Genomic DNA, 267,500 nt, shown 5'->3' on the forward strand with positions numbered 1-267,500 from the left:
CTATTTCTAGCCCCACCTCCAAGTTCCTTTAAATTTCTGGATGAAAGGATCATAGATTTATACCTTGAGCTTATCTAGTTCAACTTCTTCATTTGACATGGTTCTATGTATGCTTCCTGTCCTCTCAAGGACTGCTTCTTATGAACTATGATGGAATTAAAGAAGGCTAGTGTAGAGGAAAGATCATAATTAGAAAAAGGAAACCAGGATTTCAAATCTCAGCTCTTCTTTACACTTGAAGCAACACTGGACAAATAAGAAGGCTGGGCTGGCTAACTCCTAAAGAGACTTCCAAATAATCAAGTCCTATTTTTTTCTTGGCTTCTTTTTCCTTTAGTTAAAGGCAAAGTGATATAATGATTAAATTAATAGATCTGGGTGTCACTGGCTTTCATGAGGAAGAAAGCCTCATTTTACTCTGCTTGGCCCCAGAGTGTGGAACGAGGAGCTTCGAGCAGAGGTAGAGTTCAGGGCGGTGGTGAATTTGCAAAGAAAGACTTAGCAGTTGTAAACAGCCCGATAGGGAACCATCTGCCTTGGAAGGGATGACAATGACGATGATGATAATCATGATCATGACGATGATCAAGATCAAGAAGATCTGGGTTCAAATTCCACCTTGGATAGCTATTGGTCCTAGGACCCAGGACAAGTCACCTCACCTCTCAAACCCAAGTTCCCTTGCCACCAAGGGGTTGAACTCAATGACCACTGAGGTTCTTCCAATTCTAAATCTATGATCCTATAATGACAATGGATGACCCTTCTTACAAAGAGATAACATCATGAGGAGGTCAAGTCCTCTGGAGAGTTTTTCTTATGGTGCTGGGGAACTCCACAGATCTCCTGAATTGAGAAGGACCTGAGAGGTCATCCAGTCCAACTCTGATCTTGGAGAACTGGAGGAGAGAGCATCTAGGACCATGGATCTCCAGCAATAAGTGGTCATTTCAACCCAAAATGATATTCTACTTGCAGACCTCCAAGGATGGCCAGTCCCTCAAGTGAAATCATGTCTATTTGGCAAACTGAAGATCCAAGTGTCCATGCCAGTCATTATCGTCATTGTCATCATCGTTGTCATCGTCATCATCGTCGTCATCATCGTCGTCATCGTCATCATCGTCCCTTCCAAGGCAGATGGTTCCCTATCGGGCTGTTTACAACTGCTAAGTCTTTCTTTGCAAATTCACCACCGCCCTGAACTCTACCTCTGCTCGAAGCTCCTCGTTCCACACTCTGGGGCCAAGCAGAGTAAAATGAGGCTTTCTTCCTCACGAAAGCCAGCGACACCCTCAGAACCAGCCATCCTATTCACTCTTCAGTCTGTTTGTCCTCAGCGAAATGTAGCCACTACTTTCTGACTACCTTCTCGTCACAGTCGCCGTCCTTTCCCCATCTGCTTCCCTCCTACAATGGGACCCCCAGAACCGAAAGTCATACTGTGGAATGATCCGATTAGCCTCTCTGGCTTCCTTCAAGTCTCAGCTAAAATCCTGCTTTCTGCAAAAAAACATTCCTGGTCCTTCTTGATGTTGGTGCCTTTCCTCTGAGCTTCCCTCCCATTTACTGTTTGTTTGTTAAAGACTCCTGTCTTAGAGCTCATTCAAGTATCAGTTCCAAATCAGAAGAGTGGCAAGGACTAGGCAATGGGAGTAAAGTGACTTGCCCAGGGTCATACAGCTAGGAAGGGTCTGAGTCCAGATTTGAACCCAGAACCTCCCATCTCTAGGTCTGGCACTCATCCACTGAGCCACCTGGCTGCTCCTCCATTTACTCTTTATATGTCTTGTGTTTGTTGAGTGACTTGCAGAGCATCTCCTCAGTTAGAATGTATATTCCTGGAAGGCAAGAACTGTTTTTAACTTTTGTACCGGCAGCGTTTAACACGGCCTGGAACACAGTAGGTGCTTAATAAATGCTTGTTAACTTGTTAAACTAGTTGACTAGCAGGTCCTTTATTCAGATGCTCCTTCTCTTGAGATTTCCCCTCCACACACACTCCTCCTATCCTTCTTGGGGACATTTGACAAGCAGTGGTTGGCTGGGAAAGCTAACACAGCCCTCATCCACAGACCACACGAGGCAGTCTGTAAGGCGAGCCTCTCACTACCTGCTCTGGGCAGCCACAAACAACATCAGATCGGTTCCACTTCCTCTTTGCAAATTCAGCCTAGTGGAAAAGGGGAGACGGCAGACCTCCCATCGGGGCAAACGTGCTGGGCCCAGGTGACTCAAGGTCACAATGTTCCCCACTTGACCTTTTCTCGGGGGGCAGAACCCCTCAAAAGTCATTGGCTGAAAGACGGCAACCACCGTGGATGCGATCGAGGGGGTCGCAAGCACTTTCCACGTGCAGGACGTATCCCATCTCTCCTGAAGGCTGAGAAGCCAGAACTGTATTGGGGGAAAGTCTTCTCGAGCAAAAATAAAAAAAAAAAGCCCCCCAAATCTCCGCAGAATTCCTGCTACATGATGCCAGGAATGGTCCACTCTCAGACGGGAGGCAGACCTGCTCTTCTCTGGGACATACAGAGGAGAAGGCGGCTGAGAAATTGGAGAAGCTCCAAAGGAGGGGAACCAGGATGAGGAAAATCGGGGCCCAAAGACGGCTGAGCTCCCCCCTCCCAACAGAGGAATGAAGGGAGAGTCGAGACAATTCTCTGAAATAGGAAGTGCCTACCATGGGAGGGGAACGACTGGCCCAAGACACAAGGCCCAAGAGTTCAGGGATATTAGGCTGGAGTAGAGGACATAAAGGAGGATCAGGAAGAGGAAGGCTGAGAAGGTTGGAAGGGGAGAGCCACACTGTAGATGCCCGACATGCCAGGAAACGTCGTACTGTTCCAGCCTTAGGAAGAACCGTGTGTCTGCGATAGATGGTCTCTGACGGACACTCTGGTCCAGAGAGGGAAAGCAACTCCCCAAGGCCACAAAAGGAATAAATGAGAGGCCTGGGAGGAAAACTCCAAATCCATTGATCCTTACACTCCATCCTCAAAAAGGCAACTGCTGCAAAGACTCCAACAACTGCTTCTCCCCCAGACGCTCCAAGCGTGAAGCTCAAGACGTCAGGGAATAAGACTAAGGAAGTGGGTTCTTCTGCTCCAACTTGGTTCTCAAAAAAGACCCTCCCTTATCTTCACCTTAGCCCGGAAGCAGGCTTCACTTCCCATTCGCATATGGGGGGAATGTGGACCCCTCCTCAGGTCCCAACCGCTCCCTCTTCATTACCCTTCAGCCTTTGGCGTAACGGGAACTCCTTGTCTCCACACTGGAAGAGTGGGGCCAAGAGAAGGCTGAAACAGAAATTGTCACCAAGCAACAACCTGCCAAAAGCATTCAGACGCATTAACAGCAAGAGAAGAGCTACCTAAAATGGCTTAGGGACCTCCTGATACCACTTAAATTGGCAAAAATAAACCAAAATGGGAAAATTCATTGCTGGCAAGGCGAGGAAGAAACAGGTACATGCTCATATTGTTGGGGTTATGAAAAATCATCCATAAAGCAAAATAGGGACATAAAAAAGCCCCCAAACTTGCTACCTTTGGACTTAGTGACTATTCACCTTCCTAGGATTATTTCCTGTGGACATTACAGAAAGGGTCAAAAACCCAGAGGCATCTGTACAGAAGCTTTCATCAATATAGCCAACGATTGAGAATTAGCGGCAAAGACCAAGGCTCAGCAATATCATGGATGGTATTACTTCATACAAAATAAGAAAGAAGAAAACAAAGAAATCTAGACAGCCTTCCAAAAAGGGTGATGAGTCAAGAAAATAAAATCAAAACATTGTTCATTTTTTGCTGGTGAAGCTGTGAATGGATCCAACCATTCTGGGGGGCAATTTGGAACTATGCCCAAAGGGCGATAAAAGACTGCCCTTTGATCCAGCCATAGCACTGCTGGGTTTGTACCCCAAAGAGATAATAAGGAAGAAGACTTGTACAAGAATATTCATAGCTGCGCTCTTAGAGGGTAAATTATTGGATAATGAGGGGATGCCCTTCAATTGGGGAATGGCTGAACAAGTTGTGGTATCTGTTGGTGATGGAATACTATTGTGCTCAAAGGAATGATGAACTGGAGGGATTCCATGTGAACTGGAACAACCTCCAGGAAGTGATGCAGAGTAAGAGGAGCAGAACCAGGAGAACACTGTACACAGAGACTGATACATTGTGGCACAATCGAATGTAATTGATTTTGCTACTATCAGCAATGCAGTGATCCAGTACAATCCTGAGGGACCCCCTGGAATCAGATATTGCCCGTGGCAGGACAGCGAGGTAGCCGAGGGGATCGAGTCCTGGCTTGGAATAGGAAGCTCTTCGAACTAGCTGTGAGACCCGGCAAATTGCGGAACACTGTTGGCCTCCGCTCCCAGAAAGAAAGAGCAAACCGCTCTCACGTCTGCCAAGAAAATCAGTGACGGAGCAGCATTCCCATGACAACAGCATCCTGGATCCTGGAGGGAGGGAGGCGGGCACAGGCATGGGGCCAGTCAAGGCTAGCAGATGCCCCCTCGCCCTCCCAGGTAGCCCGAAAGTCTAGACCAAGAAGAAAGCCCCAAACGTGTTAACGCCAGGAAGACCAAGTTCCAGCTCCCCCTCTGAAGGTCACAAGCCATGCAGCCACCAGCCTCAGTAGCCCTGTCTGTAAAAGGAAAGCGTGCTGATGCTTGCAACAAGGGGCGGAGAGGAAAGCCTCCGAGGCGCCATCATTTCATGGCAGGAAGCCCACCTTCACCGGCGCTAGACAGAAGGAACACAAACGTGGATCTGGAGACTTGTCCGGGGCACTTCTGAGGACAATGACTGGGTCAGAAACACACAAGGAGGAAGACAACAAGCAGGACTGCACTCGGGAAGTCCATCCTTTCCCCCAATAAACTTACGAACACCCTTCACTGGGACGCTGCTTAGGCTTCTCAGCATACTCCCTCTCGGAGGTCCGTCCCACAACCTCAAGCTGAAGAAGAGGGAAGAAGCCGTTCAGCAAATCTAATGAACATCAACAACAAAACCAACAACTGGCTTTATCTGTCGTTCACCCACAGACCCCTCGCTGGGCAAGGAGAGAGGTGCCTGCTGGCACATCATTTGGATAGGGGGAACTAAGCGTAGTGCGAGGATTCCCAGCCTTTTCCGGTGATCTTCCATTCACAGGGGTAGAGGCGTTGTGGCTATTTCTGGCCTCGTACTGTCAAGGATCCCGCCGATCTCCTTCACCAAAAGCCCATTTTAACGCTGCTCTTCTGCTTGTGGACTCCAGCAAATATCATCTTTGGAATCTAGTCCACAAAGTCACAGATAAAAACAAATAAAAGCTATTCACAAGCAGGGTGACTGCCATTCACCAGGCTAATGTCTTGGGAATAATATTCCAGTTAATTGAATATGAAAATAATTCACAAAGAGAAAATGTGGAGTGTATAAGAGACACAAGATGCTCTGAATGAGAAATCGGAGACAAAAGAGAGGTGGCATTTAAAATTAGCCTTGGGTGGAGTCACCGAGCATTTATTTAGCACCTGCTGTATGCCAGGCACTGAGTGAAACATAAGCACCCCAATACAAAATAATCCCTCCCTGCAAGGTCACATTTGTGAACTTTAGATTACTCCACCCTACTTAGTCTAACAAAATCAGGAATGTCTACACCCATACTTAAGGATTAAGTATCTAGGAGGATGGCCTATGACAGACATGTACTAGCAAATGACAAATCAGAAACAACTGACAGACCCCTGGGCTGTGCTAAGTCAAGTCTAAGATATCATTGGTACAGGTGAGACGCAGGAAAATGATATAAAACCATCTATATATTTCATGTCACTTCCTTTCTTGGGCCTCTTTTGTGGTGGAGAGGTGGCTGGCGGCAGCTTGCTGAGCGTCTTGGCATCTTGGCGTGGCGGCTGCTATTGTCTGGGTTTAGCGGTGAGTTTTCCTTGATACCAAACTGGAAGAAGCCTAGTAACCTAGTTCGGTGAGGCTCTTCTCTGAGATCTCTCAGAGTTTAGGCTGATTTTTCTCTCCTTTACCTTCCAAATACTATCCTCTTAGAGAAAGCCTCTAATCTTCAAGGACCTCGTGGCTCACCTGGCACAGGCCGGGCAGGAGAAATCCTATACCTTTTTCCTCGCGCTTCCCCTTGATTTCTTCCCTATATATTGATTAAACCACCATAGATTTCCAAACTGACTTGGGTATTTTATTTGGGATATCCCCTGGCGACCAAAAATCAAATTTAGATTCGGTCACAACCCTAAATTATCCTTACACATTCTACCAGAGGGACACAAGGTGTACAGCGACAAGTAAACACAAGGGAATGTGAAGAGGGAGAAGGAGCACAAACAATTCGAGGGAGTCAAGAAAGGCTTCCTGTAGCAGACAACACCTGAATGGAATCTTGGTCAAAAAGGGATTCTGGGATGTGACAAAGTACATTCCAGTCATAGTGGACCTCCCAAGCAAAGTCACAGACACAGGAGGGAAACAGTAAGGAGGTCAGTTTGATAAGATTAGAGAATACATGATAGCAAGTAATTAGAAATGAATCTCAAAAGGTAGACAGGAGTCAAAGCTGGGACAGTTGACCAAGGAACAGATAGTGTATATTAGAGGCAAAAGGGAGTCACCAAAGATTTTTGAGCAGAGGATCAACATCTGACTGTGCTTTAGTGATGTAGTCAGTTTAATGGACAATGGATGGAAAAGGAAAGAGAAACTAGACACAGGGAAAACAATGAGAAAGATATTGCAGAAGTCCAAGCCAGAGGAAGTCTATGAGTGAAAAAAAGGGGGCATGTATGAAAGGAGATTTTAGGGGGCAGCTGGGTAGCTCAGTGGATTGAGAGCCAGGACTAGAGACAGAAGATGCTGGGTTCAAATCTGGACTCAGGCACTTCCTAGCTGGGTGACCCTGGGCAAGTCACTTCACCCCCATTGCCTAGCCCTTACTGCTCTTCTGCCTTGGAACCAATATATGCTATTGATGCTAAGTCAGAAGGTGAGGGTTTCTAAAAGAAAGGAGATTTTTACATATATGTAGAATGACAAGATTTTGCAAGTGAGTGAATACAGAATGAGAAGGAGAAGTGGAGAATAAAAGAATCAACAGGTATTTATAAAGTGCTTTCTATGTGCTGGGTACTATGGCAGGCTCTGAGCTAATAAGGAAATGAACTCTCTTCCAAATGAGCTTGCATTTTACTGGGGGAGACAAGGACATAAAGAAATACAGAGCTGTTTTGTATGTTTTGAGGATCTTATGAGAGTAATGGAAGGGGGAAGGAGTCTACTTGCAATGAAAAAAGGAAAGCAAGGGTGGGGAGAATCACTTTACATCAGCAGGTTCCTAAATAGATAATTATAATAAGGAGAAAGGGGTAGAAGAACAAGGTAACACTTGAACCTGTCATCTGAGCAAGGAAGGAAGGAAGGAAGCATGCGCCTGCGCGCACACGCACACACACATACACAGAGTTGGGCACAGAAACATATTTCACTCAACAGGAAAGCTGTAGGGAAATGGGGAGGTGAAGGGGCATAGAATAAGAGGGAAGAGAGATTCAGGGAGGGATTATTTTAAGCAAAACCAACTAAAGAACATTAATTTTGAAAAATGGTTTTAAAAGGACTAGGTGAGGGAAAGAGAATAGGGGCGGGGGACCAGAAGTAGATTTTGCCAGACCTAGAGCCCTAGAAGTGAGAAATAGAAGGAAACAGTATAAGAGAACAGAAGAAAACAAATCATAAGAATAATCACTGTAAATGTCAATGGTATGAATTTACAGAACTGAAGAAGATAGCAGAATGGATTAAAAAGCAAAATCTAACAATATAGCATTCACAAGAAGCACAACTGAAAAAATAAAGATTTATGCAGAATTAAAATAAGGTAGTGAAACAAAATCTATTAGGCCATAGCTGAAGTTAAAAAAGAAAGAAAAAAGGCATCTGTAGAAATCATAGCCTCAAAAAAGACATTAAAATGAGCTTAATTAAAAGAGATAGTAAGAGGACACTTAGCTGAAAGGCACCATAGACAATAAGTCAATATCAATACTGAACACCATGTAAAACCATAAGGGAAATTTGAAAGAGTTACAAGGAGAAATGCAATAAAACTAATAGTGGAGGACCTAAATTTATGCTTCCTTTCAGAGTTAGATAAACTCAACCAATAAATAAATAAACAGGAAAGAACTTAAAAGATATGAAGAAAATTTTAGAAAAGTTAGATATGATGGTCTTCTAGGAATTTTTGAATGGCAACAGGAGTATGAATATTTCTTTGGTCCATGAAAGCTTAATAGAAATTGCTCATGTATTAAGGCATAAAAATCTCAGGAACAAATGCAGAAAAGCAGAAATACTTTTAAAGACCACAGTGTCATAAAAATCACATTCAATAAAGTCATTGATGAAATGATTTAAATTACCTGAAGACTAAATAACTTTATCATAAAGAATTGGTGGATAAAAGAAAAAAATCAATACTTTAAAATTAGGCAATTTACCAGACTTCATGGGATGCAACTAAGCAACCCTCAGGGGAAATTTTCCATCACTAAACACTTTTGTCAGTAAAAGAAAGAGCAGATCAATAAGCTGGCCATGCAACTGAAAGAACTCGAAAACTAATCAACTAATGATTCTCAGTTAAACATCAAAATAGAAATATTTAAAAATCAAAGAAAATATGAATGAAATTTAAAGCAAAAAAAGTCATTAGTAAAACTAGAAATTCTTTTAAAAATAAATAATTTTTTAAAATATATAATAATATATATTATATTATATTTATAATTATAAATATTATAATAATATTTATTATAATAATTATTATAATAATATATAATAATAATAATATTAAAATATATAATAGAGGCAGTTAGGTAGTACAGGATAGAGCACCAAGTCTGTGTTTTAATTTAATTTAAAGTAAAATTTCAGCAGACTGTAGCACTACATACAAAGATTATATATTATGATCTAACAAATTTTATATCAGCAGTTCAAGGCTGGTTTGATATTAGGAAAACTAAGAAAATAATTGACTATTAATATCAAGAACAACAAAAATCCTATTATTTATATAAATAAGTGCAGTAAAAACTTTTGGTAGGATACAACATCCATTCCTGTTTTTTCAAAATAGAAAATATAGGAATAAGTGGATCCTTCGCTAATATGTTAGATGATAACTATCAAAGCCAAGAGCCAGAATGAAGTCATGGGAAGTAGAGGATTTTCCAATAAGAACGGGGACAAAACAATGCATGTCCATTATCTCCATTATTATTTGATAGTGTTAGAAATGCGAGGTATGGTCATAAGGCACAAAAAAGAAACTGAGGGAATAAGCAGAAGCAAAGAAGAAACAAAATCATTATTTCTTTTCGCAAATGATTTGATGCTTTCCTTAGGAATAAATAAAAATTAGTCGAAACCAAAAACTTCAAAATTTTCAGGCTAGAAAATAAACCCACAAAACTCATCAGTCTATCTGCAGAAGAGATGGATTTCACTTAAAAATAATTACCAAAAGGATATATAAAATACTTGAGCATTCCCTCAAGACACAGGAACTTTATGAATACAACTATAAAACCCTTCTATAAGAAAAAAAGCTCCAAAAAGTTAAAAGAAATATTGACTGTTTATGATTGGAACCAATGCAACAAAAATGAAAACATTCCCTGAATTCATTTACTTTTTTAGTGTCATACCCCTCCATCCACCTAAAGGGGAAAATAAAAAAAACAAAACAGGATTACTTAACAGTCCAAAAAAATTCATCTGGAGTTCTAAGTTGTCTAGAGAAAGGACAACAAAATGGCAAAGAAAGGGGTCTAACAGCACCACATCTCAAAACGATAATCATCAGAACAATCTGATACTAGTTAAGAAAGAGGTCGATCCGTGTAACAGACTGAATATTCAATATGCAGAAACAACTGAGCACAGTAACCCAATATTTGATAAACCCAAAGACTGAATTTATTGGGACAAAAACTTCATTTGACCAAAATGTTGGGAAAATTGAAAACCCATCTGGCAGCAACGACAGAAAGATTGACATCTCGTGCCATATACCAAGGGAAGTTCCAAATTGGTGTAGACTTCAATGACATCATAAACAAATCAGAGAAGAAAAGAAATTTCATATGGTGGAGGGAAAATTTGTAACTGAATGAGAGGATCAGAGGAGGTAAAAAAGAACAGGTTTGATTATTTAGTTTTAGCACAAATAACTACTGAGGCAAAAAAAAACTAAAAAAAAGCAGGAGACTGGAGGAAAGTTTTTTTTGATAAGACTCATTTCTAGATATATTGGCAACTGACTCAACTTTTTAAGGTTAAGAGCCAATCCCCAATTAATAAATAGTCAAAGGAAATGAATAGGCAGGATCCAGAGAAAGAAATCTACTCTATTGAGCCATATAAAAAAATCCCTTAAGTCACCAATTTAAAGAAATGCAAATTAATATTCTGAGGTACCACCTCATGCCCATCAGACGGTCACTTATAAAAAAAAGTGAAAACGACAAATGCTGCAGGAGTTATGGGAAATTAATACACTATTGGTGGAAGTGTGAACTAGTCCAGGCATCTGGAAAGCTGGAAGATCATAAAAGTCACCGAGTCCATTCTACAGATGGGAAAAAATGAGGTCCAGAAACACATAGTATCTAGTCGAGTGTCACACGATTGGCAGGTAGCTGGTGGGATCTCAAGCCAGGTCTTCTTGACTCCGTATCCAGCACTCTTAAAGGTCACACCACACTGCTTCTTTCATCAGAAATCGAGTTTTAAGTTCGTTCCATTCTGAAGGACTTGGGAGGTAGGAAATCTCCCCAGAAACTCATTTCTATTTTTATTCATCACTTGGAAAATGAGACTCAAAACCCTTTAAAAACCAAAAATTGGCTCTACACACTTCTAACAAGCCATTTAACGCATACATTCAGTATCAACTTAGATCAGAAATATAGATAAAACCCTCTAATACTATCTTACGGGGATAGTATCTGTGACCAACTTCACTTTTCATTTCTTTTGTCAGTTTTTAATAAAAACACCAATTTTGCATGAGGATAAGGCGTTGGAAATATTAAATTGGGAGTCCAAAGACTCCATGTTAAATTCCTGCCTTTGCTCCTTACCAGTGTGGCCCTGGTTCAGTCACTTACCCTGATGGGATTCAGTTTCCTCAGATGTCAATTAAAGAAGCCAGAGTGATTTTGGCTCTAAATCTATAATCCTCTGATCTATGGAACTATAATGGAGCTAAAGGAACCTAATTCCTAAGTTTAGTCGCTGGCACATTTCAAGATCACCTTAAATCTATTCTTATAATCTCCCTGCACACCCTTTGGCAAGGCTGTTTAATGAGAGCAGCAACTGAAAAGTTGAATTGCTATGCCAAAAGAAAAAAAAGCAAAGCTGGGCGGTGAAATGACCCAATTCAGGCAGTCCCTGATTTATAAGTGAAAAACAAAAAGGTCTAGAAATTTTAATGTATGTGTATTCTCCTATGGAAAGGGGAGCCAAACCATCCTCACTAAAAAGAGTTCCATAAGTGGATCCATGTCCATGACAGGAAACAAAAATTGAGTAAATATTGTACCTAAACTTTAAAAAAATCGGGATTAAAATGGAAATTTTGCACCAACGTTATCATTTTTTGAGAAGTCTACCGAATCTCAGAGACACTAGGAACAATAATAGAAAACTTCTGAAATAGCATAAAATTTTTTTGCTTAAAAAACATTTCCTTACTGTTAAAAAAACCAAAAGAACAAATGATTTTGTTTTTAAAAATACACAAGATTACATGAATAAATGAAGAACCGTAAAGCTCCATTTTAAATATCTGGTTTCTGGCGCTAGTTGTTGTCATCCTAACGGCATAGCAACAATATTCACCAACGGCCCATAATGAGTATGTTGAAATGCAATAATAATCTCAAAACCCAGCAAGATTTCTTCAGCCAAAATGACCAAATCATCCAACTGCTCATTAGTTGCACAAATAATCTGAAAAATCGAAATAAGCCTGCAAGAATGAATATGAAGATTAAAAGGTCGTGGGAAAGAATCCTTCAGACAGAGGGCAGCCACCCGAAGAACCGAGAAGCCTTTCCTATTTAAGGGGAGCCGCCATGATTCCATCGCTGACCGGGGTCAACACTGAGGCCGTCACCCAGGAAAATCCTGTCCTCACGCCTTGGCCCCAGTTGTAAAAGTGGGCATGCACGCTCATCTTTGGGACAGGGTCCAGCAATAGTCTGATAAGCAAGCTAACAAAAATAGAAATTCCTGTTAATGGACAAATCCAAAAGGCATAGTAAAATCTGGATTTGCATTCTCGACTTTAAGACGCTGAATTAAAAACTGTTTTCGTCTTCTCTCGGCTGTGGAGCAGGAAGGTAGTGCCCCAAAGCTCTTCTATTGTAATCATCACCTCACTAGACGTCTTGCACCAATACCGTTTTAGGCGCTTCCTCTCTGTCCTCAAAAGGGAGGAAGGAGTAGAAACGGTCACTTCTGAGTCTGCCTAAAGAGACACAAACCCAAAGAACTCACCTCATCTCCTGCAAACTGGCAGAGAAGGCAGGCAAAGTCAATGTTGGAGGGTCACAGGATAACAAGCGTGGCCTCTGCAGAGGCCCCCAATGTCCGCGCTCTTTGGCCCAGGTACCATGACCACCTATGACCCAACTAGCGGCATTCTGGTGATAACAAAAAATTGGAAACCAAATAGATTGTCCATCGATTGGGAAATGTCTAAACACGCTGTGTTATGTGAACTGGGTGAAGAAATGGCAAATGATGACTACAGAGAGAAGCATGGAAAGAGCTGTGGGAACCAATACGGACTTTTGACTACAATGAGTCAAGGGGGTGGGGGGGTGGGGGGGGCGACATTAAAAAAATGAAGTAAAATCAAGTGAATTTGTAATTACAAATAATTATGGCTCCTAGAAGAGACGTGAAGACACCCAAGTCCTGCTTTTCTGATGTAGGAGGTCCATGAAGCAGCTGTGGTTGTGTCCAGCTCTTCATGATCTTGTCTGGGGTTTTCTTGACAAAGACATTGGAGGGGTTTCCCTCTCTGGCTCATTTTAAAGATGAGAAAACGGAGGCAAAAAGGGTCAAGGGTCTTACCCAGGGTCATGCTGCTTGTGTTTGAGGCTACATTTGGACTTAGATGAATGTGGTATATTGCATGTTTTCAGAGTTTTTCGATATATTGTGCCTTTCTAAAACTTTTTTGTCTTAAAAATTGGAAAATGAGGGGCTGCCCTTCAATTGGGGAATGGCTGAACAAATTGTGGTATCTGATGGGGATGGAATATCATTGTGCTCAAAGGAATAATGAACTGGAGGGATTCCATGTGAACTAGAATGACCTCCAGAAACTGATGCAGAGTGAAAGGAGCAGAACCAGTAGAACACTGTACACAGAGATGGATACATTGTGGCACAATCCAATGTAACTGACTTCTCTACTAGTAGCAATGCAGTGATCCTGAACAACCCAGAGGGATCTACAAGAAAGAACACTATCCACATTCAGAGGAAGAACTGTGGGAGCAGAAACACAGAAGAAAAACAACTGCTTGATCACATGGGTCGAGGGGGATATGATTGGGGATGTAGACTCTAAATGATTATCCTAGTGCAAACATCAACAACATGGAAATAGGCTCTGATCAACGACACATGTAATACCCAGTGGAGTTGCACATTGGCTATGGGAAGGGGTGGGGGGAGGGGAGGGAAAGAATATGATTCTTGTAACCAAGGAATAATGTTCTAAATTGACTAAATAAAATTAAAAAAAAAAAAAAACCTTTTTGTCTTTAAAAATACTGATAAACGAGATGGCTAAGGAGGGGAAGGAGCAGGGACACCAGGGGAAATGATGGTGTAAAACACCATCAATAAGAACTTTCTGTTCCAAGTCCCCATTTTGGTTGTTTCAGTGGTGTTCAACTCTTCCTAACCACATTAGGCAGGGCTTTGACATTTCCTTCTCCGGCTCATTTTAGAGAAGAGGAAACTCAAACAAACAGGGTGAAGTGACTTGCTCAGGGTCACAGTGCCTGGGGTTGGACTTCGCAACACCCTGCCTGGCCCTCTCACCACTTTACCACCTTCTTTCCCCTTCTCAAGCATTAGTCCTGAAAAGTTATAATGAAGTCACTCACTCATACACCATTTATCATTCAGATAAATAGTACAACTGCTTTCTCTTTGGTTAAAATATCACAAACCCAGACCAGTTTCAGGATGCAGCCAACTGGCTTTTCCAGGAAATTTGCAGAGCTAAGTGCCCACGTGAACCATGATGGTCCTAATCTATCTCACCTCAAAGCTTGGAGAGCTTCCTTCCCTTTTTCTTTTTTTCTTCTCAGCTCCTCCTGGCAGCCCTGTGAGGTAGCACTACTGTTCTCTGGCTTTACAGGTGGGGAAATGAGGCAAAGGTGCAGTGACTAGCCCAGGGTCACCCCACCTGGGTCCGGGGTAGGACTGGAGCTCGGGTCTGTCCAAACCCAAGCCCACCCATGCTTTCATCATGGCAGCTTTGTCTATCCAAAGTACCAGTAATTCCATTTCCACAGATCCTCAGACCACTGGCATCCTGTGGAGTCCAAGGGCCCTGGTTCATGCCCTGAGATGTATATGGTGGCATTCCCATACCCGACAGTCTTCACTGTTCGGCTGGCCAATCGCCTCATTTCACAAAAGGGTCAGCTGAGGCCCCGGCCTAAACCCAAAGCCCCCGGGCTCTAGATGGACATTGGAACCATCAGGCCTGATGCCAACAGACGTCACACCAGCCCCTCAGACTCCCTCGGGACTCCCCACATTGGCACGCTTGGTTAGCTCGAGGCCATCCCCCCACCTTCACACGCCCGCTCTCTGGGACTTGGGGCTCTCCAAGCCTCTGGTGCCGGGGCGGTCCAGGGCTGGCCATCTCCTTTGACCCAGGGCAGCCCCACTGGCGAGTTCTGGACACTCCGGCACCACCTTCTAGGGAGCGGAAGAATTCCGCCGGCCACCCACAAGATCCGAGATGGCTCGTGCAGGAACCACCGGCCGGGGACCTGAAAGCTTAGAGAGGAGGGCATTCTGGGGCGGGACGGCCTCAGAGAAGGCGGGAGAGGGGCTGGACCCAGACACGCCACCCTCTTTTGAAAGGACCTAGGGGATGCGGGGTGCTTCCCGGGCACAGGGCTGTCCGCTCCGAAGGCTCATTTAATAAAACACCCACGCAGTGACAAGAATGAGACTTTAATCAGTTTTAAGTGGAGTTTATAACACTAAGAGATAAAGGGTTAACAAACACAGTAACAAATGGACATCTGATTGGTACGAGGCATTAATTATCCTGTACACATCGTATGGTGGTGGTTGTGTGTCCTCAGTGCGTCCCATCACACACGGAGCCATTGATGCACAGTACGAGAGATCTCGAGGCTGAGTCCGAGTAAGGCTGTTGAACAGACTGGACTTTTGTGGGATACTCTATAGGGAACAGACTGAGATGTGGGCGGGCAGAGGAGAGGCCCCTCGGGGCCCGGGGCGGGGCCGGCTCCCCCTCCATCGGCATGCAGGACGCTCTAACAGTATTTGAAGGTGAACGAGGCACTTGGTGGCAACCACAGCCTTCGTCAACATATTGCACACTTTTTCTAGGACTAAATATGGATCTTGCACCCTAATTAATTTTTTAAAGCTGAAACATCTGAGGCTGCCTGTAAACTCCACGGAGGGCGACAGCCCACACCACAGCAAACCCTCTTTACGCTCTCTGTTCAACTGCCCTTCGAGGACGGTGGCCCAAGGAGGCCGAGCGCCGGGGCTCCGGGGGACGGGGGGCGGCACGGGCCGAGGGGAGCTCTGTGGAAAGGGGTGGATGCCTTCAAGTAATTTCAGACCTGTAAGCTGCTGCACATCCAGAACGTTTAAGCAACCCGTCCAGAAACTCAAAGAGATGACCTACAGAATGCATCTCAGGCTACTTGTGAATACTGTCTGTCATAAATAAAGTTTCCATAAGGACTCAAAAACCTTTCAGTCGTAGTCATTCTTGTCAAGTTCTATGGGGATGGTAACTGAAATAAAGTATAGGAGAGTATTATAATATATATTTATATATATAATATATATATATATAATGCCATTTTTCCATTTCCAATGACTACACCATAAAATGTAAGCAAGGCTTCTCAAAAATGCGGAAAACATTCCGAATTGAAACCCTCATTCAGACCTTCACATTCCAAAGGAAAAGGAAGTACAGTGCAAAAGCCCATTAGAATGTCATTACTTCCAACCCAGTCCTTGACGGGACCTGCTGGAACAATACAAATTAAATCGTCATGTCTTGAGCCCGAAACGGGAGCGAACAGTGTCAATAACTAAAGTATCTCGAAGCGCGAACATCGAATTTCGTCAGCAAGCCTCGTCTTTGGGGCGCCGGCAGGCGGCGCTCTCGCGTCTGCCCGAGGCTGCCTATCTCCTTCCTGCTGGTCACTTTCACCAGGCTCGCTCGCCCGCTCGCTCGCGGGTGCCAAGCGGCACGGTGTTGTACCCGGAGATAGCCAACGACAAGCGTGTCAATCACAAGAGCGGGGAAGTGAATGGCTGATCGGCTGAGTGAAACTGACCAACAGACGCGGACGGGGCGCCGCGTCCCCCGCCAAGACTCTTCCGGTCCAAACTCTATGAACGCTGCTGTACTAGGGCGAATGCATTCTCCATTCAATACGGTAATGAGGTCAGACCACAGCTAATGAACAATGTCAGCACCAAGGAGTGAATTAAAATGGGATTTTACACCAGAAAGAAATGGCATTTGAATTTTCTGAAGATAGAAGTAGAGTTTGAAGTACACCAAATTTCTGGAAAAAAAAACATTTTTTTAAAAACGGCATCTTCCCCTCTGCTCTACCCTGCGCGCTGCTCGCTCCCTGCCATCTCCTGGAGTCTGGGCACGCGCGCTGTACGGCGGCGGCCAGAAGGGGAGCGCGAGCCCTCCCTGCGCCGCGGCCGCAGCACAAGCCTCTTCTCCGGCTAGCCCACACCGCGCGGGCGGCCAGGAGGCGCCTTCCCGCGAGGAGGACCCACCTCTCCCGCCGGGCAGCGCCGAGAAGGTCCTTGCTTCCCGTTGACCGTGCATCATGGTCTTTCTTCCTATATAAACATTCTAGGTGCTAAGTATTCTTCAAGTAAAATTCCCTAACAGTTAATGACATTAAAAAAAGTGTGCAAAACTGCAAAACTCATGGTGATAGAATGTGAGGTCCAGGGGCTGACGGCTGTGGGACCGAGCGATGCCTCGGGAGTCTTCTGTCTCGCTGACTGCCTGCGGAGCAGGCCCGGGCGGGCGGGACGCGGGGGGGAGGGGCAGCGGGCCGCTGGGTGGACTGAGGACCTCGGACCTTGAGCACTGCCTGGGAGGGCGCCTCCCCGCTGTATGGTGAAGCCACTGCTGCTGCGGAAGGTCCCTTCCTGCCCCACTACAGAATCGCTCCTTCTAGCTGCCTTGTCTAGCACCAATATGCTGAAAAGAATAAATGCACGAACAACAAGCGGAGAGCGCAGCGGGCTCCCCGCGGTCCAGGCCGAGTACGGGAGCATGCTAAGGAGAGGTGCCGGCAGAGCAGCTGCGGAGGGAAGCCGGCCCGGGCCTTCCGCGCCCCTCCCCCCACCCCTGCGACTCCAGCGGAGTCGAACCCCAGGGAGCTGCTCGCCACCAAGGCAGCCCTATCTGTGGCCACGCGAGTGCGAGGGGCAGGCCGGGAGCCGGGACAGCCCCGTCGGGAGGGGACAGAACACAAAGGGGTCATCCCTACGCATCACACACCAGGTCTGCCTCCACTTGTATAAAACTGGAAAAGGGGAAAGTGCCATCTTTATTTTCCTAATTGAAACTGTAAGCGTCCTCTGAACACAAAAGGTATATACAGATGAGAACGAGGCAGCCTCCTTCCCGGGAGCGGGCGGGCGCGCGGCGCGGCCCCCGAAGGCCGCCTGCCCGGGGAGAGGCCCCGCCGCCCGCTCAGGGAAGGCTCACTGTCCTGCCACTGGTCAGCTGACACAATGTCCTGTTGCCATTGGAAAAAGGCCCTTGTCAGGGGCTTCAGGCTTGTCTCTGCTCTTTCCCCCTCGAGATAAAAAACAACATTCAGACTTTTGTGATCTGTGTGTGCTGATCTTCGTCGAAAGGCTCATTCTCTGGGTCAGAGTCAGTGGTGTCCGAGTACCGGTAATGGTCGGGCTCATTGTCACTAACGTCCGGCGTGACCGACGTGGAGCTGCTGGCCTCGGGGTTCGACGGCTCCTCGACCGTCTTTGTGAAGAAAAGCTTCACCTGGAGGACAGACAAGAAGAGAGGCCGCGGTCAGAGGGGCGACAGCAGGACGCCCGCGCCAGGACGGCCCCCCGTGTAGGAGCGTCAGCGTACTTTCCCAGAGGCAGAAGTGGGCTGGCGTTCCCGGCTAGCCCAGTTAACCCACGATATGGCCCGAACACTAGGTTTTTACAATGAACAAAAATCACGTTTTACAAATTTACTCTGAATGTGGGCCTTGCAGGGAAACCGTTTTTAAGTATCCGTGAATAAAGACTTAAAAGGAGCTTTATTAGGGAGAGAATTCTAAAGGAGACTTGGAGAGAGGAGGTCCTGGGTTCAAATTTGACCTCAGACACTTCCTAGCTGCATGACCCTGGGCGAGTCCCTTCACCTCAATGCCAAGCCCTGACGGCTCTTCTGACTTGGAAGTGACATTCAGGATAAATTCCAAGACAGAAAGTAGAGACGGGGGAGGGGGGGGGGGAGAGAGAGACAGAGAGGTAGAGAGAGGCAGGAAGGAAACTGGGTGCCGGTGATTCCCGGACATTCCCCAAGTGCCCTTCCCGAGCTTCAGCTCCGGGGTCTGTGAAGCCGAGGCCCGGGCCTGACTTTGAAGGGCCTCCGCGGCTCTGGCCTCCCTCTGGGGGCTTCCGCGGTGAGTAGCCCCGGGACAATGACTCCCCTCAGCCCGGGGCCTCCCTGACCCCGTTCTCAGGGGCGATGAAGTCCAGCTGAGGCTGGGAAATGGAGCGAGGGGAGCGCCGAGTCCGGAACGCGGGCCGCACCGGACAGCGCCATCGTACCACCCACGGCCGGGGGACGCGGTCGGGGAGTCAGTGGTCGAGCCGCTTGTCTCGGCTGTTCAGGAAGTGCCGGGCAGCAGAGCCAAGCGAGAGCCCCTGGCCTCGAGGGGCTTCTCGGGGGACATTCCCGGGGAGCCCCCAGCTCGCCCTGACGGGCGTGGGAGCCGTGGCTGCCGAGGGTCCCCGCGGCTGTCCCAACCCGGGGCCTGCTCAGGCCGCCTCTGCTCCCTCTCACTCGGGGTCGACACTTGCAGAGGCCCGGAGTCCCGTCGGGGCTCCCCCTCCCCGTGCCGGCCGCCGGCCCTCCACGCCTTCAGCCGGACAAAAGCGAGCCAAGGGCGCCCGGGAGGCTTAGAACGAAGGGCGCCGACGAGGGCGCCGAATTCTTTCATCTCAGGAAAGTGTGGATGAGGAGGACGGGACCACGGACAGGCCGAGCTCCAAAGCCCCAGGCCTCGCGTGGGGCCCCTCCAGGATCCTCCAGGCAGGCCGGAAGGAATCGGCTCAGGCCGAAGTGACCTGAGATCTGGAGGGCTGAGTGTGAGTGAGGCGCACCGGACAGACACGAGCCAGCTGCCCTCCCCGACAGACCGGAACAAACCGGAAGCAAGTATGAACCTGGAGGGCGAGGGCTAAGGGCCGACGGGCTCTGAGGCCCGAATGACGTACAGGGAGCTGCCTGGCCCATCGCAATCAGGGATGGATGGGAGGCGGCCCCTCTCCAAGCATTCGTAGGACAGAGCTTGCCCCCTCCCCCCCCAACACGGCCACCCAAACCCCTGGAGAACAAGCCCACGTCTCCCAACCACGGCTGCCCCGTCGGCAAGGCTCAGCAGATTAGCGAGAGAATGCGGAAGTTCCCCCAGAAGCCCAGACCCGGCCCTCGACGCTCCTCCGTGGGTGTCACGGGATAAAGGGGAGCTCCAACCCCAGGCCTCCCTGGCGCCGCCCCAATCCGGCTCCTAATGCAGAGCCTGAGCACGCTGGGGCAGCTGGAGAATCACGGCCGGCCCATGGACCGAGAATGGAAAATTCTCACTGAAAGTCGAGCTCTACAGACCAGAAGGACCCAAGGACAAGCCGTTTCTGGATGATCACACGCACCTCCACATAATGGAACGGAAGCCAGTTCCCTGTTGTATGTCCAATTTTACACATGAAAAACCTCACCAGGATTTACTGACCTTAAAGTTTGGAGAAAAGTATCTGTTGGCCTTGTCTTTATTTGCTTTGTCGAGATCATTTTTGGACAACGTGAGTATGAGATATTCCTTGTCGTTATCCGATCGCTCGGCACTGCAAATACTATCAATCTCTTGATCACCACAAAGACTTCCATTTTCTACTTTGTCTGAGTTTTCCTCTGGTCCTGGTATGAAGAATGTATTTACCCAAAAGTGAAACATTTTGTCCTGAAAAATAACAAGAACAAACAATAACATAAGCTGGAGTGAAAAAGAAAACGTCTCCTACACGCCCACATCTGCCACCCAAACACGAGCGATTCCCCACGAAACACGGAGGGCAAAGACCGCCTAATGATACTCATGTCTTTGACCACATCGAGGGCAATTCATTTCACTACTTTGCCATCTTCGTGCCAAGAATGAGGGAAATGGAATTTGAGCATTTATTGGACCTTACTTTGGTTTAAAATACCCAATACCCTTATTCTTTTCCTTTCCTTTCCTTTCCTTTTTTCCCCCATTAAACCCTTATCTTCCATCCTAAAATAGAGAGTAGACATAGGATCCAAGGCAAAGGAGCAATAAGGGCTAGGCAATGGGAGTTAAGTGACTTGTCCAGGGTCACACACCTGGGAAGCATCTGAGGTCACCTTTGAACCCAAGACTTCCCATGTCCAGGCCTGGCTCTCTACCCACCGAGCCGCCCAGCCAAGTCTGTTCCCGTACTCTTTTTTAAGGAGATGCCAAAATGTGCTGGCCCAGAGCAGCTGGCTCAAGTTTTCCCTAAAGCACTGCCGTCAGGTGCCCGTTCCATGGCAGCCCCTCATGGCTCCTCGCACGCGGCTTCCTCATCCCTCTCATTTCTCCCTCCCAGAGACGGTTCTGTCTGGACACTTCACTGGGCAATGCCCCTGGCCACCCCTGGTCCCCTTGGCAGACCTCACTCGCTCTGCGATCTAGCCGAGCAGACTGGAAATGGGAGCCCAGGCTTCACTTACTAGAGCCTTGCAAAGAAAACAAGCCCACCATTGGTATAGATTCCCAAGATTTCTACCTGGTGTTCCTACTGAATTCATCTCCTCTAAGCCTGAGCCCGAGGTTCTCCACACGGCTGTCTCCGCCCAAGGGAATAGCGCCCGCCCTGTAACCCCTCGCAGCCCTCTTTAGTTCCGGGTCACGTTCCAGGACTCTGCACCTGTGACCTCGCTCTGGAGCGTTCATGTGACGGGAGCAGGCATGCAAATGGGATGGGTCGGAGGGGAAGAAGACCCGGGTTCCCTTTACACTAAACCCAACAGCGAGCAGGGAAGATTCATTAATGCCACGTGTCGATTTTTGGCTACAAAATTCAACGGGGTGCACAAAGTATTGGGAAATGCGGCCTCTATTAGCCAGCATTAGAAATGCTGGAATCCTGTAGGGCAGCTCCTGAGCCCTGGTCCTTCGCACAGGATCCTGGAGAACAGTGGTTCAGGGTCTACCTTCATGTCCAGGGACATACAATTTCCTGTTGATTAGGCCAATAAAGAAGCAAGAGACTTGCTAAGGACACCAAGCAATGCTTAGCTTATACACGTTGCCTAGAAAAGCTTCCTGGAGTCTCAATAAGAACCATTTCCTTTTGAAAAGTAAGCTACAGTTTATCTTCCACTTATGAAGGGTGGCTAAAGAACAGCACGTTCTTTTCGATTATTAGTGTAGATCAAGTTCCTAGAGAAAGATCTTTACGCAGCTTTGAGAAATTTAATAATTATATGAACAGTCCCGTGTCAATGAGCGGTCGGTCGCCCACCTGTACTGATTTCTTTCCCTTAGAACTTTGTCACTAGGGGGCAGCTGAGTCGCTCAGTGGATTGAGAGTCAGGCCAAGAGACAGGAGGTCCTAGGTTCAAGTCTGACCTCAGACACTTCCAACTGTGTGAGCCTGGACAAGTCACTTCACTCCCATTGCCTAACCTTTGCACTCACTCTTCTGCTTTGGAACCAATACACAGTATTGATGCTAAGACAGAAGGTGAGAGTTAAAACAAAACAAAACTTTGTCACTAGCCCCAAAGATATCAATCATTCAAAATATCCCCTGGGTTCATCTAAGGTCTCTAGTTATTGGAATTAAATTCTCCATTGATTTCTATGACTCATCAAGAGATTAAAATTTGAGTGAAGTGAAATTTCACCTTTTGCTCTCAGAAGAGGACAGTCTTAATTTTGAACCAAGCTCTCTCTATCATGAGGTATTCCCAATTTCAGTGTAACTAGCTACAAGAACTCTCTTCCAGAAGACTCTTAGTTCAGACAGGAATTAAAGGGAAAAAAATCTTAGACAACGCCTACTGTTATCCATTCTTAACCAGGGGCTAGACAGAGAAGTCTCACTTCATAAGCCAAGGTTGTAAATGTGGTCCATCTAAAACGGGCCTAGGTCTGCTCTTGGTGCTGGCTAGCCATCTCCCTCCCTGAATCTAACCAAATGACCTTGGGCAGTGGCCACCCTCAACCTCTTCCTCGGCTTACCACAACTTTCTCTACCAGCTAACAGATCTCAGACATTGTTGAAGAGAAGGTAGAGTCAAATGTCCTAATCCCAAAAGAGGAAAGCATTAGGACAGGCCATGAATTACTTCTACCCCAAACTGACTTCATTTAGACTTGACTGGTCAAGTGTCATTAGGCTGTGGTCATTTGATGATGGATGGGAATTCAATCTTACTAATGGTCTAGCTTAATAACGCCTTCTTGACCTGATCCACCACATTGGTGTTTTTCTTAAAAATAGAATCACAGCAAAAAGCTCTTCAAGAAAGGTCCCCTCAGATGGCACAGCCTTGGTTCCCTCCAAAATCCAGGATCCCAATAGGATTTCTGTGGGGCCATCTGTCTTGTCCCATTGCATCATGATCCTTGTAAGCAAGAGATCTTTGGATTTACTCATGACTCAGCGATGAAGTGAAATGAGCCCGTCTCTTCACTCTTCCTCTGCACCTCACAGCAGCCCAAGGCACACTTGGGCCAGGTTCCCCCCTTCCTGCCAGGCCCAGAACCTTGGGACATTCTCTCCAAGAAAAGGGAAGTGCAAACCTTCTTGAGCATCTTGTTTTGCTTGTGGAAGAATTCCACTTTGATGTCACCACACACCGGCAAAGGCTGGGGAAACTCGAAGTACATGTACTTGTCTTCCCGCCTTGTGGGTCCTGAAGGAGATGTATAAATCTTCACCTTCAGCTGGCAGACCACAAACTGAGGATCTGGGTGAGGAAACACACACACAAGGGTCATTACAGAGGGCAGCTGTCCAAGACATCAAAAAAAGACAAAATCTGCAATGAACCCAATAGAATTCGAATTTCCTAACCAGTCATTTGGCCAAAGGAAAACACCTCTGAAGAGGAGCTGTTCCAAAATGATGTTTAATCTACACCTTTTTAAAACCGTTACTCTCCCTAGAAAATTAGGCTGCTAGGTAGGAAAGCTGGGTTATTATATCTGTTTCCCCCCGTGCATCAAAATAACTCTGGGATATACACTGTATTTCAATGCCTTGGCTTGATTAAAGTTCACTCTACTAAACACAATGTGTGTTTTCAATGTTTTGAAAAATCTCAAATACATTTTTAATACTCTAGAAAACTTCATTTCACCAAACAAAAGCAGTCACTGAGCAATGTGGTGGCCTCGGACCCCAATTTAAGCCTCAATGATGAAACCCTGGCTAGATCTCTTGACCTCGCTAGCCATCAGTTTTCCTGATACACATTTTTTTCCACAAAATAAGTGTTTAAGATAAAAGAAACCACAGTGACTAAGATTGCTCAGTCTATCACTTCATAACAGCAACAAATACAATTAAATTTTCTGAATGGCTGAAAGAAAATGACAATAATACATTTACAAATTGCTATAGAATGAAGGTATGAAATCCAGAATGTTCTAAAAGCATAAACATAGAAGCATTTTCCAAAAGATTAGGCACAATTCACCTTAGCTCTAAAACTATATTTTATTCTTCTAAGGTATATAAAAAGCCAGCACCCAAATCAGGGGAAACAGGAAGGGAGGAGACATTCAAGCAAGGGAAAAAAAAAAGGAAAAAAGTTAATAATAATCCACCAAGGAGTAAAAATCACAAATAATGTTCTGTTAATATCTGCTGTGGTAGCAATCCATTCTATCCTGGCTTAAGATCACTCTGGCAAAATTCAATCTTTCAGCATCTGATCACTTTTAATACTAATTTCATCCCAAGTACAAGAGCTTTGTAGGTCAATTTTTAAGGGCTCTCCTATGCTCACATGCACATAGCAACAGGTGAATCTGCAGATAGAATTGAAAACAAAATATAAACTACAGCAAATTAAAGTATGTGGCTTCTAAAATAATTTCCCTTGTACTAGTTACCTTTCCTTCTGGTTCTAGAATTTAAATCCGTACTGCCGAAAGAGAAACAATGCCTGCCTGTTATCCTACAAAAAGAAAATTTTTCTAAAAATCAAGTTGGGAAAATATGACGATGATTGAAGAATTTCAAACGAGACTACTTCTGAGAGGGAAGCTTACCTATTTTAAAAAATCAGAAGCAAAGACAAAGACAGAGTCAAGAGATGAGAGACAGGCATAGAGAAAAAGATGTCTTTCTTTGCTGAAATCCAGGCTGGAAAAGAGGTTAGTTCCTCTTGACTTGGCCCTGTTGAATCAACCCCCCCCCCCTAAATTTTCAAAAGAAGTCAAGGCCTCAAAAATGGGGTTCATGGAAAACTGGTTTATTTTTGAAATGAAGAGGAAAAAGAAAGTTGATGTCCATCAACTGTAGAATTAATGAAGAAAGAGTAGAATGTGAATTTAATGGGCTATTATTGCATATAAGAAATTGTGACTATGAAGAATTATAAACACAAAAAAAGTCATTTAAACTGATGTGTAGGCAAAGCAGAACCATTGATAAATAAAGTGCAAATGCTGAAGATTTCAGAAAACGGATCCAAAATGTCCTCAAAACTAGTAAAAAATAGGTCAGGATTCAATAAGTTCACCTGAGAATTACTCTAAAATAACTGAATGTATGGGAGCAGCACAGCAAAGAACTAGAGACAAAGTAGGAGGCGGCCATCCTGGCGGCATCTGAATGTAATGGAATACTGGGGCTCTGCAAAAACAGATGGCGGATGAAAACAGCACAGAAAGGCCAACATTTACGAAGTGCCCACTAAGTGCCAGAGCTTGGCCTCTGGACGAAAGGCTTCGTAAATGTTACCTCACTTGATCTTCACAATTCGCCCTGGGAGGTAGCTGCTCCTATTACCCCTGTCTTACACGAGGAAACTGAGGTAGACCGAGGCGAAGTGCCCAGGGGTCCAAGGCTGGATTTGAATCCAGGGCTTCCTGACTGCAGGCCCTGCACTCCGGCGCAGTACCACCTGTGAGAGTGGAGGCAGAGTGAGCCGGGCAGAACCATGAAAACAGCTGGGATAGGCGGGCTTTAAGTGCCGTGGGAAGGGGTCATGGAGACGCCTGGAGCTTCCCGAGGGGCAGGGACACGAGGCCAGGCTGGCAGCAAAGACAGCGGTCCTGGTGTGCTCAGAGCGCAAACCGCCACCAAATTAACGCCAATCCCAAACCGGTGGGGCTCTCAGGCCGTGCCTGTGGCCGCTCTGGGTTCTTATGTCCAAGAAGTCAGCTCTTCCTCGGGCCAGATCTCGGGGCAGCCATACGCTGGTCACTGCTCCACCTCCCAGCCACCCTGGAGGGAGACCGAGTCACGGGCCCAGAGGATGACGACTCGTGCCGCAAACCCCACGGAGAACTCGAGGGGCCCCGGACTCCTATAGGGCGCGTTCAAGTTTGTAAAACGGTTTCTATCCATTACCTCACCGTCTCCGGACATCAGAGTTCGTGAAGGCCCAGTAAGTGAAGAATCAATAGCTGGGGGGGCCACCGGACTCTGTCCCTGTGCACAGAGCCCGAGCTCAGCTGGGAAGGAACGCTCACTGTACAGGAGGACAAGGACCAGAGGATCCAGGCATGGGCTCGGCCACCAGGCGGAGAAGGGAGGCGTGACAGGCAGGAAGGGGCAGCTGGGAAGAGAAGCGGATGCCCAGCACAGGGTTCTACATTTGGTCTGAACTATAATGGGGAGGCCCTGGAAGGCACGGAGCAGGAGGAGGGACAGGAGAGGTCCGGGGGCCTGCGGAGGGTCTGCCACAAGCAACAGACGATGAGGGGCCAGACATGGGGCTGCCCTGGCAGAGGAAAGGGCTCTGCAGCCAAGAGGCTCCGGTGAGTCCCAGCACTTGCCAGGCATCTTGCCCTCGTCCCTTTCCCAAGCTACGGCCAGGCCTCTTCACTGGCCCACTGGACACATTCGTGGATGCTCCCCAATGCTCAATGGCATCTCAGAACCACCAGGCCCAGACCAGGAGACACCTCCGCCTCGAAGGTGTCGGGGGGCAGTCAGCCAGGCCCCGCATGAGCCCTGGGGACCCCCCACTCTCAAGGAGCTGCCAAACAGCATCCAGGCTCCGCCCAGACTGAGCAGCTTCACAGACACTCTCGACGCCTCCCTTCCACCTTGGCCAAACATTCCGTTGCCAAATCGCAGCAGCCCAAAAGTCAGCAGAGGAAGCCGTGGTCAGGGAAGTAAGGAGGGCAGTCGAGGCAAAAGGCACAGGCTGGGAGCCAGTTTGAGGGGCTCTGGAGAAGACAGCAGCCCAGCTCTGCACAGAACGCTTTCAGGAGAAGGAAGGAGGAACGGAGATCCGGGGGGCTTTGTAAGGACGGGAGAGGGCAGCCAGAGCTGGCAGGGCTGGGGTGGAGGAGCAGGCAAATGCAGATGAGAACACCCAGGGCTTTGGAAACCCAGGATTCAGGATCCGAGGGATGGGGAAAGAGAGAGGGAGGAGAGTTTGCTAGACACTGGAAGTGAGTATAAGTAGTGTCAGTCCATGAGAGGTGTTCCTGCCACTTACAACAGCAGGAGAGTAGGAGGTTTCCATCTGGACTCCCTCCAGGCTCCCCACAGAGGTGTCTGCAGTAGTGCGGAGGGGGGGGGGGGGGGGGGACCCCAGGAACAAAGCAAATGCCCCCGTAGGAGCAACAGCTGCCACCGAAGTTAGCGAATGTATTCACTCGTCCTTTGTTTTTGTGCCACCAGCACCTAGCATCATGCCTGGAAAATAGCAGGCACCGAGCAAATGTTTGTTAAATGGACGGTTTGGCAACTGAATGAATATTGGGGGTGGGGTGGGATGACTTGAACCTGTGTACCTGGAAGGCTGGAGGTGCCTCAGCTTCAGAAGGAGGGAAGCTTGGAAACAAGGGGGAGTTTGGGGAGGAAGAAAAGAAGCTCCGTTGAGTGATGCTAAATACGAGAAACCTAAAAGTCAGCCAAGTAGGATGGAGACATCCAGCAGGCTTCAGCCTTCTGAGCACTGTTTTAACAACTGAAACTTTTTTGGTAAGATCTCCCAAAAGGGGGAAATATTTATTCATTATAATCAACAGAGAAGCAAGTAAAAATTCTGGGAAACTAAATGTCTGATTATAATATTAAGTATTTTGACACAACTGAACCTAAACAAACAATAAAATTACATCAAAAAACCCCAAAGTCCAATTTTACAAGCTAAGCTAGATGTCTCTCAAAACCACAACTTGCCACTGATGCACCAATGCTAGTATATTCAAAGAAACAATGAAACTCAATCCATCTACAAGCTGGACTCCACTTTTAAGGACCAAAAAAACACAGTCCTGTTGCAAGTTAGAAATCTGCTGTCAAAAACTGTGCTGGATATGGAACCAAAAGTGACTATGACTGACGAGCCATCAATATTGCCCTCTATCCAATGAAGAATGAGACCAGGGTTCCTACGAATTTAACCGCCTCTCTCTCACACTTTGAACACTAACTTGGTGATCAACATTTTCCCAAAGAGAAACAAGAAGCTCTCTAGGCAGGATTGGGGACAAGATTGTGAAACCAAAAACAAGGCTGTCTTTTGGCCAAGATTATCACAGAGCCAAAGTGGATGAGCCTCCTCTAATTCAGCCGGGAGCCTTGGTCAAGGGAAGGAGATGAAGACGTTAGGATGCTTAAGGATTCCCAAGGATAAAGCAGGAAAACAAAAAGAAAGCAAACTCAGTCCTCCAAGCTCTCCAAGTGGACAGATGGTAAAGAGCATCAATGGGCCAAGCATTTATGAGTAAGTGCCCACCTACTACATACCAGGCCCTGGTGGAATGGGAAAAGAGTCCATCACTGAAGCAACCCTGATGGACCCCAGCTTTCTCGGCAGTTCCCCTCATCATGAGCATTTCCCACCAAACGGAAGTCTTTCCCCTATCCTTAAAGGACACTCCCTAGATCTCCCTGAGAAAGTCATCTCTACCCCTGAACTTCGCAGCCCTCTGCAATCTGGCCCCTGCCTTCATGATGCGAACAGGAGCTCCTTCCCCAAAGTCCAACCACTTCTTAACTGCCACGCTCAGTGTCTGTCTTTCCTTTTTCACCCTCTTTCCTCTCCCTAAAGCATCTCTGCCTTTGTCCTCCTGGGGACCCCTCTCAAGGGGTGCAAGACTGTCTTTTCTCAGGCTCATCAACCCTGAAAGCAGGAGGGCTCCAAGACCTCTCTACCTTTTTATCATCCAGTGACCGCATCAGCTCCCAGAGATCTGTTTCATTCATCTCTCATCTATATATCTATCTCCAGTCTCTCTCCAACTGTCTACGATCAACATTTCAAAACCGGACATCTCCACATCACAAGCTTGGCAGAAGAGAAGTCATCATTTTTCCTGACAAACCTTCCCAAACTGCCAGCTGATATCGACGTCAGCATCATCCCTCTAGCCACACAGGCTCCCAACTTCAGTCTGCTTCTCTTTTTCCCTTCGGCTCACAAATCCAATCAGTTACCAAATCTCTGCATTTCCAGACCCACAACATCTTTGCACACACTCCCTTCTCTCCTTTCCCACAGCTACCACTCTAGTCCAGGACTTGCTCCCCTTCTCCTACAACAGCCTCCCCGAGGGTCTCCTTGCCTCTCATCTCAGCCCCTAAACTCCTGCAGGGAAAAGTTTTTTGCCATTCTTGGTACCTCCCCACACAGCAGACTTGAAATCTTGGTGACTGATGCGGCGACTAAAGGATTTTCCTCTCGTCCCTTTCTTCCTCTGGTTCACCTTCCAAATCCATAAGTGACAGTGGTCCAGGGCTGTCTGTAGGACCAACCCTAAAGTCTTGTGGTGGATATTTAAAGAAAGTCTCTCTGCCATTGCTGGGCCCCAAGCCTGCTTCCCTCCACCCCCACCCCCCAATCATGCTTCTTCTCCTTTCCTGTCTGATGCAGCAAGGCTGGACTTCCCTCTTCCATACACCTGGCACCTGCCTCCCCACACCAGAACATTCTGTCTCTTCACCTCCGCTGAGCTCCAGCCCCCCCCCCCCCAACCCCTGAGCGGCCAAGGACTCCCATGACTACCTTGCATTCTATGGATCAACTCTGCAGGTACCCACACATGTACACATTTACCCCAAGAGAGTAAGTCTTTCAGGGGGTTGATTTTTGTGTCTGTATCCCTTAGTAGCACCTGGCATAGAGTAGGCACTTGACAAACATGCATTGATCCACTGACTGATGAAAAAGCACCGATAAACACCATATAAATGGAAGGCATCACTACAAAGTCAGTCAGTCCACAGGCACAATGGCTACAAAGAAGAGTCCCTGCTCTCAAGGAGCTCAGGCTAGTGGGGGGGACAAAGGGCAAATAGCTGTGGACAAACCAGATAAACTGGAGACAATCCCCAGGGCAGAGACACTGGCATTTATGGAAGTGTTCCCCACTCTTGGCTACTCCTCACCCCCACGAGGTGACTTCAGGCTTCAGGGGATGTGCCCCTCTGGCCAGGATGGGAAGCAGAGGGAAGCCTGACTGTCTGGTCGCTGGCCTCCAAGCCCTATGCACAGAATACCCAGCTCTCTGTCCTCTCCCCTGGAGGGTTCCTTTCTCTTTAGTCCATCCTTCCTGTGACCCATGCTAACCCAGGGTGCTGTATACCACCTTATGGTCCAGGTTATCTCATGCCTAGCTTATAAAAAGAATCTGCCGGACTCCTTCCCCTCCCCACACAGACTCATCCTGTACAAAAGGGGGTCAAACTCAAAGGGGCCACATACTAACGTAATTTGAAAGTGTAAAATTTTGTGTGTTTTATTGTCTTTTTTCAACAATTTCTAATTACATTTTAACCTGATTCAGACTGCACTGAGGAGTGTGCTGGACACCTCTACTGTATACCGTGGCCAAGTCATTTTCCCCAAATCCACCTTTGAACAGATTCTTCCCCTGCTCAAAATGTTTCAATGGCTCTTTACTGCTTCTAGAATAAAACCCAACCTCCTTACGCCAGTTTTCAAGGCACTCCAAGATCTGGACTCACTTCTCTTACCTCTAACTGATGCCCTACGCAAAGCTGCTCACTATTCAGAAATGCCCCCAAATACCTAGGCTCTGAGATTGCCCTTCTTCCTGCCCATCCTGGGGGGCCCAGGTTCCTCTGTCCTGAAGTTCTCTGAGAATGCTCTGGTCCTCTTAGCACCCACAGCTCATACTACTCACTGGACAATTAATCAGGTCAAGTTTTGTGGAACGTCTCTCACAGCATTTGTATTTCGAATTTCAATCTTGTAATAGTTAACTTTTTAGACATTTATGATTCACCTTAAATCATATTCTGCTGGCGGCAAGAATCCTCATCTGTGCCAGCCCCGCAGTCTCCCGCAGAGCTGGCACTCACTAAATTTGATGGAGTGAAATATTCCTAGTATCTTAACAAAACAACCAACAAAAAAACAAACAAACCAGGAATTCAGACCATGTACTTAAAAAGTGGTTTTTCCTTGATCCCAAAATACTGTAACAGATAAAGGCCTGGCTGGATCTGTAATACAAGGGATCATATGGAATTCGTGTGGCCTGATATGCTCATTTTAGAGATGAGGCACTGAAGCCCCATAAGCGAAATGACTTGCAAAAATCTGAACCGGTCTTAGATTCTAAATCCAACAGTACTCTTTCCACTATACCAGTCACCTTAAGGAATGTAAAAACAGAATAAGTGGATCATGAGGTCAATGTGCCAGCAAAAAGATTCACATCAAAAACCACAAAAGAAAAAAAATTTCTAAAGTGAAAAAAACATTTTTTTTTGTGATCTAATATTACTTGGCATCTATTTTGAGGCATTTGTCTATTTATTTTACCCAAGAAGAAAAACAGAGACTCAAGACAGCAGCAAAGTGAGGATGAGAACCTATGGGGAAGAATCAGGGTAAAAACAGAAAGTTCACTGAGAGCCAGCCTCTTCTTCCATGTTCTCTGGGTCCCTTCCCCTCTTCTAGATTCTGCCTGGTGGCTCCACTCACAAAGTCTCCAACAACTCCGCCATCTTTGGCAAAATAACTTCCTTAGTTGGGACAGAAGCAGCAAGGGCATGCTCCTATGACCAGGGAAGGCCTTACTGCCCAGACAAGCTGTGGCACAGTGAAGGCCTCTATTTCTCATAAGACATTTGAGCCCCACTCTGAGGCAGCTGCCATGACTGTGATCTGGTAAATGTCGAATGCCTCACATTAGAGGATGCTTGAAGGTTCACAGAGCTCTCGCTTTACAGTATCCCTGTGGGGCATTAGCACTACTCGATGCTTTATAGATGAGAATAAGAAGGCCAGGTTGCCCTGGGAGTCCATATGCCCAAACCCTGCATACCCCAGGCCTGCGAAAAGGGACAAAAGAACAAAACCTTTCCCTACTTCCCTGTAGTCACCTAAGAAAGATTCCTAATGACTCATTATGGGGAATCCCTCTCTGAAGCCTAGAGCTCTACGCCCATTCTTATCCATCTTGGCGTTGGCCTTTCCAGATTTCGATGTGGTTTTCTCGTTCTGTAAAGCAAAAAGTGGCATCCAATGAGAATAAGCCAAAAGCTCTTACTGCAAGTTCCACCACTGAACATCGGAATTGTTTCAAACATCATCTTGTGAAACAGCAGGGCCACCGGTCTGTAGTCCAAGTGATGCTTTAACAGGTGGCTATAATAATACACATAGCGCCTCTGACTGGGAATGGTCACTCCCTGTAGAACAGAAAAATAGAAGAGAATTGTAAGGAACAGTGTTAAAGGCTCCATCATTCACTTTAAGCACCTTGTGGCCATCCAATGATCTACATTGACATCGGAGAGGGGGGAAAAAGGTACCATAATTAGTCCTTTTAAAAAAAATCCAATTCATAAACTCTGAGAACAGAGAAATCTGCTCAGTGTACGCCACCACTAGCCCCATCTTTACCAGGTACCCAGTTATCCCCTTGCAAGCAGTGACCCTCTAGAATCAGGTAAGCAGAACACGGTTACTGGCTCCCCTAACTATGAGGTCCCAAGTCAGAACCCCACGCCAGGCTATCTGGCTTCCCAGGCCACAGCAGACAGGAAGCAGCAGCAGATCAGAGGAAACAGGCCCTGGTCATCAAAGTCAGTCCCCGATCAGGAAAGAGCTGCTGGAGATGGCATCTGCTGCTCTAAGGACTCTAAGGGAGGACACAGGGCATTCTAGGCAGAGGGTGGTCTGTGCACAGGAAGGGCCATAAAAGACCAAAGAGATATGGGTCTGACCCTTACAGGGAAGGAGCCCTTGGAACTGATCGAGTATGGGGATGATTTGGTCAATTCAACAAGAGTTCAACCCACAGAGACAAATGAGGAGGCCTTGCAGGAGACTGGGTAAAAGGTACAAAGAACCTGGAGGAAAGGAAAGGCTTTGGGAATGGAGAGAAGAGAACAGATGCCAGAGACACTGTGGAGAAAACCAGAACTGGCAGCTGGGCAGGTTGTAAGGGAGAAGGGAGAGCAAAGGGTCTGAGGGGAAGGAGGCTTCATTTGGTGGGACACTAAACTTATGGAAAAGACGATACAAAATGTCCAATAGGCAAACCAGAGATGTAGAACTAGAGTTCAGGAGACAAATCTAAGCATCATCTTCAAAGACAGATGTTGATGACATCACTGAGAGAAAGGGACAGTAACAGCCTTGAGCTGGACCAGAGGCAAAGAAGTGGGTGTTCTAGATTTAAAATGTTTTTAAAAGTTTGGGCACAGACTTCACTTCCTAGGTCTATCCTGGCCAAATGAGGCATTGCTCTACTTACTAGTTAGCTACCCATTTTGTTCAAATGGGCACAATGCCAATGTCTACAAAACCAAATGTTTAATTCAAAAAGAAAAAGCCCAAGGGCCTCAGCACAGACAGGGTAGCCAACAGTCTAAAGGAACTTTGATAGAACATTTATGGGGAAATGACTACTTGGTGTCAAGAGCAGAGGCAAGGATCAGTCATTTCTAGAGATAGGTTTCTGCAAATCGCCAACGGGACCAAATTAAATCCAGGGGATAGAGAATTAAGTAACAACTTCTCTCTCTTAATATCTTTTTACCTTATTTTTTACCAATTACATTTCTCTCAAATTTATTGCCCACACACTCACACAGGAAGCAATCTATTATTCAAAAAATTTAGAAGAGGGGAAAAATAGGCTCTCCACAAAAAAGAAATCAACACATCCATTGTGCCTGCCAGAATATTCATTATTCTAGCCACCATACCAGAGATGGTGAACCTATGGCACAAAGCACTCTCTGTGGTCACACATCTATCTCTCTCCCTCTCCCTTGGCCCCTCCCCCAGTGTTCATTACTGGAAAGGCAGAGGGACTCAAGCAGAGCTGCTCCCTTCCTTCTTTCCACCATGTCTGATGGCATTTTTTCACATCACCTTCCCTTCTGCCCAGCAGCTCAATGGGAGCATTTCCTTTGAACCTCCCCTGTTTGGAGTAAGGGAGTAAGGGTGCAGGACAACATGGCACTGGGAGGCAGGGGGGGGCCTGGCACTCTGTCTCTAAAAGGTTTGCCATCACTGCACTATACCATCAGCTGTCTCAGGACCTCTTTGGTATTTTATTATTATAATTGTAGTTGAAGCAGCATTGGCTCTGGAGACAAAGGACTCTCCACACAGTCTCTCTCCACCCCCACCTCCCTCTCACCCTCATAATCTTCTCTTCCCAGCTTCCTTTAAGGCTCAGATGAAATCCCACCTCCTCTAAGAAGCCTTTGCTGATCCCCATGAATGAGTGACCTCTTGGAGATTCCCTACAAGTGACCCTGAAAAGTGCCCATTTGTGCCCAGTACTTTGTCTATCCTTAGTCTCTGAGCTCCATGAGAGCTGGGATTGATTCGCAGCTCCCTGACTCCCCAGGACTCAGCACAGTGCCTGGCATATAGCAAGTGCTTAATAAACATCTGTTGGCCTAACTCCCAGCCCGAGATCCAGGATCCTATGAGATTGGGGATCAGGCACTAACTGGGTTAGCAGCAATGTGTGCCAGAAGATCTGTTCCCATCCAAAAGGGTCTCTGAGCTTCCAGGACACCTTTGGCCAGTCCTTATCTGCTTCCTTCTCCCCACGGAGGGGTTTCAGCTAACCACAAACCTCCCAAGGCCCTCACCTTCTCAGCTGAGATTTTCACATCATATTTTAAAGGAAAAATGGAGACCTTTTGGAATTTTCCCCCTTCTCGCCTCTTCCTTATTCCCCATCAATCACTGAAATGCTTTTTGGCCCTCACTTCTCCTTCCCCTGTCTCTCATGATAAAGTGGCCTTTCTTTTGACCAAGATGAATCTCTCCACCTAGTCAAATGATCCCATTCCATCCTGGCTGCTCCAATAGATGCTTCCTCCCACCCCCGCATGTCCATTTTATAATTTCTTTTCAATCCACCCCCCCCCCCAGGCTCTACTGGCCACTTACCTTCTGCCTACAAATATGCCCATGGCTACCCAATCCCCCCAATCCATGCTAACTCTAGTTCCATGTCTCTGATAAACTCCTCATATCACCAATAGGTGCCTTTGCGCTCTCTTCTTAACCCCTAAAATCTAGGTTCCAGCCCCATTATTACATCAAGGTTGCTCGCTCCGAAGTTACTAATGATCTCCTACCTACCAAATTCGGTGGCGCTCACTCAGTTCTCATCTTTTGACCACTCTGTAGCTTTGGACACCGATGATCGTGTTCTCTTCTCTGCTGTCTTCTGGTTCTCCTCCTATCTGTCTGACTGCTCCTTTGCTGGATCCTCCTCCAGATCAAGCCCTCTAACCTTAGGTGCCCCTTGGGGTTCTGTCCTGGGCTCTCTTCTCTTCTCCTTCTATACTACTTCACTTGATTTCATCAGATCCAAGGGCTATGTTGATCATTCTCAAATCTACCTTTCCTGCCCCAAACTCTCTGTTGACTTCCAATCTCACATCTCCAAGTGCCTTTCCAACACCTCAAACTGCAGGTCCAAGAGACCAAAACAGAACTCATTAGCTTCCCCCTCGACCCTCCCTCTTACTGTACTAGGAAACAGCATTCCCAAATGTTCTGGCTCACAATCTCTTTGGATTCCTCGTTATCTCTCAATATGACCCAATACGGTTCCAAGGCCTACTGATTTGACCTAGGCACCATCTCTCGAATAGACTCCCTTCTCTCCTGACACTCCCCACATGCTGATGCAAGCTCCCATCACCTCATGCCTGGACTATTTCAATAGCTACCGATGAGTCTGCTGGTCTCAAGTCCCTCCCCATTTCAGTCCATCCTTCACTCAGTCACCGGTGACTTTTCTAGAACACAGATCCAATCATGTTACCCACCTCAATAAATTCCCGTGGCTCCCTGAAGCCTCCTGAAGCAAATACAAAATGCTTTCTTTGTTTGGCCTTCAAAACCCTTCACGATCTAGCTCCCTCCCACCTCTCATCTTTTTACACTTTGTACCCTGTGATCCAGGGATGCTGGGCTCCTCGCTGTTGCTGGATTCCAGGCATTTTCTCTGGCTCATCCCCTTATCTGAAAGGTTCTCTCCTCATCTCTGCCTACTGACTTCCTTTAAGTCAAGACTAAAATCCCATCTTCTACCAAAAGTCTTTCCTAAAGTCTCTTAATTCTGTCTTTCTTCTTCTATTTTCTATTTTTCCTATATATACCTTGTACATATTTGCATAAAAATTAGACTAAGAGCTTCTTGGGGGCAGAAACCACCTTCTGCTTCTCTTTGTAGCCCCAGCATTTATCAGTGCCTGGCATGTAACATTTAATAAATGTTTGCTAAACTGAAATTAAAGAGAAAATAAATTCAGAGATGACATTCCTGAACTATATAAAGCTTCATAGAAGCCAGTCTTTAGTACCAGGCCAAAAGGCTCTGTATTTGAATGGGCACTCTACACTGCCTGGGCCCTCCTCTGAAATGAATGGCAGAGCAAACTTGGGATTAGATTAGATTACTAATGGAACATGGCAGAGTGGCCAGAATGCTGGACAAGTGGGAAGTGGGAAGACACAGGTTTAAATGCCACGCTGGACACTTGACTCAATTTCTTCATCTGCAAAATGGGCTTAATTCTTATAGCATCTAAACCTTACAGGGCTGAAAGAGATATTATATGCAAAGTGCTTTGTAAACCTTAAAGTACAATATAAATATCAGCTACTCCAAATCTTATCATCAGCACATTAGATAATGGCAATGAAGATCTGATATTCAATGATACATCGTAAGCTGTTTGGAAATGGCCAGGCTTATTATTATAGTAGAATTTCTGTTTCACATTTGAAATCTGAATGTGACAAATAAATACACTACCAGATTTATTACCTCGTTGGTAATTTGGAAAGAAGTTGGATCAAACTTTCAAGAACAATTGAAATATTTTATCTATACTTAAGGCAGCCTAGAAAATAACCAAAGAAATGCTGCTCATTTCCTGGGAGTGGTAAAAAGCAAAGATTCCTAAAAGGTCAGTTTTTTCTACCTTTTCTGAACTTGGCCTTTTTAGGAGAGAAGTTGAAAGTCAAGGGCAAGAAGGATTTGAGATCTAACCTGACAATCAAAGGAGGCAGCAAAGGGCAGCTAAACAGCACAGCGGACAGAGAGGCCTAGGTTTGAATCTAGCCTCAAATACCTCATAGCTGTGTGACCCTGGGCAAGTCACTTAACCCCAATTGCCTAATCCTTACTCTTAGAATTGATAATATGAGAGAAGGTAAGGGCTTTTTCAAAAAAAGGAGGTAACACCCCACCACATAGACACTAGTAAGCAAGGAGGATTTGGCATCCCAAGAGCTCAAACAGAATTTGCTTACCTCCCAAGAGCACTTCTACCAATTCTCTCCCTCCCAGCCCCAAAAAATCCAAATCCATAGTTGTAACAGATTGACAGCAAATTTAGGAATTAATTTTTGGAATACTGAAAAGGTAAAGCATGAAATCATCAAACTTACACCATCAAAAAAACCAATAGAGTTGAACAAGTTCATCTCCAATTTCTGTCAGAGCACAGAATGAGTGTTATTCGTCAACACTACAAATATAAATTTCCTAGGGGAATCCTAGTGGGCAAGAACATCTGACTTGGAGGTAGAAGACCTGAGTTCGAGCTCAGGCTCCACGGCTTATCCGTGTGTCCTGGGTGAGTCCCAAGCGGAAATGGCCCATTTCATGATCTGTAAAAGGTGGCTTCAATGTTGCTGCCAAAAAGTCATTTGGCGAATGGCAAAGCGTCTCCCAAGTGGGAGCCAGTCTAATGGCTGCACTTCTCAGTGTATCTAGTAGCTACGGTTCCGTGAAGATGCCCGCCCCACATGGCCACACCGGCGGGGTCAGGGGGCTCATCTGCAGGAGGGCCTGGTTGAGGAACAGCGAACGGAGAGCACCTTAATGAGGGGACAGAACCACTGTGATCGGTGAGAGCTACTGCGCATGGAACCTACAGGAAGCGAAAAGGGTTCTGGGACATCTCCCCACGCCATGCTCAGAAATAAAGAAGTATACTGCCGTGACCCAGGCAGCAGTTAAATGTAGAACTCGGCTCCTAACCAAGGCCACCTCACAGTTTTCATGACAGACACAATAGTGACCACAATTTGAACTCGGGTCCTCTGCCTATACCTGCAGTGTTCTTTCCGCTTATCCCCAGACTCTTCCCCCATACCCCGAGATGGATGTCACTCAGAGAAGCACCACGAGGAGCAGCAATGCCCACACCCTGCACTAGAAACGCCACCCAATCCACAAGAAGCTGCCCTGCTGGCCTCTGGAGAGCCAATGACACAAAGGAAAGGGCAGAGCTGAGCAAGGAAAAAGCAAACCACCAGGGGCCTGACTCAAGGGGGATCCTGGAACAGACATACGCCATCGTGTGAAATGGACTCTGCCTTTAGGGACCCCAAAGGGAGACAGAAATGTGTGTCCAGAGTCCTCGGCCAGGAGCTGGAAGGCCCCGGGGTCTTTCACTCGCCTTCCCCAAGGGCTGTTGTTACCGCTGAGAGAAGAAGGATTTCCGTGGCGGAATCCCACCTGCCCCTTCCCCTCCGTAAGCTCCTGCCCTGCTGCTCCTCCTAGAACGCCAGGCTGGGGTGTCCTCATCTCTAGCACACGCCAATCCTACCATCCACCTGAACTCGCGCCAAGGGCACAAATGAGCCTGCCGTGCCCCATCTGGAGCCGTTCTCGGTTTTCCCACTGGACACGTGGGTCGTCCTCCCCTTGGTCTCAGGCTCTCCTCTACCTTTCTGACCACTCCTCCTGGGCATCCCAGGCAGCTGCTACCCTGCGCTCTTCCCTCGCCTGCATTCGAGAGAACGCTGCTTTGCCCTCTCCATTGCCTCCCCGACGGTCTCATCCAGCCGAGGAGCTACTACTCTATATGGAGAGTTACGCATGTACGGAATTCCCAAAGACTTCTTTGGAGAGCCTTCCAGTCCACGCCACTCACACCCACCGGACGTGGCCATCTTTGGAGAGCCTTCCAGTCCACGCCACTCACACCCATTGGACGTGGCCATCTTTGGAGAGCCTTCCAGTCCACGCCACTCACACCCACCGGACGTGGCCATCTTTGGAGAGCCTTCCAGTCCACGCCACTCACACCCATTGGACGTGGCCATCTTTGGAGAGCCTTCCAGTCCACGCCACTCACACCCACCGGACGTGGCCATCTTTGGAGAGCCTTCCAGTCCACGCCACTCACACCCATTGGACGTGGCCATCTTTGGAGAGCCTTCCAGTCCACGCCACTCACACCCACCGGACGTGGCCATCTTTGGAGAGCCTTCCAGTCCACGCCACTCACACCCATTGGACGTGGCCATCTTTGGAGAGCCTTCCAGTCCACGCCACTCACACCCATTGGACGTGGCCATCTTTGGAGAGCCTTCCAGTCCACGCCACTCACACCCACCGGACGTGGCCGCCTACAAGGGCCCGTCACCACTTCCAGCAAGTGTCCCCAGCTGACCTCAGCATGTCCCTCCCTCCCGCCCCCCGCAAACTTCTTCCTCAGCTCTTTCAGCCACCACCAGAATTTTTCTCTCCAATCTAGTCACGTGTTAGCCAAAATGCCAATAAAAGGCCGCCTCTAGAAGTGCTCCCAGATGCCATCCTGTCCAACCTGCGTGTTTCACAATAAGCGAACAGAAGTCTAGAAAGAGGGGCTTGCTCGCACGGACACAAGGAGGTCTCCTGGAAGCCTGGCCCTCCGACCCCCGTAGGACCAGCTCTTTCCCTTGTACTGGGCTTCCTCTCCTAATGGCCTGAAAAGAAAAGGCAAGCTACAAAGCGCTCTCACACTGGCTCTCCCTTCGTGCACGATGCACCAGCCAAACTGGATCACTTGCTACTCCCTGAATTCCAAACGGAACCCACGAAGACGCTTCTAGAGCTTGAATCCGCCGTTTCGCCTGTGAACTGCCCCAGGCATGCCGAAAAGAAGTCTGGCATTCTGTATCCCCACAAAGCTGTTCGAGCTGCGCCTACCTTTGGGCCCGCTGGTTGTGGCATCACTGCCACCATACCAGGAATGCTGAGAAGGGCCCGGGTGCATACAAATCCTTAGGCCAGGCTTTCTGGTAGCAAAAACTGGAAACTACAAGGGTGCCCATCGCTGGGAAGGTGCCTGAACAAATGGCACAGGAATGTAGGGGAATAGCACTGTACCATAAGCAAAGGGACAGTTTCAGAGAAACTTGGGAAGACATGTGAACTGATGCTGAAGCGTGCTGAGGCCCGACCAAGAACGTTGCCCTCCTGAGAGAACTGAGGCACTATGTGTGGACGTGGCCCACGTGGGAATGTTGTGTCCGAGTGCACACTTGTTCATGGCCTTCCACTGGCCTCCTCGGTGAGGGTTTGCCCATCGGCTGACGTTCTGAAGTGTTTGTTTCATCCAGGGACTTCTGTCTCTCTTCCTAAAGTAATTTTCAACATGGAGCTTCAGGGTCATCGGCAAGCCTGTGCTCTCATTTCCTAATCCTGGGCCATTTTCCAACATCTTTCTTTTACTTGTTCCCCATTACTCCGGCATGAAAGTAACCACTTATTAAAGGCTATGCTGACTTAATCGGGAAAGAGGTATCGAATATGTAATGTGGTGGTTGTTCAGTTGTTCCAGTCATATTTGACTCTGTGACCCCTTTGGCGGTTTTCTTGGCTAACATATTAGAGAGGTTTGTCATTTCCTTCTCTGGCCCATTTTACAGATGAGGAAACTAAGGCAAACGAGATGAAGTGACTTGTCCAGGGTCATGTAGTTAGGAAGTTTCTGAGGCTAGTTTTGAACTCAGCAAGATGAGTCTTCCTGACTCACCACCTGTCACTGTATCCACTGGGACACCCACCTGCCCCTTAGACCCACTGCATTAACTGGACCGAACCTTATCACACAAAGATGAAACTCATTAGCTCTTTCTTGAGAGGTACAGTCATACCGTCAATGTTCATGGGTAGCTCAAAGTCAATACCAAATTAGAATAAAAATGTAAAATCGTACATGCAGCTCGAGGCAACGACCGCCTGGCATTTTCAAGAGGATTCTGACACCAAAAAAAGGAAAATGATTTTTTTAAAAAGACATGCAGACAATCACCTTTTCTTAAGGAAGCCTAAACGATGGCAATCAAGAGTCATAAGGACACTGAAAAAGTCTAAAAAGCCGATTCAGGCAAACACAAAGACCGTGAAATCTGTGGATGGCCCAAAACAGTGACGTTCTTCACCTCCTCTATTGTCCTTCCTACCAATCTGCACCCTGTTACTGCACATGGGGTGGGGGTGGGGGTCCACAGAGGATTGAGGGTCATTTTATATTATTTGATGTTTCCAAAGGTGGCTAAGGGCATCACGTAATGGTACAGCCTACAGCCCAATGACCTCTCAATACTTAGCTAGAGTAGTTCTCCAATAATATTGATTACATTGTGGAAATCAGAGGCCTTGTCTCTTAAGAGATACCGTGGAATACCAATCAATCAATCTCTCCTTCTCTCTGAGACAAGACAGACATGCGTGTGATTGTGCATGTATGTGAATAAATAGGTAAAGGGCTCTGTGACCTTTCCCTTTGCCAAGACAGATCTTGACCCATGTAGAACTTCAATGTTAAATTCCAGGAAGATGCCTAAGGGATAGAAATTCAGTCATCTACCCAGCGTCATAGCAGGTCAGGGGCAAGGCCAGAACTTGGATCTCCCGGCCTGCACCAATGTAAGGAGGGGGCTCAGGCCCCAGGTGTCCTCTCCAAGCTGCCCCGATGGCTCTTCTCCACTTTTTCTACCTTGCAACTGAAAACCTTTTATCCTGGAAACTTGCCCCATCCCTCAGACTCCTCACACTGGAAGAACACTTCACCTGAGGCTTCACCTTCTGATTGGCTGGTCTGGCACTTGGCAAACTGAATCCTTTACTGAACTAAGATGCAATGTGTGGACTGTATAACCATTCTGCTACATGTCCCAGTCTGGGCCATGCCCACGTCCCTTTCCTGTTTCCTGTCCCTGTGAACGGTTAGCTGATGGCCTTCCTATCCCAGTAAGCCTCGGTAGTGTTCCAAAGTTGGATGCCCGTGAATCTGAATCCTGAGAGAAGCTTAGTGTCAGTAAGGAATCCCTTAGACCTGATGGGATCCTTGGAGTGCGTCGCCTTCCCTGGGGAACACACGAGTGAGGTGAGACCACATGTTCCTCACTGACACCATATTCGATGACAATATGTGCACTGTGGAGTTTTGTTTTGCTTTTTTTTATTAACAAACACAAAGAGCATCCAAAATTGTCTCCATTCTTCAGTTGTGTGACTGGCGAGAGGTAGTCGACGACAGAAAGTAATCCACCAGGTTGGCTCCCTGTTTCCTCCTCGTGCTATTCTTAAGAATATCTTCAGGGTGTTGGCACTCTTCTAGGTTGGTATCGGTTGTTGGTTACTGACACCTTCTTGAATACTTTTGTGTGGAGAAGAACTGTCTATGATCATCTCGGTTCTTCTAGAACTGGATTTCTCATAATCCAGCCTGGAACGGTTCTTCATGGTTTTGGCCACAGAATGAATTTCTTCGGTGGCTACTTGGTCACGAGCCACAGGTATAAACAGGCTGCAGTAGAGGGCTATCAACAGCTTCTACACGAGAACTAGGCAGAAGATATCACCCATCATTGTCCCGTTAGAAAGGGAGTGAGTAGGTGAGTCCCCTAAGGGGGGGCAGAGAAGACCTGAAGCCCAAAAGCCACTCTGAAAGCCCCACAGAAAGGCCCTGGGCAACTTGAGAAAGCAGAAAAGGTGTGGAAGAATCCACCTGCTCTGGAGCAGGGAGCGACTATTAGTCAGGCTTGGCTTTTCGTCATCACTAACTCCTCCAAACACAGATGCTTCAGGAAGGAGCCGCAGATGGGGAAAGTCCAATCTCAGCTCTTCTGAGAAGAGGGCCCTCTCCAGACTCGCTGGAGAAGCCCAGGACTTCTGGCTTCTCACTCTTCATGATTTTCAGGGAGATCTTGCTTCCGTGGGATCTCACACCCAACTCTCTCACAAGCAACGTTCTTCTCAAATGTTCCTCAACGTAGTCTGCAATAATGCTGCTCCATTTCGCCATCTCGCTCTTCCCACCAGAGGATGGCAAATGCCTTCATACTCCCCACACCAGCTGAGCCGCCATGTCTCTTTACTTAACCCAAACTAGGGCAGATGATGAACATGTCTTTAGCCATGACAACACATTACAGTTAAATTCAACTTAATGTTTGACTCATATATTTAAATGGATGAAAGCAGGGATCCTTAACCTTTGTACATCCTGAGCCCCTTCAGTAAACTGGAAAAGCTTTCTCAGAATTGGATTCTTAAAGGCATAAGATAAAATATACAGTTTACAAAAGAATCCAACAGTGTTCAAATACAATAATCAAAATACTCTGAAAAAGGAAAAAAACAAGTTCACAGACTCTGACCTAAAGGGCCTGGTGTGGACAGCACAAGAACCAATGCAAGTTTACAAAGAAATAAGAGAGAAGACAAAAGATGGAACTCATAAAGGATAAATATCAATGACTTGGAGGGCACTACAAGAATAATATCAAGAATGCTAATGAAAAGAGCCAATATGGCTGGCTGTGACTCCTAATTGGTATAGTGGAAAGAGTACCAGGCCTAGAGTTAGCAAAACTCATTTTCCCAAGTTCAAATCCAGCCTTGGAAACTTACTAATTGTATGACCATAGGCAAGTTATTTAAGACTATTGCCTCAATTTCTTCATCTGTCAAATGAGCTGAAGAAGGAAATGGCAAACTGCTCCAGTACCTTTGCCAAGAAAAGTCAAAGGGGAAAAGGGGTCACAAAGAGGTGGACTCACTGAAACAATTGAACAACCACAACAATATGGCTGGTTGTGAGTTAAGAACAAAATGATGCTAGCTAATCATTCAGAAGCAGGAAAGCCAGAAGAGAGACCAGAATGGCTTTGCAGGGAGAATGGGCTTTGCAGGAGATGAAGAGATGAAGAGAACTCATTCTTTTGCTTCCTTTTCTTTGCACAAAGAATGACAGCAAGTACAAAAAAAGATTGAAAGGAAAGATGGAAGTGCAGCTTGCCTGAATTTCTAGGGAATTCAAGAGCTCCAGGCTGGAAGTACAACATCCCACGGTCCTGGGGAAACTGGCCCATCCCCTGCTTAGAGAAATCCTGAGCTCCAGGAGCTCACCAGGGGTGAAAGGAGCAAAGAATGCCCACATACAACTCACCTTTTTGTCTCTGGTCCTGACTTCCCCATAGAAATCTAGAGCCTCTTGGGCCTTTAAAAATTTTCCTCGATGTAATAAATACGCACAGATCATGACCCCAGTCCGTCCCTTTCCTGCTTTACAATGAATTGCTGCAACATGATTGTCATCTTCACTTAGCCACTGGTCCAGGTCCTCACAGAAAGGCTTGATGAGCTCTAGCTGGGGCGGGTTATGGTCTTCAAAAGGATACTGTGCAACTGGGTCAACAAGACAAATGTGTCCATTAGACAATATCCATGTTCCCAAACAGTACTCTTACTCAGAATTGTGCAATTACCAGAGACGGTTAATTCTATAAACTCTCTATGACAAAGGTTTTCTAGGCAAAGAGTCCAAGTAATGAATACCAGAATTCTAGGGAAAACTTCTTTTACCATCCCAGAGGATATAATTCATCATATTCCTGCACTTCTGACCCAAAGATACTTTTCACCTTGACTAGCCAGGCAGCATCTTACCCCACCTCCCACTCCTACCATGCAGAGCAGAAATGGGCTCAAGTACATCAGCCAAGTGGACCCTGAGAGGAAGGAAAGTCTCCTCCTCTACCTACACAAGTGCCTCCTTCCAAGGGCAAAGGCATCCTTTCAAAGGGAAAAGGAGCCAGAGGTTCCGTTGAATGCCAAAGGAGCACCCTTCTTTTATACACCAACCAAACACCCCTTTGTTAAGGGGCTCCTTTGGTTACTAATTTGAGTTTAGCCATGACTGATGGGCACAGAGAAATAACAAAGTGATCTGCTAGTAGCAAACACATAATGGGAGAGAAAAAAAGGTAAATGATTCTCCACCAATCTTTAGATGGACAGAGCCCAAGTCAAATGCAACACCAACAGCACTTTCCCTAAATGGCATTTCCCCAGAACTCCCCATGGCTAAGCTATAGGCAGGCCTCTGGAATCCTGTTCTATTGAAGCTCTAGAATCCAATTCTGACCTCAGGTTGGTCAGTTTTCTAATTTTGTCCTGAGGAATGCTTTCTTCTAACATTTAGAATGATTCCTCCAGCAGGAGAATTTAGTTTCTTTGATTTTCTAACTGCAAACCTGAGTCAAAGGCAGGTCTGGATACTCACCTCTACAGTTAAATTTGGTGGCATCATAATGTCTTTCAGCACATCTAAAAGAAAAGTTAAAATGGTCATTGATGCAAGCCAAAATCTCCTTTCAAACATTAAAACAATACACAAACATCTTGGAGTTGTTCACATTTAAATAGCACTAGAAATATTGCAAAATGACACTGAAGGGGAAGCAGCAGATAAAGCTAACATCATCACCCACTTCTTCAGAAAATCAAACTTTAAATCTGCACCTCAGAAAGCTTGAAAGGATACTGAGATCTTCTGTTCCAAACGCATGAATGCACCACCCCTGCCTACCCCTGTAACAGCTAGGGAAACTGAGGCCCCAAAAGGGGAAATCACCTAAGGAAGAAGGAAAGGGAGCAGTAAAACCCAAATCCCAGTCGGGGTGGCTAACACCAAGGAATCCAGTGAATTTTCCTCCACCCTAAAGCTGCCCAGACCAGCCATTAAAAAGTAGGGTTGGCACTGACCAGTGGTACTGGAATTCTCATGGTTGCTTTCTTTTCACTAACAGTTTATCTGGGCAGGTGCCCATTATTTTTATTTCCAGAGAGATATCTAGGTGGCTCAGTGAATAGAGAGCCAAGCCTAGAGAGTCAGAAGAACCTGGGTTCAAATCTGACCTCAAACTCTTCCTAGCTGTGCCACCTGGGCATGTCACTGAAATTCCATTGCCTGGCCCTTAACAATCCTCTGCCTTGATAATTAATAGTGATTCAAAGACAGAAGAGGGGGAGGGGCAGGGGCAGGGGGAGGAACTGGGCATCAGTGTCCTGCTTGAGTAGTTTTGTTACCATCTGTTGATATATTCTTTAAACAGAGACTTCTCAACTTGTTTACATTAAAAAAATTTTTTTAAACCTTTACCTTCTACCTTAGAATCAATAAAAAGCAATGAAAACAATCAAACCTTCATAATAGCTCAGACACAGGATTTACAAAAACACCTTCCTTACAACCACCACCTTGTGAGAGTAGAGGAAGGAGTCTTTATTGTTCTACTTTACAGATGAGGCTGCTGAGCTCAGTTCAGAGCCAAGAAGAACAATAAGGGCTAAGGAATGGGGGTGAAATGACTTTCCCAGGGTCACACAGCTAGGAAGTGTCTGAGGCCAGATTTGAATCTGGGACCTCCCATCTCTAGGCCTGGCTCTGGATCCACTGAGCTACCCAGCTGACCCCAACTTCTTTACCTCTTAACAGAAACACGTTTGGAGGGTAGAATTGATAGGATCTAGTTTAAATAATCTAATTTAGATAAAAGGCAAACTGAAAGTGGGGGGGGGGGGGGACAGGGAAGGGAGGGAGGGTATGAATATGGGTAGCAGGCTGGTCTTGGAGATTTGGATTCAAAGTCTTGCCTTTGATTAATACAAACCATTTGTGATCTTAAACAAACTGATTAAACCCCAAGTGTCCAAAATGGGTCTCTAAGGGAGTTCCTACCCCGAGATTTCATAGCAAATGAGACCACAGGTTCAGAACTATAGCTCCTCCCACCCACCACAAAATAAAAAACAGTAACATGATTAATTTAACCAAAGGACAAGAGGATTCTGGAGAATTTTATTTTACTGCTTCTTAACTTGCTCATTTATATGTAGTTCCTCAAAAATCCTGGTTAGACAAGGCAGCCATAAGTATTATTTTCCCCCATTAAATTGGGGTCAAAATATAAAGCTGAGGAAAGAAGTAAAAGTAGAAGGGCATTCTTATTCAGACAGTGGTTGAGGTCCCTTCTATGACATAAAGGGCCAAATTGATCTAAAGGAATAAGGGAACAAGAAATTTTTTATAATAAACATATCAAATATTTACAAATATATGGCAATGGGCCATTTATTTCCTATCATGAAGGAATGGGATGGTCTACTTATATTTTCTAGCTGATTAAAAGTATCCCTCTAAATAGTAAAGCTAATTTTAACCATCTTTGAGTAAATTTTTCCTCAAATATATACATATATTATTGCCCTTTGAAATAATATGTTGAATATAAGCATTTCCTCGTGTCCAAGGTTCCTTTGCAAATTCCAGAATTAAAAGACAGGTTTTATCTTTGTTCAAAGATATAAAACTATTATCCTTGCATATTCCTTTCTCTTCTTGAGTCTTGATCAAATAGAGTAATTATTTCCTTGTTCCTAACTAATAGAGAAAGAAATGGCTGCCAATGCCAACATTTACTCAGCTGCTCATGCTTTAAGATAGAGAAGGTAAGAATCAGCAGAATGGAACAATGGAAGACAATACTAAAGTAGACACCACAAGAATGATTTTTCCCATTTCCCACCTGAATGACCTTAGGCAAGTCCTTTTCCCCTCTCTGGAATGGAATACATGGCCTCCTTTCCATATAGAAGTCAATGATCCTACATCCTAAATCTACCCTTCACAAGTTAAAAAACAGCTACACAAAAGCAATGAAAACAATCAAACCTTCATAATAGCTCAGACACAGGATTTACAAAAACACCTTCCTTACAACCACCACCTTGTGAGAGGAATAGAGGAAGGAGTCTTTACTGTTCTACTTTACAGATGAGGCTGCTGAGCTCAGTTCAGAGCCAAGAATTGACCAGCCAACAGCCAAGTGTCTGAGCCAAGTGAATTCTAAGTTTCCTGATGTCCATTATCACTTGAAATCAAGTAGTCCATCTTTTTCTAGACCGTAATTTCTACCATACTTATCCACACTATACAACAAGTGTGGGGACCTAATGCTCTGAGATAACAGAAATCTCACAACTAGAGAATGAGATAATAAAAATGACTATTCTAAAAATATGAAAAGTAAATATAATTAAAAAGAAAAATAAATTATTTTGGAGTTAAAGATGGATATTTTTAAAGCATAAAAGTCTAATCTTAAACATCTTTTTTATCTAAATAAACTAGTAAACAATTTTAATGGATTTTTTCCTACAGTTTTTCAGGATGGAAAAAAGTCATCAGAAAAACCTGTCCTAAATGTTGATTTTTGTAGGGCAGCTAGGTGGCTCAGTGGGTTGAGAGCCAGACCTAGAGACAGAAGGACCTGGGTTCAAATCCGACCTCAGACGCTTCTTCCTAGCTGGGTGACCCTGGGTAAGAATCACTTAACCCCTATTGCCTAGCCCTTACCACTCTTCTGCTTAAAACTAATACATAGTATTGATTCTAAGACAGAAGGTAAGGGGGTTTTTTTATGCCTATTTTCCCCTAGGGCTTATTGCCACCTCCCCCATCCCCCCAAAAAGGAAGAGACAATGTTGCTTAGGCATAGACAGCAATCCCTGTAACACTGTCCTACAACATTCCACCTAATCCAATGATTTCTGAGTTCCCCGTTAGGAGAGAGGTCGCAAGAGTGATTTTGACGGCCTCCCCATGGAATGGATGTCAAGAACAAGAACCATCTCTAACTTCACAGGGCAGGTCTGGGGCATCACTGCTGCTTAGGAGCCAGCCGCTCTGCTGGGAATTACCCTTCCAGTGACCACGTGGTCACTGGCTCTCAAGACTGGCCGGATGCCAAGTCATTTAAAGCAGATCAAGTAACAGAAATCCTTGCCAACATCCCAGCTTCACCTCATCACTACACTTACTAAATGAGCTAACAATGTTTTCAATCAGACTTCTCGAACTAATTGTTTTACAAATACAATTTGGTAAAATAATATCTTTAATGATACCTCATCAACCTAGAAAGGAAACAACTTTCACTTAAGAGCTCTTTTAGAAGCAGTGAAACATACTTACAGATTGTATATCTTGTAATGATTTTTATGCTTTGAATCCAAAAACCTTAAAGTAAAGAAAAAAAGGTCATCATTAACAAAAATAATTAACACTTCATGTTAACAGAACTCAAGAAACTCTAGAAACTGAGGTTTTATTGCCTAATCTTAAGCAATATTTACATTCAGTGAGAGAAGATGCCTGAAAAATCGTTTTCAGTATGTATTACTGCCAAGGGACTCTAGTTTACACTCTACTAATATTAAATTTAAATGATACAATACACGGTAGGGTGCAAAAAGTACTTATTTTGAATCAAAAGACTCTCATCTGAATCCCCGTCATGTGACTTACAAGTTGCCTTTCTACTCACTTAACTCTAGGAATCCGTTTTCTCATTGTAAAGCTTACAAATGTGGTACCTCCTGGCTCAATAGCCTATGGAATAGAATCTGAAGCAGAGTAAGTTAGTTCTTAATGTGGTGAACATGGATGTGGATGGAGGGAAGTTGCATCTTTACTCTCACTGATCTCCAGTTGTCTTTGTAACTCTATGCATTCAAAAGCACTCTGATAAGGGATCCATCCCAGGGCTTCAAGGGAGTGGCGGTCAAAGGAGTCCAGGGCCACCCAAGGGGAAGCTAAAGCAAGAGGCTGTAGGAAATGACTATTATTAATGACTCAACCTGCATTTTAAAATAATTAAAAATAACCCAGTTTGTACAGATTTACTTTTAAAGGCTTGGCTGTATTAAGTGGGCAATATCTATATAGACAAGGATTCACAGGAAGACACTGGAACCATTTTCATTTGTGAAGAACAGTAAGATCAGTCCAGTATCAAGTTATTTACTCTCCATCCCACTGCCAAACAAACCATCCAAAGCAAAGTCCTGCTCCAATAGCTCTCTCATTTGTTTCATTCTCTTCCCCACCACTGTTCATACTTTCCCTGGATTTCAAAGAGTTTATATTTTCAAGTGACAGCCACAATATGTTTTTCTGTAAGCATATTTATAGTCTACAAACAGCAGAAGGGCCAGAAATGAGAAAAGAGTAAGTCCTGGCACCTGAATGTGTTGGACAAGTAAAAACACCCATGTGTCGAAAACGCATTCCAACCTTTCTATATAAAATTAACCCCTACACACACCTCTCTCCTTTTTTTCCTAGTTGGGGTTATGGGGAGAGAAAGAATGCATTAAACCGAAAAGGTACATCTGACTCCCCAAAATATTCCAATATTATTCCAAAGGCTCAAAAATTCTGAAGAGACTGTATGAGATTATTGATCTCAACCCCTTTGTTTAACAGATGAACAAAGAAAAGGAGAACCATCCAAAATCCCACTACTAGTTAATGGCAGGGGTGGGGCAATAGCTCCAATTTCTTGATTCATCATTCAATTCTCTTTCCATTTCACTCAATTACTTCCATGTTCCATCTCTAGTTGGTATAGAATTTTTCATTTATTTCCAGATTTTCATAAATATTATAATACTTGTAATAGGCAATGATCACAGGGCCCTTCAAATAAGAAGCTCAAGCAACAGAAAAAGTTATCTAAATTAGCCAACAGCCATGTTTGACAGTCACAAAATAAGTCTAGAGACCAGGAATCCTTTCAAGTGAATAGAAGCCTCTCTGAGCTGAGCCATATACGTTTACACTTTTTTAAAAAATCACTAAGTCAACTTAAGGAAAACTATGGCAGATTTACACCAAAATAGAATTATCTATGACTGTCAAACTATTCTTCAAATCTCTACAAAACATAAATCATTTCAATTGAGCTTTGTTTTACTACATATACCATTCCTCTTCTAAAAAGAAGTAAAAGATTGCATTTTTGGTGTAGGGACACACCTCAAAAACTCAGGTTGGTTTGTTAAAAGAAAATGAAATTATCATCATTATAGAATGAATGCATGTAGCAATATCATACACACACATAAATGTTAAGACTGGACATTAACAATACTTCCCATCAGCCATAGTAGGACAAGTTCAAATTCAATTTAAACATTTATTAAGGGAAGCCCTGTGCAAGACACTCAGCAAGTTCCCAGGGATACAAAGACAAAAACAAAAAACAAGCAAAACAAATACACACACACACACACACACACACACACACACACACACACACACACACATGTTCTCTGATCCCAAGGTTGTATCTTACATTCAAATTGAAGAGAAGCAAGTTGCTAAATCTTGGAAAACTAAACCAAAATAAAGTCTAGTTATTGTTATAGTACTCCAGAAGTCTTAAGCTCAGATCAAATATGTGTGAACTTTAAAATTACTCCACCCTACTTAGACAGTACTTTAGGGGAAGATAAAAATTGTAATCTCCTGATTGAACAATGAAGGTACTTAGTTCTCACCTTATAGTGAAACTAGAATGTTAAGCTAAGTCTATTTTTAGACCTTAATACAAAAAGATGTTAAGTACCTATAAAGGTCAAATTAATCACAAAAAGGTCAAGTAACTAACAAAAGGTGAACTTAACAAAGTGTTAAGAAACTAAAAAATCTAATCAAAGAAGGTGAGAACTAAAGAATGGGCAGTCCTGGAGAAAAGTGTCTGCTGTGATTGGTAGACGTGAAAATTTAGGAGAGATGACACAAGAAAAAAGATCTTTAAAAAGAGGTCGATATGAGCAGCCTGAGAGTTCAGTTCAATGGTGGAACTCAGCCTGGAGGAGCTCCCTCAGACAGCTTCCTTGAGACAGTCTCGTGGTGACTTGGGTAAGACTGACTTCCTTTCCCTTGGGCTCAGGGAGGCCACTTTGGCCAAGGCCTTTAACTCCTGCCTGGCTCAGCCTGAGCTGGAGCAGTTTAAATTAACTCTCTCCTCTTCGCTTCTCAATTCCTTCTCTCTATATTAATTAAAATCACCATATTTTCCAGATGACTTGGGTATTTTATTATTTAGGATTTTCCCTGGCGACTAATTACTTTAGATTTGTAAGTCAAAATGCTAAAATTATCCTTACATGTGGAAATGAATATTTTTCAATTAAAAAAAAAGAATATCTCTAGTACGACCCGGAAGATTAGAACGGTATCCCTTGGAAGATTCCATCTATTCAGCCTTTTCTTACAATTTTATAAATTTGGCAATTTCTCTTTGGGCACCATATGTGACAAAATATCCACCTTTTCAAGGTGGAAAATTAGAAAGGAAAAGTAAGGTTACTCAAGGTTATATGGCTAATATTCCAAGCCCCTGATTCAAATAAAATTCTTGTCCACAAACTACTCATTGTGTCTGACTAACCAGAGATGAGAGACTAAGCATTTATTAAGCATTACCAATTATTGTCTGGGAATTATTTAGGGACACAAAAACAATCAAGAAAGATAGTCCCAACACCTTAAGGAGCCTATATTCTCATGAAAGAAAACAATAAATAAAGGAGACAAAAGACTAGATAGGATACATCTGCCAATAAAGTAGTATATTCTCTCAGGGGTGAAGGGGCAATATAAAAAAAGATTTTCATTTTGGTTTGGAAATCAATCATTTCAATATTGATCAGGCTATCTTTCTTAAGATGTGCCTATAAAATCAGAATTGATTTTAAAGTTTTATTCTTTTTCTTGAAATGAATGGTGGAGATTTCTATGCAATACTTTGTCATTAATCTAGTATAAACATTCAATATTTAGGAAGGCAATCAGAGTTGCACATACTGTGCTTTTCAAATATAAATGACACCAAAATATGTGAGCTTCTTGTGGTTAAGTTGCTCTTTGTACCACTCCTCTTTCCACTCAACCATATTGCCTATTTCAAATTCTCATTCTCCTGCCCAGGAGGGAACCTGCTCGCTCCTTGTTAGTGAGGAGAAAAGGAACCTACGGTCCTCATTAGCCCACCTCAGTAGCAGCTCCCAATTTTTCCTCTTTTGCTCTAGTCAATGTCTATAACTTGAGTGCTTATTTATTCCCTTCATCATTTCCTTTCTTCCATCTTCAATCTGTTTATCTAATCAATCTATCTCAATTGTCTATAAACTAGCCTAGGTTTCCTCAACACCTCTCATTCATCATTTAAAAAACAAAGAACCACACCCTCACTGGCTTCTGCCAACTCTACAAGTCCTGGTTCTCAATCTCTCCTTTTCATAACCAAATACCATTTCCTCACCTCTCAATACCTTGCCAAGCTATCTCCTTTTAGATTCTACCACTAAATTGAAAATGGTCTCTCAAGGCCAATAGTCTCTTACCCATACCTGCAAAATCTAAAGGCTCGCTCTCATTCATCATTGAGGTTGGTCTATACAGTTGTTTACACTGCTGACCATATTCCTCCTTCTGAATATTCTTTCCTTCCTTTGGTCAGCCTCCCATTTCACCATTTCTTTTTAGGTCTCCTTTAGTGGATCATCAGCCATCTCCTGCCCACAAAGGACTGTCCCAAATCCAAGTCTCTTCTCTGCCTGTGCTCTCCCACAGTAATTTTGTTTCCCACTGATCAGATGATCTCTCCACAAAGAAGCTTCCCAAATCTACTTAAGAGTCAGCCTTAACCTCTCTCCTGAACTCCAGTTGCCTGGGGAACCACTCTACCTGGGGATCTAGTGGCATTTCAGACTCAACATGCTCTAAATGGAAGCCATTTCATCTTTTCCCCTTACTTTATTCCCCAGTTTTTCCAATTTCTATTTTATGCATGTACCATCACCCTTAATTACCCTGCTTTGTGAATTCAGAAATATCCTTGACTCCTTCCTCTTCCTCAACCCCTGTAACTAATTAGTTGCCAAGCTGCCTCCACAGCTCTGCACTCAGGGCTCCCTCTCTACAAACACAGCTACTAGCCTGGTTTTTGCCCCAAGTTGGCAGGAAGATGCTGATTTCAGACAAAAAAATTTCTGTCTCAGCAGTTGTTGCTACTTTGGTCAACCTGATTTCTCTCAACAGGTCAACAGGAGTTTTCATTTGTTTCCTTTTTTCTCCTGCCTAAATTTCTATAGGTAGAATCCCACCATATGGAGGGTGAAGGCTCAATACTGACGAATTTTATTTGAACCTAATAACTGGAAACACATTGTTAAAGTAGACAGGTGAGTGCATTGTACTGGATTTTAAAATTTTGTTTACCTCAATTATATGCTCAGTATATGTTCTATCTGCAAAGAGTGATAATGGCAATGATGACTATGACTTGGGGTTTCTGTAAAATTGGGATGGCGTGTAATTATGAAGCACTGCCCAGAGACTTCTGAAATCATTCACTCCTAAAGGCATATTGCTTGACTCACTACACACTATAACTAGTATTATGCCTGCCTAAAATAAAGAGGAACAAGAACAGAGACTCTGGAAATGCCTTATAATCACTGGATTGCTTTTGAGATACTCAATTCTTTTTAAGGAGTATGAGTAGAAAAGAGGCAGTGGGTAACATAATATTGTATTTATTATGTATTTAAAATAAATACACAAGAGACTGCTGCAGTTTCATGTGCCATCTTTTTCTTCTGTTACACATCAGTTAGGAAAATGCTTCTTTTGTTTGTTTAGCTTCAGAATAAGGGGAAAAGAAAGGGGGTGCAGAGAGACCTTTTCTGGCCAACACAGAAAATTGACTCAGCACAATGGACAGCTCCCCAATCAGGACCAAAACAAAGACCTTAAGTATAAAAAAGATGAAGAAGAGGAGGGAGTCATAGCATCATGGGAGAACCAACTAAGTGGGAAAGCAGCTCAGCTATCCTCCGGTGAAGTCCCTTCCTCACAATAATGTTAACTAAGCTGAAGCACTCTGGAACTACTGTCTGGCCTAGAGTCAGGAAGTATCAAGTTCAAGTCCTGTCTCAGACACAGATTAACTGTTTAACCCTGGGCAAGTCATTTCACCTCTCTGTCTCAGTTTATTCATCTGTAAAATGGAGATAACAGTCCTTACTTCCCAGGGCTGAGATATGCTATCTGAGGCACATAACAACAGTTCCTGGAACACAGTAGGTTCTTAATAGATGCTTGTTTCCCTCTCTTCTCCTTTCTCTAAAGTTCAGACAAGCAATAAGAATTAGAACCTAATTAAAATATTTAAGAGGACTAAAATGTATTCTTTGATTTTCAGAAGTCTATTCAATATTCAGTAACTAGGAGATCCTTTCCTAAAATTTATATTAAAATGCGACATGACTACACATAATCTATATCAAATTGCTTGCCTGCTCAAAGAGGGGAAAAGTAAGGGAGAGAATTTGGAATTCAAAATCTTTTAAAACAAATGTTTAAATTTTACATGTAATTGGAAAAAATACAAATATTTCCAAGGATAAGATTTATATTAAGTCAATCTTTGCTTTTCTATTTATGCCATCCTCTGAAACTGCCTTTTCTCTTAGGAAAACCTACAATTTGATCCTAAAACCAAATCAAGATAACCTCAAGCAATTATAATCCTTAACTAATGGAATCCTATCCTCTTCCTAGGACAGAAAGTAAAAGCTAAGGTGGGTCCACAGGCCTACCCAAATGTGTACACAGTGTTCCCAGTACATTTTTTAGCTATTAAAGTCTAAATGTGCACTAAGATTTTGGGATGCCAACTTGTATTTACCATCTACCGTATGCATACCCCCACTTTCTTAAGTCCTTCCCTATTACTTCTGGATTCAACAAAAAGGAAGATGCTAAATCAATTCCTGGGGCTTTCCCCCAAAGCATGAAAACAATTAATTATCTAATCACTCTATCCATAATCTTTAAAATGAAACTGCTGATAGTTAATGTTTATTATACAGCATCTACTATGCAATTATTATCTTATATTTGATCTTCACAACGACCCTGGGAAATAGATATCATTATCCCCATTTTACAGGTGAGGAAATCCAAGGCAAATGGAGACTAAGTGATCTGCCCAGGGGCACAGAACTATTAAGTGTCTGAGGCCAAATCTGAACTCAGTACCACCTCCCTGGTGATTATGATTTTCCTTCAATTATTCATCAAGATTCTATAAAATAGTAAAAATATCTCTCTTATGGCAGGCATTTACAGTTCCTGTATTTCAATTTCCTTTCTTTCATTTTCCTCCAAAATTCTTGGACTGAGATTCAGAGGCTAAATTCCAATCTGGCAGGGATCTTTGAGAGTTGTGCAAAGTCCGTAAGATCAAATATATGTTCCTAAAGGAGAATCTTAATGCCCTGGAACAGTACTTGTTTATTTTTCCTATATTTAATGATTCTGTAACAAAACAGGAGTTTTCAACAACTCATTTTGTCTGGTATATTTCAAGAAAAATCCACTCAATTCAACTCACCTTATTCCTGGGTAGATTACTATGTCAAACTGAGAAATTCTTTAAAATTCTGATTTGATGAAAAATGACAAAAGCCACATAAAAAAAATTGATCTGAAGAGAAAATGGCACATGGTCCAGCTTCTCTTTCTCTTGCCAAAGAGAGGACAGGGCAGACAACTGACTTTAGGGTGGTCAAGTTTTTAGAGTTTACCAAAATGACTGAAAAGATTTCCCCATCCCAATTAAAATTCCCTACCCCTTTTACAACCCAGTCATGTTCATTATCATCTTATCCCCACTACTCAATTCTCTTTCCATCTTTCCTGTCTTCCCTGGATAGGAAGAGGTAATTAAGCATTGTTTTATAAATGGGCTTGTGTTGGATTGCAAGCTACCAAGTAAAACAAGAAAAAAAATTAAACGTGTCAACATTGCTCCTTAATCATATAATATACTCTTCTTATGTCTGAATTTTTTTTCTTAATTAAAAGACAGATTTGCCAACGAAAACAGCACACAGATATCTGAATCAACTAGAACAAAGTCTGAAAGTAACAAACCATTTGGGGATACTATGCTTCTAAATCATTTCTGTCCAATACCGTGGATGATCAACAAATCATTTCCATTTCTATATTTGTAAGAAGGAACTTGTTACACCTAATTTAAAATGTTAATCTATACTAAAAAATAAAATGTACCTTGTTGGGGCAATGATTACTTAATCTAATGAAAACTGAAGCTCTATTCCTATTTTACAACAAGTTATCTACTTTATGTTATATTTACATATATTGGAGAAAATATTCCAACTTCCAATAAAAAAAATACAACATTATCCCTTCATTAACAAGTAGGTTAAAAAAAAAAAAGGTTAGATTGTTTTTTAAACCCTTAACTTCCATCTTAGAATCAATGCTCGGTATTGGTACTATAAAAATTAAATGATTTCTAATAATAAAAATATTATATTTATGAGGTTTATTAAGGATCATTAGAAAATCAAGGAATAAAGAAGATACAAAATAAAAACCACATGCCCATGGCTGATTAGCTCATTCAAATTCCCCGCGCTTAGTTCACCACTATACTTGCTACATCATTGCAATGGAAGAAAGAGAGCAAGTGGGAGGCATTACTGCCAGTTAAATACCAATTGTGATCTCACCAATGTGGAGACTCAGGTGAGATTATAGGGAATTCTGGGAAATACCAAGGACTTCTGGGGACTGAAGTCTAGGGTTCAAAATCTCCATTTTTACAGTTCCAAGACAGAAGAGTGGTAAGGGCTAGGCAATGGGCGTTAAGTGACTTGCCCAGGATCACACAGCTGATCAGGTTTTTCCAAATAAAACACATCATGACAGTACCCTTTCTTGATTATGGATATTGTTGTCCTTCATACCCGAAGAAGACCAAAATGCATTACTATGCTGGGGTCAACCTGCAATGTATCCGACTGTGGCTGATCAGATCACTATGAGCTCAGAAGGCTCTACCACAGAGAGGGCCCAGCATGAACATTTGGGAGAGCGATGGCTCTAAATTTTATGCATCTCCTGTGTCGTTCTAGCTACTGCAATTCTGCCTTGTTCATAGAGTCAGCACCTTCTTTGATGTGGGCTCGCGAGTCCACAGTCCTCTGCCAGTGACCCCAAAGTTCTTCAGAGAGATCTGGAGAGGGTATCCCTTCTTCTGACTTCCCTGTGAGCACGTGCCTCATGTGAGTCCTTCATAAGTCTTTTAGACCAATGTGCATCTGGCATTTGAACACGGCAGCCCATTGGAGCTGCCCTCTCTGCCATCGAGTTTAAAAGCTCAGCAGTTCCCTCAGGCACCTTATCTTACCAGGTGCTCTTCAGGATCTTTCCAAGACAACTCAAATGGAAGCCATTCAATTTCCTGGCACGGCGCTGGTAGACTGCCCAGGTTTCACAGAGCTACGACAATGAGGTTGGCACAATGGCTCTTTCCACCTTCAATTTGGCGGGCAGCCTGCTGCCTCTTCTCTCCCACACCTTCCTTCAGAGACTTCTGAAACCCTGAGATAGTTCTAACAACGCATGCCTCCACCTACTGCCACTTCTCCATTTACCGTAACCCACAGTTCCATGTATAAAGGGTGCAGTGCTGGCTGGTGGAGAACCTGGTTTCTTGGTGTTCATAGTCAGGCCAAAAGCAGTACCAGCGGCAGAAGATGGATCCATGCTCTGTGGTATCTCAGCCTCAGCAGCTGCACCAACCACACAATTGTTATCCTTCAGCTTCAGGTGTGCTACATGGGTCCTTTCTGTTTACACTGCTGTAGCCACTGTGCATACCGTTTTCTTGGTTCTGCTTACTTCTCATGACAACCAATTCACATGTTATTCAGTCATTTCCCAGTCCTGCCCTACCCTTCATTGTACCCCCTGGGGAATTTCTTGGCAGATACTAAAGTGATTTGCCATTTCCTTCTCCAGCTCATTTACAACTGAGGAAACTGAGGCAAATAGGGTTAAGTGACTTGCCCAAGATCACTCAGCTAGTTAAGCATCTGAAGTCAGATTTGAACTCAGGATGATAGATTTTCCAGACTCCAGGCCCTGTACTCTATTCACTTTTCACAATTCTAAAAATACCTCTTCTATGTAGAAAATTTGGGATAGTGGTAGTCTCTCGGTGACCGAGAATGACCATTGTCTTTGTGCAGTTTCATCCACGGTGTACCCTCCTGTGGCTTTGGAGTCCAAAGGCTGAGGCACACAGTGTGTGGCACATGGGGCCTGGGACGCCGGTTGTTACGGGAGGTGCGGCTGTGGCCTGGTGTCGGCGTTCACGCGCAGCGGCAAGACGTCGACGTCGCTCATCTTCAAAGGTGGCAGTGTGGTGAATGTGGGCTCGCCAGCTGCTTCTGTCAGAGGCAGCGAGTTCTAGTTGCTTTGGTGTCCTGCCAGCCCACTTCAAGTTGGACTTTAGCTGATCCTTGAATCTTCTCTTTGGTCAGCCTTGTTTCCTGAGTCCAGCTGACAGTTCCCCATAGAATACCTGTCTTGGTATTTGCTGTGGGTCCATGCGGATGACGTGTCCAGACCATCGTAGCTGGGCTTTGAGGACCATCACTTCGATGCTGGTGGAGTTGGCTCTGTCGAGGACTTCCTGGTTGGTGATTCGGTCCTGCCATTGGATCCTCATGATTGACTGGAGGGAGCGTTGGTGGAATTGCTCCAGCTGCTTCATGTGCTTCCGGTACAGTGTCCATGTCTCACACCGTACAGGAGAGAGCTGAGGACCACCGCGTGGTACACTTTGAGCTTCGTCGCAGTGCTTACACCTCTGTGTTGGAGGGCTTTGCAGCGCAGCCGCCCCAGTGCCTGGCTGGCCTTTTGGATCCTGGCATTAATCTCGTGGAGGACCCGTCGTTGGCGATGGTGCTGCCCAGGTACTTGAAAGTGTTGACCTTAGAAAGCTGCGTGCTGTTGATTATAATGCACGGCTGGTTCGTTGGCCTCCCTGGTGCAGGTTGGAACAGCACCTGTTGTGCTGAGGCTGATAGTCAGGCCAAACAGTTTTGTTGTGGTGGAGAACTTGTCCACAATGGTTTGGAGATGATATTCTGGGTGGGCCATGAGAGCACAGTCATCTGCAAAGAGAGCTTCCAGGATGAGTCTCTCTGTTGTCTTTGTTTTTGCAGTCAGGAGGCGAAGGTCGAATAGTGAGCCATCCAGTCGGTATTTGATGTAGACGCCCAGGTCTAGATCCATCACAGCATGTCGTAATACTTGGGTGAAGTATAGGTTGAATAGTACCTGAGCAAGGACACAGCCTTGTTTCACAACATTGGAGATGTTGAAGCGATCGGAAGTCTCTCCACCAGATAGGACTTCCCGTCATGTCCACATGAAAGAGCTGGATCAGTTTGACGAATTTTGCCGGACAACCGAGCTTGCTGAGGATCACCCACAATGCGTCCCCTGTTCACTGTGTCGAATGCCTTTGTCAGGTCTATGAAGACAATGTAGAGACTCAGGTTCTGCTCAAGGCATTTTTCCTGCATTTGCCTCACCATGAAGACCATGTTGATGATGCTGCAATCTGGTCTGAAGCTACATTGTGATTCAGGCAGGTTCTGCTCTGAAACAGATGACAAGAGTCTGTTGAGTATAACACGGGTGAGGATCTTTCTGGCAGTGGAGAGTAGTGAGATGCCTCTGTAGTTGTCACAGGCTGTTCGTGAGCCTTTGTTCTTGTATAGGGCTACGATGGAGGCATCTCTGAGTTCTGGGGGCATGTCTTCCTCTTCCCATATGCTGGTCAGCACTATGTGGAATGCCTGGAGCGCCTTTCCATTTAAGGCCTTGAACACTTCGGTTGGGATCCCGTCTTTACCGGGTGCCTTGCCTGCACTCATTTGTTTAATGGCTTTTTGGACTTCCTCTATTGAAGGAGGGACGTCAAGTTGTTCAATGGTGCGGTTTTGGGGGATCTGGTCAAGGGCGCTTTGGTCGACTGAAGAGGGTCGGTTGAGAAGCTGACTGAAGTGTTCTTTCCACCTGTTGCTGATGCCTTTTTTATCTTTTATGAGAGTGTCACCGTCAGAGGATAGCAAGGGAGTGGTGGTGGGTTTTAATGGCCCATAGACAGTCTTGAGGGCACTGAAAAATTGTTTGTAGTTTGTAGAAAATTTGGGATAGGTAAGAACATAGGACCTACAATGACTTCAACCCTCTCAGGTGACAGAACACAAACTCAGGCCCCAGTATCTACATCTTATAATAGAGTTGAGGTCTTAATGAGCTCCAGTATACTTTGACTACATCATGTGGCCTGCCTTATGAAAGTGTATTCTACAATCCTGCTTATTAGAAAGGTTAGGGTGAGGGGCCCCCCCTTGCTGGAGCCTCAAACTCCAGATCTTCACACCATCACAAGGTCAAGGTAGTCTTGCTTAATGGTGATGTGTTCCAAAGCTGGGAGCCCAGAAAGAATTAAAATTATATCTACAGCATGTAAGCCCAAACTTAAAATTGCTTTTGGTCCTCTGGGCCTTGAATAAAGAGAAGATTTCTTTCTAATAAACAATCATTGAAAATTGTTCTTCAGACAAAACTATTTCCATTACTTGGTGGACAGCCCATGTGTTTTCTTCTTCAAGCATGATGAATTCTTTACATGTTATCCTGAGTCTTTTTTAAAAAATCATAGAATCCTCAAACACTACATTCAGCTTAATCTCCTTTGAAACTTTTCAATAACTCCACTTAAAGTTGAAGCTTGGGACATTCCAAGCAGCCAGTTTCCCAATCTGGCTGCAAATCTGCCCTTGACCTTCTTACTTCTTCAAATTCAAATCTTGCTCCTGTCAGGTCAATATGACTCAAATGAGACTCGTTTTATTTAAATTCAGAGCCTTGGACTTGTCTAAGCTGTCTTTCTCCATCCTATGTTTAGCCATACTCATCCCCCACCAAGGCAGCTCAAGTTCCATCTTGTTCATCAAGCCCTTTCCAAATCATGTTTGCCCCGTTGTAGAATAGCCTAGAGATTAAGCTGTTTGCCTGTATACTTAATTGGGCACTGACAACCGGCACAATTCCTTTAAATGTGACTGCATTTATGTCTTGCTCTTCCTCTTTCCCAACCAACATAGTGCAGATCAGATGAAGCATTAATAGGGAACATGCTGTAGAATGGAAAGTAGATGACCCTGGGAATCAGGAGACCTGGGGTGCTTGTTCTGTTCCACCCGGAAACGTGCACATGGCCTTCAGAAAGTCCCTCCCACTCCTGGGCCTCAATTCCCCAATCTGTTTATTAGCTCAGCGCTGAGCACACAGGAGGTACTTCATGAATGCTTCTTGTCTTCACTGGACTTGGAAAAGCAGGACTACATGATGCCTAAGACACCTACCAGCATTAGACTTAAAGGCAATGGCCATTTGCTTACTTCTCTGATTCTCTGACCAGGAACAATACCTCTTTTGTGTGTTCCACAGCACCCTGGCACTTATCAGCTGCCCAAGAAATGCATGTTGGAAGTAAATTTAGACATTTTCTTTTGCTGCCTTTTGATATTTGTCCTATCTGATACCTTATCTAGCACCAATGGGCAACAATGAGATTACTGAGGAAGCAAACAATTAGTTCAACAAAAAATAATTCTGCACAAAAAAAAAAGGTTATAATCAGTTCCAGAGAGAACAGAAGAGACTATCTAGAGAAACATTCACCACCAGGGCTGCCGCCTCAACCTCTTCCTCTTCTCCTCTCACCAGGATTTCATGCCCACAGTTGGCCAACTGCCTTAGCAGACTTAGACAATGGAGAGGCGGAAAAGGCAAGCAAACAGAGCTTTCCAAAGGGAAATGGGAAAGCTGGCCTCCAGATTGTTGAGGGAAGATTACAAGAACTGAGGAAACATGGACAACTTGCAAGGTGGATCCATGTATGAATCCTGAGCTTTAAAACAAGTCCAGAATGGAAAACATGAATTTATAACACAAAACTATGTAGGGTTGATGGACTCTATAAAAAGCCTCTTCACTGTCCTAAGGGATGATCTATCATATTAATCAAAGTCCATCAATGTATAAGGAAATTATAAGAGCCCTAATTCCATCTCCCAAATTTAGGAGGTTGGTTACCACTCTGAGCCTCAGTATCTTCCTCATAAAATGGGGATCACACCAGCTATAAAACACATCCCACAATACTGAAGGATCAAGAAACTACACTTGGCCATACTCCCATAATGGGCGGACTTTCTACAGCCATTCGTCAGCTACTATTCTTAAATTTTGTTTTAAATAAGGCTCGTTCTTAATGAATTTCCAATGATTCTATTTACAGACCACTCTCCAAGTGTACAAAATCAGAGGATCCCAGACTCCAGGCTCGAAGTGCACAAACTCATTTTCACATACAAGAAAATGGATCCTGAGAGCAACTGGCTCCACATCTCCTGGGCCAACTTAGTGAGAGAGCATCGCCAAGAATCAGCTTAAGGTTCTATAGCCTGTGCTTTACTTTGTCCAGACTTGGTTTTTCTTCAGGTGCATCAGTCACCAACAATGCAATCCAAGATCCCTGAAGGCCACCTGAGGGCCAGGCAGGGAAGCCACTGGTGCCCTGGCTCTTAGGTATGTCTTCCAAATGGGACTTGAACTCAGATCTTTCTGAGTTGGTAGACTCTTTCCTTTTCCATTGACCCACAGCTGTGGTTCATAAATATGTGATTCAATCAATGCCAAACTTTTCTGCATTTCAAAAACAGCAAATAAGAAGATAGAAGCGGTTAAGTGGCACATCAGAGGGAAAATAAAGGAGATGGGGAGGAGGGAGGGGGTTGCACACCTCTCCCCTCCTCTTGCTCTAAAAATCTCATCATTATCTAGCTGGTAGTCAGCATAAATCATCTACTTGAGAGGTAAGTATAACCTTCTTAATGAAGAACCCCCAAAAGGAAGGTATTATATTATTTCTAAAATATTCATTTAAAATATATTCATTATCTTAAATATTATTTTAAAATTTTTCTTCTCTTACAATTCTTTCTTCTTTTTTTATTAACCCCTTACCTTCTGCCTTAGAATCCATATGTATGAACCCAGGACCTCCCATCTCTAAACCTGGCTCTCACTCCACTGAGCCTCCCAGCTGCCCCCTCTTACAATGCTTGATCACATGTTTAGGAGCTAACTCGGCAAGCTGGAAACTGCGGGACACAGTAAGTCACAGGTAAGGACCCGGCAGAGAAAAACATCACTAAACTATATATGTACATTCAAAAATGACCGTCTACAGAGTGAGCATTAAAAGCAAGGCTTTGGGGCCAGCCAGTTTCCAAAGGAACCTAACTAAAAAGCAGCAGAGAGTATTTCCTATAGCCCTGAAGCAGCAAAACCCCCACTGGTGCGGACGCTGCTTTTACCTGTCTTGAGCACCACAGGGCCCAGGGCACTGCGTGGGGCACCCACTGCCAATATAAAAAAGACAAGCCACACTTCTGGTCACTGAAAAGGAGTAAAGGAATAGCGTGGCGTGTCCAGCCTGTACTTCAGGGAAGATGATCTGGCCAGGTAGCTGGCAAAGGATGGATGGAAGCAGGGAAACAAGTCAGGCTCTGAGCAGAGTTCAAAGGAGGGAACGAGGGGCCTTGAACATGCCAACAGCACGTGTGTGGACGAGAGCACACATGAGGCTGGCTAGGAAGCTCGTGCATCCTGGGGACAAGAGGCAGCCTTCAGGGTAAAGGGAGAAGGAAGAGCCAAAAATGCCAGCTACGCTTTGAGTGGCGTTACCCAAAAGGAGCTCCACTTGTGGTACTTCCAGTCCGAGCTGCTAACAGGCCATTTAGGAAGAGGAAGGCGGCGAAAAGGTGGGCCTGGACCTCGGGAGAGGAGAGTCTAGACTGGAGAGTTCTACAAAAGCAGCCGCAGGTTTGGGAAGTGATGTGCCAAGTCTTGACAGTGCTTGAGACTTCAGATGGAGAGAATACAAAGAAGAGCTGAGAACCACAGGCCAGACCTCCCACACTGGGGACAAAAGAAAAGTCAGAGGGGAAGGGGAGGAGGAAGCATTTATCTAGCCCCTACTCTGCACCAGGCACTGGACTAAACGCTTGAGCCTCACAACTACCCTATCAGATGGATGTTGTTATTCCCATTTTAAAGTTGCAGAAACTCATGGCCACCTAGTATCAGGGCCTGAAGCTGAACTCAGGTCAGCCCGACTCCAGGCCCAGCCACCAGCTGCCTCCTAGCCCGGTGTCTGGCACATAACAGCATTATATAAATGCTTAAGAAAGAATCAGAAAAAACCAGGGTCCGAGAAGACAGTCTCCCATGGGAGAATTGCAAACTCAATCAGAGATGGGCGACCAGTATCAAAGAGCACTCCAAGACACTAATTATAATAATAGTGCAAACCAAAATTGCCTGGAGCGTTCCCCTCACTCCCTCACACACGTAATAGGACACAAATAGGATGGAATATTACTGTTCTATTAAGAAATGACCAACATTGAAGGCAGCTGGGTAGTTCAGTGAATGGAGAGCCAGGCCTAGAGATGGGAGGTCCTGGGTTCCAACCTGGCCTCAGACACGTCCCAGCTGGGTGACCCTGGGCAAGTCACTTGACCCCCACTGCCTAGCCCTGACCTCTCTTATGCCTTGGAACCAATACACAGTATTGACTCCAAGATGGAAGGTGGGGGTTTAAAACAAAAAAACAACAGGAAACAGACATGATGAAAACAGGGAATCAGAAAAAGACACAAATTAACTTTGAGTGAAGTAAACAGGGGAGCAGGGAGGGAGGGGGTAGGAATGTCATCTTATGAGCCCCACAACAATCCTTCAAAGCAGTTATTCTCATTTTATAGATGGGCAGCCGGAGGGGGGAGGGAGGGAGTTAGAGGGACTTGCCCAAGGTCACCTAGGCAGTGAGTGCCCGAGGCTAGATTGTAATTCACGTCTTTCTGGCTCCAGATCCAGCGTTCTTCTACCCACTGTGCCAATAAGCTACCTCAGCAGCAGAGCCAAGAAAACTGTACGTGGGCAAGAAGGAAAACAGAAGAACCACAAAATAATCGAAGCAAAAAGTGCTAAATGATAATGAGCGCGTTTGGGCCCAAGTGGGCGCGGGCAGCAGCCGCCTGCCTCACCTCTGACACTGGAGCAGCACTTCAGGACATCAGATTTCCACGTACCAATCAGTTCTGCTCATTTTTCTTTTCTTCCCTTTGAAAGGTTCTTTGTTTTAAGGGAAGAGATGGGGGGGAGGGGGTGTAGGGGATCAGAGAATGAAAGCTGTTCATAAAAATGCTCTTTTAAAGAGATAGCGGGGCAATGGCCTGGAAAGGGAGCAGAGAATGCCAGTTACCTTCGGACCTTCCAATTCCTCCTTCCCGGGTGGTCTTTGCCAAGAAGATAAAGAGAGCATCTGAATGCAACCTGACTTTCTGGTTTTTAGGCATAGAAGGACCACAAGTGGTCACCCAGCTCAACAGCCTCATGCTACAAATAGGGAAACGGAGGCCCTCCGAATTAAAGCAGTTCACCTAAGGTGGCAGCACTGAAATTCAAACTTCTGACTACAGAATAGGAAGTAATTGTGAGGAGTGGTGTTGAGGCGTTTTTCTTGTAGAGGGAGATGGAGAACAGAAATGGGACACAGCAGGGGAAAGAGCTAGGAAGGAAAACAGGGAATAGAAGAAAAGATGGAAGGGAATTGGGAACCCCAACACTGGCTGAAGAAAATGCCAGTTTCTGCAAGCTATGCTGTCCAGGAAGGAAGTGGAGTGTGTGGAAAAGGGCCTGTGGCCTCGTAGCTGGTAGGGCTGGAGCAGCGGGGACTCTGTGGACCGCTCTCCTCTTCCTCTCTGGCCCAGCCTCCACCTGATTTCTCCCTCTACCTGCCTCATCCCCATCCCCCGAACTTGCACCCACAGACTTCATACTTGAAAGGCCTAAGAAGCGGCAGCTCAGGCCCAGAGACCTTAAAAATTCTCACGTCTACACACCATGATGATGTAGCAAATGTCATTGTATAACCACATGATGCCCTCCATGTTTTATTGTATATTTTTGTAACAGTATCAAGGCACCAAGGCACCAAGTTACAATGGCTATTTATTAACAACTAAGTATTCAAAATCTAAAATGCAGCAACATATCCGTTGACTAGACAAGCATTTACTCCTGAATGTGTTCACCTGCTTATTCTGAGCTCCTGAAACTAAAAGCAGATCCGATTATCTCCAGAGCCATTGCTCTGAGCCAAAAATAATCCTTGCTCTTGGGCCATTCCCTCAACCTTCAAGGTCCCAGCCCACCCCTCCTGACACTTGGTATTGCCCCTCACAGTCTCCATCTAGCTAACACGTTGCCAGGTCTTGTTTCTCCTCCCTGGAGTTCAGGTTCTCAGCTCCTCCACCTAGACTCCTGCCTAGTCTTCTCTTTGGTGTCTCCACCCTGCAGTCTGCTGCCAAAGTGACTTCCCTGAAGTTGGGGTCCCAGCCTGTCGTCCGTCGCCCTAGTCAATCCATCAACTATAAGCTCCGTTTGGGTTTCAAGTTCTTCCAGCCTGGCCCATGTTTATTGAAAACGGAACATACCCCAGCGGGGCTGCCTTGTGTTAGGATAGTGTCTCTCCTAGGAATATCTGCATTTGAAGCCACACAGTGGCCTGAATTCACTTTTCCCTTTTATAAAGGAAGGTTAAGCATCTGGGGATACTGGTTGGCTCTGGAAACAAAATGTCCACAGAAAGGGAGCTGTTTTCAAATTTAATTGGGAAAGGTGGAATGGCATTAATTCACAAAACAAAAGTCCTCAATGACCACACATGGAAAACAAAACACATATAGAAACTAGTTTGCTTTAAGTTGTAAAACTACTTTCAAAATTCAGAACATCAATGCAAGACACACCCCACAATTGGCATAAAACACAAGGATTCAAGAGGTTCTTACCTGACGACATCATCAATGTTGTTCCTGTACACGCCTTCAAGTCTTTCTGCAGGAAACCCCATAGCAATGATGTTTGGATAAATATCTGAGCAGCCAAAGTTAAGGAAAAGCAAAGAGGCACGTGTGTTTAACCCGTCACTAGACAGGCTACTAAACAATGTATAGCAAGTTTGGCAATGTCAGTTATGAGAACAGGAAATTTTCCAAAATAGGAAAAAGCAAAATCAGCACCCTAAGAGTATCTGTTCGGAGCTTTACAACAAATTCTCGAAATGTATATTCAATTAATAGCTGCATATGCAAGCTCCACACACAGTTTAAATCTATTGGAGCCAAAAGTATAAACAAATTGAATCATGGCCAAATGATTAATTAAGAAACTTTTTTACGGTGCAAAAACCCCCAGCGACAACCCATCCTATCTTTAATTACAGAGAGCCACTGATGGCCTAATAAGTAGTTGTGATTGTTTTTACACACCTTCTCATTCCAACGGACCTCCCAGCCCTTCGGCTCCATCAGGAGAGGGGGAGGGGCGCACCACATCAAGTACTTTGCGAATCACAAGGCAGCACACTAATATCTGCAAGGAGTACCATTACTCACCTCCCATCACAGTACTATAAACTACGAGAGCACAGGATGACAGAGGGCCGGCAGCAGCCACAGGCCCCTGGAAAAACGCATCAGTGAGCCAAAGGTGGCTACAACAGGGCACTCGGACTGCCCTGGAGAAATGTGTCCAGAACGCGGCACTGGCAGGCGGCCCTCTGCTCCCACACCCCGGGCTGCTTGCACCACAAGTGAGAGCTCGAGCTCTGGGCATGACACTTCGGGAAGGATGCATTAGCCGGGATCCATGCAGGAGTGATAAGGAGAGGACCGGAGCCCTGGCTGCTCAGGGGTGTTTAAGGGATCTCGAGATATTCAGCCTGGAAAAGAAGACTCTAAGAGGCCACTGACACTGCTTGAAGCACAGGAGGAAGACTCAAGACTTGTTCTGAGTCAGCCCATACTAGAAGAGGGCAGAACCATCCACAGGGAAATGCTGCGGAAAAGCAGGTTGGAGTCCAACGATGAAGGGACCTCCCAAGGTGCCGGCCACTCTGCTAAGCACTTGAGGCAGAAATACAAAATCGAGGTGGTCCAGGAGCTCAGAGTTTACACTTTGTGAATAATACTAAGCATTTCCTGGAAAGTGCAATCCACTAATAACTAAGAGGCAGCAAGCAGGCCCAGTGGAGAGACAGTGAGCACAGCCTCTGGAGTCCACAGGCATCAGTCAGGGAACAAGCATTTGCCATTTGCCAGGAAATGGGCCAAGTGCCAAATTTTCAAAGAAAGGCCAAGAACCCAAAATCTGATGCGGGAGGACAACAGGCACACAGAGGATATACATGGGTCTATATGAACACAAGTATAAAGTAAATGAAAGCTGACAGAGAGGAAGGATTTGTCCAGAGGCTTAAAGGAAGCAGGGGTGGAATCAAAGAGGAACATTCCAGGCCTGGGTCAACCAGAGAAAAGAGAGGGCGTAGAGAGGTGGAATGTCTTGTTCACAGAACAGGAAAAAGACCCTTCTAGCTGGATCAAAGGGTTTGTGGACAGGAGGAAAGCTCAAGGTCTCAAAAGGCTCAGTACAATTTCAAGTTATTAAAGACAGAGGAAGAGTTAAGACCCTGATTAACTGGCTGGGAAAGACTTTAAATTCCCAACAGAGGAGTTTAAATCTGATTCTGGAGGTAACAGGGAGACCCTGGAGTTTACTCAGGAGAAGGGTGACCTGTGCTATGTCTGCAGAGCAGATGATGGGCAGGAATGGGGAGAGGGGAGGCATGGAAGGGCTGGACCAGTGTTGGCCACGTCTTCACAGGAGTTCATTTCAGAATTCTCTTGAAGGAGTCTGCCTAGTTGGTCCCTTGAGTTCCTGCCTTCTTTAATCTTATCCTATGTCAGTTAAACTTGCTCCTTTAAGCCATTCCCAACAGGCCCTTTATTTCTCACTTTGAGGATTCATTACTGTTCATGAAGTTCAATACTCAATTTGAACTTTCCTTACCAGGAGACAGGTATTTGTATTCCCCCAAAGAAAAACCTACCAAAATGCAAATACACTTCAGAAGTTCTCCCCAAAAGGATTTAAGGAACAACCCCCAAAAGAGAAATTGTTCTTTAAAAATCTAGTGGCATTCAAAAACCATGACTAACTAATCAGCACCCATTCTACTCTGGTCTTTGGTGCATGAAGAGCAACCCCTTCCACTGTTCCCATCCATTTTCACTATCTCAAGAAGCTCCAACGATCATTATTATAATTCTTTAGAACCTAAACTGATAGAAGAATCAATACAATCAACTACCTGAAAAATGTAAAAATGGCTGAAGAACCAAGAACTGGGTCTCTAATATAATTTATTTGCATTCACTGAATAAGTGCTAAGTTTGCATTATAGAATATCCTGAACAATCCAACTTTTCATCAAATTGAAGAGACAAATTTAAAGTAGGTTAACAAAAGGCAATCATGATTGGTGACTTTTTGTCAAACCTACTTGACAAGATAAAGAAAGTTTTGTCAAATTAGTATAGCAATTACTTGTGAATTTAGATCTGGACACTAGAGAAACTGAAGGCAATAATTTACACGTTTGCTTTCATGTCTATGAAGGTGCTTCTCATAAATGTCCTAAACCCAAATGTATGGCCTGAATTAAACCCAGAGAACAAACCCTATTATGTCCCACCTTCTTGGGTTGTCAGGGAGGGAGGGGAAAGGGAAGATTATGAATGAAGCATACATAGCCATGTCTGCTGATTGCTTTCATCCACCACTAGACTCATTTCCCCAAAGAAACCATCCTCAAGGGGTTTAAGTTCCCAGGCTGGCTGGTCCCTGATAGCCGGATAAACTCAGAAGGAGTTGAATTTTACAGTACTACAATATTGCTGATAACAGACCCAAAGTATCATAGTTCATCTAGCATCATGACCTCCCATGGGCTGGCCCCTAGCTAAACTCCTAATTAAGTTTGAAAATATTATTCCTTTATGAAAATATATTCTAAATTCTAAAATTTTGGAACATAGTTTAAAAACTGAGAATAAATTCTATAGTCTGGCAAACTCCTCATCTACCAAAAGCTAGCCCCAATTTCTCTGTCGAGCCTTTTTTGGAGGATCTTGTCCCTCACTGTGCCTCTAAGGACAGAGAGTGTTCATATACTCCTCCCCTCTGCCCTTTAAAATTCTTCTCTTCCTTCCAGGGCCACCTCAAATGCCACTTCCCCTATGAAGCTTTCTTGGATATCCTCCACTGTTAAGTAACCCCCTCCCCCTTTAGATCTTTCCATAGCCCCAATTCTACTTCACATCACAATTTTGTATATAGCCCCAGGACCCCCTTACATTTTAACCCCTTGAGGACAAGGGTCGTCATTCCTAACAAAAGGCCTTGTGACATTTAGATCCTTAATAAACATCTGAATTGCACATATTGCTTATAATCATCATTTTTTAAATTAAAAACTAAATATTCACATTCTTAAGGTGGCTTTGTGTCTTTAAGTAAAAGAACAGTCTCCAATGAATTCAAATTGTGAACCACTTAAAGGGCAATGGTGCAACCAGTGGGCATGAGTAGGCTAAACTACTCAGAAAACATTTAAGGATCTTCCTAAAAAGATAAAGGCTGGGGAAAACAGGCCTCCAGGGAGCAGGAGCAAGAGTAAAGAATAACCAGGTAGCAGCCCACAATTTCCTGGGTAGATCCATGCAATGCCAAGAGATATAAGGAAGGACCCACATGGAGAATCTGCTGAGAGACAGAGTCCCACCAGATGAAAGGGCAAAGAACAATCAGGTTCTGCTCCTATCAATGAGATCAGAGCTTCAAAGAACCACTGTATCACATACAAAAAGATAAACTGCAATCAAAATGAATCCGATTGCTCAAAAACACTGATTTAAGCCCAAATTAAGATTTTGCTATAAACAAATGCTTGATTTTTAGATAATGTGCATACGAATAATTCCTGACTGCACAGACTCAAAAAGAAAAGTGCTCTGATCAATATGGTACAGTGAAAACAATGTCATGGATTTAGGCTCAAAGAACCTATGTTGAACTAGTCAATAGATTCCTGTACAAACGTGGACAAGTCCTGGGTTCACCCTGGTTCTCAGATTCTTCATCTGTAAGTTAGATAATTTAGACCAGGTAATCTCTAAATTATTTCCCAGCTCTAAATCCTATGATAGAAATTTTTTGAAAACCTGTTTTTTGAAATTCTACAAATGGAATGCACTAGAGAAAATGTTATAATAAAAACTTATCATGGATATTTTTGTAAGCCAAACAGTCATCTTCCAATTTGCTAGTTATGTTCCCACTTCTATAGAATTCATTTTTATAACAAGATAAATGTCTATTATCGTAAGTAAACTTAAGAAGATAACTTCTACTATAATAGGGTATTCCTATTTCCAAATTATTCTTATATTAAAATTAAAATTAAGAAATCATGTCTACTCCAGTTTCAAAGGATCTATGATGAAAAATGGTATCCAAGAGAATCTAAATGTACTTCTTTTACTTTATTTTTCTTTGAGGTTTGTAGGTCCTTTGGGGGGTGGGGGGGAGGGGGTAACATGGCTTATATAAAAATGTCTTGCATTATTTCACATGTAAAACTGATAACAAATTGCCTGCCTTCTCCAGGAAGGGGAAGAAATTGCTGAGGGAGAATCTAGAATTCAAAATATTTTTAAATGAATGTTAAAAATTTTGCAACTAATTAGGAAATAACAAAATAAGAAAAAACTAAATTATGCCAACTCACCAATAATAACTTTCCATATTATACTATCACTTTGTCAAAGAAAAAATAACAAAATTTATCAGTCATAGTAAAATGTTAATTATCCAAAATCAAGGGTATCCATCAAAATTTGCAATTAACAACCTTTAAAAGCAACCCTTAAAAACGGAAACATTTTTCATAAATTGTGGGAAAATCTATCATAAATGGATTTTCATAAGGAAGCTATAAATCTCCTTTTAAAGTAATTAAGACTGGGGGCAGCTGAGTAGTTCAGTGGGTAGAGAGCCAGACCTAGAGATGGGAGGTTCTAGGTTCAAATGTGGCCTCAGACACGTCCCAGCTGTGTGACCCTGGGCAAGTCACTTGACCCCCATTGCCTAGTCCTTACCACTCTTCTGCCTTGGAGCCAATACACATTTTTAAAAAACACAATTAAAAAAAAAAGTAATTAAGACTTAGGAGAGGCAGCAGCTCCTGGACGCAAGGCAAAGATGAAGTGAACAGGGAAGGCAACAGATGGCAAGTTACCCAATGGCAGGACTTAAGTTCTAGAAGTTCTCTGATATTTTCGTTTCCATCTCTATATCTGAAAACTAATATAATGTGTACTTTCCAATTTCCTCATTTTTAAAAAGTAATCTCTTATATGCTTCTAATTCAATTCAAACATCTGTGAAGTATATTCTGAGTGCTGAGCTATAAAGGATAAAACAAAAAAACTGAACCTGTTACAGCTAGGTGGGCTATAAAAAAAACCCCTCGGTCTGGGTCAGGAAGTTCTGAGTTCAAGTTTGACCTCAGATACATGCCTATTAGCTCTGTAACCTGAACAAAGTCCTTTAACATCTACCTCAATCTTTCCCACTATACAATGACAGTACTTCCCCTCAGAGAGTTGCTGTGAGAATCATACAAAATTCTGTAAAGGGCCAGGCACAGAGCCTGGCACACAGTAGGTGCTCTATAAAAATGTTTCTTGCTTCCCAACTTTTTCCTACCCTCAGAAAGCTGAAGAAGATACGGATACCACCGCCCATCATTTCCACAGGGAAGAGTGGAGTGTGACCTAGCCTGGAGTGGATCTCAGGGGCCATCCATCAGGTCCAACAGCTCATTTCAAAGAGGAAAAAACTGAGGCCCAGTAATGTTAAGTGACTTGTCCCAGGTCAGGTAGGTAAAAAGAGTCAGCAGATGTATGAAGCCAGTGATCAAAGCCAGTGATCTCGTCACTATATACTATGCTGTTCTCATGTGGAGGTGGGAGGGAGGGGGACAGCACAGCCAAAAGACCATCCAGTTAGATCTGGGGGAATGTTGTTAGCAATGTGTTGGAGCCCCAAAGGGAAATCAGGGATGGAAACTGAGATCTGACAATACTCATGGAGCTATGAGGGCACAAAGGCAAACAAGCACTTAAGAGATTCTATAGAAAGAGAAGAGACCCTAGGGCAAAGCTCTGGAAAATCCTCAACATTAGGGAGGCAGGAGACAGATTCAGATATAAACAGTGGGGTGAAGTGGGCAAGCCTCTTTCAAAGCGCACGATACTGAGTCACTGATCAGGAACGGTGATCCTACTGAAGATCTGCATTGAGGGAGAATAAATGTTGGCTCCTAACTATTGCCAGTTGGTAAAGCACCCCATACTATGGCTTTTACTATTTAATGAATGGCGTAGCCCATTACTTAACATAAGATTTACACAGGAAACAACTCTGCCAACAATCAGGATCTAAAATCAATTGGGGGAGGAGCTCCGAGTACCAGACGAGTCTAGGTCTTCCTTCTTCTCTCCGACAACAAGGCGGGCACTCCACAGCCAGTCAGAAAGGCAGTTTCTTCAAGCTCAAGACAGACCGAGGGGTTGAAGAAAGCCCAACGCCAGACAGCACTCCGACACGTATCGCTGCCTCCTTACCACATAAGAGGCAGCAGGAGAGATGGCGAGCGGCCGACCTAGACGGCCATGACACTGGCTGTGTCAACAACGGACAGATCGATCACCCAACTGTCTGTGCCTTGGTTTCCTCATCTAGAAAAGGAGAATATGTTCACGACCTCCTTAGTGGGATGAAAACACTCTGGCAACCCAAATACGCCACTGAACTGAGCATTATTAATACTTCATCAGGGGACAATGTTAAATAGGCCTGGCCATGATCCCTGCCCTCTGGAAGCTCTTCATCCAAGATGGCAAATCAGCCAAAAGCACAGATAAATGTAATGGAAATGTTAGCAAGTACAAAAGAGAAGGAGTCAACCCTGTAAAGAGGCCTAACACGTTTACTTCCAGCTGGGGGCATCTCAGAAGGAAGGCTCTCTGGACAGACAATAGGTGCTGGCAGGGTAGCAACAGAAATTCTCATTTATGTTGCTTCTTTGTCCCAGTTTAAAATGCAGGCGTGGATCTCCAAGAAAAGATGGACGATCATATCATGCTTCTCATGCAACTGTTTGGTCTTCACAGACTGGCTACTTCTTACGGTGCCATCTCATCTATCCCACGTTTGTCTGGATTGGGACAATTAAGAAGTCTGGCAATCATTGGTTCTGAATTCAGTATCTACCATCAGCTCTAAAATGAGAGGCAGGAGATTTTCTTGCCCTGATAACAGCCCTTTGCATAAAGAATTGAAGTGCTTCTAAAGCCCAAGAGAACAATGGAATTCAAGACCCAATGCCTGACCTCGACTGCCCAGCTGTGGAACCTTGGAAAAGCCATGACTTGGCTGCTTTCACCTCAGTCTCCGTTCCTCCATCACTGAAATGGGCCTACTATATACGCTTCTCGGGCTACCGAATGGGAGAGCACTTCGATGTTTTTTTAATGATGTGTCCGTCTCAAAACTTAATTGATTACATAAACTCTTGTAATACCTACCTTGCATGCTTTCTGCGATATAAAATTACTCTATGAGATATAATTTTAAGGTAACAACATTAAGGCAATACTAGTTGCAATAATAGAAATGACATTAGTTAGGTGCATAAATTACTTATTTTCCTTTATGGTCTTTATACTGAATGCAAACTGTCATCCAGCATTAGCTGAACCTAACACTGATTTTTTTCCCCCAATAAACCCTTAGCCTTCCTTCTTAGAATCAATACCGTGTATTGGTGCCAGGGCAAGGCACTGGGGGGTTAAACGACTTCCTCAAAGTCACACGGCTAGGAAATATCTGAGGCCGCATTTGAACTCGGGCCCTCTAGGCCTGGTTCTCAGTCTACTGTCTCATCTAGTTGTCTCCCTTACAATGATTCTTAAAACTTAAGAACTACATTTTTAATAGATACTGTCTCCATATCAAATATTCAAATCTTTACGCAACAGAGTTGCCAAAGTGTGAGAAAAATGATTCAAGATTAGGCAAAAAGATAAAAATCACTTGGACACCAATGAGGCACACATCCATTCGTGCTATTCGGTCTGCTCCTGGAGTTCAGCTGTGGCCACCTTCCCTCTGCTGACCAGCTCCCAGGAATCCTGTCTAACTTACTTGCACAGAGTCTGGCATCACAGGAGATGCTTACTCCACGCTTCTTGGCTACAGCACACAGAAGATGAGCATATGTTCTCACAGGATCACAAATCTAAAAAGCTGATGGGGACCTCCATGGCCAACCCCACACTTTATACTTTTATTCAACTCCAAAAATTTGTTCTTCTATCCACCTGTGTGCTGGCTCAATGAACACTGATCAAATATAAAGGAATCACGGCAGGCAAGCAACTTGCCTCAAAACCATTTCTATCTGAACCTGATCCAAAAAAAAAGATGAGGCAATGATGACAATAATAAAACATGCCAACCAATCCCATACAATATTAATGAAACCCAGGATCCATCACTATCGGGCTGCCACAAAAAGATAAATACCTCTTAGTGAAAAAGGAGAACGAGGATTGATGGGCATTCTTTGTATAAGCACATGCCCAACAGGTCAAAAACCTACAAACTTTTGTAAAAAGCAGACATCATCTCACCAAGCAAGAGTAAAGGGCGACAACAGGTACAACTCACTGGATTTGAAAAATGGGAACAGAAGCGGTTTACCTCAAAATGAGGCCTATGAAGTAGCTGAAAGCCAAGAATGGAATCAAAAGACTTTCATGAATGACACTCATGTAAATTCAGCCATGTTTGTTTAAAAAAGAAAATCAAACCAAAGTAATGTGGATTTGTGCACAGAAATGGAAGGCTTTATAAAATAGATGACCCCAAATGCCTGAAAACGAAAAACTTCTGCATAGACAACATTAATGCAACCAAGATATGAAGGGAAGTGGTCAAATGGGAAAAAAAGCTTTGGGTCAAATTTCTCTGCCAACCCATTAAATAAATGGTCAAAAGATATGAACAAACAGTTCTCAAAAGAATAGTCAAGTATCACAGTCACATCAAAAAATGCTTTTAATCACTAATAAAAGAAATGCACATTAAAAGAACCCTGAGGTTTTACCTCATACCCTGCCAAGTGGCAAAAATGAAAAAATGGCAACAGTCAGTGAAAGGAGTACGGTATGAATAAGCACACTAATACACAGTGAGTAGAGCTATGATGCAAGCATTTTGGAAAGCAATTTGGGATTGTACAAATCAATTGATTAAAATGTCCATCCCCTTTGAGTCAGAAACTCTCTTACTAGCTTACACCTCCGAGAAAACCAAGAAAAAAGTCCCTATATAATTGCAAAACCTTCTCAGCAGCCCTTTTTATGATAGCTAAGAATTAGAAACAAAGCAAATATCCATCAATTAGAGATTGTCCAAACTATTTGTGGTCCATGAATGGAATGGAATTCCACTGTCCCAGACCATTCTCATGGAGTCAACTGCTGCCATAAAAAATTAAGAACAATATTTTTAATGAGCCTTACTATCCCAAATTCTCTTTTAAGCTTAGGTGAAATGAAGAAATTAGAGGAGGATTGGGGGGGGGGGGGGGGAGAACTATTAGAAGAAATCAAAATGACCTGAAACCAGCAAGAAGCTTCTACATATCAGCCCTTTCCGTCATCAGACTGTATCTTAACACTCTTATTCAGCTACAATAAAGCCATTATTATATCTACCTGGGGAGAACATTAGAAAATACCAATACGATAGCAATCTCTCTGAGGACCATTTCTACTGGAACCACTCTGAAAAAGAAGATGATGCTGGCAAAGAAGCACGGCACTTTAGCACAAAGGTAAGCTTTCCTCACTCTTAATCTCCACACTTCGCACCAAACCAAAAAGAGGCTCATTTGTCTCCTTCCAATATCATAGCTCCTTCGTTTTTGCTCCCCCATAGGAAAGAGGCCTTAGACCCATGCCACCTGTCTGCTTTCTTGGCATTAAAAAGGTTCAAATTGGGCTCCAAGGTGGTTTTCTTCTTTTTTACACTCAAGACCGCTCAATATACTAATACTTAAAATTCTTCAAAGGTAGCCCCAAAACCACCTCTTCATATTAACAAACTAAGTAAAAATTTTAATATTCAGTGGTACCTTGATATATGAGTGCCTTAAATCACAAGATATGAGCTGTCGCGATCAGGATTTTTTGCTTTAAGTCATTAGCAGATAGTTGAATCATGAGCTTCGGCCACCCTCCACTAGGCTAGCAGCATAGAGGTTTTGCAAGAAATTAGTGGGGAGGAGCCCAAGGTGGATGAGGTAATCAGTACAAGCAAGATTAAGGAAATGTTGAGGATTTATGTTGAGGAGTTTATTGAAAAGTTTATTTAAAAAAAAACAGAAAAAAAGAAACAGAAAAAGTTGCAACAGGTCATGCACTGGAGCTGTATGACAACAGTTGTTTCACACATTATCGAAACGTTCTGAAAGGAAGGAAGAAACAAACTTCCATGGAAAGGTTGTTGTTGAAATGGCCTCTAAGTGAAATCAAGGGAAGTGTGGCAAAACAGCCAAAATTCAATGAAGAAAATGATGCTAATTAAGTAAAAAAAATAGCAATTAAGTTTAGCAATAAAGCTACATATCAAAAGTAGCATGTAAGGTCAATTTTGCATTTAAATGCAGTGTGATGTGTAGAGAGTAAGTTCCGTTAAGCAATAGCGAAGGAAATGAAAATCTCTGCCAGCATCTTCACCTGACCTTGAAGGTAAATAACATTTCATAAGCAAGTTTGTTTCTTTACATTCTTTCTTATTATCTAGAAATATATTTATTTGTTGGATAAAATTCTGTAAATAAAATTGTTTGTTAAAATAAAATCCATGTGTTTTGGGGGGCCAGAACAGATTCATTGCATTTCCATTCATTTAAATGGGGAAATTCAATTTGACACACAAGCAAATTGAGTTAGGAGCTTGGCCACGGAACGAATTAAACTCGTGTGTCAAGGTACCACTGGATTTTAAATATATTGCAAAGTATAAAAATTCACACCCTGAAAAGTATATGTCATTGCTATTGCTGCTACTAAAGTCTTCCTTCAATGACTCATTATGGAGATGATGCTGGGTTTTCTAAAGCTCTGACCTGATGGCCACAGCTGACAGATACTATCAAGCTGGAAAGGCTTCAAGTACACACCAGCTGACAGCAGGCAGATCTAAGAACCAGCCTCGCTAGGACTACAGCCTGACTGGACTGCCCTTGGGAATGAGGCGTTCTGGCCAAAGGAATCGATAAAACTATTACTACCTGGAGAGGTTTGGATCTGCACATGGCATGGGCCCCCCACTCTTCATCAAAATATCAACTACCTAATCATTAGGCAATCAAGTGGCCTTTGACATCTCCAGCACATTTTTAAGGACAACAAAGGCAGACTGTATTCAATGTATTTAAGAAAATAAAAGCTAAAACAAGTTAGGCCTATAAAAAAGTAGTTAGGCAGGTGACTGAAAATGCCAAAAGCCTTAACCTACTGGTCTTAATACTTAACACCCTTCTCCTAGTTTCCTTCAACTGCCTTTTTTATTTCTTTTTTTTACAGCAGGCATTGGTTAATTATGGAATAATGTAACTCCAACTGCTCACACTGCATCTGAGTTGCCCAACTAACTGGTTTTTAACGAGTATACCCAATAATTACCCTCTTCCTAGGTCTCTGGACGAATATGATAAGAATGGTTTCCTGTTTCAGAACGGTGCTACTGTTAAAAAAAAGAAAGGAAGAAAGAAAGAAAGAAACAGAAACCAAACCCTTATGGTTTCTAGCTTACACTACAAAACAGCCAGGATTTATCACCATGGCCAAATGAATCCAAAGACAGCTCTAGCTTACTTACATCACTGTTTTCATGACCATCAGCATCACCACCTGCATCAGCAATGAGCTGAACTGCACTGACTTCAATACACTGAACCTCCCTCCATGTTAGGTCCAGGGTTTTCTAAGGAAATGACTTTCCAACCAAGGACAACAAAAAGCATCTTGTTTCTTAGACTCAGCCAGCCCAGGCCTGCTGAAAAGTATCTAGAATTAGAAGAGGGCTCAGCTGGTGCTTTTAAAATATTTTTTCTCTGAAATAAACGCCATGTCTTATTCACTGGTATCCAAACTAGCTAACCAAAATATTAGATTCTAGGCCTGCTATCTGATTAGGCGACCAACCTAATGCCTCTAAATTCTATACTCTACAAACTCTACAGTGGTGAAAGGAGAAGGCAGCTTTGGTCCAAAGAGCAGGAGCAAAAGAACAAAGCTATGAAAAAAATTAGCACTGAATCTTCCTGGGCAGAGAATTTTTTCTTTGTTTTTGTAATACAGACTGATTATGTCCTGAATTTCTAATATAAAGTTTATAAGAGCTGAAAGCTTGATTTTTCTACAAATGCATATTGTAAGAACTTTTTTCTAAACATCTTACCTAGAAAACAAAATATTTGGCATGAAAAACCTCAAGAACATATTAGCTTATTTCATTCTGCATTGAGCTTTAATACAATAAAATCAAGATCATGTTGTATATTTACATTTAATGAAGACATTATATCGTGGCTACAAAATATTTTTGTTCTCGTTGTTTCCAGTATTCCGGGGTGTATGTGATCCAAGCTGCAGTCTAAGTATGAGGGCGATTTTTTTTTAAAGGATTCAAGGTAGAGAAATAGATACATCAGTTCCTGGGTTGCTTAACAAATGCCAAGGACAAGTTTAAGAAGTCTGGGAAGGAAGGCAGAAAGGGGTCTGTGAAGGCTATAAAAGGCAGCAGTTCAGACAGAGGATTTCATCTTTGATCCTGGACATAATAAAAGGAGTTTATTAAAGAAGAGAATGATATGACCAGCCCGGGATTTTAGGAAAATCAAACTGACAGCTGAGTAGATTATGGATCAGGAAAGGAAGAGACCTGAGGCAAAGTGTGAAGTCTTGAAGACATGGCCCAGGGTGGTGCCAGGGTCAGAGGAAAGAATGAGAGATGTTACAAAGGTAGAACCAACAAGCAACTGATTGGTCGGGGGCGAGAGGGTAAGTAAAGGATGACCGGAAGGGGGCTAAACAGGCAAGACCTATTACAACCTGAGAGGCCCTGTGTCTGGTCCAGTAGGTAGGGCAGCTATAAACACAAATAGGAAGACTAGAAGAAAATGCATTAAGCTGCATATAAAATAAAATGAGAAAAAAGGGAATAAAAGACAATGAATGAAATGTGTTTTGTACATCTTTAATGTAAAGAAGACATACAAAGCAAATTTCTAATGGGAGGGAAAAGGGGGGCAGCTGGAAAAAGCTTCGTGAGGAGGTAACATTGATGTTTGGGTTTAACGGTCTGCTAGAAATGAAAGAAACAAAGGATAGCAAGGAGCAGCAGGAATGGTCAGGGGAGTTCAGGGGGAAGGAGTGAGGAGTTGTCCAATCTGACCAGAGTAGAGCAATGGGAGATGAAGCTGCAAAGCTAAGGGCCAGACAGCGAAGAGCCTTGAATGTCAGGCAAAGGAATCTGAACTTGATTCAAAGGCAAATAGGGGTCTCTGAAGAATATTTGGGGTGGAGTGAAGCTCTAGAGAAGACACCAGCTTCTAGAAATTGAAGTCTTGGTGGGGAGAAGAGAAGCTACAGGGAGAGAAGACAAGAATTCCAACTCCACCAGGGATCCTTCAGCCTTTTCAAACACAGCCTGCCAATGCCATTCCCAATCCTGCTTCCAGAGTCCTTTCAGCACCCCCATCACCACTCACTGAAAGTATCTGCCATTTCTGAAGGTCACCCACTAGAGGCCCATCACCCTCCTCCCTCCGTTGTCCATGATTATTCCCACAGGCTCAGAACCTAGCAAGGATTCAAACCCCACTTACTCACCTTGACCTACTCTGAACAAAGACACAGAGAGGGCCCCAGTCAATCACTCAAATCACTTGGTGCTTACAAACCTTTCCCTCCCAACAACCCCTTCAGGTAAAATACTGAGCTATTATGCTGTTCATTTTACAGGGAAAAAAAAAAACACCAGACTCAGGAAAGTCGTGACTAGAGTATAACATATTCTGTTCAGGCTCCTACATTTAAGAACCATGATAAACTGGAGTGTTCCCAGAAGGCCAAACAGGATGCTAACAGGCCATGAGTCCATGTCAAGAGTTAGCCACAAAAGTTAACATTTTAGAACACCTTAAGTACTGCCAGGCACTTTGGGTATGCATTTATCAAATCTGAACCTCACAATAACCCTTTCAGGCAAGCTGCTATCATTATCCCCCTTTTACAGATCAAGAAATTGAGGCTGAGAGAATGTAAACCATTTGAACTCAAGTTTTTCCAACTCCTTTGGCCAGCATGGGGGGACGTAGCCTGGAGGCAACAAGGTTTGGGAAAGGGATAGAAGGTGAGAAAGGAAAAGAGGTATGATTTGGCCCCAGAAGGCAGGCCCTCTGGACAATGAGGGAAATTTGCAGAGATGTATCACAATTAGAGCTTTCCCACGGGGGCATGGTCTCCCTTACATGGGAGAGGCTTCCCTTTACTCAAGGTAGGATGATTTCTTGGAGTTGCTGCAGAAGGGACTCTTGTTCAGTTACATGTTGGGTGAAAAGATGGCAGCCTTGGAGGCCTTTCCACCTCTTCTGTGGTCTGACCACTATCACATGGCTTGGTGGAACCTAGACTAAAACCCAAGATTCCGGACTCCAAGTCTAGCTATTTTCCCTTCCATCATGGTGACTGTCCCTGACGTGGGGCACGAATAATCTCAGTAGTCAAGGCTTTAGCCCAAATACAAATGCTGCCTCGGTTTCTTCATTTTCCGTTTTCTAAACAGTCTTTCATTCCCTCACCCCCAACCATGTTTCCTATTATACAAAGTTCAGAAGCACTCAACAATAGGACTACGACTTATTCAAATATTAAGCGACAGAGGCCTAGCCCTGGAACCAGGAAGGACTGAGTTCAAGTCCTGTATCAAGTCCTGTATGAAGATAGACATACAAAGGGACCAAGAGCTCCCTTTTATCAATAAAATCACAAGGCCAAGACCTAGCTCTATCTAGTTCTTCTGTATACTCATATTTGAACGAAAGCTAGTAACAGCAATTCTGTTAAAGAAAAGCCAATAGTCAGTGTCCGAATCACGGCTAATGGCCCACACTTCAAGAAAAAACAAAAAGAAACGGCATTTTTCACTTAGCAAATGCCAAGGTACTGCAAGAACAGCTGAGATACAGCTCAAGTGTTATCTGCCTTATGACAAATCTTGGAAATCGGTTTAAGTAAAACCAGCCAACATATCCTCAAGCAAAAGAAAGATCTCACTCCCAGTGCAAATGCACACCACGGGTTCCCGAATAGCCGACATCACCTCAGCAGAAGTGAACATCTAGAGGATCACATCACTTTCCAAGTATGACAGTCAAAGCAATAACCTCTCGCACAAAGCACCCACCTAGCACTCTTCAAGAAGAAACAAAAGAAATGAGATAATAAGGACACAAAATGAAAATTCCTTGTCACTTCAGGTCTGAATTGTAATCAGTTGTTTGAATTGCTTGAGTATAGAAATTGTAAGTTAGTAATAAACAGATTTTTTTCTAAAGAAAAGGTTCTTTTTATTCTTCCTTAGATACATCGTCCTTTTAAATCAAATTTGGGTTCAAGCTAAGTAACATGGTGCTACTTTTCTACAAGTGAGTCAGGAAAAAAGGCAAAAGTCTCCAATAATTTATCCAGTACTTTCAGTATTCTAATGCTTCCCATCTTCAGTGTGAGTCATCCCTCCTCCAAGGCTTATCAAAACTCCCTGGAAGACTGAGTCAATGGTTTCAAATTTCCCAAGGCTGCCCCTAGACAGCAGAACTATGGGCTGCACAGCCTGGTCTGCTTGTAGACTGGCCCTTCTGAAGCTTGTGCTCCTTTCTCATTCCCGATTTCTGAGGACCCAGTGTCAATGAACAGGAAAAGATGTGGAATCACAGGAGGAAGAATTTAGTAAGAAACTCACTTATTATGCTTAACAAAAATAGTTGCAGTAAAAGTCAAACATCTTCCAATAATTAAATGATCTTAACCCTATTTTCTTTTTAACCCTTACCTTCTGTCTTAGAATCAATCTATGTGATTCCAAGGCAGAAGAGCAGTCAGGGCTAGGCCATGGGGGTCCAGTGACTTTGCTCAGGATCACACAGCTAGGAAGGGTCTAAGCCACATTTGAACCCAAGACCTCTCATCTCTAGTCCTGGCTCTCCATCCACTGAGCCACCCAGCTGCCCCAACCCTATTTCTTAAAGCAAAAGCTTCAAATGTAACAACTTTTTCATGCTAAAATAAGACATTGATACCTTAATACTAATAGTGCTAAATGATAACATTCACTTTTCAAACAAAAAATGGAAATCATCATATACTTTAACCAAATGATTTCTAATCCTAGTTTTGTAACATCTGCAATAAACCCAGATGTCTACATCATGAAGCACTAAATTCAGTAGTACAAATGTTATATTCCCTTTAACTTAAAGGTACCCTCAGCTATTTTTAAAAAATAGGGACATGAATTAAGAAAAAGAAGGAACCTGCAAAATCAAGTGAATTATTATCATAGCAGGCCACCTGAACCCAGGATATCTTCTAGTCCAAATCTCCAGTCCTTAAGAAACAAAAGAAACTAACAAAATATGGTAGCTACCATTTGGCACCTCCAACATTGACCAAATTTTAATAAAGCTCCATTATTCTTCTAAAAATTTCAAGTTAACTTTTTAATTTAAACAGCACATTCTAAATCAATGAATTCACAACTGAATAAATATTTATGGCCCTAAGAGACCAACAAGAAAAACATGTGAATCACTTAAGTTTCCTGATTCTATAAACTCCATTATAGCCAGTTTCATTCTCAAACTCACATGGCTTAGAACAATCTTTTCAAGGGAGTGAACTTTTAAAGTAAAAAAATATATATTTTTACCCACCTCCAAATTCACAATATTTATACCTTTGCTATCTATTGATTGAAAAAATATACATACAACAAAATAATAATGTTTGGTGCCCAGATGTACTCCCAATCTTCAAAAAGAAAACAAATCTATTAATAAATAATTAATTAATAAATCTATTAGGTTTTTAGAAACATAATTTGATATTTTATACTTTTATACTATTTACATTTTAAACTTGTTAACTACATCCTCTTATTCAATGTTTTCATTTTCACCATCAAGAAAAATTCTCCACAATAAGAAACAACAACATTAGTAAAGAAAATTAATTTTCATTCACCAACTCAATGATCACATAGAGGGAAATCAAGGATAGTCCTAACCATCACTGACAAAGATATATAAAATTGAGCTTTTTTCTTTCAAAACATATGAGACAAGATTCCTGGAAGATGGCAGGTGATAAGCCTATCGACCCAACCCAATACCTCCCCCAAAGAGCAACAAAACTACCTTGAGAATTCTTCAGAAGAACATTTTTAAATCACCTTAAGAAATGAGTAAACCAAGGAGAGCTCCAACATAACCATAATGATTGGTTAAAAGAAGGTAAAAAAAAATATGACCAAAAGGCCTGTAAGGGAACACCAGCAGTAGCATATTCAACAAAACTGGAATTCTCAAGACATAATCTATTGTACAATAATCCAATTCCTATCATGGGATGAAATAAAAAAGAAACTGAACGCGACAATGAAATCTCAGGCCAAAATGATGATGAAACTTAACAATATACAAATATCCAAAGAAAACTAGTTTCAAAGGAAATAATTCCTTGCCAAAAGTTAAGAATGGTGGAAAAAAAGGTCCAAACAGAAGGGCAAATTCTTAGAAAAATGCCTGCTCAACTTGAAAAAGGCTCAGAAGTAACTGTGATAAAAGTGACATTTGGAAAGTTTTCTCTCCTTGATTTGGGCTTTAGAAAATCTGATCACTATATTTCATAAAATCATACCCAAAAGCATTTCCCCAATATATTTAAACTTGGGGACAGACAGGCTGAACTCACAGGACACTGAAAGACACATCCAGGAAACTCAACTCCCCAAGTCACACGAAGACCATCAAGCAATAATCAAATAAGGTCCCTAGCAGCATGATATGACTATTTCCTTCTGAATTACAGTAAATAATACTTGTAAATATTTGCAGCCTCTCCTAAGAGAAGAACAAGTGCACATCTTTAAGCATCCATCCAGCAGCATAAAATTAAGGGACATCTTCAACAACCCCATAATACAAGGGAAATCTGCTAATTATTCTATCATCCACTCAAGTCAAATATGAACAGTGTATCTGTAGTCCAAGGGATTAAACCTACCTAAGAATTTCCTTATTCCTACTGAGGAGACTCTGGTACCTCCATACAATGATCACAACTAACTACACTACTGGAGAGCCTTATGCTCAAATAGAGAGATTAAGCACAATACTCAAGGGGAAAAAAAAGGAAAAACCTTTTACAAAGAAAGCAAGAGTTTGCCACTGTGCCAAATTAAAGTTCTCATTTCAGGATACTGTGAATTGCTCAGGAAGAGACATCTCAAGGGAAAAGCCTGAGATCAGTTCTGGCCTGGCCTGTACTGACCCCAGACAGGCTGCTTTCATCTCCCTAGGTTTCCGTTTCCTTAGGGGTAAAATGAAGGGGATGAACCAAAGGACCTCAAAGGTCCCTTCCAATCATCGCTCCTCTGGCTAACTCAGCAGAACCAGGGCTTCTCTCTTCTCTACTTTCCCCTCCCCAAGAGGCATTCCTAGAGCACAGCCCTGACCATGTCACCCCTACTCACAGCAGACACTGTTTCCAACCTCAATTCCCTGACCAGGCTTCTCGGATGGACTTTTCCTGGCTCTTCTTCCTAATTTCTTAAGGGAAAATCTTCTCTATCCACATTATCTCCCCTTTAGTAATCTTATTCAATCCCAGGATTTCAACAAAGCCCTCTACACAGATGTGAGTTCTCAGGTCTAGATCTCCAGGACTATTATCTTCCAGATGTCTCCTTATCAGTGCCTGGAGGCCTCAGTCTCACCTTCAACATGTCCAAAACTGATCTTAGTAGCTGCCTTTCCCTCAAAGCAGGTGTGCTTTCTGGGAGTTTGCCTACCTCATATTCAAAATCTTGGCTTTATCTTTAGATAGGAGAGGGGAGAAGGATGGAAGGTTCAACCTTTGGAACATCTCCAACAGTCATTCCGCTCCCTTCTATTCTCAGTGCACCTTCCTCACAAGGGGCCTTCATTATCATGCTCCTGGAATACTGCCCAAGCCTCCTAACACCTCTCTTCTACTCTAACCTTTCTTAGACCTTTTATACTATTAGATGAATCTTCTTCACACCCAAAAGGGCTGATTATTTCTCTGCTTAAACTCTTTAATAATCAGTTGCTTACCAAGGAAAAAATAAATTCCATTAAATCTGGCCTCAGACACTTCCCAGCTGTGTGACCCTAGGTAAGTCAGTTGGCATACCCCCTTTGCCTAGCCCTTAACTGCTCTTCTCCCTAGGAAACAATCAATACACAGTACTGATCCCAAGACAGAAGGTAAGAGTTTAAAAAAGAAAGTAGAAAAGCCTTGAATCAGGCACCCAGTGGAGAAGCGCCCTCTCTCCCCTGGATTCTCTCACATTATGGACTTTTCCGGAATCTATTTTCCAGCCACATTTGCTCTTCACTCTCCCACGCCACTGCCTAGAAAGTCTTCCCAGCACCCTCCTTATTTTAGTTCTTACTCATCCTTTCAAGCCCAGATCAAGTATCCACTCACCCATGAAGACTTTTGCCCGATCTCCTCCTCTTCCCAGCCTCCACAGTAAGCAAGGGGGAAGGGAATAAGCACTTATTCAGCACCTCCTCCACATGCAAGTTTAAGCACACTACAAGCGACTCATCTGGTCCTCACTGCAGCCCTTCAACAGGGCTGTTATTATCCCCATCACATGGTTGGGGAAAACGGGGTGAACCGGTGATGTGACTTTCCCAGAGTCACATGACTAGCAAGTGTCAGAGGCCAAACTAGCACTCGGGTATTCCTGACCCCAGTCCAGCCCTCTAGGCACTCAGCTGCCTTGACTGTTTTATCTGGGGGGGGGGGGGGGGGGGGGGGGAATGTGCTCTGTCATGTCCACCTATCAAATTAAAAGCTCATGGAGGGCTAGGGCAATGTCTTTCCTCAAAACTTCTATCTCCTGGGTCCCTGAATTGAGCCAAGGCTTGCTTTACAAAAGAGGCCAAACTACAGCACCTGAGCTGTCTTAAGAGAAATGAAAATCAGAGGAACCCTGGGGTCTCGCTTCATATCTAGGACAACTGGCAATGATGACAAAAGGTGGGCAGGCGGATCATGAGGGATTGTGGGAAAATGGGCAGATTAACCCATAGTTAGCAGATCTGTAAACGGGTCTGACCATTCTGGAAAATCATGAAGAAAAAGCGGCTAAAACATCCACACTGACCCAGAGCTTCCACCGCGAAGCACCTACTCAAGGAGCTCGATGACAAAAGGGCCCCAATAAGCAGAGCACTTTGTAAAGAAGCAAAAAACTGGAAACCAAGTAGATGTTCATCAATTGGGGGATGGCTAAACTAGGATACACGACTAATAGAGTATTACTGGTAAGAAACAATGACTACGGGACAGGTGGGTGGCCCAGGGGCTAATCAGGAAGACTCATCTCCCCGAGTTCAAATCTAGCCTCAGACATTTCCTAGCTGGGTGACCCTGGCTTAACCCTGTTTGCCAGTTTCCTCATCTGTAAAAATGAGCTAAAGAAGGAAATGGCAAATCACTCCGGCATCGGCCAGATATGACTGAACAACATGAAGACTCATGAACGGATGCAACGTGAAATGAGCAGAACCTGGAAAACAATAAATCCACTGACTGCTGCAATGTAAACAGAAAGGAACAGAAGACCCCAACTACCAAAATGGCGCCACAGACCACCTCTGGAGAGTATCTCCTCCCCACCACATTCCTCGCACTATTGGCTATGATAAGCTTGTAAGCTTAATTAGTTTTGCTAATTGTTTTTGCCCCTCAATTTTTAGTCTTTGTTACATAAGGGGGGGAGGGGTTACATTAGGAAAATGTAGATGATCCCAAAATAAAAGATACCCATTCTTGAAAATTTTAAGAAAAGCAGGAATAGGGGGCAGCTGGTAGCTCAGTGGATTGAGAGCCAGGCCTAGAGATGGAAGGTACTAGGTTCAAATCTAGCCTCAGATACTTCCTGGCTATGTGACCCTGGGCAAGTCACTTAACCCCCATGGCCTAGTCCTTACCACTCTTCTGCCTTGAAGCCAATACATAGATAGCATTGATTCCAAGACAGAAGAGAAGAGAAGAGAAGAGAAGAGAAGAGAAGAGAAGAGAAGAGAAGAGAAGAGAAGAGAAGAGAAGAGAAGAGAAGAGAAGAGAAGAGAAGAGAAGAGAGAAGAGAGAAGAGAACAAGAATATGCTTTTTATGACCTGAAATCATAAAGCCGATTTTATTGTAACTCTTCAGATTGTACCTGGCCACAAAAAAGATTGGTTATCTTTATAACCAAACTCCTTCACCTCTACTTTCATACCCATTAATTGCATATTTTATCCAACTCTCATTAAATAACAGATGTTACACATATGAAATTAGTCAACAATCCTTACTACCACCAAGGCAAATGACATCCATCCTTAAATTGAAAGTCAGGCCAAAAAAAAAAAAACCAATACTGTCTTTTGTGGTCCTTTAATCACTTTTCATCAACTTTTACTAAGCTAAGGGAGGAGCCAAGGAATTCTATTAGTATCTCTTTATAGACAAGCCAGGAAGCAAAAATAGTGTCAAATTTTCATCTTTAGATTCTTCTTATAATAGTCAATCAATTTAAACCCCAATGGCAGGAAAACCAATAGTTGTTCTCACTCCAAAGGGAAGCTCAGATCTTTGACAAGCAATTGGTCAACAGAATTCTATGACACAGAATGTAAAATGTAGCCTATTATTCATACAATCTCATAAGTACTTAGAGGATCAGAAAAAGTTCTACAAATTCTATGCCTTAAAGAAACAAGTCAACAAAGTATAGGTCTAGCTTCAAAGAAGAAAACCAGTACCCAACTAACAGAACAATAAGAAATGACTCCTTAAAAGCTTCAAGTATATGCTCACTACAAAACTGCAGAACTGACTCCCTCTTGCCATTACTTCTTTGATAAATGAAAAAAATAACCTTTGAAGGAAAACTGTTGCTCAAGGATGAATCTTGAGGTCTTCCTTTCCATCTCTAAGTTTCAAGGCTTTATTAGCAAACATGCCAAAATACAAAATGAAGATTAAAATTATAGGATAAAGTTTCCTACCAAATTTTAGATTCTCTTGCTAGATTAATGAAGTCCCAAATGATACAGGTCAAACTTCTCCTGCAATCAGCATGACTGTGCATAAACAAAAACCTCTACAGAACTACAAAATAAGTTTAGATTCTGACATCTTTTACTATCTTAATACAAAAATTTTTTTTCATTTAAAGAATTACATGGCTATCATTCACAATAACCAAAGACTTTCTTGAAATAAAAAGTTTCTAGTCTTCCAGTTTACCTCCTCCATTAATGTATTTAGTACTTCCACTACACCCAATCACTGAAGTTTATTGAAGGTACTAAATACAACCTAGAATTTCAAAAATTGAAAGGATATGACACCAAATCAGTTAGTTATCAGACATTTCTACAATGGCAGCAATATAGGTAGGGTCCACATTACAGTAGAATAAGTGAAAAGGGCATGTGTAAATCATTCATTTAACCAAAAAAAAATGTCTATAGATTCTCTCTCTCCTTTCCTCTCTCCTCTCTTTCTGCGTAATGGAGCAACAATAAGGCCCAACTGTTCTATGACCTCACCAGTACAAAAGGAATATTTATTAACATGTGTGAAAATTCTGGCTTCGTGCCAATGTTTTTTTTTTAATCACAGAGATAACCTGGAATGAAATTAAAATTTTAGCATTTTCTAAATCAAAGAAATTAATTTATATTAACTATCCTTCTAATACCTTAAGTATAGTTTACAACATTAAAACTTTTTTACATTTAAGGAGTATCTTAGCTATAAAGAACTAGTTAGGGGGCAGCTGGGTGGCTCAGTGGATGGAGAGCCAGGCCTAGAGACGGGAGGTCCTGGGTTCAAATCTGGCCTCAGACACTTCCCAGCTGTGTGACCCTGGGCAAGTCACTTGTCCCCCATGGCCTAGCCCTTACCACTCTTCTGCCTTGGAGCCAATACACAGTATTGACTCCAAGATGGAAGGTAAGGGTTTAAAAAAAAAATAGAACTAGCTAGCTTTGTACTACACATGATTAACCATTTTTTAAAAAACCAGATGGATTCTAAAGCAGAATTTAGAAAAAACATCTTCCTTCCTATCTGAAGGCACCAAATCCTCAGGGGAATAATCATTCCTGGGCTGTCACTACCCTTAATAAGACAAGCCCACAAGCAGCCATCTTTCCCACCCCTCTAAAGTCACTCTTTGCAGAGCCCATCACTCACTGTTTTTGACCTGATGGCAGTTCAGCCTTACTGAATGAAAAAGTTTTGCTTTTGTGTGGCATTCTGAGATCAGTCACTCGGCCTTTAGACTCAAGTAAACCCAGTTCCTCTCACTAGTCCAAATACAGGCTTTGTTCAATTGGCCTCAGGCTGAAATGTAGCCAATAGGATGCTCTTAAAAACCAACAACCAATACAAATTATTTCAGAAGAGCCAAACTGTCGCTCTCTAGCCTCTAAGAGAGAAAAGGTAAAAATTGGGGAAATGGCGGAGAGTCAAGTCCAATACATTTATTTGCTTTTCCAATATACTTTTTATAAACTGAAAAGTATTTTGTAAAACCTGAGCAACTATTGCTTGTAGATACAGTGTATCGGCCAAGAAAGGCCCTCTGCATAAAAGCTTCCCCATGATGGCATCTAGGAAAGAGAACCTGTGGCAGCCAGAGAGCCCTGGGAAAAGCCAATGCCCAAAGCCATCAGCATCTTCTCACCAACTTGGACCATTTCGTCAACCCGCCATGAGCACCAGCTCCTCCTTCCTGCCACCATCCACAAGGTCGCAACGCCAGGAGCTCCCTACGAGATGCAGCATTAGCGCATCAGTCATTACTAGACTCCACCGAAAGAGGAGGTGAAGAGCACACAGGTGAGGCTACTTAGTTTGCACAGCCAAGTTATACAAGGTTTTTAGCCAATCCCCTACATAGTATTTTAAATGTTATATAACTTGATTTCATCAACATGTTTTCTAGACCAAAATGACCACCAGAGACACTGATAGAGAATTACACACAAAGGCACAAAAAATTCATAGGAAATAGAAACAAACTGAATATTAATTTTAACCTAATTTTGCTTTCCATAAAAATTAAGACAATAATTTTGCATTTTTGCCCATACCGAGGAAAGTTCAAACAGTAAAAATGCAATATGAAATATTGGTGTCTTCATAAAACAGGCATTTTCACATAGAAATGAGGCACACTGCTGTGAAGCTTTCCGAAATTCCCAGCACCTAGGTCTCTCCCATGTTCAAAACCTCTTATGAATTTGCTTTCTAAGAAAAAAGTTCTCTCATCAAAAGTATATTAACCAAAAGTGGAGGATATAAAAAATAAGCACACACACACACACACACACACACACACACAAAGGGAATTTAAGGCCTTCTGAGGTTACTTGAAAATCAAGAGCAAATCACTGAAATGGCTCGAGTCTTTCATGGAAAAAAAATTCATCTTGCATTATATGTCAATTTACAATAAAATATAACAAATGGGGGCAGCTAGGTGGCTCAGTAGATTGAGGGCCAGGCTTATAAATGGTAAGTCCTGGGTTCAAATTCGTATTCAGTCATTTCCTAGACAAGCCCCCAATCACTTAACCCCCATTGCCTAGCCTTTACCATTCTGCTACCTTGGAACCAATACACAGTATTGAGTCTAAGGTGGAAAGTAAAGGTTTTTTAAAGAAATACAATATATAGCAAAATGTGAAGTTAAGTGTTTCTATTGATTAACCATTAAAACTGGGTCTATCCCTTCCCAATATATTATGATTTTTAATCACTTATTAATCTTTATGTAGTATAAATAAAACTAAATTCATTTTTCACTAATGTCACATAAGAAAATTAGAAATGAATTGCAGCAAAACTCACTTCCCCTTTATAAAATGTAACAAAGTAAATGACAGATTAGCTACTTCTTAAATTCTTTATTCTTGGATAAAGCTGCTGGGGCCAAACTTGTTAAGTAATTATAAAAGGTTACTAGGTGGCCAAATCATTAAGAGGAAAGATGGGAACAATAACTACAGCAGGCTATGTAGTCAAAGATTACAAAAAAAGACTAGTTTGACACTTACTTCAAAGTCATTCCTCCTGTGGTCTATAAAATATATGAGTTCTTGCTTAGAGGTGATCTTTAAGAGATGCAAATAAAGCCTTAAAATGCCACCATTAAGTCAGCATATTCCAAATGGGCCTTTATTCTCCAGGCTAAACTCTACAGTCCAATTTAGACCTCTGAAGAACCTACAGGCCTGCTTAGGGTGAATTTGATCTCAAAAATGTTAAAGAACAAAAATGGTTGAAATGCATAACCACCCTCAGTTGTCCTTAAGTGATGAGAAATTGCTTCATTAATAATGTCTTGTACTTAAGGGCTCTCATCAATGCACTGTTCAGCTATGATTTCAGAGGTCCTATCATAAAAAAAGGTAGCCACCTCCTGTCAGTGGGAGGAGGGACACCCTAAAATTTTGGACAAGGTCAGTCAGGCATATTTTGTTTGACTGCATACTTATTACAAAGGCTTTTGCTTTCCTTTTTTCTTTTCTCCCCCAATAGTGGAGTTGTAAGACTGAGAACATAAATGCTTTTTAATTGAAAATGGATTTTTTAAAGAGATTTTCATAAATGGATTCAACTTAAGAGCCCCCCCTTTTTTAGGTTACTACAACCATAGAGTGATCCCTTCTTCCCCTAGTTCTCATTTTGTGCTTTCCCATAATAATCAGAAATAGAGCTAGTCAAGTCCAAACTATAAATGCTAAGCAGATAAGATCCTTGAGGGCAGTCAGCTACTCTTGTGTTTGGGGGGGGGGGGGGGGGTTCTGCCTCAGAAATGCTTGTTGATTGACTAAAAGTGAAATCAAGCACATTTGTTTGGTGTGTCAAAACTGATGGGAACAACAGCAATTCCTTCAACTATCCTACTTTAGCGGTGATTAAGGTGCATTAATTTTATGTACAGAGGCTGTACAAAAGTACCTGACTACCCACAACCTCCAAGAATAACATCTCACTGCTCACACAAGAACCTGGTGGCTCATTTGCAAAATGAATTGTCGTTCTTCATATAATTTTTAAAATCATTCAGAGGGACAGAATTCTTTATATCAAGTCTCCATTTTGCAGATGGATCACCATTTGAAAGTTGACATTTTAGTCATTTTTAATATGATCCAAAAGGCCCACCAACTTAGGGAGATTTTTTCTGAGCTCTCAGATAACCAAATGAAAGCCCTGTCCTGGGCTGGGCTGGGCTGGGCTGTCCAGTTCAAGGGTTTCTATGACATTTAATCAATGCAATGCTTCTGTTTCCAAAGCTACTCTAGAAATAGGAAGTTCTAACTTCCTGGGAATATGGATGCTTTTCATTTGTTTAGTAATTTCCTACAGTCCCTCCTCCCCAAAACCAAAGCCACTGGCGGCCTTACACTTCACTAGCATCAAAATGGAAATAAAGTGTTCATAAAAGCACACACAAATGGCACCAGAGTGAAATGGAGCCTCCTCCAAACGTGCCCCTCTCTACCTACCGTGAGGCTGCCAATTCCTGAAGCTCTGGGAGGAAGGACATTTGGCTAAAATGTATCCAGCCCCAGGTGCTGCCTTCGGCCTTTCTGGGGAAAGGGGCTAGCAAGAGGCGCAGACAGTCAAAAGCAAGCAGGCCGAGCTCTTTTTCTGGAAGTGCCTCCGGCCCCTCTACTGGGCATCCACACCACCAAGGTTCCGGCCGACACGGAACCCCTATTGTGCCCGAAATACTGCAATAATAACTCAACGCTGGCAATCACAAGCCTCGGCTACCAACAGGCCAAAGGATTCTGCTTGGTGGAAAGGAGTTCCTATTCCCGAGACAGCGAATAAGGGAAATGCACAGAATTCTCAGGCTTGGTCAGAACCCAAGCTGCAGGGATGCCAGGAAGGGCTGGAGAGCCTCCCTCTTCTCAACGCAAAGGCCTAGCTAACCTGATCCTGCCAGAGCCAGGTGGAGACCAAACTCCTCGGTTTCTCCTAGTGCACAAACTGCCCGGCTAAATCTGGGCATTCGGAGTCCGAACAACGCCTCTCGGGGCAGCTCGGTCCAGCCTGGGGCCGCTGCCTCTCCTCCCCTGCAAACAAACCACACTTCTGGCCTCACTTCAGTTGCACACCCAAATCAGCAGCCCCCGAGACCTTCTGCTCCTACCTAAGACTCCCCGACTCCCTGCGAGCACGGCCCAGGGATCAGAACGCTCCATTCCCATTCTGGCCCCCCCCCCCCCCAAACACGAACATAGGCCGCCACCACCGGGCAGCTCCTTCCTCGTCTCCATCCCGGAGCGAAGCCCTCTTTAACAAAGCCTCGGAGAAGCCGCTGCCTCAGCCCACCCTGCAGCCCCGGTCATTCTGAGCCCGACCTGGGAGGGGAGGTATCAGGGACCCACCCGGGCCCCCTACTCATGCCGAGGCATCTCTCGAGGCCAGCCCGGGCCGAATTCTGATGCAATCGTGGGCTGTGCTGGCCCGGGGCTGGGGGAGGCCTAGGCCAAGTTGGACAGGCAGGCAGGCAGGTGAGTACCCGGGGTAGCCAGCTCCGGGCTGGGACAATGGACTGGAGGGGGCAGCGGGCGGGGGCGGCCGTGACCCCGGCCCGGGGGGAGGGGTGGCGACCAGGAGGATACAGGTCAAGTCCAAGTCGAATCCATCCTCCTGGTATCTCCTTTTGTTTCTGCTCACGATCTCCTTGATGATGGCTGTCATGTCTGGGAGCCGCGGGGCGAGGGGGCGAGGGGCGCGAGAGCGGGCGGCGGCGGGGCCTGCTCAGCAGCCGGGAGCCCGGCCTGGGCCTCTGCCCGCGGCGCGGCCCGGCGCCTGGGCCTGGGCCTGGGCCTGCGCCCGCTGGAGCGGAGGCTGCGGGCGCGGCAGGCGCGGTGGCGGACCCGGCGGCGGCCCCGGCGGCGGACCCGGCGGGCCCGGCGGAGGGCGCGGGCGCGGCGGGCGCGGCTCCTCGGGGCCCCGCGGGGGCCCGCGGCGCGGCCGGGGCCGGGCCCGCAGCCGCGGCAGGCCCGGGCGGGCGATCAGGCGGCGCGGCCCGCGCTGCAGGAGACTGCCCCAGGGGCGTGGGGCCCGGCGGCCGCGGCCCCGGCGGCGGACGAGGACGACAGCGACAAGGAGGACGAGGCCGAGGCGCGGCTCCGGCGCGGCGGCCCGAGGCCCGGGGGGGGGCGCCGCCGGGGCCGCCGCCGCCGTGGTGGACGAGGGCTCGGGGGCCGGGGCTGCCGCCGCTCGGAGCCCCGCGGCGGGAGCGCCGGCCTAGGCCGGGGCCGGGGCCGGGGGCGCGGAGCGGGGCTCGGGGCCGCGGCCACCGCCGTCTCGCATCGCCGCCGGGGCCGCCTCGCCTCGCCCCGCCGTGCCTCGCCTCGCCGCGCCTCGCTTCACCTCGCCCCGCCTCGTCCCGCCTCGACCCGCCTCGTCCCGCCTCGCGGCGCCTTGCTGGCCGGGCCGGGCCTCACAGGGCGGCTTGCAGCGGCGGAATCGGAGCTCACTCTGCTGCCATCATGGCCGCGGCGGCCGCAGCTTCCGACGGGAGACACCAGGCAGCTCGCGCCCTGGAGGGAGCCGCGGCCGGCCCGCACGCCTGCGCCTGCGCCGTGCGCCGCCCTGCGCCGCGACACGGCCCCCCCCCAAGCAGGGTCCCACCCCTCGAGCCCGCCCCCCGGATCCACCCCCGAGCCTGTGCGCCTGCGCTCGGTGCCACTCGGCGACACGCCACACCCCCGGGACCCGCCCTGCTCTCAGTTTCCAAGCTCGTGCGCCTGCGCTCTGCGCCTCCTGACGCCACACCCCGCCCTCCCGTTGCAGCACCACCCCTGGGGTCGGACTTCGGGGCCGGGCCCCGCCCCCAAGTTCCTGGACTCTGCTCCTCCCTGCGCTGCTGGCGCCCCGCCTCCTCACTAAGGTACCGCCCTCACACTTAGTCCCCACCCCCGCGCGCCGAGCCGGACCCAGCCGAACTTCAAGCTTCTCAGCAGGCGGCGAAAGCGGCGTAGTGCGGTACAGAACAGAGCCCCGCCCCCCTTCCGCTGCGTTCAAAACGCAGACAACTTTTAACCCACGCTGTATCCCGCCGCCGCCGCGCACAAAGAGTTCTGCCACATCACCGCCTGACTAGCTCGGGAAAGAGAGCAAGGCAGACACGGAGTGAAAGTGGGAACTGGGGCCCGAAAAAGAGCTGGAGCTAGAAGAATTTAGGAGAGGGGAGGGAGACATAAAGAGGAGGAAAGGAAAAAGAGGCAATGGTGGGGAGGAAGGAGTCTGGTGGGAAAGGGAATGGGGAATTATGGGGGAGGGGAAAGGGGAAGGAGATCGGTGAGGAGGGGGGCCAGGCCTCCGCTGACTCCGATCCTGCGCATGCTCTCTCCCAGGGCTGGTCTGGTGCTCCCAGGTGCAGAGGCTCTGGCTCCCGAGGCCGCCGCGGTAGCTCGGCTGAGGAAGGGCCCCCAATGGCTCGTCCCGGGGATCCCCTTGGCGGGTGGGGGAGGAGACCCCTCTACGGCTCGGGAAAGTCATCGTCCGTCCGGAGCTCAGGGTAGGGGGCGGGAAACTTGACCTGATAACCCCCTCTTTTCTGGGGTGTCGGGAGACATCACGCGAGGCAAGCTTTGTTCCACTAAACCGTGTCGTGTCGGGGGGGTTTGATAAACCAAGCCCCGGACGGACGTGGGGAGTCGGTTCGGAGTAACCCCTTTTGCCCCAAATTTCTGGACGTGTGGCTAGGTTCCTTTTTTCTTCAAAATGGGAAGAAGTGGGAGAGGGGAGAGAACGGGGAAAACGTGGTAGCCGGGGCCGGATTTGGTGTCCTTTATCCTCCTTCCCTTCTTTATCTCCTACTGTGCGCCCTTTTCCTTACTCCACTATTTGCATACTCCTTAGAGATGAAGGAAACACTAGCCCAGCCCCTCCGCTCCAGAGCTGGGGCGGGGAGGTTAACCTTACCCTTAGACCGATGTAGAAAGGGAGAACTGGAGGGCCTAAAAGAACCCCCAGAAATCTCACCCTCCCACGCGGACAGGGCCACAGTAGCTATAGAGAGGTATCAGGCTTCTCGGGGAGATCAGCGCCCCATTGTGTCTGCGCCACCTACCCCCAGTATAAGTAAGCTCTCCCGCCCCGGTGCCCTCCTCCAGTTGTGAGAGCCGAATCCTCTCCAGCCCGTATTTCCACTAAATGAGCTTCCCCCACTCTGGGTCCCCCGTAAGGAATCTCTCTAAAGATCTCCCGGGACTCTTTTCAATGAGTTCTCCCTTTGGGTACCCAGTCATAATAATTACCTTCTCTTCCCCGACCCCCCGACCCCTCCCCGGTTTCCCCTAGGCTGCGCGAGCTGTCCCCTTCCCCCACGTCCGCTCCTAGTTGGAGGAAGGGTTGAGGCAGTAGGCGAGACATCGCTCCAGCCTCCCTCTCCAGGTTAATTTCTGGGGCGGAGCCCCACACTGGTTCTCCACTTTCCCATCCCTCCGATCGCATCCAGTCTCCGCCCCCTTTAGGCGGCTGGGAAAATCTGGCCTCGAGATGGGGATCTGCAGCGCCGGCGCCCAGAGTACGCATGCTCCCCAGGAGGGCGGGCCTGGCCCGGTGGGCTGACTCGGACTCTCCGAGGGGGCGGAGGAAGGTGGAAGAATACACTCTCCTGACCGAACTACTTTCGGAGCTGGGTCACGTGGGGTAAGGGTGGCGTTCAGAGCCTCTTGCTCCTAGGGGCGGGGACTGCTTCCCCTGAAGAGCGGAGGGGAGTTGGGAGGTTGTCACTGCCACTCCCTTCTCAAGGGGGCTGTATTACCTTAGACCGGAGGTAGGCTCGGGGCCCCTTTGTCTTCTACCCAGCCCCGCACACAACAGGGGGTTAAATAGAGGCTTTTCGCCCGCCCCTTTCCTCGAGTTGGACGTGCGTCCGATCCCACATCTTGTATACATGCGCCGACCGAGGCCCGGGCTCCCCCAGCGACCGGTGTGCCCTCGCAGCGACCAGAAACAGTCTGTGGTGACGCTCCCCGGGCCCAGGCTACCTGAGCCTCCCTTATGGCGGGGACTGGGCCCAGGGTGACTAGTTAGGCCACTCCCATCCCCCCCAGGCTCCCTGAGCCTCCCGTCCCTGCCCTATGGGGCTGGGATTGAGCCCGGGTGACCCGCTTTAACACTCCGGTGGAAGAGCAGCACCCTCTTCAGGCTGAGCAGTGCTGGGCGGGTCAGGGGTTCTCCCGATGGGATATTGGTGCTTTCCTTCCCCGATTGCCTTGAGATCGGATCTCTTACGTTCAGGCTCACTCTCTCAAAGCCCCTCCGAATTCTAGGGACCCCCGAGTGGCTCTCCGGGCTGGATGTGCCCCCTCCCCCGCTGTTAGGGGCCTGTGACTGTGCCCCGGGGCCATCCAACCGAAGACTGTCCCGGAGTTTGCACCTGGATATTTAGGGATAACTGGCATAGTAGTGCCCCCTCCCCCACTTCAGAAGCACATTCTCCTCTCTCAGCTCGGGCTCGGGCTGGAGCGGACTCTAGGGCCTGTCGGGATCCCTGCTTGTTAGCACCGAGGACCGACCCCCTCTCAAGGTCCCCCGGGATGCAGTAATGCTGTTCTCCCCTCATTCGGTGTCCCACTGAAGCACTCTGCGCAGACCCAGAGCCAAGTGGCATCTGGAGATGAAAGACTGACCAACAAGAAAACACTTATTAAACATTTACTCTGTGCTAACTACAATTACAATAGCTAACATTCCTGTTGCACTTTTCCCAGGAAAAGAACAACACAAGACAGTCCCTGCCCTTAAACAGCTTGGACTTTTTTTTTTACATTTTATTTCATTTTGGCACATTTTTGAGTTCCAAGTTGCCTCCTTCCCAGCCAACATTTGCCCCATGTATGTGTGAAACCCTGTGGCACATCCTTCCATAGCGTCTTCCTCTATAAATCCTGTGTGGTTGATTTTAATATTCCTATTACTCTGACTAGCTTAGTCATTCACTGTGACTCTTCCAACAAGGGTGCTCTTACTGCATACCACTGACCTTCTCTGGTTTCTGCTCATTTCACTTCACTTTTTCAGGCAACTATTTCCTTTTTTTTAATTCTTTACCAATTGTCTTAGTGTCAGTTCTAAGGCAGAAGAGTGACAAAGGCTAGGCAACTAGGGTTGAGTGATTGCCCCGGGTTACACAACTAGGAAGTATCTGAGGTCAGATTTGAACCCAGATCCTTCTGATTCCAGGCCTGGCACTCCATCCACTCTGCTACCTATCTTTCCTGCAAGTCTTTCCATGTTTTTCTAGAATCAACCTGCTCATCATTTCTCATGGCACAGTGATATTCCATCACAATCGTATGCCACAACTTATTTAGCCATGCTCCAACGGAAGGGCATCCCCTCAATTTCCAGGTTTTTGCCATCCCCAAAAAGGAGCTGCTCTAAATATTTTAGAACCTAGAGGTTCTTTTCCTTTTCCCTGACCCCCTTGGGAAACAGACTAATAGTGGGTCTAAGGGTGGACAGTTTTATAACTCCTCAGCCTGGATGGAGGACTCGTCCCAATTTGGACTCTAACTTTCCACACTTGTTTTATATTTCACCTCTTCACATATTCGATACGTCCTACAAACTGGCTTGATAACAGTAACTCGCACCTAACACCCTCTCTCATCCCATGCCTTTGTCTAGGGAGGTCTGGCCTCCCTCTTCATCTCTGGCTCATGGAATCCTGAGCCCCAACGTCACTGCCTACGGAAGATCTTCCCCAGTCTCCCCAGTGAATCTCTCCCTCTCCAAATGACATCGTATTGCTTTATACACATCTCCCAAGAGAGTGTGAGCCCCTTGTCGGTAAGGTCAGCCTCATTTATTGTCTCTGTGACCAGAGCACTTAGAGCAGGGCCAAGCAGCACTTAATCCAATGTCTTGGAAGGCAAAGACTTTGGGAAGATTAAAGTCAGTAGCTCACTTCCCTAATCTCTAAAATGAAGCCGTTTAATTCCGTGACTGATAAAATCCCCTCTCTCTAATGTGGGGACCCTCTGAAAAAATGCATGCCCTTTCCTGTGCTGAATTCCCACTCAGCCTTTCTCCACTCAAATGCCATCTCCTCCACGAAGGCTTCTCTGATTGCAACTTCCCAGGTGCTAACATCCTTCCTCAGAGCTCCCAGAGTGCTGCAGGCTTACCGCTGTCATGCACGATGCAGTCATTTGTGTGTCGTGGCCCCCTATGCGACTAAACTCTATGAGGGCCAGAGCTTTGTCTCCATTAGGCTTTGAATCATCCCCAGGCCTTGCATCAGACTGTGTGCTCAGTCAAAGTCTGAGAACAGAATCGTGGGAGGTTACGGGAGAAAGGAGCAAAGGGACTCTCTCAGTCTCCTAAAATGGCAGGAAGAAGGGAAAGGAAACCCCAGCCATTAGGATGAGAGGGGAGGAAAAAGGGGAAACAGTTCCATCTGCTGGAGAATGAGGGTATCGGGATGACCTCTTGGGGACAGGAAGAAGACCTCATTCACTGCTCCACGGGGAAAGGCCAGCATGTAGAGAAACTCCTGGCCATGAGAAGAGGGACGGACCTCCCAGGACCCCCTCTAGGGTGATGGAACCTCAGTTTTCTCATCTATAAAATAAAAAGGTTGAAGCTATTCAGAACATAACTTTGGGGGGAAGCCCAGAGAAACAAGTCAGGTGCCACACCAATGGGGGAGCAACTGGAGGAGCCCCACTGGGCAAGTGGACTGGAACAATATTTCAGAAATGATGAAAGTGGGCTCAGCAAGGAAAGAGGAGCCTTGACAACAAGAAACAATCGATTCCGGACTGATGTCCATGGGGACTTAGACTCCAGAGGCATCGAACCTGAAAAATGAATAAAAACCTGGAAGAATTCAGAGGATCCAAGATCGGCAATGAGAAGGGACTTTAGAGCTGCCCAAACCAAGGCCCCAGGAAAGCCAAGGGAATTCACCCAGCATCACCCAGTGAGGGAAGCACCACGAGCAGACCACGCTAGGGCACAAGGCTAGTGCGGAGCCACAAACCTGCTGCTCTTAGGCCTACCTAGCTTGTAGAGGGCATGCATTCCCCCCCTGGGAAGTGGCCACAGGGAACCTTGAATGGGTGTGTGCCCTGCCATCATAGTATGGGCTCATAGCAACTCTCTGTGGCCTTGCACCATCTCACAGCTGCTCCCCAGGATATTCAGCCCTTTGGTGCTCTTGAAACCATTCCCTTAAAGCCATGGTGCCCTTCCTTGAGTAATGGCCAGAACCATCGTTCTCTACAGAGACCATTCTCCCACTGGAGCCTCTGGGCCACCCCAACCCCCTGCAAGCAGTTCTGACCTCTGGCCCCATGACAGACCAGACTGGGTGGGTTCAGAAGCAGTCCCAAGAGGATCAAAGCAGTAGAGACAAGTTGGGGAGGATCCTGTCACTTTTCTATTTCTTTTCTTATTTTAATCCTTACCTTCCATCTTAGAATTCATACAAAGAATGGCAAGGACTGGACAATGGGGGTTAAGTGACATGCTCAGGATCACCCAGCTAGGAAGTATCTGGAGTCATATTTAGCTCAGAATTAGAAAGGAGTTGTATCAGAAATAGAAGGGGGGGTCTCAGAGGATTAAGAGCTAGGCTGGAGATGGAGCCATGACTCCTGGGCATGTGGTTGCACTGCCACCATCTCAGTGGTTGGGGGTCAGGGTTCTGGGACAAGAATATCTGGCTCTTCAGGGATGAATCCATTGGCACACGTCTTTGGAGTTCTAAAAGTGCCTCATTGCCCTACGCCAGGAAGCCTTCGTCTTGTTGGCCATTCATGGTCATGTGGTCAGACTTTACTTTTGAGAGCCCCCATCCTTCTTAAGCTGTCCTTCCTTCAGCATGACCCATATTGTGTCTCTGAGCTTTGTAAGTCTGCTATTCACATTACAACTCCTTGGCTGCCACAAGAGGTCACTTTCTCTTCATTCTCCCTGCTTCCATTTTCAGCCCTGACCTCGTTAGTCCGAGAGCCAGAGCAACAGTTCCCCCTGTTTCTCCCTTTGCTTCCAGGAATTGAAATTTCGAGGACTTTTGCTTAAATTTAAATTTTGTTTAAATTTGTCCAGTGCCCCCCAACCCTGTCATTTTCTACGTTGGACAAGACTCTCTTTTTCTCTATTTCTCATCTATAAAAGGAAGGCAGCTAGGTAGCTTGAGATAGTGATTGAGAGTCAGGCCTAGAGACAGGAGGTCCTGAGTTCAAATATGACCTCAGACCCCCTTCTCCCCTCACCCCATCACTTAACCCCCACCGTCTAGCCCTGACCACTCTTCTGCCTTGGAACCAACACACAGTATAGATTCTAAGACAAAAGGTAATTTTTTTCAAAAGGCAGGGACTAAACAGCCTCTAATCTAGCTCTGAGTCTATGATCTCATAAGATCAATCAAAGGAGCTAGGTGGCACAGTGAATATATAATGCTGGTCCGGGAGGCAAGGGGACTCGTCTATCTGAATTTAAATTTAGTCTCAGATACTTATTAGCTGGATAATCCTAACCTAGGCACTTGACCCGGTTTGCCTCAGTTTCCTTATATGTAAAATGAGCTGGGAAAGGGAAATAGTAAACCACTCTAGTCAAATGGGATCAGGGTAAGCATGACTGAAACAACTGAACATCAGCAACATAAGTTGAATCTAGAGTTATCAGATATGATTTGCCTTAAACGAAGCCAATGTAACATTCAGCAGTGAAATCTCAGAAATATTCCCACTAAAAACAGCTACAAAGCAAGGATGTCAGTCACCACTTTTACTTGAAATAGCACTGGAAATTCTAGTAATTGTAAGATAAAAAGAAGAAAGACATTAAATTTTAAATTAAGAGATCAAAGTATCATAATTTCAACTAATAAACAACTCTATGTAAAAAGTACAACCACCTCCAAAATTAATGTAGACAAATTATTTCAACATTCTCAGGATACAAAATTACCTTCATTCTTCTTGAATAAAGAACAAGAAAACAACAAAAAAGAAACATTTAGAGATAACAAAGGCAATCACATAATCAAGAATTAATCTACTTAATAATACACAGGCCCTGTATAAGGGCACATATGCAAATATAATCAACAAAAGCAAAGAATCAATAACTTAGAATTTGAAGGGACTTCAGTATTCATCTAGACTAAATCATAATCTAAAGGAACTCTTACTATTCCATACCTTGAAAAATGGCTCTCTATTCTCTGCGTGAAGATCTCCAAAGGAAGGGGCACTGCTGTACTTCTCAAGAGAGCCCATTCCATTTTAGGACTATACTCATTGCTAGATAGTTTTACTTACCATTAAGTTTAAATTGGCTTCTGCAGTTTTGCCCACTTCCCCTAGTTTTGCCTTCTAGGGCCAAACAGAACAAATATGATTTTTCATCTTTTTCAAATACTTGAACGTATAATCATGTCCCTCTTCCCCATCTTTTCCAAGCTATACATCCCTAGTTTCTTTTCTTTTTGTTTTAATCCTTACCTTCCATCGTAGAATCAATATTGTGTACTGGTTCTAAGGCAGAAGAATGGTAAGAGCTAGGCAATGGTTGTCAAGTGACTTGCCCAGGGTCACAAAGCTAAGAAGTGTCTGAAACCAGATTTGAACCCAAGCCCTCCTGACTCCAAGTCTTGTGCTCTATCCACCTTGCTGTCCCTTTGCCTCTGATTCTTAATCTCTGGTTTCATTCAAAATCCAGCTCTGGCATCACCTTCATTCCACAAGGAGTTTTTCCTTTTCCCCTAAGAGCCCAAGCCTTACTCCAAACTATCATGTATTTATTTTGTCTATTCTACTTGCCCAGCTGACCTGCAAGTTCCCTGAGGGCAGAGATTGTCTTGTAGACCCAGAGGCCCTGACACCAATAGAGAATTAATAAGTGCTTGTCAGTGGATTGAAAAATTGATTTAAATTCCCTTTATTTTGCTGTTCAGTCATTTCAGTCATGTTTGAATCTTCATGGACCCCCTTTGGGGTTTCCTTGGCAAAGCTTCTGGAGTGGTTTGTCATTTCCTTCTCCATTTCATTGTACAGATGAGGAAACTGAGCCAAACAATTAATGGACTTGCCTAGGATTGTACTAGCAGTGAATGTCTGAAGTTAGATTTGCATTCAGGTCTTTCTGACTCTGAGCCCAGCGTTCTATCCACTGCCCCGCTTCGCTCTCCAAAGTTCCCTGCCAGATTAAAAAGGTTCACGCCATTGCATGAAGGAGCCATGCTGTTTGTAAAGTGCTGCGTGCATTCACCTCTTTCTGTTGCAGATGCTCGTGGTATAACGGGCCATGTGCTCGGCCTTGGGATCCGGGAGCCTCAAATTCTAATTTCTTGGGAGGTGCGATGAGTTCAAGTTTGCGGAACCATTGAAAGATGTCCCGTAGTCTGTATTCCCAGGGAGAATTGGCAGAGGTAAGGCTTTGGCGCCTTTTCATGGGCACCATCCCTGGCAGATCCATCCAGCTGACAGGAGCACCTGCCAGGATCCTCCAGGAAACAGCAAGAAGGATCTGCAGGATCCGACCCACTTCAGTCCTTCTCTGACGGACAAAGGGCTGGCTGCACATTCTCATCAGCATGCCTGATAAGACAAATCTCTATAGAGAAAGGGGGCACAGTAGGCCACTGAGGGGGGGTAGCGGTAACCATCTAAGGCCAGATCGCTCCCTTTTAATAGACCTAGTAACATGGTGAGACAAGAACCAGCCTTGGAGCCAAGTCCTGCCTCCAATTCAGATGGACCAGGTGATAATGGGCAAGTGACCCAGCTGGTCTGCTGCCTAGACAGTTCTCTAAGACTACAGGCTCCAGAGGAGGGCTCTCTGCATCAGAAGAGGGGTTTCCTTCATCTGGGAGTTCCCGTATCAGTGAAATCCTGGGGATCACGGCTCTCTCCCTGTCCCTCTTGATTCTATCTCAGTTCTTGCCCACACGCCATCGGATAGATGTCTTTTCCTGAGCACAGTTTCCCAACAAGGCTGACAGGTCGGTAGGAGCCCACAGCTCCTCCAGCTAGAGTAGTTCTGACACGCAATAAGATGGCATCCTGGTTTTTCCATCTACCTGGTGAGTGCATAAGTCAGCACCCCAGCCTTATTGCCTCTGGGTAGATGTGGATGACAAGGAGTTCCTTAGTCTGCAGAGTTGAAAACTCGACCTTTGGACTTTTGGCAACCACACTAGAGGGCTGCTGCTGTCAGAGGCCCTACCTGAGCAGCCGGGCTGACTTCCTTACTTGAATGTTTTATATGTATAAAATAATCATTTTATATGTAGGAGACCAGAGAGTAGAGGAGAAGGAGAAAACAAGAAGAGAGAGCAAGGAACAAAGGCAAAGAGACAGAGAGATAGAGACAATGAAATAGTGGCAGAGTAAAGATAGGCATAAACAAGGGGGGGGACAGAGAGAGAAACAGAGTCAGAGGAGGAGAAACAGAGGAGACAAAAGAGCAGAAACAGAAATAGTCATAAAGTCAAAAGATAGAGGAAGAAAGCGATAGAGAAACCAACAGGGACAGAGACACAAATAGACACAGAAAAAGACAGAGGTAGGAGGGAGGGAGAGGGAGAGAAAGGGAGAGAGAGGGGGAGAGAGAGAGAGAGAGAGACAGACAGACAGACAGATGGACAGACAGACAGACAGACAGAGACAGACAGAAAGAGAGAGACAGAGAGAGAGAGCGCGGAAAACAGAAACAAAGAAAGAGACAGGAAATCTGTTCCTTGACTGCAGAAGCTATATGGGGGCTCTTACTATGTGTTTGTCCTGATTTACCCAGGCCTGAATAAATTGTTTGGGTACTTCATTCGTTGCTGCACAAGGTAAAGCAAACTTGAGGCAGTTCTTCAGTACATCCACAGGGTAGACCCCTTGTGATGAACTTCTGGGAGGCTAGAAGAGAATCTACGAGGAGTTGTGATTGGTAGTCAGCCTGTTCCTCAGGGGGGCTTGTATAGCAGCACCTCATTTGGATTACAGCATCTAAGATTCAGAGCTAGAAGGGACCTCAGGGGGCCTCTCACCCAACCGCTTATTTTTCAGGGATGAAGAAAAGGAGACCTTTATGTCGAAAGACCCAGATCCACCCAACCCAACAAACATTCGTGAGAGTTGGGTGCCAGGTGAAAGCCAAAGGTGAAGGGGCAGCCCAGACAAGGTCTCAGTAAGCCCCCATCCCAGAGGTGCTAGTCCTCCTGGAATGCCCATACATCCCAGTAAAGCTAAAGGAATTAGAAAATGCTTCCCAGAGGAGAACCTGAACTGCTGATGAAGTCTAAGAGGCAGGGGGAGGAAAAAGGGGGTTCTAGGCACTGGGATGGGGGGTAGAGTACAGTTTATGCAAAGAAATGAAGCTGGAAGAAGGAAATCTAAGTTCAATGAATAGCAATGATCAGTCTGTCTGAGACAGATTGTATGAGAAGGACTGATATCAAAAGATCCCAGAAGTTCGGTTGGGGCAAGACTATAAAAGCTGTCGATCTGAAGTCTGTGTTTCATCCCAAAAAAGCTAGGGTGCCCTGGAAGTTGCTGGAGCAGGGGTAAATGACAGATTTGTCCTTTAGGAGGATTCTTTGGACCGCTGAGTGAAAGATGTGAGCTAGAAAAGGAGGCGATAGCCTGAACGAGGCTGGGGGCTTGAGTGAGCTGAAAGAGGACTCTTCTGAGCTACTAGGGAAGCAGAAAACACATCAGACTTGATGACTGATTGGCTAGGGGGTTGGGATGGACTGACCAGAGACAAGGATGAATCAAGGTGTCTGGTATAGCATATAGTCAAGGAAAACTGGATCAGTCTAGGTTGGGGGCTACACAGGACACCCATTCTTCCCCAAGAACCCTTTCAGAAACTGGGCAGGAAGTATGGCTTGATTTTATTTTCTCTTATGACTTGAGTCCCTTGGTGGAACACAACAGCCTTCCAGTCATGACATTCATCAGGGAGGCCATGAGATGGGCAAGAATGTCCAGTAACGTCAGCTTGGTCTTGGGCTTCTCTTGAGTCATCTGCCTGATATTGTGACATGGGCCACGGATCACTCCCATTCCTTCCCTATCCTCTCAAAGTTCTCTGTGGTAGAGTGAACCATGTAGGTGATGTCACTTCCCCTCTGAACAAGTTAGCTCCCCAAAATGTGGACCTTAACCTGGAAAGATGATGGTACCGACAAAAGGCGTCAGAGAGCAAACCAGTAGAGGCCTACCTAAGAACCATTTCTCTGAAAGCTGCCCAAAGGTACTGTGATCCTTACATCCACGCTTAACTTGCTTGTCTGGCCTCAGTCTGGACACTTCACAACTGCCCTCTATTCCCATCTGTCAGTCCCAGGGAGTACAGAAAAGGATGTGGGAGTTGGAGTCAGATGACTTGAGTTTGAATCCTGACCATGCCATTGACTTTTGTGTGACTTTGGCCTCCGTTGGCCCACCTATAAGATGAGGGAATTTGGTCTCAACATTCCTTTTAACCCAAAATCATTCTCCTAATCATGATGACTGTCTCAACTCCTAATATGCCTTTCCCAAAACAAGGACCATCTCTTCTCTACTTCTTGCCTGGCTAATAGGATCTCCCACAGTGCTCTGGACAGCAGAAAACCTAAACGACTCCAGCCAAAGCTTTCCTACAGCCAGGTATTAGGATGTCATCAAATCGAATCCTTAGCAAAGAAGGGCCACTTAGATTCTTCCTAGACCTCCATAGGAGGCACCATCTGAAAACATCTCTCTACCTACTGCCCCGTGCTATGCTGCTCTCTCCAAAGGGCATTCTTAGCCTAAATCAGCTGAGAAGTCCCAGCTTTTATCTTCTAGGTCCTGGAACAAACCATGTGTTTAAGGGTCCCTTGGCCTCTGTTAGTTGCAAAGTAAATAGCTGTCCAGCCAAGAAGGGGTCATTTTCTTGTGGCCTTTCTCACGTTACAGGTATCTTGTCTTAGCCTGTCTGAGTCTTGTCTCTGCAACTTAGGTTGGGGTTTTTTTGGGGCTTTTTCCAAAACCAAAAATGTCCCCCAGCCCAGATAGTATGGGGACTTTGGGTTATATTTTTACAATATAAAATATCCCTTCCAAGCTGAGTTGTTTTCATTCAGCCCAACCAACATTTGTTACTGTAGGCACAGCTCTGAGGAAAGGCAGGGTGGTAGGGAGAATCAGGAGAATGCAGAATTTAGGTGAAATGTAGTCCCTGGCTTCATGGAGTTTATAATCAAACACGATAGTAGATCTCGCAGTCTTATATCTAGTGCAACTGATACCACAATTTTAAAAATAAAATACTTCATGAATTTGGGGGGATCTCATTTCTGAACAGCCATCTCCAACTTCTCCTTCCAAGAAGCCTCCTTTAAAGAAGAAATACAGTCACGATATACAAAGGACCCTTCTGGATGTCTCCTTCAGGCCCTACTTACCACCTTCCACTGGTTTAAAGGGGTGGGAAGAGGAGGCTACATTTCACCATCATTCCTCTGAAGTGAAGTCAAGATCCATCATTCCCCTGGTCTGATAATCCAATTGTTCTGCAGTGTGTCCTTCTGAAATCCTAAAACAAAAACGCCTGAATTCCAACTGGGCCATCCTTTATTAGTATCATTTGGAGGCTGTATTACTTTAAAGGGGAAGAGGTTAGATTGGGGCAGCAACTCCTTCATCCTTGACTGTCAACAGTGGATTGAAGGCAAGGCCACAACCACAAGTGCCTATGACAAACCTTAGGCATAGTCATGATGGGACTGGAATTTCCTTGACTGTTTCATTTTTCTTCAATTCCCCAGTGCCCAGCAGAGTGCCTGGTACACAGGAGGCACTTAATGTTTGTTGAATTGTTTTGTGGAGAGAGAAGGAAGAGAGGGAGATGGCCGAACAGTACAAACAAGGAAAGAAAGGGTAGGAGAAAGGAGATGGGGTTGAGGGGGAAGGGAGTCACCAACCTCTTTAGTCCTGGATCTGAGCTGACTCAATTGCCCAAACTCACTGGCACTATGTCTGAGAAATCCCCAAAAAGACAGAAAGCAAATGGGGAGAATGAGAAAAGGGAGAAAGAAAAAGGTCCAACTCGAGGAGAGCAATCAAGGGCCCAAAGCAATTACTGGGTAACTATTGGCTACCAACTCTTATTCTAGAGTCTCCTGCCCTATCAGACAATCGCCAGATTCTATTCTAATTCCATTCCAATGAAAGCACTTTTCTTTTCCCAGATAACTGGTTTCTTGGGAAAGATCAGTGACTTCATCAATATGAGGAAACTCCCATGTCGAAACGGCAACTCATTTGTCGTCCCTTCAGTTTTCTAGAGGCACTGAAAGGCTGGCGAAGCTACTTGCCCAGGGTCACACAGCTCTTCCGTGGCAGATAAGACTTGACCCTGGGTTTTCCTGGATCCAAAATTGGCCCTCGATCCAGTTTTGATATATTTCTGATATTCCTGGATGAAAATTAAGAATAACATTCATGTTATCACTAGAAGATGGCTTCTAAGTTATTGGTGGCATTGAGTCGTTAGTGTGATCATAGTTCTGGAATAAGAAGGGACGTCAAAGGTCATATAGTTCAACTCTCATTAGACAGGTAAGGAAATGGCTCCCAAAGTAACACAGGTACTAATGGCAGAGTCAGAACCTGAACTCAGATGCAGCAACTCCAAATGTATTACACTGCCTCAGACGGCAAGCCTTGTGAGATTCCAGTGAACCATATAAGAAAAGTGCTTTGTGTAGTGAGTGACCCTACTCTGCCAGCCCAGACTCGAATTCATACATTGACTCCCCAATGCCAATTTAATTTGGACAACTGCTGTTCCTCTCGGGGTTCTGGAAGGGCAAATCTTATTGTTAATGAGCCCCCACTAAGATGTTCCCCATTCAAAATTATACCATTAACTTTAACCAAAGTATTTAGTCAACAAATATAATATGAAGATTGAAGCCTGATACAAAACATCCCTCCCCAAAGCGGAAGCTTTTGTCCCCTGGTACACACAACATACCTGGGGGAAATGGGTTCAGACTTTGAATATAACATCCAAGTGTAAAGAACACATTAACAAGAGGTGCCTCCCATTTCTGGCCCTGTAAATTATCGTCTCCCTTCATTTCCCGTCCCTAGTTAGCACATAACTTTCTCCTAAGGGGTCTCTCTTCTTAAAGGTGTCACTGTCATTGGATGACTATCTTTTACATCCATCTGCAGCCACTGTCATTGCCATTTGCCACTACTATTCCAACAGCCCCTGCTACTGTTGTCTTTCAGCTTTGACCACTGATGGGACCTCAGAAAGGATCTCTGGACCTTCTAAACTTACAAGGTCACTTGGATACTTCCATCTTGGAATCAGGAAATAATAAAACACAGAGATAGAAGTGGATCACAGCCGCTGTGTCCAGGTAGGAGATACAACTACTGCCCTTCTCCTACCTAACTCTCCAGGCAAGTTCTAAGCAGCCCTGTTCCCTGTAGCCATAAAGGGAGAGAGAACTAGGGGCTGCCCCCTTGGAAAACCCTCTAAGTTCTGCTCATTTCTTCTTGTTTCTCAGCCAATCAGAATGATTTTTGTCATATGGTACTAGCCCCTCCATGCACAGCCAGCTTTAGATTCACCCCAAACTGCCACATGGTTGTTTGAGCTGAAACCAGTCAGGGATTGTCTTTGTATGGTTCTAGAGCTTTCCTCTCAGCATGGGTCAATTTATCCTAAAGCAATATATAAATGTCAGTTGTCATTTATCATCATCATCATCATCATCAAGCCAGTCTCTGGGATTTCTCACTCTTTTATTACTCATTTACAATTGTATTTGTGCCATTTATCAGTCAATAAGCATTTATTCAGCATGTATTCTGTGCCAAGCTCTATGCTAAGCCCTGAGGATACAAAAAAAAGTTCCTTTTCTCAAGGAGCTAAGCTCACCATCTAATGAAGGAAGGCAGCATGTAGCAGCTATATGAAAAATATAAATTAATATCAATAACTCCAGATTCTTATTTTTCCATAGAGTTTTATTAATAATCAATAAAGATAGAAAAAGCAGCTTGAAGCCTATTCTAACCTAACTCTGGCCACATGGTTCTCCACATGGCTGGCTGACTCAGCCATGGTGCTACACTGCCACCTCCAAAGGAACAGAGAGAGCAGGCGTGTCTCACCCCACATCTTTATCCTTTCTCTTGAACCTGGACCTATAATCTTCAGTTCTGGGTCGTGTTCTTAGGGCTTTTCACCTGTGACTTCTGTTTGGAGCATTCACGTGACATTCAGCCATGCAGTGAGGTAGAAATGATCTGGGGGGAAGGGGAGAGGATTCTATCTACATAGTCCCCCCCCCACCCTGTGATTCTTTGGGGATGAGCATGTTGAAATCTCCCAGATTTACATGTCTAGTCTCCCCAATGAATCATTTCACATAACCAGCTTATATCTCTAAAGATCTCTTACTAGAGATACATACAATATTGCACTAAGGGGAAATTATAATAATTTGGGGATAGGAGAGAAATAAAAGAGAAAGAGCAAAACCAATGTTTGCTAGACACATTGACAAAAAGCCAATTGGGGGGCAATCCCCTTTGGCATAAGAGTGAACATTCAGAATAAATATGTTCAACTCCCTTCAGTTCAATTCACCACATCCCAAAGTTCATTCTGGATCTTGGGATGCAGTGTGTCATTTCTGCAGGCATCTCCATGGAGCCTTCTCCAAACAGTTCATTTTCCCGATTCAAGGAGTTAGAAAGTTTCTTTTCCTGAAATTTCCCTAAACGATTTTAAACCTTGCAATAGGATAATTATACAATCCCCCCCTGAGGAGGGCATTGACCAACACCCAGATCACTCTGGGATACATGACTGAGTTATGAGGTATATGAATCAATTATCAAAATAAAGTAAAAAACATAATATATACACACACACACATATATATGAAAAGAAAAAAATAAAAATAAAATTGTATACAAAAATTCTGAGTAAACAAGAATAAGCCTGTAACAGGTCCTAGAATCAGGGCCCAATAAAGTGATTTATGTTCCACAAGCCTGTAGGACCATTGTAGCAATTTGCACTTACCCAATCAGCAGCCAGGACTACAGAAAATTGTCATACTATGAAAGAGAGAAAAGGGAATAGACTTAAAAGAAAAAGGGAAATAGCATTTCCTGGTCTGATTTTTACCTTCACTCACAAGAAGAGGGGAGCCAAAATGGCAGCCAGACTGAGGTACTTTGTCTGAATCTGGCACAGGGAAATCCTGCATCTGATGTTGTCAAACAGCTGCTTCCTTGAACCCCAAAACAAGTCCTCTGTCTTGGCACACATTCTCATCAATCTCACTGGGATCGGTTGGTCTCTTTGACCTTGTGCTTCTCAGCATTGTACAATGGCTCTTTTGTGATCCCTTCTTCTGAAATCAGACATAATTATTAGTCAAAGTCCCATAATATTTAACAATCAATTGCAGGTTTCCATAGTCTAAAGCTCTTGGTATGCATTTAATATTAGGGCTAATGAATATTATAAACTTATTTTATAGCAACATCAAAAACCATTAATACTGGTTACATGTACTTCAAGCACAAAAATAAAAGAGAAGAAAGAGAATTCAAATACCTTATTACACATAAAAGGAAAAACAATAATAAAATTTTAAAAATCAAATTCATAGTTCACAGTCCATGACAATATGTCAGCCAAGCAGAGGCACAACACAAAGGTTTCTCACTCAATATCTATTGCCTTTTAACTTGGCCATGATCCATACTGTGAGTATACATAATTTTTTTAACCCAGTAACTTAAAAAAAAAAACAGTAGTACAACAGCTAATGCACATTCTAAGAAGTATCAAAACCATAAGACCTCATAAAATTCTCCAAAGGTTACTGATACAGGTTGTAACCATATTGATGGAGTACATTCATCATCATCTATGCGACAATTAACAAAAGCAAAAAGGAACAAAAAGCTGTCTAGGCAATATGTGACCTCGATGGATCTGGTGACAAACCTAGTATCCATAAGGACCTATGACTATGCCATGGAAAGAATTTGTCTAACCAGACTATAAAGTATTATAATGGTATTTTCTCTAGGCCAGGCATAGGATGGTGCAAATAAAAACAGTATAACAGAACAAATAGCTAATAGACAAAACATAGTAACTTAAAGTGACATAGTATAATGGAATATTTTAGATTAGATTAATATGTGAACTTAAAAACAAAATTAAATCTTAAAACAAACAATCAGCAAATACAATAAGCGTGACAAAATACAGTCACTCAATGTCAATAAAAGGTTTTACATGTGAGCAATGAATCAAAAAGTTCTTTTTCTCCAATTTGATAGCTGTTGGAGTGATTAACAGTACTTAAAATGGACCTTCCCAGTCAGGCTGAGTTCCTCCAGTTCCCTGGAAGTTCTTTATGTACATTTTATATTTAAAATTGTGTTACAGAGACTTCTTCACTATGGGGAGGGGAACAAACTGAAACAGTTAACATCAATCAGTCAATGGAGTCTGAAAAGACTTAAAATTCACCTCCAGACTCTTTGAGGTCCCTTCCCCTCCCAAGTACCATCATTCATCTAGATTCCTTTGGTCATGCTTCAGGGGTCCCCCATACTAAGGGGGATTTCTGCACTGAGTATAGTGTGGATGAACCCCATATTGGATGTTGTAGGGAGATTCATCTGCCTTCTGAACCTTGATATTACTCAAGCTATCTTTTTGTTGTTTTTTCTTGGGGAGGAATGGATAAATTGCAAGGTATCCCATTGGTATAAGCACACCTGGGAACAGCAGCAAGAAAAGATATTCTAAAGCTGAGCTGTTAGAGCTTGGTAATGCACTGCTCTTTCATAGAGTGGGCCATGCTTTAGAGCAGTGGTTCTCAACCTCTCAATTTGTAGCAATGAGAATACATAACACATATCAGGTATTTACATTCCAAATCATAACTATAGCAAAATTACAGTTTTGAAGTAGCCACCAAAATAATTTTTTGGTTTGGGGTCACTGCAACATGAGGAACTGTATTGTGGGGTCACAGTATTAGAAAGTTTGAGAATCACTGCTTTAGAGAGTGGGGTGGAGTCACATCAAACTTTATTCTCCCTATGTTTTTAGGTAGCATAAACACGCAAATGAGATACTGGGTAAGAGAGTCCTGGGAAGCAAATTTTATCTACACAATACCCTCTGTGATTCCACTGGGAGGCCCCAGCATCCTGTTTGCATGTTTATGCTATGTGTGAATGTAGGGAGGATAAAGTTTTGGTGTGACTCTGCCCCTCTCTCTTTTTCCCTGAATGCAGCTACTGAAGCTGGCTTTGAGCCACGCAGGAGAATTTACACACAATGTCTTACTTTAGTTAGAAAATTAGGCTTTGTACTTCTATTTTTTTTATTTCTTCTACTTCAAGTGATTATTAATAAACTTTAAAAAATTAATACTTAGAGTTATTTATATTAATTTAAATCTTACATATATAAACAAGACAGACAAGAGAAGTTAAAAATAATCTCAGAGGGAAGGTACTAATATTAAGGAGGCCTGGGAAAGGCTTCTTGCAGAAGGCAGAATTTTAGCCTGGCATTAAGGAAGCTGGGGAATCCAGGAGGCAGAGGTGAGGAAAGAGCAAATTTCATGCATGAGGGACAACAAGCTATAGTGTTTGGAGTCAAGAGGTAGAAGGTCTTGTGTGATGGACAATCAGGAGGCTGGTGTCACCAGATCACAGAGTACCTGGTGGGGAGTAAAGAATAAGAACACTGGAGAGGTAGTGAGGTGTTAAGTTATGAAGGTCTTTGAATTATAGTTTTATTTTGTTTTTGGAGTGATAGGGAAGCACTAGACTTTATTGAGTAGAGGAATGAACTGGTTGGACTTTTGCTCATTAGCCAAGTGGATGATAGCTGGGCAGGAATTGGAGAAGTGAACAACTTTTGTGCTTCTCTCTAGGTAATGTGGCACAGTGGACTTGGTATCAAGAAACCTGGGTTTGGACCCCACTGACGATGCACTACAGTTTTGAACTTCAGTTTTTCTAATCTATCAAATGGCAATAATCAAATCCATACAATCTACCTCAAAATTAGGACTAAGGAACATCACAGGGATGTTGTATACAAAGTACCTTTTGAAACTCAAGATACTATAAAACACAACATTCTATTATTCTAAATTCTATTCTATTATTCTTTCTTCTAAAGAAGAGTTTCTCAGATTCTCTTACACAAGGAACAAAAACCTAATCCAAAGACCCTTTTACCAACTCATTCTTTATTGGATTTTCCGAGTAATAAGTATTTCCAAAATAATTTATAGTCAGATATTAGAAGCATTTAGTCAATGGAATGAAGAGCTTGGTGGAGTGGACTGGGCCCTAGGAAACTTGGATTCTATAGAGTTCCAGCAATGTCACTGAGTCTTTAACTCTAAGAGGTCTGGGCCTCAGTTTCCTCATCTTTAGAAATGAAGGGGCTAGACTACATTCCTTGGCCTACCTTGTACAGAAAAGCGGTGTGGTAGAGGAGATAGTGATCCAGGCCCAGAGTCAGGAATACCTCCATTCCATTCCTATCTCTGCTACATTCTTTTTTTTTTAAACCCTTACCTTCCATCTTGGAGTCAATGCTGTGTATTGGCTCCAAAGCAGAAGAGTGGTAAGGGCTAGGCAATGGGGGTCAAGTGACTTGCCCAGGGTCACACAGATGGGAAGTGTCTGAGGCCAGATTTGAACCTAGGACCTCCTGTGAGATTTAAAATGGTTGAGGTCTTAAACTGTAGTGATTAAAATAGTGGAAGATATAAATTGTGATAGATATAAGAGAGGGTGAGTAAATTTGACCACAGAAATATGTTTCACTACAGTGTCTTGCATTTAAAATCAAATATAAGGTGGTTGCCAGGGAAATATTCCCAATTATTCAAATACCTAAGTCAACTGAGTTTTATAGAGATTTTAATTAACAATACAATGAGTAATCAAAGAAAGAGAGAGAGAGTAAGAAAGGAATAAGTATGAAGGGCCTCAAGCCAATATGGCCTAGACCTGAGTCTTAAAAGAGAAATCAGTCAGTTTTTTAATACTCACCACAAGGTCTGATTAAACAAGGATCCTAGTGACACCAGGCCAGCGTCCTTCCTCAAAGAGTCTTCCAGCCAGAGATTGTTTCAAAGGGCCTCTCTCAAGAGCCTCCAGAGCTCCTACCCCAGAGGGACAGAGCCCCTCAGAGGAGCTCCTCAAGGAGCTCTCCTTCAGAATGAGATTTCCTCCAAGAGCACTTCTCCTCAAAGAGATCTATCTCCAAGGAAAGAGCCCTCAAGCATCAGTCCTCAAGGAAATGAGTCTCTCAGAATGAGATCCTCCAGAATGAGAATAAGAAATCGAGATCCTCTCTCTCTTCTCTGAGCTCTTATTTTTAAGGGCAAAATCTCCTCTGTCACCTCCCCTAAGTCCTTACATCTACCAATCACTGTAGATGTTTCTAAAGGACCGCCCATTTTGAATTCACAGCTGAGTAGTTTTAATCTCTTTAGTAAGTCAGGAAAAAATGCTGCTGTGTCGACAAATTTCATTAGAAAAAACCTCTGAATAAGTTATTACCCTTTTAGGTTTAAGTAGTTTACAAGTTGCCCCACCTTTATAGGTACTTAGTATCCCATTGTATCAATTCTAAAACAGTCATGACTCAAAGAACTTCCTGTCCCTTCCATAAGCATGGATCAAAGTACTTTCATTGTTTAGCAAGCAGTTTTCTGTCCTAAAGCAGTCTTAAGTAGGGTGGAGCAGGGACACTCCTATAGCTAGGAGCCCCCACACTCAAGTAGAGTTCTCACCATCTGCTAGGGAATTTTTTTAAGTAGAAGATTCCCCAATGGAGAAAACCCCTAACATTCATAAGTCTGAGAAACTTTGAGGTTTACACTCCCATCTCTAGGCCTGGCTCTCAATCCACTGAGCCACCCAGCTGCTCCCCCTCTGCTACATTCTGGTTCAGTAAATACTAAAATCCTTAAGGGCAGGGGCTTCTATTAAGCCTCTCCCATGTGCCAGACACTATGTTAAGCACTTGCTTTTATATCCTTGGAAAACTAGTACAGTGTCTGGCACATAGTGGGGCTAAATAGATCCTTGCTGATTGTGAATCGATTCTGAACATATCTATATACATACACATACAGAGGATGGATTGTGAGGAAGAGAGAAATAACAAATTAGGCTCTGGGAAAATCAAGAGGCATTTGGAGAAGGTCCCTTCCCTCAAGGAGCTTGCAATCTCTCTGCAGGATAGGATCCCAACTCAGAAACTAGATTATAGGACAATGGCATAGATGAGGTTAGAGAGAAAAGTCTTGGCATAGCCCTGACCCATTCTGGCTTTTCTATGGGAGTCTGCCATCAGATTCACATGCTTACTATCCCCCAGACCCACTGAAAAAAGGAGTTTGAATTTCACTCAGTTGGGCTATGTAGAGCCATTGAAAATTGGGGAGAGACGAGTGAGACATCCAAGGACATGTGTAAGAAAAGTCAGGGACAACAGCCATCTGAGGGATTTCTAGGAGTTCACATTTGTCCCCAGAAGTTCAACCAGTCTTTTTTTTTGCAAACCCCAGAGTCCCAATTTCAGATAGCTTCTAATCCCTTGGGAAAGCTCAAGGTCTTCTTGTCTTGTGTCCTGGCTGCTGACACCTTCTTCTCTAAGGTTATCTTGTACCTACTCTCAAAGGGTATGGATGGAATACATTGATTTATGGATTTGTTGCCATCCCCATTAAAACATCACCTCATCAAAGGCAGGGACTATTCTGGCTTTTTACCCCCCCCCCAATCCTTAGCCCAGTGTGTGGCACACAGTAGGACCTTAATAAATGCTTGTTCATAGATCACAAGATCATAGACTTAGCCTTGGAAGGGACATTGGAAACCATCACATCTACTTCCCTCCCCTTTTGTAAAAGAGGAATCTGTGGTTCAGTGAGGTGAAAGGCTCTGGGCAGGGTCACTCAACTAGTAAGTGTCTGAGGCATGACTTGAACCCAGGGCCTCACAACCCCTATTCAGGAGACCACATTACTTCTCTTGATGGGCAGGAAGACCTACAAGGGAGCCATAGCAATGTTAGGCAGGTGGAAATTGGAGTCTGCATTAGGTTGGTGAGAGAGGAGAGAACAACTTGGAGGGGCTACACACTCAGCAATGGATTAGACCTGCAGGGAAGGTCAAAAATGACACCGAGGGTGAGTCTGTGGCAAACCAGGCAGAAGGGGGCATCACAGACAGCATGCAGGACAGAAGGCTTCAACAGGAGGGATGAGGAGCTCCGTTTGGGCATGCTGAGTTGGAGACCCTGCAAGCTGGGATGGGTGAGAGAACAGGAGCATCCATGAAGACTAAGGATGTGACAAAGCCTCAGCGGCCAGACGAAATCGCTTCTGTGGAGAAGGCATCAGAAGCCTTGATGAAAGCAAGCCTACTGCCATCTACTGGTACTATACTGGCATCACCCTATTGAAAGGTGGCCAGGCTAAAATGCCAACAGGGCGGATCAGACCCGACCCATGAACAGGCCTTTTTTCCCTAGAAGTTACTGGCCGTTCCCCCAACACCAGCAGGAATTCTTCTCGTCTTCCTTGAGGTTAGGCCAGAGGCATGCTGGTAAACATCTCTCCCCCCTAAATATGTCCTCTCCGTAGTATTAACTGTGGTCGGCTTTATTCCCATGTTCTCCATCGCTTTCCCCAATTCAGGAAACAAGCTCAGGCCTTCCTTCTTGTAGCATTTACTGATTTCTGAGCTGATAGATGTTCACACTGCATATTTGCCGATCAATTTGGGGAAGGGGAAGGAGCCAGCTCCAGCACACCTCAGGGTAGAGGCAAATGTATTACTTTCCATTCCTATCATGGCTCTGAAAGATAGTGCCAGAACCATGCAAAGCACCCTGGAACTTTAATGAGCCCCAAGAAGGCACTTGGCATTGCTGGCAAGGGAAAAACAAAGCTGGCCACCTCTGTTAGCAGAGTTCTAGCTAATTCTCTCCCTAGAAGAAAATTGTCAGGCTCTACAAACCCTATCCAGGGTACAACTACACTCTGTAGGTCTACATCAAACACCCATTACTATGCCTGTGGTAGGGTCCATAGAAGAGTGCTACTGTCTGCAATGTGTAACATCTCATGGTAGGATACATCATCAGCATTTCAGTTTACCACCAACAGAGGCCAACAGCAAGAGCTAGAAAAGGAAATTCTATTCAAAATAACTCTAGACAATATAAAATTCCTAGGGGATATACCTGCCAAAACAAACCCAGCTACTATGTGAACACAATTACAAAACGCTCTTCATACAATCAAGGTCAGACCTAAACAATTAAACAAACATTAATTGCTCATAGACAGGCCAGGCCAATATAATCAAAGTTACAATCCCATCTGAGTTAGTTTCCCTGCTTAGTACCGTACTGATTAAACTACCCAAAAATCATTTCATAGAGCTAGAAAAAATAATGAAATTCATCTGGAAGAACAAAAGGCCAAGAATATCAAGGGAATCGATAAAAAAATAGTGTGAAGGTCAGAGATCTAGCAGTACCAAATTTCAGACTAAGTAGTTGTCATCAAAACAAACTGGTACTGGCTAAGAAATAGAGTAGAAGATCAATGGAATCAATTAAATAATGGACACATAGAAGTTAATGTCCATGGCAACTTAATGCTCAATAAATCCAAAGATCCAAGTTTTGGGGAAAAGAACTCACCATTTAACAAAACTGTAAGTACATATAATTGACAAAATAAAATATCTTTAGGAAAGGAAGGAAGGAAGGAAGGAAGGAAGGATGGAAGGAAGGAAGGAAGGAAGGAAGGAAGGAAGGAAGGAAGGAAGGAAGGAAGGAAGGAAGGAAGGAAGGAAGGAAGGAAGGAAGGAAAGAGGGAAAGAAAGAGGGAAAGAGGGAAAGAAAGAGGGAAAGAGGGAAAGAAAGAGGGAAAGAAAGAGGGAAAGAGAGAGAAAGAGAGAAGGAAAGGAAGGAAGGAAGTTGGAGGGAGGGAAGAAAAAGAAACACAGACAATCTAAAACAATTTCAAAGGTGGTTATAAAGCATGATAGAATCCTGGAAACACTGGATCACTGAGCTAGAGCAGGGGAAGGGGACTGGGAGACCACCTAGTTTACACCCCTCCTTTTATAGATATGGAAACTAGAGAACAGAGTTTGAATGATTACAATCATGGGTCTAGTGAAGGAACATGGACTCCATCTAATTTAATCCTGGAACCGAGGCAAAGAGAGCTTAAGGGGCTTGGTGGAAGAATCAATTGCATAAGCACCACTGAACATCTTAATGCCTGTCTTGGCTGTCTTGGCTGTCTTATCTGGCACCTGCCACTTTGTCTAGTTTCAACTCCACAGAACATAATGCCTCATGGTTTGTCCCCCCCCTCCATTCCCTGCCTCCTTTTATGTGTTGTTGTCTTCCCTCTTTGGATTATAAACTCCTGGATGCCAGTATCCCCAGGGGCGGCTGATGGCCCAGTGAATAGAGCCAGGGCTGGAGTAAGGAGGACCTGGGTCCAAATATGATCTTATACACTTTCTAGCTATGTGACCCTGGGAAAGTCCCTTAGCCACAGTACTTAGAAACCAACATAAATGTTAGCTAACTTGAATTGATGACTTAATTGAAGCAAGTCCCAACACCCCCTGTAATAATTAAAATAGTTGAGGCCATAAACTGTAATGATTAAAATAGTGGAAGACTTAAATTGTGGCAGATAAAAGAGTTATTGATTTAAATTGTGACTGCAGAAAATATGTTTTCAAGACAGTGTCTTGTTTTAAATCAAATATAAGGGAAAAATTCCCAATTATTAAATATACCCAAGTCAGCTGGGTTTTATAGAGATTTTAATTCATACAAATGAAGAATTAAAGAAAGAGAGAGTGTAAGAGAAAATAATAGGAAAAGGACTAAACCAGCTTAGGCCAGCCTTAAGAAAGAGATCAGTCAGTTTTTTATCCACTCACCGCAAGATTATCCACTCACCACCCAAGCAAGATTCTAGTGTTCAGAGAAACACCAGACCAGCTCCATCTCAGCTGACTCCAGCAGCTGAATGCTCCCCAGCTCTATCTGAGCTCCTATTTAAAGGGAATTTTCTCCTATGTCACCTCCCCTAAGTTCTCACATCTACCAATCACAGTAGACATTTTTCCAAAGGACAGACCATTATTAATTCACACCTGAGTAGACTTTAAACCTTTGATTAAGTTCACACCTGAAAACTCTAAGTTCTCACTTCTTTGCTCCTTGTAAGTTCACAAGTTGCCTGACCTTTATAGGTACTTAGCACCCTTTTGTATTAGATCTAAAAATAGGCACAGCTTAAGAACTTTTGCCTTACTATAAGTATGGGTTTAAGTACTTTTCATTGTTCAGCAAGGAGTTTCTTCCCCTAAAGCAGGCTTAAGTAGGGGTGGAGGAGAGGTCTCACATTCCTGATCTAAGTTCCTTCATTGTTTAAAATGGGGAATGATCTTAACCAAATCTTATGAAGTAGGGTCTGAGAATTTTTAAGGTTCACAATCCCCCCTGATGATCATTGAGAGACTAGTCTCCCCATTGATCATTTAGCATAATCATTTTGTAGTCCTAAATGCACTTCTAACTACACATGCATACAATATTCCATTTTCTAAGAGGAAATTAGAGTAGTGAGGGAGGAATAGAAAGGAAAGAAAGAAAGCAAAACCAATATTTTGCTAGGCGCATTGACAGAAAGCCAAATTAGGGGCAGTCCCTTTTGGCATAAATGTGTACATTTACAATAAACATTCAATCAAACTTCAGTTCAATCAACCATTTCCAAAGTTCATTCTTGATCTTCTTGATGTAGTGTGGATTTTCCGGCATCTTTCTGCAACAATTCATTCTCTGGATTTAGGAGTTTTAAGCTTCTTCCTTGAAGATTTTTTCTCGAACAAAAATCAAAATCTTGGATTTTTATGTAAAAATACAATCTCAAACAAAAAATCAAAATTCTTGGATTTTAAATTAAAATACACCCCTATCCTGTTTCTGGTGCATTGGCCACAATTTGCATAATGTTTGGAAACATGTGGTCTGAGCACAGGCAGGAGACCCAAAGGAAAGCCCCCCCAAAAAATTTCCAGTTTGTAGGAGAGAGAAAATGGACCCTGGGTGACTGAGCTTTGCTGAGCCCCAAAAGAGGGGCTCAGATCCCAGCCAAGACCTTGGCCTTCTCTCACTTTCCCAAAGGATTTTGGGCTCCATTTTGGAGAAGAGGGAAGCCATCTGTAGGGTCCCCTGTGCTTGGGTCGGGGGCGCCTGGGTGGTACTGGTGATGGAGACCAGGAATGGAAGGATTTCCACCCCAACCTTGAGCTATGATTTGACCCTGGGACCTCCCTCAGTGCCTGGGGCTTCCTCACCCCAGCATGTGCCCCTTCCCTGTGTCCTCACTCCAGAGCATGGCTCCGCCATGGTGGCCCCCTTCTCCCACTGGTGTACTCTTCCTGGTGCCTCCATTTTGGGGAGCTTCCCTTCATCCCCTTCTCTGCTGTGCTTCTGCCCTTCTGGATTTCAGCCTTGCCCTCTGCCTCCCCCCCCCAAGCCAAGATCTGTCTCCCTCTTATATGTCTCCTCAGTGACTTGGACAGCGACTCCCTATGGGGCAGGCGGGTCACCTAACCTGGTCAGGACATGGGTCAGCCCCATGATTCTAAGGTCCCAGGTTCCTTCACCCCACAGACACCCAATTTACCATCTGTAAAATAAGGAGGTGGAATAGAAGGCTTCTGAATCCCTTTACATTTAGGCAGCGAGATAGAATGGGGGATGGAGTGCTGAACCTGCACTCGGGAAGTGCTGAGTTCAAGTCCTGCCTCCAACACACAGAACCTTTGCTTGCCTGTTTTCTCAGCTGTAAAATGAGTAAGACAAGGGGCCTCAGGCGAGTCACTTGCTCTTTGCCCGTGGCTTTGCGAGGACCCCACGGGACCGAGTGTGTAAGGGCTTTGTAACCCTTCAGGTCCTTTGTGCTGGGGTGCTCCGACAGCCTGTACTTCCACCAGGGGGGCCTCCACCATCTGGAGCTGCCTGGAACAGAGGGGGCAGCCCTGGAGCTCCCCGACCCACTGTGGAGCCCCCCCTCCTCTGGGAGGGGGGGGGATCTCTGGCTACGGAGCGTCGTCCGAGGAAAGACTCGCTGGCGGGAGAGAGCCCGGCTCGAGCCGCAAAGGTGCTCCCGAGCCTGCCTGCCGCACTTTGGGGGAGCAAAGCCCCACATCCGTGCTCAGGAGCGAGGCCAGACCTGCCGTCGCCGCCACGGTCCCAACAGAGGCTGCACGAGCATGTGCAGACGGACGTCTCTTCAGCCGCGCAGGCTGCCTCCATGACCTCAGGGCCCCCCGGAGGAGCCCCTGTGATTTCGGGCCAGAAGGGACCCTGGAGGTTGTCGGATCGAACCCATTTTGTGGATGAGGAAACTAAGGCGCTAACGTGAGTCTGCGGGGCTGGAACTGGAGCCGGAGCCTGCTCTAGATCTGGTGCCCTCGGCAGCCCCCCGAGGTCCCCCAGGCTTTCCGACAGAAAAGGGTCTGCGTGTGGCTCTCTGTGGGAAACGGGTTTGCTCAGGCCCGAGAGGCTGCAGTCACCGATGAGTGGTGGAACCCCGGGCGGAACTCGGGGACTTCCTGGCCGTTCGGTTCCTGCCCTCCCCAGAGCTCACGGATTCTGTCACTCCTTCAGCAAGCGTCTGTGGGCGCCACCGCGTGGGCCTGGCTTGATGCACCCCCGAAGGCCCCGGGCCGCCGCCGCGTGGGGAGACCAAGGGAGCCGCCCAGGAGCCCTCCCGGGAGGCAGGGCCTGACCTAGGGTGAGAGCAATAGAAAGCCAAGGAGGGCAGACAGAACTAGAGGCGCTGGGGCGGGCCTCCGTGTATTTGAGGGCGTCTGGAAGGAATAGAGGAATTCGGAGAGACGGGGAGGCCTAAGAAAAGGCTTGGGCAAAGGCCCAGAGGCGGGAGATGAGATGGTCTGTGACAACAAGGAGGCCAGTTTGGCTGAACCGTGGAGCACAAACCAAGAAAAAGGCAAGAGGAGCCTTGAAGGTAGGTTGGAAGCAGATTCTGAAGGGCTGTAAATGCCGTAGAAAGGTTTTTGCATTTGAACCCAGACGTCTTAGCGAGCTGCCGAAATGTCTCAGAGCTGTGCTAGGCCCAGCCCAGGGAAGACCCTTTTTCTGGAGAGGAGGATGGGTCCGCCCAGTGGTTAGAGACGTGAGTCAGGGAGGCAGCTGCGGAGAACCTAAAGCAGGGGTTCTAGTTCCTGTTCGAGCGGCCTCGCGCCAGAGGCCGGCCTCAGCTGGCAAGGCTGCCTCTTCCCTGGGCCCCGGTGGCTTTCCAGGGAAGCTCTTTGGGGCCGACCTTTCCCCAGGCGCTCCCGGAGCCCTGATTCAAGTAGCTAAAAAGCCCGGGCCGGCAGCAGAGGCTGCGTGAGCTTCCGGTGACGCCTGGGAGAGAGAAGTGCAGACGCGGGCCTTGGTCTGGGCGCCGTGGGCTCCGCGGCTCTCCAACTCCCGAGAGGGGCGGCAGCTGGCGGGCCGCCAGGAAGACGCAGCCGGCTTCCCGAGCTCAAGTCTGACCAGTTGCACGACTGAGCACGTCACGTCGGCCAAGTGAGCTGGAGAAAGAAGTGGCAAAGCTGGCTGCGTCTGCCCAGAGAGCCCCGAATGGGGTCACCGGGAGTCAAGCGGAACGGGGAAGACGACCCAGCCCAGGACGCGTGCCTGCGCCTTACCGCGGGCTCCCATGGAAGAAGCCGTCCCTCTCCGCTCTCCCATCACGGGAGGTCCCAGCTCCCGTTCAGAGTCCGGAAACAGCCAGAGGAGGAGAGAGAGGCTCACCACCCGTGTGACCCTGGGTAAGTCCTTTAACTTTGGTGAACTCATCTGTAAAGTGAAGGGGCTGGGCCCAAGAAACCCCGGTGACACATGAGCTCTTCTTCTAGGCAATCCTTCATAGGCATTCAGACGTGTCCTTTTAATCAGATGTTAATGAGCATTTATTTCACTGAAACAGCAAAAACAAACCCGTGGAGCCTGGGACTCTCCCCAAGCCAGAGGATGAGCTAAGAGACAAGCCACATTGCTTCTAGCAGACATTGCCAAATGATCCTGTTCTACTTGTAGATGTAGTTCAGCCCGTGTTTCCACAGCACCAGAGCTGGCACCGGTCTGGAGAAGAGGGCTCGAGTCCCTGCCCTCCAGGAGCTGAAGTTCTGCTGAGGACACAACAAGCCCAGAGCACTTTGGGAACACCGGGCATTTCTGACATAAAAAGACCGAATTCTCTTTTTAAAAAACCCTGATCAAAGGCAGAAGAGTGGTAAAGGCTAGGCAAATTGCATTAAGTGACTAGCCCAGGGTCACACAGCTAGGAAGTGAATGAGTCAGATTTAAGCCCAGGACCTCCCATCTTGTAGCAGTCCACCCCTAGCTATGGGCAAGGGAAACAGTTAGTATGTATAGAGTGGCTTAGAAGAGAGCATGCTCAGTCTTGCGCGTGGCTAGGAAAGCCTCTGACCCTTGACCCCAGCTTCCCCCAGGTTAAGCGGGAAAACAGGTTTCTTTGTGCTCACCTGGCTAAGATAAACCACACCTATACCTTGTTGTTAACCAATGATAATCATCCCTATGTATCGTGTATATTTGCATATCAAAGACATTAAAAACAGAGCCACAGCAATCTCTGCCCTCTCTTGGATCTCAGCTCTCACTGATGCCTGTCCTTGCTGGAGCTTGGCCTCTGGCCAAGCTCCATCTTTAATTCCTTTCCTTCTCTATCTCTCTCACCTGGGACTTGGCCTTCGGCCAGGCACTTTCTTTTCTCTATCATGTCTCCGACCTGTGTGGTATTAAATTTGGATCTTTGGACAGGAATTAGCCTTCTGAGAAGTCCACTGATCGGAGTTTTGCTGTGGCTCCATTATAATCAATGAGGCCTGGTTTTCTGACTCATTTCTGCCATCTCATATCTCTAACTTGGCTCCGCCACACCCCTCGCGGTATCCAAAACTTCTATCCTTCCTCTATCTTTCTACCTTGTGGTTTCTCTCACCCGAGAGGCCACACATCTCTAGGCCTGGCTCTCAGTCCAGCTGCCCCAACCCAATTCTTAGAAGCAGCTCATAGGAGAATGAAGGGTAGCTGGTGGAGGAGGGGTCACATGAGCATTATTGGTGGACCTGTGAATCACTAGAACCATTCTGGAAAGCAGTTTGGACTTACTCAAATAAAGTGACTAAACTGTCCCTACCCTGTGAGCCAGGGGTTCAGTTACTAGGCTTACGACCCAAGAAGGCCATTGATCAGAAAACAGTCCCTCTATACGCCAAAATCGCCCCTTTTTATAGTAGCAAAACATTAGAAACAAAGTAGATGGCCATTGGTTGGAGAACACCTAAACCAACTGGCACATGAATGCAATAGGATGTTATTGTGTTGTGAGAAAGGATGACTGTGGTGACTACAGAGAAGTGGAGAAAGATCTAGACGAACCAGTGCAGAATGGAGTCAACAGAGCCAAGAGAACAGTCCACACAGTGTCTACAACAATATAAATGCTTACCCCCAAATCAATGGTGAATGTTGTCAAATTCCAAAGGACGAGTGTGGCGCCAAAGAGAGACGAGAAGCACGTCTACACCACTCCGAGGAGGAGGAGGTGGAAGGTCCACGAGCAGGCTTTCAGGCTTTTTGGATACCCTGATCAGTGATTCCGATTTTGCATCGACTTTCTTTTGTCTTTGGACAATATTGTATTCGTTATAGGGGACGGTTATCTGGAAGACTGTAGGAGAGTGGAAAAAAGACTTCAGTAAAAACTCCTTTTTAAAAAGTCGTTAAATGCTCTGTCTGTCTGTCTGCCTATTCTTCTTTCTTTCCGTTTCTTTCCTTCTTTCTATCTATCCACCCATCTGTCCATTTCTCTATCTTTCCATCTATTTTTTCTATTAATCTATCTGCCAATCTGTCTCTCTCGCTTGCTCTCTCTGGCATAACTGGAAGGGTCCTTGGCAGTCATCTAATTCAGTTCCTTCGTTTTGCACAGAAGGCCCAGCCACGTGGGATGGTTTGTCCACAGTCCTCAGTCAGTGGCAGAGGAAGCCACGGAGCAGGTCTTTGGATCCCGGATCATCTCTCGTGCTCTTCAGTCCACTGAGAAAACAATTCACTAAACACGGAGGCAGGTTCTAATACATGTGTCCTGCCAAGACGTACAAGGACATTTATTTGCCAGAATGAGCACGAGGGTAGCCAGCTTAAAAGAGAACTGCTCCAGATTACAGAGGCCGGGAGCCCAGAGCATCCCATGCCTGCTCGGGCCCTGGGGACCAATCCGCTTCTAGAATTGAGAAGGAGCAGCTCAAGCTCGTTCTTCTTCCACGGAGGCAACAGATCCCAGACTTGGGTTCCCTCTTCCATCGGAGCAGAACCTGCTGAATCGGTGTGAGGATGCCCGCAGAGCCTCCTCCTGGAAGCTTCCAGCTCGGTTGGGGCCCCACACGCTTAGTGGCAGCGTGCTAGCCTTAAAGCCCTATGGAGAGGCCAGATCTTACTGGGAGACTCCCCAGAGTGACTCCCATTCGTTTATCAATCTGAGTCTTTAAAAAAACCATTTGACTTAGCACCATTAATCTCAAGCTCATTCGATGCACCTGGGCTTTTTTAGTAGCAGAAACTGAAAAAATGTGACACATGGGACCCTGCTTTACAAGAATCTTCTCTCATATAAAAATGCCAAACGTTATACCTGAGTATTTAAGGACAATGTCGTTTAGAAGATTATATAAACTCCTGAATCATCAACCACAAAGTTCATGCGTATACGTGTCTCAACAAGTACCCAAGTGTAGTAGATGGAGAGGCCAGCCTTGGATTCAAGAGGACCTGAGTTCAAATCCTACCTCTTTAAAGTATTTGTTAATAATTTGATTATAATAATTAGTTGTCAATAATGAATAGTTAACATTATACAATAATAATTATAATTATCATATAATACCCATAATTAATAATCATTGTTAATAATGTGATCTGGGAAAGTTCTTTCCCATGCCAGCACCCTAGCTCACTCACACACACACACACACACACATGGACTAAAGACACTGCTTTGTTATTGCTGCTATTCCTTCGTGGCAGCAGGGTGTCTTTTCAGCTCTATCCTTACATTCTAGAATGGGGAATGGAACAGAGCAGGCATTCAAAATATACTTGCTGATTGGCTGAGATTCTGATGGAAGCTCCAGGCCCTGCCCTTAACAGAGGGGAAGGATCAGGTCCTTGGAGTCTCACCAAACATTTTCCTCTGAAGGTTATTAGAAGAAAGGTGAGAGGAAAACTAAGGTTCACGATAGGAAAGCAGATGGCCATCAAGAAGGTAGGGAGGAAGAGGAAAGGGAAGTGTCATGGGAAGAAAAAAATGACAACAGACCAGCAGAGGGGAGGAAGGAAGCTACACATCTAAAATTTGTGAGCACATGAGCCCCTACTAGTGAGCTTATCTTTAAGAGTCAGCCTGAAGACATAATTATTTCAGAGCAAAGGCATTTAATAAGATGATGAAGAGTAATTGCTATAAACCTATAAAACACACATTTGCTCCCAGAAACCCCAGCCACCCTCTTCCACATATATACATGGCTTCTGAGTAGGAATAAGCACAGAGAGACAGTAATGGTAAGGAGCACATGTAGGGAATGCAAGTGGCCAAGACACCTCATGTATCTGGGACCACATGATCCAAATGCCTTTTCTCTTGTCTTGTAATGTCCTTCCCACTGGGTAGGATGTCTTTTATGGGTAGGTTGCTCTGCTGATGTATAGATGAGTATGTATACAGATATACTCCTCACAGTTTCCGGGGCACGTTCTCTCTTGAGTCCATAGTGACTTTTTCCTCTGCTGCTGGAGGTCATGCACCCTGGAAAGGCTTTTCTTTCCCTATTTCTGTTTCAGTCTCTGCTGCCTGATGTTTGTAAGGGCTCCTATTGAGTGAAATGTTCTACTCAGTAGATCTATGTGAACAGATCACAGATCATGATCCTTTCCCCACCTCTCATCCTTTGTAGTTCTGCCTCTAATCCATCCTTGGTGCTAGAGCCTTCCTCTGGGTACCAATGCTGCCTTCAGACTGCTTATTTATTCCTCTTGGCTATGTGACCTTCCCATCTTTTCCCTTTTCCAGTCCTATATGTCCTTGATATTTTACTCTGTATGTCATTTGAAATAACATGGTACTGCTTTCTTCTACTGACTTATGGCACCCTTACAGTTTCAGTTCTTCAAAGAATGTGCTCTCCCACAATGTGTAGCCATGGAGCATCACCAGAGATAATAAAGGGTTGTAGAGTCATAAGACTTAGAGCTGAAAGAGACCTTGGATGATTTCATCCAAATACCATATACAGAATCACTTGGTGACTCCAATGCAAAGGTAGGAAAAGGTGAGACTGAAAGAAAGAGTAAGAGTCCAAATTGAGCAACTGGGAACCCTGGGAGGCCAGAGTCACAGGGTTACAGCTAGTACAGCTAGTTACGGCTATCCAGATAGCTATGATTTCGTATCCGGCCTGCCCTTTCTCCAGAGACTACAATTTCACCTCTGAGACTCTACAGACACATTCCAAGGCTTGCTGGTCCTTGTGTTCTCCAGATATGCAGCATGAGTTAATAATGCGTACACAGTTGTCACAAGGGTCACTTTTTTAAGGACATCTGCAGCTCTCTTTGGCTAAGAAAATCTGTTATGTCCAAAGTCACGAGACATTCATAGCTATTAGTCATTATCTTGCTAGAGGCAGCTAGGTGATGTAGTGGACAGAGTGCTGGTCCTGGAGTCAGGAAGACTTCTCATTGGGAAGTCAAATCCAGCCTCAGTTACTTACTAGCTGTGTGACCTTGGGCAAGTCACTTAACCCCTATTTGCCTCAATTTCTTCATTTGTAAAATGAGCTGGAGAAGGAAATGGCAAAGCACTCCAGTATCCCCAAATGGGGACACGAAGAGTCGGATATGACTGAAAACGAATGAACAACAGCCACAATAAATATCAACAGTGAGATCCATTACAATCCAATTCAGCATTCCATTGCATAGTTCCAGTGCCTATAATTGTCTTGGTAAAAAGGTGCCTTCTTCTGCCTGGAACTTAAAAAGTTTAGGTGCATAACCTCTCAGCTGTATTTCCAGCTATATGTCCACCTGGTTCTAGTCTATCTAGCTCCTTGAGGATCAACTGAGATAATCTTCATAAAGTGCCTAGCCCAGTGCCAGGACATAGTTGACATTTAATTGATGATTGTTCCCTTCCTCTCTCCCTGGGTGTCCCAGGTGGCTCTAACACTTTCTTCTGGTATCACCCAAACTCTAAAGCTCTGGGGTATTCTGGGCATTGTGTTGGGATCTACATTAGTCTTAACTTATTTGGAACTGCCATCTCATCACAAATCCTAGCCATGTTGCTCCTGGCTCACTCTCTGGTCTGTCTACCTACACACTAGCTATTTGGTCCCCACATGGGTACCCCCCTTTCTATTTCCTGCATTCCTTTCTATATTGTCCTTCTTCATTAAACTGTAAGCTCCCTAGGGTTGGGCGCCATCTTGTTTTTCTATCCTCCGGGCTTAGCACCATGCCTGATTGGTGGTCAGTGCTTAACAAATACGCTAGCTAGCTAGCTAGCTAGCCATGCACACACCCCTCATTTATCTATCAATTGAGCTAACTATCTGAAACCACAATCAGCCAGCCAAGGCTATTACCCACCCCTGGCAAACAGCATCCACCATGGCACAGAATACGTCAGCTAGAGCCAGCTGAACCTGAAAACTGGCTGCTAAATTTTCATTGTGAGCATTTACATCTTGGAAATCAGCAAACACTACACACAGTGGCTTGATTTCTTTTCTTGATTGCTAGACTTAAGAAAGGCAGTTAGGTGGTGCAATGGATTGAGCCCTGGGTCCAGAGTCAGAAAGATCTGAGTTCAAATCCTGCCTAAGATGCTTTCTAGCTGTATGACCCTGGGCAAGTCACTTAATTCTATTTGCCTTAGTTTCCTCCTCTGTAAAATAAGCTGGAGAAGGAAATGGCAAAACCCCTTCAGTATCTCTGCCAAGAAAATCCCAAATGGAGTCATGTAAAATTGGACAGAAGTGAAATGATTGAACAACAACAAAACTTAAGAAAGTGATGGAGAAAATATCAATAATGCAGACTAAACTTGAAAGTAGGTTGTGTCTTTTCAGAGGGGCAGTTGTTAAACATTTACAAGCAGACAAAGCAAGAAACATTTATTAGTTATTGACTATATGGGAGGCATCTATCTAAGTGGTCAGGAGTTCAAATACAGACAGACCTTTTATTATGCTTCGCTTTCTATACATATATGTGTATATATAAATATATATATATTTTTACAAATTGAAAGTTTGTAGCAACTCCGCATTGAGCAAATCTATCTGTGCCATTTCCCCAACAGTGTGTGTTCCTACTGAGTCTCTGAAATTTTGGTCATTCTTGCAGGATTTCAAACTTGTTCATTATTATTATGTCTGTCATAGTGATTTGTGATCAGTGATCTTAGATGTTACTGTTATAATTGTTTTGGGACACCACAAGCCACGTCCATACTTCATCAATAAATGTTATGTGGGTTCTGGCTGGTCCACTGACTAGCTATCTCTCTGTCTCTATGTATCTCTCCCTCTCTGTCTCTCTCTCTGTCTCTCTGTCTCTCTCCCTTCTCCCCTCCCCACCCCTCACCTATTCCCTGAGACAGAACACTATTGAAATTTGGCCATTTAATAACCTTACAATGGCATATAAGTGTTTAAGTGAAAGGAAAAGTCAATTGATGCAACAAACTTCATTGCTTTCTTATTTTAAGAAATTGGCCGCAGCCACTCCAGCTTTCCACAACCACAATGCTGATCAGGCAGCAGTTAGCAACATGGAGGCCAGACCCTCCACCAAACTATGACTCACTGAAGGCTTAGATGACAGTTAACATTTTTGAGCAATAAAGTATTTTCAATTAAGGCACTTATATTTGTCAGACATAATAATATTAAACACTTGATAGACTATATAATATAGTATAAACATAACTTTTATATGCACTGGGAAACGAAAATGAAATCATGGGCTTTGCTTAATTGTAATATCTGCTTTATTGTGGTGTCTAGAACAAAACCTGAAATAGTTCCAAGGTATGACTAGACTGTACAAGGAAAAAGACAGTCCTTGCCCTCAAGGAGTTCACATTCTAATGGGTGAGAATGTATAAGGAAGTTAGAAAAGAAGGAAATGGAAATGGTATTGAAGTCCAGAAAACCAGAAGCATAGGCAGGAGGAGAGTGATGGTAGGCCAGCCTAGACCCCATCCCAAAATAGAGGGCTCTGGAGGAACTCACCAATGGGAGAAGGAGCCAGCATAGCAGAGGGAATGTCCATGGTGAAGATGCTATTGAGGCATGATATTGAAGTCTACTAAAGCAGAAGCACAGAGAATGAAGATAGTTCCAAGCAATTCATATCCCCAACCACTTTCTTCAGAGCAACTGGAACATGGTTGGTGCCCCCAAGATTTCTTATGGACACACACTCAAACTGGCTGAACAGATGAAAGCAGTCTCTTCCTTGTCTTCCTAGACACAGAAAAATGATTGTACTGATGATACAGGTCCAGGACACAGGACTGGCTGCCTAGTAGACAGCCCAAGAAACTATGTCTATGGCACATAGTGTCCACTTTGATTCTTTATTCAAATCCCATATCATAGTTTTCCATTCTTTTCTTGGTGCCACCACAATGGATGATGCCCAAGATGCTAGATCCTGTGATGATGTCATTAGTCAGTATTTCCTGAGAGGGTTTCTGTGCTTTTCCATCAGAAATAGAAGAAACTTTCTAGATGCTTCCTCTGAGTGGTTGGGAATTAGTGAGCTAAATTCTATGATCTATCCCAGTCATGCAGTGGAAACGCATCTGTCCTTTTGGTGAGCTTCAGCCTTAGCCCTTTCTTCCACTCTTTGATACTAGGAAATCCCCAAATGTCTTGAGATCCAGTTTTGAGGTTGAGAGGTTGGAGCTGCTGTGATGTTCCCAGGAACCTCTAATCGGTTTCCCCTTGTATGTCTCTGAGTGGTAAGCATGGATGGCCAACTGGTGCATTAGCTGGGTTCCAGATTGCTGCATGAAGAATGCTGCTGGGATTCTGGAAGGTCCAAGCTGATTTCCAGTTAGTACTGACACGTGAGGGAGGGCTCGAGGGTCTGAACAGAGCCACTTTGCTGTCGACACTAACAACTGCCTTGGGAAACCTTAAAGTCACCCTGACATACATGGAGAGAACTCAGCGCTCCTCACCAATTTTGAAGGATGTTTACTCCAACTGTGTTGAAAAAGATTGGGAAATGGTGTTAACTTGAGGTTCGCTGTCCATCGTTTCCAGTTTAACCATCACGTCTGCATCAAGTCTTCTGAGTTCAGGTGGAACAGGCCATAAGGAAATGATGAGGAGGTCACCAGGACCGTCCTCACAGACCACAAAGACCTTCTGACTTTGGACCACTCAGCAAACAACGGGCCAGAAAATACCTTGAATCTGGAACTTGGGAGCATCTCAATTCTTTTAGATTTTTCCAACTCTTTTAAAACATAACTCAGGGAGTAGCTAAGTAGCTCAATGGATAGAGAGCCAAGCCTGGAAAATGGGAGATCCTGGATTCAAATCTGGCCTCAGACACTTCTTAGCTTTGTGACCCTGTGCAAGTCACTTAACCTCTATTGCCTGGCCCTTACTGCTCTTTTGCCTACCTTCTTGATGGCCATCTGCTTTCCTAGTGTGAATCTTGTCTCTTTTGCCTTAGAACCAACACTGTACATAGTATTGACTTAGGGTTAGGTTGGTATGGATTCTAAGAGGGAAGGTAAGTTTTGTTGTTGTTGTTTTTTAATATAACTCAGAAAGCAATTTCTTGCAAAAATAGCAGGTTATAATAGTTCAGATTGCTTAAATCTTTCTGGGACTAAGGTTTTAATTGGCTGGTAATACAATTTCACCATTGATCAATTGGTGAAATTGAAGCACAGTTTATGACCCCCAGCATTGCAGCACCCCAGTCTTTATCCTCTCCTTTCTGAGGTGCTGACAGCTAGCATGGCTTAGAATAGAAGAGTAGAGCTGAAAGGGACTTTCCAGGGTCATAGACTCGCAAGTGGAGTGGACCAGTCTGAGAGAGACTGTCTAATGAAACCCGACTCTCTCTTTACATTGCTTTAAACATCACTCTGGAAACTGAGCCCCAAACGCCTTCCCAAGACACGGGGGTATTAAGAGATCTGGCTGGGACTCCGATCGTGGTCCTCTTCCTGAGCCCCGGTGCCAACGGTCACAGGTGACAGACCCAAGATGAATCTGCTGGGAGAGCTCGCCGAGCCCTTTTCGGGGCTGTTCATGCACCTTTGGTGTCCTCCTTTCACCAGCTCTCACCTGTGGTGCTAAGAAGCGGTACCATACGCAGTGGCCACACGGGTAAAACCATCTCGGCAGATGGGCGTCACCAGGCTGAGGGCAGTGAAGAGGCCTCGTCCCACTGGTGACTTGGGGGGGGCCTAGTCCCAGCTTGTCCCCAGGGCAATAGGCAGACGCGAACGCGGTGTTCCAACAGCCACGAAGGCAGGTTAGAGCTTGGTCAGACATGGACGACACCAAGGTCTTCCCCAGCATCCCGGGCCGTCCCCAGGCATCCTGGCTTTGGTCTTCAGTGACCCTGGAAGGGACAGTGAGGCGGACGCTAGTGCGCGGCTCTGCAGTCACTTCAACCCAACTCCCTCCCAAGTTGAGCTTCGATGTTGGTCCTCTTCAGAAGCAGGCTGACCAGGGAGCGCCTTCTGCTTCTCGGCGGCTGATTTGGGGGGTCTGGGGAGAAGCACGAAAGCCCAACTTTGGATCCAGGGCCCTGGTTTGACTGCTGCATCCTGAGCAAGCCAGAGCCGTCAGGGCTGCACTTTCCCCTTCTGTAACCTGATGTTGCAGGAGCACCTGACCTTCCTCACCAGGGAGAGATGGTGGACCCCAGCAGGAAAGCCATCTCTGCCCTGAGGAGGCGCCTGCTGGATGAATTTGTTGGACAGTTTTGCTTTTACAAAGCAGGGCACTACCAAGGGCTTCTTGGGAAGTGAGTGCGGTATTAAAAATAACGCATCCGAGAAAGCATTTTTCTGAGTAGTGCAACTTGTATCAGCCATTCGGGTTGGGCTGAGTAACACACTTTACGAGCCTTAAAGCTTTTACAAATTGAATTCACTAAGGGGGGGGGGGGGGCAGGAACACATGCGAAACGGAAGCATTCCCTGAGCTCTAGAAGCTTCGGTTCTATGCTTAAATATACAACAAAAATCCAAAGGACGTGAGAGGGATGCCCACAGATTAACTGACTAGTAAAGGGAGCTTGAATTGAACTTTCAAAGAAGTGAAAGATTTCAAGAGGAAAAAGGTCAAAAGGAACCATGTTCTAAGGAGGGGATTACAATAGCCTAGGCAAGAGGTGCAGAGGAAGCAGATGGGAGGGTCAGGAAGTAGGCCAATCTGGCTAGAACAGAGGTGTCCAAATGCCCAGGGGCAGCATGGTGGCCTCCAACTCCCTCCCTCTGATGCAGCTCCAGCCAGATTAAAATGCTACTGGAAAAGATTGAACGAAATAAACACAAAATCCAATAGAACATAGATAATGTTACTATGTGGTTTTCTAAGGCAATATGAGGCCTTCAGGGATTTTAATGTATCCAGGTGTCTACCATTGGTCCAGAATTCAGATTTGTGAGGGGGATGAATGTGAGGTTAACCTGGAACAGAGAGCCAAACAGCCAAACAAAGGAGAAATGAAGGGTGATAGGGAGCCACAAAGGCCTCTTGAGCAAGGGAGTGATGAGGTCAGCCCTCTGTTTCAGGAATATCAGTTTGGTAATTGTGTACTGTGCCAAGAGAGAGTGAGGACTGGGAGACCAGGCAGGAGGTAACTGCTGCCCAGTAAATCAGGAAAGGAAGAGAAGAGTTGTGTGAGGGTCGTTAGGTGGCTCAGGGGACAGAGGGCCTGAGTTCAAATCCAGTTTCAGATACTTACTAGCCCTGTAACCCTGGGCAAGGCACTGAACCTCTGTTTGCCTTAATCTACTGGAGAAGGAATGGGCCAGGGGCTCCAGTATCTTGCCCAGAAAACCCCAGGGGCATAGGGTCTGGTATCACAAAGAAGAGATGGACCTGGCTAAACAAACCAACAGGCTCACCTGTCATCACCCAGACTCTCTGTTAGAACAACAGCCTCATCTCTGACTTCTCTTAGCCAGTCAGACTCTGGACTCTTCAGAACAAAGACAGCCACATTCTCCCTTCAGGGTTCTTTCCCCAGAGTCCCCCTGGAGAATTCTCTAGTACCAGCCTCTTAAGCTTCTGGTCTACTGTTTGCTCCCCAACATGTCTTTTATATATATAGTAGATGCTACATAAATGTTAGCTATTATTATTAAATACAATTTATCAATAAACATTCGCTAAGCACCTACTATGTGCCAAGCACTGTGGGAAACATTCGAGACACAAAAAGAAGCAAAAGACAGCCCGTGCCCTTCAGAAGTTCTCTCAGGGCACGTGTCCAGAGTAGGATAGCAGTCAGAAATGGAAAAGGCCAAATCAAAGTCCCATGAGCCAAGAGACTTTCCTGGTTTAAACACAGGGAAATGGAGTCAAATTTCAGTTCCAGTTCTGCATGGCACAGCTTCGTCTTTTTATACATTTAGAGGGGAAATGGATTAGGTCATTGTCAAGAAAGGGCAAGGGCATCATTTTGTGGTTCCTGTGTTTTCATTCTAATTCTGTGATCTCCCTTCTCTATACTCTAAGATAGTCTGCTTCCCAAGTGTCCTTGTGATTCTGTAGCCATATGCTGATTCTGGATCTTTTCCCCAAAGAAATCAAGGAAAGGGAAAGGAAACGAGATGTTCCACAATATTTCCAGCAGATCTCTTTGTGGTGGTAAGAACTGAAAATTGAGGAGAGGCCCATCCATTGGGGTTGGCTGAAGAAATTGTGGTATATGCTTGTGAGGGTATACTACTGTGCTTAAGAAATGATGAGTGGATTCAGTTTTTTCTTGGTAATTTTTATAAATTTATTTAATTAATTAATTTAGAATATTTTTCCATGGTTCCATTATTCATGTTCTTTCCCTCCTCTCCCCCAGCCAACAAGCAATTCCACTGGGTTTGACATGTATCATTGTTCAAAACCTATTTCCATATTATTACTATTTGCAGTAGAGTGATCATTTAAAGTCAACATCCCCAGTCCTATCCCCATCAAACCGTGAGATCAAACAGTGGCATTTCTGCTCCCACAGTTCTTCCTCGGGATGTAGAGAGCATCTTTCTCATAAGTCCCTCAGAATTGTCCTGGATCATTGCTAGTAGAGAAGTCAGTTACATTGGATTGTGCCACAGTGTTCAGTCTCTGTGTACAATGTTCTCCTGGTTCTGCTCCTCTCGCTCTGCATCAGTTCATGGAGGTTGTTCCAGTCTCCATGGAATTCCTCCAGTTCATCATTCCTTTGAGCACAATAGTATTCCATCACCAACAGATACCACAATGTGTTCAGCCATTCCCCAATTGATGGGCATCCCCTCGTTTTCTAATTTTTGGCCACCACAAAGAGCGCAGCTATGAATATTTTTGTACAAGTCTTTTTCCTTATTATCTCTTTGGGGTACAAACCCAGCAGTGCTATGGCTGGATCAAAGGGCAGGCAGTCTTTTAAAGTCCTTTGGGTATTCATTTTTTTAAAACTTGGAAAGAACTACATGAGAGAATGAAGAGTGAAATGAGTAGAACCAAGAGACCATTATATATAGCGACAGATTTAATATTTGAAGAATAACTTGGAAATGTTCACCTTCAGAGAATTAACTGAAAAATGGAAACACAAAAAAAACAATATATTAAAAAAATTCTTGTTCTATCAATCTTAATTGTCAAGGGTGCTCCAATAGAACTGGTCTGGTTCTCCCTCTTCAGACCTGGACAAGTCATTGTGCCTGTGGATGTCACTGTCCTTTCTCTCTTCCTTGAGTCTCCACATTTCTCCCCCAGCATCTCTGCTGGGCTGGTTACTAAGCTGGGCTCCTACTACAGCTCTCTCTCAGTTGCCTTGACGGCTCTCTTCTTTGCTGCCAGGGGTCCTGCTCCTGGAAGCTGTTTCCTGAATGAGCCTCCCAGATCTGGTAAAGTCCGATTTTTCAGGACCACCAGAGGCATAGCCAATCTTTGTCACTTAAAGGCCAGCCTTCCTTTCTGACTCAGGCCTGGAAAACTCCTTCAAGCTTTGTAAAATATGACAGGGAGAGGACCCTAGTTCCCATCAAGACTTAGCTTAAGGCTATTTTGTGCAGGAGGCCTTTCAGGGTGTTTTTCTCCTGCTCCCCCCCCCACTCTATAGCTCTCTTGTTCTGTGTACTTATTAAGTGTGTGTGCTGTCTCCTCAGATAAGCTCCCTGTGCCCTGGAAGTGTTGTGCTTTGGGATCCCCAGGGGGGTGGCTGGCACAGGGTAGTACTTGATCAAAGCTTCTTGACTGAATCACTGGTTATAACAAGGATCAGAGATGGCGTCCTGGATTTGGAGCTGGAAGGGGGCTCAGAGACCATCCAGGCCAACCCCATCATTTAATAGATGAAGCTAGGGAGGTGAAATCATTTTGTCCAGGGAAACTGAAATCATTGGCAGATGTAGGATTTGAACCCAGGTCTGATAACCCCAGAGGCAGTGAGTGCTCTTTCCCCTGTACACATCCCCTCAGGTTAGAGATGAGGAAACTGAGGCAGAGAGAGGGTAAAGTGAGTTGCTCCAAGTCTCAGAGGGTGAGGAATCTCCCTCTTCTTGGCAGGTTACCATGTTTTTTGTTCCTTAGAACTACAAGGGAAATGATGTACCCACAGTCCCCCATTCAGTTAAGTGTCAGAGGCAGACTGGGTTCCCTGCATCACGAGGCTCACTGCCCCTGGGGTGCCAATAGAATTCAGTATCATTGCAGAGATTCCCGATTCATGTAGGGCATCTGGGGAGTTTGCACCTGGCAGCCCGGAGCTGAGCCGGCACTTGTCCCTGTTAGCTCTGAGAGAAGCCACAAAGGGAGAACTTCAGGACAATTAGGCCTGAGGACGGGCTTTTTAGCAGGGCAGAGGCTTGAGTGGTGTTGGCAGCCGGGAAGCAGCCAGTAGCCAGAGCGGGAGAAACTCAAGATTAGTGAGAGTGGGAAGGCTGGAGGGGGAATGTGCGGGGGAAGGCACCTGGCCTGGGGTCAAGGCTGCGGAGAGGGGAGGAGAAAGGCTTCCCCTTATTGTGCCCGGAGGGAAGGGCGGAAGGCCCTTAGACTGGTGCGAAGCGTGCAGAAGGAAGCAGCGAGGGGGAGCTCTAGGGAGCGGCCTCATTTTTCGATGGATGGTTTTCTCTATCCACCCCAACCCCAGCCCAGGAAAAGGCGGCTCCAGGAGGCCAGGCTTGATTTCTTTGCATTGCTGAGGCCGTAGCTGACATTTGCGTTTGGGAGCCCGTTACCCACCTCTCCTTTGAATCTCACGACAATTCTTTGCAACGGAGGCCCTTAACCCCATTGGGCCAAAACCGAGCCTGGGAGATGAAGCTCCTTTGCCAAATGTGGGGCGGGTCTTCCGGCCTTTAAGCCTGGACCACGCTACCTTCCCACGATTAAAGCTCCTCGAATTGCAGCCCCGCCTAACTTTAGCGCTCCCCTCTGTTTCGCTGGCCTTCCAGTTTTGAAATGCCCAGCTCTTCGGAAACTGACACAGACGCAACTGACACAAAGCCGCAACTTTGTAGCACAGTGGAGTCTGACTGAAACACAACTTCCGAGCCCGAGGGAGGGAAGAGGGGAGGGAGAAGGAAGGCACTGGGAAACCAGGCGCTTTCTTGCTCCTTCCTCTCGGCTAGGAGATAGGGCAAGGCGGTCAGAGCCGTCCGGGACTCCGGCCTAGGGAAATCTGATTTTGAAATCCCAGAGTCCGCCGCGGGTCTTCGGCGGCCGACTCCGCTAGTTTCCTGACCTCATCGCCTGCTGGGCCGGCGCCACGCCTACCGAAGTAGCTGCAGCGCCGGAGAGGAAATTCACGAACTGGTGACAGCCTGGACCCCCGCCCTCAGCCTCAACCGCACCAACTACAGAGACGGAGGCGGGCTCTTCCGAGGCCCCCCACCCTTTTCTTAAAGAGATCCTTGAAGGAATCTCTGAAACCAGAAAGGGAGGGAGGAGGGTGAGTTCGGCTTCGGAACCGAAAGGATTAAAAGCGGATCGCCCTGGGGGAGAAGAAGCCCGGATCAGAGCTGGGCTGAGCGGAAGCCAGGTTGGTCCTTTGAATCGTGGAGTCATGGGGGAGAGGGACACGTGGGGGCCCACGTGGGGGAAGTTTCCTTGCCGTGGGTCAAGAATGGAGGGGCACCTTGTCAAATGATCGCTCCTTTTTAGCTACGATCTTGACCCGACTCCGTGTGTGTGTGTGGCTATGACTCGCGGGCTCCGCCTGAAAACCGTGAGTCTGGAGTCTGAAGCCCGGGGTAACTTGGGATGTGCGCGCATAGAGTTTGGGTAGTTTCACAGTTTACAAAGCGTTTTCTTTTGAAGGCTTTTCGAGGCCAGGTGATGCCAGTGGGGACGGTGATTAGATACAGCAACGGAGACTTAGCCAAGGTCACCGCAGAAGTGGCAGGTTCTGGACTCCAGACAAGATCTGCCATTGGATAAAGGGCTCTCCGCGCTTCTCTCTTTGAGCCTCGGGGCTCCTAAAGGCTAAATGACTCGCTGGGTGACACGGCATTTATCTGGGGGTTCACTAAACCTAGGGCTAACGGATGGGCACTTGGGTTCCAGTTCTACCTTTAACTCGGGCTGGGTGACCTTGGATCACGGGAGCGCAGCCCTGGAGTGGAAGGGACTTAAGAAGGTAACGAGGGCAATCTCTTGCTAGGATGGGAAACCTGGCCGGGGAAGGGGGCAGCCTTGTTCAAGGTCGCCCAGATAATAAGTACCCGAGGTGACAATTAAACCTCGGGCGTCTTAATCACCCGGGCAGGTGAGTCCCGTTTCCTTATCTCTTAAATCGGGATGATAATAGCCCCACTTCCGAGAGGAATCTGATGAATAATGTAGGAAAGGTGCTTTTCCAGCCCGGAATCCGAGGTCTTCTGGATCCCTGGCACCGGACTGCAGTTTGGGCCAGGCCACTTCCCTGTTTTGAGCCTCAGTTTCTCTATTTGTAAAATGGAACGGGATTGAATTCAGTACCACGAGCCTTTGCTAAGGGTCTAACAGTTGTGATTTCCCGGGGATGGGGATAACAGAGGTGATGTCCCCCAGAGGTGGACGTACCTCCACCGGCGCTGGACCTTTAGAGTTGAGCTGAGAGCGAGGATGAAGACTGGCCTTGCCATTTCCTAGTCGTAGGAGACTCCCTCCATTGAGGCAGGTAGACCCTGCCCTGCAGCTTGCCTGCTAGACCAGAAATGACCCCAGGCATGCCAGGGCAGAAAAGAAACATTTCCCGGAAATCGCTCACTCTCATTTCATAGTTCCGTGACCTCTTTGGTCTCAGTTCCCTGTATGCGTGAGGAGGGAACTGGATCCCCAGACCTCTCCCAAGGTGCCTCTATCGCTGCTCCGCTCCGGAAAGGATTATGTTCTCCGGGCTCTCCAGCGCACCTGCTGATGCCCCGCCCCGTTAGGGGGCCGCCGCGTTTCTCTTCTGGAGCTTCTTCCTTTACCTCCCCTCCCCCCACCAGCGCGCTGATCGTGGCGAAAACCCGGCGCGGAGCCGGCGGGGGCGGGGCTGCGCATGCGCTGTGCTTGCCGCGGCCTCCGCTCCCTGGCTGGTTCCGCGGCGGCTGCGGCGGCGGGGGCGGCGGGTCCGTATTGGGAAGCACCGCGGCTGGCTGTGGGCTCCGGACTCCGGGCGAGACTCGGGCCGGGCTCAGCGGCCTCCGCGCGGTCAGGTGAGCGCGGGGCAGAAGGAGGGAAGGAAGGTCACGGGCGGCCGCGGGCCTCGGACCCGGGCTGGGCCCCCTCGGGCCTGGGCCCCCCCCCCCTCCCCAGCCGGGCCGCGCAGCCCGGGGGAACCCGAGGCGGATCTGTCCCAGGGCACGGACTCTGCGAGGGGCGTCCCCAGCCAAGGGGCCCATTCTACCCGGGTGGGGGGACTGAGGCCCTCCCCCAGCCCTCCCTCCTGTATTACTGCCTGGGAAACCGAGGCAGGCAAGGAAGGCGATGAGGCCAGGGTCCCACCAGCCAACAAGACTCGGGCCTCCTTGGAGAGCAGACCTGTAAAGCGGGGGCACACAGTGGGGGGTTACTAGCCCACAGCCTTGTCTGACCCCATTAAGAGATTAGGGCCCCCCTGTGAGAGCTGCCCTTAGATCTCAGGGTCTTCGGCTGGGGCTTCTCCCAAGTTCTGTGTGTGTGTCTCCTTTGCGGGGGTGGGGTGGGGGCACCCATTCATTCTAGCAACAGCCTTGCCGGAAAGGAGAGGCCAGGGATTTCCCCAAGGCCTTAAGTTCCAGCCCAGGCCTCCATGGGACCTCCCACTGCCCAAGGACCCTGCCGAGATGATTCTGTGCCCATTTTACAGAGGAGAAAAGAGAGGCCTAGGGAAGGTTCCCTAACTAGGAAGTGCCTGAGGTGTGATTGCACCCAGGGCCTCCCCCCACCCCAGCTTCCCTACCTGAGCCAGTTTCTTCATCTGCAAAATGGGGAGATTCCTAAGGGGGAGGATGAGCTTTTATTAAGCTTGTGATTCAGGCTGACAGTGGTGGAGGCCATTCAGAGAGGCACATCGGGGTGCAGAATGGGGGGGGTCGTCTGGAGACCTCAAGCAGGGGGCTTGGAGTAAGGCCTCTCAGAGGGCTTCCCTGAGCTGAGCCAAAGGGGGGACCCCGAGGACCAGGAGTGTGTCAGGGTGGGGGTGCTGCTGATGCTTATTGATGGGTGCTTGTGGAATGAAAGGTGGAAGTGGGGGGCCAGGCTCACTCCAGAAGCCTGAGTTGGGGATAAAATGGGGACCCCCCACGGCTGGCCCCTGGCAAGACTCATTGGAGTAGATGCTCCCCTCACTCCCACAGGGAGGGATCCCCCAGAAAGGCTCCCCTTCACCCCCCCCCCCACTGTGCACAGTAGGGCCTGTTTCACTGCCCAAAGAGGGGAGGGGACTTCTGGGGGTCACCGGCCTAAGCCCAGCTGTGTCATGTGGGGATGGAGGATGGGAACTGGGGACACGAGGCTGAGGAAGATGCCTGCCTTTAGCGCCTGGAAGCGATGGCCTGGGGTGCAGGGGTGGGTCGTGGCTCTGCTTCGCCCCATGATCCGGGCCTCGAGGATCTCCCCTGTCCAGAGGCTGGCTCCCCGGCCTCTGGGGGAGTCCCGTGGCTAAGCAGGGCTGTTGGCCAGGCCGTGCTCGTCCAGGGACGCTGGGGGGACCTCGGCGCGCCCAGGGTTGTGGCGGGGGGTGCAGCAGCAGCCCGTCCACGGTTCCCCTCCTAGAGGCTGTGGCCTGGAGCCCAGACCAAGACGGGCCTCGGGGAGCCGGTGTCCGACTTAGAACCTGGCCTGACCTGCCCCGGGGTGCCGGGACCCCCGGGCTTTGTCCCCCCTCGGTGCAGGGAGCCTGGAGCCCTCACTGGAAACAGGACCCCGCCGCCTCCTGGCCTCGCGTCCCCTGCCTGGAGGGGCCGGAGGGGGCCGGCCGGGCCCGGGGCTCCTCGGAGCTCCCCGTCTCCCTCGCTGTGGGACGGGCCCTACCTGGGAGGCTGGTCCGGGGAGCCTCACGGGGCGCCTCGTGCTCCTGGGTCACCGGCTTGTCCCGTTTGCACCCGAGGAAGGCAGGGAATTCTGGGGGAATGAGAGCCGGAGGGCTGGAGGGCCCGCGGAGGGAAGAGGGTTCTGGGGGTGGCCGGGGCAGGGCCACCCCTTGAAGTCGGCGCCGTCCCGGGCGTCCGGAGCGCCCAGGGCGCCGGGGCTCCAGCCTGGGACGCGCAGCAGCAGCGGAGAGGCTCTTCCTGGCCTTAGTCTGCCGGCCTCCCCGAGCCCATCCGCTCCACTGTGTGGCGAGGAGATCCTCCCACTTGCTGGAGCCGGAGCCAGGGACGGAGAAGGAGGCGAGCGGGCCGGGCGCCTCCCACAACCCCAGAGGAGGCTCTCGGTTTCCCTTTTGAAAGAGCGGCCGGGTTAAGTGACTCGCCCAGGGTCACGCCGCCAGATTGGAACCAGAACCTCCGGGCTCTGGGTGTGGCTCTCCGCCCCCTGAGCCGGCAGCCCCCTGACCCCTCCCCCATGTTACACTTGAGGAAACTAAGGCCGACGAGTCACCTGTCCAGTCACCCAGGGAGTAAATATTGGGGGTCGGGTTTGAGCTGACGCCGTCTGGGGCTTGTCTCTGTGTCCTCTCTGGGGTGGGCTCCTTATAATGGGGGTATCCCCGGGCCACGCCGGGGGGGGGGGGGTGCTCTTGGCCCAGGAGGGCGGCCCTGCGTCGGCCCGATCAAGGCCAGCAGAAGCCGCTCCTCCTGTGTCTTCTCCGGCCGTCCCTCTCCCCGCGTGGCCCGGGAGGCCTGAGGCGCGCCGAGAGAGGCGGCTCTGGAGAGAGGCTGGCTCTGGAGCTGCCTCCGCGGGTCCTCCCCGGCCTGTAAACTGAGGGCTTGGGCGGGCCGGCCTCCGGCCCTGGGGAGGTCGCAGGCCGTCCCATGGGGAAGCTCGTTTCTTGTCGTCATTTAAAAACGTTCTGCTGGGTCCGAGGCCTTCCCTGTCCCCGGGTCCTCTCTGAGGCCTCAACGTGTTCTCCCGAGCCCGGATCAGCCTCTTCCCTGCGTCCTCGGGGCGTCCTCGTCCATCCTTCTGTCCCCGGCGCAGGCCGCTCCTCCGCGTCCCCACCAGGGCCGGAGGGGAGGCCGCGGCTCTGACCGGGGCGCCCCGGACGCTGCGGGCAGCCGGCCAGTTCTGAGAAGGGCCCGCGCTGCCCGGGCTCTTCCTACGGGAGTCTGTCGCTCCACAGTCACTGCAGGGCGGCTCGGCGCAAGGAGCCCGAGCTGGGAGGTCAGTCCCCTCCCCCATCGCCCGGCCCTTCCCGCTCTCGGACCCCAGGGTGGGGGGGGCGCTTGTGGCAGCACGTCCGGCCGGCCCTGACCCTTCCTCCCTTCCTTTCCAGGTTAATAATCAAGATGGTACATGCTGAAGCCTTTTCTCGTCCCTTGAGTCGGAATGAAGTTGTTGGTTTAATTTTCCGTTTGACGATATTCGGTGCCGTAACCTATTTTACCATCAAGTGGATGGTAGACGCCATCGACCCGACCAGGAAGCAGAAAGTGGAAGCTCAGAAACAGGTAAGGCTGGCGAGGACCGGCGCGCGGCCCCGCGTCTCCCCCGCTTCCCTTCCCGGCCAGGGCACTGCGCCGGCTCCTCGGTTCCGTTTCTTCATCTCCCTGAAGAAGGGAGGGCCCGGCGTCGGGGCCTTCTTGGAGTCCTGGACGTCCCTCCGGCCTCCCGGAGGCCGGCATCGAGTCTAGTCCATCCCGAAACAGCCCCATGCCAGCCTCTTCCTGGAGTGGCTGACAGGCCTTTCAGTGCCCGGCCGGGGCTCCCCCCCGGGGTCGGAGGCTCCCCCTCGGGGTCGGAGGCGGCCTTGCCCGGGCCGGGGTTCTCCCTCGGGGTCGGAGGCGGCCTTGCCCGGGCCGGGGTTCCCCCTCAGGGTCGGAGGTGGCCTTGCCCAGGCCGGGGCTCCCCCTCGGGGTCGGAGGCGGCCTTGGCCGGGCCGGGGCTCCCCCTCGGGGTCCGAGGCAGCCTTGGCCGGGCCGGGGCTCCCCCTCGGGGTCCGAGGCGGCCTTGGCCGGGCCGGGGCTCCCCCTCGGGGTCCGAGGCGGCCTTGGCCGGGCCGGGGCTCCTTGGAGAGCCGTTGGGCCACGTCTGGCTTCAGGCCCGAGGAGGAGGCGGCGCCCTTTATCCCAGAGCCCTTCCAGGATGCTTCCGGGGCGGATTTCCTGCAGGAGGCTCTTCAGAGGGGCCGTTTCTGCCCTTGTCTCGCGCCTCTCACGAATACGCCTGATCCTCGATTTCACCTTCCCCTGAACAGCTGGGGCCGCTCGAGAGAAAAGAGGAGAAGCCAGAAAATGGGGGCTCAGAACTGAGAAACCGGCCTTGGGGATTTAGCTTTGGGGTCCTGCCGGGGGGGGGGGGGGGGGGGGTCCGAGCACAGATGGAAGGAAAAGGCGTTTTTCACTTCCCCGACTTCGTCTGAAGGGGAGCTTTTCCCTCTTCTGAGAAGGGCTCCATCGGCTTGGCCTGCGGCCCGCCCGGCAGCCGCCTCTGCGGACTCTGGTCCGTGCCGAGGGCGAAGCTGCTCTTGTGACGGGGCGAGCAGGGAGCCGAAGCCTGGACGGACGGCGTTTCCTCAAGCACTTGTGGGTGCCGGACGCTCTGCCGGCTTTGGCCGGGCTCTGCGCTCCGGGAGCTCACGGCCCGCCGTGCTGACCAGCCAGCCACGGGGGAGGCCCGGGGTTCAGGGCCTTCTGGGCGGTGAGTCCCCCGATTCTCCGAGGTCACGGGGAGCCCCTGCGTGGGGGCCGCGGCGGGGTTCGCTCTCCTGACACGCGCGGCCCCGGCGGACGTTTAGACGTCCCTGGGGCGGCTCCCGCTGCCTCCCAGAAGCCCTCTGTGATGGTGCCGCTCCGATAGGCCCCGGGAGCCCGGCGCACGCGGTTCGGACGCTCCTCCGCGGTGCCGAGCACAGCCGGGACGGGGTCTCCCCTCCACGCCTGCGGCAGGAGCAATCAACGCCCGGCTGAGGCGCTTGCCGAGAAGCGCTCCGAGGAGGTCCGCACGGCCTTGGGGGGCCGCGGGCACGTCCTCAGTTACCCTGAGGGGGCGTCCTCTCGGGCTCGCTGTTGGACGTTGGCGGCGGCGAATAGGAACGCCGATGGATTATGTGGGTTTATCTCACCTCCTGGCCCTGCGAGGTTGGGGGGATTCTCTGGGTGCCTGCAGGGGGATCCCCTCGTCCCCTGGCTGCGACTCGGAATAGGCCTTCGTTAGCATTCTTGGGGAGGCACTGAAGGCTCAGGCGTCTCCCGGAGCCGAGCGTGCAGCGCAGAGGATGGAGCCAGGAAGACAGGCCCGGCCTCGGACACTTAGCTAGCAGGCTGGCCCCACCTGCCTCAGTTTCCCCTTCTGTAACGTGAGGTGGAGAAGGAATGGCACACCACTCTGGGAGCTCTGCCAAGAAGGCCCCCTGGACAGAGATGGCTACCCCGGAATGAACAAACTTATCAAGAAGTTAAACATGTTTAACAGAAAAGAAATGGTCGGCCCTGACGCTAGAAAACATCGTGGAGTCTTAGAAATCTGCCTAGTGGCTCAGTGGATGGAGATGGGAGGTCCTGGGTTCCAGTCTGGCCTCAGACACTTCCTAGCTGGGTGACCCTGGGCGAGTCACTTCATCCCCACAGCCCAGCCCTTGCTGCTCTTCTGTGGGAGCCAAAACTCGCATCGCTTCTAAAACAGAAGGGAAGGTTCTTTTATTTCACTGTCGAGCTGCTTTATTTCCCCAATTGCATGTAATAACAGTTTTCCACCTACATTTTCTAAAGTTTCGAGATCCAAATTATTGTTATGATTAAAATTCTCTGGAGACTCCCTGTTCTCTTATAATTCTTTATTAGCAAAAGCAAGCGAGAGCGAGCACGAGAGAGCCGGGACCCTGGTTGGACAGACTCAGCCTCTGTCCGGGTCCGAGTCCTGGCTTTTGGACGCTGGCCATGCAGGGACGTCCACCACCCACTCCGGACCCCAGGGAGGCTCGCAGCCGGGACTGACATGGACCAAAAATGGGTTTTGAAGGGAACGAGGGGCTGGAACTGACATGACACTTGCACGTCGTCCCCTGCTCCCCCTTTCCTTCTCTGGCGAGCCGTTTGATTGGGTTTTGCGCATTTCCCAGTCAGAAAATCCTTGAAGAGAACTGAAAGCCCCAAAGAGAACCCAAGAACCTCCTGGAAGGAGAAGCTGCTTCAGTCTGCTGTGGGTCCAGCAGGGGCAGGAAGAGCCACCGCGCAGCCCCGTTTGATGGTTCCACCATATTGCAGTCACCGTGCGCGACGCCCTCCCGGCTCTGCTTATTGAACTGCCGGTTCACATCCCTTGACTGCTTGTCAGTTGGGAAATGATTTGATTTCTTAGACATTTGACTCCGCTCTTTGTATATTTGAGGCATTCGGCCTTGGCCAGAGGGTGTTGGTGTACCGTTTTCCTCCAGCTGGTGGCTTCCCTTCTCCTTTGGCTTGCATTGGTTTTGTTTGTGCAAACACTTTTTCACCCTTTTCCTTCTTGTTGCCTTCTCTGCCTCTCGCTCGGTCTTCTGGTCCCTCCTTTGCCACCCATCTGGCAGGGAGACTCTTCTGTGCTCCCCTGACTTGTTAGTGGTCTCGAGGGAAGTCATTCCCCCGTTTGGAATTCATCTTGGCAGAGCGCGAGACGTTGATCCAAGCCTAACTTCCCCCAAACTTTTCCAGCTTTCCCAGCAGGCTGTTGGTGATTCTTGTCCCCAAAGCTGGGGCTCCTCAAATACTCGATCGTGAAGTTCATTGAAGGTTTATTTAAGAAGAAAAGGAAGGAAAGAGATGGAATGAGCCGGTGGCCTCCCCTGCGTCCCTCTCCTCTCTCTGCCTGAAAAGTTCGCCCGCTTCAGGCCACTTTGGGCCCTACCGAGAAGACTCACTGGAGGCAGAGGGTCAGCCTTTGTCCGGCATCCACAGGGTGCCGGGCCCTGGGCTCCAGCTTGATGGGCTGCATTCCGGGTTTGGCCCTGGGTGTGAATCTTACCTGACCGACTGGCAGGCGAGCTCGGGGCACAGAGGCGAGGGAAGGCGCAAGGATGCAGGCAGGGAGAGCCCGCAGCCACCATCAGACAGGAGGGAGGGAGGCCAGGCTGGCGTCTGCACTCCATCTCTGCGTCCCTGTAGAGTGGGAGCACACCCAGCCCCCAGAGTAGGGTTGTAACCGCAAAAACATGGTTGCCAAAGCTGTGAATGTTAAAAACTGTAAATGCCAAAACTGTAAAGGTTTTGGCCAAACTGGTAAAGGTAATTTTTACTGTTTTGATGATTTACAATCTAAAATAAGTGGTCGCCATGGGAAAATTCCCAAATATGAAAATACTCAAATCATCTGGGATTTTATGGAGATTTCAATTAATATAAATGAAGGAATTAAGGGAGGGGGGGAGAGAGAGAGAGAAAATGAGAGAGAGAATGAGAGAATATAGCCAAACAGTAGAAAAGGCCTAAGGGAGCCTAAGGGAGAGCAAGTCAGTCTTTATCACTCACCACAAGATTGTCTCCAAGCAAGCTCCAAACCTCCGAACTCCAACTAACTTCCTATCCAAAAACTCCCTCCAACCCAGTAAGTCCTTCCTTTTAAAGAAATTTTCTCTTGTGTCACCTCCCCTAAGTTTTCACATCTACCAATCACAGTAGGCGCTTTTCCCCAGGACTGTCTATTCTTAGTTCTCCTCTTCTTTGGTTCTCACCTTCTCTGGTTAGATTATATCTACAGAGTACTTCACACCTCTTTTGTTAAGCTTGCCTTTTGTAAGTTGCTTGACCTTTTAGGTACTAATTTAGCCTTTATAGGTACTTAGCACCCTTTTGTATTAGATCTAAAAATAGACCTAGCTTAAGGTTTTAGCTTCACTCTAAGTATGAGTTGGGGACTTTCATTGTTCAATCAGGAGTTTTCAACTTTATCTTCCCCTAAGGCACTGTCTGAGTAGGGTGGAGTAATTTAAAGTTCTCAATACATTCCTGATCAAGTACATCCATTGTTACAATAGGGGAAAAACTTAACCAAATATTCTAAGGTACAGTCTGAGCAGTTTTAAGATTCACAGGGTGCATCGGAGGGGCCTGCTGTGGGCCTCCTGGGAGCTTCCTCCTTTCCCTCCTCTCCCCTCCCCGGTCTCGGGTCTGGGTCCTTTGGGGGGCCCCCGAGGAGAGAAGCTCCGGCTCCTCAGGCCGTCCTAGGGAAAGAGGGAGGCCCTCACTGCCTGTCTGTCCTTTCTTGTGTTTCTAGGCAGAAAAACTAATGAAGCAAATTGGTGTGAAGAATGTGAAGCTCTCGGAGTACGAGATGAGCATCGCCGCCCACCTGGTGGACCCTCTGAACATGCACGTAAGTGCCTCCCTTCCTCGCCAAGCCCAGGGGACCCCCCAAAGGCAGCTCCCTGATGGGAGACTCTCCTGCTGTCCCCTTGGCCTCTCCTTCAGGGCCTTCTCTGCTTTGAGGGGGCTGGGAGCTCCGAGCCCTCCCCCCCATCCTCGGGTAGGACTCGAACCCTGCCATGTGCTGCTGATATTCTGTGCCCATTACTGAGTTGGAGGAACAGCTTCTTCAGCCATCCAGGGAGGAATCCTACCGTCCAAATGTCTCTTAAAGACAGCCTGAGCCTCCCCGCTGCTTAGTAGGCCCAGCAGCGCCCCAACGTTCTGGGCAGAGGCGCCCCCCAAATCTCAGCCTCACCTCTCGGGCCTCCACAGCTTTGCACGCTTTGCTGTGGGTCCTTGTGGCAGCCTGGAGAGGGACGGGCTCTGCTCAGGGAACCAAGGGTGCGGGCTGAGGGCTGGGCCGGGGGCCACGGGAAGAAGGAGCTGGGGGGCCCGGGTGCTCTGGGGCGTCACCCTCGGTACCTCAGCGGGGGAGCTGAGTCAGCCCAGGCCTTGGGCTGGCCCAAGATGTGGCCCCTTCAGGGCAAAGGTGGGGGTGGGGAGGGGCCCAGGTCGGATAGAGAGCCAGGCCTGGAGCCAGCAAGTCTTGGGTTCAAATGTAGCCTGGGACCCTTTGGAGCAGGGCAATCCCCAGGGTCGGTCCTGTGGGAGGTGCCGGATTCACTCTGCGCCGGCCCGGCTCGCCCGCCGAAGTAAAGGTGCGCCCGGGACGCGGGGCCGGACCACAAGGAGAAGGGCAGCATCTCTGGTGCTCGGAGACGGCCAGGAAGCGTGCGGCATGTTTCCGCAGCGGATGCCGGCGGCGCCCCGGGGAGGCGAGTGCGATTCCCGTCTCAGCGCTCGGGCCGCCTCCTCGAGGGCACGAACCAAGCAGAGGTCTTTAGCGGGGCTTCGTCGCCCGAGAAAAGTCCTTCGGGAGAGGCCGGCCGGCTGGTGGCGCTCTCCAGCCACCCGAGGACCCGCCAGACGCCACGGACGGGGCGGGGCCCGGAGGGCTTTGGCTTCCCTGCGCTCCCTGCACGGAGGGGGGTTGGGAGGGCCAGCTGCAGAGCGTGTGTGCGTTCTTGGGGTGCAGACTTCGTCGTCCAGAGCGCGGGCTGGATTCCCCACGCCGGCAGACCGAGGGGAGGAGGCTCCGTGGATGGAGAGCCACGCCAGAGACTTCCTAGTGGGGTGACCCTGGGCAAGTCACTTCACCGCCGTGGCCTCGCCCTTCCTGCCCTTCTGCCCGGCCACCATTACTTAGGATTGCTTCTAGGGCGGCAGCAGAGGGTTTACAAAGGAAAGTGCCTCCCTCCGAGCCGGGCCCTCCGCAGTGCCTGCCGCCAGACGTCACCTCCTGCACAGCGTCTCTGGCCTGCTGGGCGTCCAGAGAGAGCCAGAGGAGGGCGGAGTCATGCCTTCGCCCCCAGGACATTGGCTGGGCCTTGCTGAGAGGCAGGAGAGGGGCACCCGAGGGCGGCCTCAGGGCTCAGGAAGGTGGAGGCGCAGAGACTGAGCAGCCAGCAGGGAGCCAGAAGCCCAGGAGGCCCGGAAGGCTACAGAGCGGAAGGGAAGTCCGTGGCCTTCGGCAGGGCCTGCAGTGCCCCGAGGGGATCCCCGGGGAAGGGCAACCCCTGAAGAGAGGGGCCCCGCCTCCTCCCCTCCTGTCGGGCTCGGCCGTCTGAGGAGGGAGCTGTTCGGGGTGTTGTGCCCCCCGATGTGGACTCTGCGGCCCCCGGGCCACGCTCACCTCCGCCCGAGGCCCCACGGCCCAGCCCGGGATTTCCGCCAGAGGATGCTGGCCGGGTCTCGCCGGCTTTCCCTGCTTCATCCTTGGCCCGAGCGGGCACCTTCCGGGTGTCCTTTGGACTTGCGCTCCTCCGAGTAGCCCCAAGCCTGGCCCGAGCTCGCCTCCCTCCCCCGAGGGCCTCTCTGGACGCCTCCGGCCCTCGGACCCGGGCTGTCTGCCCGCTCTCCCAGCAGAGAGGGGAGAGTTGCTTGGGGGCCGTCTCGTCCGTCCCGCTGCCCCAGAAGGTGGATGGAGCCTCCCAGCCTCGGAATCTCCTTTGTAGAAGCCTCGCATGAAAGAGGGGGCGCTGCCGAAGAAGCTGAAGGCTGGACCCCCCCACGCTCACAGGTGCCCCAAATCGGACGCCGCCATCACAAGAGACGTTTTAGGGTGATTCGGCTGGTCTTTGAGCAACAGCGTGGAGTCCTGGGGAGCCGGCAGGCCTGCGTCCGAGGCCGTCCTCTGAGGGGCCCTGGCGGGGGCAGGGACCCAGAGCACTTCTTCGGGGGGTTCTCCCCGCCGATACGACGAGTTGTCAGCAGCTGCCTGGCTGGGACAGGACGGAAGCAGAGCTCTGGCACCCCTGAAAGCCAGTGGCATGGGTGGGGGCACCCCCTCCCCAGCTCCCTGCAAAGGCCCGAGGGCAGGCCTTTGGCCAGGGACAGGCCCACAGTGGCCCCAGGGAAAGCACCCAGCCACGAGCATTCCCAACCTCCCTTCATCCGGCCTCCTGATGAGGTCTGAGTGACTTAGTCATCTGGTTTTTAGTCCTCCTTATTCTTTGTTTCCTTAGAGCCTGTGAAGTGGGTTTGAGTCTCCCTTGGGTGGCCTTGGCACGTCCCTGCCCTTGCCTCGCCTCAGTTTCCCCAGCCGTCCAATAGAGAGGACGATGGCACCCCCTTCCCAGGGTTGGCCAGAGAATCCAAGGAGGTCATCCTTGTAGAGCTCGGCTGGCCTGAAGTGCTCTCCGGATGGCTGCCGACTTGGCTGCTCACGTCCCCTGCCAAGGATGTCGTGAGGTCAGTCATGCCAGCGGCGTCCTCGAGCCACATTTTCTGTGGCCGGAGGCTCAGGGTTCCTGGAGCTCCTGCTTCCGTGTTGGAAACCAGATAACCCGGTCTGAATCCTTGCTCTGCCCCTTACTGCCTGTGGCACCTTGGGCAGCTCCTGGCCTCCACGTACCTCAGTTTCCTCCTTGACCTCTTTCCAGCAGCTCTCTGACTCCTGGAGTCCTTCCCCGTCGTGTTCCCTGTCTAGGATGTGACTTTATTATAATGAGAGCCTTGCATACCATTTGTTTCTCTTTGGATGAGAAGAACTCTGGCCTGGAGGCTCTTGTCTCCTGCTTTGCCTGGCCCTCTTGGGGTCCTTCTGTCCCCCAGCAAAGGTTCTGTGCCCTCAGGGGTCCCCTGGCCATCTTTATGGGTCCCCTCCACTTTGACCGGGGGATCATTTTGTTCTTTGTTTGCCCGGTTCAGTCACGTCTGACTCTTTGCGACCCCATTTGGGGTTTTCTCAGCAAAGATACTGGAGTGGTCATGTAAGGATAATTTAGGGTCATGACCTAATCTATATTTAAATTTTTGTCGCCAGGGAATATCCCAAGTAAAATACCCAAGTCAGTTTGGAAATCTATGGTGGTTTAATCAATATAGAGGGAAGAAATCAAGGAGAAGAGAGAGGGAAAGAGTATAGGATTTCTCCCCAGTTCAAAGTCCTCTGCCACAAGAAGATTAGAGGCTTCTAAGTGGATAGTGTTTGGAAGGTAAAGGAGGAAAAATCAGCCTAAACTCTGAGAGAACTCAGAGAAGACGCCTCTCTTGAACTAGATTACTAGGCTTCCTCCAGTATGGTATCAAGGAAAACTCACAGCTAAACCTGACAATAGCCGCCACCATGCCAAGATGCCGAAAGGCTCAGCACGCTGCCACCAGCCACCTCTACGCCACAAAAAAGGCCCAAGAGAGGAAGTGACATGAAATATATAGATGGTTTTACATCACTTTCCTGCATCTCACCTGTACCAATGGTAGCTTAAGTTTGACTTAGGACAGCCCAGGGGTCTGTCAGTTGTTTCTGATTTGTCATTTGCTAGCACATGTCTGTCATAGGCCATCCTCCTAGATACTTAATCCTTAAGTAGGGGTGTAGACATTCCTGATTTTGTTAGACTAAGTAGGGTGGAGTAATCTAAAGTTCACAGTCAGCCCTTTGCTTCTCCAGCTCCTGCTACAGATGAGGAAACTGAGGCAATGGGGTTAAGTGACTTGCCCAGGGCCTCTCTGCTAATCCATGTCTGAGGCTGGATTTAAACTGGGGAAGAGGAGTCTTCCTGTCTCCAGTCCCAGCAGCCTCTCCCCTGGGCCACCCAGTCATCTTTTGCGGTGATTGCCTCCTTTCATTGTTGGGCATCGCATCCGAGGGCTTGGGCCTGCATCAAGCCTTCTTTCCCCACAGATAGGCCCTTGGACAAATCGGGCCTCGATTTCCTTACCTGTAAAGCGAAGGGGGTCAGTGATGGCCTCGGCAGTCGCCCGCAGTCCAAGCCAGTGCTCTGGAGTTGACGTTTCTCGTGATTCCAGCCTGACTTTGTTCACAGATGACGCCTAGAAAGGCCGTCACCATCGGCCCCCCGACGCACCCCTTGTACCCCCCTCCAGCCCTCCCTCCCCCGGGGCAGGGCTCTGGCCATGACGCCTTGTCTCTGCTCTCTCCCGCCTCAGGTGACCTGGAGCGACATCGCTGGGCTGGATGATGTCATCACAGACCTCAAAGACACCGTCATCCTCCCCATCAAGAAGAAGCATTTGTTCGAGAATTCCCGGCTCCTGCAGCCTCCCAAAGGTAGGACGGGGCGGCAAAAGTGGCTTCGGAGGGCCCCAGGAGGAGGGGGGAGGGGTGCTGGGCAGGGTGTTCCCCAGGCGAGTCAGGGAGAGCCCAGAGAGGCCGGCGGTGGGCTGAGGGTTCTGGCACGCTTTGTACGTTCTGGTCCGGCTCCGTCCAGTCAAGTAAGCCAGCAGCGAAGGCTGAGCGTCCTGCTGCCTCGGGACCCCCAGCAGACCGTCTCGTTCCGCTTGTATTGAGTGCAACCGGACGTGCTTGCCTGGGAGGAAGCGGCGCAGAAGAGGAGATTGCAGGGAGGCCATTGTGCAGCCGGCACCCGCGGGGCGCCCCCTGGAGATGGGGGGCTGCGTCCACAAATGCAGAGAGTGAGGCGTGAGCCCGAGGGGCGTCCTGGGGCACGGCCGACAGCAATCCAGGATGGGGCCAGGAGGAGACAGCGCCTACGTTGGCCTTTCGGGGGGTGCCAGGAAGCAGATTCTTTCTGTTATCGCCCCGTTGGGCATTCGGTTCTTGTGGCCCGGGACACCCCCTTCCTGGGAATGGGAGCATTCGGCCTCCCCGCACTCCTGAGAGGGGGGAGGCAGCTGGGCGGAACAGGGAATGCTCTGTGTTTGGAGAACACATCTAAGGCGGGATTCACACCCAGGACTTCTGACATAGGATTCCAGTGTTCTTTCCCCACTCACTAAACTCTGCAGTTTCACTCTGGAGCCAGAGTTCCGTTTTGGAGGTTAGAGCCAGTCTTAAACGATGACCTTCTTGGCTAAAATCAGTTCTAGATATGTTGAAGTCTTCCCGGGTCCGGGAAGTGAGGCCAGGGTAGCCCCCTCCCCGGGGCAACGTCCTTTGCTCGTGCAGTTTCAGTGAGGTTTGGGGCTGCGGCCGTGAAGAGTCACCCCCACATGTGGCCAAGAACCCCAGTCCGGCCGTGAGGACGTGGAAATGAACAGCCTTGAAAGAGCAGAGGTGGGAGGGCGGCTCGCTCCTGAGGGAAGTGCCAAGAACGCAGGAGCGGTCCCTGCCCGTGAGCTTCCGTTCTCAAGGCAGGAGGTGGGATCCCCCAAGGGAAGGCCTGGCATTAAGGGCAATCAGGGAGGGCTTCCTGTAGGGGCTGGGATTGATTAGGAGGAGGCCAGCCATCAGAGCAGAGGTGGAGGTTCTTGTTGGTGGAGCAGCCGGGAGGCCTGTGTCGCTGGATGGAAGAGTGCCTGGGGGTGGAGGGAGGTGCAGGGGGTAAGACCAGTCCACAGAGGCTGAAGGTGGCACGCTGGGGAGCCCTTCCAAGGTGTGTGAGGGAGGAGAGAGTGCCCGGGGCACGGAGGGCTCCAGAGGCAGGGGAGCCCCAGCTGTGCTTGGCACAGCCGCGCTGAGGCCCCTCAGCAGAGGAGTCCAGCCCAGATGCCCCTGGAGAAATGCCAGGGAAAAGACCATGAGAAGGAGCCAGGCCAGGAGCACAGGAATCTCTAGAGGACACCCCATATTCTCTCGGCATACTCGGAGTCGAGAGGAATCGAGAAAGGCTCTTAGCACGTTGGCATCTCTGAGGAGTCCGTGGGCGGACGTGGAGAAGGGTCCACAGGAGAGGTAGAAATCTGCCTTCTTGGAGGTTAATCCCATGGAGGAGGGTCACAGCTCCTTTGACAAACTGGAACATTTTATACTAATAGGAATTAGCAAATCTACACAAAGATTTAAGACTTAAACTAGTTAAGGTTTTCTATACAAGAATAGCTTAAACAAAGTATTCAGAGGTCACAGGCTCCTGTGCCGATAGCTTGGGGCCTTGCTGGTGTACTATGGCACAGGTGCCAGAGGAGCTGCTTTCCTCCCCTTTCCACATGCCTGAGGACATTTCTCCCATCCCCTGCCTTTACCCAGCAGCCCAATGGGAGCACTTCCTCCTTCCCCTGTCTGGGGTAAGGTGGGGGGTTCACATGTGGCATGAGGGTGCAAGTTGGGCACCCAGTCTCTAAAAGGTTAGCCATCACTAGCCTAGGTGTGCCCTGAGAAGTTCCAAGTAAGGATCTCTGCTAAGATGTCGTGATCTACTTTGGAGAAGAGCCTCTTCTCTACAGCCTTGCAGAAGCCTTCCAGAGTATGGACACTGTCCCTCTGACCACTCCTTCCTCTCTGGGTGCTCTGGGTCATCAGAATGACCAAGAAAGCAGCATCAGTGTCAGTGAGCAGAAGTGACCAATGTCGCAGCGTGCTTGGACGCAAGACGGAATGTCATCATTTACCCCATTGGTCAGTGACCCTCTTAATCCAAAAGATTCGGCACCATTCCTAAATCTCCTCGGACAGATGCTTTGTGAATGGCACACGCAGGAGACACTCTTTACTTAAATACGTACAAACGCACCGCTTGAAACTTCGAGCAAACTTGAAGTTATGTGTTTTGTCTTCATTTCTAGCAGTAGAAATGTGCAGTCACACATCCTGGGCTATGGTATAGGTGCGTCAAAGCGGAATTAAACTGTTGGTCATCAAGATGTCAGGAGGACTAGCTGTACCCGGGAGCCTGTGTGATACAAATTCTCTGGGTCTTCCTTTTTCAGGAGTTCTTCTCTATGGGCCTCCAGGCTGTGGGAAGACACTGATTGCCAAGGCTACTGCCAAGGAGGCAGGCTGCCGCTTCATCAACCTCCAGCCTTCCACCCTGACGGATAAATGGTACGGAGAGTCCCAGAAGTTGGCTGCGGCTGTGTTCTCCCTCGCTATCAAGCTCCAGCCTTCCATCATCTTTATTGATGAAATAGGTAAAACCACTTTCCAGCTGTTACCCAAAAAGCATTTTAAAAAGGCCAACCGTTTGTATTTCTCGGATTAGGTAATGGGATTCCTACTAAATAAAATCAGTATTTAATACTATGAAATGTCAGCCTACTTTCAAACTCAGTAGGATTTTAAAATGTTATATTCTTTCTTAAGTTGTTCATATTTCTAACATCCAGAAAAATGTTTAGCTCTTAGGAAAAAAAAAATTAAGTCTGTGTTAACATGAGGGCAGAGTTATTTAAATGATGATTTCCTCACTATATTCCATTCTTAAAAAGTAAATCAAAACACCTCATTTCCCTCTCATGAGTGAGTAAAGATGTTCTGAGCCAGTGAATTTTCCAGGTAACTGAAGCTTCTTCTTTAGACACAACAACAGTGGTTACTGTGAAACTGGCCCCTTTTTTATGGAAATTTTTGAGCATGTTCTCTTTCCTGCCTTGATCAGAGTGAATTGGCTGGAACCTAACTTTGTCTGGACTCAATCATGGGTCTGAGGGCCTGGAAGTGTGATGATGCCCCATGCAGCCAAGCTTGAGGACTTGGAGACAACTTGGCCCTGCTCACTGTGGTGCCAGGTGGTCTCAGCTGGTGGCTTTTGCCCCTTCAAGATTCTCCCTTGATGCTTACAATTGACTTTCTGAGGAGAGGACCTGGGCTGTTTTCCCCCCCAGGAAAAGTAAGACTTAAAATCTGATTTAAAAGCAAGTACATTCAGTTCAGTGCCTGGAGCCCTTTAGAAGGCTCTGGAGTCTTATTGACTCTGACATGGAATTTCAGGCCTCTCTGGCATCTGATCCTGACCATTCCCTTGGAGTTGAGCTAAACTATGTAATCCTTAACAGTGGTGAGGGGTGAGAAAGGCTGCCCTGGGTTAGACTGGCAAAGCTTTTCTGGAAGAGGGAAGAGATTTTAGGCATATGGTCATACTCGCCTCTACATTAATTAAGGAACAGTAGAATTTTAGGTTGATATAGTGGAAACTGCCTGGCCTCTGTCCCCCAAGAACCCAGGTCAGATGCTACTTCTGCCTTCACTGGACTCGGGGACCTCAGGAGAGTGAGGTTGGACCTAGTCGTGGTCGCCATAACTGTAGCAGTTAAAATTAGTTTCTCTGCTATAGGGTATTATATTTTTATGAGGTTTATTAAAGATTAAGAAATAAAGAAAAATACAAAAATAAGAAAGCACGTGCCTAGGCACAGAGGCCATTCATAGCCACTTACTCTACATATTGAGAGACGTGAGTGTTTGGAAGCACAAGCAGGAAGAGAGAGCTCAGTAGGCTTTACAGCCAGTTTAAATAGAAATTTTTATCTCACCCAGGTGGGTATCTCAGTGAGATTAGAGGGCATCTTGGGAACTAGAGCAAGGACTTCTGGGGATTGAAGTCCAGTCTTCAAATCTCCATTTTTACACTAGGCAGCAAGAATTTGACACAAATGGGCCCCCATACTCCCTGAGACACCTCCACCTACTCTGTCGTGTGAGAAGAGGGAAAGTCATTAATGTTTCACTCATACTGGCATATTTCTGCCTTAGAATTTCTTAAAATTACTTTTATGGAAATTTGAAATTCTTTTACTTTGTTCCTCTTAGGATTTAACTCTCCCTATTCACTTCAGAATCTCATGAAAAGCATCTTCTTTTCTTTCCTTTTTTTCCCCTCAAGGAGCTAACTTTTTATACAGTTAATTTTATCATTTTCAAAGAACATCAGCCCACCTCTCCCTCCCACCTACCCCTTCCCAGTAAAAAAGGGGGGAAAAGCTGAGCCATTGAAGTAAATACATATCGTCAAGTAAGACAAATCCTGGCACCATCCATTGCCTCTGCCAGGAGTCGAGCATGTCTCATCATGAATCCCTGAAATTGTTTGATCACTGCATGGATCAGAGTTATTTATCTATACAGTATTACTGTATGACTTGATTTCCTAGTTCTGTTCCCTACATTCAGCAGCAATTCATAGAAGTCTTCCCAGTTCTCTCTCAAACAGTCATTCTTTGTCGTTTCTTTAACATTTTAAAGAATTTAATTTATTTTTAACATTGTCTTCTTAAATTTTTTGAGTTATAAATTCTATTCCTCTCGCCTGCCCCGCATTGAGAAGGCACGCAATAAGGCATTAGTCACTCATGCATGTGAAATTGTGCAAAACATTTTCCTATTTGCCGTGGTCTGTCCCCATCCCTGGCGGGGGAAGCAGGAAAAATAGAGTGAAGAGTCTGCTTTGGTCTGCCTTCAGAGTTCATCTCTGGAGATGGGGAGCCTTTCTCAGCGTGAGTCCTTTGGAATTGTCTTAGGTTGTTGTCTTGAACCGCAGGGGGGGTGAGGCCAGATTTGAACCCAGGACCCCCGTCCCCAGGCCTGGCACTCTGTCCCTAAGCCAAGTAGCAGCCCCGGGAGCTTCCGTCTCTGGACTCGGCTTCCCCACTCTGTTGAAGCTTGGAGTCGTTTCCTGACAAGCTGTGCTTCTCTCCCCCCAGACTCTTTCCTGCGCAGCCGCTCAAGTTCAGATCATGAGGCGACCGCCATGATGAAGGCCCAGTTCATGAGCCTCTGGGATGGGCTGGACACGGACTACAGCTGTCAGGTGGGTGCTGAGCCGGGGCCCTGGGAGGCTGCCAGCAAGTGTTTGGGGTCTCTCCCAGCAGGGCGATTCTTCAGGGACCTTCGTTTACACGATGGGGTGGGTGCTGGGCTTCGGGAGTCTGCTCAGGGAGGCGTGTCTCCTGGGACCTTCGGGCCTGCAGTTTGTGGGAAGAATGAGCCAGCCCGTCCCCCCGGCCCTTCTGGGGCTGCCTTCTGTGACAAGGAAATCACTTTTAAAAGACTGATATATATAAATTTAAGGTCGCCAAGGAATTCAGCTATGTAATTCCTTAATGAAAACTCAAGTCAGCTGTCAACCTTTTATGGAGTTTTAATTACAGACAGGAGGAAGAAAGGAATTAGAGATAGAGAGAGAGAAAAAGGGAGAGAAGGGAATAGGGCTTAAATACCCCTTCTGTTTAGGCTGGGCCAAAAGGCCCAAGCCCTTAGATAGCTGGGGCAAAGAAAAGAGATCAGTCCCTATTACTCACGTGACCAAAAATGGAGAAACAGTCGCCGGGGCCCCCACCTTCAGCTTCCTTCAGCGCAACCTTCTCAGAGCACACCGCAACCACTCCGACAAACTCCTCAACCACCCCGAGTCTTCAGACCCCCTATCCTTAAGGAAACCATCCAAGTTGCCTCCCCTCAGTCCTCACATCTACCAATCCCTGTCCATCAATTTCCCTGTGCCAATGGAGGCTCTAGCTTAACCCAGGACCACCCAGAGGTCTCTGGCTTTGCACATGTCTGTTGAAGGTCATATTTTCAAATAATTAAATCTTTGATCCTTTGCTACAGCCCTTCCTAAATCCTGTTAACCTGAGTAGGGTAGAGATTGGAATAATTAAATTTTGATCTAGGCTGCAGCCCTTAATCCTGTTAGGACTGAATAGGGTGGAGATTGATTCCAAGTATCTCCCTTGTATCAATTCTAAAATCAATCATGACTCAAAGAAATTCCTGTTCTATGCTTAAGCATAGGTCAAAGTCCTTTCCATTGTTCAGCAAAAGGTTTCTGTCCTAAAGTAATCTTAAGTAGGGAGGAGAAGGAACCTCCCATTCCAATGGGGTTCACATTCCAATAGTCAAGACCCACTATCAATAGGAAATTTTTCAAGTATGAAATTTCCCAATGGTGAAATTTCCAACATTTATAAGTCTAAGAAATTTTGAGGTTTACACTCCCTCTCCCCCCCCCCCCCAGCCCTTCCAGGGCTGCTCTTCAGCTCATGTCCGCTTTCCTGTCTCTGGGTCTCCCCCCCCCCCCATTTAAAAGGCGCCCAGGGTTCCTTCTTCCTGTGGAGGCAGCGAGCAGGGAGGCTCCATGCAGGGGAGGGTTCAGTGGTTGGGGGTCCCGGTGAGGCGCACCTGCTGCTGCTGGGGGGGGGGGGTCCCTGCTCTCGGGGTGCCCGCCCGGTGTGCCGAGGCCTTTCATGTTCTCCACTCCGTCATGGCCACGTTCGGGTCGGCCTGCGAGGGGGCTGCGGTGCTCCTGGGGCGTCCCGGGGCTCTGGTGCGGGCAGCTGTGCAGGAGGGTCTCTGAGCTGCTCAGAGCTTGGAGGTGGGAGCCTCTTCTGGGTGCCTCAGACACTTCCCAGCCCAGACCATGTTTGCCTCAGTTTCCCCCTCTGTAAAACGAGCTGGAGAAGGATGCAGCCCGCCACGCCGATGTTTCTTCTGTGGGTCAGAGGTCGCCTTTGTGCCCCTCCGGGGATCCGGCTGGCCTGAGGCGGGGCTCCTCCTCCCCTCCGGCTCGGGCTCTTCATGCGGATTTCAAGCTCTTCTTGCCATGGGGCTTTGTTGGGGTGCCTCTGTCGGTCCCCAGGTGGCTCTGACCCCCCATTCCTTTGTGCGGCCTCCAGCCTCCTGCCCTGGGCACAGAGGGGCAGCAGAGGCTTGGGGAGACCTTGGAAGGGGTGTGAAGCCCCCGACCTGGGCCTGCCTGAGCCCAGCCTGGGATCGAGTCTGCCGTGGCTGCCCCATGCTGACCGCCGGGCAGGGACGGTCTGCGGCTCGCCTTTCCTCTCGGGCAGCCTCGTTGGGCCGTCCCCAAAAGGGCCCAGGAGGCGGGGGCAGCCTGGCTTGGGTCTGAATGGGGCGACGACAGCCGTCTCGGGCTTGCCCGCGGCTGCCTTTAACTTGGCCGCTTCAGCATAACCCCTCACTAGGAGCCCCGAGGCCTGCCGTGTCCCCCCAGGCTCAGCTCCCGGCCCGGGGCCCGGGAGCGAAAGTGGAATCCCCAAGTCCGGAGGAGATGGCAGGGCCTGGTCCGGGTCTGGCCAGGACTCGGGGCAGCTCGGCCTACTGTGGCCGCTGGGTTCGGAGCAGTGGGCGGCGATGCTCATCTCAGGCTCTCCTGCCTTCCCTCCCAGGTCATAGTGATGGGAGCCACCAACCGCCCCCAGGACCTGGACTCGGCCATCATGCGCAGGATGCCCACCAGGTTCCACATCAACCAGCCGGTGAGGGCAGCTTCTGCCCCCCTTCTGGCTCCCTTCTACCCTCCTTCTGCCCCCCTTCTGGCTCCCTTCTACCCCCCTTCTGCCTCCCTTCTGCCCCCCTTCTACCCTCCTTCTGGCTCCCTTCTACCCCCCTTCTGCCTCTCTTCTGCCCCCCTTCTACCCTCCTTCTGCCCCCCTTCTGGCTCCCTTCTACCCCCCTTCTGCCTCTCTTCTGCCTCCCTTCTACCCCCCTTCTGCCTCTCTTCTGCCCCCCTTCTACCCTCCTTCTGCCCCCCTTCTGGCTCCCTTCTACCCCCCTTCTGCCTCTCTTCTGCCTCCCTTCTACCCCCCTTCTGCCTCTCTTCTGCCCCCCTTCTACCCTCCTTCTGCCCCCCTTCTGCCTCCCTTCTACCCCCCTTCTGCCTCTCTTCTGCCTCCCTTCTACCCCCCTTCTGCCTCCCTTCTGCCCCCCTTCTACCCTCCTTCTGCCCCCCTTCTGGCTCCCTTCTACCCCCCTTCTGCCTCTCTTCTGCCCCCCTTCTACCCTCCTTCTGCCCCCCTTCTACCCTCCTGCCCCCCTTCTACCCTCCTTCTGCCCCCCTTCTGCCCCCCTTCTACCCTCCTTCTACCCTCCTTCTGCCTCCCTTCTGCTCTGGACCTGCAACTCAGAGGAGCCAGAAATGGGTTTTGTCTGCATCATTGAGGGGCTGGGGGGGGGGGGGGGGCATCGGAGCTTGAGGCCCACGTGGGACTCCTTTTGTCTGGGGACACTCAGACACGTGGCCATCCTCACACAGGCACCCCTTTTTGGGGCGCTCGTGGTTAGGGTCCAAGTGGGGGGGGGGGGCAGGACAGCTGGTGGACGTGCCCTAAAGCGTGGCCGCTGAATCATCCCCGTCTCGTCGCAGGCCCTGAAGCAGAGAGAAGCCATCCTGAAGCTGATCCTGAAGAATGAAAATGTGAGTAGAAAACGACTGTCTTGCGAGCCAGCTTGGGGGCGGCGGGGTGCCGGCTCCCCCTGTCCTGCCCTCTCTCGGGCCCTCTCGTGGCCCGGGCCGGCCCCCCAAAATGGGAGGAGAACACGGGCCGACGGGGCCCAGGCTTCGGATGAGCCGTTTGGCCGGCTCGAGAGCGGGCCGAGGGCTTCTTGTCGAAGCGTCACTGAGCGGAGAGCCGAGCATCGGCGTGTGGGGAGAAGCCGGGCCGGAGCCGGCCGGCCCTCGCCTTCTAAGGCCTGGGAGGATCGGGCAGGCCTCCCCTGGTGAGGCTGGAGGGTGGGGGCAGCCTTATGGGCCGGCTCACGCTCTGCCTGCCAGCAGACGAGGGTGGGAGAGCCCCGCCATCAATGCTCGGCTCCCCTCTTGGGTGTTTGCTTGCCTGGAAGAAGCGTCGGCTCTTTGGAGCGGTTCCTTCTGCTATTTCTCCCAGCTGGATCCCTTTGGCGGAGGCCACGGTGGAGCCGAGGCCTCTGGAACCCGCCCGTGTGGCCAACTCGGTCTCGAGCCCTGGTTCAAGGCAGAAGAACAGGAAGGGGGGGGGGTCACAGAGCTACGCAGGGGCTGAGGTCTGATTTGAACCCAGGACCGGGCCGCCCGGCACCTCCTTTCTTTGCTGTGGGCACCAGACAAGCCCCGGCTTCTCCTCCAGGAGCTCTGCTCGGCCCGGGCGAGCTCTCCGACATTCTTGGGAAGGTCCCCTGGCTGAAGCCTCGTTTCCGCCCCCGGTGCAGGTGGACAGGCATGTGGACCTGCTGGAAGTCGCCAAAGAGACGGACGGGTTCTCGGGCAGCGACCTGAAGGAGATGTGCCGCGATGCCGCCCTGCTGTGTGTCCGCGAGTACGTGAATTCTGCTTCGGAAGAGAGGTGGGTGCTGGCGGGGGGCGGGGCCGGAAACGCCCGGCATTGGGCGGGCCGGGGAGGGGGGAGGGGCCATGAGAGGCGGCACCGGCAGCCTCGCTCTGACTCCGCCTGACGTCTGACATCGGAACCTCCTCCCGCTGCTGCTTCTGTGGCCCCTGGCTGAAAGGGTGTTTGGGGGGCTTAACAAGCTGCCAGGACCCCTGGCACTAGAGGGCGGGTCGGGGGCCGGCTTCTCTGAGCCCCCAGAACGGGGGGTGCCGGGCCAGAATTAAGTCTAGAACCCCAACAGCGGGTTGGAGGGTGGGTGAGTGGGGCGAGCGGCGAGGACGTCCTCGGAGTAGAGCGGGGCTGGGGCCGGCTCTTTCCCACCCTGTTTCCAAGGGCAGCTAGAATTCCTGGAGGCCAGAACGGGTCAGCGGTCAGCAGGCGGGTGGCCCTTCTAGGTGCCCCGGGACAGAGCCGGGCTGGCCCGACCCTTCTGTGCTGGCCTGGCGTCCCAGCCAGGCCCGCCTCCATTCATCCTGGGGACCCCAGAGGGGGTCTCCACTGGGGTTTCAGGCCTGAGGGTTGGGGTGAAAAGGGGTCCCAGCCACGTGTCCCCCCAGTAGCAGACTCAGTAGCTATGAGCCCGAAGGGCTGGCTTTGGTCAGGTCATTGTAGCGGGCAGCTTGTAGCCTTGGGTGCTGCAGGGACCCTGGGGCCCCAACCCCCTGCTGGGAGCCCTCTGCAGAGTGCCCCGGGCATCTGGGGCTCCTCCCCAGAGATGAGATTGGCTGCTTCCGGGGCCACGTCCAGGGGCGGAGCGCCCACGCCCTTTCGAGGTTGATCCCATGAGGGTGCCACAGGGGCGGCACCCTGGGAAGCCGTGCTCCAATTGGGCCCTTTCCCCGATGTTGACTAGCAGGCACGAGCTTTCGTCCCTCGTTCTGTTAATGGACAAAAGTTAAAAGAGCATCTTCCCCGACCGAGTGCCGGGCTCTTCCCGGCGGGAGTGCTCGGCAGGGCGGCCGGAGTTTTGTGCCCATTTGGGTGGATAGCGCTTCCGCTGGCTCTTCCATGGCCCTGGAGCCCGTCCCGGGACACTCTAGACGCCCTTTGAAAGCCCTTTGAACACCCCCCCCCCCCAACCCGGGCCGCAGCCACCACCGCCTGAATGTGGGGTTTTTGTTTGGATTGTAGCCGCGATGACGATGAGATTCGGCCAGTGCAACAGCAAGACCTGCATCGGGCGATTGAGAAGATGAAGAAATCGAAGGATGCCGCTTTTCAGAATGTTTTAACCCATGTTTGTTTAGATTAAGAGTAAAGGCCATTTGTTTGTATGGTTTAATGTGCTCTGGACTGGTGGCGCGACCTGGGCTGGGGAGGAGGGGGAGGGGGCCTGCGGATTGGGCCGGGGTGGGAAGAGGGGCGGAACCCGGACGTGGGTAGGAGTGTGCTGATGTGCCTGTATCCAGTCACCCGTTTTCTGTTGACTTTCTTTTGGAGAGATTTGAATACGGAACCTTTTTTGAGATCCCGCCACTGAATGGAGAGGAGTGGTTTCAGGGCGTGCCACACATCCATTGTGAGTTGGTGTTGGCGGAGCCCCAGCAGGACGGAAGGAGCCGGACCCCCTCTGACCGGATGGGACCCCTGCTCTGGGAAGGCGTACAAGATGGCGCCTCAGTGGGGGATGGGCCCACCCCCTTCAGGAGCTCCTTGGAGATCTTTGGCCCCGCCTTCTACGAGCCCCAGGGAATTGTGGGATTTTTCATTCCGTGCAACCGGCGGTTTTCTTGGGCAGAACCCGCTTCTTGAAGGCGGTTTTGAGTTAAGTCGGTTGGTTTTGACGAGGGGCAAAGACGGTCTCCTGAACAGATTTAAATGGCTTTTGCTCGCCTCCGAGGGGCAGATGGTAGGACTCCGGGGTGTCCCGTGCTGTGCCGGGCTCCTTCCTTTTGTAACTGGACTCTTTCATTTTCTCAGAGCGTCCGTCCGTGTAAATCGTGCCCCGGCCGGGAGACATGAGGAAGATTCCGAATCTCCCCCGAGCCGTCCTGATCCCGAGTGGGTGATTTTGTGCCGTGAATTGTTGTCCATCCTTCTGGTGAAGCCATTCTGTTTAGTTAGAGCCTAACCAGGGCCCAGGCGGCCCTGGAGTGCCTCCCCCACCTCAGAGTGAAGCATGGCCGGGCGCCCCCCCGCCACCGGACACGGTTCTGCCCGCGGATGGGCCTCGGGGGGTCCTGCTGGTCTTCTGGTAACTGGAATGTGATTTTTTTAGATCCTTCTCTTGGGCCCTCCTGACGGCCCAGCCTAGGCAAATGGAGTTAAGCAACTTGTCCAGGGTCCCCCAGCGAGGACCCGTCCGAGGTCAGATTTGAACCCAGAACCTCCTTAGCCCAGGCTGCGCCTCCTGGCTGCCCCTCAAATGGTCGAGTGACTAGAATGCCACGTGCTGGATAAGAGAGTTGACTGTGTCTCACCTGGGCGTGAGTCGGGAGTAAAGAGGCTGGTGGGGAGAAGATGCTGGAGAACAAAGCAGGGCCTGGCCTCCCCCTCCTCCCCCCAAAGCACACGGACGTGGGGGCCTGGGCTCACTTCTCACGTGTAAATGTCTAATAAAGGGGTCCCTGGTCACCGAGACTCTCCACCACTGCCTGGTCTCCCGAATGGTTCTTCAGAAGCCGCGGGGGGAGGCCGCCTGGGGAGAAGGGGGTTGGGGGGTCATGGGCCCCAGAATCTCCCCCGAGCCGTCCTGATCCCGAGTGGGTGATTTTGTGCCGTGAATTGTTGTCCATCCTTCTGGTGAAGCCATTCTGTTTAGTTAGAGCCTAGCCAGGGCCCCGGCGGCCCTGGAGTGCCCCCCCAACCTCAGAGTGAAGCATGGCCGGGCTCCCCCCGCCACCGGACACGGTTCTGCCCGCGGATGGCCCTCGGGGGGTCCTGCTGGGCCTGAGAGGGATTGGCCAGAGACCCCCCCACTTGACTCCCAGCCTCCCATGGTCCCCCAAAGGCCAAGAACTGGGGGACGGCAGGGGTCCTGGGGTCATAAGCCTAGGCACCTCCTTGGTCATGGCAGGACTTTCCTATCACCCTGCTCAGAGGCTGCCCCCTTGGGGCCCCCTTCCCAGGCAGGGCCAAGCACAGGACCACTAGCCACCCTTTGTTGTTAAGCTGCTCTGGAGGAACACCAAATAGACGGACAGAGGGAAGGGAGAGAGGGCCATCTTGGAAGTTGGGAGCCCTGGGTTCGAGTCCTGCCTTCGATACCCTAGAACCAACCCCTCCGGTGCCTCCAGGCAGCTCCCTAATGCTCTTAAGGACGGAGACAGCTTCTGCTCCAGAGGAGTCTCCAAGGATGAAATTGGAGGGTGGATCCACTCAGATTATAGTCTGCGGCCATCTTGGGCTGTCTCGAACTATGAGAAAGGAATTCCCCTCCCTTCGCTTTAGTTTACTCAGTCCAGGCCTGGAGGGCCTTTACCCAGGAGCTGGGCCCAGTGACAGGAAGCTGCCACCAACTAGACAGGAAACAGATCCCACAAGCACCGTCCGCCCCAGCAGTACCCACAGATTAAGGAACTATGATTGGTTCCTGCGATGTGCCGCGGAGGGCTGTGGGTGGAGAAAAGGGCTTATACAGAGCTGGGCGGGGGATTCGGACCCCGCCTGGCCCACGTTGGTCTCCACGAAGAGACTGGCGGACTTGGCTGGAGGTTGGAACCCCGCCGGAAGGGCCCCCAGGGGAGGCCAGGCAGCGCTCTGCCCCTTCCCCACATCCCCTCTCGGGACGCTCTTGTGATGTAATAAAGCTACTGACAGCCTCGTCACGTCTTTAAACGTCGCAGGATTGAAGAACTGGGATTAGCGGCTCTGACGCCCTCGCCGGGCGCCGGGCAGGCGCTTCCCAGCCCCCAGAGGGCCGTCCCGTCGGGCCCCGAGGCCGGGCCCTTCCTCCGCTCTAGACGGGCCCCGAGGGGAGGCCGCTGTCCGGCCACTGACTTGATGGGAGTCATTTTAAACGTTTAACTGCTCGCCATGAACGCTGGGTCTCTTGTCCCGCCCCTGGGGAGGCCGGCCCGGGGGAGCTCGGGCGTGTCCCAGAAGTCGCCCTCCCTGGCCGCTCCCTGCACACGCCTCCCCTGTGGGCGCTGCTTGGTGGCTCCCTGCCAGGGCCGACTCGGGACGGGAGAGGCGCCGCGGAGGGCGGCGGAACCCTCAATGAGGCGCCTCCTGCCGGCGGGGCGTCCTGGGCTCGGGCTCGGGCCGCGCCTCTCCTGCGCCGAGGGAGCCCCACGTTCCCAGCCGCTGCTCTGGGGCCTGGCGTGGGAAGGGGGTGTTGGGTCACCTGAGGTGGGCAGAGGGGAAGGGACTGGCCCTGGTTCACCCAGGACGGGCTTGTCTGAGGCTGGATTGGAACTCGGATCTTGACTCCAGAGCCAGCAGGTTATCCATGCCTGCCCCGCTGCCTCCTGGGAAAGCCCACTTCCCTGTGCCAGCCCCGCTTCTTGGAAGCTTTCCTCACTCGAGCCCAAACGGGCTCCGGGTTGTGCTTGGCACTGCGCCCCCTGTGCGGCCTTTGGGGCCTCTGGAAAGGGTCGGCCCCGTGCAGCGCTTCCGTCCGCACCCGAGGGACCGCGGCGTCCTCCGTGTGAGTCCCATCAGCCCACGGCCGCCCCCCCAGCCGTGCCGGAGCAGCAGCCGTTGACCAAGCTGCCGCCGGAGGCCCCGAGCCCGGGCCGGCCGGCCGATGGGAGCCGAGCGCCGAGAGGATGCTCCGGGGGCCCTGGGGGGGGCCTTCAGACTCAGACCTGGCCCTCCCCCCTTCCCTCCCCCCCCCCCGCCCCCACATCGGGCCGGAGGCTGCCCAGCCTTCGTTCTCCCGTCCCGGCGGGGCTGGGCACCCAGCAGCAGAGGGCAGGGCTCAGGCCCGGCCCTTCCCGGCTGCCCCCCTGCAGAGGGCTCTGGGACATTCTCTCCCCCACCAGACGGAGCCCCAGGAGGGCAGGGACTGTGGTGGGTCCCCAGGACGGAGGGGAAGGAACTTGCGCAGGGTGGCACAGCTGCTCAGGTCTGGGCCCCGGAAGCCCCACATGTCGCTGCTGTGGCCGGCAGGGACAGGAGGGGCGTCTGGCCTTGACGCTAACCCCCCCCCCCAGCCTGGCCTTCTACAGGAAGGGGGGGGGGCTTGGCAGGGCTTTTCTCCTCTGGGGGCGGCGGGGCCCCTCTGCCGGATCGCTTCTCCGCAGGGCCATGGCCGGGCTGCCTTTTCCTTGGACTGGGACGTCTGGCGCAGTGCCTTGTGGTTCGGCCTTCATTTTGGGGGGACGCCCCACCCCATCCTGGCAGATGGGCCGGGGTTCAGCCGCCTGGGGGGGGGGCTCTTCTCCGCGCAGCCCATCCCCCTCTTCTTTTGGCCTTCCTGGGGACACCCGCCTCCCCAAAGGGCTGGACGGGCGCCCCCTGAGGGATGCTGCGTGAGACCCCCCCCCCAGGAAATGGGGCTGTGGGCAGGCTTTGGGGGGAGCCGCTTGGGCTGCCCTGGATGGCTGAGGGCGGCTGGCTGGGCTCCTTCCCCTCCCCCAACCGCCAGGATTCTCCCGCGAGGGGCCTCCACAGCAGCAGCCTCCCTCCCTGAAGCCTCCTTCCTGCTGCTCCCTCGGGCAGCCCAGCAGATGCACCACAGAGCAGCCGGGATGGCCGAGGAAGGCCGAGGAAGGCCGGCAGAGGGAGGCGCGGAGATGCGGAGCTCCGGGACAGCCTCGGGCTTGGCCCCGTCGGGAAGGCGAAGGGGTGCTCCGTTGTGGCCCTCGGGCCGGCCTCCCTCAGCCCTCCTCCCCCCGTGGGAGCCCTTCGTTCCGGCGCGGCTCTCTTTCGCTGACACCCTCCCCCCTCCCCCACCCCCCCATCGGCCGTCTGTCCAGGCTGCCCCTGGGCGCGTCGGGGTGACTCCCGAATGGGCCATCGGGACGGAGAGGGCTCGGTGCAGTGAATGGAGCGGAGCCGGGCAGGGGTGGGGGGCAGGCCAGCCTCCGCTGCGAGAGGAGCGTCTACACTGGGGCCTTCCCAGGCGGGGTCAGGGCCCCCCCCCAAGGACGGGGAAGCCCCCCAGGGTAAATAGGATGATGGAAGCTTCGTATGTATCCATTTACTGGGGGGGGGGGGGGCACGAAAGGAGCATCCCAAGAATGGAGGCCGGGGAGAAGGCCGGCCTCCCGGAGGCCCAGAGAAGGGCTGCCTTCGAAGCTCCCTCGGGTGCCCCGCCACGGCCCGTCCTCAGTGCCCATTGTGGGAAGGAGAGCGCCGGAGGCCCCACTGACACGTGATCAAAGGAGCCGGTGGGGCGTGCCTGGAGGGAGGAAGCAGCCTCTGCCCGCCCAGCCTCCTCTCCCCGGGCGCCCAGGGGGCAGCGTCCCCGGCTGCTCCCTGCTGTGGCCTCTGTCTCTCCATCTGGGCAAGGAGGAGGCTGAGCTCGCGAGGGACTGACGGCTCCGGAGCCCCCGGCATTCCCTCCATCCCCGCCTGGCCAGAGGGGAGGGGCTGGTGCAGCAGGGCCGGGAGCAGAGGACTGAAGGGAGCCGGGGATGGCGAGAGGCGGAGGGGAGGAGGGGGCGCGGTCCAGGCACGGGCAGAGGAAGAGGCAGGCCCAGGTGGGGGAGGGGGGAAGGGGGGGGATTGTGCAAGAGGACCCCAGGGTGGGAGCCTCCAGGCTAGGAAACGCGGGGAGGGAGCCCAGGCCTAGGGGTAAGAGGCAGCCATCGGGGCTGAGGAAGGAGGGTGGCCTGGGCTTGGCAGAGACTTGGAGGGGGACCCACAGGGGCTGCTGGGGCTCATTCCGGTGGGAGGCGAGTTTGAATGCAGCCAAGGGGCCTGGAGGAGCCATGAGGGAGATCCGGGTCCCTCGGAGGGCCGCACTGAGGCGGCACCTGAAGGATTCGGTCCCCTCCGGGGGAACCACCAGAAATCAAGGCGACGCTTACTGTTGGCGGAGCGAGTTCCCAGGGGGGCTGAGGCGGGGCCAGAGCTTCCCCATCTCCTCTGGCCCTGCGCGGGGGGGGGGGGGGGGGGGGCGGCTTTAGGCCGTGGGGTCCTCCCTGAGAGCCCCCCCCCCCCAGCAGGCAGACGCTCCCGTCTTCCGTCCCTCTCCTCTGACCTGGACCAGCCACAGAGACACGGGAGCCTCCATTGCAAGATCTTTATTAAACTAGGAACAAGCAATCATTTGCACCGAGGGCTGCTGCGGGGCGGCGGAGATCGTGACAGCCGGGGAGGCCGAGGCTCTCGCGCCCCCCCCCCCCATCTCCCTTTTAATAAATAGGCTACAGAACAGGCAAGCGGGCAGGAGGCTGCTGGGAGCCGGAGCTCCGGCCAAGGAGGCCCATCGCGGGGGGAACCTGCATCAGACAAAAGGGGGCCAAAGATCGAGTCTGGCCAAACGGGCTGCCGCCGCCACGGATAGACCCGGTTCTCTGGGCGAGGAGCTGGCAGGGAGGCTCCCAGAGCCCAGGGATGCCCTGCTCCTCCGGGGCTGCTGCCTGGCTGGTGGGCGACTGCGGCGGGAGAAGGCCGGCCGCGGCCTCGCCTGCGCAGGGTGGGAGAAACTGTAGGGCTGGACCCTGGGAGGTGCGCCTCCGGCCGGTGTTTCCCCTGGGTCGGCGGGCGGGCCTGGACACGCCCCTCGCCACCCACCGGGCGGGATAGTCTTGCTCCGGACCGAATCGCCGCGTCCCGGGGCCTGCCGGGACCGTGGAGGCGAGTCCGGCTCTCGTTTTGCAGAGAAAAGATGAGACCCGGAAGGTAAACGCTTAGCCCACGGCCACACAGCTGGGAAACCCCAGAGCGGGCAGTCCCCGGCCCCTCCTCAGCCCGTTGCAGCTGCAGCCGCACAAGCCCAGACTTCCCAGAAAGCCGTGCGAATTATGTGCCCTCCCACTGTGGAAAGCACGGGGCGGAGACGGACCGCCTCGGAGCGCTCCAGCTCGTGCCCGTGTGGCAGACCGACCCGGGGAGTAGCTAAGGAGCCAGACAAAAGCACAACGCGACGCAGATCCTGGCAGTTTGGGGGCTTCGGAGCCAACGAGGGGCCTCTCTTGTCTCCCTCTCTGTCTCTCTCCCCCACCCCCCCGGGAGCTGGGCTGTGAGCTGCTTCTCTCGGGGAATAATCGTTCCGCCAGTCCTCGGTCCGGGAGCTCGGCCGGCGCGCGTGCGCACTACTCGTCTGGGCGGGTTCCGGGGAGGGGCTTAGCCTTCTCCGGCTCTGGACCCCAAGGCAATCACAGCGGAGGGATGCGATTTAGGCACTAGTCAGCAAAGGGTCCCCTGACCCCAGGGAGCGGCGGGATTCCTAAGATGCTAATCACAGAAGCGGGCAGGGAAGAGAAGAGCACGTGGGGGCCGGAGCGGCCGCGCGGGCTCTAGTTGCTCTTCTCCAGGGACCGGTAATAGTCCGTGAGCACGTTCCAGGCTTTGGGGGCCATGAAGCCGTCGGGCGGATTCTCTCCCTCCCTGGCCAGCTTCCTCATCCGGGTTCCCGAGATGAAGTCAAACTCGTCGTGTCTGAAAGGAAGCCAGAGAGAGAACTTAGAGGTCCGGCAGGGATTCCGCACGGGCTGGAGGGGAGGCCTGAGGAGGCCACAGGGCAAGGGCGAGACAGGGAGGGAAAAGAAACCAGGGAATTGGGGAGGCAGATGGGGGGCCAGGAAGGTAGCCAGCCACAAACGGGGGAGGGGGAAGAATCAAAGAAAACGACATCTAAAGTGGGAGGGGGCCCCAGAGGCCGTGGAGTTCTACCCCCCCCCCCCCATTTACAGTGAAGTGGTCAGGGCAGCTAGGTAGCTCAGTGGATGGAGAGCCAGGCCTAGAGACGAGAGGTCCTGGGTTCAAATGTGACCTGACACTTCTCAGCTGGGTGACCCTGGACAAGTCACTTGACCCCCATTACCCAGCCCTGACCACTCTTCTACGGTATTGATTTCAAGAAGGAAGGTGACGGTTTGCACACACACACAAGTGACTCGGCCAAGGCCACCCAGGCAGTGAGTGGCACCCTAGGATTCCAACCAGGGCCTCTGAGAAACAAGCTGGAAGGGTGGGGGACTTGGCTAGAGATCCCCTGGCCGGCTGAGGGTTTCTGAGCTGGGGGGATGACCAGGACCTCCTCTGGGCCCCGCGGCTGGCTCAGGGCAGGCTGGAACAAGAGGGCTTTGGGGGGCCCCCAACAGCGCGGGCCCTCTCTGGCCCTGGGGAGCCGCCACACAATAACCAGACCAATATTGGTAGTAACGGGCATTGCCCAGCGCTCCACCTCTAACGGCTCATTTCAGTCCCTGCCATGTGCCTGGACGAGATGGGGAGCTGGCCCAGTGGCGCCCCCTGCCCCGGGTTGGGGGGTCCTCAGCCCCGCCGAGGCCCACCTTGCCGGGTCGTAGAAGGTCATGGCTTTCTGGGCCTTGTTGTAGGCAGCCACGCGGAAAGGGATGATCTCCACAGACGTGAGGCCGGGGGCCATGCTCAGGACCTTCCCCCCGTGCGTGGGCTCATACAGGTCTTTCTTGGTCTCGGGGTGGGGCATCCCGGCGGGGTCTCGGCCCACGATGTAGAAATTGGCCCCGGCGATCATTCGGGCGCGGCAGTGCCACTGGACCTGGAGAGCCGTGGGGGCGGAGAGCACAGTTATTCCTCCGCCACTGAGATCCCTCCGCCGGCCAGCAGGCGGCCACCTCCCTCTCTTGGACCCTGAGGTCACCCCCACCTCAGAGGTCTCCTTTTGGGGATGGCCCGGGGGCGGCCCCGGAAATAGTTCCGTGGAGGTTTCCTTTGTCAGCCCGCCCTTCTTTAGAGCTCTGGCCGAGGGGGGAGGGGGACGGCGCTACCGCTGGCCCCCAGCCAAGTGTTTGGGCCCAACCCGAACAAAGCAACGGCTCACCTCCGTGGGGCCGGCATAGAGCATCGGCGACGGGAAGATGGCCACGACGGTGGACTTGGGGTCCAGCACCCCCTCCTCGAGCACGGCCGCGTGCTGCTTCATGCGCCACGGCAGGGGCACGTCGTCGTCCTTGGTCCAGCCGCCCAGCGGATGCAGCAGGAGGACCGGGTGCTTGTAGCCCCTCTCCAGCAGGCGGCGCCGCGTGTCCTGCATCAGTAACGCGTGGCCGTTGTGGACTGGATTGCGCAGCTGGAACGCGAACACGGCATCTGGGAGAGGGTCAGGGAGGAACGGTTGGTTTGGCCGGTGAAGACCCCCCCCAACCCATGAGGCCACAGCTTTGGGGGAGGGGGCTGAGGCAAGCCCAGAAACGTCAGCCTGGGGTGAGCGGAGGAAGCCGTAATGGGCACCCCAAAAAAGCAGCCGCCCCCGAACCGCAGCAGAAACCCCTGAGGGGGGTTTCTGTGGAAGGGGGGGCAGGAACCCCACCAACCCACCGGCATTCATCTCTTTAAAGCGCTGCTTGAGCTCCTGCGGTGTGAGGCGGTACTGGTCCAGGCCATCATTCCAGCGGATCCTCTCCAGGACCTGGAGGTCGCCACCCACCAGCCATGACCCGCTCTCCATCACCATCTTCAAAGGAAATCCTTGTTAGGGGCCTGCCCAGGACAGGGCAGCAGGGGTAAGGGAGTTCAAACCCGGCCCACCCTTACTAGCTGTGTGACCCTGGGTAAGTCATCTAACCCTGTCTGCCTCAGTTTCCTCTTCTGTAAAGTGAGCTGGAGAAAGAAATGGCCAACACTCCAGTGTCTGCCAAGGAAACCCTGCATGGGGTCACAGAGAATCACCATTGAAACGACTGAATGACAGACCCAGAAGGGGGACCTCAGAGGGGAGGGGAGCAGCCAGCATGCCAGAGCCATGGACAGACAGGATGCATCCAGCATCAGTAACCCAGGAGGGAAGGCTCTGGCTTTAGGGGGAGCAAGAGAGGCTTCATTTGAGATTCACGGGGCTCCAGGGAAGCCGGGAGGTGGGAGTGGGGGTCCAGGCCGGGCCTCCCCATCCCTCCCCTGCCCCCGCCATCCGTGTCATGGTGGCTTCACCCCACCAGCTGCTTTCAGGCATCCTGCCCTCCCCACAGACCCCCTTTGCCTCTAAAGGCGGGCCTTGGCACAGGTCCCCATTGCTGTAGAGGGTTCAGGAAACTCCCCAAGTGCGTTTGGGGGTCCCGGCCTGGACCACACATCGCAGGCAGTTTGTCTGTGAGAGCTGCCGGAGGGAGGAGCCCCCCTCCCTCACAGCCAGTTTCTCAAGTGACTGTTTTCTGTTCTGTCTGGCCTCTGTGGAGATGGCTAGGAGGGGGCGCAGGCCATGGCATTGGCGGTGGATATTATTATCCCCATTTCACAGATGGCACGACCGAGTCTCCAAGCACCGAGGGGCCCACCCCTGAGCTAGGTCTGCCTGTCACCAAGCCCAGCCTTCTCTCTTCTCTACTGACCTGTTCAGAGTGCCTTTCCCGGGCACCGGCGGGTTCTGTGTCCCAAGGGGCCTGGGGCCGCCTCAACTCTAAAACAGGGAAAACACTCCTTAAACCCTTTAGGAGCGTGCGGGGAGAGGTAATGAGGCATCTGGCAAAGCTTCCAGAGACCCAGATGAAAGGTGGGCAGCTGGGAGCCTCTGCTCTGTGACCGGTGACCCCGCTGTTCCCCAGTTCCTCAGGCTCCTTCCTCACACCCCGGGCCCCTGGCTGTACCTTTGGGGGTGGGGGCACAGGCTGGGGCCAGTCTTAAGGGGGGGCCCCTCGCTGAAGTCTCCCTTTGCCTTATTCCCCCCTTTCCTGGGGACACGAGGCAGCCACATGTTTGGTCTGTCTGTCCAGAGAGAGGAGGGAGAGCCTTGGCCAGCCCCTGGGGCACCCCTGAAGATTCCTGGGAGCCAGTGTTAGCCGGGGCCTCGCCGTCCTGACAGGGCTGCCCACATGAGGGAGGCCATGGGGCTCAGATCCTAATGTGGCCACTTACTGGGTCATCTTCGACCCCTCAGTTTCCTTTTCTGCAAAATGAGGGGGCAGGACCAGATGGCCTCTCCATTCCCTTCCAGCTTCCAGCCCATGATCCTCTCTAACCACGGGGCCCCGGGCATGTCGCCCGACGGAGAGGCTTGGGTTTGGAACCGGGGAGCCGGCCGTGGGACCCTGGGCGAGGGCTGTCCCTGCTGTGGGACCAGACCTTATCCACAGTCTCTCCCAGCGTTTGTTCTGGGACCCCTCGAGACAGAAGGGGCTTGTCCGAGGGCCCAGAGCGGAGGCTGCTCAAAACGGGGGAGGATGACGCAAGCTGGGCTCCCGCTGGCCTCCGAGCGACACTGGGTCCGGATCAGAGCCACATCGACAGTAGTACCCAGCATGACTGCCCGCATCTCCCCCATAACCCCAGGCCAATGAGAGCAGCGGACGCTCTCCCCGCCACATCTCGCCCTCGTCCTCCTCAGAGAGCTTCCCCATTCCTTCTTGGGGAGCCTATCCTACTGCTCTCCTCTCCCCCAGACCCTCAAAGGACCAAGCCACTCTCGGCTCCACTGGAGGAACCCCAGGGAAGACTAGAACTCCATAGTACGGGATGTGGAGTCCTGAGCGACCTGGGTTCGAGATCCAGCGGGACCCCAGGCCTCCGATTTCTCTGCTGTAAAATGAGGGGGGTGGACTAGGTCAGAGACTTCTCTGGACGTTGGTGAAGCCAGCCGCAGACGGCCTCTCTTGAGGATCATGTTTTCAAGTGCACAAAATAAAGTCCTTGACATGATAGAGGAAACAAATTCGATCAAAATACAGCGATCGATTTTTTAAAAAAGTTCCTTCGGGGGAGAATCCCTCGATTGGCATCCCTGAGGTCCCCGCCAGCCCCGAGACGTTAGCGCCAGGCCAAAGGAAAGGCTCCCTCAGGTTTCCCTGGGTGGAGGGAGAGAAGCTGGCCAGCAAGTAGAATTATCAGCAGGGAGAGGAGGAAGAGATGCTCGGACGGGAGCCCCACACAGAAAGCCCCGTCTGCCCGCCGGCCCCTGCCCACTGGCCCCTGCCCATCGCCTCAATCTGCCGGCTCCTTTAGTTTCACAGGACTATGCTGAGGGCGAGGGTGTGCAGGCAGCAAGCCGACTCCTGCCTTCTGTTGATCCTTGTTCTGAGAAGGCAAAGCAGAGCAGGAGCGGGAGGCAAAAGAGGCGCTGGCAAGGCTGGGAAAAGGCAGGCACACAACGCGGAACTGGCCAGCCATTCTAGAGAGGCTGAAAAGAACATTCGTGAGGGGGCGGCTGGGTGGCTCAGTGGATGGAGAGCCAGGCGGCCCTGGGTTCCACTCTGGCCTCAGACGCTTCCTAGTTGGGTGACCCTGGGCAAGTCCCTTCACCCGCATTGCTCAGTCCTTCTCCCTACACACTAGCTGCGGGATCCTAGACAAGTCACTGAACCCTGTTTGCCTGAAAAAAAGAAAACTCTTGGCCCATCTGTTGCTTCTCCAGCCGCCTTTGCCCCCGCCGTGCCCGGAGCCCACGATGCTCTCTGCTGGATTCTAATCCAGCCTTTGGGCTTCTCGCTGCTAGAATGGGGCCACTCTCCAAGCCCTCCTGGACTAAGCGTGGTACATCTGCACGTACCTTGATGTGGGGATGCTGGGCACAGGTAGCCCCCCAGACACGGGCACAGCGCTCCTCCTTCCTGTGCTCGTAGAATTCCGGGTCTCTCAAGATGGCCACCTTCCGTCCCTCGTACTCCAGGGCAAACTCGCTGGAGCCCTGGAGCCGCTGCTTGTCTTCCTCAGAGAGCGGGAGGGCGATGGGGATGCTCAAGTTGATGACACCATCTGTGGGAAGAGCCCCCAGGAAGCGTCAGCACGTGGCACACTCCCTGAGGCAGAGGGCTGGCGCAGGGAGGGATCTGGATGGTTTCCCACCAATGCCATTGTTTCTAAGATGGAAACGGAGGCCGGAGCTTACCCAGAGATCACAGACCTAGAGGCCAAGGCGTCCTAAGAGGCCCTTTTGTTCCTCTATTTGAGGAAACAGGCCCAGGGAGTGTAATGACCTTCCACAGTCATTCCAGGGGGGGGTGCTACAGAGTCGGGGCTTGAATTCAGGCCTCAAACTCCAAATCCAGAGTCCCTCTCCTAGCAGGCCGGCCGCCTGGACAAGGGTTATGGGAAGGGATGTCGAGGCCTGCCTCAAAAGTCCCCGAAAAGAAACCAGCCAGTTGAAGCTCGCCTTGGAATCTGGTGGCTCCAGGTCTGAGAGGAGAGGAGCAGAGCCCCTAGGTCCTAGACACAAGGAAGCTGGGGGAAGTTCCTGGTTGTAGTCTGGGGCCTAGGGGTGACCAGCCCCAAGGATGAAGCATCGAAATTGGTCATCTTTAGGGGGCCTTTACTGGCACACCTTTGGGTCCTGCCCTCATGACCTATGAGAGTCCCAATGAAGGTACTATATGATCTGTATGACCTTGGGCAAGTCCCCTGTCCTCTTGGGCCTCAGTTTTCTCATCTGCAAAATGGGGATATTGGAATGGGTGGCCTCCTCAGCTCCCTTCCAGCTTTAAATCTGAAGATCTTGGCTCAGATTTAGCAATGGCTTCTCACAAACCGATCCTGTGCTAGAATTGGCCATTTCATCCTCTCCTGCCATGGCTAGAGAAACCTGGGCAGGTTCCCAACCCTCCATTTCCATCTGACATGGGATCTATGCTCTCTATTCTCCTTTGGAAACCTATAAAATGGGGAGCTGTGGTTATTTCAGTCACATGAGAAACAGCCAAATAAAATCAGCCAACCTGGTCCGAGTGACCCACGGGATCTCCAACAACCCACTGGACTTGTTCGAATGAAAAGTTAGCCTGGGCAGAGTTGGCATCACCACGGTCTCTTCTGATGACAATGACCCCTCCTCAACCCCAGAATCACTTTTCGTGCAGCCTCCCCAATGCAAGGTGGCCCCAGGATTCGATTGTAGGAAGCCACCTATGATTCGAGTCACAGCATCACAGGACTTTGACCTAGGAGATCTCTGGGCCAATCCCGTCATTTTCCAATTATCTGGAAAACTCATTTATCCAGAACACCTCAGTCTCTAAGGATGCCAGATAGATGATGCCTTAGTCCATGGTCTCTCTCATAATCCAGTCTGCTCCCATCACCGTTATTCCTCCCTTCCAGCCTTTCCCTTGGTACATGAACAAGGGCTTCCGGAGTTGGTCACAATTTAAGGGGTGGTTGAAAGATTCTTAAGCCTCAGTTTCCCCATCTGTAAAATGGAATTGGAGTAGATGACTTCCTTTCAGCTCTAAATCTATGGTCCTACTTCATTCCCTAACCTCTGCCCTACCAAGGACCTAGGGCTCCAGTAGGTAACATCCTGACATGAAAAAATAAACCTGTGGGCCTCATCACCACCCTTCCTGGTCTGGTTGGAGTAGGGGGGCTTTAAGGTCTCCTTCACCCCTAATAATATAAGAGGAGACTCTGGAAAGATACTGCAGTCAGAGACCTGGGCTTGTACCCTGGCAGGAACACCTAGAAGTGCCTAGTGGTGTTACTGTGGGCACACCAAGTTCCCTCTGCAGGTCTCTTTTCTCCTCTGTACGACCCAAGAGCCAAGAATGGTTTGGACATTTAAAAGATAGACCAGAACGTGGTTTGGAAGTGGCAGTCTTAGCACATTCCTGCCCGCCCAAAACAGGCAGATCTCGGAGAATTCCTCCAGCTTTCCATCCCACGATCCCCTCAGTTTCATCATCTGGGTGAAGCCCAGCATCCGAATAAGCATCTCTGCCCCTGTCTCGGCTTCTCTCTGTCTGTCTCTCGTCCCCTCTCTCTCTCTCTCTCTCTCTGCTTGTCTCAGTCTCTCTCTACGTGGGCATGGTCGTATGGACGTCTATCTCAGTTCTGTTTGCCCACAAGAAGATGGACCCTGGAAAAGACCAGGACTCGACTCGAGAGCTTGCCTCAAACTTGAGGCTGGTTGGCCAAGACCCTCTGCCCTGACTCGGCCCCTCCTGCCTGAGGAGTGTGGAACACACTTTGGGCAGACCCTGTGGCCCATCGTGGCAGTGGTGTGGAGATGGCAGAAGCCCCAACCCCAAAGAGGATGTAGCGTCCCTCCTCCCTCCATCACGGTGAGCCCACGGGCCCTAGTTTTTCTCAGCTGCTGCCTCTCACCTAAGATCTCTCGTTAGCCTCTCTTCCTCTTGAAATGGCTTTTTATTATTCTGCCCTTCTATCTACCTACATGTTATATATTCCCTTTTCAAAATGAGCTCTCTCCACCTCCGCTGCCCCAAAGGAAGTGTGCAGGTCCACTCTTTGGGGTCACCAGCCAATCATTGGGAAAAATCTCCAAGATGGACCTGGGCCCAATAGAATGGAGCAGGGTGATGGCCCCCCAAAACCAAGATAACATGCCCATGAGCTGATGTTAAGAGGCTGCATCCAAAGGCTATCAGCAGGCATTTTAAAAGGTCTCCTTGCTCTGGAAAGGCATTCGTTGCCCTAGAATCCACAGAAAATGATGTCTAGGAAATGGGACTGGGCCCTTTCTCTTCCTGCCAACTCCTGCAGGGGAGGGCCTGGAGAATGCCCCCCACCACATATCCCAAGTGTGATAACATCATCCAGTTGCCCAAGACATGATTTGGGGGTCATGGATTCAGAGAAGAAACTTAAAGGTCATTCATCCCACCCCCTCACTCTTAGTGACAACCTGAGGGCTCATAGGCATAAGGGACAAAACTCAGGTCTTTGATTTCTAAATCCATCTATTGTGTTTGAGATTACAGAGGTGGAAACTGAGACCCACAAGGCAGAGCTGAGACGAGCTCAGTCCCCTTTTGCTTCTCCACCCCTGCCAACAACAAAAGGAAAACCAAAGCGCAAGGACATCATCGTTTGTGTGTGCTCACTTAGAGCATGAGCCCCCTTCCCACTTGGAACCATCACAGAAAGCTTCATTGGTTTCTAGGTTTATCATCTATCAGTTGACAGTTTGAAATTATTTTCATGCAAAATCATACATCTGCCACAAAGGCAGCCCTGCAGTTCATGCAGAATCCAACCAGATGGGTCACTTCAACTCCAGTGGAAAACTGGCTCAAGCTAAAAGGTCTGGAAAAGTTTAATGAGCACAAGAAAAAAGTGCTTGGCCCAGTGACCTACATTCAAAGACCAGAAACACTCGGGGCCTCTCCCCCAAAGCACTCCGAATCCCCAGGTCATCTTCTGCTGGCCAGAGACAGGAGGGGAACCCCAGCTGCCCAGCTCTAGTGATTTCCTGAGCTCTGCTGGCCCAGCGCTTTGACCTCCCCATCCACATGCCTCTTGTTTACTCCTCCATAACTGGTTGGATCATGAACTCCAGACAATTAGCACTGGCTAATTTGGATTCATTCATTCATTCTTTCTTTCTTTCTTTCTTTTTTTGCTATTAAAAACTCTAGTTCCAATTAATGTAAAATCTCTAATCATGATAATTCGACTACTTGGAAAGTTGTTAGAGTACATACCAGGAAGGGCCATGCCTAGGGAAACATAAGCACAATTAACAAACGTGTTTTCAACCCCTTCTCTCATCTCAAAGTCATTTCGAGGAGGCCGAGCTGGGGAACGTCCCACCAGTCTCTAAATTGCATCCAACCATGTCCGGAAGCCTCCTTCTCTCCGGGCCATCGAATTGGATGCTCTGACCTGGACGTTACAGTTTCTGACTCTCATCTCCTCTGATCCTCATAAGCTTCCCTCCAGCCAAGTATTATGAGAACGATTGTACCCATTTTCCAGGAGACTGATGCTCGGAGGGATTAGGGAGCTTGTCAGTGTCTGAGCCCAGATCTGGCCCTCATCCCACTCTGCTGACCACTTGCTTTTTCCCCTGGCACTCCAGCCTCGATGGGCTGCTAATTCTTTGTTGTGGTTTTTAATCAGGTCCTGGGTTTCCATCTTAGCTGTCTAGGAAGCCTCCACAGGGCTGGCAGCGTCCAGCCAGGAGATGAGCCCCCCCCCCCCCATGGCAGAAGAGCAGCAGGAAAAATGCCTGCCAGCTCTTCTGCGCGGTGTAGATGGCAGAGAATGGAAATGAAATCCTCTGAGGAAGGTGGCAGGACATGGAAGCAGCTAAAAAGGGCAGAAATGGGGCGGGAGGGGGCAGAAGCCCTGAGTTGGGTTCTAGTTCTCCAGCCACGTGCTGGTGGGAAGTCAGCACCCCCACTAGATCTCAGTTTCTTCATCTGTCCAACAAGGGGGCTCCCTGCCATCCCTCAGTCCTGTGATCTTAGACCCAGCTAAGTTCAAAGCACGGAACATGGTGGTCCACAGATTAGACCGCCCTCCCCGGGCCATTTATCTGGCCCCTAGTGTTTCCAGCTCGAAGGGGAAGGCTTCTGTGGCCTCCGAAGGCTTGGAAGGGAAGATTCCCCTCTCCACTCCACCCTCGTGCCCGAGAGCCTGAAAGGAGAAATCCTACCATCCAGCAAAGTGTCGAAGTGCATCACTTGCAGAAACTCCTTCTCCCTCATGAAGCCCTTGAGGGGTGTGGCCCACCCTTCGCTCAGCACTTGGACCCATTGCAGATCCAGCTGTGAAGAAGAGAGAGGCCGGTGAATGGGGAGGGAGACCCCGCTGTGCCACAGCGCATCCGTGGTCCCAGTGGATGCTGGGCTCACCTCTCTCCTAAGGGCCCAGGCTCAGGACACACTCATTTCTCAGTGGTGAAAAAGGGCTGGGGCTATTCCTCCTCTCAGCCTCCTCTGCCCCCTCCATGATGCTCTACCTGCCTGGATGGAGAAGCGCCCTGGTAGGTGGGCACCCCACGCCATTTCAATGGGAAGCTTCCTGAGCAGCCTTCGTTAACCTCCCACCAGCATCGTCATGGGGAATGGCTTCCAGAAGCCTCCCTTCCTCCCCCTAAGAGGCTTAGGCTCTCTGGCTGAACAGACCCAAGGATAACCAAGGACACGTTGGTCGTGGTGGGACCTTATGTGCGTGTCGGATCCCCTCCTAGACCATCAGCACCTGAGGGCGAGAGCCCGTCTTCCCTGATCTTTGTCTCTGCTCAAGCTCTGTACATGGTCAGGAATCAAGAAATGTTTGTGGGATGAGTGAGACAAGCCTTGGACCTTGGTTAGCCAGAGGTCAGGAATGCTGGGAGAGAGCAGTGGGAGAACCCGGAGCTCAGCGTGAGAATGGGGTTCTGCATCTGTCCCTGTCGCTGGCTAGCTCTGGGACCCTGGGAGAGGCTTAGTTTGAGGGAAAGAGCAGCCACCTTGGAGTCAGAGGACTCAAAAGCAAACCCTTCCTGTCACTTATTAGGGTGGATGGCCCTGGAACAGTCACTTCACTTCACTTGGCCTCAGTTTCCCTATCTGACAAATGAGACAAGGTCCCTTGCAGCTCAAAATCTGAAGACTCTTTTGGCCTCCTCTACACAGCACTGAACCCAATGCCTGGTACCCAGTAGGTACTTCCTAAATGTGTGTTGACTCCCTGCCCTAAGCAGATCAGAAGCTCCAGGTGAGCAGACAGACGGACAGAAGGAAGGCATCTCTGGGATAAGATGCTCCAAGGAAAAGCTCTTGGCTTCTCCTTTGGAGCTGGCCACCGTCACCCCATTCCCACCTCCCCAGTGAGGATAAGCAAGAGCAACCACCTTGGTGATGGGCAAGGAAGGCAGCTTCTCAGCTTTGGCGCGGACCGCGTTGACTTTGTTTTCGGGAACAAAAAGCTCGTGGATGCCTTTTATCACTGTGTGGGGCACGATGCTCTGGGGCCAGAGAGAAACAGAGACAGCCGCCATGAAACAAGATGGCCCCAGAAGGCTGGACGTCCACAGCCCCAAGGCCGACACTCACCTGCTCCTGCAGCAACTCCACCACCTGCTGCACGCAGTCACTCACCGAAGACAGGTTGGTTTTCAGAATCAATTCGGGGGTTTCTGGCTTTTCATATTCAGAGTCGATTCCTGTAAACCCTGGGAGCAGGACAAAGGGAAACGGCTTCCATCAGGAGGCGAGTCCTCATCTCGAGGGGACGCATTTTTTGTGCCCACCTTCCTCCCCTCTCCTCCCAAAGACAATGGGAGTTTCTTGGGGGCAGCCACCATTTTCTTTTTCATATCATTGGGGCACGTGCAGTGGGTAGAACACTGGCTTGGAGCCAGCCAAACCCGTGTTCAGATCAGGCCTCGGACACTTACTATTGGCTTTTGATCTCTCCCTTTTCTTGGCCCACACCATGACCTCTATTCCTTGATGCCTCGGTTTGCTCCCAGCGATCTCTCCTCTTGCAGCCACTCTCTCTTCTCTTCTCTTCTCTTCTCGATGCCTTCGTGAACCAACTCAACGCTAAGCTGCCCTCCTCTCCTGGATCCCCATTGCCCTTCTCATCTCACTACGCCCAGCCACGCCTCAGGCACTGCTCCTACTCCCAGTGAAGGTGGAGATAGTCACACAACTGTTCTAAGTCCACCAAAAATTCATGTTACACAACCTCAGATGGGCCCTCGCCGCTGCTTGGCCATCCTACTCTACCTCCCTTATCAGCTCTATCTTGCTATGATTAATGTTAACTCGAGAGTCTGAATTTGGGGTAAGAATATCAATTTATTACTAATATCAGGTTTAGTGGTTAGACCAGCTTCCTAACTGATAAAGCAGCAGAGTCTCCCATGACCAGGGACTGGGAAGCTGGGTAAAACAGCATAATAATTAGTTTTAGAAGATCATTATTCATCTCTTTCCTGGAATATCCCAATGGGTAGATAGCTAATTAATTAAAAGGAATAAGAGCCAAGCTTAGACACGGGAAAGTTCAAATGGGGCCTCAGACACTTCCCAGCTGGGTGACCCTGGGCAAGTCACTTTACCCCCATTGCCTAGCCCTTACCTCTCTTCTGACTTGGAACCACTACATAGTATTGATGCTAAGACAGAAGGTAAGAGTTTAAAAAAAAAAGATGGTCTATCAAACCATCTACCCTTCTCCATCTCCATCCCCACAGGTGGACAGAGGAGGGATTTGTCACCCTTTCTCCCTTCATTTATTACCCAAGCTCTGTTTAAAAGGACGGCGTTCTTTGGGATTCCCAAGGACAAAGCAAAGGCATAAAGCAATAGGCTGGATGGAATCCCTGACCTAGAACTACACAGGAATTCTCCCTGATGCTTATGTAAAAGTTCATAGAGTATAAAAAATAAATTCTCACAGCATCCAACTCTACCGAGTGACTCTTCCAACTCTTCTCGTCCCTCCTCAAACCATCTGTGGCTCCATCTTTCCCCACCCTCTCAGCTGAGATCTTCGCCTCCAAAAATGAGATGAGTCGGTGTGAGTTAAGCTCCCTCTTGTAGAAGTGGGAATTCTGTGCCTTTGGACCCCGTTCCCCAGAATCCCTCTCCTCTCCACCACGTAGTGTGGTCACGTTTTCTATAGGGTTGGATGGTTTCCCCCCACGCTCTCTCTCTTCTCTCAGGACCGGGGCTTGAGTTAGCTCCCTCTTTAAACAGCTTTTTATGTTTGTTATTATTAATACATTGTATACAAAATAATATTTGGAGTTATTGTATGTTACTTTTAATTCTCACGCCCTTCTTCCATCCCTCAGGCGCCCTCTGCCCCTCTCTCCTCTGTCCCCTGTGCCTCCCATGAAGAGGTGGCCTCACTCCTGGGCACGGCAAGCTCCCATTCCATCCCGCCCTCTCTGCCGTGTCCTTCTGTCCTGCTGCCCTTGGTGAGCTCCTCTGCTCCCGTGGCTTTAATGCCCTTCTTGATGCTGATGTCTCTCAGCACCAGCTAGGCTGCCCCAACTCTTCCTCTTTCCCCCAATGACAGAAGAGGCCCCTCCATCTGCCCAGACCTCAGGCTAATAGTGCTGGAGCCGCTGCGGACTCTTCCTTCTGTCTTGGTGCCTCTATGCGAGCGAGGGCCAAAGCCTGTCACTCTCGTCCCTGCAGCTTCTTTCTAATGGTTCCCCTCCTCTCCTCTGACACTGTCCCACCCTGGTGCAGGTCCTCATCACCTCCATACTGGACTATTGCAATAGCTGGGGAAGGGGGGGGGGAAGGGATTCCTGCCTCCCTTCAGCCTCTTCAGCTGCTCGAGATTTTCCTAAGGTGCAGGTCCAATCCTGTGCCAGCCTCCTGCTCAGTAAACTCCTGCAGCTCCCTAGCACCTCCAGGATCCACCACAAAATCTCCTGGCGTTTCAGGCCCTCTCCTACCTTCAGTAAACTCTTGTGGCTCCCTAGCACCTCCAGGATCCACCACAAAATCTCCTGGCGTTCCAGGCCCTCTCCTACCTTCAGTAAACTCCTGTGGCTCCCTAGCACCTCCAGGATCCACCACAAAATCTCCTGGCGTTCCAGGCCCTCTCCTACCTTCAGTAAACTCCTGTGGCTCCCTAGCACCTCCAGGATCCACCACAAAATCTCCTGGCGTTCCAGGCCCTCTCCTACCTTCAGTAAACTCCTGTGGCTCCCTAGCACCTCCAGGATCCACCACGAAATCTCCTGGCGTTCCAGGCCCTCTCCTACCTTCAGTAAACTCTTGTGGCTCCCTAGCACCTCCAGGATCCACCACAAAATCTCCTGGCATTCCAGGCCCTCTCCTACCTTCAGTAAACTCCTGCGGCTCCCTAGCACCTCCAGGATCCACCACAAAATCTCCTGGCGTTCCAGGCCCTCTCCTACCTTCAGTAAACTCCTGCGGCTCCCTAGCACCTCCAGGATCCACCACGAAATCTCCTGGCATTCCAGGCCCTCTCCTACCTTCAGTAAACTCCTGCGGCTCCCTAGCACCTCCAGGATCCACCACGAAATCTCCTGGCGTTCCAGGCCCTCTCCTACCTTCAGTAAACTCTTGTGGCTCCCTAGCACCTCCAGGATCCACCACAAAATCTCCTGGCGTTCCAGGCCCTCTCCTACCTTCAGTAAACTCTTGTGGCTCCCTAGCACCTTCAGGATCCACCACAAAATCTCCTGGCGTTCCAGGCTCTCTCCTACCTTCCCAGCTTCTTACAGCATATGCTGCCCACTCCTCCCATCTTCTCTGGGATCCAGTGACCCTGGCCTCCTGGCTGCTCCACATACAAGACCCTCTTTTCCTCCATTCTGGGCATTTTCTCTGGCTGTTCCTCATGCCTGGACCGTTCTCCCTCCTGTGCTCCAACTCCTGATCTCCCAGCTTCCTCTCAGTCTCCACTAAAATGCTCCCCTTTACAGGAAGTCTTCCCCAGCTACTCTGAATTCCAGGGCCTTCCCTCTGCATTTATCTATTTCCATGTGGTCTCCCCCATTAGATTCTAAGTCCCGTAATGGCTCGGCCTGGCTTTTGCTACCTTTTGTATCTCCAGGGCTTGGCATAGTGTCTGGCTACATAGTAAGGGCTGAATAAATATTGATTGGTTAGGAGTGGTGTGACCTTGGACAAGTCACTGAACTTCTGTCTGCCTCAGTTTCCTCATCTGTAAAATGGGGGAAATGACAGCCCCTACCTCCAAGTATTGTAGTGCGGATGAATATTTATAAAGTGCTCAGCCCCGGCACATAACAGGCACGATGAAAAATGCCCAGAATCATCATCATGATTATTGTCCATCCCATGGAGGGCTGGATTATCCCATCCCGCCTGGCTAAGTGGTCCAAGTGTGCCAGGCAAAGAAAGTGTGTGATTCTGAACTGTCGTAGTCTGGACCTGAGAGCTTCACACCCAGGAACTCCTCGACAGACAGTGCAAGACTATAGGAGGAGGTTCATTTCCATGGGGGGCTCCCTCGGGCCCCAGCCTGCGCCTCTGGGAGGCCAAGGGGGCCCCCAGCTAGAACAGGTCGGGCAGGGCCTGAGCCTCACCGTTCCTGACTCCGTCTCTGTTCCCTCTGGGGTGCTGCCTCACACAGCATCTAGAATGGGGGGGCCTGCTCGCTCTCCCCCCGGGAGAATCGAGGCGACAGGGAGCAGGAAGGCCCTGGCCAGGACTCCCCTGGGATGGCCGGCGGGGCTGGTGTTGTCTTAACTGACTGCCACCATTGGGTGCTAATAAGAATATTTATTATTATATTTATAATAATAAATATTATTATTATTAATTATTGTCATTTTACGCCTGGGAGCCTGAAGGGGCTTTGGCTTAGGAGGAGACTTATCCAGAGCCCAGGGACAAGGAACCTGGGCAGAATTTGAATCCAGAGCCCCGGACTTCTAATCTTTGATTTTGTCATGGATTTGATTATGGCCCTCAGAGGTTGTCTATTGCTACCCCCGCCCCACTTTATAGAGGAAGCCACGGAGGCCCAAGAGGTGAGGTGGCTTCTTGGACTTGGTGGTTTGTTTTTTCTGGGCTGGGATCTGAAGCCAGCACCCAGCGCAGCGGGCTGGCCGGAGGAGCCGCCCTACCTTTGATTTCTCCGGCCCTGGCTTTCTTGTAGAGGCCCTTCACGTCTCTGCTCTCGCAGATGTTCAGAGGGGCATCGACGAAGATTTCGAAGAAGGGGAGGCCCGCCATCTCGTGGATCTTCCGGGCGTTTTCTCGGTCCTGCAAAACCCAGGGAAGAGGGTCAGCGGCTTCACGGGGACGCCACGCGGTGCCGGGGCCAGACTTGGCCTTTTCCTGCTTGTTTGCTCAGATGAAAATCAAGCGATTAAGAGACAAGTCTTGGAGGAGAAACAAATGGGAGCCAGGTAGAGCCTCTGCCCTCAAAGGGCTTCTCTCTAGCCAGGAACGCGAAGAAGCCCAGCGGGGAAATGCCTGGGAATTCCTGGGAGAGCTCCCCGGCTCGGCCCGCAAGTCTCTGGGCTGCTCCCTGCTGGAGCCTTTGCGCTTTCCCCAGAGCCAAGCGGCTCCGTCGTCTTGCCGGGAGACCCAGAATGCCCTCCTCGTCGGTCAGAGGACCGTCAGGATCCCCTTTTGTCAGAGAACCAAGGAGGGCCCAAAGCTGGGCTGCTTAGAGGCCTCTCCTGGGCTTTTGCCCTCTCCAGAGCAGAGATCATGGAAGATGGAGCCTGGGCTTGGAGCCTCCGGAACTCAGGGGAAAGCAGAGGAGACTGTGGGCAGAGAAGGAAATGGGAGAGCCCTGGAGGGCCCTGGGTCTCCTCCATGCCTCCTCCTGGTCACAAGGCAGGGACGCCTGTGTCAGAGCTCCTGCACAGCGAGAATCCTCCTCCTTCCCCCCCACCCCGGGGCCCAAGGGCAGAAGAGCCTGGTCTGGAAGTCCTCAGTTTCCAGGGTTTGTTGCTGCTTCATTTTTCCAGAGAAAGCTTTCTAGCCCTCATCTCTCCCCTTCAGAACCCTCGTGGGGGTCTCCAGGAAGGTGGGGGGGGTGCCACCATTGACAGAAGGGGAAAGGGGGAAAACAAGGACAGAAGTCCTGGACCAGAGTTTAGGGAGAGAAGGGAAATGATTTGATTTGTGGTCCTCCTCCCGGGAGCTGGTGCGCCTCCTACCAGGTGCAGTAGAGCATCCACCCAAGGAGAACCGATGTTCCTTGAGGGCAGAGATTCTTTAATGGAATCATAGATTCCATTAAAAACTAGAAGAAATCTTGGGCGCCCTTCTTGTCTGTTCTAGCCATTCACTAAATGAAAACTGGATAGAATGGCCACTGCTTGCTAGCTACTTATACCACTTATTTCCCACCTCTGAGCCTTTGTCTGAAAGGCACTCCTATTTCTCTGTTGCTCCAAAGGATGGCTCAGGGGTTCCCTCTTATGCTAAACCTCTCATTACCTACTCTTCCTCTTGAGATAAGTTTTATTTGCATTTATTTCTATCTAGGCACATGCCGTGTCTTCCGGTCAAATGGGAGCTCACTGAGGACAGGAACTCCTTCCTATTGGGGGTCGTTGGATGCCCAGAACTTGGCACAGTCTGTGGGCCAGAGACAACGATGCCTCCCGAGCCAGTTCACCTTTGCAAATGGAGAGATGAAGCTGGTGATGCAAACCAGGCCGGCGTCAGCAAAGAGCTTGGCCACCTCCGCGATCCGGCGAATGTTTTCTTCTCGGTCCCCGGCGGAGAAGCCCAGGTTTTTGTTGAGGCCGTGGCGCACATTGTCCCCATCCAGGGAGTAGCAGGGGATGGCGTGGGACACCAGGTACTCTTCCAGAGCGAAGCTGATGGTGGTTTTTCCAGCACCAGAGAGACCTGTTCGGGCAGAGAGGCGCGTTAGCAGGACCTGATTTAATCAACTAGCCATTAGCAGAGCGGCGGTGGCACCCCCAAACTGCCTGTGAGCCCTGCACAGGATGGGAATGCCCCTGAGAGCCCCTCCTCCCAGGCCGGGCTCCCATGACCTCCCTCTCCCCAGGGACCGCCACACGCTGTTTCAGTTGGCCAATAAGTGTTTGCTGGCCGATTAATTAAATCGTCGAATTGTAGGAATATTGGAAGGGATGAGTGAATTTCAGGGAGAAGATGGGAATTTGGATACAAGCCCTGGGAGAGGCTTCTGGGCAGAGGGAGGACCTGGGGGACTCTCGTCCAGCTCCCTTCCCTTGGAGATGAGGAAACTGGGAATTGGATAAGGGAAGCTGCAGAGACAAGGACCAATAGGAGGATGAGGATTTGGGCCAGGCACCAAGGGCGACAAGGGGACACGGCTATGGGGGTCTGGTGGAAGCTGGTGGAGGGAGCTCTTGTACGCCAGGCTGAGGTGTTGATATGGTATTTGGCGGCCAAAGGGAGCCACTGGGGTTCCTGGAGGGATGGGGTTTGGGTGCATCAGAAGAGGCAGGATGTGGATGGGCAGAGATGGTGGAAGGAGGCGGGACACACGAGAGACGGGGACAGCGAGCAGCACCATCTGGCTCAAGCGAGGCTCTGTCCGGAAGGAAAGCCGGAAACTTGAGCTGGGACTGGGCAGCTGGGAAAGATCTTGTAGGTCATGGAAGACTCTGAACATGCAGGATGGGATAAAAGCTGTGATCAGAGAGCACCAATATGGCGGCCACCAGTCTGGAACAGTTCTGGGCAGGGAAATCTTGATGTCATGAAGGGTGATGACATCATCCCACAGAGACCCCCTTGGGAAGTGGGGGTGGGGGGTGACAGGGTGTTGACTAAGAGGCAGAATCTGGAGCTGGGCCGAGGGGGGAATGGTCAGGCCCAGTGGGAGCTTTTTTTTTTTCCCAGGATTTCATACCATATTCGCGGCCTCAGCAATGGGGAACACACGCCCTACACTCATTAAGAGAGGGAGAGAACCGAATAGATCACATTTATCTGGCATTTTAAGGTGATAAAGCTCAGCGTGCCAATATCAATGCAGCCTTTTTACCAATAAGGAAACAAATGCAGAGAAGAGATTGCCCAGGACCACGAAGGCTTTCCTGAGCCTCCCAACTGTAATGGCACCTCTCCAGGCCCTGTTAGTGTGCATTTGTTTTGTATGTGCCCATTTAGGGACAGGGTGTGTGCCCAGACTGAACGGAAGCCCCCTGAGGGCAAGCACTGTCTCATTGTGGCCTGGGGCGAGTGGATTGGTAGTTTGGAACCCAGCCGTCCTGAATTCGAATCCAGGTCTCTCCTCCTCTATCACATGGTTCCCAGAAAAGATCTGTCACTGCAGAAAAACAATCCGAGTCCCATTTCTAGATCTGCCAGAAGCCCTTTGAGGTAAGTAGAGTCTCCTGTGGGTTCGGCTCTCCTCCAGGAGCCGCCATCCCTGAGGGAAGGCAAGGGCAAAATGGAGCCAGAACTGGAATTGGATGAGGCATGGAGCTGCCCTGAGTATGGCCAAGAAATGCCATAAGAGAAAGGAAGGAGGAGGGCAGTTTCCAGCCTGCTCAATGGAGCCCACATGCCAGCCCTTGGCCAACTAGGTAGATTCTATAACTGGCTGGGGGGGATTTTCACACACTGGCTTGGGTCCATTTGATAAGCCGCGTGCAGAAAGGCTCCGAGTCTCCACTTTGCATCAGGGAACTCCCACCCCAGCGACTCTGGGGAAACTGTCTTCCTCCCTAAACCCGTTGTCGTTCAGTCATTTTTCAGGCACGTCCAGCTCTTTGTGGCCCCATTTGAGGTTTTCTCGGCAAAGCTCCTGGGCTGGTTGGCCATTTCCTTGTCCAGATCATTTTACAGATGAGGAAACTGAGGCAAACAGGGTGACGTGGCCCAGCTAGTAAATGTCTTGGGCCTGATTGCCCTCAGAAAGATGAGTCTTCCTGATTCCACGGCTGTTACTCTGAGACCCCTAGCTGCCCCTTAGACCCCCTGCAGCACTCCGGAAGGTGCATTCCCTCTCTGGTCTCCGCTTCCTCGTGAAGGAGCTACATAGGAAGCTTACTCGGGTCCTCGGCACTAACGCTCAGAGATTCTCTGCAAATACCTCAAGCAGAGGGTCTGAGCAGCAGGCGGCCCCCCAGGACCACGCTCTGGCTTTCAGGGTGCTCTGACTTCCCCGGAGGACCTAAGCTCCTGGAGGGCATTCGCTCTTTTCTTGTCTTTGCACCCCCAGGCTGGGCACAATGCCTTGGCACAGAGTAGTCAATCCAGTTTAATTCAATAATCATTTTGGTGCCTTCTCTGTGCCAGGCACTGGGGCAACAAGGAGAAAAATGAAAGTCTCTGCCTTTGAGGAGTTTATATTTATAGGCCCTAGTTTCAAATCCTGACTCTTCAGATTTCTTTCCCTCACCTTCCACCTTAGAATCAATACTGTATATTGGCTCCAAGGCAGAAGAGCAGTCAGGGTTATGCCATGGGGGTTAAGTGACTTGTCCAGAGTCACACAGTGAGGAAGTGCCTGAGGGCAGATTTGAATCCAGGACTTCCCATCTCTGGACCTAGCTCTCAATCCACCGAGTCACCCATCTGCCCCCCCCCCAAATCAACTTTCAATGACAATAAGACAGGCTGACTTACCAGTTAACCACACTGTACAGCCTCGGAATCCTCCCCTCGTCCCAACGACCTGGCCTCTCTTATTCCTACTCACGTGGTGAGCTTGGTAGACCACATTTGTGGATTTCTGTTGGACATCCTGCAAGACAAAACATCACCTTTTTTGTGAATGAACTTTTATCCTTCCTGGGAACAAAGCAAAAAATGAGACAATCCAGAATGAGTGATGGGACATGGCGCTCTGCGTGCTGATTGGCTGAGACACACCACTAACTCCCCTTGTAGGAGAGACGTCTCGGAGAGTACAATTGTAAGCAGACGCACATGTCTTGGGTGCCATGTTGACATCTGGGGCCAAGGGGATGTCCACAGTTTATTGGCCTGACCCATGATGGACGCTGGGGGTTCTTTGTGCCCTCTGTGGGCACGTGTTCCATTTGCATGGCTGCAAAGTCTGGAGAGGGTGAAATGAGAAAGAGTTGGCATGGACTGGCAGCCCCTAGCGGAGCGCCAACATGTTGCCTTTTGAAGATGGAGGCACCACTTTTGAGCACAACTGGAAGAACCAAACTGGGCTGCAGCTCAGATCACCCTAATTAAAAGGTTTGAGTCAGTGACAGGGTCCTAAGGGAAGAGGGGTTCATTCATGAAAGAAACATGTAAATAACCCTTAACAGGCACGTGAACCCAGGAGAATTGTGGTGAGCACCCTTGGTTCCGGGAATATCTCTCCTTTTGTTAGACACAGGCGAGATTCTCATCTTTCAATGGTGCTCGGAGCCAAATGGTCTGCGCGCAACAACAAAGAGGCGCAGACTTTCTCAGCCTCTTTGTTCTTTCTAGGTTGGCAGACAATGACGGGTAGCTAAAAGAACTGCGTTCTGTAACTAATTAGAAGCATTGGGGTGCTCCTCCTCTGGAGGTCCATTTGCTGAGAGGGTCCTCTGCATAACTCCAGAAGGCAGACAGGACCTTGTCCCACTAGGTCTAGATTCTTCTTATGGCATCATCCTGGAGCTACAAAGAGAATAAGAAGACCAATGCATGATGGGAAGATCCTCCACGGAGGACTTTTTGATGGGCCAATACGGCAGCCATAGGTGGTGGAGTGGATGCCCACACCAAGGAGATCCCGGACGGGGCAGAGTTGATGATTTCCCTGGGCAGAAGCAATGTTGGTAGCTGCTGAAGAGGAGAAGGAGGGGCTGGCTGGCTGCATTTTTTCCCTTTCTTTCCTTTTCTGAGCAAACTTTGCTTCCTCGTCTGCGACAAGCTCAGCCTTTCTTTTCCCCAACCACAAAAACAAGCCCGACTTCTGCGCGGGGTCCAGTCCAACAAGGGCCAAGGAGGCCAGAGACATTCTGTTTCTTGCTGAAGCCTCCCCCTCTGAGGAAACACCCTGGAGTGAAGCCTGGAACTTCTAGAAGGTCAGCACAAAGATGCCGTCCCTCAATGGAGCGCCAACCCCTATGTGCATGCAAAGCACACAAACAGCCTTGGAGAGGAAGGCTGGCGTGACTTCCTCAGGATGACAACGCTTAGAGGGCAAGGCCAGTGCTTGCAGACAGCCCTTCACAAGTCACTCACTCACTCACTCACAAGCACTTCAAAGCAGGGTTAAGTGCCTGGAACTGTATGTGCTGATGGGGCTGAAGATACCAAGAGGAACCAAAATAATTCCTTCCCTCAAGGACAGTCACGTTCTGGGGAGGGGAAGAAACCACTGGCACACAGCTATGGCCAGAGAGAATCTGCAGCGTGAAAATGGAAGGGACCCTGGCTGAGGGGTGGACTGGGGCTAAGTCTTGAAGGAAGCCATGGAAACTGAGAGGCAGGAGTAAGAAGGGAGAGCACTCTAGGCATGGGGCATGGCCAGGGGAAAAGGTGTGGTGTCAGGAAATGGAGAGGCCTGTGAAGGGAAGATCCAGGAGACCAGAGAAGTGGATTCTAGAATGTGTACAGAGAAGCCCAGGGTGAGGAGACTGGTAGGAAGCAGGGCTGGGGGGAGGCAGAGCTAAGCCTGTCAAGGAACCATGAGATGGCACCTTGGGCAGCCCCACTTCCCTATAAGCCCTTTCTTGGCTTCTCTCCACTCAGCAGCTGCTCCATAGCATCCTGGGATCTCAAATAAATGAGGGAGAATTCTGGGTTGCTTGTCTGGGATCTGCATGATTATATTTCGTGAACATCTCTGAAGCAACAGAGGAGCCAAAGGGAAGGTGCCATCATCACAGCTCCTGGAGACCAGAAGAGAATGTCCTCCCCACTAGGGTCCTGGGGGGGTTGCAAATGCTTCAACATCTGGAGCAGACATGGCTTTATGAATGGGAGCAACTTAAAAGAACATGAAGTGCCACAGCCACACCTGGTGCCAGGCTGGGACCCCTTTAATGGGCCAGGGGCAGCTTCAGGGTTCAAGGTCATGGAGATGCGAGGCAGCTCTCTATCCATTAGGCTACCCTGAAGCTCTGGCAGCATCCATCCAACTATCTATCTGTCTATCCATCCATCCATCCATCCATCCATTTTCCATCATTTGTCTAGCTATCTCTGCATCTATTCATCTCTCCATCTAACTATCTATCTACGTATCTATCTATCCATCCATCCATTTTCTATCATCTCTTCATCTATCTCTCCTATTCATCTCTCCATCTATCTATCTCTCTATCCATCCATCCATTTTCTATCATCTCTCCATCTATCTCTCCATCCATCCATCCATTTTCTATCATCTCTCCATCTATCTCTCCATCCATCCATCCATCCATCCATTTTCTATCATCTCTCCATCTATCTCTCCATCCATCCATTTCTATCATCTATCTCTCATCTATTCATCTCTCCATCTATCTCTCCATCCATCCATCCATTTTATATCATCTCTCCATCTACCTCTCCATCCATCCATCCATTTTATATCATCTCTCCATCCATCCATCCATTTTCTATCATCTCTCCATCTATCTCTCCATCCATCCATTTTATATCATCTCTCCATCCATCCATCCATTTTCTATCATCTATCTTTCATCTATTCATCTCTCCATCTACCTCTCCATCCATCCATCCATTTTCTATCATCTCTCCATCTGTCTATCTGCCTATCTACATCTCTCTCATCTCTCATCCTATCTAGAAATCTTCTGTCCCTTATGACTTGGCTCTGTCTGGCCCTCTAGCTAGACTTTGAGCTCTCTACAGTGATGTTGAACCACTATGGAAGGCACGGCTACTTTCTCCTCCATCACCACAGCTGGTTGCTCCGTTGTTCCTCTAGAAACGTGACTCTCAGGCTGAGTCCCAACACCGTGCACAGAGGATGTGCTCTTGTAGCTTCCCTTGTACTGAACCCTCTCTCTCCCAAGACACCCCAAGCTGGCGATGAGTGTAGGTCCCTGAGATCCTCTGTCTCTCTCGCTAGACTCTGCCCAAAGCTGCCTCCTCTGCCTGAAACTCTGGTGCACTGCTTGGCTGCCCTGTTCCTGCTGGCTGAGCCGTGTCTGTGCTCCTAAATGAGGAGCCATGCAAAGCTTTCCTCAATGGCCGCTTGCATTCCCCAGGAGGCCTGAGACACAGAGCTCAGCACTCTGGGCTGCTGTCAGACAGCTGAAGAGGCCACAAGGATGCTGGAGGAGGAGAAAATGTCTCTCTACAAGCTCATTTGGACCAGAGGGACTCCCTCCAATCAAGCAAAACATCCCATTCCCAATAGGCTTGGGATTCAACCTTGCCAAGGAATGAAGAGGCACCTAGAGCAGGAAGGGAGCCTGAGAAAAGCCAGAAATGCCATCCTGAACCACAGGGACACTTGCAGCATTTGGAGAGGATCCAGACCCCCTTGGCAGCAACCCCTACCCAGCTCTCCCCAAGGGGAAAATCCAGGCCTCCATTTTCTTTGAGAAAATGATGTATCTGTGGCAACAATGTTAAGACACCCGGCCATCGGGTTAGGGACCAGGAGAGCTGCGGCCCTCCTCTTCCCTTCCAACCACTTCATTTTTCTCCCTCTAACAGCAGATCCTTTTAAGAAATAAGAAATGTTTTACTCATTTTTTTAAACCTCGCTGTTCTCACTGCCCAATGGAAGCCTCACCTCTCCCAAAAGAATCCTCCTTCCCAAGAAGGAACAGCCACGCAACACAAGTCAACCAGGAGGTGGGCCGCCATGGCTGATGGCGCTCCCCATGGAAAACCCACTCTCGGTGGCCTTTGGGGGAGGGGACAGAAGACTCATTAGCTGTGCCCCGATACAGGACTCCATTGGATCAAATAGGTGATGAGGCAGCGGGGACAATCGGTGAGTGGAAACGGAGGGTCCTCTGAAATAAGACATCGGCTTGTGTGACGTCCATCCGCTCTGGAGTGAGCGATGGAGAAGAGGTGGGACAGCTGGCTCCTTGACCGTGGCCAAGCAGGCCCAGGCTCTCAACCACTCGGCTGGCTCTCTTTGCTCCCTGCAGCACACCCCCTCCTCCTCCATCTTTGTGCTTCTCCGCTTCCTCCAGTCAATTCCATTTCATTCAGCTCCAAAGACGCTATTAGTGCCCGTGGACAAAAGTTCTGCTGGGCATCGTCTCCTCCCTCCCTCTTTACCTGCTGAACTTCTTAAGCAGCCCTCAAAGCCCACCTCGCACATCACAATGTTCTCTTCGCTCCCGTCTCTTGGCCCGACTCGATTTTGTCCCACTTCCATAGGCCTGTCATCTGGATCCACATGCCGCTGGCCATCTACCTGGACTGTCTCTACGGTCCTGCCTGATGATTTAACCCCGAGCTTCTGTCTTAAAACGAATAGTGTGTATTTGTTCCAAGGCAGAAGAGCAGTGGAAGTTAAGTGACTTGCCCAGGGTCACACAGCTGGGAAGTGTCTGAGGTCATATTTGAACCCAGGACCTCCCATCTCCAGGCGTAGCTCTCCATCCACTAAGCCTCTGGCTGCCCCCATGATGATGTACCTGGCACAGAGGGGCCTCGAGTTTACACAATCTGAGCACAGAAGGTTAGGACCAAACTAGGCAATTCCCAAGAGCCAGCAGCCTTGGAAGCTCTCCGATTGCTCAATATCCTGTTTGGAGAATCTGAAGCAATCGCTCTGGATCAGACCCTGGCAGCAAGCAGGCGTCTCCCTGCCAGGGGGCTGGCAGAATTGCTACAGAGAGGGAGAATCTTCTGGGTGGGCATCAAGGACTCCTGAGGGGACCACGGAGGGGGTCACCGTAGCCAGGTACCCCCTGGTGGGAAAAGATGATCAAGCAGTCCCTGACGGTGACAGCTAAAGGGAAACCCAGTCATTGCTGTCATAGCAAGTGCACCTACGGCTTGGACCTGCATCCATCCGTTTACGGAGTGTTTGAAAATAAAGGGATTGTTCCTCAATGACATGCTAAAACAATCCTTAACATTCCTTTCCACTGGAGTTTTAAGGCATATGAGGAGCTGCGTGTTCATTATGCCCTCTGAGCCTTGCAACACCGCTGAGAGGTAAAGCAGAAAATATATGATTATCCCCATTTTCCTGATGAGAAAACTAAGACTCAGGGAGGCAAAAGGACTGGTTCTGTTGTCATGTAGCCAGAACGAGTCATTATCACCACTGTGATTTGATACAGTGCTAGAAATGCTAGCTCTAACAAGAAAAAGAAACGGAGGAGACAAGTGTTGGCGAAGAGGAAATAAAATGATCGCCCTTTTCAGAGGATATCATTGTATACCTGGAGCACCGTAGAGAGTCCAGGTAAATTATTGAAACAATTGCCAAGTTAACAGAAACAAAATGAAGTCTGACACAGCCAGCCAGCAAAACCCAGAAGTTTGAGAGAGAAAGAAAAATCTCATTCCAAATCACTACAAAATGAATAAATCTATCAGAAGACACACGAAGTACATGCCTGCAAGGCAAGGCAAGACACACTGGAGTGCCTACCGGGTGCTGTACACTGTGTGCTGGGAATGTAAACAGAACCCAAAGTCACAGTCTAAAGGAGGAAACTACACCAAAAGCAACACGGACAAACAAGAGAAATGCAGGCTCGCCTGAAAGATGATTCCAGAAGCAAAGCGCCAGCATTAGGAAGAGTCACAATAGGCTTCCTGCAACAGGCAGGATTTTAGGTCCTGAGAGAAGCCAGAGAAGCCAGGAGCCAGAGATGAGGAAGGGGAGAATTGCAGGTATAAGGGACAGCCCGAAAATGCATGAAGTTGGGAGATGCAGTGAACAGCAAGGAGGTCAGTGTCACTGGATGGCAGAGGACACACTGAGGGGAGGGATGGATATGACTGGAAAGGCAGAAAGGGTTCTTCATAGAAAAGGCAGATCTAAACAAGAAGACAAATATTAATTGTCCATGGCTGGGCTGGGCCAATATATTTTAAATGATGTTATTACCTAAATTAATTTGTTTATTCAGCATTGTACCAACCAAACTACCAAAGAATCATTTTAGGGAGCTAGAAAAAAATGTAACAAAATGTATCTGGAAGAGAAAAGCTAAGGGAAATATATATATATATATATATATATATATATAATTTTTTTTAAGTGGCAAGGATGGTAGTAGATTTCAGTGATTATCAACATGATTTGGTTCTGGCTAAAAAATAAGAATGTCAACCAATTGAACAGAATAGATGCACAACATCAGAAGCAAATTAATGTAGAGGTCTGGGAGTACAAAGGAAAGATCAAAACAGTGCCTGCCCTCAAGGAGCTCCTATTCTGATGAGGGAATAACAGGCAAATAACCAGGTCCATACAACCACGACCTTATTCCCAGCCCTTTCTTAGCTTATGTCTACACTCTTACCATAGCTTTGGAATATCTCTGAGCCTCTATCCTAGTTGTCTGACTCCATCCTACCATATCTGCCAGTTCAAATGTTACCAAAACCCCCTTCATCAGGGAACTGCATGCTTTAAAGCCATCCAATGGGAAGAAATAAGTTGGCAAAGATTTGCCCTTCTAGGCTTCAACATGTGTTTTAAAGGGCTGCTCCTTGCCAATGAAAACAAAACTAAAGAGAATAGAGAACCCAGAAAGAATACAGAGGTGTGTGTGAGGAAAGAGACAGACAGACAGACAGAGACACAGAAAGAGAGAGAGAGAGAGAGAGAGAGAGAGAGAGAGAGAGAGAGAGAGAGAGAGAGAGAGAGAGAGAGAGAGAGAGAGAGAGAGGGAGGGAGGGAGGGAGAGGGAGAGAGAGAGAGAGAGGGAGAGGGAGAGGGAGAGGGAGAGAGACAGAGAGAGAGAGAGGGAGAGAGACAGAGAGAGAGAGGGACAGAGAGAGAGAGGGAGGGAGGGAGAGAGAGACACACACACAGACACAGAGAGAGAGAGAGAGAGAGAGAGAGAGAGAGAGAGAGAGAGATCACAACAAACTCCAGTTGAACTCATGGGTCAAATAAATTTTAAGAAGAAAAGGCTTAGGGAGGGGGGTGCAGCTGGGAGGCTCAGTGGATGGAGAGCCAGCCCAGGGAGGTCCTGGGTTCAAATTTTACCTCAGACACTTCCTAGCTGGGTGACCCTGGGCAAATCATTTAACTCCCATTGCCTAGCCCTTACTGCTATTCTCCCTTGGAACCAATATGTACTATGATTCTATAACTGAAGGTAAGGGTTAAAGAAGAGAAGAGAAGAGAAGAGAAGAGAAGAGAAGAGAAGAGAAGAGAAGAGAAGAGAAGAGAAGAGAAGAGAAGAGAAGAGAAGAGAAGAGAAGAGAAGAGAAGAGAAGAGAAGAGAAGAGAAGAGAAGAGAAGAGAAGAGAAGAGAAGAGAAAAGAAAAAGGAACAGTTTGCTTCTTCCCAATGGGAAGGGGTGGAGGAGGTAACTTTCCTACTGAAGCAACAGAGCTCATCCGATAAAGGCTGATGAAGGATTGTGGGACTACTTTAAAGCTTGCTCAATGACACTGAGAGAAGGAGAAAAGAGAGCCAGTGTGTGCTTAGGCAGGGCCTTTCCTCTGTGGGTACAACATCCAATCTAATGGGCGCTGGCAGTAATTAATGACTGATAACTCCCACATTCAGCAAAGACACCAAAAAATGTCCCGCCTCATTAATGATTAACAAAATGCCCAGGAAAGCAAACTGTGCTCACCCACTCACTCCCTCACTCATTCCCTCTCTCACGCCCACTGGCTTGGCAAAACAAATGGAAATGATAAGGGCCCCTGCTGACAGGGCTGTCAGCATCTGCTTTTGGCAGCGAGGCCCATTGAAGCAGGCTTCTTCCAAGTAGGTAGGCACCAAGAGGAAGAAAATGCCCTCTGCCTCAGGAGCCAGGAACTGGGCCATCAGCCGGGAGCCCCAAAGGAAGTCATTAGTGTGGCAGGGGAGGGAGGGGGGGGCAGGGAGAAAGAGAGTGACAGAGAGAGGGAGGGAGAGGGAAAGAGAGAGACAGAGAGAGAGACAGAGAGGATGAGGGAGGGAGAGGAGAGGGAGATGGAGAGAAACAGACAGAAACGGGGGCGGGGACGGCGGGGGGGGGGGGGGGGACACACACGCACCCAGAAGAACGGCTTGTCGGAAGCTCTTTCCAGCTGCGTTCTACGCAATGCCCAAAGCAGAACTGGAAACAAGCCCGCAGCTGGGAGGAGCCGGCCACAAGCACTGGGGACTTTGCGAAATAACAAAAAGGAGGACTGGAAGGACTTCCAGGTCTGTCTATTGGAGAAAGAGCAGAAGGAGCGCTGCGGCCCCAGCCCAGGCCAAGCACTGCCCGCGCCTCTGCCGGGGTTTCTGCTCGGAGCCATACAAACAGCGCGCGCTCTCCCTCACTCCAAAGTATTAGCGGAGGCTGCGTAAGAAGTTTGCCCGGACTCTGAGCCCCGGATGTTTGCACGGGGCTCCCAAGGCAATTGGGCAATCGAAGGAAAAGGAAGCCATAAAATAAATCTCAGCTGCGGGTGGCTCCTCCTCGCCTGGTGGCTGCTCTCGGATGCTCTCTCGGACGTCGGACCTCCCTCCCCAGCCAGCAGCGCCCACTCCCAGTTACGCTGGGGGAAGGGCTTCTAGAATCCGTCCCTCTCCGGAGCTCTCCCCGACCCCTGCCCTTAGGGCCAGTGCTGGCCAGCGCCTGCCTTAAATCCTCCCAGCAGGCTCTCCTAGTCCCTAGAGCCTCCTTGTGATTCTTCTCTTTAAACCCTCACCTTCCATCTTAGAATCAATTCCGGGTATTGTTCCAAGGCAGAAGAGCAGTGAAGTTAGGCAATAGGGGTTAAGTGACTTGGCCAGGGTCACACAGCTGGGAAGTGTCCGAGGTTAGATTTGAACCCAGGATCTCCTGTCTCTCAATCCACTGAGCCACCCGGCTTCCCACACACACACACACACACATGATGTTTAAGGCATGTGCTATCCATCTGACCATCCATCCACTTCACTGCTTGCCCCGAACCCCTCCTTTTCTGGTCCCACATTTCCTAGATTCGCTTCCTCCCCAATTCCAATAGACCAGTTTCATTGAACAAGAGCACCCACAACGGTGGATTCCCCCAGGCTGGGTCACACTCACTGGGTCACTTCATCAGCTCCCCGGCTTTAACTATCATCTCAAGGCAGCTGACTCCCAGACAGCCTTGCCTCTGTTCCTCACGTGTGATGCTTGGTCTCCAGCCTCCATCCCTTTGCCTTAGGTGTCCCATGTCACCTCACATCTGCTTCCCAGAATTCCTCTCTTCCCCTAGACCCAGCTCCCACACCTCTTACAAGAAGCCTTCCCAGATCCCTCCAACTGCCATCCCTCTTCGTCCCCCCCCCCCCCCCCCCCCCGCACTCTGCCTCCAGTTTAAGGACTTTGTTTACATCTGGATTCTTCAGCTCCACATGTGTGCAGGATTGTGTCTGCCTACAGAAGTATCCACACATCCCTGTTTCTCCTCCATTGGGATGGAAGCTCAGGGCAAGTGGGGAAGGCTTCCTCCTTTGTGCCTTTCGCCCAGTGCCCAGAGCTCGGCGAGGATTCTGGCAGAAACAAATACTCCTGGCTGGGGAGGTGCCAGGCTCCAGAGCCCACACAGAGGGACAAGGGAAGACGATGACTAGGAAGGCCCCAGGGGTGCTTAGAAGGAAGCCCCCTTCTCAATGACGTCCACCATGACTCTCCTTGAACACAAGCCATCCCTGGCAACGCGCCACTAATAAGAACTACTTGTGTGCCCCTGGGTGAGTCACTTACGCACTGCCTAGCCCTCCTCAGTCTTCTGCCTTAGAACTGATACGAAGACCAAAAGTAACAGTTAAAAAAAGGAGGGGGAGGGGTTGGACTAGGGCCAATCCTCTAAAATTCCTTCTAGCTCCGAGTCGGCCCGAGTGCTGTAGCTCCCATGTTACTATTCTGCCGTTACATGTATTATGTTGGAGTATCTATTGTTTGTAGCAGGCAGCCTCTCTTGGTTAGCCCTGAACTCCTTTGCTCATCCTTTTCACTGTGCTCCTGTCTCTGCTTCTTGCCCCAGACACCTGGCTGATCAAGTCTCCTGGAAATGCCCATCCTCCGAGGCAGCTGGGATACTGAGTAGCTGAATCATCCCATCAAGTGATACTCTGTATAGTGCCACGTCGGTTAATGGGCTTTGTTCTCCAGGATAACATGGTATCGTTACAGATTTCCAGCATATCCTGATGGCTTTTGCAGGGAGCTACAACATTTCTGTCCCCAGGAACAGGCCACCGGCCCTCAGGTCATGGAGGCAGGAGACTCAGCAGTGCCATCCCCGAGTTCACCAGCTGGTGATGGGTTTGAACAAGGATTTCTAGGACTGTTTTTTTTGGAAGGATTTCTGGGTGAGAGAGAACAGAAGCCAACGAGTTCTTCCTGTCACCCACCAGAGGAGAGGAGGGAGGTCAAGAGAGGTGCCAAACCTCTAGGTACCAGTTCCCCTCCCACCCCCTTGGGATCCAAGGGAGAAACAATGGTGTCAAACACTGAGAAGCCAAAGCTCCTCTTTCCCCAGCCTGACAACTGATGAATGAGCATCATTGAGCCTGGAGAGTGGCCAGAGGAAGCTAAACATTTCCTCCCCACTTACCTATTAAAGAAAGACTAGCTCAAAGCTCACCTCCCCACCAAGCGGGTAGATGAGTTCCTTTCATTTGGGAGAGGGCAGAGTCAGGAGAAGAAGCTTCTGCAGCCCAACTTGTTGGGTCACTGGTTTCTTCTTCCTGCCCCAATGGGTCACTGTTCTTTCCTCACTATTCAGTTATTTTGTTTCCACTTTGACATCAAAGAAAAGGTGGCAGCTGATAAATCTTATTTTTGTGATTGGTGCAGCCACAGGGAAAGGTCTGGACACACACGCACACAAACACACACACCATTGACAAAAGTTCCCTAAGAAAGCACAAGTTTCCACAAGCAGAGAGATTAAAAATATAAATGCAAACTGATCCCCAAACCTAGTAGAGATAAGCCCTGGAAAGAAAAGTGACTCAAGCTCACAAAAGGGGAATTCACCACACCCAAAAGGCTGCCTCTTAAAGGGAAATGCATCCTCTAAATGCTACAAAGCACACAAAGTCCTAGGAATGGGAACTCCACATCCCTGCTCCATGTGTCCCCCCTGCCAAAGGCTATACCAGGCCAATCTCCATCTACCAGGTCATAGATGGGTTACAATGGGGCCTGCTGGAGGGAATTTCCCATTTGGTGAGTCTTACAGCAGAGAGGAGTCAGCACACCTAAATCCCTGCTGGGTCACCTGAGGCTCATCTCTAAAATGAGAGGTTGGACATCTAGCCTCTGAGGCAACTTCCAGCTCTACTCTAATGATCCCAGCTCCTTCCCCGATTTCTAAATGTCCTGTAACATCCTTGAGAGCCAAGCCCAGGTCTTCAATTCCATGCAGAATATTTTACTACAAGCTCCTGTGCCAGGGACAGGGAAGGACAAGAAGGCGCTCTCAGGGACATTAGCTTGGGTAGGACTGAAACAGCAGCTGTCCTGGGCCAGCTGGGATGAGCGGCATAAGGAAAGGGAGGGAGTCTTTGCAGTCCCCACACTGTGCCCAGGACGGTGTTTTGTCCTTGGTGGGTGTTCCACAAATGCTTCTGGCCTGACTGGCTGAAAATGTGTTGAAACAACATTGAGCTGGGGTCAGTCTGGATCACAAGGGTGTTTCTCTGAAAATATGTCCTAATCTGGCTTTGGGTCCTGCCTGAGTAAACAATCAGAGTGGGGACAAGGGGAGAGTTGGCTGGGCTCTCCTCCTCCCAGAACAAGGCTGGGCTCGCCTCACCCCATGCAGCTGGAAGGAGCCGTTTTTCCTTACAAAATCTTCTCTTTCAGGCAAGAATCCCTCCACCTTCCTGCCCCTGCCCAAGGCACAGGCCACAGTCCAAATGGCAATTCTAATCCGGGCTGAGCCATTCATCAGCCCCTAAATCACTTCCTTTCCTTCTCTAGGCCTCAGTTTCTTCATCTGTCAAATGGGGAGAGGAGAGGAGATGACCTCCAAGGTCCAGTAGCGTGTCATGGAGGAGTCCAAGTCTTGGCGACCCTTTGTGACTTTTGGGAAACGTAGCAGGAAGGCCTAAGAGCTGAGTTCAAAACCACCGCCAGAAAGAGAGGGCAGAAGAACAGGACTCGGGAGCCCTCAGAGACCCCCGGGATGGACAAGAGTGAGGCAGGCTCACTCTTCAGGTGGCTGCTCCGCTTCCCCAGCCCGCCAGAAAGGAAAGGCTGGAGAAGACGGACTCCCACAAGAAGGGGGGATCTTTGCGAATCTGCCTAGAGGGGCTCCATCGCTGCTCCATTCGAGCAACAACACGTTCTTTATTTGTTTAAACACACAGGGGAGCGGCGAGGTGGCTTATTGGACGGCCAAGCCTAGAGACTGGTGGTCCTGGGTTCAAATCTGACCAGAGGTGAGATACTTCCTGGCCTGAGCCTGGGCTAGTCATTAACCCCCAGTGCCTAGCCCTTAGTGCTCTTCTGCCTTGGAGTCCACCCTGATTCTAGGAGAGGAGGTAGGGTAGAAGGGCGCAAGGGGAAGAGCTGGGGTTCAGATTCAGGGAGCCCAAAATGACAGATCACAGGATAATAGAGTTCAGAAGAGAGCGGGGACTCTGGTGGCCATTGGGTTGAACCTCCTCATTTCAGAGATAAGAAAACCATCAAAACGTAAGTGACTGTCCCAAGGTCACACAGACAATGGGGCCAAGTGACTTGTCCAGGGTCACACAACTAAGATGTGTCTGAGGTTAAATTTGAACCCAAGACCTCCTGTTTCTAGGCCTGCTCAAATAACACTGTAATAGGTCTTTGTGTCTGTCAGTGGAGAAGGGACAGAACTTGAATGAGGGGCTTCCTGGTTCCGAGCCCCGAGCTCCATCCACAGTAGCCCCCCCAGCTGCCTCCAGCTCTGCTCAGGAGGCCTGAAGCAGTCTGGGATTCCACCAGGCCTGGCGCTGCTCCGGTGTCCCCCTCTGAGATTCTGTGCACTGGCCTGGGAGACTAGGGAGCCCTGAAGATTAGGGAGCCCTGAAGACTAGGGAGCCCCAGAGACTAGGGAGCCTGGGAGACTAGGGAGCCCCAGAGACTAGGGAGCCCCAGAGACTAGGGAGCCCCGGAGACTAGGGAGCCCCAGAGACTAGGGAGCCCCGGAGACTAGGGAGCCCCGAAGACTAGGGAGCCCCGGAGACTAGGGAGCCCCAGAGACTAGGGAGCCCTGGAGACTAGGGAGCCCTGAAGACTAGGGAGCCCCGGAGACTAGGGAGCCCCGGACACTAGGGAGCCCCAGAGACTAGGGAGCCCTGAAGACTAGGGAGCCCCAGAGACTAGGGAGCCCCAGAGAATAGGGAGCCCCGAAGACTAGGGAGCCCCAGAGACTAGGGAGCCCCAGAGACTAGGGAGCCCCGGACACTAGGGAGCCCCGGACACTAGGGAGCCCCGGACACTAGGGAGCCCCGGACACTAGGGAGCCCTGGACACTAGGGAGCCCCGGAGACTAGGGAGCCCCAGAGACTAGGGAGCCGGGGAGCCGGGCCGCCCCAGGCCATGGTGGGCTCAGGCAGTCTCCAGAGCTGGGCTCCCTCTGAGGACCGCCGTCTTCCAGCCATCCCAGATGGGGCCCGTGTGCTGCCCCCTAAGGCAGAGGATCTGCAGCCACCGGGGTCCGAGCCCAGGCAGAGGCCGTCCTGAACTCGTCCCAGAGACACGGCTCGAGGCCCAGCTCAGACCCCAGCTGCCGGCCGGGCCTCAGCCTGGGGCGTCTCCACAGTCCCTCGGGGCGCTGCGTCTCGGCTCCGGGTTTGGGGCAACGTGCTGAGCCGGTGATTTCACGGCATCCCAGACTCAGAGCTTGCCGGGACCTTCCAGTCCATCCGGTCCAACCTGTTCTCTTTCCAGACGAGGGAACGAAGGCCCAGGAGCGGGACGGCCCTTCTCGCCCCCGATAATCCGGGACGCCCTGTGGAGGGTCGGAGGAGGACCTTCCCGCCTCTCACCGAAGCCCCGGCTTCCCCGGCGGGGGCTTTCTTGGCAGACACGCAGAGGTTGGCCATTTCCTTCTCCGGCTTCTTTTCCAGATGAGGGAGCAGAGCCAAGCAGGGCCAAGTGACTTGCCCAGGGTCACCCAGCTGGGAAGCGTCTGAGGCCAGAGTGGAACCCAGGACCAAGAAGTCACATCCCATAGACAGGGCGCCTCCGTGGGGTGCCCATCCCAGCATCGGGGTGTCGAATGCCGATCCAGGCTGAGAGGCTGCAGGTTCTTGGCGCTCCCCTTTCCAGGAGGAAGCTCCCCTCCATTGTTGGGTGCTTTCAAAGCGTCCCTCCTGCTTCGTGTCTTCCTCCGCTCTGTGATGCGGGTGCCGTCCCTCGGCCCAGACTGGGCGCTCGGGGACACCAAAGCCCCCGGTGGGAACTAGAACCAGGAAGGCTGCTCCGGCGCATCGCCGTGCGGGGACGACGAGGGGGAGATCCGGGAAGCTGGGGGAGCCTCGGAGGAATGGACGCAGCCTGAAGTGGGCAGAACCTCGAACACATGCCAGCGGGGTGTGTGCTTGGAACCCCAAACTCTCTAGGTGGGGCTGGTCTGTCATGGGCAAAAGTGGGGGAGAGGCCCCCTTTGCTGCCATGTCTGCAGTGTAGACTCCCGCCCAGTCAGACAGGGCCATTGGGGCTTCTGACCATTGAAGAGACGCTTCCTTGTCCCAAGGGCCGTCCCGGCGTGGAGGGGAAGATCCTCATCCCAAAGTGGAGGACACGTAAAGAAAGGAAAAATGGCGCCCGCAAAACGTTTAGAATGAAAACAAAGTGGGCAAAGCTAAGGTCCAGCCCAGCCCTGGCCGGACTCTGGGATTCAGCCCAGGCTCAGCCCCAGCCCTCAGCCTGGATCTGGCCCTCAAGGCAGCGGCAGGAAATGGGCACGAGGATGCCGCCTCGCGGGCAGGAAGCTGGCAGAGACCAGATAAAGACGTTTCCAGATGATCTGTGTGAGATACTCGTCGTGAAAGGCCACGTGATGGCCCAAAGCTGGGGACGAGCCCCAGGGGAGCAGGTCGGGCCAGGCTAACGTGGGATCCCTCTCCGGTGGCCGGTCTTTAGTGAGGGACTCAGGAAGACAGCGAGGCAGGTCTGGGGGTGACGGAGGAGGAGCCTCTCCATCGGGGGCTCAGCCTGGAGGCCTCTTCACGGTGGGGGACACGCGTGGGCGCCCATCCTGCTGGCAGAGCCTGGGGAAGCCCAGTGAGGTGCGCCATTGTGGGGGGTTCACTTTGGTCTGGCCCGCACCATCCCTGCTGTGGGGAACGGTAGGGGTGAGTCCGGGTCCGAGCTCTGGAGATCTAGGCTTAGGAAACTCCTGGTGACTCTCGGACCCAGACCCTGTTTTAAGCCGTGGAGCCCCTGCCGGTAAGGGGTGGGGTGCACCCCCAGCCCTCGCGGCTCCACTCCCAGCGCACCCCATTAGCACAGTCAATGAGTTTTGTTGGAAACCAACTCCTTGCAGCCTTTCCTGGACAGGCTAGTTTCTGGAAGGAGGAGAGTGGCTCTCCGAGGCAAAGATCAAGCTAAAAACATGGCGGCATGGGAGAAAACTGCGTAGAGGACCCCAGAATCCTAGTGGACCAGGGGGCTGTAGATTTAAAGCCAGAGGGGACCCCGGGGAGCACGTGGCCCCCCCTTCCTCATGTCAGAGAAAACAGAGGCCCCAAGAAGGGCTGAATAAATTAGCCCGGATCCCCCAGCCGCAGACTACGTGGGCAATTTCACGGCCACACGGCCTGCCCACGACGGTACTCGGCGGGTCAGGCACACGCAGGGAGGGCTCTGGCTTGGGAGCCCCAAGGAGCGCCCCTTGCTCTCCAGGGAGCCACACCACTGACCATCTCAGCCCTCGTTTGTAAGCTGAGGCCGACTTCCCGAGCCCAGGGCTTGTGGGGAGGAAAAGGTCGTGTAGCGGCTGCAGCACCCCCGAGCGGTGGGCTCTGACGTCCGCGAAGTCCTCTGGCCCTCCCGTGTGCACACAGCTGGGGCGGTGGCTCAGAAGGGCCTGGGCCATGGCTGGCTTCTTGCCCCTCCTGGCTATCGGACCCCCAGGACAGTGACCCCCGCACAGAGCCTCTAAAGCGACGAGGAGTTGCCCTTCGGCACCGCTGGAGATGCCTAACGCTGACGACATCCCAGGACATCCTCTCGTGGCCCCCCCTCGAGGGAGTGAGCCCCGAGGTCCAGCCCCCCACCCCAGGGTGCTGCAGGGCTTCCCCACCTCCCTCCTCTCCGTTGGTCTCCTGCCTGCTGTCCTGGGCCACCCCGCAATGGAATGTCGTCAAGTCCTCAGACCTGCGGTGAGCGAGGGCAGCGCTCCAGTGGGATCAGCCCACCATCTGCAAAGCCGAGCTGGGGATGCCGGGTCTCTGGGAGTGCCCATCCTCCCGGGGAGTGGGGCGAGGAAGGCGGCCCGACAGACGCCCATCGGTCACTGCAAGGCCATTAGGGAGGGGGACGCCGGCAGCCGCTGGAGGGTGGGACGGGGAATCCGGGAAGCTGAGGAGGAGGAGGGACGCCTGAGCCATCTCCCTGGTGCCCGCTGATGCCCGCTGATGCCCGCTGATGCCCGCTGTGCTCCCACCCGAGACAAGCCTCCCGCCTGCCACGTTTTTAAAAATCTCCTCCAAGGGGTGCAAAGGGGAGCCCCAAAGGCTCAGCCCTCTCGCCGTAAGTGGGTCGTGTCCCCTCGTCGTCCTGGAGCCTCCACTCGGGCAGCTGGTGCCTCTGCCTTGCCCACCCCCTCCACCTCCCCTGGTTCTCCAAGCAGCTTCCACGACGGGCTTTTCCACTCGGACCCAAAGTCTGCAAAGGGATCCTTTTCAGCCCGGAGGCCTCGCCTCGCTCCCTATTACACAGATCTTCCCCAGGTAAAAATAGTTCCAGTCTTGTGGGCAGTCAGCCTTGACTCACGGTCCAAACATGTGGGCTTTCTCCAGGCAGGGCCGGCCGGCGTCTCTGTGGGAAGCAGGAACTGTCTTTCTGCCTGAGCCGGGGGGGCCGGGGGCAGCGCAGGGGAGCAGCTGAGAGGCTCCTCGGTCTGATTCGGGTCAATAATGGGACCCCGAGACCTGGGCGCCAGCCCAAGAGCCAGCCCGCGGCTGCCACAACTCCCACGTGCCCACCCAAGACTTGGCATGATCAGAATCCTGAATCTGGCCATGGATCTGCCATCTTCATTTATCAGAAAGGGGGAGCCATTGTGGAAGGGAAAAGACACAGAATGAGGGGGAATCCGCGCAGGCTCCCCACCTCCAGGGCTCAAGAAAGCCGAAGTGGGAACCAGAGAGCACCATCTTTCCAAGGAAAAGATGGGGCGGCAGGAAGGCTCAGGAGGAGGACTGAGGGCCTGGAGTCGGCCGTGGGGAAGCCCCGCGTTCCTCCTCGGTGAAATGAGGGGGTCCAACGGGCTGCTCTAGAAGGCCTCTTGGAGCTCTGGTCAGGATCTGAATCTGCACGGACCCTCCGTGGCTCCCGCCTTCCACCCAACGTTGCGGAGAGCTCTCTCCCCCACGACTCCAGGCCCTCGGCATGATCAGGGGTTACTATCAGCAGTTAAACCTCCGCTCTGTCTCATGCGTCCTCGGGACAGCCACGGCTTTATCTCCACATGAAACGGCCGAGTGACCTCCGGAAGTTCCCGGACAGAAAAAAATGGTTGACCAGGAACAAGAATTCCTGAAGCGTTTGTGCCGCGTCGGGGCTGCTTGTGGGTGCTTCCCCTGGTAGCCGGGCACGCAGCACAGTCCCCGACCGCAGGAGGCACTTCCTACTTGCTGTCTGGCTGTCCTCTGTGCTCGGGATATACAAAGGCCAAAGCTCGATGGTCCTTGTAGGGGAGATGTGCAGCAATGGGCGCGTGCAAGGTCCGTCCAGAGAAGGAGTCTTGTTATTTCTGTCTTCCCTGGTCAGACCTACCCCCCCCCCCATGTGCCCAGGAAGAGCCTCCGGGAATTCAACTATCCAATATTAATTAACCAACTAGCACGGCCAAAGGCCAGTTCACAAACCCTCTTGCAGAAGGAACGATGCTCTAAATTATTTGGAAAGCGCACTGATTCATGAAGTCAGATTCATGGGTCACAGAGTAAGAAGGCACTTAGAAATCAGTTAGTTTGGGGCAGAGGAGTAGCTCAGTACATTGAGAGCCAGGGCTAGAGATGAGAGGTCCTGAGTTCAAATCTGACCTCAGACACTTCCTAGCAGGGTGACCTTGGGCAAGTCACTTCACTCCCATTGCCCAGCCCTCACGGCCCTTCAGGATCCCTCCAGGGATGGGAATGGGCCCTGCCCCCACAGCTTATTACCCTTGTGTTGGTAGAGAAGCCAAGAGAGGAAGTATCATTGCTATCTTGCAGATAAAACCGTTTTGATGGTTTCTCCTGCTGGCCCACCCCAAGCCTTGGTGCTGCCATCTGCCAGAGAGAGGGGCAAAGGCTTCTGGTGTTGACGCAAGGAATTACTAACAGTTGATATCTCTCCGCATTGACAATGTGTTTATTAAACAAGTTACCGACATTTTCTCATTGGAACCTCGCAGCCACCTGTTTGGGGGAGGCCCTCTGGGGCTTGTTATTCCCAATGGGCAGATGAGGAAATGAGAGCTCAAAAGTTCAATAACTCACCCAAGGTCATAAAACTGTCCAGAATCGTTGGCTGGATTTGAACCCGAGGCTCTCCGGAATCCAAGGTTGAGCTTTACTCTTCTAGCCCACCCTGTCCCTGAACCAGATCGTGGACTCTGAAACTAGAGAGGAGATAAGCCGCGGAGACCTTTTTCCTTCCTTCCATCGGGATATCGGAATGAAGCCAGCCATCATCCCAGCCAAGAAAGGCTTGCCAACTGCTGGGGGTCCAGACAGACGCAAAGGCTGCCCGCTGCTTGGGTCTTCGGCACCTGCCATCCCGGGCACGCAGGAAGACTCCGGTGAGCGTCCTCCGTCACATCCATCCAGGAATGCGGCTCCCTCCGAAGCTGGCCTCCGTCTGTGAGCCAGGAAAGGAGGCTAGACCTGGAGCCCGAGAGCCCGAACTCACCCATCTGTGACATCAAGGGTTGGGCTCGGGGGCTCTTCGGTCCCCTCTGGCTCGAGCGGCCCCACTACGCTGAGAAGGCGCCCCGTGATGACTCCCAAGTCAGATCTCTCCCAGCCTCGGGGTGGGAGGGGAGGGAGGAGGCAGAGAATTGGGGAACTTGAAAAATGAATATTAAAAAGTCATTTTAAAGAGGCAACAAACTGGCGAGGAAGAAGGGCTGGACCTGGAGTCGAGGCCTGGGTTTGAATTCTGCTCTGCCAGGATCGGTCTATGCGCCTGGGCAAACAGAGGCTGAGCCCCCTGGATGACCCTAGACAAGGGACTTTTGAGTTCTGAACCCCACCTTCTCTGTCTCTAGAAAGGCGACGGCAATGCTCGTCCCTCCCGGGATGGCCAGAAAGCGGGGACTGTCAGAAACGTCCGTTTGATGAGCATTTTCCTAGGTCTGTTTCTGTCTCCGTTCCATGGATGAGCCTGTGAGGTCCCCCGGGACGCTGTGAGATCACAGCCCGCCCAGAGATGGTTCTGCAAGTACATCTCGCATCGAAGGGGCCCCCGAATGCCGCCGGCCGAGCCGTCCTTCAGAGCATTGTTCCTGGGGAGCCCCCCCAAGACAAAACTGCCCACGTGGGAAGCTCGTGGGGAGAAGCAAAAATGAAAACTTTGCTCCTACTGACGCCAGGGACTCCGGATTGCTGCTGAGTCTCGGCGCATGGAAGCCTTGACGTCTCCTGCTTCAAGCGTCCGGAGGTGACTTTCCTTAAGCAAGTGGGCTGACGAGGAGGCAGCAGCCAGGAAGAGCGGGTGGAGAGGGAGCCCCGCTGCCCGCTCGCCCCCTCCCGCGACGAGACACATCAAGGCAGGACCCCAGCTCGTTGGATAGACCTCTTGGGGTGAACACGTGGGAAGGTATGGCCAAGAGGTGATAGAAGAGAACTGTGTCGTAACGAGGAGTCACAGGACACTAGAACCGGTGATCTAGAGCTGGAGGAGACCTCAGGCACCATCGAATGCAGGTCCTTCATTTTACAGAGACAGAAACTCCAGTTCAGGGTGGCGGGGAGGGGGGGTGACTGGTCCAAGGTCTCACGGTTAGTTGTTATCCTTCAGACCGAAGACAATCAAGATGACACTCTTCCAGGGCCAGCGGACGGCACGTCTGACTAGGACTGGTCAGAAGACTCTACCGTCGGACGGGCACGAATAGATCCTACAGATGTTTGGGCTGGAGATGGCTCCGAGTTTGCCCATCACATGTTTCTTTTGAGCTGCTGCAATTGTGCGTGGCGCGTGGAGCCTTCTGTGAGGAGGGCACGCCATGCTGGGCCGTCCTGTGCCCGCGTCTCCCGGCTGATCCCAGCGTTCTTCATTGCGGGAATCCTTAGATCGCTTCTTCCGACCTCCGCGGGAGCGCCTGCCTCGTGTGAGCTCTTCATAAACAGTCCTTTAGGCAAGCGTACAACAATGCAGCAGCCTCTCTGCTGTAGAAGCAGCGCTTGGCAGTCCAGCTGGAGGAAGGACCACCGTGTCCCGCGGCTTATCTCGCTGGGCGATCTCCAGGATTCAAGACAATTCAAATTCCTGGCGCGGCGCCGGTAGGTCGCTCAGGTTTCATGGGGGGACGACAATGAGGTCAGCACCACAGCTCTGCTGGCCTTCAGCCCGATACTTCTCCTCTGCAACACGTCCCTCTGAAACCTCCCAGACGCTGGGCTCTCTCTGGCAGTGTGGGCATCCCTAGAAAGTATACTGCCAAGGGAAGGGAATGTACCCACAGCATTTCTCTATTTGCTGCAACCCCCATAGTTCCGTGGAGGGATGGTGCCAAGCTGGCTGCCAGAGAACCTATGTTTCCTTCATGCTACTTGTCAGGCCAAAGTTGGCCCCGAGAAGCAGAGGACTGACCTGTGCTCTGCTGTATCTCAGTCATGGTCACATAAGTAGTAAGGGCCAGAGGCAGAATTTGAATTCAGGTCCTAAGACTCCCAGGAAATGAGATCATCCCAAATTCTGTGGTCTGGGGCTGATCTGATGAGTAAGTAAATAGTTACTGGGCACAATGAGAAGAACTCTACTCAGAGCCTTCACGTTCTCAGGATTGAGTGTCTCCAGCATGCACAGCCCTGGGAGAGGGACTAGGGAGACTATGAAAGTGGGTGGTCCTTTTTCTGCATCCAAAATCTTACAAAGGAACCAACGGGAAGAAATGGTACAAAGGCAGAGAGATGATTAAGAGACTTTCTGATACATTGATCGATCTACTGGCACACTACCATGTGTCAGGCACTGGGCCAACCACTTGGCAATTATAATTTCATTAGATCCTCAGCAAAGTCTGAAGGGAGGAAACTGGTAAATTCTGGTGAGATTTGGGATCAGAACCTGGAGAGGGAAGGCTTAGGCAGGGCGCCAAAGTTTACAGGTTCTCAATTTAGAACTAGAAGAGACCTCTAAGGTCATCTGGTCAACTAGGAAGACCTGAGCATCTTAGTGGGTAAAAATTTTGTATACACTTGCAGTTAGAATATTTGGGGTTCATTCTGACAGCTGGTGCCCATTCTATTTCTCCCAAGTGAATTGAGAATATTCAAAAATTGAGTGCTCCTACCACTAAAAAACAGTTAAGAGCAATTCTGGGAGCAACAGGGTTTTGCAGACAATGGATTCCTTGCTATGGGGAAATTACTAAACCTCTTATAGCACTAACAAGGGATTCGGTCCCTGAACCCCTCAAATTAGAACCAGAGGAATCTTTAAATTTACTCCCTGTAATTCTCTCAGAGAGTCAGGAGAAAAAAGAGCATCCCACCTTTGCAATACCTGAAGATATACCGGAGTCTCTTTGGGCCACATCTTCTTCAGATGTAGGCTTACTTAAGTCGGCTGTTCCTGTGCATTTAAAAACTAAATCTAGCCCACCTCCTTCCATTCCTCAATATGCCCTCTCAAAAGAGGCAATTGAGGGAATTACCCCAGTAATTAACTCATTAATTGCACAGGGAATAATAATCCCTTGTAAATCTGAATATAATACGCCCATCCTGCCTGTTAAAAAACCAAAAAGAGGGCCCAATGGCAAACACCTCTATAGATTCGTGCAGGATTTGAGGGCTGTGAACAATCACGTTATAAAAAGACACTCCATAGTTTCCAATATCAATACTATTATTTCTTCCAATATCAATAGTTTCCAATACCAATACTATTATTTCTTCAGGGAGACCTGAGCATCTGGGAAGAACCATGGATCTCTAGGAGCTTACAGGGCAGTGACAAGGGAGACAGGAGGTCCCCAAAGATAAAAGGAACAATCCACCACTGGAGGGTTTGAGGATATTTGAATAATTATTCAATGGTCTGGGTTTCATCTGAAAGGGGATACAACTGCTATACAATATGTCTATGACAAAACCAGGTAGGGATAAGGTCAGCAACTTCTAATCATAATCCTAGTTTTCTCAAAGAAGTAGCCGTGTACATCTCCTTCATTATAAGTAAGAAAGCTAATTAGTGAATGCCAAAGAGAATCTGCATGACACAAAAATTCCCTTGGCAATAACTAGGACTTCTAATTATAAGGTGTCATCAGACCATAGCCCAGAGCGATATCTGCTCCAAGTAGATCTCAATGGAATTTAAGAACATCCCTTGAAAACTGAGCAAAGCCAAAATAATGTTCTAGATTTCTACAGCATTACTGTTGGAAGAATAACTTGTTAGTGGCCACCTCCAAAGAAAGAACTGACAAACAGAAACATGAAAGTCAGGATTTATGTATGCAGACTTTTGGGGGGCTGAATGATGACTTCTCTGGAAGGAAAGGAGGGTGATAGCTGGAAATTTTAATGTAACCAACCAACAAATTAATTAATTAAAAAATTAGAATTAAAAAAAACATTCCTGATGTAGTGGGAGCTTGATTTGTGTTCAACATGGCACTGGTGAAAGGAGAAACATACCTCTCCTCTCACGCCCACCCCTCTTCCAAGTTTCCTCATTACTTCAAATGGGCAGCACCTCCATCTTCCTGGTTACCCAGGATCCATGACCTCAGTGTCATGCTGGCTCTAGTCTCTCCCTAACCCACATATACAACCTGTTGTCAGAGCTCAATAATCGTTTGTTGATTGATTGAATGATTGACTGATTAAAGTTCTGGACCTGAAACTAAGACTCAGTAGCATAAAAGAGTGTCTGCTTCCTATGGGTGAGACCTGTTCATTTTTGCCTTAGAACTCTAGAGTCTGGCACCTGGTAGATACTTACATCCTTGTTGGATTGGATTGGAAGGTGAACCAAGTATGGTTTGCCTCTAGATGATTTCTAACGCTTTTCTGAGGTGGTGATGAGCTCCCCATCATCTACAGGATGACTAGACGCCCCATCTTGAAACTTCAAGCCTTCTGTAGTCTGGCTCCTCATCACCTCCCCGTCCTCCCAGAAATCAACTCTTCCCTAGCTTAGACAGTCTCATTGTGGTTGTGGTGCTGCCTTCTCCAGGGAAGTCCTGCCCCTTCCCATCTGGCCATCCTTCAAGGCCCAGCTCAAGTCCTCCTCCCCCTGGAGTCCTGTCCATGTGATCTCTCCCTATCCTGACCCCTTATAGCTTGGATGAGAAAACATCGAGGTGCTACAAGGGATGGGGGTCCGAGGGCCGAGTTCGAATCTGACCACAGACACTCACTAGTTGCAAAGTTTCCTCCCAGGTAAAATGGGAGCAGAGAGGGCACTCCCTCCCAGAGTTATGGACAAGATTAAATGAGATGATATGCGTGAAACGAGTTGCATTTCTTAAAGCCCTACACAAGTGCTGGCTGAATTATTCTTTTTCTGGCCTGAGCCCTTTCCAGGCTACCTCCTTGCCTTCTTTTTGAGCGATGTGGGCACTGAGGGCCAGTGCCATTCCCAGGCGTGAGCCCCACATGGGGGGCCGGAGCACAGAGGGCAGATCATAGGGTGGGGGGAATCGGGGTCCTTTCTCAATGCCTCTCCTGTTCCTTCCCTGCTGGTTTCAGGCCCCTCATTGTGCCTCTGCCACAGGCCACTGGACTCGGAGCAAAGGAAATGCCAAGGAAGCCTGTGGCCCACCCAGAGCACAAGCCTGGGCCCCCGAGGCTCTGGGACCTCCTAAGTCCTGAATGCCCGGCTGTGCAGAGCCCGGGGGGACAGGCAGGGTGAGGTCTCGGGTTACATGGAAGCCAGGCGGGGTGATTCATTCCTTGGGAGGCTCCTTCTCCAGGGACTGAGGAACCACTGGAACAAGGAGGCTTTGTACTGGGAAAGTGAGAGCTGCTCGCCTGCTCCTGCTCTCCAAAGAGCCTCGTGGAGCCAGGAACAGGGGGGGCTCCAAGACGAGGGCCCCCTGCAGGCCTGGGCGTCCACCATCTCCACTGTGGAGAGTTCCATAACCAACCAGCCATCTCCAGGCAACCCAGGGTCAGGCAGAGCGGGGTGGGCGGCCACAGCTCTTCATCCCACCCTGCACTGGCTCAGGGACAGGAGAAATGATGGCTACCAACAGGCACCTGAACCCTTGGAGAGACCCCAACCTCCAAGCAGCTACAAGGGACCTCAGACACCATCAAGGCCAGCTCTCTTCTTACAAAAAGGGAAACTGAGGCCCAGAGAAGGGAAGGCGCCTGCCTCGGGCTGTGTGTGCGGCAGAGCTGAGATCCCAAACCACATCCTCTGATTCATCAACCAAGGGAAAACTATATTGCTTTAAAAAACTTTGGGGTTCATGGGAAACCCAATCTTCTCTTGTTGCAAATGAGGAAACTGAGGCCCAGGGAGAGATTCTATATAGCCGTACAAGTAGGAAGCAGAGCCTGGCCTTTGATTCCAAATCCAGTACTCTCTCCCTGTGAAAGCCTTTATTTCTCTTTATATTTATTTGAGGAAAGTTATTCTGGGAAATCTGGGCCACTTCCCAGCAAACAGCAGCTCCGAGCAAGACGCCCATGGGTGCCTGGCTGGTGGGCTCCACGGCCTGGCGGTAGGTGCCACGAGGGCTGGGTGCCCCTTTTCAGCCAGACTCTAGGGGCCCCCAAGAAGAATGCTGGCAGCCAGCTTGGCTTGACCTGGGGGAGGGCACGCTTCACGCGCTCTGCTCGTCACACAATGAAATGTTCTTGGCAGCCCCGGGATCTCTTTACCTTTCTCCATCCAGAACAATCGGGAAGGGGCCAGGCAGGGAAGCCTGGCAGTCGGTGGGGAGGAGACAAGAGGCCCACACTGATGCTGGTGGCTCCTTCCAGCCGAGCAAGTGGGAATTCAGGACTTGCTCTAAATTCAATTCACGGCGATTACCTGGAGATATTAGGGGAATGGAGCTGCCAAGGCAGGCACCTGGCAAAGGTGGCAGCCAGGGCTGTGATGCAGCCCATGTTTTCCCCTCCACCTGCACAGAAACAAACAACCTGGCTAGTCCAGGGGGATGGAGCCCCTCCCTGGACCAGCTCCCCAAAGGGGGCCCTTTAAGTTTAATGAGGTCCCTTCTGACTGTCTGCTGGCAAGCAGAGAACTCTGGGATTCGGAGCGGGCAGAGTCTTCTGTGAGGCAGCAGAAGAGCCCTGAGCTGCCACCAAGTCCTGCCAGCACCTGACCCAGAGTCCCCCTCCGCCAGCGGCCCATCCTTAAGGGCAGCACCCGTCGTTGCAAGCTCTATCCTGAGCCCAAGCCTCCAGCCCCTCTTTGCACCCCACGGGGCTCAGTGTGGCCCTCCAGGGCCTGAACCCCTTCAAAAGCTCAAGGACAGCCTTGCCTCCCCTTCTTTATTTCCAGGTGAAAAACTGTCCAGCAGCTGGGTGGCTCAGTGGCTTAGAGCCAGGCCTGGAGTTGGGAAGTCCTGGGTTCCAATCTGCCCTCAGACACTTCCCAGCTCTATGACCCTGAGCAAGTCACCCAACCCCCCATTGCCTAGCCCTTATTGCTCCTCTGCCCTGGAACCAGTACACAGAAGCTCAGAATCCAGGAAGGGAAGGCGCCTCAGCACACACAGAAGGCAAGAGAGGTCATCTCTGGGCAGGGAACCGGGCCTTTGCCTGCTGGCAGAAGGCCAGACCATCCAGTGAAGGGGGTGGTGAGGGGCCCCTGGATGGGGAAGCCTCGATGGTCGTGCCCAGAGCACCTTCTTTCTTGGGTGTCCAGGCTTAGCAAGTGGGAAGATGGGGGAATTCTGGGACTGACTCCATTTGGGCAAAGTCAAACTCTGCCATCTTAAAGTCTTAGTCAACGAATCAAGGGCCGAGGGGCCGAGGGGCGGCTTTGCTTCATCTTCCTGCCTTCCTGTTTCATGGCTGAAGAGGCGCTTTGAGATCGCATTTCAAACGCCAGCGGAGGGGTCAGGCGGAAGGAGCTGGAATGGCCTGAGGGTCTTTCTCTGGGGATTCCTCCCTCCCGGGAGGCTCTCCGCACGACCAATTCCTTGGGGACGTCCCTACTACGTGCTGCAGAACCTGAGGGAAGCCCAAGAGGCGGAGCAAACCCGCCGGGCAGGACGTCAACCATGTCCTTAGCTGCAAATCACACAAAGGAGAGGAAAAGGAGGAAGTCCGGCCGGGGGGAGGGGTCTGTGACAGTGACGAGCCCTCCCCCGGGCTTTCCCCTGGGCTTAGCTGGGTCCCGCTCTAGGGCTCATCCCTGCTAGCCGGATCTGGAGGGAAGGAGGAGCAGCTGGGAGCCAAGCAGCCCACAGACGGAACACAGCCAAAAGGCCGGCGCCAAAGTTATGGGGGAGAAACTGGCCCACTTTGCAGACAAACTACGGGCCCGACTCATCCTTCTCTCTGGTCGAAGTCATTCACGCATTTACAGTTAGATGGGAACTTAGAGGCTCGTCAGGCCCGAGCTCCTCATTTTACAGATGAGGAAACTGAGGCCTGGGAAGGAAAACACGGAGGGGGTTAGGAGGAAAGAAGCATTTATCTAGCTCCTACTATGTGCCAGGCACTGCGCCAAGCTCTTTACACATATTATCTCATTTGAACCACCCACAATAACCTGGGGAGATGGGTGCTATTAGCAGACCCATTGTAAAGCTGAGGAAACTGAGATCGACAGAGGTTAAGGGATTCGCTCAAGTCGTCCAATCAGGAAGTATCTAAAGCCAAATTCGAACTCAGATCTTTCTGATTCCTGACCCAGAGCTCTATCCACGGTACCATCTGGCTGCCCCTAATTCCAGGGGGAGGGCTTTGTCTAGTCCCCCCCAGAAACCGGAGCAGACGGGTAAGTGCGGACAAAGCAGGTGTAAAGCGATCCCAGTGAGATTGGAGCACCTGAGGATTTGGCCGGGAGCTCAAGTGTGAAAAGGTAATCATGTTAGCCAAAACATGAAACCGGGCTTAAGGGAGCAGGGATTAGTGACCCACGTGACTCCGGGTCATGAGAAAGGCCCCAGAGGGGCCGGAGATCCAGGTCCGAAAGTGAAGGCTGCGCAGGGTCCGAAACACACCCACCACTGGGGGAGGGGCAAATCCATAGGATGGAAGTCAACTGAGCCCAGAACCCCGAAGTCTGAAATCTGGGGTTCCTCCTCTGCCTCCCTCAGGACGAAGCACAGAAGCAATCCAAGCCAACGCTTCCATGATGTGCTGGCCTTGGAGGAAAAGGAAAACTAGCACGGGCCAGAGAACAGGGCAGCCCAGTAAGCACCTACTATGTGCCAGGCGTTAGGAATACAGAGGTTGAACAGAACCGGTCCCTGCCTGCCTTCCAGGAGCTTCCGCTCTCCAGAGATCTTCCCAGAAGGCTCTGCCAGACCCTTGACCCTGCCCAGCTGGCTGCACTCTCAGGAGTCCCCACTTGTCTGCTTTCTTCACTGGGCTTCCCCTGTCTCCCCGACACAGTCCTGGGGCCTGAGCTAAGCCCCGATGGAGAGGCCCAAATCATTTCCTGGCCTTGCCTCGCCTCCAGGTTCTGCGTCCATCAGCATCATTTCCATAGGAACAGCCGAGGGGGAGCTGAGCCCGGGAAGAAACCCTGAGTGCCGCTCTCCCCTCCCCATGACCTGAGCCAACTGGCCTCGCCACTCGAGGTCCTTTTCATTTCTATTCAAGGACTCCATTCCATGGGCGCCTGCTCAGAGTCCAGCCATCCTGGCTTCGGTGTCTCTCCCGATGCCCTAAATGACAGACTCAGTCTCCTTCCTGGTGCTCCCGAGGGGAAGAAATCTCAGCTTGGGACTCCGTGGGGTCCTCCACAGGAACCCAGGCCGGTGCTCGGTGCTGGAGATGCTGAGCTAAGGGGAAACAAGCCTCGCCTCCAGGGGTTCCGCTAGGGGCGGGAGTTCTAGAAGAGGGACTGGGTGTGGGGAGAGGGAGCAGGGACGCGAGAGGCTCCACCGAGGAGGGGCCCCCTGAGCTGCCCTGGGAGGGCTAACGAGGGTCCGGAGAGTTGTAGGAGAAGAGCGAAGGCACTCTTAAGTGGCCGACTGGGGCCACTTTCCGTAAATGCCTCGAAGAAGACTGGGAAACGGGATGGGAGGTCAGATTGGAGCCAGTCTGCTGGCGGAGCCCCGGAATGTCAGGCTCGTCGAGGTCGCGGGGAGCCATCGAGGGAGGGATCTGAACGGGGAAGCGGTGCTATCCGAGCTCTGCCTCGGGAAAATTGTCCTGCGATCCTACGGAAGAAGGCCGGGGGTCCAAGAGAGCCTGAACCAGTCAGGGCTGTTGAGCCCCGGAGGCGGCTGATGGAAGCGGGAGGGAGGACCCCTGGCCAACACGAGAAAGGTCCCGAAGGGCACCCCTGTCCAGGGCGAGCTGGTGGCAAGTGACCGCCACTAACTACAGAAACAGACAAGAGCAGCTGAGAGAGAGAGAGAGATCACATGGAGGGAGATTCGGCATCTGATTGGTTCTTGCAGGGAAGACTTGGGAAAGTAGCACCGAGGAGGATGCTGAGGCTGAGAACTGGACCTAGACGGCTGGAGAGTGCCGAGGGCAGGCAGGTGGATTGGGGAAGAGCCGAGGAGTTCCTTTGTGGCTGTAGTGGTCTGAGAGGCTGATCCAGGAGGAAATGTTCCGCCAACTACACAACTGGGGTTTGGGAGGCCTCTCAGGGATGGGCTGCAGACTGAGGGAGTCAGGGGCCGATGAACTCCCCAGGGAAGGCCTAGGGCAGAGCTTTGGGGGATTCCTGCCCGTGGGGGTGTTCCCTGTGAAGGATGCTGAGAATTCAGCAAAGGGAGCACAAGAGCGGTCAGAGAGGCGGAAGAACCCAGAGGAAGCAGCAGCAAGGGTGTGTGAAGGCAGGTGGTCAGCCATGTCCAGAGCACCAAAAAGGACAAGGATGAGAGAGAGGAGACTAAGCAGCCGGATTGAGCATTAACTATCCTGGAGAGAGCTGGCAGGCCTGGAAGCTGGTTTATACAGGGCTGAGAAATTAATCCGTAAACGAGAAAATAAGACATCAAGGAGCCCAGAGGAAGCAGGAATGCTTATGGAGAGGCCCAGAGGCTGAGGGCCGGGGTCAAGGGTCCTGGCTCCCAAGGAAGGGTTAGAGAGCTGAGTCTACAAAGGCTATTGAAGATATAGAAGATCAAGGTCCTGGAAGAGCCTGGAGGGAATAAGCCTGAGGGCACAGGGTGAGAGGCTGGCCCTGGCAAGGAGGGAGGCTCACTCCTTTCTCAGAGCCTGGAGCAGAGGAGAAGATGGTTGGAGATGTAATGGGACGGTGGAGGGAGAAGGGGGATCATGTGGTCATCCTGGCCCCCTCTTACTGCCCGTGGCCATTCAGGCACCAAACGGCTTTTCTATCTCCCTTTCCACTGCTTCTCACCATTCCGTGGCCACCACCCTAGATCCACCCTGGGCTCTCCTGACTCCAGCCCCTCCTCCACACAGCTTTCAAAGCGATTTCCCCAAAGCCAAGGTCGGAGGGAGCCCTCCTCAGCAAACTCCAGAAGTCAGTCAAAGATCAAGGCCTGGACAGGCCTTGGCCATCTCCATCATCCATGGCTCCCTTCCCAGCCAAGCTGGCCTTCCTGTCCCTCCTCGGCTGTCCCCCAGACCCGGACCGTTCTCCCTCCTGGCCCAGGCTCATCTAAAGCACCGCCTCGCCTCTCTCCGCCACCTATTTGGGGAGGGTATCTGGTCTCCCTGCAGGCTGCCCGCGGACGAGGCCGCCAGGCTCGGGTCTAGGAAACGGGCCGCTCTTCCTTCCGGCAGGTAACACTTAGTTTAGAAGGACAAAACCGCAGCACGCGGATGGGAAACGGCCCTGAACGCTACCCTAAGCCACGAAGGGGAGAGAGAGCCTTTGTTCCCGGCAGCCAGCCCACCCCTTTGACATTGAACTTGGGAAGAGCAGCCGTCCAAGTTCACGGTTTACAGGATCCCGGCTTAAGGCTGTCCGAGTCCTGAGAGGGCAGCCAGTGTGAGCGCCAAAGTCCTTCAGCCCTTCTCCAGCAAGTGGCGGCTCCTGAGGCAGGGGACTGATCTGGAGATTGGGGAGATCCGTCCGCCTGGCTCCCAGGCCTGGGCTCCTTCCAAGCCGGCCTTTCCCCCAGCATTGAAGTGATTTTATTAAGCGTTTAAAAGGAGAGGAGAGGGGCGGACTGGGGGATGATAACTTGCTGCCCCTCCTGTAATAAAGCTCCAGGTTCGGGCCATGCCGCATCTCCGGATCCCCCGGGGTCACGTGGTCCTGGAAGATGGGGTACCGTTTGTCCTGGGCTCCTTCCAAACCATCCCTGCTACTGTTCTCAAAGGGAGTGACTGGCTTATCTCTGCCCTTTGGCTACTCCTCAATTAGTTGGATTAAGAAAATACATTTTATGGATCTCCCATTCAATCAGTGTCAGCTCTTTTGGGTGGGTGGGGTTAAATTTTAACTTAATTCAAAACAAAATGAAACAGGTGAAAGTCCGAATGAAAAGAGCCAAAGGCGAGTCCTCCGCTCCCGAACAGAAAAGGCCCAGCTTCTCGGCCCCTCCCTAGCTGTGTGACCCTGGGTAAGTCACTTAACTCCCTTAACTTAGCCCTTGACACTCTTCTGTCTTGGGATTGATAGCAAGCAGAAGGCAAGGGGCCCACAAGTAAATAACGTGCCAACCGGCAGCAGCAACTCCTTCCACCCGCCCCGCCTTCTGAGGGGGACACTGAGGTGCGGATGGCATCTGGGAAGGGAAAGGGATGAGTGTGGTAGAAAGAAAGAAATCTCAGCATTTTGCCTAGCAGAGGCCATGGGATGCGGATGGGAAGATGCTGGCTTTGTAGTTGGAGGAAGACAACCTGCATTTATTTAGCACTCACTGTGCCAGGCACAGTTCGAAGAGCTGGGAATACGGATCTAAGGAAAATGGAACTTCTGTTCTGCTGTTGAGGGACAGAGGAGGAGTTGGCCCTGGGGTGGGGGCATGGCGTGGAAGTCCTGAGGCCAGAGACAGGGCTGCCAAACGAAGGGGGGAAGCAGGCTTTCCAAAAGGATGTTCCAGGGTCAGTTGGGTAACTCAGTGAATTGAGCTCCAAGCCTAGAGATGGGAGGTCCTGGGTTCAAATTTGACCTCAGACACTTCCCAGCTGTGTGACCCTGGGCAAGTCACTTGACCCCCATTGCCTAGCCCTTACTGCTCTTCTGTCTTGGAACCAATACCTGGTATAAGATGGAAGGTAAGGGGTTAAAAAGCAAAAACAAACAAAACCCCAAAAGGATGCTCCATACTGAGTTGGAAGTCAGGTGGCTGAATGTTCTGGCCCTCAGGAAGGTGCCAGGATGAGACAGCAGGGGCTCCAGAGGCCCAGGGTGGAATGGCAGCGCTCTGAAGCGCCATCATAAGATCTGGAAAAGGAGGTTGTCGAGGCAATCCTGGCCGGGTCCATCTGGCTCCAAATCCTGTGACCCCATAAGAGGGAAAGAAGAACTCCGCAGGAGATCTGTCATAAGCGATTTGGGGGCCTAGATCAAGAAAGCAAATGACTCCGGGGCGGTCAACCCCCCCCCCCCTCCGCCCCAAGCCCCAGCCTCTCTGGGGCTTCCAGAAATCCTACAGTGCTTTCTTCAGTACCAGAAAAGGAGTCAAAGCCACACGAAGACAAATGAAGAATGTTTTAAACCCTCACCTTCCATTTTAGAATCAATACTGTGTATGGGTTCCAAGACAGAAGATCGGTAAGAGCTAGGCAATGGGGGGTTAAGTGACTTGCCCAGGGTCACACAGCTGGGAAGTGTCTGAGGTCAAATTTGAACCCAGGACCTTCCATTTCTAGGCCCAACTCTCCAACCACTGAGCTACCCAGCTGCCCCTGACAAATGAAGAATTTAATAACAATTAAAAAAAACAAACCAAACTACAGACTTGAGAAGTAGATAAATTGGAGGGGAGAGAGGACCTCCCTAAATTGAGGAAGGAGAATTTCTGGTCATCTCATGGGTTGAAAGAAGTCCAACACAAATGGATCAAACAAGAACCCAAGCTCGGTACCATTAACATCGCGAACAAGAGAACCACACTAGCAAGGGACATGGCAAATGGCAGCTTCTCTGCTAAACTGTCAAGACAGAATCCAATGAAGATCCATAATTACTTATTCAAGTATTTCATAATGGCATACGAATTACTAGCAAGTTTCCTCCTGCCAGAGAGGAGCCTTATTATGCCTTCTTAGGAAGAAGAGCCCGGCTTCTGTCCCTCCCCTCAGCCAGGAGCCTTCCTGAGCCCTTCAGGATCCCGGGATCCCGACTGCCCTGCTGCTGGCGGCTCTCCCACCAACACCCCAGGGCTTGATCCGCAGTGCCCGAGGGAGGGGCACTCTTCTTTAGAGACCTCAGTCTTCATTCCTCCCTCAGAGGAGATCAACCGGCCCCTGAGGGTGGGGATAAGAAGCCCAGTTTGGGGATAGTCCATTGGCAGCTTCAAACCCAGGGCCAGAAAGCAGGCATTTGGAGCCCAGTGAAGTCTAGGGGGGAAGAAGCCTGGGTTTGGAGCCTTGGAGAGACTCCCTCCGCTGACTGGAGGACTTTATTTTTTTTTTTTCGTTTTTTTTTTTAATATATTTTATTTGATCATTTCCAAGCATTATTCGTTAAAGACAAAGATCATTTTCTTTTCCTCCCCCCCACCCCCCATAGCCGACGCGTAAGTCCACTGGGCATTAGATGTTTTCTTGATTTGAACCCATTGCTTTGTTGATAGTATTTGCATTAGAGTGTTCATTTAAAGTCTATCCTCTGTCATGTCCCCTCAACCTCTGTATTCAGGCAGTTGCTTTTTCTCGGTGTTTCCACTCCCATAGTTTATCCTTTGCTTATGAATGGTGTTTTTTTTCTCCTGGATCCCTGAAAGTTGTTCAGGGACATTACACCGCCCCTAATGGAGAAGTCCATTACGTTCGATTATACCACAGTGTATTAGTCTCTGTGTACAATGTTCTCCTGGTTCTGCTCCTCTCGCTCTGCATCACTTCCTGGAGGTTGTTCCAGTCTCCATGGAACTTCTCCACTTTATTATTCCTTTGAGCACAATGGTATTCCATCACCAACATATACCACAGTTTGTTCAGCCATTCCCCAATTGATGGGCATCCCCTCGTTTTCCAGTTTTGGGCCACCACAAAGAGCGCAGCTATGAATATTTTTGTACAAGTCTTTGTGTCCATTATCTCTTTGGGGTACAGACCCAGCAGTGCTATGGCTGGGTCAAAGGGTAGATATTCTTTTGTCGCCCTTTGGGCATAGTTCCAAATTGCCCTCCAGAATGGTTGGATCAGTTCACAACTCCACCAGCAATGAATTAATGTCCCCACTTTGCCACATCCCCTCCAGCATGCATTACATTCCATAGCTGTCATGTTAGCCAATCTGCTAGGTGTGAGGTGATACCTCAGAGTTGTTTTGATTTGCATCTCTCTGATTATAAGAGATGTAGAACACTTCTTCATGTGCTTGTTAATAGTTTTGATTTCTTTATCTGAGAACTGCCTATCCATTTCCCTTGCCCATTTATCAATTGGAGAATGGCTTGATTTTTTGTACAATTGATTTAGCTCATTATAAATATGAGTAATTAAACCTTTGTCAGAGGTTTCTATGAAGATTTTTTCCCAATTTGTTGTTTCCCTTCTGATTTTAGTTATATTGGTTTTGTTTGCACAAAAGCTTTTTAGTTTGATGTAGTCAAAATTATTTATTTTACATTTTGTGATTCTTTCTATATCTTGCTTGGTTTTAAAGCCTTTCCCCTCCCAAAGGTCTGACATGTATACTATTCTGTGTTTACCCAATGACTGGAGGACTTTAGACAAGGCTTTCCTGCTCTTGGCTCAGCGTGATGAGACCCTGATCCCAAGGGCCAGTTACCCACGCTTTGCATGACACTTCACTTTTATATAAGGTCAGGCATAATCCTTCAGCAAGCAGCCTTTGCCTTGGCTCTTTCTCTTCTTTCCTGAACTTTGTGAACACTCTAGTTTCCCTTAAGGTTCTGCTCTGGTGCCACCTCCCTCAGGAAGCTTGTCCTGATTGATCCATTTGTTAGTACCAATCTCTCTCGCTCTCTGTCTTTGTCTCTCTCTCTCTCTCTCTCTCTCTCTCTCTCTCTCTCTCTCTCTCTCTCTCTCTCTCTCTCTCTCTCTCTCTCTCTCTCTCTCTCACACACACACACACACACACACACACACATTACTTTGTCTTTACTTCTTTTTTTTTTTAAACCCTTATCTCCCGTCTTGAAGTCAATACTGTGTATTGGCTCCAAGGCAGAAGGTAAGGGCTAGGCAATGGGGGCCGAGTGACTTGCCCAGGGTCACACAGCTGGGAAGTGTCTGAGGCCAGATTTGAACCTAGAACCTCCCGTCTCTAGGCTTGGCTCTCAATCCACTGAGCTACCCAGCTGCCCCCATCTTTACTTCTTATGGTACATGCTACCTTCCCCTCTTTGGATGGGTCCTCAGGAGGGCAAAGATCCTCAGAAATTGGCACAGTAGGAACTTAATAAATACTAATTAAGTTTAACTAAATTGAGTTTGGGCTGAAAGCATTATATGTCCAAGCAAGAAGCAACAATTTCAGTCAGTAAATTTAACTCTGTGTGACTCTGTCTCTGTTCCCCCTCTTCTCTCTCCTTCTTTTTCTCTTCTTCTCCCTTTGTCTCTGTTTCTGTGTCTGTATGTCTCTGTTTCTCTCACTCCTCTCTGTTTCTCCTCTCCCTCTCCCTCTCTTTCCCTCTTCCCCCTCTCTCCCTCCTACTCTCTCTCTTCTCTCTTCTTTTTCTCTTCTCTCTCCTCCCTCTGTCTCACCTCTCTGTGTGTCTCTCTACCCCTTCTTTCTTCCTCTCTTTTTCTCTTTTCTCTCTCTGTCTCGATACCTCCCCACCCCCACCCTGGAGCTTTCTTTAAATTACTGCTGTCATTGAAAATACACTTCGTGACCATATACAATGACAACACCAAAGACACCGGCATGCAACAGATGCAGAGCAAGCCTCATGCCCAGCCTTAGATTCTTATTTTTCTCTTTGGGACAGGAGCCAAACTAAGTTCAGTCCCCTATTAAGGCCACAGTAGAATCACAAAAAAATGTGAAGGTTAGAATTCTAACATGGCAGTGTGGAGAATAGAGAGACAGCCTCGAAGCCACACTTACCAGCTGTGTGACCTTGGACCAGTCACCCTTAACCTCTCAGTGTTCTAGACCAGAGCTGTCCAAGATGTGACCCCAACCAGACTAAAATAAAATGGGGAAATCTTCTACAAACAAAACATAATCGATCGTTTTCTCAGTCACTTCGTGCCAGCAAGGCTCCGGAGAATGGTTTAGTGAGCCCATTTCCATTTGAGCTTGGCCACTGACCCCTGGCCAGTTCCCTAAATCTGGAAATCACAGAGGAGGTGCCGAGACCTGTGCTGGTGGAGGGAATTTCCTCTTCTGGGAGTTCCCTGTGCAAGTGAGATTGCAGAGCCGGTCTCTAGAGCTGTGACTGCACAGAAGGAGCCTCCGAAAGGAACAGCAACAAGTTCTTAAGCCCTCCTGTGTGCTGGGAGAAGCGCCCCCCCAGGGGTCCCCCGGATGGGCTGCAGCACAACCCAAGCCAGAAAGTGGCAACTGAGGACCAGATGCCACTCGGGGTGGTCCCAGGGGGTGCCCTAGAAGAGCTGGGGCTTCAAGTCAGGCACCTGGACCATAGATGGCTCCCTCCCACTTGCTGCTCTGAGGCAATCTTTAACTGGCTTCCCAGAAAGAGTCCAGGCCTGGAGACCAGAAGAACCTCATTGGCGTCCAGTCCCGGCTCTGCCCCAAGGTTTGTGGCTGCTCATTCATTTCCATCACTATAGACTCTGCCCTCCCGTTTGGGGTTTTCTTGGCAGAGATACCAGAGTGGCTGGCCATTTCCTCCTGCTCGTTTTACAGATGAGGAAACTGAGGCAAATAGGGTTAAGCGACTTGCCCAGGATCACACAGCTAGTTTGCCTTTGCCTTCTCTAGATCATTCTACAGATGAGGAAACTGAGGCCTAAAGAGAGTGAAGCGACTTATCCAGGGCAGCCCAGCTAGTAAGTGTCCGAGGAAGGTCCAGCGATCCATCCATTGCATCACTTGGCTGCCCCAAACCTCCCTTCCTAGCTGGGTCGCTTTGGGTGTCATGCATCTTCTCTGTGCCTCGGTTTCCCTCTGAAAAAGGAGGCGATTGGGTTCACTTCCCACCCCTCGAAGTCCTGGGAGGCTAGGGATGCCGGGTCCCGGCCCGAGGACGAGGAGGAGGGCAAGAGAAGCGAAGGAGGGAGAGAACTGACAAAGCCTTCCCTGGAGAACCTGCCTGACGAACCTGGCGCCGCGCGCTCTTCCTGCTTCCCTCCCCGCCGCCTCCCCGGCGGGGCACAGTGGGGATCCCCGGGGGCTCCCGGGAAGGAAGGGCTGTCAGGGGGCGCGAGGAAGGACTGGGGAGCAGGGCAGCGGGGCCCGGTCGTGGCCGGGACAGCGCCAAGTCCTACCGTCTTTTGCTTCTTGATTCCGGACATGCTGGGGGGCTGGCTCTCGGGCGGCAGCAGCGGCGGGACTAGCACCGAGCGGGATGTCAGGACTGGCGGTCGGACTCGCTCGAGACCGGAGGAGTGCAGGACTGGTGGCTGGACGGAAGGAAGCCGGCCAGGCGGCGGGGAAGGAGCTTTAAAAAGGCTGCGGAGACACGTCGCACTTCCCTTGACCAACCCCCAACTCCTTCTCCTCCTCCTCTCCTCCTCTTTCTCCTCCCTCCCCCCCACCCCCGTCCAGCCTCCCCGCCCCCCCGCGGCCTCCCCGAGACGCCCTCTCTCCACCCTCCCTGGGCACCCGCCACCTCTGGGCCGCGGGGCGTGGTCCCGGGGCGGGGGAGAAGGAGGGGGCTGAAGGAGGGGAGGCCAGGGCTCTGCGCTGCATCAGCGGAGCCGCAGGAGAGAGACCCGAGGTCGGCCCTTTCCCTTTACAGATGGGGAAACGGAGGCACCTAACACCCAAGTTAAGCGACCCACTGAGTTTAATACTGTCATGGGGGGGGGGGAGGGAAACTGAGGCCTGACTCCAAGAAACCAGGGCTGGTCCAGGGATCCTGGGACTTCCTGGAGGAGAACTTAGAGGATCCAGAGGCCAACTCTCTGCTTCACAGACTAGGAAGCTGAGGCCCAGAGAGGGCTGGTGATTGGCCAGAAATGACCCCGCAATAAGCTGCTGAACCAAAAACCTGTACAAAAACATGGACCCACAGAAAGAAGCAGATCTTCAGAGAGACATCCTGGCTGGATGCTGAACAAGATGAATTTGAGAGGATTCAAAGAGTCCTGAATTAGGGGGTCAGAAGACCAGGGTTCAAATTCTGTCTCTTCCTTTATGTGTGTGTGACCTTGAGCAAGTCACTTGGCCTCTCCAGGCCTCAGTTTCCTCAACTGTAAAAGAGAGGATCAGACTAAACGAGCTCCAAAGCCTCTCTAACTCTGTGGTTCCAGAATCTCTTCTCCCAAATGCCTTGTCCCTTCGACTCTTTGAACCTTTAAAAGATTCTTTAAGATGGAATGCTGGGCATCACTAGAACTCGTAGGGATCCACCCCCTCCCAACTCTGTGCATCCTTGCTCTGCCTCTCCTTCTGCCCCTGGTGGAGGGGGGAGTCTTGATTCAAGTAAAAAAGTAAAACCAAGGCAGGGAATTCGGCTAGGTCAGCTGTGGTGTGGGGAGGTTCCATGGTAATCCACCAGTTAGTCAAGGCAGGGTCCTGCCTTCCAGAAGCCCACAGTTTAGGCAGGAAGCAGACAAAAAAAGTGCCGATTCAGGCATCCCAGAAGGTCCCGATTGTCTTAGCTCTAGGCCCCCTGGGGGCAGAGACTCTCCTTCCAGGTGCTGTTCCAGAGCAGAGCACTAGGCTGTCTGTGGGCAAAGGGGGTCTTCAGTGGATTAGTCGGGGTCTCAGCAGGCCACAGAGTGGAAGCAAAAGGGGAGAAGCTGGTTGGATGTTCCTGAATTGGTCAGCTTGGTGAGGTGGGACGTGGGTACAGAGTTCCGTAGAGCAGTGAAATGACAAGTCCGGTGGTGCCCCCCCTTCTGCTCCCCAGAGCCGGCCCCCAAGAAGGGGCTGAGCTGGAGCCTGAGCTCGCCCGTCAGAAGGAATGGCAATCTGGCCACTGCTGAGCTGAGGGGAAGAAATGCTCCTTGGGCGCTCCCAGCCAAGTCCTAACCTTGGCAGTGTCGGCCTCTCAGGAGAGTGTGAAAGGCTCGGCCTGACGCCAGCGTCTTGTAGGGAAGAGATCTGTCTGATCTCTGATGTCCACCAGGCACCTTCTTCCTCCCTCCCTTTGGGGAGCCCCTGGCCAAGAGAAGGTGGTCCCTGAGCTGAAGTTTAAAGGAAATCCAGGGTGGGTGTGGGGAGCGGTGTTAGTGAGGGAGCAAACTCTAGCTGGGGGGATGGCTTGGACAAAGGCATGGAAGTGGGAAATGGAGTGTTCAGTTCAGGGAATGACAAGTAGACAGTAGGTTTGGCCGGAGTGTGGTATGTAGAAAGGGCAAACAGTGAAAGAGCTAAGAAGGCAGGTGAGAAGCAGAGAGTAGACAGCCTTAAAACTTTTGTGGGCTGTGGTGTGGGTGGGTGTGATCTACTGCAAACAGATCCAACTTACACACACACACACACACACACACACACACACACACAGAGCAATACCTTTGACCCTTCAGAGCGATCCTTCCAAGGCAAACAAGTGGCTCCCAGGCTCCTGGGGAGAGGGGTTGGGCTCTGGCACCCACTAACTGGGAGCCTCCAAGAGGAGGCTCAGCCTCTGCCGCTGCCCTGGGCTGCCCCTGCTGCCCTGCCACAACACTCTGAGCCTGGGTTTGCTTCATGTCCTGGGTTCCCCCAAGTGCATCTCTGGGTCCCCTGCCAGCAGCACGACAGCCCGAGGAGGCTGGCAGGATGCCCTGGCTGCCCGGGTCTCCCTTCTCAGCCCTGGGACTCGTCCAGCACGTTCTAGCTGGGCAAACCTGTCCAGAGTGAGGATAGGCAAATCAGGGGGAGGAGAATCAAGGATTTGCATGAGGCTTGGGAACCCTGAGAGACCCTCGACAGGGCTGCCTTCATCAGAGGGGGGGGGGGGGGAAGGGCCTGATCCCCTGGGACAGGCCTCTCCTGAGGGATGGAACTTGTTTCCTTTTCAATGTGATCAGCCCTGGTATTGGGGCGGGTTTTGTCTGTCAGGACTGCCCCATCCCTGAGTGATGGCCTCTCTCTGAACCTCAGTTTCCTTGTCTGCCAAATGGGGACAATGATGGGGATGCTCAAAGTCTTCCTCATGAAGGTGTCATAAGCCTCAATGCAAAGGCTTTGCAAACCCCGAAAGAGCTGTAGAAGATCCCTTATTAGGATCGTTTCTTTGGAGAGTATCCCTTACATTATTCCAACTTATGTCCCTCCATAATCTTGAACACATCCATATGAACAGGGAAAGCTGCGAATCATCCTCCTACCATCCCATTTCACTGATTTGACTACTGAGGCCCAGGGATCAAATGGCCGTACTTGTTTGAGGAAGAGATCACTGATAAACATTGTCCAGTCTCCCCGGCTAAAGCCATCAATCGGCCAGATATCTTCCAGGGCATATTTCTCAAGTGACTTTGGCCAGGACCATTTAGGGGCTTCCAAGATGCTGAGGGTTCCCCGTGGATGCTGCTTTCAATAGCTCGAAGGCCTGGTGTGCTCGAAGGGATTGGTGGACGAGCAAAATAGAGAAAATGAAGCCCATTTCCTGCCCCCATCACCATCTAGAACAAAAAACTTGATCCATATGTCATGGGTGCATCCCAGGCAAGCCCATTCTTTTCTTTGGGAGCTCTTAATGCCAGGGTGCACAAGGATGCTGTGGAAGCCAGTTGGGAAAATGGCACTCTTGCCTCTTCCCAACATCTCACTTCCCAGACTCATGGATTGAGCATCTGGTTGGAAGCGGGCCATGCCAGAAGCCAGGAGAAGGAAATGGTGGGCTGAAGGATTTTTCTTAAAATTCTTTTTCCTACCAGGAACTTCTCAGTGATAGAAAGCCTCCGCGAGAGGCATGGAGCCAAGAAAGAGGTGGTGGCCTTGTAGACATTACGAAAGATGGAGCTCAGTTCCTGCCACTCCATGCGGATGGCTCCAAGGCTCTGACCAAAGACAAACAACCGAAAATTGATGCCAAGGGAACAGCATCAAAGCTGTTTAAACAAGTATATATCATGGGGACTTTGACAGCCTTTTCTAGAGCGACAGACCTTCAAGGGGACGAGCTTCCCTCTTCTTGTGCATTCTTCGGCAATGCCTTTGGTGGTTGCCTTTCAGAAATACTCCATGGTTACTCCTCCTGATGGCAATAATGGTAATGGAGTCATTGGCGTCACTCCATTGCAATGGGATGGGGCCTTGGTGGGGAAGAGAATCTCCCTCACTTTGTAGATGAGAAAATTGAGTCCTAGAGAAGAGAAATAACTCACCTACAATCACACAGGAAGGAAGTGGCAAAACTGGGATTTGAACTTGGGTTCACCAACTTCTCACCTCGTGAGGACTACTAGTAGCAGCTGTTGTAGTGATAGTTTGATGGTGGCAAGCTCTATCAGATAATTGATGGGTCCTCAGGACAGGGTGGGAGAGATGAAAAGGTATTTGGGATCAGGAGGACCACCATAAGCTGTTTGCCAATCATGGGAGAGTTTTATTGATCACAGATGGTGTTATATAAAGAGATTTGGTACATCCTGAGGGATCTTCACACACACAATGGATGTCAGTGATTTACAAGATGGGTACGATAGATTTGGTTTACCTCATTGAATCTAGACAGAGTTTTCTATAGGCTAATAAATCCATATGTCAGTGTGTGACCATCTAACTCAGATGCCCAGAGAACTGTGTAAGTAGGATTTGAACCCCAGAACTCTCTTTCCCAGATTCCCATACTAATGTAGGGAGGATATAAGTTTTGTAAAGCTCTGCCTCTCTCTCTTTTCCCCTGATCATGGCTGGGAAAGCTGGCTTGACTCAGGCTTTTACCTTTGTCCTTTCATTTTTTTCTACTTCAAGTGATTATTAATAAATCTTATAAAATATGATACTTGGAATTATTGGATATTCATTTTAATCTTCCAGAATGCTTACAGCAGTGGTTCGTGGTTAGAACAGTCAGTTTTGGCAAAGTAGGAGGAGAGGGAGGGGTTGAAACTTCAGCTGAGGAGGGCTACATGTCTGACTTTAGCTGAGCCATGGCTTTGATTTTATTGAGGTCTGCTTACTCCACAGCTTTGCTGAATGGAGGTAGGCCTTGCCATCAGTGGTTGGTGGCCAAACTTCAGCATTGCCTTTCTGGCCCAAAGCTGATTCTGAGTTGATAGTTAGGGGGCACAAACTTGACATTCTTTCATGTACTGCAGTAGTAAGAGAGCCCTTGAAGCTCCCCCATCACCCAAAGTTGACTCAGGGTTCTAGAAGGCTATGCCCATGTTTCCTGGAAGGTCTTGTGTGTAGACCCCACAGCAGTTTATCATCTAAGGATTGGTTGAGCTATGGGCAAAGTGGGGCTCAACAGCCAAAAGTTGACCAAGAGATGAGGCTTGATTTTACCACAGGACCTCATGAATCCATCTGCTCACCAAGAGGGGAAGGACTGCCAACTCTTGGCGGAGGGACTGCCTTCCTTCCTTGCTGTAATCACAGATCTTTTAAAGCAATGAAGAAAGTGGACAAATGGGAAAGGTTGGAACTTGTGTTGTACTTTCTCCAGAATGTACATCATTTTCTAGACTTTGCAGATTCTCTTGTCCTTTTAGACTGATCAGGCATCATAGCTGGTCAGACAACAGAACCAAGCTCACCGAGCTCTGCGGGGACTCCTGCAACTCCTTCTATTTTAGGAAACTCTCTAAAGGCCTGAACTTAGAAGACACTGTGAAAAGAGGTCCAATAGCTATAGAAAGATGGACACACTAATACATTGTTGATGGCATTGGGAATTGTTACAGCTGCTCTGGAAAACAATTTAGATTGTGGGAAAATGCACTGTAACTTAAAAAAAAAACCTTACTTTGTGTCTTAATTACAACTCTAAGACAGAATGGCAAGAGGAGGGCAATCAGGGACTAAGTGGCACAAAGCTAGAAAGTATCTGAGGTCAAATTTGAACCCAAATCCTCCCAACTCCAGGCCTGATGCTCTATTCCAGTGATGGCAAACCTATGACATGGGTGCAAAACATGGCACACATGCCAAAGATGGCACAAAGAGCATTCTCTGTGAGCACTTGGCTTCCCCCCTACATCCGCCCTCCCCCCGCACCAGAGTTCATTACTAGAAAGGCAGAGGGACTCGGGTGACTACTCCTCTCCCCCTCTCTACTGCACCTGACATTTTTTCACATCCCCTGCCCCTCTGCCCAGCAATGCAATGAGAGAGTACAAGGGGTAAGGTGGGTGGCTCACAGGTGACAGAGCTGGAGGGGAGCAGGGAGTTCAAGCCATTCCCCTCCCCCTCTCTACACTCACTGAGGATTTCCTCAATTCAACCACCCAGCAGCCCAATGGAAGCACTCCTTCCCTACCCAGTGTGGGGTAATGGGGGGGCCCCGTGTGCCTGGCACTTGGGGGGGCACAACACTCTGGGGGTGGGGGCAGGGTCTGGTACTCTATCTCTAAAAGGTTTGCCATCACTGCTTTATCCCCTGTGCTACCCAGCTGCCTTCACTTTATTATACTGTTCAGAAAACTTATAAATGATTATACTGTTTAAACCTAAGTTGAGATTGTTTGGACCCAGAATGCTGCCCTGACCTCAGCAACTCTCTGGGAATACCGGAAATGGATATAGATTTGGGGATCTCCTGGGGCCTGGATCCACTGAACGCCACACTGAGGTCCTTTTTGGGTCCATTTGTGTTTTGGGTCCCCCCAAATTTTAGTGAATGTTTCCATTTGTTAATTATCCATCTCAATCTACAAGGATTTCGAGTTGCCTTCTCAGCAAGATTGCTCAGCTCTGTCTATGTGGTCTCTCTGCTGGTCTCCTTAGAACAGAAACATTCCAGAGCCTGACCAGGAAGGAGCCAGGTTTCTTTCCAGTCTGCCCTTTCTACCCGATTACATCATACATTGCTTTCTAAAATGGCTTCAGATTTGGGACAATAGGACCCAGGCTAGAAAAGTGACTAAACTGTACATGCCTTTTGACTTAGCAAACCCACTGGACACATGTCCCCACAAGGGAAGAGCAAATAGCGAAAGACCAAATAGACCGAATACTTAGAGCAGCACATATTTTTAAGTTAATTTTTTTCAATGGACAAAAATCTACCTTCTCTCCCTCCCACTCCCTTCTTGCCCTTTGAGAAAGAAAAGCAAAACCCTTGGTACAAACATGCATACAAAACAATTTGTCCTCTGACCATGTCATAAAATGGGTCTCAATCTGCTCCCCTAGTCTATCCCCGCTTTGCCTCAGGAGTGGGGCAGCAGCAGGCCGCACTAGGGGTCTTCTAGAAGTACAAGAGGCCATTGTGTTGGTCAGAGTCTCTAGGTCTCTTGGAGCCATTTTACCAGACCAAACAGGCATCTCTAGCATGTTATTGTTATCGTATCTGGTTCTGCTCCCTCCCCTCTGCTTCCATTTATACAGATCTTCCCAGGTTTCTCTGAAATGCTCCCTTTTATCATGTCTTATAGGCCCAGAGCATTCATGGCATTCACAAACCATGACTTGTTCCCCAGTTGGTGGCTTTCTCCTTCTCAGTTTCCTGGTCTTTGCTGGAAAAAGAACAGTGGAGCTGGTGTGATAGCAAAGAACTGGAAACAAAGTGAATGGCCACCAATTGGATGGCAGCTAAAAAGGAATTGAGGCAGAGAAATGTAATGGCATATTGCATTCTGGGAGATCATCAATAAGAGGATTTCAGGAGGCATGAGAAAGCTGACATGAAATCAACAGGACATGATGACCCCAACAAAGAAAGGGAGAAACGACCATAAATGGTGCCAAGATTCCAGGCCTCACAGTGATTGGCCTGGGCTCCAAAGGAGCCATCAAGAAACACCCTCCAGAGGGATGTGGCAAAATTGGGACACCAAAGCATTGATGGTGGCGTTGTGAATGGATCCAACCATTCTGGAAGGCAATTTGGAACTATGCCCTTTGATCCAGCCATAGCACTGCTGGGTTTGTACCCTAAAGAGATCATAAGGAAAAATACATGTACAAGAATATTCATAGCTGCTCTTTATGGTGGCAAAAAATTGGAAAATGAGGGGATGCCCTCCAATTGGGGAATGGCTGAACACATTGTGGTATCTGTTGGTGATGGAATACTATTGTGCTCAAAGGAATAATGAACTGGAAGGATTCCATGTGAACTGGAGAGACCTCCAAGAATTGATGCAGAGTGAAATGAATGGAACCAGGAGAACATTGTATACAGAGACAGATACACTGTAGTACGATTCAGTGTAACTGACTTTGCTACTAGCAGCAATTCGATGACCCAGGACTATCCCAAGGGGCTTAGGAGAAAGAATGTATCCACATCTAGAGAAAGAACTGTGGGAGTAGAAACACAGAAGAAAAACAACTGCTTGATCACATGGGTCAATGGGGATATGATTGGGGATGGAGACTCTAAGTGATCAATCTAGTGCAAAGACGAATAATATGGAAATACGTCTTGATCAATGACACATGTAAAACCCAGTGGAATTTCTCATTGGCTACAGGAGAGGTTGGGAGGAGGGGAGAGAAAGAACCATGGGAAAATATTCAAAATTAATCAATTAAATTAATTAATTTTAAAAAGAAAGAAAGAAAGAAAGAAAGAAAGAAAGAAAGAAAGAAAGAAAGAAAGAAAGAAAGAAAGAAAGAAAGAAAGAAGGAAAGAAGGAAAGAAGGAAAGATGGAAAGATGGAAAGAAGGAAAGATGGAAAGGAAGAAGGATGGAAAGGAAGAAGGATGGAAAGGAAGAAGGATGGAAAGGAAGGAAGGAAGGAAGGAAGGAAGGAAGGAAGGAAGGAAGGAAGGAAGGAAGGAAGGAAGGAAGGAAGGAAGGAAGGAAGGAAGGAAGGAAGGAAGGAAGGAGGGAAGGAGGGAAGGAAGGAGGGAAGGAAGGAAGGAAGGAAGGAAGGAAGGAAGGAAGGAAGGAAGGAAGGAAGGAAGGAAGGAAGGAAGGAAGGAAGGAAGGAGGGAAGGAAGGAGGGAAGGAAGGAAGAAGGGAAGGAAGGAGGGAAGGAAGGAAGAAAGGAAGGAAGGAAGGAAGGAAGGAAGGAAGGAAGGAAGGAAGGAAGGAAGGAAGGAAGGAAGGAAGGAAGGAAGGAAGGAAGGAAGGAAGGAAGGAAGGAAGGAAGGAAGGAAGGAAGGAGGGAAGGAAGGAGGGAAGGAAGGAAGGAGGGAAGGAAGGAAGGAAGGAAGGAAGGAAGGAAGGAAGGAAGGAAGGAAGGAAGGAAGGAAGGAAGGAAGGAGGGAAGGAAGGAGGGAAGGAAGGAAGGAGGGAAGGAAGGAGGGAAGGAAGGAGGGAAGGAAGGAAGGAGGAAAGAAAGGAAGGAAGGAAGGAAGGAAGGGAAGGAAGGAAGGAAGGAAGGAAGGAAGGAAGGAAGGAAGGAAGGAAGGAAGGAAGGAAGGAAGGAAGGAAGGAAGGAAGGAAGGAACACTCTCCAGGCTCTCAGTGCCAAGGTGGAGAACCTTAAGCACAGAATGGGGCATTCAGGAGCCGGTGGCTACTGTGCCCTTTTACACATTTTCTCGTAGCTCTTCCTTACAAGGGAAGGGGCTATTTGGAGATGGGGCTGAGAAGTGAGAACAATATAAAAAAATCTAGAAAAAAGGGAAAGGATCATTCCAATTAATTCCAATTAATCAGAATTATTTAAAACAAATAGTCAGAAGTTTTCATCATTAGTATTTTCTTTGTTGGGCCAAAGCCAACATTTTCATTCTTCTACTGATAATTATGTTAAAAGTCCTAGAGTGAATCTAGGGTTCTGGCTGGTCATTCCAAGGAAATTCAGTGGAAATCCGCCAGATGTGCCTGCTGGATGCTGGATAAACACAAAAGGGGGCTATGTTTTCCCTACTCCACTGAGTTCTTTAAAAAAAGTAAACCCTTCCCATCTGTCTTAGAATCAATAAAGCAGGACTGTGTATTGATTTCAAGGCAGAAGAGTAATAAAGGCTAAGCAACGGGGATGAGTGACTTGCCCAGGGTCACACAGCTAGGAATTGTCAGAGGCCAGATTTGAACCGAAGACCTCCTCCCATCTCCTGGTCTCATCCTCGAAGGTCTAGAGATGAGAGGTCCTTAGTTCAAATCTGGCCTCAGACACTTCCTAGTTGGGTATGACCCTGGGAAAGTCACTCACCCTCATGGCCTAGCCCTTCATGCTTTTCTGCAGTGGAACCAATGCATGCTATTGATTCTAAGATGGAAGGTAAGGGTTTTTTAAACATTTCTTTTTTCAATGAGGGCAAATGGAAGCTAGAGACAAGCTACCACAAAAGGGCCCCGTCTATGTCCTCTGGGTACATCTTATCTTCTGATTTAGGTGCTGGTTATTTCCCCCATTGGAAGATAAGCTCCCTGAGGGCAGGGTTCCGGAATCCTTGTCTTCTGGTCCTAGCACGGTGCCTGGCACATACTAAGGACTTAATAAATATTTTATCAGTGTGACGATCAGCTGGGGATGACCTACCTACTCTCAGCAAGGGCAGGATCCAGGACAAATCATAATGAAGAAGGCTGGATGGAGCCTGAGCGCCCACTGAAGCTCGCCATCCTCCCCTTCAATCCCTTCAGAAATTTTTCTCTAGTGCAAGCGAGATGCATCTTCTTTTACAACATGACAAACATGGAAATATGCACTGCATGAGAGCACATGTACGACCTATAACACGTCACCTGCTGCCTTGGGGAGGGCTAGAGGGAAAGGCCAGATGATGATCAATAAGATTCTATCAACACATAATTTGGAAAAATGATAACAATTAATTTAAAAATAGCTCATGGGGGAGGGGCAGCTGGGTGGCTCAGTGGATGAAGAGTCAGGCTTAGAGACGGGAGGTCCTGGGTTCAAATCTGGACTCAGACACTTCCCAGCTGTGTGACCCTGGGCAAGTCACTTCACCCCCATTGCCTAGCCCTTACCACTCTTCTGCCTTGGAGCCAATACACAGTATTGAGTCTAAGATGGAAGGTAAGGGTTTAAAAAAAAATGAAATAGCTCATTGGAATATTCTGATGAGTCCAGTTTGATAGACATCATTCAGCATTCAGGAGACGAACACACCACAAAGGAGACGGTCTCCTCCCTGGAGGAGCTGACATTCTAGGGGAAGGAGGTGCCGGCTCCCGGGGCTTGTCCTTAGCCGCCGGGGCAGAGGGATGCCGCCCCATAAGCCTGCTCTTTGTACAAGTCGGATATTCTAGAGTTAACAGTAGCCCCTCCCAGACCTCCCCCATTTCCAGAATCAGAGTATGATAAATTGCACTGAACACGAGACCTCTGTCTAAGGATTAATGGCTCAGCCATCATGGGGTGCCATGGACCTGGGCCTGGAGTCAGACTGACTTTGAGTTCAGGTCAGATTTCTACTAGCAGGATGACTCTGGGCTAGTCTCCTAACCCTGCCATCGCCTCTCCCCACTGAACCTTTCTTTCATTAAATGGATGTCAAGTTGGACTTGGAGCAAGTTCAAAATCTGGCTCTGACACTGAATAACCTTTGGTTACTTCATAACTTGGGGCCTCAGTTTCCACACCTGTAAAAATGGGCACGCTAGCCAACCCTGCTTACCTCCAGAAGGAAGAACATGCTTTGTCAACAGGTCCAGATTCATAGAATTTGAGTGCTGGAAGGGACCTCAGCAGCTGTCTAGAACCCTCCAGGAGAAAACTGAAAGTGCCCCATCCGTGGGAGCTGGTCAGACTCCAAAACATCTGTGACGACTCATTTTTTAAGACACTTTTGGTGCAGAACCTGCCAAGAACCTGTCTGAAAGTTTAACTAAATGCAGCCCACAAGCCCCAAATGCCTTCTCTGGGTTCTGTGACATGGTCTGATTTAGCAGGAATTGTCCTTGGGCCGGGCACCCAATCGGATCAACTCAACGGGCAACACTGAGCAACTGTTATGGGCCAAGTACTGTGCACGGCACTCAGTGGGGTGACAGAGTCAGGAAGGAGACAGTCCCTGCCCTCGAGGAGTTTACCTTATTTTCAAAAATATTCTTTCCGTGTGACCCTGGGTAAGTCACTTCACCCCCATTGCCTAGCCTTTACCACCCTTCTGCCTTGGAACCAACACAAAGTATTGATGCTAAGACAGAAGGGAGGGGGTTAAAAAAACCCACATTTATTTCTTTCAAACAATGAACATCTGCCTTTCCTCCCTCCTTCTCATCTTTCTCCCATCCCCATTGAGAAAGAAAGAAAAAAACAAAATATGATAAAAACTTGTCTGATCAAACAAAAATAAATCCCCTGTTGGTTCCGTGCCCCGCTCTATAGAGGGGTGGGCAGCACGCTACATCTGGTGTCCGTGAAGCATCCTCATTGGTCACTGCCCAAGCCCGTCACGACATTTGTCTCCGCAATATTGTGTTATTGTTTTTTTACATTTTATTTAATTAATTGAGAATAACATGGTTACCTGATTCATCTTCTTTCCCTCCCCTCTTCCCACCCCCCATCCCATAGCCAATGAGCAGTTCCACTGGGTTTTACACGTGTCATTGATCAAGACCTACTTCCATATTATTAGTTCTTATGGTTATTGCATATATGATATATTCTTCTGGACTTGAGGGGATTGTATGCGGTGGGGTAGGATGGGGGGAAGATACAAGTCTCAGAGAAGACAATACAAGGCAATTTTGGCTCTCTTTCCACTCGATGCCTCCAAACTTAATTTTTTTTTAAAGGGAGATAAATGAAAAGTCCTGCACTTGTGATTGGTGGGTACCAGGCTGGGGAAACATGACTAGACAGGAGTTTGTCTGGAAAAAGCCCAGGGATTTCAGTGAGCTGCAGTCTCAGTATGCTTATCAAGCAGTATTGCCCCAAGAGAAATTGGTACCGGGAAGGTTCACACTGATCCTGTATCATTTTCTTATTGATCCTATTTCTAAGTAATTCGTTTTGTCCTGTAACTGCTTCATGGTTCTTGGTTTCTGAACCTACTTCAGAATCCAGCTGGCCTGTAATGGCTTTCTGGCTAATTGTTCATCTTTTTCGATCTCAAGGAATTTTGTTCTCTTAAAAGACTGTGTGAGAATGAAAAGGAGCCCCCACCCTATCCATCCAGGAGGTCTGGTTTGCTGTGTAAGTCCAGGGGGCTATCTCACACCTGGATTCCAAAGATGAGCCTTTCTTAGTTTCATAGGAGAAGGTTCCTGACCCCCATTCCCAAGCTTCCAGTCAATCATGTTGTTCCCTGTGCCTCAGTTATGTAACCAATCATAATTTCCTAAATCTGTGTTGCTATCAATAACACAACCAATTATGTGATTTACAATCTGTTTTTTGTTCTTTGCTTATAAAAGTATATTGGACCTTTAATTCTGGGTCCTTTAACTACCCGATGGACCAAGAGATCTGCTTTATTGTTGGGTAGCACTCCCATGAATAAAAAAAATTTTGCTCAGAGAAGCCTGCCTCAACTTACCCATTTGGTCCTAAAGTCTATCTTTACAGAAATTAACGAAGACAAAGGAGCCTTGGCCACACTGAAAGAAGCCTGTCTTCTGCCCTCCTCAGACCGCTGCTGAAGGACTAAGGTCTGGGCCTCCAAAGTTTAGGAAGGGCATTGATCAGGTGAACTGTTCAGAGGAAGGACTTGGAAGTCTATCCAAACTGAGTTCAGTTGAACAAACAAGAATAATTTGGTCTGGAGCAGGGAGTGGGGAGATGACACAGATCTCAAGAATAAGGGAATGCCTTTTTTCCCTGGTGGCCCAGAGTTCATATATTGAAGCAATGGAAGGAAGCTGTAAAGGAACAAATACAGGCTTGGTAGAAGGAAAATTTACTAACAATCAGAGCTGTAGTGGGCCACCTTAGGAGGTGGTGAATTCTCCTTCAATAGAGGTCTTCAGGCAGAGGTGGGACGACCATTTAATGGACAAATGCTAGAGGAGATCTTCTTTTGGGACAAGTTAGCCTAAAGAGTTCCCGAGATCATGACCAAGTCTGAGGGGCATCTGTAACTCTGAAGCATAGCCAGGACATGGAGGAGGAGACCTAGAGGAGAAGGGTCACAAAAGCAAATGGAAAAGGCCAGATTGAGTCGAATGGGAAAACTAAAGAAAGGCTGTAAAATTTAAGCATTCAAAAGATTGGTGGTGACCTTTGAGAGAGCAGTTTTGGTCATTTGGTGGGATAAGAATCCAGATGGCAAAGTGTGGAAAAGTAAGTAGAAAAGCAGTGAGCACAAAGGATGCTCTTCCCCCCCCCCCCAGCCTGATAATGAGAAGAAGGAGAGGTAAAGGATGATCTCCTTGAGAGAAGTCAAGACCAAGGTAGAGAAGACACTTTGAATACCTCTTAGTCAATGGCACTTGTTGTGGTACGGCTCCATCTCATTCATTCATCTGGTCAAGGATGTCCTCAGTTACCATTCTCTCGTTGGGTGACCATGGACAAGTCACATTTGGGGGCCTCAATTTCCCCTTTTGATAGAGAATGGAGAGCATGTGATCTAGAGGACAAGGAGCAAATGCTGGAGTTGGGGAGCCCTGGGATGGAGAAGCCTCTGACATCTCCTGGTTGTATGAACTTGGGCAAGTGACTTAACCTTTCCTGGCCCCAGGAAACTGAGTTGTAGATAATTTGGGAGGGAATTTCATAGTAGGAACTTATGACCCAGATGAAATCATAGATCCAAAATAAAAGAAAAAATGAAATAATATGGAGAATTTGGAGAAACATAAGACCCATATGAATTAAGGTCAGAAGATGGCAAAATCAAGTGATACAACTCAGGTGGGATACAAGAGAGCAATTTTAGCTCTGAATCATTCAGTTTAAAACAAAGATCAGGTGCAGCTAGGTAGCACAGAAGATAAGAAATCCAGGCTTGGAGTTGGAAGGACCTGACTGGGTTCAAATCTGGTCTCAGATGCTTCCCAGGTGTGCCATCCTGGGCAAGTCAATTAAGCCCAATTGCCTAGCCCTTAGCACTCTTCTGTTTTGCAATTGATTCCAAGCCAGAAGGAAAGGGTTTAAAACACAGACACATCTCTGGCTATCTATTAGACATCTCGAACTAGTTGTTCTGTAGACATCTTAAATTCAACATGTCCAAAATGGCATTAACTTTCCTTTCCTCCCTTTCAAACTTCTTTATTATTGTCAAAGGCACCACAATCTTCCAGTCCCCTGGGTTTGAAACCTTAGTGTCATCTTTGTCTCTTTACTCCTTTTCATCATTCCTTTACCCCTTTTCCACTCTACTGCCAAAGCCTATTTCCCCTTAGTAAAACCTCTTATACATCCTCTTCTCTCTTCTGACACTGCCATCACCCTAGTATAGACCCACATCACCTCACACCTGGACTATGGGAATAGCCTGTGGATGGGCTTCCCTGTCACAATCTCTCTATTCCACTTCAGCCTCCATTCAGCTTTCAAATTGATCTTCTAAATTCCGTGCAAGTCTGACCCTCTTATCTGCTTCTCTACCTCAACTGTGGCTGTTGTTCATCCTTCATTTATGAAGAGGATCGATGACATCATGAGGTGATATCTTAGGTTGCTCATTCATTGGATTCAAGTGAAGCAGAGTTGCCCAAAATCATCAGTTCCTTTCTCCTATAGTTCTTGCTACTGAAGTCCAGGAGCAAGACAAAAGTCAAAAGAACTGGTAATGGATGACATTGGCATCTTCAGCTTCTAATCAAGTTCTAAGCACTCCCCAAGGCTGTTTCCACCACCTTCACACATCTGCCTGTTCCACCAGGGAAGTCTTCACATGCTTGGGGTAGACACCCCACCCTTCAACTCACCAAGGAGTGCTCCTGGGTTACCTTTAACCTGGTTTAGCCATCTGCTGAGATAGTTTACTAGGGTGTGGCTGCTGGCCATGCTATAGCTACAGGTGAGAGTTGGGTGAAAGGTGGACACCAAGGGTGAATGAGCAACTCTGAAAAGACCTGGGTAAGTCATCTCACCAAAAGTGCTGGTCCTCCCAAAATGCCCCATACACTACTCTACTCCCACTCCAGTAAACTCCAATGGCTCCTCATAATCTCCAGGTCCAAATATAATATCCTCTGCTGGACATTCAAAGCCCTTCAGAGCCTTCCCCCTACACACATCCCTTTCCAATATTTTTACACATTCCTCAGTCTTACCTCTGAAATCACTAACACTGGCCTCCTAGTTGTTCCTTCCATAAGACACTCCAAAATGACCCTGGGCATTTTCTCTGACTGTTCCTCCCTGATGCCTGAAATGTTCTCCCTTTTCCCTCTGGTCTCCTGGCTTCCTTCAAGTCCCAACTAATCCTCCTTTCTCTAGGAAGCCTTTCCCAATCCTTCTTCATTCTAGTGTGGGTCATTCCCTCAGCCAATTTTCTCCAATTTATACCATACATAGCTTGACTGTCTATGGTTGTTTGCATGTGGTCTCTCCCCATTGAGTGGTACATAGTGGGAGCTTAATAAAAATTTGTTTAATGCCTGGCTGACCGAGTAATCTGAATTGATGCAAAGTGAAGCAAACAGAAGCAGGGAAAAAAAATATACCCAATGACTGACAATATCAGACTCGAAGTTGACTTGGAAGAAAAAATGAGAAAATGACCCTCCTTCCCTTCCTTACTACCTTACAGAGGTGAGTGATTATGGAGGGGAAGGTGGGGAGGGATTTAAATCTAACCATAGACATTTCCTAGCTGTGTGACCTTAGGCAAGTCACTTAACCCCCATCACCTAACCTTTACCATTCTTCTACCTAGGAACCAATAAACAGCATTGATTCTAAGATGGAAGGTAAGCATTTTTTTTTAATAGTTAAGATGTTTTTAATTTTGAAATTCACAAACTTGAAGTAAAACAAACATTTTATATCCACCATAAAAATAGAAAATGAAGACTGTACACGAAACAAACTAATACACAGACCTTGACTTTCTTTTTGAGTACCAAAAATTCAATGTGGCACTTTCAAAGCTGTTCTCATTCCTGCTCTTCTATTGCCAATATTATTTGTCAATGTAGCAATCATTAGTTTTGTTCTCTTTTCCTTTTACCACAAATTATTGTAATTTATAAGTTGGTTATGTTTACAAGATCCATTGGAGAGACTAGCCTTCCAAAGGATCTCAAGGGGGTTTGTGGAATTGGAATGTTACCCTAAAAACTACAACACCCAGAAAAACTATGATTTCCAGGAGTCCACTCACTTCCTGTTGTTACGTGCTGATGTAGATAGGAGATAAAATTGGGTGGACTTCCGTATCTAGTGCTTTTTTCCTTCCTGTTGGTGGTTTTGGTGGAGTGGGGATTTTTGAGCAGGTAGATGAACTTAGTCACGTGGTTCTATTTTGTCAGATAATAAACTTTAAAAAGAGGCTCAAATTAGTTCCTTGACCCTGTGTTCTCAGTTTTTCATTCCTAGGAACTTCAAAGAATGTCACACCCTAAAGCCTAGTAGAAAGGGGAGATTATGGATTCATCTTGCTCAGTAAATAAATACAAGTAATTTAGACTAGGAATTACTGCTATTAAAAGAACTAAGTCCTGGAATCTCTCATTAGGAAACAGGATTTTTTTTTAAAGAAAGAATGATGCAGAACTTAGAGAAATATGAATAGACTTGTATAATCTTCTAGTGGAGGAGGTAAGTGAAAAGGAGAGAAAATGAATATAATGACCACAATAAGGAGGAGGGAAAGGAAATTGATTCAGAGCACCTTCTCCCATAAAACATACATAGAGTACATGGAGTGGTGGGGGGAGGTGATGGGGAGAATGCTCAACACTTAAAAGGAGTGAAGCACTGGTGTCAGGAGGAACCTTCCCAATGTTTTCTCAATGTCTGCCTCAAGGTAAATGTCTTCAGCAAGATAGTGTATGACAAACCCAAAGATCCCAGCTTTTGGGACAAAAACCCACTATTTGACAAAAAATACTGGGAAAATTGGAAAACAGTATGGGAGAGATTACGTCTAGATCAACATCTCACACCCTACACCAAGATAAATTCAGAATGGGTGAATGACTTGAGTATAAAGAAGGAAACTATAAGTAAATTAGTTGAACATAGAATAGTATACATGTCAGACCTGTGGGAAAGGAAAGAATTTGAGACCAAGCAAGAAAAAGAGAACATTGCAAAATTTAAAATGAATAATTTTAATTACATTAAATTAAAAAGGTTTTGTACAAACAAAACCAATGCAACCAAAATTAGAAGGGAAGCAAGAAATTGGAGGGGGGAATCTTTAGTACAAAAACCTCTGGCAAAGGTCTCATTTCTCACATCTATAAGGAGATAAATCAATTGTACAAAAAATCGAGCCATTCCCCCCTTGATAAATGGGCAAGGGACATGAATAGTCAATTTTAAGATAAAGAAATCAAAACTATTAATAAGCACATGAAAAAGTGTTCTAAAACTCTCATAATTAGAGAAATGCAAATCAAAACAACTCTGAGGTACCACCTCACACAAAGCAGATTGGTTAACATGACAGCAAAGGAAAGTAATAAATGTTGGGGGGGATGTTGCAAAGTTGGGACACTAATGCATTGCTGATGGAGTTGTGAATTGATCCAACCATTCTGGAAGGCAATTTGGAATTATGGCCAAAGGGGTTTAAAAGACTGTCTGCCCTTTGATCCAGCCATACCACTGCTGGGTTTGTACCCCAAAGAGATAATAAAGAAAAAGGTCTGTACAAAAATATTTATAGCTACACTCTGTGGTGGCAAAAAAAATTGGAAAATGAGGGGATGTCCCTTTATTGGGGAATAGCCGAGCAAATTGTGGTACATGATGGTGATGGAATATTATTGTGCTGAAAGGAATAATGAACTGGAGAAACCTCCAGGAATTGATGCAGAGTGAGAGGAGCAGAACCAGGAGAACATTATACACTGAGATGGATATGCTGTGGCACAATCAAATATAATGGACTTCTCTACTAGTGGCAATGGAATGACCCAGAACAATTTAGAGGGACTCATGACAAAGAACACTATCCACATTCAGAGAAAGAACTGTGGGAGCATAAACACAGAAGAAAAACAACTGCTTGATCACATGGTTTGATGGAGATATTATTGGGGACGTAGACTTTAAATGATCACTCTAATGCAAAAAGTAATAATATGGAAATGGGTTTTGATCAATGACACATGTAAAACCCAGTGGAGTTGCTCCTCAGCTCCCAGAGGGGTGAAGAGGGAAGGGAGGGAAAGAACATGAAACATGTAACCATGGAAAAATATTCTAAATTAAATAAATAAATAAATTTATATTTTAAGTCTGCCCCAAGGTATGACCCTTGGGATGGATGGGTCTCCATGAATCTAAACTGGATATATTCCTTTTAAGGCATCTCAGCTGCATGAGTTAATCCCCTGCTGAACTAGCTCCTCACCTGGCTTGGATTCTGCCAGCTAGACCAGGCAGGTCCCTGGGTGGAGCATTTCAGCTACATGGGTAATATGTGGAACTCAACAAACAGCCAGTCTTTGACCATCTTTGGCCACTGGCTTGCCTAGGGGTGTGGGGCTGGGCTCCCTTCAGCTAGAAGAATAATCTGAAGCCTGTGATTGACTGGCTTAGAACTTTGATCCCTTTGTCTCTGTTCCAGCTGAAAAGTACAGTAGCTATAACCTCTGGTAGCTGATAGTTCTTAGTGGTTCAAGGCCAGTTCTTGGACTCTTTCTGGGGTTAAGGTGATCCGGTCTGATTAAAACACTAGACATGGCTAGATTCTTGGTGAAGTCTCAAGTAGCAGATGGCTAGAGACAAAAGAATGCATTTAGTCTGTGCCCCAGGGGCAAGTTCATTGTCATTGATAGAGACTGTCACTAGAGAAAAGTACCAGGCTGAAGAGTGTGTGAAACTGATCACCTCAATGGGGGAGGGGTCCCAAGAGATTGGAATCTTAAGGAGGAGAAGACTCTGGCTGGTAGAGGAGTTGGGCTCTCAGTCTTGAGAAGCCAAAGGGAGAGGGTGAAAAAAAGACTTTCTCCTAAGGGTTACCCACTTTTCCTGCTGGTGACTGGAAATCCTTCCCCCCCAACATTTTCTAATTGAAGGGACTTTTTGAAGAGAAACCTGAGCAGACTTTACCTCAGCTCCTGTTGCCCAGGGGACCCAATTCAATCATCTTACTTCCCCTGGAATCTTTTCTTGCTTGGTTCAGTTTTCTTCTAAGGACATAATATGAACCAACTTCATTATTTCCAAAAATACAGCTGCTGAATTGGGCACTATGGAGACATTGAGCAGAAACCAGAACATTGACTTCTAGTTGCTCAAGATGGGCACTACTGGGTTTTCACATCATTACATCTCAGGATATTCACATATTTCCCAGTGTCTCACAGATCTGACCAAAAATGAGGTTGAGGAGCCATTGAAGCTCACAAAAGAACATCTACATGCTCTGTCCACTTTAAAACAAGCTATCCTAACATCTCCAGCCCTTGGCATTCCAAATTATAACAAAGATTTTCATCCATATGTCCACGAGGCTAAGGGTATAGCTTCTGGAGTGCTAGCCAAATATTGAGGATTGAGTTTAAGACCTATTGCATATTACAGTGTAATTTTGGACCTGGTGCCAAAAGGCTTGGTGCATTGTCTGTGCAGCATTGCCACTGCTACCCTCATAGTTAAAAAAGCTAACGAATTAGTGCTGTGATGCAAGCTCCATGTTTACTCTGCACACCAGCTAAAAAAATTGCTAAAATCACAGAGTAGGCATGCATTTATATCTGCCCAATCTATCCCAGTACAAAATCATTTTGCTGGCAAATGACAATCTAATTTTACATAGATGTGCACCATTGAATCCAGCCACATTAATCCCTGACCTACCATTGTGAGAAAAGCCCATACATGATTGCACACAGATAGTAGAAACAGTACATAGAACCAGAGAAGATCTGAAGGACATACCACACAATGACCCTGATCTTCAGATATATTCAGATGGTTCTTTATATGTTTTCAAAGGCAAAAGAATCACAGGGGCTGCAGTTGTGACAGGGGATGGGACCCTCTGGCATGCATCATTACCAAGTCATATCAGTGTTCAAGGAGCCGAGCTCAGAGCTCTCATAGAAGCACTAGTGCAGTCCAAAGGCAAAAGGGTGAATATATATACAGATTCAGCTTGTGCCTTTGGAATTTTATTTGCCACGGGACAAACATGGAAGAAGAGAGGATTTGTCACAACATTTGGAAAAAGGATAGCATATGAGAACCTCATAAACCAACTCTTAGATGCAGCGAACTTGCCAAAGAAGTGGTAGTGATCCGTTGCAAGGCTCACTCCTCTGGCAAGTACAAGGTATCCCTAGGAAATCACAGGGAAGACATAACAACAAGATTCACTGCAAGATTTGGTCCTATTCATGTTCTGAATTTCTCTCTAGTGGATAAGCACAATCTCAAACAAGCATACTGCCGAGAGGAGATTCAGACATGGCAAGAACATCTAGGGGCCAGATTAGTCAAAGGAATCTGGTTATCACAAGGAGGAAAACCCACTTTGCCCAAAAGACTATACCAACATCTATGCAATATGATTCACTCCAGAGGTCATTACGGAGTGCAATCCATGCTGGATGAGGTCTGCCAGTTTGGGGAAGCTCCAGGCATATTAAAAAATGCTATAAGAGGGGGAAGCTGGGTAGCTTAGTGGATTGAGAACCAGGCCTAGAGATGGGAGGTCCTAAGTTCAAATCTGGTCTCAGCCACTTCCTAGTTGTGTGACCCTGAGCAAGTCACTTGACCCCCATTGCCTAGCCCTTACCACTCTTCTGCCTTGGAGCCAATACACAGTATTGACTCCAAGACAGAAGGTAAGGGTTTTAAAAAAATGCTATAAGAGTGTGTGACATCTGTAGAAAGTTTAATCAAAGTCATTTCAAATGCAAAGCATTGGGAGGGCGACCCCTACCTTATACATCTTTTCAGTGTCTACATATTGATTTTATTAACATGCCTGGAGACTGAGGGTATAAATATGTTTTAGTCATAGTGAACAGACACTGGATGGACAGAAGCATATCCATCAAAGAAAAACAACACTGACATGGTAGTAAAAATATAGCTTAAAGAAATATTTCCTAGATACGGCATTCCAGACGCCATAGACTCAGACAGGGGAAGTCACTTTACATCTAGCATTTTACAACAAGTGTATAAATCTCTGGGAATAAAGGATACTTTCCATAATGCATATATACCAGAAAGTTCAGGACAGGTGGAAAGAATGAATAAGGAGTTAACCACGATAGCTAAACTCTGTGCTCAAACTCATCTTAAATGGACAGAGGTTCTTCCACTTGCAATATTCTATCTAAGTACAAAACCCAGAGGAGACTTACATGTTTCCCCATATGAGCTATTGTATGGACAGCCAGCATGGATAGGAGGGACCACTAAACCATCTTATCTTTCCATGCTGGGAGAGGAATGCCAGTTATACACCTATCTGACACAGATACAAGATAGGCTGGAAGAACTGAGAGGGCTAGGACTACTAGTGCAAAGGGTCCCACTAGATTTCTCATTACATAACGTCAGGCCAGGGAACAAAGTATATGTGAAAAATTTTACCAAAGACAAACCCACAGAGCCCAGATGCATTGGGCCATACGATGTAGCTCTCACCTACATCTACATCAATCAAAGTAATAGGAAAAGACTCTTGGTTTCACGCATCTCACATTAAACATCACTACACCCATGATAACATGCCAAAAGACAACTTAATGGAAACCCAAGGATCCATTCAAACACAGATGCCCCAAGAACAACCCTTGATAAATAAACATAGAGCCCATGAATCCAACAAAATCACACAAGAAGAAATAGAGATACTAAGCAGAGAGAGTGAACCAAAATAGAATAATGCCCAATACAGATAGTATAAATTTGGGTTAGTTAGATCAGGGAGGATTAGTGTAGGCTGTGAAACACAGGAGAAGTGGTTCCTTAAGGAACCTGGGAGTTTATTTGGGTGGATTTAGAATCCCTTAGAATTAGTAAACCTATATACAAATATTCATCTCAAGCCTAGACTAAAATATCATTAACTCCTACAATCAAACACAAAGGAATATAATAATTACCTTATTATAACACATTAAGAGAGATATCTACATTAATTACAAAAAAAAATCTCTCTTGCACACATGAAGATGGCACAAACATCCTGTATAAAGTTTCACTCACGTGCATCAACATATTCCCTCTTACACACATGCACACATTAATCCTACACACACACATGATCCTGTAGTTCTGGATACCGGAGATCATCTTTCAAGGTAAGACGACAGGCAAGTATGTATCCTGTAAAGGAGAAGGTACAGGACTGGTGACAAGCTTCAAGCAATACCAAAGGATGGAAGACACACTGACAGCTGGAAAGAACCTTGAATCAAAGACATTATGGGGAATGAACTTCAGGAAAATGGGTCACGTAAGATTAATCACCAATCATATTAACTTCACATATAGGGAAGTATATTCACATGCACCTTGGAATAAATATGCATCCACCACAACATATCTAGAACATGAACAAATTTCACACTGACATTAGGGGCTATGCCGTAAATAAGGACAGCCCATAAATTGTATAACTGTAAATAGATTTCTACTATCAGAGGATTTATCTATATCTATATTTATATGTATATAAATAACATGTGACATATGTAATTGTGTACAAATAACAGACATGTACATATGTAGCATAATAACAATCAAATCCACTAATATAGATAGAAAAGAGAGAGTTAAAATCATAACTATTAAGAGACAGGGACAGAGTAGTTTAGGGTGGAAAAGGGAATGTTGTAACTAGAGAGGTAACATAGGGACAGAATAAATCAGATTTCATTAGATACAAGTTAATACATATACATATAATTGTTATGAATTATTATATTGGAACTAGTACTACATAAGGCATAGGGTAGTTCAATTTTACCTAAGAGTTAAATTTTATATTGATTGCAATAGGAATGACCTTTGTATTAAGAAATTGTTATATTGTAAAATTTTGTTGGTACATAATTCTAACCCTCTTCCCACAACTCAATCTTAGCATAAAATAGAACCTTAGATTAGCCAATAGACAGATTAGGATAAGATTTATTATTTTGGGAGAGTGGAAGTTAGATGAGAACAATAACTAACACAGATTAGAACAGACATAAAAGGTAAGTACCTGGCGTGGGCCAGAGTGGCAACACATGAACAACAGGAAATGGAGGATTTGTGATAGAGGCTGGCACTAGAGAAAAAAGTACCAGGCTGAAGAGTGTGTGAAACTGATCACCTCAATGGGGGAGGGGTCCCAAGGGATTGGGATCTTAAGGAGGAGAAGACTCTGGCTGGTAGAGGAGTTGGGCTCTCAGTCTTGAGAAGCTGAAGGGAGAGGGTGAAAAAAAGACTTTCTCCTGAGGGTTACCCACTTTTCCTGCTGGTGACTGGAAATCCTTCCCCCCCCCAACATTTCCCAATTGCAGGGACTTTCTGAAGAGAAACCTGAGCAGACTTTACCTCAGCTTCTGTTGCCCAGGGGTTAGTCAACCTGACTTTCTCTCAGTAGACTTAGGTTGCCAAGGCCCAAGTTCCCCCAAACTTGAGGAGGGAGGGGAAAGGGTTTAAATAGAAACAGGGACCCCTTTTCCCCACTTCCCTTTCCCATTCTTTCTGTGCTAGTTATTCCTTTGTATTACCTTGATTGAGTTGACATTAAAATAGTTAACTTTTCCCAAAGCTGAGTGTGAGTGAACAGATCAAGGGGAAACCCTTTGGTCTCGAGTAGTGGAGGGGGGACAAGAGGGACAAGAGCGAATGGGGAGAGCAGCTTTAGCTAAGGAGGGAAGGCAGAAGGAGAACATCTTCAAACCCCCATGCCTCTCTCTGAGCCAACCCTAAACATCAGCTGTCTCCCCTGTACCCCGCTTTGAGAAGGGAGGTTCTTTGCTCTTTCCCCCTCTCATTACTGAAAGTCTTAATACCTCTAATACAAATTAACCTTCCCTCAAATACACTAGCTGCCAAGTTCATACTCAACTCAGCTATTCAGTCCTGGGATTCTTTCTATGACTTTCTTTTGCATCTGAAAGGATATTCACTTTTATATTTCAAGTCCTTCCCTTATGCTGACAGCTCTTAGAATCCCTTGATTCCTTCAAAGGTCAGCTTAAGTATCACCTCTTACAAGAAGTCTTTCTTGATAGACCCACTTGTTAGTGCCCTCTGATGGAAATTGCATTCATAGGACCATACATTTCAAGCTGGAAAGGATTTCGGAGGTCATCTTGTCCATCTCCCTTCTTTTTTTTTTAATAATAAATTTTAATTTTTTCCCAGGTTACATGTCAACTTAGTTTTTAAAAAAATATTTGCTTTCCAATATTTTGTAATCCTGGCTCTCTCTCCCTCTCACCCTTCCCCCTTCAGGCAATATGATTTAGGTTGTATGTATATTATACAATATATATGTCCATGTTCATCATGTTGTGGAACACACATTACCTACCCTAGAGAAAAGTTCATGGAGGAAATAATTTAAAGAATGGCATGTTTTGGGACAGCTGGGTGGCTCAGTAGATTCCTGAGTTCAAATGTGACCTCAGACACTTCCTAGCTGTGTAACCCTGGCTAAGTCACTTAACAGCCATTGCCTAGCCCTTACTGCCATTCTCCCTTGGAACCATTACTTAGTATTGATTCTAAGAGAGAAGGTAAGGGTTTAAAAAAAAAGAATAGTATGTTTCAACCTGCATTCAGACTCCATCTGTTCCCTCTATGACAGTGGATGACCTTTTTCATCACGATCCCTTAGCATTTTCCTGGATCCTCACCTTGTTGATTAGCAGTTGTCATTCACAGATGATCAGCATACATTATTATTGTTACTGTGTCTTGTTAGTCATTTCTTACAGCACAAGAGGATCCAGGTGCATTCATATACTACAACTTATTCAGCTCACTGATGGATATTCCTTCAGTTTCCAGGTCTTTGTCACCACAAAAAAGCTGCTAGAAATCTTTTTGCCCAGGTGGATCCTTTCCCCTCTCTTTAATCTCTTTGGGATACAGGTCTAGTAGTGGCATTACTGGGGCAAAGGGATGCTCAAGGTAATGGCCCTTTGGGAATGGTTCCAGATTGCTCTCCAGAATGGTTGGATCTATTCACAGCTCCACCAGCAGGGTATTAGCATCCTGTCCAGAATTTATCATTTACCTTTTTTCTCATGTTACCAGTCTGATGGGTGGGAAGTGGTATCCAAGAGTTGTTTTCTTTTACATTTCTTTTTTTAAAATTTAGTTTATTTAGTCAATTTAGAACATTATTCCTTGGTTACAAGAATCACATTATTTCCCTCCCTCCCCTCCCCCCACCTTTCCCACAGCCAATGTGCAATTTCATTGGGTATTACATGTGTCCTTGATCAGAACTTATTTCAATGTTGTTGGTGTTTGCATTAGGATGTTCATTTCCGCAGTCCTATCCCCTCAACCCATGTATTCAAGCAGTTGTTTTTCTTCTGTGTTTCTACTCCCATAGTTTTTCCTCTGAATGGGGATAATGTTTTTTCTCCTAGATTCCTCCAAGTTGTTCAAGACATTTGATTGTATCACAGTGTATCAAGCTCTGTGTACAATGTTCTCCTGCTTCTGCTCCTTTCAATAGGCATCTTTACACTTCCTGGAGGTCCTTCCAGTTCCCATGGAATTCCTCCACTTTATTATTCCTTTGAGCATAATAGTATTCCATCACCAACAAATAGTACAATTTGTTCAGTCATTCCCCAATTGAAGGGCAGCCCCCCCCCCCATTTTCCAATTTTTTGCCACCACAAAGAATATTCTTGTACAAGTCTTTTTCCTTGTTATCTCTTTGGGGTCATTTACATTTCTCTAATCAATAGTCATTTAGATGTAACCAAGGAATAATGTTTGAAATTGACCAAATAAAAAATTTTTTTAAAATAGCATTTTTTCACATGACTAAAGATAGTTTTAATTTCTTCATCCGAGAATTGTCCACCCATATTCTTTAGCCATTTGTCAATTGGGAAATGCTTTGTATTCTTACAAATTTGACTGTTTTCTACATATCTGAGAAATAAAGCTTTAAGCAGAGAGACTTGCTATGAATATTTCTTCCCAGTTTGCTGTGACATGTTTGGTTTATGGTTGGACTGAATATTAAATTGGTGGTCACCAGAGATTTTAATTTCTAAATCCCAAAATGAATTACTCAAGTAAATGGAATTATGGTAGTTTATTTTTACAATAAAATGAAGATATTAAGGAAGAGAGTAAAGGGGAGACACACACACACAGAGAGAGAGAGAGAGAGAGAGAGAGAGAGAGAGAGATTGAGAGAGAGAGAGATAGATAGAGAGAGAGAGAGAGAGAGAGAGAGAGAGAGAGAGAGAGAGAGAGAGAGAGATTGAGAGAAAGCTCCAGCTTCCTCTGAACCAGTTAGAAATTCTCAGACACCAGTCAGGGGAAAGGAGTCTCAAGACAATGGGAACTTTGTCAGAGGTTCACACGTCCAGAAAGGGTAAAGAACTAAGTCAGCCTTTACACTCACCATGGTGACCATCTGAAAGGAAAGCAGTCTGAGGTCTCCTGCACAAGCTCCTCCAGTGGTCCAGTTCCACAGCTGAGTGTCTTCACTCCAAGTCTGAGTGTCTGTCTTCCAGTCTCTCCTGCAAGTGACTCTTCTTCACTCCACACCCAAGTGACTGACCTTGATTCCAGTCCAATTCAGAGTGACTGAATCTTGATTGATCCATCCTTGTGTGTCTCTGTTTCCTCTATTTAAAGACCTTTTTCTCTTGTGTCACCTCCCCTAAATTTTACATCTACCAATCACAGCAGATTATCCTCTCCAGGACTGCCCACTCAATGTATGAAATGGGTGTTCACACCTTTTGTAGTTAGTTAGACCTTTTTGGTTAGTTAGCACTTTTTTATAGATAGTTAACACCTTTTTGTAGTTAAAATGGGTAGATCTACTTTAAATACTGAGTTAACACTTTGGGGATTAGAATCTAAAAATAGACCAGGGATTACAATGTAATCTTCCCAATAAAAGAAGAACTAAGTACCTTCATTGTTACAATCAGGAGATAGCTAAATCCAATCTTCACAGACAGATTTCTCTACCTGAGTATGGAAATTATTCTCATTTGGTGCCAATCCCAATGAGAGGAGGGTTTAAGCATTGCCTGCCCAGCTACCCCCCCATCTTCCCTTCCACTCTACTGATTCTTACATGCTTCTTCACGTGACAATTTACCACCCACTCTCTCTCCTTTTCTTTTTTCCTAGTGTATTTTCTTTTAATTTTAAAAAATATTATTCCATCATATTCAAGATCTTTCTCTAGTTATATATATGCTCCTATCTGTTAACATTGTTCTGAGCTGGAGCACTGCTTTACCCCTTCTTCTATGTGTTCTGCCATTCCAGGATTCATTTTGAGGCAGTTTTGCTCTTCTGGGTCATTTGGAGGGCTTCAAGTGTTCCTTATTTCCCCATCTTGGCCTGATCTCTTCAGTACTCCCCAGCTCAGTCACTGGGGTCCATGGACCCCACGGCTGCCACCACCAACATCACCAGTTTCAAGATATTTTTTCACCCCTTTCTTTTATAGACAGAAAAAATAGCCCCCAGAGGAAAAGCTACTTGCCTAAAGGAAACACTGGTAGTAATTAATAGAACCAGAACTCGAACCCAGGCCCTGAGACTCTAAAGAGAGTGTTCTTTTTGTTGTATCATAAAGCTTTGTCTACTCCATATATTTTGCACATATTTACATGTAATAAATGTTATAATATCTTATATACATTTGATTTCTGTGTGTATCCCAGGCTCAAAACCCACTGGCATGTGCCACTCTCCTCAGTGGTGGTCAATGCCTCTGCCCTGGTGAGGGTTGGGGAGAAAGGGAAAGAGGAGATCTTGTCAGTCTTTTTTCTTCAAGCTTCAAGCCACTTTGGGCACTTCTGCTTCATGTTCTTGACATAAATCTAGTCTATTCATAGTGTATGAACTTTGTGATATATTGCTAGGCTCCTTAATATTATCTTTAACATTTTTGCATTAATATTTATTAGGGAAATTTTTTTTCTCTCTGATTTTACTCTCCCTGGTTTAGGTATCAAGACCATAGAAAAAATGTATTATCGTATCATTTGTTATCATGCTATCACCTGGTAGAAGAGCAAGCCCCTAAACAAATGATTTAAAAAATGGGAAAAAAGTAATCCTCACTTTCAGTGATTTCCCATTAAGAAGAAATACACTATGATTCATGAATCCAAGGGATCTTCTATTTTCAGGAAGCAAGGAGCACAAAGTCAGGCCCTCATCCACCCAGAGAGCTGCACATTTGTCTCTTCAGAAGGATGATTATCCAGCATTGTAGGCAGACTTTACTTGCTCAAACAGCAGGGCTGAGGCAGAGTCAAGATGGTGGAGTAGAGGCAGCGAAAGTTCAAACCTCTGAAAACCCTTCCTTACCGATTACAAACTAAATGCTCCTAGGGGACTGAAAATCAAACCTAACAACAAGACAGAGCCAACGAACCCTCCTGCTGGACTCAACTTAAAGGGTACGCCCCCTGCCCAAAGGCCTGAATTTGAGAACACTTGGGTTTAAGGGGAAGGAAGAAGGAAGGTCCCAAGATCCCTCCCCCACCTAGTGCGCTAAGCCTCCAAGTGTAGCTGGAACCTCTGGGTGGGCAAGAGTGCTGGTCTGGAGGGAGTACCTTGTGAGCAAAGCTGTGCCAGGCTCAGAGCGTCAAACACAGATGGTGGGGAAGCAGCTGGAGAAGAAGTGCAAAGTGGGCAGCCAAGTTGCAGCAGTGGAGACACTCCATATTGCCCCCCCCCCCTTCCAGAGGTTTTGGCCTCAGGGCACATCCAGCTCAACCCAGCTGGACTTAATCCCATCAAAGCCTTCAGAGGTCAGGGAAGCTCAAGCTCCAACACCCCTCCCCCACAGACTACACTGAGAGATTTGCTGACTAAGCTTCAAGGGTGAAGGCTGACAGAAAAGCCCAAAACCACAGATCCAACAAAAAAAAAATGAGAGGAGCAAAAATGCAGGCAACTTAAGGGAGTAAATAAGGGGTAAATATGAGCAAACAACAGAAAAAGAAAAAAGAAATTACAATTGACAGCTTCTATACAGTCAATGAACAAAGAGCAAATGGAACAGAGAAGGATGAGGGAATACCAAGCAAAAAAACAGAAACCCCAGCAAATTAGATATAGGCTTTGGAAGAACTCAAAATACAATTCAAAACACAATTAAGAGAGGCTGAAGACAACTGGGAAAAGAACTTAAAAAGCAAGATAAGACATCTGGAAACAGAAAACAGTGTCTTGAAAGCCAAAATAAATCAGCTTGAAAATGAGGCAAAGAAAATGAAAGATGAGGCAAAGGAGATGAGAGATAAGGCAAAGAGGATGAAAGATGAGGCAAAGAGGATATGAAAGATGACCTCCAAAGAAAATCAGACCAGAAGGAGAAGGATGGTAAAAAAAAAAAAAAACCAGGGATGAAATCCAGTCTTTAAAAACCAGAATACAACAACTAGAAGCAAGCAACTTCACAAGGCATCAGGACACTATAAGACAAGATCAAAAGGATGAAAAAATTGAGGAAACTATGAAGCACCCCATTCACAAAACAGAAGATTTAGAAAATCGTTCCAGGAGAGACAACTTAAGAATCATTGGTGTACTGGAAAACCATGATAAAAGGAAAAGCCTGGACTTGATACTACAGGAAATTATCCAAGAAAACTGCCCGGATATTCTAGAACAAGAGGGAAAAGTGGAGATTAAAAGAATCCACAGATCACCTCCTGTACTTAATCCCCAACTAACAATACCCAGGAATGTTATAGCCAAATTCAAGAACTATAAGACCAAAGAAAAGATATTACAAGCTGCCAAGAAGAAGTCATTCAGATACAATGGAACCACAGTGAGGATAACACAGGATCTGGCTGCATCTACACTGAAGGACCGAAAGGCATGCAATACGATATTCTGGAAAGCAAGGGAACTAGGTCTACAACCAAGAATCAACTACCCAGCAACACTGACTATATTCTTACAGGGGAAAGTATGGTCATTCAACAAAATAGAAGAATTCCAAGAATTTGTAAAGAAAAGACCAGACCTGAACAGAAAATTTGATGTCCAAGCACAGAACGCAAGAGAATCATCAAAAGGTAATTTAAAAAGAGGAAAAAAAAGAAAAATAAAGCAAAACAAAACAAAACAACTTTTTTAAAGAGACCCAACAAGTTAAAATGTTATGTAGAAAAGAGGTCATTGGTAACTTAAAAATTGTTATTATCACCTGGGCACTTAGAGGGAGCAGTGACAAACTGTATAGGATGAAATGCCAAGACATAAATATGTATATAGATACATAAATGCATATCTGTGTGTATATATTAATATATATATATATACATACTAACCTCTTTTTGAGCTCTAGTTAATACTAAAAGAAATGGGAAAAGAAACACAAGGGGGTAAATTTGTATGTCACAAAGAAGCTCATGGTGGGAGGGGGGAGAACATCGATGGAACATTGATAAACCGGAAGGGTACAGAGATTAGAGATAGGAAATACTCAACTCTTACGTGCATTGAAATTGACCCAAAGAGGGAAGAACAATCCAATCCATTGGGAAGGGAATAGATTTGTGCCCTATAGGGGAGTAGAAGGGTAACAAAGGAACTGGTGGGGAGGGAAGCAGTACAGGGGAGGGAGAGGGGTGGGGGGATAGTATAAAAAGACTGCAAAGAAAATAAGGGGGGGATAAGAAGGGAGGGGGGTAGAAAGGGAAGTAAAATAAGGGTGGGAACTAGGGGGACTGATTAAAAACAAAATCAAATAGCAGGGCTACAGAGGAGACAAGGCTTAGGGGAACAAGAGAGACAGGGACAGAGAGGGAGGGAGGGAGAAAGAGAGAGAAAGGAAGAGAGGGAGGGGGAGAGAGAAGGAGAGAGAGATAGAGAGACAGAGACAGGAAGAGAGAGAGAGTTAGAGAGGGAGGGAGGGAGGGAGAGAAGGAGGGAGGAGGAGAAACAGAGACAGAGAGAAGAGGGAGAGAAAAGGAGGGTGGTAGAGAAAGGAGAGGGAGGAAGAAAGGGAGATTAAGAGATGGGATTTGAACCCAGGTCTTCCTGACCACTGTTCACTCTGCTGAGGTGGATTGGGCTGGATTGGATTCCACTAGATATCTTTATTCATTTTATTCTCCAATAGTACCCCGTACTGGGAAATGATGGCTGGGTCTAATGGGAATTTTGAATGTGAAATAAATTGAAATCTTCATATGCTGTGCTGGGTGCTAGAAAAGGATGAAAGACAAAAAGAGGCAGCTCCTCTTGCTTGTGACTTGTCATCTGCAGGTTTTATTCACCCTGGTCAGGTCGTTCCCCCTCCGGGAGTCTCAGTGTATTCATCTATAAAACGAAAGTGTCAAACTCTAAAACAACAAAGGCTAAGAAGTTCCCAGGACCTTTAGAGTGCTCCCAAGCTAATCAGTCCACTTTTACTAGGCACCTATTATGGGCTGAACACTGAGAACACAAAAAGGGGTCAAAGGCAGCGCCTGCCCTCAAGGGGCCCTGCTCTGATGGAAGAGACACTATGCAAACAATTATGTACAAACTAGCCACCTAAAGGACAAATAGGAGATAATTAAGAGAGGAAAGGACCTGAAATGAAATTGGAGAAGACTTCCTGGAGCCGGAGGGTTTGAAAGCAGCCAGGGAGGCCAGGAGGCAGAGGAGGAAGGAGAGCCCGAGAAACGCCCGAAGCCCTGAGATGGAGTGTCCTGTTCATCACGGAATAGCCAGAGAGCCAATGTAAATGGATCGAAGAGTGCTTATCCAGGAGGAAGGTATTAGGATCCTGGAAAGGTGGAGAGGGGTTGGGAGGAGAGGTAGGTTATGAAGGATTTTGAATGACAGAGGATTGAATATTTGATCCTGGAGATAATAGGGAGCCACTGAAATTTATTGGAGGGTGGGAGTGATCAGACCCATCAATACTGTGTATTGGCTCCCAGGCAGAAGAGTTGTAAGGGTTAGGCAATGGGGGTCAAGTCACACAGCTAGGAAGTGTCTGAAGTCAAATTCGAACCCAGGACCTCCCATCTGTAGACCTGGCTCTCCTCCACTGGGCCACTTTGCTGCCCCCCCCCCCCCCCCCCCCCCGCGCCCCCTGCTTTAGGAAAATTACTTCAGTAGCTGAATTTGGATCGCATGAATTGGAGCGGGGAGAGGCCCGAGGCGGTCAAGCCTCCCAAGCAGCTCTTTCAGTGGTCCAGGTGTCAGGTGATGCGGGCCAGCACCCAGGTGGGAGCGCCATCAGGGGAACAAGGGTGAAATGGCCGGGCTCGGCCTGGCGCCATATTGGATTTGAGGGGCTGAAGGAGGTGACTCGAGGCTGTGAGCCTGAGGGCCTGGCAGGGAGGCGTTGGAGGAAGTCGGAATAGCTTGGTTTGGGACGCATCCGGTTCTAAATGTCTCCTGGCCATCTCGTTCGGGACGTCGGAAAGCCGGTCGGAGATGGGAGGCGGACATCGGCAGAGAGATGGGCGGGCAGTTCAATGGGGGCGCTTTGGGGCGAGCTTCGCCCCTCCCCCCACCTCTGCACCCCCCCTCCCCCATCCCCAGCAGCCCGGTTTAGGTTCTCCACGGGCGCCTCCCAAGCTCTGATGGAGGTAAAGGAGGTGTTGCTTCAGGCGAATATATGTAAATAGAGTGACGGGAAAGGCTTATCCAGAGATTTGCTTAACAAATTCTCTCTTCCAGTGTGTGTACCGATTGGACCGCTAAGGAATGGGGCGCCTCAGTGGACACTAAATGGTTTCTTGGAAGGATCTCGCCTAAAGCCTGGATCTCATCCCGAGCCTGGCCCAGGACGCAGCCGGCAGGGCTCAGTTCCGCTCCAGCGTTACTACTGACCTCGCCCTAAAGGAGCTGCGCCTGAGGCCTGAGCGGGAGGGTTCGAATCCCTATCTGGGGATCTATCTAGTCTATCTGGACTACAGATGTGTAAACAGGGACAACGCTTTGGGGCAGGGAACTGAGGTGTAGAAAATGGCCAGGGGGCAGTGGATGAAGAGCCAGGCCTAGAGATGGGAGGTCCAGGTTCAAATGTGACCTCTGACACTTTCCAGCTGTGTGACCCTGGGCAAGTCACTTAACCCCCATTGCCTAGCCCTTCCAGCTCTTCTGCCTTGGAGCCAATCCATAATATTGATTCTGATGGAAGATAGGGTTTAAAAAAATGAGGGATGAGGGACAGCTAGGTGGCTCAGAGGATAGAGAACCAGGCCCATAGAGGGGAGGTCTTGGGTTCAAATGTGACCTCAGACACTTCCTAGCTGTGTGACCTTGGTCAAGTCACTTAACTCCCATTGCCTAGCCCTTAACACTATACACAGTTTTGACTCTGAACAAAGGTCAGCGTTTTTTACAAAATGAAGGACAAATAACAACAACAGGCCCCCGGAAGTGCTGACTGTGCTGGTTAGTTTTGCTTGTTCCTCTATTGCAAGGGAAGATTCAAAGTAGGGTTTTGGGGGCTAGATGGAGTGGAAAAGATAAGAAAGTAACTGATTCATAAAAGAGCAGAAGTGGATAGAGTGATGGGTCTGGAGTCAGGAAGATCCTAGATTCAGACATTTACCAGGTGTGTGGTCCTGGACAAGCAACTTAGCCTTTGTCTGCCTCAGTCATCTCATCTGTCAAATGGGGATAATAATAGCAACTACTTTCCAGGTTGTAATTAGATCATATCTGCCAAGCTCTTGGCAAACCTTAAAATGTGATATGAATACTAGCTATTATTCTGGTCTTGTCATTATAAATAATAAAATAATATACTTACCTGTTTACATGTTATTATCTCCCAGTTGAATTTAAATTCCTTGAGGGCAGAGAGTATTTTTTTTTCATTCTTTCTTGTGTCCTTCATTGGTGACCATCCCAGGGCCTTGCACACAGCATGTACACTTAATACGTGATCATTCAAACTCAATCTTGGGGCAATTCAAATAAGTCATGAATGA

The 267,500-nt window shown here is 48.6% G+C and overlaps 3 protein-coding genes and 4 long non-coding RNA genes across 15 annotated transcripts; 2 read left to right on the forward strand and 5 right to left on the reverse strand.

Annotated features, from left to right (window-relative positions):
* Positions 1 to 15,304: 15,304 nt before the first annotated feature.
* On the reverse strand, positions 15,305 to 96,580 carry PTEN (phosphatase and tensin homolog). The gene is made up of 9 exons (XM_001363246.5): positions 96,338 to 96,580; positions 68,126 to 68,210; positions 49,416 to 49,460; positions 45,663 to 45,706; positions 44,547 to 44,785; positions 32,369 to 32,510; positions 23,456 to 23,622; positions 20,375 to 20,602; positions 15,305 to 18,405 (listed from the first exon to the last, which is right to left on the reverse strand). Exons 1-9 carry the CDS (start codon positions 96,414 to 96,416, stop codon positions 18,220 to 18,222), a joined length of 1,215 nt encoding a protein of 404 aa, XP_001363283.1. The 5' UTR covers positions 96,417 to 96,580; the 3' UTR covers positions 15,305 to 18,219.
* A 9,417-nt stretch (positions 96,581 to 105,997) lies between these two features.
* Positions 105,998 to 167,743, forward strand: ATAD1 (ATPase family AAA domain containing 1). Of its 6 annotated transcripts, none has more exons than XM_007478316.3 (11): positions 105,998 to 106,125; positions 111,962 to 112,095; positions 147,057 to 147,231; positions 151,970 to 152,068; positions 156,616 to 156,736; positions 159,295 to 159,495; positions 162,004 to 162,110; positions 164,485 to 164,574; positions 165,462 to 165,512; positions 166,283 to 166,416; positions 167,593 to 167,743. In XM_007478316.3, the coding sequence occupies exons 3-11, from the start codon at positions 147,070 to 147,072 to the stop codon at positions 167,711 to 167,713; spliced, it is 1,086 nt and encodes a 361-aa protein (XP_007478378.1). In that variant the 5' UTR covers positions 105,998 to 106,125; positions 111,962 to 112,095; positions 147,057 to 147,069; the 3' UTR covers positions 167,714 to 167,743. The 6 variants fall into 6 exon arrangements, with proteins under 6 accessions (XP_007478378.1, XP_007478377.1, XP_056675091.1 ...); XM_007478315.3 differs by lacking the exon at positions 105,998 to 106,125 and adding an exon at positions 108,796 to 108,947; XM_056819113.1 differs by lacking the exon at positions 105,998 to 106,125 and adding an exon at positions 111,130 to 111,280.
* On the reverse strand, positions 108,567 to 110,851 carry LOC103105772 (uncharacterized). The gene is made up of 3 exons (XR_460063.3): positions 110,644 to 110,851; positions 110,125 to 110,255; positions 108,567 to 108,858 (listed from the first exon to the last, which is right to left on the reverse strand). It is a non-coding gene; the product is annotated as an uncharacterized LOC103105772 (long non-coding RNA).
* LOC103105602 (uncharacterized) lies at positions 126,614 to 129,953 on the reverse strand. Its single transcript, XR_460061.3, has 3 exons — positions 129,550 to 129,953; positions 128,365 to 128,586; positions 126,614 to 127,018 (listed from the first exon to the last, which is right to left on the reverse strand). It is a non-coding gene; the product is annotated as an uncharacterized LOC103105602 (long non-coding RNA).
* On the reverse strand, positions 138,950 to 143,359 carry LOC130457498 (uncharacterized). Its single transcript, XR_008916743.1, has 2 exons — positions 143,237 to 143,359; positions 138,950 to 139,765 (listed from the first exon to the last, which is right to left on the reverse strand). It is a non-coding gene; the product is annotated as an uncharacterized LOC130457498 (long non-coding RNA).
* Positions 167,744 to 173,579: 5,836 nt separating the features above from the next.
* PAPSS2 (3'-phosphoadenosine 5'-phosphosulfate synthase 2) lies at positions 173,580 to 232,857 on the reverse strand. Of its 4 annotated transcripts, none has more exons than XM_007478317.3 (13): positions 232,633 to 232,857; positions 195,207 to 195,324; positions 192,250 to 192,485; positions 190,739 to 190,877; positions 186,204 to 186,322; positions 186,002 to 186,115; positions 184,820 to 184,931; positions 183,864 to 183,878; positions 179,978 to 180,183; positions 176,821 to 176,956; positions 176,324 to 176,592; positions 175,812 to 176,041; positions 173,580 to 174,954 (listed from the first exon to the last, which is right to left on the reverse strand). In XM_007478317.3, the coding sequence occupies exons 1-13, from the start codon at positions 232,657 to 232,659 to the stop codon at positions 174,813 to 174,815; spliced, it is 1,863 nt and encodes a 620-aa protein (XP_007478379.1). In that variant the 5' UTR covers positions 232,660 to 232,857; the 3' UTR covers positions 173,580 to 174,812. The 4 variants fall into 4 exon arrangements, with proteins under 4 accessions (XP_007478379.1, XP_056675061.1, XP_007478380.1 ...); XM_056819083.1 differs by lacking the exon at positions 232,633 to 232,857 and adding an exon at positions 203,691 to 204,122; XM_007478318.3 differs by lacking the exon at positions 183,864 to 183,878 and having other exon boundaries at positions 232,633 to 232,856.
* A 32,332-nt stretch (positions 232,858 to 265,189) lies between these two features.
* On the forward strand, positions 265,190 to 267,316 carry LOC130457499 (uncharacterized). The gene is made up of 3 exons (XR_008916744.1): positions 265,190 to 265,322; positions 265,655 to 265,779; positions 266,239 to 267,316. It is a non-coding gene; the product is annotated as an uncharacterized LOC130457499 (long non-coding RNA).
* The last annotated feature ends 184 nt before the right edge of the window (positions 267,317 to 267,500 follow it).

This window comes from Monodelphis domestica, chromosome 1 (assembly GCF_027887165.1).
Source record: "Monodelphis domestica isolate mMonDom1 chromosome 1, mMonDom1.pri, whole genome shotgun sequence".
Taxonomy (NCBI): Eukaryota; Metazoa; Chordata; class Mammalia; order Didelphimorphia; family Didelphidae; genus Monodelphis; species Monodelphis domestica.

Bases quoted from the DNA above. Each gene is read 5' to 3' on its own strand.
- PTEN (XM_001363246.5), bottom strand. From the start codon at position 96,416: ATGACAGCCATCATCAAGGAGATCGTGAGCAGAAACAAAAGGAGATAC. The intron at 68,211-96,337 runs GTATCCTCCTGG...TTGGCTGCTCAG, and splicing joins ATTCGACTTGGACTTGACCT to ATATTTATCCAAACATCATT. The intron at 45,707-49,415 runs GTAAGTATGTTT...CTTTTCTTTTAG, and splicing joins CATTACAAGATATACAATCT to ATGTGCTGAAAGACATTATG.
- ATAD1 (XM_001363328.4), top strand. From the start codon at position 143,468: ATGCGTGAGGAGGGAACTGGATCCCCAGACCTCTCCCAAGGTGCCTCT. The intron at 143,857-147,056 runs GTGAGCGCGGGG...CTTCCTTTCCAG, and splicing joins AGCGGCCTCCGCGCGGTCAG to GTTAATAATCAAGATGGTAC. The intron at 147,232-151,969 runs GTAAGGCTGGCG...TTGTGTTTCTAG, and splicing joins AAGTGGAAGCTCAGAAACAG to GCAGAAAAACTAATGAAGCA.
- PAPSS2 (XM_056819083.1), bottom strand. From the start codon at position 203,936: ATGGCTCCGAGCAGAAACCCCGGCAGAGGCGCGGGCAGTGCTTGGCCT. The intron at 195,325-203,690 runs GTGCGTGTGTGT...TTTGTCTTGCAG, and splicing joins CCGACAAGCCGTTCTTCTGG to GATGTCCAACAGAAATCCAC. The intron at 176,957-179,977 runs GTACGTGCAGAT...TTTCCTTTGAAG, and splicing joins CCCAGCATCCCCACATCAAG to ATGGTGATGGAGAGCGGGTC.